General features: G+C 43.9%; 14 protein-coding genes, 3 non-coding genes and 1 pseudogene across 63 annotated transcripts; 9 read left to right on the top strand and 9 right to left on the bottom strand.

The window, feature by feature from the left end:
- Nucleotides 1–18153: 18153 nt before the first annotated feature.
- Nucleotides 18154–31857, bottom strand: DENND4B (DENN domain containing 4B). 2 transcript variants are annotated; one of them, XM_068966134.1, is made up of 29 exons: nt 31790–31857; nt 30688–31027; nt 29646–29898; nt 29324–29393; nt 28960–29129; nt 28643–28887; nt 28167–28233; nt 28010–28068; nt 27694–27838; nt 27247–27422; nt 27026–27126; nt 26423–26638; nt 25755–25900; nt 25308–25447; nt 25089–25215; nt 24478–24684; nt 24071–24199; nt 23093–23273; nt 22693–22860; nt 22074–22462; nt 21788–21910; nt 21421–21590; nt 21198–21339; nt 20759–20995; nt 20130–20247; nt 19873–20038; nt 19721–19785; nt 19435–19618; nt 18154–18344 (listed from the first exon to the last, which is right to left on the bottom strand). In XM_068966134.1, the coding sequence occupies exons 1-28, from the start codon at nt 31797–31799 to the stop codon at nt 19473–19475; spliced, it is 4506 nt and encodes a 1501-aa protein (XP_068822235.1). In that variant the 5' UTR covers nt 31800–31857; the 3' UTR covers nt 18154–18344; nt 19435–19472. The 2 variants fall into 2 exon arrangements, with proteins under 2 accessions (XP_068822235.1, XP_068822234.1); XM_068966133.1 differs by lacking the exon at nt 18154–18344 and having other exon boundaries at nt 18747–19618.
- Nucleotides 31858–34637: 2780 nt separating this feature from the next.
- CRTC2 (CREB regulated transcription coactivator 2) lies at nt 34638–44127 on the bottom strand. Of its 3 annotated transcripts, none has more exons than XM_068964161.1 (14): nt 43918–44127; nt 41072–41173; nt 40866–40982; nt 40229–40290; nt 39548–39616; nt 39274–39377; nt 39132–39161; nt 38890–38954; nt 38739–38788; nt 38379–38623; nt 37609–38015; nt 36065–36334; nt 35367–35553; nt 34638–35223 (listed from the first exon to the last, which is right to left on the bottom strand). In XM_068964161.1, exons 1-14 carry the CDS (start codon nt 44068–44070, stop codon nt 35003–35005), a joined length of 2082 nt encoding a protein of 693 aa, XP_068820262.1. In that variant the 5' UTR covers nt 44071–44127; the 3' UTR covers nt 34638–35002. The 3 variants fall into 3 exon arrangements, with proteins under 3 accessions (XP_068820262.1, XP_068820260.1, XP_068820263.1); XM_068964159.1 differs by having other exon boundaries at nt 40229–40293; nt 40869–40982; XM_068964162.1 differs by lacking the exon at nt 43918–44127 and adding an exon at nt 43624–43724 and having other exon boundaries at nt 40229–40293; nt 40869–40982.
- A 600-nt stretch (nt 44128–44727) lies between these two features.
- Nucleotides 44728–48703, bottom strand: SLC39A1 (solute carrier family 39 member 1). The gene is made up of 4 exons (XM_068964955.1): nt 48658–48703; nt 47733–47951; nt 47438–47568; nt 44728–46318 (listed from the first exon to the last, which is right to left on the bottom strand). Exons 2-4 carry the CDS (start codon nt 47917–47919, stop codon nt 45662–45664), a joined length of 975 nt encoding a protein of 324 aa, XP_068821056.1. The 5' UTR covers nt 47920–47951; nt 48658–48703; the 3' UTR covers nt 44728–45661.
- Nucleotides 48704–52643: 3940 nt separating this feature from the next.
- CREB3L4 (cAMP responsive element binding protein 3 like 4) lies at nt 52644–56950 on the top strand. 2 transcript variants are annotated; one of them, XM_068966090.1, is made up of 9 exons: nt 52644–52778; nt 53157–53403; nt 53548–53663; nt 55637–55729; nt 55862–55968; nt 56084–56152; nt 56250–56334; nt 56528–56624; nt 56757–56950. In XM_068966090.1, exons 1-9 carry the CDS (start codon nt 52647–52649, stop codon nt 56948–56950), a joined length of 1140 nt encoding a protein of 379 aa, XP_068822191.1. In that variant the 5' UTR covers nt 52644–52646. The 2 variants fall into 2 exon arrangements, with proteins under 2 accessions (XP_068822191.1, XP_068822190.1); XM_068966089.1 differs by having other exon boundaries at nt 52644–52838.
- Nucleotides 56951–57634: 684 nt separating this feature from the next.
- JTB (jumping translocation breakpoint) lies at nt 57635–59707 on the bottom strand. Its single transcript, XM_068965687.1, has 5 exons — nt 59303–59707; nt 59121–59158; nt 58830–58912; nt 58301–58380; nt 57635–57918 (listed from the first exon to the last, which is right to left on the bottom strand). Exons 1-5 carry the CDS (start codon nt 59383–59385, stop codon nt 57762–57764), a joined length of 441 nt encoding a protein of 146 aa, XP_068821788.1. The 5' UTR covers nt 59386–59707; the 3' UTR covers nt 57635–57761.
- A 4335-nt stretch (nt 59708–64042) lies between these two features.
- RAB13 (RAB13, member RAS oncogene family) lies at nt 64043–67768 on the bottom strand. The gene is made up of 8 exons (XM_068965356.1): nt 67543–67768; nt 66164–66224; nt 65252–65312; nt 64941–65018; nt 64746–64835; nt 64559–64624; nt 64408–64461; nt 64043–64250 (listed from the first exon to the last, which is right to left on the bottom strand). Exons 1-8 carry the CDS (start codon nt 67664–67666, stop codon nt 64173–64175), a joined length of 612 nt encoding a protein of 203 aa, XP_068821457.1. The 5' UTR covers nt 67667–67768; the 3' UTR covers nt 64043–64172.
- Nucleotides 67769–71001: 3233 nt separating this feature from the next.
- On the top strand, nt 71002–74137 carry RPS27 (ribosomal protein S27). Of its 3 annotated transcripts, XM_068964386.1 has the most exons (6): nt 71002–71034; nt 71349–71457; nt 72019–72129; nt 72415–72593; nt 72813–72914; nt 73619–74137. In XM_068964386.1, exons 1-4 carry the CDS (start codon nt 71029–71031, stop codon nt 72441–72443), a joined length of 255 nt encoding a protein of 84 aa, XP_068820487.1. In that variant the 5' UTR covers nt 71002–71028; the 3' UTR covers nt 72444–72593; nt 72813–72914; nt 73619–74137. The 3 variants fall into 3 exon arrangements, with proteins under 3 accessions (XP_068820487.1, XP_068820485.1, XP_068820486.1); XM_068964384.1 differs by lacking the exon at nt 72813–72914; XM_068964385.1 differs by having other exon boundaries at nt 72813–74137.
- NUP210L (nucleoporin 210 like) lies at nt 72869–165774 on the bottom strand. The gene is given in 40 exon segments (XM_068994179.1): nt 72869–73014; nt 73098–73169; nt 73687–73791; nt 76082–76286; nt 76778–77028; nt 81546–81692; nt 84632–84758; nt 86442–86578; nt 89453–89670; nt 90311–90486; nt 92000–92174; nt 93328–93419; nt 94358–94516; nt 98268–98399; nt 98488–98568; nt 98913–99092; nt 99452–99514; nt 99950–100082; nt 100786–100913; nt 101561–101689; nt 103266–103367; nt 103664–103768; nt 104107–104195; nt 108417–108609; nt 116013–116186; nt 117116–117337; nt 120790–120935; nt 123207–123405; nt 126638–126793; nt 127296–127433; nt 146934–147074; nt 147730–147836; nt 148447–148515; nt 152917–153075; nt 153975–154107; nt 156414–156564; nt 157084–157177; nt 158356–158487; nt 164035–164171; nt 165578–165774. Coding segments are annotated over 40 exon segments (5700 nt in total).
- LOC138074537 (small EDRK-rich factor 1 pseudogene) lies at nt 78598–78780 on the top strand (annotated as a pseudogene).
- Nucleotides 82610–82682, top strand: TRNAQ-CUG (transfer RNA glutamine (anticodon CUG)). The gene has a single exon. It is a non-coding gene; the product is annotated as a tRNA-Gln (tRNA).
- Nucleotides 165775–166875: 1101 nt separating the features above from the next.
- On the bottom strand, nt 166876–194921 carry TPM3 (tropomyosin 3). 13 transcript variants are annotated; one of them, XM_068964025.1, is made up of 10 exons: nt 194808–194921; nt 194070–194195; nt 181317–181450; nt 179889–180006; nt 179730–179800; nt 178974–179049; nt 177647–177709; nt 177390–177459; nt 176350–176428; nt 166876–168217 (listed from the first exon to the last, which is right to left on the bottom strand). In XM_068964025.1, exons 1-10 carry the CDS (start codon nt 194919–194921, stop codon nt 168214–168216), a joined length of 855 nt encoding a protein of 284 aa, XP_068820126.1. In that variant the 3' UTR covers nt 166876–168213. The 13 variants fall into 13 exon arrangements, with proteins under 13 accessions (XP_068820126.1, XP_068820125.1, XP_068820127.1 ...); XM_068964024.1 differs by lacking the exon at nt 176350–176428; XM_068964026.1 differs by lacking the exons at nt 176350–176428; nt 178974–179049 and adding an exon at nt 178344–178419.
- A 7050-nt stretch (nt 194922–201971) lies between these two features.
- Nucleotides 201972–204814, bottom strand: CFAP141 (cilia and flagella associated protein 141). Its single transcript, XM_068993542.1, has 4 exons — nt 204782–204814; nt 204409–204449; nt 202597–202726; nt 201972–202073 (listed from the first exon to the last, which is right to left on the bottom strand). Exons 1-4 carry the CDS (start codon nt 204812–204814, stop codon nt 201972–201974), a joined length of 306 nt encoding a protein of 101 aa, XP_068849643.1.
- Nucleotides 204815–205347: 533 nt separating this feature from the next.
- C2H1orf43 (chromosome 2 C1orf43 homolog) lies at nt 205348–214156 on the bottom strand. 4 transcript variants are annotated; one of them, XM_068964379.1, is made up of 7 exons: nt 213875–214156; nt 213385–213486; nt 209394–209511; nt 209136–209189; nt 208021–208187; nt 207870–207928; nt 205348–206287 (listed from the first exon to the last, which is right to left on the bottom strand). In XM_068964379.1, exons 1-7 carry the CDS (start codon nt 213938–213940, stop codon nt 206092–206094), a joined length of 762 nt encoding a protein of 253 aa, XP_068820480.1. In that variant the 5' UTR covers nt 213941–214156; the 3' UTR covers nt 205348–206091. The 4 variants fall into 4 exon arrangements, with proteins under 4 accessions (XP_068820480.1, XP_068820481.1, XP_068820482.1 ...); XM_068964380.1 differs by lacking the exon at nt 209136–209189; XM_068964381.1 differs by lacking the exon at nt 213385–213486 and having other exon boundaries at nt 213875–214155.
- A 307-nt stretch (nt 214157–214463) lies between these two features.
- Nucleotides 214464–258836, top strand: UBAP2L (ubiquitin associated protein 2 like). Of its 25 annotated transcripts, none has more exons than XM_068965098.1 (29): nt 214464–214501; nt 218536–218665; nt 220274–220351; nt 220921–221031; nt 227151–227352; nt 227695–227790; nt 228192–228237; nt 228693–228805; nt 230476–230535; nt 232349–232401; nt 234081–234166; nt 237523–237694; nt 240705–240903; nt 241360–241637; nt 241793–241965; nt 243030–243219; nt 243912–243966; nt 244369–244543; nt 245472–245544; nt 246749–246944; nt 247035–247123; nt 248196–248249; nt 248834–248915; nt 249537–249754; nt 250119–250224; nt 255063–255130; nt 256155–256352; nt 256763–256813; nt 257660–258206. In XM_068965098.1, the coding sequence occupies exons 2-29, from the start codon at nt 218576–218578 to the stop codon at nt 257753–257755; spliced, it is 3408 nt and encodes a 1135-aa protein (XP_068821199.1). In that variant the 5' UTR covers nt 214464–214501; nt 218536–218575; the 3' UTR covers nt 257756–258206. The 25 variants fall into 25 exon arrangements, with proteins under 25 accessions (XP_068821199.1, XP_068821207.1, XP_068821204.1 ...); XM_068965106.1 differs by lacking the exon at nt 257660–258206 and adding an exon at nt 258321–258836 and having other exon boundaries at nt 214495–214566; nt 227151–227319; XM_068965103.1 differs by lacking the exon at nt 257660–258206 and adding an exon at nt 258321–258836 and having other exon boundaries at nt 214495–214566.
- LOC138074758 (small nucleolar RNA SNORA58) lies at nt 243501–243637 on the top strand. The gene has a single exon (XR_011144570.1). It is a non-coding gene; the product is annotated as a small nucleolar RNA SNORA58 (small nucleolar RNA).
- On the top strand, nt 248619–248753 carry LOC138074757 (small nucleolar RNA SNORA58). The gene has a single exon (XR_011144569.1). It is a non-coding gene; the product is annotated as a small nucleolar RNA SNORA58 (small nucleolar RNA).
- A 579-nt stretch (nt 258837–259415) lies between the features above and the next one.
- Nucleotides 259416–262072, top strand: HAX1 (HCLS1 associated protein X-1). Of its 2 annotated transcripts, none has more exons than XM_068965520.1 (7): nt 259416–259644; nt 260308–260426; nt 260608–260795; nt 261206–261257; nt 261381–261487; nt 261617–261707; nt 261856–262072. In XM_068965520.1, the coding sequence occupies exons 1-7, from the start codon at nt 259487–259489 to the stop codon at nt 261939–261941; spliced, it is 801 nt and encodes a 266-aa protein (XP_068821621.1). In that variant the 5' UTR covers nt 259416–259486; the 3' UTR covers nt 261942–262072. The 2 variants fall into 2 exon arrangements, with proteins under 2 accessions (XP_068821621.1, XP_068821620.1); XM_068965519.1 differs by having other exon boundaries at nt 260164–260426.
- A 15848-nt stretch (nt 262073–277920) lies between these two features.
- On the top strand, nt 277921–280547 carry AQP10 (aquaporin 10). The gene is given in 7 exon segments (XM_068994172.1): nt 277921–278061; nt 278429–278555; nt 279109–279246; nt 279350–279468; nt 279715–279859; nt 279862–279928; nt 280343–280547. Coding segments are annotated over 7 exon segments (942 nt in total).
- The last annotated feature ends 1791 nt before the right edge of the window (nt 280548–282338 follow it).

Raw genomic sequence — 282338 nt, 5'->3', positions numbered from 1 at the left:
TTTTAATGTTTGGCTGTGCTGGGTCTTAGCTGCAGCATATGGGCTGTGGTGTGTGGGCTTCTCATTGCAGTGAAGCTTCTCTTGTTGCAGAGCACAGCTTCAGTAGTTACGGCATGTGACCTTCGCAGCTGTAGCTCGAGGGTGCTAGAATACAGGCTCAGCAGTTGCCCTGTGGCATATGGAATCTCAGTTTGAGGACCAGGGATCGAATTCCCTGAGGACCAGGGTCTTTTGCATTGGCAGGCAGATTCTTAACCACTGGACTCAAAGGGAAGTCCCATGTTTGACAACTGATTGGTTTGAAGGCCATTTCGAACAAGTAAAATTTTCTGTTAAACTGTGTACTCCTCTTCCCAACAACTGGCTACAGTTAGATGGCCAATAATCAAATCCAGAGATATATGCTTTTAAGAAAAGAAATGCTAACAAGATACAGAGGCACTTGAAGACAGTACTCATCACTATCCAACCACATTGCTTCCCTCAAATTTAGATTTAAACTGAGCTGTTTTAGAAACTTTCACAGTCTGCTGGTATGAATGTAAACTGGTACAAATTACAGGAGGATAATTTAATATCTGACAAAATTTTCAATGTGCATGCCCTTTGGTCCAATAATTGTATTTCTAGAAATTTTACCTATAGATACACTAAAATGTATGTAAGATGTTTCACTGGAACCCTGGTTATGACAATACACTCACACACTAGAAACATCCTAAATATTCCTCAGTGGGGATAGACTGGGTACAAACTAAAGTATATCCATACAATGAGATACTGTACAATCACCAAAACAATGATAAACATGTACGTAATACACACATACACATAGTATGGTATAATGCTAAACAATCTGAGCCAAACAGTCAAAACTTCCTGATTCTGTATTCCAGCTCTTTTATTTATTAGGTCTGTGACCTTAGGGAAATCACTTAACCTCTTTGTGCCTCAGTTTTTTTATTGTAAAAATGGAGGTACTGTGAGGATTAAACAAGTTAATGTGAAGTGCTTAAAACAGTATTTGCACATAAAAAAGCCCAGTAATGTTAGTTATTATTAAAAAACTTATCCAAGGTAATTCCCTGGTGGTCCAGTGATTAGGACTTGGCGTTTTCACTGCCATGAGCCTTAGGTCAATCCCTAACTTGGGAACTAAGATGCAGCAAGCCACAAGACGTGGCCAAAAACAAAAGAGACATATCTAAGGTAATATGGGCAAGCAATTACAATGGCTAAAACTAAAACAACTCAAGTTAGGACAGATACAGATAGATGGAATAAAGAGAGGTTTTTGAAAGTAGAATTTTCAGGATTTGGTAAGCTTAAATCACACTCTGAACCAAATTGTAAAAGACGTTGATATGTTGTTTCCTAATATGTTGGTTACTTAATTTATAAACACACTGTATCTAATGTTGTAGTTATTTTAATAAATGTCTTCTCTTCTGGACTATGTATCTTCTTGAGGACTGAAGTTTTATAGTTAATCTTTACTTGCTATACAACACTTATGTGTATGTCTTTTACATGGTAGATATACAATAAATACCTAATACCTATGAATGTTCATATGAATAGCCAGGCTTTTTCAGTTCCCCACAACCAGCAGATTTAAGTGGTTACAAAGTGAACAGAGTGCTGACACGTGGGTAAAGAGATCCAAGTTTTCTCTTTTATCAGTCATTTTTTTCTAGACCAAACTAGTCGAGGATAGAGAAAAACCACCCTGGGGTCTATATACTCTAGGAACTAGAAAAATAACCCTGTATCACTTATTGGAGACTTGGGTTTTCTGATATAATTTGAGACTTAAGACTACAGATGAAAAAACAAAACAGACTTTATAAACTAGGTAATCAGCACTAAGTTTAATAACATAGCGGTACTCAAATTATGTTTATTCAATGCTGACTAAGAGAATAATAGCAATAAAAGTTATTAAAGAGCAAGACTTGTAGACAATAGGAAAGGTACATAGCCATAATTTGAATATTCTTTCCCAACAAAGTTTTGATATCCATGAAAAGATTTTCACCCTCAAAATTATCATTTAAAGAATAAGCAAATTCTCTATATATAGATTTGAAAAGAATCTCCTATATTATTAAATGAAAAAAAGATGTAGAAAGCTATCTTTTGTGTAAAAAGAAAAACTAAAAAGAAATTCACATATGCTTACGTATACATAGAAAATTCTGAAATGACAGAAAAGGAATAACAATGATGATGTTTAAAACTAGGCAGGTGAGAAGTGATGAGAAACTTCTCATTGTGTGTCTTGATTTTTTTTTTTTAACTTGAGGACTTCTGTGGTGGTCCAATGGTTAAGAATCCACTTGCCAGTTCATGGGACACGGTTCTATCCCCAGTCTGGAAAAATCCCACATGCTGAGGGGCAACTAAGTGCATGTGCCACAACTACTGAGCCCACACCCTAGAGCCGGTGACTACAACTACTGAAGCCCAGCCCAAGTGCCCTGGAGAACATGCTCCGCAAAAAGAAAAGCCACCGCTGGACTTCGCTGGTAGCACAGTAGATAGGAAGCCGCCTGCCAATGCACGGGACACGGATTTGATCCGTGGTCCAGGAAGATTCCACAAGCCACAGGCAACTAAAGCCATATACCACGACTACTGCAGCCTGTGTGCCCTAGAGGCTGTGTTCTGCCACAAGAGAAACCACCACAATGAGAAATCTGTTCACCTCAATAAAGAATAGCCCCTGCTCACCGCAACTAGAGAAAGCCCACATGCTGCAACAAAGATCCAGTGCAGCCAAAAATAAATAAATTCGAACCAAACTTTTAACAATAAATAAAATGCTCCAACCACAGCAATTCATTTATAAGAGCAAAAGTTATCCAGAGTAACCCTGCTTCTAATACTGTAAAGAAAAATACGTGATCCAAGGAGCTGGGTGAAATTAAAATTTTCTATGACAAGGACCAGCTGCCATATTATAGTAACAGGATCCCATTCAGTTTAGTGTTATATTGTTTGGCCCAATATAAAAAAGGGATATGAAAAGAAAAACACAACCTAAAACTCATATGTCATCTCAAGGGACCCCAAATAGCCAAAACAATCTTGAAAATGAAGATGAGTCAGAGGACTTATACTTACTGACTTCAAAATTTATTACAAAGCCCCAGTTACTGAAACAGTGTGGTATGAGCATAAAGACAGACATACAAAGCAATGGAACAGAATACAGACTCCAAAAATAAACCTTTGCACATATGATCAAATGCTTATCAACAAAAATCAAGACCATTCAGTGGAGACATGACTGTCTTTTCAACAAACGGTGCTGGAAAAACTGGATATCCACATTCCAAAGAATAAAACTGGACCCTTACCTTGGAGCATATACAAAAATTAACTCAAAATGGATCAAAGATCTAAAAATAAGAACTAATATTGAAAAACTCTTAGAAGGAAACACAGGAGGAAAGAGCTTCATGACAGAGTTGATAACAATTTCTTGAATATGACACCAAAAACGGCAAATAGTAAACTGGATCTCATCAAAATTTTGTGCACCAAAGGACATTATCAACTGAGTAAAAAATAACTCACAATATGGAAGAAAGTATTTGCAAATCATATATCTGATACAGGATTAATATCCAGTAAAAAGAACTCCTATCACTCAATGACAACAAAACAAACAACCCAATTTAAAAATGAGTACATTGCTGGTAAGAATGAATAGTCACAAAAGAAAATAGCAAGACAGTTCTTGCTATTGTTCAGCTGCTAAGTCGTATGCAAGACTCTGCAATAGCGTGGACTGCAGTATGCCAGACTCTTCTGTCCTCCACTGTCTCCTGGAGTTTGTTAAAATTCATGTCCACTGAGTCAGGGATGCTCTCTAACCATCTCACCCTCTGCTGCCTCCTTTTCCTTTTGCCTTCAATCTCTCCCAGCATCAAAGTCTTAGGGAATATTATTCAGCCTTAAAAAGGAATGAAATTCTGACACATGCTACAACATAGATGAACCTTGAAGGTATTTTGCTAAAATTAAATAAGCTAGACACAAAAGGACAAATATTTTATGATTCTACTTATATGAAGACCCTAGAGTACTCAAATTTATAGATAAAGAAAGTAGAATGGAGGTTGCCAGGTGCTAAGCTGAGGAATGATGGGCAATTATTTTTTTAATAGGTACAGAGTTACTATCTGCCAGGCACAGAGAAGTGAAGTTAAGGTCTAACAACTAGTTAAGTGGCAAAGTAGAAATGTGAACCCAAAACTTTCTAACTGTAGAACTATACTTTTTAAAATGACCAAAAGTTATTCCAGTGTAACCATAGAAGGAGATTTCAACTAATTATGTAAAAACACCCCAAGATTAGCACCAATACTAGACTTTCTCATATCCAGATACCACAATTATACTTATGCACAACACTGAGAATAATTGACTTGGAAAGATTAACAAGATAGAGAGCACAAAGCTTTTCTAGACAACCAGCAAAAACTAATGTGCAGTCTAGGCAACATATAGATGTGGTTAGCAGCACCCCCATAACAAAATTAAACTGATTACTCCAGTAAAGCAACTATACTCCAATAATAATGAACTTTAAAAAACGATCACTTCCAAAGGCTTCTTCAGCTAATTCTTAAAGCTACAAAATAATAAGAATCTCACTGTTCTCCTCTAATACCTCTTTGTACCATAAAAGTGCCCCTTATACAGTCTTTTTCATACTCTTAACCCAACCGAATCTAGAAGACAGCAGAGAAGTGACATAACTACAGACACTGTCGTTTTGCTTTTTTAAAAATATTTACTTATTGGGGACTTGCCTGGTGGTTCAGTGGCTAAGACTCAAGGCTCCCAAGGCCGGGGGCCCGGGTTCGATCCCTGGTCAGGAAACTAGATTCCACATGCTGCAACTAAAGATCCAAAATGCTGTAACTAAGACTTGGTGCAGCCAAATTTATTTATTTGTTTGGCTCCACTGGGTCTTAGCTGCGGCAAACGGGATCATCAATCTTCGTGGCAACATGCAGATTCTTTAGCTGCAGCATATGAAATCTAGTTCCCTGACCAAGGACTGAACCTGGGCCCTCCTGCCTGCGAGCATGGACTCTTAGCCACTGGCCCACCAAGGAAGTCCCTCTAGTATACTGTATTTCACTCCCTTCCTGTGAATATTCTCAGGTATTCAGTCAGCCAGACTAAAGGTTTAATTTGGAAATAGAAACCACTCAGATTCCAACCTTGGTTATACTCTTCTTGGACACCTACCACTCTGTCTTTGACAAAACTGGGAACCTACGATTTAATTCCAGATATACATCAAGGCTTTGGTAGCATCAGTGAAACAATCAGGACTTCCCTAGCAGTCCATCTGCCAATCAGTGCAGGAGACATGGGTTAAAACCCCTGGTCAGGGAAGATTCCACATGTCGCAGGGCAACTAAGCCTGTTTGCCGCAACTACTAAGCCCATGCACAGCAACTACTGAACTAACTGCGTGCCCTGGAGCCTGTGCTCTGCAACAAGAGAAGCCAAAGCAATGAGAAGCCCATGCACCACAACTAGAGAGCTGCCCACGCTCGCTACAACTAGAGAAAGCCTGTGCACAGTAACAAAGACCCAGCGCAGCCAAAAATAATCATTAAATAAATACTTTTAAAAACGCAACAATCGAAACAGTTCATAACAAGTGGTACCCCTTTATGTACAGTAATTCATTAGATCTCAAATTTTTACACCACTAGTTAAGCTAGAGACATCTTATTCCTTTGAACCCTCCAGGTTTTTCAAAGTTGCACTTGCTATTTTTAGGATGGTTCTGTCTGGGACTTCACTGTGGGTCCAGTAGTTAAGAGTCCACCTGCCAATGCAGGGGACACAGGTTAGATCCCTGGTCTGGGAAGATTCCGTGTTCTGCGGAGCAACTAAGCCTGTGAACCACAACTACTGAAACCCAGATGCCTAGAGGCCATGCTCCACAACAAGAGTAGCTGCCACTCGCTGCAACTAGAGAGAGACCCAGCACAGTCATAAATAAATGAATAAATAAATAAAAAGATGTTTCTGTTCAAGTAAATACAGCTGCAAAAAGATCCTTTTCCAGTCACCCATATTCCTTGAAAGTTTTCAGTGCAATGTTAATGAATTATACAGAATTCAACTGTGAAATAGCTTTCCATGCACGAAGTGAAGAGTTAAAAATGCAGGCTAATGAAAACTTAAGACTGAATCTTAGTGCAGTAAGAGACCCATATTCTAGTTTCCATTTACATGGCAGAAAATAATCTGGATTTAAAATACTCTAAGAAAATAAAACTTTCAAATTCACAATGCACTCAGGTAACGACTTCAGTGAGCATTCTTTACTAAGTGAATTATAAAATGAGAAAAGAACAGCATTAGAGTAACACAATTTATTCATGGACAGTACTACATGGGAAGAGTGTCATGCTATTCATACCAAATTTCCACAGAAATCTAATATAGGGTCTTCCAGGCACACTGTCCCGGGCAGTTGCAATAAATATGACCAACTCCTTCACTCTCTTTGATAGCAACACATCAATCCAGCCAAATATGTTTAAGAGTGGTTAGAAGCTGTCCCTCCCTCCAAAATATGTTATTCTATTGAGGAAATATTTTCAACTTTTTTCACTGGTGGTTCAACCTATTTAGTGGTGAACACCATTCAGGTAACCTTTATGCTTTTAAACAACAGAATACAAATCCCCCAAAGTTTTAATTTCAAGACCAGTATGACTGAAAAAATCAAAGCTATTGTTCCTTCTTGCCTCTGATGCCCATGTCTGTCTGCATGCATCACAGAAGAGAAAGAACAGTGGGCTTTACAGATCTCTTAGTGTGAAACTACCATCCTTACAGAAAGGAAGAGCTTCTTGCTCCTGGCTCAAGGGATTCTGCTCACACACAAGGCTGAAACCTTACTCTCCTGTTTCCTAGCATGCAGGATGAAAGAAGGTGGAGGCAGCAGCTCAGTTAGAGTTATTCTCCTGGGAACTCATTGAAGGTAAGAGCCAAGTTGGATGAGCTGTGCCATTTGCCTTTGAAGATTTCATGGGGGAAAAAACTACAGCCTCCAAACCAGTGAAGTTTCTAAAAAAACATCTAGCATAATACCACCATACTAGTTCTCTGGAAAACTAGCACACAGAAGCATTTAATTCCCTCATTCAAGAGTGACAACTCTTTTTTTAAAAAAATCAACCCACAGAAGAACTACAAGAAAGCAAATTATCAAGGTGCAGTACTATCTTCTCAAAGAGATGCTCTTCATGGTCAAATAATTCCAGAAGCTTTGCATCCTTTAGTCATTCTTTTACCACTCCTAATATAAATGTGTATTTAGACATGCAAGGCTTTGGGATCTTATGTTGTAAAGAAATCTGCCTTAACTTAACCCAGAATTTTTCAAAACCCTAATTTGATCATGTAACTTTTTTCATATAAGATCTACTAGGAAAACTATCATTTTCTTGTTTGGTTTGTTTTTGCAAAGGCAAAACAAAACTCTACGAGAAGCGTTAAGAGAACAGTAAGATGACTTTTGGAGTCAGGCAAAATTATTCAAATACTGGATTCACCACTTTTATTAATTTTTGAGATTTCAGCAAAACGACAACCTTCCTGAAAATTGAATTTTCTCATCTGTAAAATTATAATACCTCCCTCATAGAGTTACTGTTAGAATTAAAATAGCATAAAGCCTTACACAAAGAAAGTACTCAACAAATGAATTTATATTTAATTTTAAAAATTCCCTTCAAGTTTCAAAAGTTGCAAAAATGCATTAAAAAAAAAAACTGAAGAAAAAATTACAGAATCCATGACTGAGGTACTCCTTGAGAAGAGTAATTTCCAGGACTTTACAACCTCTTTAACCCACTGGACTACTGAGAAAGCCTTTAAACTTGCCCTATTTAAGACAATATATAGGAACACGTCATGCCTACTAATGAAAAAGGACATGAACAAAACACAAGTTGTGGAAGAGTTATTTATGGTTTTGATGATAAAATGAAAGGGCCTACATCAATATAAACAAGAAAAAATGAGTTGTGAGAAAAGCTCAGCTTGTGTCAGCACATAATAACAGCTATATACAGTGCTCTACAGTTTATAAAACATTTTTACATGTGTAATCTCATGTGACTGACAAAGAGACATAGTGAAATAGATAAAACAGCTACTGATTATTTCTAATTTGAGAAAACTATGGCTTGGGAGACTTCAAGTGACTCAACCAAGGTCACACAGATAAATGGAACGAAGACACCAACTGGGTTCTTCTGTCCCCAGAATATAACAAATGGGGCATCTTCTAAATGTATGCAGCATTTTCTCAATCCATAGACTTATTCATTATTTTAAAACATTTTATAGGTGACAGACACCATGCTAGGCACTGGAGAAACAACAGTAAAAAGACATGGTATCTCTTTATTTCAGAATGTTGTCAGACCACTGGGGGGAGATATGCAATATATACAAATTAGAATGAGATCAAAGAGAAAGTATATCTAAGTCTCTTTGGGCAAGTCAAGGAAGGGTCCCCAGAGAGAGTAGCATTTGAAATGAAATTTGGAAGCTGATCTGGTAACTAAAAGAACTGTATTTGCTCATGTATAAACTGTGAAGGGAGAAAAGTAAAGCTGGAGAGAAAGACAAAGGTCAAGATTTATAAAGGGCCCTTGATATCATGCAGAGTACCTTTAAATGATTGGAAACTACTGAATACTTTTGAGAAGGGGAAACCGAATTATCAGATCTCCATTAGACTATTTTGAAGAGAGTATGACTGATGGTTTAAAAGGGAGCAAGACTAAAAACAGAGAGAACTATAAGAGATCATGGCAATATTCCAAATAAAAGTTGTTACAGTCCTGAACAGCAGCAATGGAAATACAGAAAAAAGGTATAGATTCAGAAATATTTGGAAAGTAACGGGTAAGAGAGAGAAAACTGACAATAATGCTCACATCTCTAGCTTTGATGACTCCATGAATCACAAAAGGGGAGTAGGTGACGAAAATGTTTAGTCTGAGGTAGCAATGGAATACAGAGATGGCTACATCTAGCATACAGTGGACAGCTGGAAACAAGAGAGCTGGCGTTTAGGAGATCTGATAATATATGTGAATATATATGAACATTTTTTTCCATAATCAAGTGTTATTTACCATTTCAATGGGAAGGCAATCATTCTATCATCATTATTTGTATAATGAATGCTTCAAAGTTCAAAAACATTTTAAGATCCTATATCATGCTTACCACATTTCATAGCTTTGTTATAAACAGATAAAAAAAGTTATTATTATTCCTATTTGATTAAGAAATAGTTACTGAAGGACTTCCCTGGTAGCCCAGTGGCTAAGACTTCATGCTCCCCAATCCAAGGCGCTCAGGTTCAATCCTTGGTCAGGGAACTAGATCCCACATGCCGCAACTAAGACTGAGGATCCCTTCTGCTGCAACCAAGACCCAGCACAGCCAAATAAATATTTTTTAAAGAAGAAATAGTTATTGAGTATTAACTATATTGCCAAATACTGTACTAGGCATTAAACAAAACATCAAAATAAATGCAAGTCTTCACAGACTTTACATCATACCAGGGGAATCAATAAGCAATAAATGTAACAAGTGTATCAGAAAGCTGTACACTGAAAAACAGAGAAGGATTTAGGAGTGAGGGGTGGACGTTGAAGGTCCAATTTTAAATATAGGTAGGATAAAGTCTCACTCAAAAGGTGACAAGGTGACATTTAAACAAAGATTCGACTGAAGAAAGTATGAAAATTAGTCATTTGTATTATCTCTGTGGGAAAAACAGATATTTCCCACTAGAAGGAGTAACTAGTGCAAAGATCCTGAGATAAAGAGTATGACTGATGTATTAAGGAACAAGCCAATGTGGCTGGGAAGGCATGAGCAAAGGAGAGGATGACAGGAGATCAAAAAAGAAAAGGGACTGACGTGACTGAACAGCAGCAACAGAGAAGAGCAGAGCATCTAATACCTTAGAGCCCACTGTAAAAACTGGCTTTTACTGTGCAAGAAATAGGAATTCAAAAATTAGGAGGCTTAGGAATTCCCTGGTGGTCTGGTTAGCTTCCCAGGTGACACCAGAAGTAAAGTACCTGCCTGCCAATGCAGGAGACAAGAGATGTGGGTTCAATTCCTGGGTCGGGAAGATCCCCCGGAATAGGAAATGGCAACCCACTCCAATATTCTTGCCTGGAAAATTCCACGGACAGAGGAGCCCATGAAGTCACAAAGAGTCGGATATGACTGAGTATCAACCTTCCTTCCTGGTGGTTAGCATGCCACATTTTCACTGCTGAGGGCCTGGGTTCTATCCCTGATTCAGGAACCAAAATCTCACAAGCCTTGCAGCCAGAAAAAAAAAAAAAAACACAACTAGGAGGCTTACCCAAAATCATATACCTAAAAAATGGCAAAGCTAGGATTTGACCCAGGATTTCTAGACTCTCTACTTGTGTTCTGCTATTCCAACTTGCCACTTATTAGTCCACAACTTCCCTCCTGGGAAGTCTGAATTTAAATACTCTCAAAAAGCTAACTTTATAAATACCTTCTAGGTTAGAGATGCACAACCTCTCCAATTAACACATCTAATCCCCCACAGCCACAGTGAGAATTCACTAATTCTAAAGTCTAATCTAAATCCTAATATTCCAGCCTATATTTGAGGAGATTACAAATTCCAGCTTTCTTCCAAAATGAGACTAGATCAAGAAAGCTTTATCAGGAGACTTACAACATGACTTTCAGATTCAAGTAAAGATAATCTGAATTACTTTTAAAAATGTAAACTAGCCAGATGTGAAAACAAACAAAATAATGGCTTGTGAATGTCAAAGTATTGTCATGTTCCTTAATAGCTCACTGCTAGTATTAATGACAATCAAGTTCACAGTCAAGGAAGCTTCTGCAATTATGATGACTCTTTGAGGTCTGGGATTGACCATTTCATACCTCAAAAGTAACAAAATACTTGTCCTCATTCATCTGTTGCTTTTGGTACTACAACCCCAAACTGTTGATAGTCTCTTGCCAATTGATGGCACCTTAAAGCAAAGACCAGAGGATTTTGAGGGAGACACCAAACATTACTGAGATACTATCCAGGCTGGCCAAACATTACTGAGATACTATCCAGGCTGGTTAGGCTCATAATGACCCTAGGTCACTCCTTTCCTACTGAATAACCTCAAATGCTATAGGAATACTTCATATATCCATAAAAGAGAAGGTAAAAGATGAAACACGAAGGAGGAGAATTCTACGGTCCAGAGGCTTTCATTACTACTATGCAAATACAGGAGGCTCTCTGCTTCAAGAACTCTAGAGCCACCAAACCCCCAACCAGTACCTATAGAAAAAGTATCACAGGAATTACTGAGGATAAAACAAACAAAATGGCTAATATTTTTCCCTTCCAAAGTCAGTCCTTTTCAAAAGAAACTGAAATTCCTTCTATCTTCTTTCCCAGGCTTAGCCAATACAGAAGAAGTGCAACTTTGTGTGGCACTGCCTGATAGGCTGGATCTTCCTGAGCAAAGAGGTGGACAGCTTTATGCCAGGACTAGATTTATAGTCAATCTGACTGACTGGGTTTTCTTTTTCTTCTTCTTTCCCTCTAAACTGTAGCAGACAATGTCTGGCTATTGTGCCTTAATATATAATGATGCAGGGCTTTAAGTACCGCAAAGGGTCCAGAGAAGAAAGTCCTTGAGTTCCAGTTATGGCTGAAATCATGACCTCTCTAGCAATCATTTTACTTGACCAAAGCTGGTTTGGCTTTTCTCAATGAACTAAATAAGCATTCTGACTGAGTTCAGGGACTGCTTGTCAGTTAAGATGGTTCTAAGGGGTTGCTTGTCCCAATGAGGTGGCTAACAAAGAATATGCTCCAGTACAGAAACCAGGATGCCATAGCTGCTATTCCCCTAAATATGCACCTCCAGCTTGATGGGTGGAGGAGGTAAGGAAGGAACAATCAGTAAAATTGAAACAAGAGGGCTGGTTTACATACAACATATAAAACAATGCTTAAAGCAAGAATGAATCCCCCCTCCTAAAAAAAAGAGACAAAAAGATTAAAAAAAAAAAAAAGAATGAACCCAGCAGTCAGGATACTATTATTGACACATTGACTCTTTTTCTTCCACACTGCGGTTTTCTAACAAAACCCAACCTGGAGGTTTGGCCAGGCCCAGCCAGAAAAAGAAAAAAGTTGAGTACAGTTTGGGGGGGGGGGGCAGTAAGGAGAGACGTTTATCCAAAAAAGGGGAGGGGGACAGCACACAGGCTTTGAATGTACTTTAAGACTATGAGATTAAGAACAAAATTCTCACATTTCCCTCCCCCACCACCCTGTGGTATTATGCTTAACACAGCAGTAAAAGTTACTGTCATAACTAAGATCTGAAGTGCTGATCAGGGAACCTGGTTAACGTTGTTCCTAGACAACTATTTGAATACAGCCTCTATTCAGACCCTATTGGGACTGCCTCTAAACAGGAAGTTAACAGACATCACACATAGTCAGGGAAGGCAAACCACAGTGTCATAAAGATGGATGCGGCTGTCAGCTACAAATCACTCTCACCTCCTTGAAAGTGTTCTCAAGTAAGGAACAGGCAGGACACAAGTTCCTAAGCCTCACCTCTTCTCAAACTGGGTCACTCAGGCTCAAGATCCAGCCTTCTGATTCCTGCTGATTATTACTCACCTACTTCATTCCTTACCATGGTGACTATCACTGCCACTAAACTAAAATACTATATTCTTCTTAAAAGGGAACACAGGACTACCAGATCCATACTCCCATTAACTCCTTATTTATACAGCCTATCTGCTTAAAAAGCCCAAGGAAAGACCATCCTTGACCTAGTCCATTCCAAAACAGCCAGAGAAAATATCAGTCACCAAAAAACCAGCACCATTTCCAACAGGTGTGGACCTTCCCTCAAAGCATACTCAGCTCCTGTGTAGCACCACCTTTAGCAGCTCCAATAGTACCTCTTTCCCAACCTAGGACCAGCAGAAATGCCGGACAATTCTAGGACAATTCTCTACCAGGACTGCTCCAAGCACCAAAAGTATGAATCCAAGTGGTTATCTCAAGAAAGAGTTTAAGTCAGTGTATCAAAGAAGGAGCAATAAAGTTAGCACTAAACTCCCAAACAGGATAATCTTCAACATATAGACGACAACATACAGACACCATGCTGATGCAAGAAAACAAAAGTCATTTGTATGGGGAGGGGGGCTGGAAGCTGGAGGACACAGGTGAGAGATTTTTCACTTTGGGTCACATTCAAGCACTGTCTACTCAAAAAATAAACATTTTGAGAGGGGAAAAAACATTTTAAAAACTCAAAAGCATCAGGTCTTCTCTGGACACAGATCTGTTAAACCTGCTTTTACTCCAGCTGCTGCAAGTTCAAATCTTTCTGCTGCAATCTAGCCTGAAAGTATTGCTCTTTTCCTTTGCTGAAATACACTACCTTAAGTATCTCCCAGCTCTCCTCACCTACACAAAAGCCCTCTAAATAACCATTTCTCAGAAATGAGAAAACTGTTCTCAGAGGGCTACCCGATTCTCCAGGTGACAGTGGAAGAAAAAAAGGTTGATGGCAAGCTCAGTTAGCATCTACATGCCACCCAGCCACCATCAAAGCCTCCATCTCCACTTCAGTGCCAGCCCTACGAACTAATAACATCATGTGTTTGGAGGGAAGTTGATCCTGGGGAAGAATCCAAAAAGGCTACCATACCTTTATGAAGGGGGAAAGGTGCCCTGGGGCAGGCAAATGGCACCCAAACCTCTGCACTAAGAGGAGCAGCTATCTCCTCCTTGTAATTGAAAGCGGGGAGGCCAAAAGTAGTCTAAGTCCGGATCTGCTTTAGGAAAGGGTAAGTTCTAGTTCCCTCGGCCCTCAGGCACTGACTGAACTGGGATACAGATCCAGTGGGACCCAGAAGCCCAGCCGAAGAAAGGGATGGTTTAGTCACTACAGAAGACAAGTACCCACACAGGCTTAGACAATTCCCTTCTACGGGAGGGCGAAGGAACGGTGAACGATGAAATAAAGGGGTAAGGTTCTGCGCTCCTGATCCCTTTGCCTATATAAAGATAATCATCCCATGTTTCCCTCACCCTTAAGGGTCCCCTATTTGTCCCAACCGCCGGCAAACAGAAGACTGAGAGTAGGGAGCGGCCCCCGCACCCTGAGGGCACCACTGGGGGTGGAGAGAGTTAAGGGGGGGGGCGCGCTAGAGAGGAAAGGAGGGGAGCATGGCGGGCATGAGGCAGTGAGTTAAAGCGGGGAAGGCGGGGGAAACGGGGCGCGAGGGAGGGGAGAAAGAGTAAAAGGAGAAGAAATGAAGGGACACGAGCTGGGGGCGCGCGAGGCCGAAGTGAAAGACCGGGGCGCGCGCGCGGAGCGGGGGGAGGGGGGAGGGGATGAGGTGAAGGGGGAGCGCGAGGCGGGGGCGCGCGGTGCCGGGGTGGGGGGAGGGGGACGCAAGGCGGGGGCGCGCGGGCGGGCGTCGGCTCGCGGGCGCTTCCCCTCCCCCCGCCCCTCCACCTTTCCCTTCCCCCACCTCCGCCACCACCGCCTCCTCCCAGCCTCCCTCCCTTCCTCGCTCCTCACCGCCCCCGGGCGGGCGGGCGGCCAGGCTGGCCTAGGCCAAAGCTCCTCACCTGGCGGTGGCGGTGTAACTCCCGGCTAGCTCGCCTCCTCAGGCGGCGGCGGCGGCGTCGAAAAAGGAAGAGGCGACGGCACAGTAGGTTCCGGACCCCGCTGACGGGACCGGGGGCGGGGGTGGGGGAGGGGGGCGGGCCGGACCCGGGCGGGCGGGCGGAGCAGACACTGCGGTACAGACGGGGGCAGCGGCGGCGGCGGCGGCTGCACCGGCGGCGGCGGCACCACACAAACAAGGACGCTGATTGGGCAGCTGCCAAGCACCTCGGCTCCGCCTTCCCCACACGCCACGACGCCCATTGGGCGACCCTAGCCGGCCTCCCCGCCCTTCTCTTCTCGGCCTTACCAATAGGAGACGGGCTGTCGGGGCTACACCCCACCCTTGACGAGTGAGTGGCTGAAGAAGTGATGATTGGCGTACGTAAGACCCAATCCTAAAGAGAGGAGGGGGATGGTCTAGCGGGGGCGCGTTAATGGGTACCTCGGCCAGTCCCAGACACATCCGGGTCTTCAGCAGCCCATTAAGTGTCGGGGGTCAAAAAATCGCTTCAGGCTGCAACTTTACCTTAGAGACGTTTTGGTCCCCAGGCAGCCGCCGTACCCCACTATCCCCAAACCGGGATTCCCCTTTGGCCTGCTCTCATTCTTCCAATTCTAAAGATGGAGACTGGCGAACGGCGGTGGGGTCTGCGTTGGGTGGTGTTTCATCGCGACAGAATCCAGGAATTTCACGATAGCAGTAGCTTGAGGCGCTCGGGCCTTGCAGTCTGTTTGGGGCGTGGCCTGTCGCCGTCTGCCCAAAGGCCTTGAGCTTCCTGGTCTTCATTGTACCCCAGCACGGTCCTGTCGTGACTGAACCACGACTGGGGGAAAAAAGACAGCTAGCCAAATTGCTGAGAAATTATGCGCGCAGAGCGCTCGCGGCTCCTTTTCTCCGGATCTCTAGTCTGGTCAGGTTCACAGTGAGGGAAACAGCCTCCCACTCCACCGACTACACCTAATCAACTCAAGGCCCAACTCCTGCTAGCCTCCCCACTTCCCCAAAGCAGTTAGGAGCGCCTGAACCCAGCGTTTTTCGAACATGTACTATAAGTATTGTTCTTGAGCATCTGAGGTACCAAGTAATAGCTAGTGTTTTGGGCAGAGACTGAGGCACTGTGCTGTACGTGCATTCTTATTTTTTTAAGAGCTTTCCATGGATTATTTATTCCTTGTAACTCAGTGAGGTAGATACTGTTAGCCCCATTATACAGATTAAGGAAATGAGCTACCAGTCAAATAATTTGCCCAGAGTTACATATAAGTGGCAGAGCTGAAATTTGAAGCCAGTAGATCCAGAAAGGGGTTCAGAGAGGCTAAGGAGCTTGCAAAGTTCAGGCAGCTAATTAATGACTAATGGCTCAAACTCAGAAATAACTGGCTCCAGAAGCACTAGAATGTGTTTTTCAAGTCATTTAGAAGTCACGCTGTGCAATGGAAATGAAACTAATGAAGGACATGGGCACAAAAAGACAGGTGGACCCTGAACAGACACACAAAAATGTACAAAAGCAGGTAAAGCACGTTCTTTTTCACTGTAGTAGTGTCCAGGTAAAGAATATAGTCTCTGGAATCTGACTGCCTGGGTTTGGATCTCTCACCAGTTGTGTGATTTGGGTGCAAGTTACTTAAGGTCTATTCTCTACGCCCTAGTTTCCCTATCTTTAAAATGGGAATGATTGATGAGTACCTAGTTTATAGGGTAATTGTGAGGATTATTATAAAATAGTACATTTTAAATGCTCAGGACAGTGCCAAGGACTTAGTAAACACTCCATAAACATAATAGTAACTATTGTGAGAGTTTTCCTCACTTTTCCAACAATTTCACCCTCTTAGTTCAAAATTCAGTTTTGGTCATTATTTTATCTGTAGTACCTGCCTTATACTACACTGAAAATTAGTTCACCACTCCCCCACTCACTTTGATACCTTCATTGGTTCAGTTATTTCGCACATGATAGAGGACCTGTTGTGTGATTAGACATTCTTCTTTGTGCTGGGCATAGAGCAGTACATGGGACACAGTCACTGCCCTCATGGAAAGTACCGGCCCTTTTCCCTAGCCTGTTGCTTCGTCCATTATCAGTTCAGTCCTTTCTGTGCTGTCTGAAGGGCCATTCTTCAAGGGCTGCGATGATACAAGAGAAACACAGTGGTGGAAGAAATAAGACTGAGAAAGATACTAGTGAGGCCCGAGAAAATACCTTTCAACAAAATTAAAATCAGGCCGTGGTGGGGCAACTTTCAATCTAGGGTGATCAATCTCCAAGAAAGACAAGTAAGCAAGACCGCTGAGTAGCGGGCATGTCCTTTGTCCTATGCAGGCTCTATCTGTTTGTTTTCTTTTTGGAGCTAATGTTTATTGAGTGTGCTTAGCACTTTATCTAGATTTCAAAATTAGTCTTTAATCAACCTCTCCCCAGTTCGCAGATGAGGAAAAACTGAGGCACAAGCAGTTAAGTAACTTGTCTGATGTAATAAAATTAGCAAGTGCCACAGACAAGATTTAAATAAAATTTGTCATACTGAAGCCTACACACTCTAAAGTGAGGGAAGAGAAATTGGGACCAGGTAATTTGGATATATCCTTCCCCTCATTCAGTTCCCCAAGGCCACAGGTCAGAGATGTCAGATGCTATGGTGAGTACTTGGCTGTTGGAATTCTGAGATACCCTTGTGGTTCAAGAATTCTGTAATTCCACCCATCTGACTATAGGCCTCTTGAGGAAGCCCAAAAATGAGCAGCGTAGGCTGGGAGGCACTCTAGATCAGGAAGACTGCATGCTCTAGTAAGGTAGGGACTGAGCCCTGAAATTCTCTCTGTAATTCCAGACAGTTCAGTGCATGGCTGGGCATGCTATGCTCACCAGAAACTTATGCTTTCAGGAAGGCAGTTGCTCCCTTGCAGGTTGTTAGGGGTGATACAGGGAAAGTTTGACCCTAGGTAGTGAGATCTAATCAGAACCTGGGGCAATGTGAAGGTTCCCCTTTGAAGAAGTCATCTTCTAGTAGTCCCTGACAAAAACAGATGGCATTTCCTAAGCCCCTCCTCCTTTCCTTGGCAGCTCCTTTAGGACAGTGCTCCAGACAGGATGGGAAAGCATCCTCTGGCCTGAGGGTCCCAGAATTCAGTAGTACTGCTATCTTCATCTACTGATATCCACCCCTAGGAATTTGCACTAGAGGTGCATGTAAGTTATTTCCTCCACTGACACTCCTTCCCCAAGGCATTTTTGTTTTGCTGGTTAATTCCCTTTGGTAATTGATTTTGCAGCTCTGTTAGGAGTTGTTTCCTGTGTTTATTTAATTATATAGGAAAAAAAGGGAGAACTCCAAGTGGGGCCAAAAGGGTTAGAGAAGTAGTGCCTGGCTGCCTGATGCCCACATGTAGTGAGCTCCTCAATCCTTGCTCTTGTCCTCCTAGTGCTGTCCCCAGGCTGAGGCCCTGGTTGGAAGAGTACTGCCTGCAGTTAGAGCAGCTCCCAGGATGTGTGAGCGTGGCCAACACCAGTGACTGGGGAGAGGGTTGTCATCCCTGTGGAGGTACTGGAGAAGTTGGGAGGGGGGATATGGGGGAGAGGAAAGAAGGCAGAGATGAGCTCAGGGCCCCCAGAGAATGGAGCCTTTGTGTGGGGTACAGATGAGGGACAAGGAAGTGATTGTGTGGGAGGGCCGGAAGTACCACACAGACTGGCACCACCATAGCCAGCACCGGATTCACCCCTCTCCTGCTCTGAGACTCCCTGTGCCCCAAGGGACCAGCACCAGACCTGGTCAGGGAAAGTAGTGTGTGCCCAAAGGCAGCAAGGGATGAAAAGTTGGAGAGAAGGATGTGCAGCCAGGAGGAAAACAGCGGTATCCCCCACCTTTATCCCAGAGAACAGGAGGCAGAAGGAAAAAGACAGAAGCAGCTTTTACTATATTTACATCCAACGAAACTTCACAAGGAACAATCCTTATTGCACAGTCAGGGCCTTGGGTGTGTGAGGCATTCCCCAAGATGGAGTGGACAAGAAGGATTAGGACTAGAGGGGCACCAGTTTTTCCTAAGGGGAGCTTGGGACTCCTCTAGCTTCTAACTCCTGACTTTCAAGGAGCTACAAACCACTGGACCATGGAGCCCCATTTCCCTTCTCTCTCTTACTGTCCATAAGAACCTCCTAAGCAAGGGGGCTGTGGCTCCAGAATAAATAACTTAAAATACAAACACTAAGGTAGAAAGGCATAGAGAGCCTTAGGCTCCTTCGGCAATTCTAGGGGAAAGGGACCATCTCTGGTGGGAAATGACATCCCTCCCTCCCGTTCAGGGCAAAGGCTCAGTAGCTGTGTATCTTTCCAGTTGTTTTTTAAAACAAAAACTTATAAAATGGCCAGGGCAGTGCAGATCTGTGGGTACCCTGGAGGGAAGTTCCTGGTATAGGATGGGGTGGAACAGAGATGTGCCAGCTACCCCCAGGCCTCCTCCAACATCAGCATGAGCATAGAGGGCAGGCTGGAGATGGGAAATTGTGACTTTTGGTAACAGTGGGTCCCACTGCCCCCACTCAGAGCCTATGGCTGGGCATGCTTCCTAGCCTATTCCCAACTCGGAAGGAAACAGAGAAGCAGGTTCTCTCTAGAATCCTTCTTCCCTCACCTCCTCAGCCCAGACTGGAGAAGGAAGCTTAAGGGTCCCTAGCATTCCAGAGGCGCTCCGAAACATTTCCGGCAATCAATGGCCTTTGGGGTAGGCATCTGTGCCCGCCGCTGCCTCAGCTCCTCCTTGCCCATGCTGCTGGCCAGCTTGTTAAAGGCGGATTTGTACTTCTTGTCGAAGGCCACTAGGGAAGAGGGTGGAGGTAGGTCAGTATGTTAGGTCAATCCCCAGCCTCCCACACCTGGCCCTAGATCTAAACCCCTCAGCCCGCTGCCTGTTCCCTCACCTATATCCATGTGGTCCTTGCCCAGAGCAGCCAATGTCAGGAATAAGATCTCACGGTAGATGCCCCTGGAGTGGAGTCAAAAGGGTGTAAGAGAGATAAGGCGGGAAGGAGCCCGCAACAGACCCAGGACCTCTCAGATGGGAACGTGATACCTTTGCAGGTGCAGGCCAGTGGGAGGGGGCCCTAGAGTTTCTAGCAGGAGCCCTATAGCCTTGTGCACCTCGTTGAGACCGACGTGGCGCAGCACCGATTCCAACAACGCCAGGCTAAGGGATGCAGGTACTCGACCTGGCCATACCACCCGCTGTGGGATCTGGCCTGGGTGGAAGAAAAGAAGGTAACCAAGATTATTGAGCCCTCTAAGCACAGGACCTACTCCTTCCCATTCTGGGCCAAATATGAGACTCACTGTGGACCCTCCAGAGTACATAGAGAGGTGGGCAGCTATCGGGATCAGGGGTCAGGACGTCCCACAGCAGCCGCACCTGTACGGACGCTGGGTCAGGCATTGTCCAAGGAGCTGGGGCCTGCAGGGGGCCAAGATAAAGGAGACAGGCTCATGGCACGGGAGGCAGAGGGTGGGAAACGGACAGGTGCTATTCCAAGGGACAGGGACATTACCGGGCACAGCTAAAGAGAAGAGAGAAACTCTTGTTCCCCATGGGAATGCAAGTTCTCTGAGAGCAAGGACTTTGTTTTGTCATCTGCTGCATCCCTAGTGCCTAAAACTCTGCCTGGAACCTAAAAAGTGCCCAATAAATATTGGTGCAATGAGCAGAGTGATGAATAGACGAACATTAACGAATTAGTACTGGGGTAACAGGCACTACACTAGGTGCCTAACAACAGCCCAGAGAGGGGGCAGTTATGCCATCTTACAGATGAGGAGACTGAAGCTCAGAGAAGTGAAGTGAAATGGCCAGGAGTCAACCAGGTATAATCGACTCCAAACCTGTGCTCTGCCTATAGCGCCAAGGACACAGGGGGCTGAGAAACAGCTAGGAGACGAGGGGGCAGGGACTGTGTCCGAGCACCGACCTGGGGGGGCGGGGGCCCATCACAGGAGGCCAGCACCAAGCACGGCAGAATGCTGGGCAGGCGCAGCCGCTGGAAATACCACAGAAGGTTCCAGAAGATGATGGGGTGAGCAGCAGGCAACTCAGGCAATGCCAGCACCTCACTGCCCTCGTTCTCGACCAGTGACTCCAGCTCCTTCCGCAGCACGAGGGGACTGAGATACGCCCATGCCCCACTCTCAACACGCCGGGAGGCACTCTGTCAGGCACAAAGCGGGAGGGCAGGGGAGGGGATATACCACAGCCGCATCCTCAGAGCCCTGCTTCCCACTGAGCCACCACATCCAGCAGCTTCTGGGACGCCCCTTGCCCTCTGTACCCATCTCTCCTCAGCGTCACTGGGGCTACCCACAGGGCAACACACACACACACACTCAGCTGGGTTCTGGCCCAGCCCTTACCCCCGTGTGCCCGTTGCAGAGCTGTGGCTCATCCAGGGCTAGGCAAAGCCTGCGGTCACTGAGCACAGGGCCTGGGCCCCCGGGGACAGGAGCGTCGCTGCTGCCACTGGCACCAGCAGGGGCAGGCTTGGGGCTGGGGGCACTGCAAGAAGATGGCGGGAAGGTTAGCCCTCAGGCCTCTGCCGCCCTGCCGCACCCGCAGCCCCTGCCCATCTTTGGGCACCTGGGTCGGGAATCAAGGGTCTGGACGCTGAGCAGGGGCACAAAGGGGCAGGCGCAGAACGGACAGGTGGTGTTGAGGTTGGAGTCGTCAGGCGCCCAGCCAGCCATGATCTCCTCATCATACACCAGGGAGTCACAGGCACGGCATAGTGAGCAGCTAGACAGCAGAATCTGCAGGTGAAAGGCCCCAGGAAGCAGGCCCCTTTTGGCCTCAGAGCTCAGGAGCCCCTGCTCCTTATCCAGGCTTGAACCTCCACAGCCCAGCCCAGCCTCCTCCCGCCTCCCGCCAGCCCCTGCCTCTGACAGGGTGCCTTGGGTGTGGTATATATGTGAGCTCCAGCAGTCTGTGTGGGAGGGGTTATCCTCACTTCCAGGGAAGGTGGCTGGAAGGATCCAGGGGTGTCACTGAGGCGCTCTGAGGAACGGCGAAGGCTCACGCTGCTGAGAGAAGATTCTGAGAGGTCCCACTCACTGCCCAGAGAGGCTGAGCTCTGCCATTATGAGAGAAAGCACAGTCAGCCAACCCCATGCTGCTCTTTATCCAGGAAGCTGGCTCAGCCACCCTTCAAGGCCCACTTCTGGGCACTGCAAGTTCGCAGCCCCTCCCCAGGCCTCCAAGTGCTGAAGTGTCTGGAGCCTGCCCTTAGTGGTTACCTCGGATGCAGTGGATCCGGGGCGCTCCCGGGGGCGCAGAAGGCTGTCCATGGGGCTGCGACGGGCTGAGGGAGGCAGGTCAGGGGGCAGCTCAGACGGGGGGGCACGAGAGGTGGGGGGGCGGCGAGAAGGAGTGAGCAGCTGTTGGAGGCGGGCACCCAGCCCTCTTCGGGGGGTGCTGGCCTCATCCTGACGCCCGCCGGCCTTGGGCACCCGCCCACTTGGCCCTTCCAGGGTTTCAGTGGACTGGGTGCTCAGGGCTGAGCCTGAGTCCCCTGGGCTGCCTCCAGGTCCCGACTCTTCCCCGGCCAGGCTCAGGTCTGAGAGGCTTCCATCATGCCAGGGGATGGGTGATCCCCGGGGCTCCAGGACCCCCAAGGCCTCTATCACTGCAAGGCAGAAAAGAATCAGGGAAGATGGAGTCCAGGCCCTCCTTGGGGCCTGAGTAAACACAATTCCTGGCTATGCAATCTGGCGCCACAGCCCCCACCTTGATGACAGTCTGGGCAAGATTCCCCCAGAGCCTACAGTACCTGCCACAGAGCACCACCCCTCCACCTGGAAAGTGGTTAGGGTAGCTGATGGGCCGAGGGGTGGGGTGTGGGATGAGGGCACTCACTGTGGGCCACACCAGCCTCCACGGTGGGCTGTGCCCCTCGGGCACTACCCAGGCTGCCGCTCTTCACCAGGCGTCCCATAGGTGAGGCGGGGTCCCGCAGGCTTCGCCCGGCCCAGGTAGTCTGGCGCTGAAGGGGGCGGGTTGGGGAGGGGCGCTCCAAATAGGGCTCTGCAGAAGGCAGGGAGGGGTCAAAAGACAGCCAGCTGGAAACCTGGCCCCCAGCTCCAAAACAGAGCTCCTCACGGGGACCTGGGTCTGCAAGGCTTCTCCCAGGCAGAATCTCTTGTCTTTTGTTGGCTGCCAAGGGTAGTCTACCTGTCCTCGGCGCACTGACTGTCAGCCACTGGACCAGCCCAGCTCTCCATGCCTGTCCCCGCCTGTGTCACCAGGCCCTACCCACCTGGCTGCGAGCTGCCTGCCTCTTGGGCTGCTGTCTCCACCTCCTCCTGCTTCTGCTGCTGCTGCCGCTGTTCTCGCAAGGGCTGGCGGAACTGAGCAGCCCCCAGGACCACGTTCCGGAGCTTGGCCCAGCGCAGGCGCCCACCCGGTGTGCCAGACGGCCACTTGCTTTCCAGCACAGCCTGCCAAGCACAGTGTTCACCCATGCAGACAGCCTGTCTCCATACCCTGGGCCTCAGCTAGATGCTGACTGCCTGACCTGGGGGCCCAGCGACCACCTTTCCCTCCAGACATCCTGCCTATGATTGTCCTGCCAAGGGCTCAGCCAGGAACAAGAGCCCAGAACAGAGAGCTGGCGGTGGCCACCCAGGGGGTTCTGGAGGAAGTCAGAAACGGTGGAGACAACCTGTCTGCAGACTGCTGTTTATAAACTGTGGGCTTTGAAGACATCAGTTCATTTGTTTTGGCCATTAGTTTCCTCATCTAAAAACAGGAAATAGTTTAGCGTCATGGTGAAGGGCCTGGATTCAGGAAACGATATGCCTGTGTGTGTCCTAACTCCCTAACTTACTGTGGTACCTCGGACAAGTTACTAACCCCCTGCAACCTCATAGCCTCATCTGTAAGATGGGGACGAGAATCGTTCCACTTCAAGGAGCTGTGGGAAAGGTAAGATGGTTTTACGTGGATGTTGTCTTTGGAGCAGAGCTGGCATCCTGGCTCCCATGATCAGCTATTCCTGGGAGGTGGCGGTACTTTCCTAACCTGCTTGCCAGGACTGCTGTGGGTGAGACTCAAAGCAGCCCAGGTGCCGAGGCACTAGAGGAGCTCTGTGGGACAGTGGCCGCAGGACCTTGTTGGACTGTATGGGCCCGATCTCCACGGGGAGGGGAAAGCCACAGGTGTCGGGGAACAGCGCCCGCCCCACATACCCCTGCCACCATCCCACCGCCCACCCCAAAGGCGAGTGACTGGGCACCTTGTTATAGTAGCCGTAGGTGATGGTGTTGGGCACGATGCCCGCCCGCCGCATGTCCAGCATGACCCGCACGGACAGCACGGGCTGCCCGTAGTGTGAGCACAGCTGCATCAGCACGCGGTAACACACCTGGGCCGGAGACACACGGGATGAGGTGGGCTCACTCTCGGCCCCAGTCCTCAAGCCTCAGTGAGCGCCCACCTCCAGCCTCCCCAGTCCTCACAGAGCCACCTCCCTTCCTGCGGACCCTGCCACCCCGCAGTCCCCGCTGCGACAACCTGAACACGCTCACTAATTCAGTGAACACGACGGAGCACCTGCCCAGCTCCTGGACTTGGGCCTATGTTCCCTGTCGGCTGCGGCCCCCGGGGCTGCACCAGCCCCTGGTACTGAGCCCGGGCACCCACCTCATCAGGCAGCACCACCTTGCGGCTCTCCATCTGGCGCAGCACCTGGTAGGCCGTCTGCAGTGCCCGCACCCGGGAGGGCGCCGAGCGCACGTAGGCAGGCAAACACAAGAACCACAGCCCGTAGCAGTGGCCCAGCAGGCACCGGGCCCACAGCTCAGGCACAGCTGCTGACTTCTGTGCCATCCGCTGCGCCACCTTCATCTCCTAAAGAGGGCGGGGGACACACCTGGGTGAGAATGATGCCAGGGCAGGTCTTGAAACAGTGTGGGAGAAGCAGCACCCGCCCTGAGAAAGGGTCTTTGTGCTGAGGGGGTGGCAGGGACAGTGCCCACAGCCCTGGATTCCCAAGCACAGATGCTTAGCTTGAGTGTGGGCAGGTGTCCTGGCAGAGGCAGCAAGCCCCTGGATTTCCGGAGTCCTCAGAAAATGAAGATGAGGACGACGACAACAACACTGATGGTTCGTGTTTCTTTTTTGTGCCAGACATGTTGAAACCTCCCAACAACTTTATGGGATAAGTACTGTTATACCCATTTTACAGATGAAGAAACTGAAGCAGCAGTCCTGGCCTGAGTCAGATGCCTCTAGGGGGCCCACCTGCTGGTTACCTGTTTGGTACGGCGAGGGGCAGGACTGCTGGGGGCACTGCGGGATGGGCCTGGCACAGGCAGAGCCCCGGCTTGTTCTTGAGGAGACTCGAACAGCTCAGCCTGTAGCTCGGGGAACCCATCATAACTGGAGGGGCGGAGAGAGGCCATATGGAGAGCAGTTGGTACTAAGTCAGCTGATCAGGCCTCAGAGCAAGAGAGGGGGCGGGAGGCACTCACCAGTACTGAGGAATGGATTCACTGCCCTCTGGCACTGGTGGCTCCTCGGGAGGCGTGATAAACACGGTGAGCTCACTGCCCGACAGCTCCTCCAGCTCCACCAGGGGCGTGGGCTCAGGCTTCTCCTGCTCTGGGTGGACCTGAAGCAGGATGGTAAGAAAGGGGACATCCAGACAGTGGGCACAGAGCAGGGCCAGGGATCCAGAAGACGGCATCTCCCGGGAAAGCACAGCCACGGGGAAGCAGGTAATGGGCCCAGACTCTGTCAGGGCCCTGGAGATACAGCCAGGGGATGAGAGAGGGGCAGGAAGACAGTGTGTCTATGAGGCCAGTTGTGTGCGCTGCACGGGGGCACCAGCCTCACCATGCGTGAGACAGTGTTTATGTCTGGGGTGACAGAGCCGAGAGCGGAGCAGAGGGCACAAAAAGAAGGGATGATCCCAATACCTTGTCGACACAAGAGTCAAAGAATTCGAGGGCAGCGTGCCGAGCAGAGCCAAAGGAGCACTCCTCGATGAACTGGGAGAACATCTGCGTGTGTAGCAGCTGGGAGTACAGCTTGTGGCTGGAACGCTCTCGGGACTTGAGGAAGCCTCAAGGGTGAGAAGGGGGCCAAGAGGGTGGTCACTGGGGGCTCTACCACAGCCACCCGCTCCTGAACCCTTGTCTTGGCTCCCCGCCAACTTGGCATCCAAGGCCATAAAAGCCATTCTCTCTGGCCCCTCTGGCCCTACCCGCTGACCAGCTCAGCTGCCCCAGCACCATGGTCCCATGGCATCCTTCCCTTTTATCCTTGGGCATCGAGGGCCTCAGACTGGGGAGTCACCAAGAGGAGACTTTCGCCCTTGGGCTGGCTTACCACAGGTGTCATTGTGTTCCCACCAAGCCCTGGGCTTCCCAGAGGCTGGTGCCACAGCTGATTCATCTTTGTACCCTTATCCCCTCACCAGGCCCAGAAGAGCACATAGCTCAAAGCTGGTGACCACAAAAATGCTAGCTGAGTTTAGAAACAAGTAACTGTGTGATTTCGCATGCCCTCTGACTTCCCCACGGAGCCCAGCCCCTGGTCACCTGTCCCACGATACCTTCCCCAAGCAGGGACAGGTCGCCTTTACCTTGCAGGAAGAAGAGGTTGTCGACATCACGAGACCCCTCAGAGGGGGCCTGGGTGAGTGGGCGCAGGAAGTCCCGGTAGCCCTTGAGCAGGCAGGCCATGAAGCGGAGGAAGGCTCCCTGGACCTCGCGCTCTAGCCGGGCCCGGCGGCCACACACTGCCTCATAGTCCGTCAGCAGGAATTCCAGGGAGGCCTCCTCCTCGGGGCCAGTATATGCTGGGGACCAGGGCAGCCTGAGCATCAGGGCAGCACCCATAGGGCTTGCTCAACCCTGCTCCCCACAGAAGTCAGGTTGCAACCCTACCACCTGCTGCCCCCCACCACTGCCAGCTCCTAACAGACCTAGTACCAACAGCAACTAAAAGTTACCTTTCGGTAACAGTTGCAAGCCGCCCCGGTGGCAAGCCCAACCTTCTGACACATCCAAGAATTTAATGTGGCATATGCCTTGACCTCTACCTTGAACTTGAATTCCTCTCACTCCCACCCAGTGAGAGCCCAGTGCTTCTAACCTCCCCAGGTAAGGTCCGGCTCTCCACAGGTCTCCCCAGACCAGAGGTTAAAGGTCGATAATGGTGTCCGGCCTCCCCCCAGGCTCCTTACTCTGGCCCAGCTGCTGGTAGAGGTGCGTCAGTGTGGCCAGCAGAACCTTGTAGGGCCTGCGGGGTAGGGTCCGAGGGGAGAGGGGCTTCTTTTCCTCAGTCCTGTGAGATAAACAGAAGGAAGAAAAGGTGATGGGGTTTCTTGTTTTCCCTGAGGCTCCTTTGACCAGCCCTCTTCTGCGCCCATCCTCGAAACCCCCAGAAAAGACCCAGCCCTCTTACTGGAAGAGCGTGTTGGTATCAAGATCCACACAGATGACATCCACAGGTGGGTCATGCAGATCGAAGTAGCTGGAGTGGATACCCACAATGAAGGGCACGGGGGCACTCAGCACATCTGCCAGCACCAGTGGGCACAGCGGAATGTAGGGGCACTGCCAGTGCAGCGGGAAGGTCATCTAAAGCATCGGGGGATGAGGGCCAGTGAGCAGGGCGCAGGGAGGCAGCAGAAGAGGGGCATGGCCCTTGACCGGTGGTGCTTGTGACAAGCTGCTGGAGTTGAGCTCCAAAGAAAAGCTCCTGACCGAAGCTGTACACCCTGTAGGCCGTGCCCAAGGATGAGACTGAGGAAGCCTCCTCAAGAAAGGAAAAGTAAGGAGAATCCAGGCAGGGACTAGGGCACAAGAAAGAACACTCTGGGTAAGGCAGGCCGGGCAGAGTGGCACTCACAGAGACAAGGGCCTCGCAGACGCTGGTGAGCAGATCGGGCCGCAGCGAGTGGACTAGCAGCTTGTGCTCCGTGAGCACAGCGAGCAGCAGCGTGATGGCCAGCTCCGGGCCCAGGGTCTGCAGCAGCTGCAGGAAGCTGGCACCACTGGGGGCAATGCCCAGGTGGGGGAAGAGTCAGCAGGAGGCCCTTCCCTCATCGCTGGGCACAGACACCACCTGGGCCCAGCCTGCACAGCCCTCTACACCGGTGCCCACTTGCCTGGCACCCACCCCGCCCCTGGTCATCACAGCCCTGCCCCCCAACCTGAGCATATACCTGAGGGGCAGGGGTGAGGACACAGGCTGGCAGAGGAGCAGGTTGTCATAGGGAGACATCTGAGAGGCAGAAGAGCCACAGGTCAGGATGGTGAAGACTAGCCCCTGCCCTTTCTCCCCCTGCAGGGGAGAATTCTCCCCCCAGCCCCAGCCCTCACCTGCACCAGGATGCGGGGTCTCTGTGGGGAAGGGAAGGGAACATTGTGAATGAAGTGGGAGATGTGCCTGGGGGAGAGAGGGACACGGTCAGAGGCAGGCTCCAGGCTGGCCGTTCAGCGCCTTTGCTCTTCTCCTCCGCCTGTCCCCAGGGACCTCGCTCCTCCCTGAGCTCTACCTCAAGGCTACCGCCAGCCACGGGAGCCGCCACCACGCACAGCACTGATGCACAGCAGGAGAGATCCCTCTGGGTGTGCACAGGCCCTGGCCAGGACTTGGCTAAGCAAGTGTAGCCTGGGTCTCAGGCCCCACTCGCCCCTTCAGCCGGGGGCACTCCTGCAATGGGCCAGCTCTCCAGCCACACCTACAGCCTCGTCCCCGACTCCTCTGCGCCCCCGCCCCCCCAGCTCCATCGTCCTCTTCTCCATTCCTCCTGGCCTCGTAACCCTTCCCAGCATCGGGGGAGCCCCATGCTCACGCTTCCAGGGGCAGACGGTGGGGTCCCGAGACGGAATAGCGGTAGAGGAAGGTGAGGAAGGCGCGGAAGGCCGGGAAGGCAGGCCAGCGGGACAGCACAGCGATGGCGCGGCGGCTGCGCACAGCCCGGCCCCCCAGTGCCCGGCCCCGCTCCACAGCGCTCAGCAGGCCCAGGGCCCGAGCCTGCCGCTCCGACAGCCTGGCCCTCGGGAACGCCTCGTAGAACTGCAGGGCAGCACCGTACACCTGGCAGGGGCAGAAGGGCAGTCAGGTGGGCCCCGTGGAGCCCAGACCCCTGACCACACTCCACACACCCACCTTATCACCAGCTGCACCCGTGAGCACAAAGGTGGAGAAGACGGGCACGGGGTACTTGGTCTGGGCAGGCCAGCACTCGATAGTGGCCCCCATGGGCAGGCAGAAGACGGGCACTGACTCGGGCAGCGGGAACGCCTCATTGTCCTCCTCTGGGTAGCGGCCCAGCAGCTCTGCACCCCCGGCACAGTGGGGGGTCCCCAAAAGGAGTAGGGTCCATCAGACACCAGGGGAAAGAACCAGGGGATCCCAGAGAAGGGCCATGTGGCAAAGGGGAGGTGAGTTCTGTGGACACTGAAGGAACCCGCCGAGAGACACCAGGGCAGAGGGACGCAGAGGGTCGAGGGACCAAAGACGGGCTACTCACCTGCCTCATACACCAGCGTGTTGGCCTTGGCCAGGCCCACCTTGTAGCACAGGTATACTGCTGGGCCCCACTGCCCCAAAACGGCAAGAGACAAGCAGACACACAGCTAACAAAGGTTCTGAGGGGTGATTTTCTCCACCACCCCTAAGTGGTCTTTGTCTTTACAATGCCTGTTAATCCCAGTCCCCCAAGACCAGTGTCACACCTCTGGACCCACCCCCACCGCTAGAGGCCTTGGTCCTAGGATGCCCTGTGTGCCCAGTGTCCACCCCTTACACGGAGATGACATGAGTCTTGGCTCCTGGCCCAGGGCCCCACTCACCATGCCAGGGTTGAGGTTGCGGGGCAATCGGCAGTAAGTATGAGGAGTGCCCTCGCCCTTGCTGGGCAGTACCAGGCAGAGGTCAGTGATGCCCAGGGCATGCAGCCCTGCCCCCTCTGCTGCCCGCCGGTAAGTGAGGTAGGTGCGGGGGTGCCCAGGGCCTGGAGGGGCCAGGTTGGCTGAGTGGCTGTAGGGTGTCGTATCTAGCACTTGGAAGCCAGGCTTGGGACGTTCTTTCCCCTCATACAACACCCTGGGCACAGAGAACAGAGAGAGATGTCACAAGTCCACAACAGAGGAGAAAGCCCCCAGTCTTGCTAGATCTGCCTTCCTAGTCCTACCTACTCAGCCTAGTCGAACACCGACACCAGGGCCCACTTCTTGCTGAACCCGCCCTCCAGAACCCTGTGCCCCTCTCTGCCCGTGGCTCAATTTTTTTTTTTTTTAATATTCATTTATTTGGCTGCTCCAGGTCTCAGTTGTAGCACTTGGGATCTTTAGTTATGGCATGTGGGATCTAGTGCCCTGACCAGGAATCGAACCCAGGCCCCTGGCACCGGGAGCGCTGAGTCTTAGTCCCTGGACCACCAGAGAAATCCCTAGGCTCTACTTCTTGATCAGTAACAATACCTCAGGCCTTCCATGGCTCTCAGCGCTCATTAATAAATACCAAGAAGAAAAGCTACCATTTACTGACTCTGTGCTAAGTCCCTTATATGGATGATCTCATTTCATGTCAATTTCATCTCAACTACCCTATGAGGAGGTATTATTTTCCCAAATTACAGCTGAGGAAATAGACCCAGAGGGGCTCAATAACCTGCCAAAGGTCACAGAGCTAGCAAGTAGCAGCACTAGTACACGCACCCAAATCTGTGTGAGGACTAAGTACACACAGCTTCAGGCTCTTCTCCCTGGCCTCAGGACCACTCTCTTGCCATTCCCACTGAACATCCCTCATCCCATACCCCTACCTCTCCCTGCCTCACCCCAGATCGCCCAGCCTCCCCTGGTGCCAGCAGGGGTAGGTAGGTGCACACACCCCAGCTCAACGAGGGGGGGCTTGTCACGCCCCCTCCGGTAGCAGATGACGGGTTGAGTTCCACCTAGGAGCCCAGCGCTGAGTTCCAACGGGTGGCCTCCAGCAGAAGCCTGGATGCATGTGTAGCCCTGGGGCACCTCCTCGCCCAGGGCCCTAGCGATGACTGCCACATCTGTGATGGGCTCAGCTGGCCGGGGAGGGCGCAGGGGCCCACTGGGTTCAGGAATCCACGTTTCCTCAGGGATGGGTGCTCCGTTCCCTGCAAGTCCAGCTATCACGAAGTAATCCACCAGCCGGGGGGGCCGCTCCTCCGCCATGGCCCCCCCCTCACTCACTGCATCTGGAATGGTCAAGTGGGGGAGAGATGAAGCAAGGAAGGTTTGTGTTGCCATGGCAACCAGCAACCAGGGCGTCTCCCTTTTGCTTCCCTCCTCTTCCTAGTACTTTCAAGGAAAAGCAGGATCAGTGGCCAGCCAATCCTGAACTCTCCCGCCTGTGACATCACCAGGCCCTAACAGCCCACCACAGCTCCTTAAAGAGACCAGGACCCTCCCTCTTGGAGGTTACCAGCCCTCTTTCCAAAGAACCCACTGCACACAGCTAACCTAGGCTCTGGGTTCTGACATCAGATGGTTTCTGTATCCCTTTTAAAGACCCCAGCCCTCTTCACTCCCTAACATAACAGAGATCACAATCTTTTATGTAATGGCCTACAATAACATTCTTTCTGGCCGTGACATCAGGCCAACATTACAGTCTTTTTATAGATTCCTGGCCTTCTTACTCTAGTTGACATTCTAAGAATCTCATGAGCCAGCTAATATTCTTAAAGCGCCCACCTCTAGGTTTTTGTGAGGAACCCACAAAACCCAGGCTTTAAGTGTCTTTTCACTAGACTTGAGTGTCCTTTTTCCTAATCTAGCTCCAGTAACCTGACCAAAAAAAAAAAAAAAAAATCAGTGCCCTCCAACCTCCAGGATCCTTAGGTATCCTCAGTTAAGTCCAAAGAAGCTGTGGGAGACAGTCCCCACCATCCCCAAGCCCTCCACGAAGCCCAGAGACGGAAACAGGCCCACAGCGGCTTCTCAGTAACTCTTCTCACCTGCCTCCATGGCCCAACCCCCGGGAGTAGGAGCATCAAGGGTCCCGGGGTGCCCTGAGTGCAGAAGCTGGGAAACAGCTTGGTGGGTGGCTTGCAGCAGAGGACTGGAGGCGTGGGGGCTGCTTCAGAGGGGAAGGGAGGTGACTTCCTGAAACAGTGGAGGGGAAGCTGCAGCTCGGCGGAAGTCAGCCTATGGGTGTGTGTGTGGTGCTGGTGAGGGTGTGCGGAGGAGGGGGGGTATTGTCCGAAGGTGCCAACACAGCATCATTCCAAGTTGGAAGCTTTTTAGCCTAAGGACCCGGAGCAAGGCAGAGGCAGCTCAGATTAGATCCAGGATGTACAGTCCTACTTAACCTCCCACCCTTGCCCAGAGAAGAGGGGGCAAGGGAATCTCATGGACCCAAGGTGGCTCTCCTTAACCTGGCCTCTGGTCACTCACACATACACCAACTCCAGCTAAATTTAGTCTCCACATCCGCGAGGTGAAGCCAGGAGTCAGCGTCAGCCTCCTGATTTAGCTCTGGGACCCAGCCCCGTGCCTCGTCCACTGCAGGCGAATGGGAGCCCTATGTCCTCTGCCCCAAGCAGCAGGCAGGAGCCACGAGGTGAGACCAGCTGAGGGGCGAGTGGCTCCCATCGGCAGGACCTGCGCAGCCGGGCCTCTCCTCACCAAGCTAGGGAAGAGCCCTGCAGGAAGGCAGCCCTTTCTCCCTAGGGAACGCAAGGGGCAGGGACACCACTCCGGGTCCCGGCGCCCACGAGCCGGACAGCGGGAAGTTCGCGTTGGGGCAAAGGGCGCGCCGAGCGGGAGGAGGCTGAGGAAGGAGCAGGAGGGCAGAGAGGAGCGGACGCGCAGGCGGCCGGGGACGTGACGGCAGCAGCGCCGGCCGCCGCGTGACCGGAGCGGGAGGGAGGGGTGCTCAGGCTCGGGACCCGCGGGAGCAGGAGGGGTGCAGGGTGCCGGGCACAGCTAGCTAACTCCAGACTGCGCCCTCCCCTCCACTTTCACTTCCCCAGGAGAGAGGAACCGGAACCAGATGTGCAGCGCCAGGGAACAGCTGGGGAGAGCCCCCGCCCCGCCCGCGCTCCCTCCCTCCCTTCTCCGCCCGTTGCCCCGCCCGGTCCAGCCCCTACCTGCCTGCCCCGCGACTGCCCGGCCGGCCGGCCCGCGGGCGGGTGGCTCGGAAGGCGGGCCGGCGGACGGCAAGGCTACCCGGCCCCGGACATGGCGCATCCGACTCGGGCGCCGCTCCCGCCGGGACGGCGAGTGAAGGAGGAAGAGGCGGCCGAGGGCGCCGGGGCGCAGGGCGCCTTGGAGGGAGATCCGGGCGATCCCAGCGTCCCCGCCGCGCTGCGCCACGCGGGGACTGTGCTGCCGCGCCGCTCGCTCGCGCCGCGCGGTCCCCCCGGCTCCTGCCGCACTGAGGGCCCGGTGCTTCTCCGCGCGCCCCGCTTTCTCCGCTCCCCCCAACCCCCCCTCCGGGACCACGGGCGCCGCCGCTCCCCCCACCCCCCCCTCCCCGGCCGGCGGCCGTGACCCTGGCCGCGCCTGCCCAGCGCCCGACCGCCTGCAGCGCGACCCCTGGCGGCTGGGAGGGCCCCTTGCACCCAGGGAGCTTCCCACCACCGAGCCATTGCCGGACACTGACCCTAGGCGGCCCCTGAAGTCCGAGGCGTGCTCTCGTCCCGCCCTCGAGCCTACTCAAATGTGGCTTGCCTGCTTGGGTGAAGGCCCTGAAAGTCTAGTGTGAGGAGACCCAGATGGCTGCTCCTACTTCCAGGTTTAGGGCACACTGCATTCCCTTCCAGCCTAAGCCAGAAGTTCTCAGTTCTCATTTTTGAAAATGACAAGTTTTGGAAAGAGGAAGTGGAGAAGCCAGGACTGTGGGCTGTGGGCAAGTAGCCGAGGCAGAGGTAGTGGAGGAGCGGCACTACTCTTCTGTGCTGTGTGAGGGAAAGAGGGCAGAAGCTCAGAGGGTCAGAGGACTAGCGACCCAAGCCAAAAAGAGGAAACCATCAAAACAGGTTAGCTGGCACTCAAGCCTCTGAATGCGTGAAGAGTGGGAGGGTGAAGTGAATTCATGCACGGTGAGGGGCAGAATGAGAATGAGAAGCGTTGGGTCGGAGGCTGGCCCGGCATATTGAACTTCCAGGTCCTCTAGGCTTACTATCTGGCCTCAGTAGTTTTTAAATCCTCTCTCCTTGGAAGCCTTAGCACTGAGGCCAGATACACCTGGGGAGAGGTGGGGTCATTCTACCAGAAAATATCCAGAGCTGAGAGCTCAACCAGCAGTCACCTTCTCACCTCCTGACTCACTGCCAGGGTCTCAAGTTTGAGGAAGAGCAGCAGCAGTCAAAGCCCCTGTCCCCTGATGCCACAGCAAGGCCCTGAACAAGTGAGAAGGCACCTGTGCTGCCACGGGGCCTGCACCCAGCCTGCAGCCCTATGTCCCGTGCTGAGTACAAATTCTGAGGCTTTGGGGGGCCCCTCCACAAACCACATGGTGTTGAGAAGATGAAAAATGCATAATAGGGGACTTCCCTGGTGTTCCAGTGGGTAAGACTCCATGCTCCCAATGCCCAGGTTTGATCCCTGATCAGGGAACTAGATCCCACATGCCCTGAATGCAATGAAGATACTGCATGCTGCAACTAAGGCTTGGCACAGCCAAATTAAAAAAAAAAAAAAAGCATAGCAGGCAAAAAGACTCATGTCCCCAAGAACTCCCCTGATCCCCAGCCGTATCCCAAACAGGAGCCAACCACACCAAGGGTTTAATAGGATTTTTTTATTAACATATAATATATTTAATAAAAAATAATATCCACTCTGGCTCTCTCCTCCACTGTAAGGGGAAGAGTGGTGAGGAGGGGCTGGCACTGCCCACCCCTAGGCATCCGGACAAGCCCTGCCTCCGGGGCTCCCCTCTACCCCCCACTTTCCAACAGGCTCTGACCTCCAGACAGACGGTTCAAAGTTACAAGTGCTTTAGGCCCTCCCTTGAGGTCCCCCAGGTCCCCCCCCCCAACTTGTGCAGAATTCAGGGGCCACCTGGAAAAAAACCCCTTGCCTTTTCTCATTCTTGGGATCCTTCGTTCATGTCAGAAAGAGGATCTGGGGGCAGAGAGTGGCATCTCTACTGGCCGGGGGAAGGGAGGAAAGGGACAGTGACGAGGGACAGGGCCGAGAAGAGGGATGGCGCTGAGGTGGGCTCACTGAAGCCGGTCACTGCGGAACGAGTCCTCCACAGCCGGGTCAGGCAGCAGGGCGCACGGGTCGCTCAGCATGCTGAGCCCCTCCAGGCCCAGTGGCTCCATGCGCAGCTCCTCCTCCAGCCCCAGCCCCAGCCCCAGCCCAGCTGCTGACACCTCGAAGCCCGGCACTCCAGCCAGGGCCGCTGCAATCTCCTTGGAGAAGCCTGGGGAGGCATCTCCTGTGTGGACGGAAGAGACGAGTGAGGCCCCCACGCCTCATGAACTCTTCCAAGACCGCCCCCCTACCCCACCCAGTCTCCTGCTGCGCCACCCAATGTATCCCGCCCTCCTCCCATCCTCAGTCACCGTCCACACCTCTCACCTGTGAGGATGATGTTAGGCCCTGAGCCATGGCGCGAACAGTGGGTTACGTTCTGGTGGTTGAGGGCGTGAGGGTCCTGGGGGCCACTCACTGGTCCCTCACCCCCTAAGAAGCCAGGCCCTTCGGGAAAGCCAGGGGGATCCAGCGCCAGGCTGGTCGATGGGTTCTCCATGTTGAACTGCTCCAGCTATGGACACCCAGACAAGCCTGGAGTAAGTGGGCTTCAGAGCAGGGTGTTGCTGCCTGGCTTTGCCGAGCACTGCTCACACACCTGCCTTGCCCAGTAATCTTCATACACCTCTCTCTAGCCCACCTCACCTCCCACACTGCGGGAACAAAAGCAGAGATAGAGGGAAATGGCAACAAGCAGAGCGACAGAAGAGAAGAGGGCCCAGAGGAGGTGAGGGCCCCGTACCTACTGGGACAGGGCATGCACGTGCCAGGAAGACAATGGGTCAGAGCAGCAGTCAGCAAAGAGCAAGCTGTGTGGAGGGAGCTGGGGCAGAGGGGCAGGAGTGGGGGCAAACGAAGGGAGAGAGGAGCCCCAAGCTGATGGGACTGTGTTACCTAGGGAGAAGAAGGAAGGCTCTCCCCACCTAGATGTTCCAGGTCAGAGTGGCCCCCTCAGTACCACTCAGGCTCTTTTGACCCACCTCCATCCCCTCCCCGGCTTCTGAGCTAGGGGCCCAGGTACTCACGTTCCCCAGGCTGAAGTCACTCATCGACCGGTGGTAAGACTGCTGCCCATGCTCACTGGGGCTGGGTGGGTACAGCGTCCCATACTGCAGCTGCCTGCCTGGGGGCTGGCCCCCTGAGGGCTGCACTGAGCAGGCCTGAGAGGGCAGCCCTGGCTGCTGCAGAGGCTTTGGGGTGGGTTGCTGGGTGGGCAGAACCAAACTTGGGGGGCTGTATGGGTATGGAGGCAGCCGCTGGTCGGTGGGCAGCTTACTGGTATCCAGGGGGACGCCCTGAGGAGAGGCAAGCAAAAAGGGAGAAGCTTACCCCTCAGTGTGCCCCTTAAGAGGAACTCTCTGTCAGGGCTTCTCACCCTCTTCAGTTGTAGCCCTCCTCAACACAAAACCAAAAGCGTTCCGTTGGGCATCGCTGAGGTGCAACTACTCTCAGAAAAGCATCTCAGAATGCAAGTGACTGAATGAGCTTAACACAAGGATAATTCTGAATCCACTCCAGGAGTCAACGATTCTTAAAGCGGGGTACTCTACTATCAGTAATCAACTACGTGTGAGACACCTCACAAGCTACTGATCACACAACAATGACCTTGACAACTGTTCTAAAGCCCTGAAGAGGCCAGAGGGACTGCGAGAGGAAGGAGGGTGAAAGGAGCTGGCATTAGGCTCCCTCCAAGTCCCAGGAGAGCAGAGCCCTTGCTGGCCTGGCCTTAGCCTTTCCTACAGAAAAGGGGGCCTGCGTAAAGATGGAACACAGAACACACATTCCAGGGAAGAACAACGGAGGAGGAAGGGAAACTAGAATGGAGGGGAGGGAAAGGAGAGCATCAGGGTGAAAGGAGAGCAGCAGCGAGAGCAGAGAAGGGGGAGAGGGCAGGGCAGGAGGGAAGAGCCCAGAACGCCAGCAGCGGGGGAAAAGCCCCAAACCAAGAATGTGGGGTTCTGGTCCCAACTCTTCCCTCACATGCTTTCCCTCTGGGCCCCAGCGTCGTCGTCTGTAAAATGAAGGGACTGGGATCCATCACCTGACAGTCTCTATGAAATCCTAGAAGGAAAGTGAGCAGATGGGAGAGGGAGTGGGGCAGGATGGAGGCAGGAGAAAAAAGACAGACAAGAAAAGAAGGACAGGAACCAGAAAGAGAGAGAAAAGGGCAAGGGCGAGCGGTCCTTTGGTGAGTGTGCAGCTGGGCCGGGCATGGTGCCGAGCACTTCCCGCATGTGATTGCCTCTGATTCTTACACTGCTGGCCTGGCTTTACAGATGAGGATGCTGAGGCTCACAGGAGTCAAGTAAACATCGAAGGAGACTGATGCTAAGAGGTGGGGCCAGGATTTGAAATTAGAAGGCTGCACCCCAGGGTTTGCATTCTTAAAGCCAAGAGCAAACAAGATGGATCCAAGCAGGGCTGGTAGAGGATGGAGGGGATGGGGTCGGATAACACCAGGAGTGAAGGAGAAGAGGTACTGGAAGAAAGCAGGGTGGGAGGCAGAGAACTCGGCAGAAGAAGGAAGGAGGGGAAGACAGACATTAGGGAAGGCAGCCACGCATACCTGAGTGATGGAAGACAAGGTGGGTGACATTGTTGGCGAAAACTGTTTGGGCAGCTGCTGTTGGGACCTTCTGGCGTCGGCTGGGCCCGCGGGCAAACTCAGGGGACTGAGGGGCACACGGCGGTGGCGGGGGGGGGCCCCAGGGGCAGACGCTGGGTAAGGGGCGGCCGCCAGCGCCGGAGAGGGAGCGGGAGAGGAGGAAGCGGAGGAGGAGAGGGCCGGGGCACTGAGCGAGGGGTGGCCCAGGGAAGTGCTGGGCAGTGCGTGGCGGGCCAAGGAGGAGGCAGGCAGTGAGGGGTGACTGTGGGAGCCCTGGAGCTGGGGCTGAGGACTGCTCAGGGAAGCCTGGAGGTTGGGATTGCTTAGGGAAGACTGCAAGGAGGGGTGGCTGAGAGGTGAATGAAGTCCTGTAGGCACAGACAAAAAACCAGAAATGCCAACATTACTGATGGGAACTGGGCCCCTTTCTGCTTGGAATGGGTAGCAGTGACCAGACTATGAAAGCGGCAACATGATGCCCTCCCTACACTGCCCTGGCAACCAGGCTGGCGCTGCCCACTTGGGGGCTGCTCTCCATCTTCTTTCGAGGAACAGCCACACTCACCAGCTCTCACTGGCAGACGACTGCAGTGAGGGAAACTGGGGGGGGAGACGGATGAAGGGTGGGGTGTGGGCAGCCACAGGAAAATCCTAGGTGCTTGAGCTTCCCACCCCTTTGTCCCTCCAGCTAGACAGCACCCCAGGGACACGCAGCCAGGACAGCCACTCACCTGGCGCATCGTAGCCCGGGCCCAGGGCCAGGCCCCCGCTGATGCCCAGGTGGGTCATGGTGTGGGTCAAATTGGAGGTACTGCTGCCCCCACTCAGGCTGGGATAGGCTGTCTCCTCTGGGTCCAGGGGGGTGGGCAGCGGTGGGGGAAAGTGCAGGTTGGTGAGGTCAGGTAGGGAGCCTCCCGTGTTCATGGCAGGTGGGAGGACAGGCACGGTGGCAGGCTGGTCAGGAGACGGGAAGATGCTGGGAAAGAAGACAAGATGTAAATGGGGGCAGTGGGCAGCAAAGAGCAGAGCCCAGCAGCCCACAGTTCCCTTTACAGCTCTCCCCACCTCAGCTGACCTCACAGAGTACTTACTTAATTCCAGGGACTTCACAGGACCGAGGTCGGGAGGAGGACGAGGACAGCTGAGGAGAGAAGGAAGAAGGTGGCAGATGAGGACAGAGCTCAGGGGAGAACCCTGAAGACCTGCTCCATGGAAAGAAGAGGGACAGTGGGCCATGCCTACCTTCTTAGCATCCCATGGTTTCAACAAGTGCTTATCATCTAGCAAGTTCTCCTCAATAGCAGGGACTTGAAAGAGAAAGACTGGTGATGAGAGGGTTGGAGAAGGCAGTAAGGCAGGACAGGAATCAGATGCAGGCAGGAGGGAGACCCCTCCCTGGCTCTGAACAAAGCCCCCCAACACCAGCCCAGAAACTCTCTGGCATTCAGTACCCCCACATACCGAATGCGGTGAGGAACACATACCTTTGGAGTCCATCTCGCCGTCCAGACAACCTGTAAAGGATGGAGTGGCTGCGTGTGGTGGAGCTGACTGTGTGCCCACCTGCCTACCTGCTTCACACAAAAGTTCCAGGGCTTGACCTCACCCTGGGACATGGCTGCTTACCTCCACGGCGGCTCGGCAGGACGCTGGGGGGTGCAGGGCTTGGATAAGTGTCCTGAGGGCTGGGGTTCATCACGCTTGTGTGAAGGGCAGAGTCAGAGCTTGTCCTGTGAGGGGAACAGAGATGAGCTGGCACCCATGACAGCCTTCCTGCTCCTCGTGCCCTGCTCAGTAGGGGAAAACACTAGCTGGGCTGGGACAGGGTGGGGTGGGGGAACAGGGCCCCAGAAACTACAGATAAGGAGAGATGTGGCCTAAAGAAGGCAAGGGCCATCACCTGTTAAGTGCAGATGGTAGTCGAAACAACTGCCCCTTCTCTGCAGGGAAATTGCCCCAGGGCATTGTCCTGGGATGGAAAAACAAAGTCATGAGGAGCAAGGCTCACAAGGACCAGAAGACAGGTACTGGAGGAAGAGGGGGAAATGTGGGGCAGCCAAGAGGGCTGGGTACCCGGGATCATGCCTCTTTCTTTCTGATCCTTTTGATACTTGGGATCCGTGAACCCTCTCCACAAACAAACTAAGATCTGGAAATCCTCAACTTCTATCTTCCAGGACAAGCTGAATAGGAATCTCAGAGCTTAGCAAATGTTCTGGGTATGAATATTAGGGATAAGATGGACAGGGGAGGGGTTTAGCATCTGAGTGCACCCACTCTTGATAGGAGGCAGCCACTTTCACCAGCCACCCTGCCCGTCTCCCCTCCCCCCCCCCCCCACACACACCCCAGCTACCATTGGTCCTGCTCTGGCTGGACAGGGAGGCTTGGCCATCCGTGTCAACATGGCCAAGACTGGACTCTGACCCATTACTCCACCTACTCCCACCCCTCCCAGCCCTGCCATTGTGGGAGGAAGTATGGCTGAAAGCCTGGCCGAGCAGGCCCAGACCCAACTCCAGCTCCAGCCAGAGACAAGTCAGAGAGTAGGCAGGAGATCCTGCCTGCCCTGGACACTGACCTCCGCCAGCTGGACTCCGGGGGAGGAGATAAATAGGCAGGACTATAGGGAGAGCTGTCAATGTGAAGAGCACCAGTTAAGGGAAAAAGTGAGGAGGGGATGAGTGGAAGAGAGACCAGATAGAAAAAAACAATGGAGGCAGCAGATGAGTTGTTTTAAGAAACAAACACCTTTTTTTTCCTCCTCCTCTACACGGCCAAAAATAAGGGCAAAGAATGGAAGAGAAAAAAGGGAATCGGGCCTAATGGAGTCAGAAAAAATAGATGAATGTCTAAGCAGCCTTTGGGGGAGACAGGTGGTTGTGACGGTCTCTGAGATTGAAAGCCACAAACAAATGTGAGCAGGAGGGAAGCAAAACCCTAGCAAGAGTTGTCAGGGAGCCGTGTATCTAGCAGCAAAGAGCAAGCTGAAGTCAAGAAGGTCAGCACCAGCCAGAGACGGTGGGCACAACCACAGGAGGGACAGCTCCCTGTTGCAGGAGCCAGCGCTGACACAGGGGCCAAACGTTTCAGGGGGACTGGGTCAAGAAGCTTCTGCAAAATGGGACTGGACAGCACCTCAAGTCCCTTTTCCCACCATGAGCTCCCGAGGAACCCCACCCCACCGCCCGCCAGATTGCGCAGCCCCTGAAGGATATGTGGCGGGGGTAGCGGCGAAGCGGGGACACCATTCTTCGGGGATCTCGCTGCACCCGTTCCACCAGCCCGTGATGTCGAGTGCTCCGAGATGAATCCAGAGGGGAGTGGAGGGGGCTCTGCCAAAAGAGACAGGCGAGTCAACAGAGGAAGCCCCGTGAGAGCCTGCTCTCCACCCCCGACACCCCACAAGCCAGCGTCCACTCACCTGGAACTCGGCTAGGCCACAGCCAATCTGGTTCACATTGGGCAGAGAGCCACCATAGTGGGAGCTCCTTGTGTACGCCAGCCGCAGCTTTTGGGCCTGTAACTGAGACATGGAGGACAGACGGGAACGTCAGGAGGGTCCTGAGCACTGCTCCTGTAGCCCTGTTTGCCATCCCTGTCTCCAGGACACGTTACTATTGCTGATGCTTTCAAGAGACCTGCCAGAAGAAAAGCCACCGCTGGGGGGAAGACCCACTGAGACCAGCACAAACAATCTGCCCTAGCTCTTCTGCGGGCTGCCCCCATCCATGCTATCACTCATGCCTGGCATCACCCGGCCAGGGAGAGCCTAACACTCTACTCAGGGCCTGTCCCAGTTGGCATCAGCCTAAACAGAGTTCCTGAGGGGCTGCCAGGAGCCCCCAGGTAATCACATGGGTGAATTCCTGGGGCAGAGTGACTATTAGGCAACTCTGCTTTCCCTTCCAGATGCGTACAGGACTACCTGGAAGACAAGAGAAGGGTCACAGGTGGATGCCACAGAGCCATGACTGCCAGTCTCTTTCCTTCTTGCTCTGGAGGGTAGGCACAGGCTTTTGGGCTCTGCCATTTACCTAGCCTCAGGAAGGCTACACAGAGCCTCCAAAAATAGAACAACTAAATGATGACTCTTCTACCCGGAAAAACAGAGCTGAGACCAATAAGCATTCTTCTACCTAGTCCTAAAGCCCCTAAATAGGCAGGGGAGCCTGCAGAATGGGGGTGCATGGTGGGGAGAAGCAGTAGTCTACTCCAGCCTGGCCTAGAGCTATCTCCTTGGCCTCTTCCCCACTTCGGGGAGATGTGTCTGGCATTGGAGTAAGACACCACACCCCTCAGCCTGGCATGGATTCAGTCTTCCTAAAGATCTCATGTCCCTCTGTGAGAGATGAGCATCTCCTTCTGAGGCTCAGCCTCTGCCACCAGCCAAACAAGGAGACCCAAGGCAGCTGATCGGTGGTAAAGTCTAAGAGCTTCCATGGCTCATGCTGTTGTGCATAGTCCAACATCAGAATTGACTCTCTGTCCTAAGAGGTCAGTCCAGCGAGTTCAGTGGGCACTATACTGACCTTTGGTCCACTTTAGGACCGCTACTCATATATATGATAACCCCAGCTTCTCAGTAGTATAGGTCCCACAGGCCGTATCTGCCTCAGATGAGACCTCCCAGCTGGCCAGATAACAGGCTGAACTCCAGGTCTCTAATCTCTAGCTTTAGGTCTCCGGGCACAGACCATGTATGCCCTAGGTTTTTTATGTGCAGAAGAGAAGTTACCCAACAGGGCTAAGGTGAGTTGAAGGGACAGACTGAAGCACCACAAAGAAAGAAGGTCCAGCTTTTGAGCTTTTGTTTGTACATACTAGCCCTAGATCCCATCATTCCTCCGCTGGAGTCACAGTCCAGAGGGCACGGCCTCAAGCCGTCAGCTGGAGGTCAGCCTCTTGCCCACCTTCTTGTCTCTGCCCCACCTTGATCAAAAGCTCCTAAAGGGGAGCAGTCAACAGTTAGATCATGAGTCTCATAACAGTGAGAGGGGATTATGTGCAAACACACACAATTTACTTCCCCATCTAACTTTCTCTGACTCCCCAAAACTAGGACACATGGTCTCTAGAGACTCAAAAAAAAAAGTAAAAAAGACTAACAGAGGTAACGGAGACACACAGACAAATACAACCAGAGTCCCAGTCACAGACAGATTCAATCAAAGGCAGTCAGACCAGCAGAAAGAACTTTGAAATGTGGTATTCATGTTCGGCCATCCATCAATCTTTACATTCCTTCTAACTTCCGGCCAGGAGGGATCACTGCAATATCCTCACCTGCTGTTTGAGAATAATGTGTCCCTAAATTAGGACTGCATACCAGCTGGGCAAACTCCCACCCCACCTCTCCCTGACATCCAGCCATGGGAAGCAAGACACCAAGATCAGGGTGGCAGGGGTCTAGGTAGCTTCAGAAGCAATTCTGCCAGGATGCTTTCTTTCTGGAACTGTGTAGGAATGAATATTTCCTCCCTACAGAAAACCCTCCAAGCACCCCATAACTAACCCCCCAAACGCCCATCTCCCTAGAAAGTTCAGCAAAGCATCGGTTCCACATAACTGATAGCTTACTGGTTACCTACCCCCTTTCGAGATCCAAAGCCCTCTCTCTCCCCCAAGGCGACCAGGGCAAAATACCAAGCACTAGTCTGTGAGCAATGGACCTCACCTTCATTCACGTCAGGAAACCACAAGAAGTATTTGAAAAAGGAAGCAAAGGGACGGGACGCAGGAGGGGACTTCCTGCCCCACTATACCCAGTTCAAACCACTCATGGGGCCCTTTCCCGGAGACACTAAGTGCCGAGAGTAGCGCAACAAGGCAGAGAGACCATATAAGAGGAGATCACCAATTCAGAGAAGCCAGACTAGGGCGAGCAGGCCAACCCCCCACCCCGCCCCGTAACCCAATATCGAAGATGCTGAGTCCCTCAGAGAACTCAATCAGAGATGCACAAGGACCACCCACCTCCTAACTCCTCAGGGTTTCGGGGACCATCTCCTCTCCGTGTCCATTCCTGCCTCACTTACTCCGCCTTCCCAGTCGTTCCCAAACTCTCCAGCCTCTCAGGAGTTTCTACCTCCTCCCGCAAAATCCGTCTTCCTGCCCTCGGACCCTCCACCCGCGCCTCCCAGACGGCGGCGCCCGCTGCCCCTGCCGCGTTCCGCCTCTTTCGCTACGGCTCCCGCCCCCGCCCCGCCTCTCGGCTCCCCGCTCTGGGACAGCTCTGCTCGGCTCCCGCTTCCCGAGGCGGCCCCTTACCCGGGTGGAGCCGATGTCCATCATCACCTCCTCGAAGGCCGCCGTCTCCTCGGCCTGACGCTGCTTCTGCAGCGCGATCTTCTCACTAAACTTACGCGGATTGGAAGCTGAGGCCGTGGCCGAACCGGGCCCGTTTGCTCCCGACGTCGCCATCTTCCTCCCCCGTCCCTCCCCGCCACCCTCCCAATACAAGCCACGGCCTCCGCCGCGGGCCCCGGCCCGGCTCTTCCAGCCGTAGCCGCCGCCGCCGCCTCAGCGAGCACCGCGAACCCGGCCCCAGCCTAGCCCTGACCTGCTGCGCGCGGGGACCGCCGGGAATTGTAGTTTGTTTACGTGACTCTTTAACAGCCCCAGTCACGCAATACGAGAGAGGAAACGGACACCATTTCCCAGCAGCCCTGTTGACTCCGGGACCCGGGGATTTTACTCCTCCCGTCTCGGTTCCTCCCTGCGTGGGGCAAACTGGGAAATGTAGTTCGATATTGGTCCAGAGCCTACAAATGCGAAGGGCGAGGGTTTAAAGAGAGTAAAGGAAAAAGGGAGGAAAAGGAAGGGGTGGAGACAGGGAGGGAAGCAGGAAGAGACAAGAGGAAAATTTTGGTCATTTTCTGGGAAACGGACTAGAGGGGCCTGAATGAAGACAGTAAGACCAGGCATATTAAAACAGCTCTAAACATCTGAAACTAAAGACTCTCTCAGATTCCCCACGTGCCCACCCCTTTCCCAAGACAAATGAATCAGATACCGAACAGATGTATAGAAACTTGTTTTATTTGGGTAACATTTCCCAAAACAGGTCAGTTAGTAAAATAGATTCTAGAGAATATGGCCCTATGCATAGCCCTCCCTCCCCCAAAAATAACCCTGGGGGTGAGCCTTCCCCTTCCCCCTTGGGATCCTCTAGTATAAAAAAAATTTTGGCAGCTCAGTGTTTATCATCTAGGCTTGGGGCACCGTGTGCATGTTCAGTACTACTAGGGTGCAGCACAGTAATGGGGGGGTGGTAACTCTGCCAACATGCCCCCATCCCCAGCTCAGCAAACATTTCTACCACAGCTCACCATCTGGGACCAAAACAAGGAGAACCCTTCCACTGATGTGCTGGCCAGGGCTCAGCACCTTCACTTGTGCTTTGAGAAAGAAGGAGGGGATTTATTTGGCACTTTAAAAAGAGAGTAGTGAGCAGGACTGGAGAAGCCAGAGGAGGTACCAAAACTGGCAGCAAGAGGCCATTTGGCACTAGTCCCCTGGGAGAAGGGAAGAGAAAGATAGATATGAAAGTAGGAGCTAAGAAAAGTAGGAGGAAACCACTCCAAGTGAAAGAGGGCTGAAATGGGCTAGAACCAATAGGGCTGCCAATTCAGCCTACGCCTTCTCTACGCCTCTATTCCCCCACAGCGGTTGGGTGCTCACCTCCAGCCTTACAAGTATCCACTTGTCCCTATGTGTAGTGTCTGACCCCTGATACTAGCACTCACTGTCTTCCCTAATCCTGATGTCCCTTAATCATATCTCTAGTGACTTGACCATCTTTTGTCCCTTGGGCCTGGGGGTCAGGCTCTTGTCTGCCCAATTTCCTCTCATTGGACAAACAGTCTCAAAGGCTCCAAGCCTATCTCCCAAAGAACTTTTTGGCCCTCAATACCTCCCTTCCCCACTCCTTCCTTTTCCCCACACACTGGGAGAGGGGGAGGGAGGTCAAGGGCACGTGGTACCCAACCTTCCTTGCCTGTCTTGGAGCTTTCTAGATTTGGATAAAGAGCAGGCCAGTGAGCAGGGCAAAGCCTGCTAGAAGCAGAATGACCTTGAGGATTCTCTGCTCAGAAGTGGCCAACTCCTGGGGCAGGATTTCCAGGAAGGTGATATAGAGAAAAGTGCCAGCCGCCATGCCCTCCAGCACAGACTGGGCGAGCTGGTGTAGTGGCCCAGCTGACTCTGCCAGAGCTGTACCCAGTCCAATGCCCAGGGGTGTCATGCATGAGAAGAGGATCCCACAGCCAGCCACCACCTGTGCTCGCAGGTGGCTCTGCAGCAGCCGCAGGGACAAGCTGACTGCCAGGATACCCTTATGGAGCACCAAAGCCAGGCACAACTCCATGGCCCGAGCCTGGTCTCGCTGCAGCCCCACCGCCAGCCCTTCAAACACTGAATGCAGGGCCAGCGAGAAGACCAATACAGAGGCACGCAGCGCTGAGGGAGCTGATGAGGCTCCGCCTGCCTGTGGGACCCCCAGTCCATCGTGCCAGTGCTGTGGCCCACCATTCACTGTTCCGAGCAGAGCCCTTGTCTCCTCTCGAGGTGGTGGTCCCGACTGTTCCTTGTAAGCCAGCGTGATCTGCTCCATCACCAGGACCAGGAAGAAGCCCATGGCCAGGATGAACTCTTGGAGAGGGAACTGGAGCTGCAGGCAGAAGGGACAGCATGGAGTTCAGGAGACAGGCCAAGAAGGGAGAGGAAAAGTCAGATGCAGGGTTTAGTCCCAGTTATACAGACCGGGGGTCCCACACAAACACAAAGCCACTCTCAGTTATGCAAAAATACAGTCACTTGGTGCCACAGACTGAGAATGACATACAGCCATACAGATTATGGTGTCACTCCCAGTGTTACATGGAAACCATGGTTTCTCAATTTTGGTTTTGGATCGGACAGTTCTTTGTTGTAGAGGGCTGCCCTGTGCCCTGTTGGATGTTTAGCAGCATCCCTAGCCTATACTCATTAGATGCTAGTAGCAAGGCAAGCCCTCCCTCCCTAAGTTGGGACAACCAAAAATATTTCATTACTGAATGTTTCCTGGCGGGTAGGAGGGGGGTGGATTGGAAAGGTGGCAAAATCACCCCCAGTTGAAAGTCACTGACGTAGAAAAGTGCGACATGTAGGCCACACACTGGCCCTCTTTCCCAAGTGCTCACACACTAAGCCACATACTGTCACAGGGACAATCAGGCTTACACACAGTCACACAGAGACACAGGTCACTCAGTCACAGACATAAATGGTTACAGTCAGTGTTACTTCCTCAGTTCCTCCAACTGTCTCAGTTTTTCCAATAAGACTGTTCTGTGCCTTGGACATGATCTTCCCCATATCCTTCTTTCTTGGGCTATAGAAACACCAGGTCCCTGGAAATTGCCTCCTACCCATCCCAGGCCTGTAGGGTAGGGACCTCTATCTCCAACCCTTCAGGAAAGTGCTGAGAGGGTAAAGATGACTCTTGGAGTGCTATTATCTTCCTGGAAGCTGGAACTAGAGACACCCACAAAGTAGATCATGTACCTGGTAATAAGGTTCCTCACCCTGTCTCAAAGGGTACACAGAGGTCACATAAGGACTGAAGGCGTAAGAACCCACAGAGTTGTGCTGCTCTGTGACTAAAAATCACAGCTCATGGGGTCACAGGCCAAGAGTCCTCATACAGTCATAGAGTGACACACAAACAGATCCATACAAACCACCTCTCCTGGAGTGTGTGACTGAACGTCCACATACACAGGGTCACATGCAGATGGCCAGGGCTCACCGTCACATGCAGGGCTGCCAGGGCCTCATCTATAGCACCCAGGTAGTCAGGCAGCAGGTCCAAGAGACATGTGGCCAGAAAGACACCGCCCGCAAAGCAGCTTACAAGGCTCAGGGCTTTTTGGCGGGAGGCTGGGCAGGAGTGGAACACAGAGGAATCAGTAAATGAACCCCCTTTAGGCCCCACTACCCAATCAAAGCAATGGTCACTCTTGCTGTCCCCTTAGGTCCACTTCCTTAACCCCAGGCACTTCCCTAAGCCAAGCATCACGGAACAGGGGAAAGGAGAGGCTTACCTGAGGCTTCAGGGTTAGCTCCCAGCCGCCGCAGCACACAGACGGGCACTAGACTGCAGATGAGGGTGAGCACCAGCAACAGCACCAGGGCCCCCAACTTCACCTCCAGTCCCATGGGCACTGGGGCCTCTGAGGCTGCTGCCTCGGGGCGCCACACCAGGAGCTCTGGCTCTCCCCAGGGCCCCATGGTGGCTGCGGTAGCTCCAATGACTCTCAGACCTAGGAAGATAGAGTGAGTGGGTCACAAGGGAAATATGGTATCAAAGAAAAGGGAAGGATGGCCCGAAGAATGCAGCTCCCTCATCCCAGCCACTTTCTGACCTTCCCTATCCCAGAGTGACTCATCCACTCCTGACCTGAGGCTACTCCTCTTTCCCCTATTTTATCCCTTTCAAGTGAATTATTCAGGGACCTAGCAAGGGGGAAACTGAGGTATGGGGACTGTGTGAATAGCTCATTACTCTTTCACATGAGGCGCCCAGAAAACTAGGGAGCTGGGCTCCTTTAAGCAAAGTAGATGCCAGCCGCCCCCTCCAGGAAGGAATGGATGAAGCGAAAAGGGTTCAAGAAGAGATGTCACGGATAGCTTCGTGGACCACCTGAACAGGGCGAGGTGGGGTGCTTTCCCGCTCCCATTTCCCCAGCGCCGCCATCCCTCTGAAAGCAGAGAGCGACTGTTGCAAGCCACGGGCTGGGATGTGGGGACAGAAGACCAAAGAGGGGCCCTATGAGTCCGGGGTCCAGGAACGGGCTGACCCAACAACTGAGGGCGGTGTCTGGAAGTCCGGGCTCTGGGAGGCGGGGTCTGAGGCCACCACAGTGCCGGGAAGCTGAAGAAGAATGCGAGAGCTGGGACTCCGGCTCTTAGGCTCGGGGAGGTCTTGGTGGCCGACCCCGATCCCGCTTTCTGGGACCCAGCACTCACCTCTGGAGGGTCTCACTACAAGGCATCCGCTTAGTTCCGGCCGCGAGTCGGGAATTCCCGCCCCCTCCCCTTCTTTTCCCCCTCCCCTCGCGTCCACCGCGTACCGGCCCCCCAGTGACCAATGACAGCGCCTAGAGGGCGGGGCCAGACTGGGAGTGACGTGAGCTAGGAGCAATCAGAGGTCGGCAGCCAGAGTCCGGCGGAGGCGTGGACGATCTGGGGGAGTGCGGGGCTGTGGGTGGGGGGTCGAGCAAGGGAAAGGAATTCAGAGATCTAGACCTGAGAACCTTGGTCTCGGTGATGGTCAGACCCGCGGATCTGACTGGTCTACAAAGGCTTCGATCCTTCGAAGATTCTAAAAGAGAAAGCTAGATGCTTCTCCGCGGGCAAAGATGATGCTCCATACCCTACCCCGCATTCCCAAGTCTTCCGCCTTCCACATCTCTGAGGATATCTGCCTGGTCCTGGGCCAAAGTCTGCTTATCTCTTTTAGAAGATTCCAAGATCCCCTTCTGGGCACCAGGGCGCCAAAAGGAAAGCATTCCATTCCTAAGACTGACTTCCTTGCTTGATTTCACTTGCTAGCACCCACAAGGAAGAAAAAAAGACAAGAATCGAAAGGGAGGGCTAGCAGAGTATTTCTTGAAGTACCAATGGTGGGAGCTGACGTGTGCAGCCTTCTGCCTGTTCAAGTGGGTAAAGTGGTGGGACCCCTCTAAGGGGTTGCTGAAACCCCACTTGATGAGGAGCCTCTCTCCACACACCCCGGTCTATCCTCACCATGCCTCAGGACAGCTGGCCAGGATTCTCTCCAATCTCACCTGGATCTCTCTATCTTCTCTCCCTCCAGCTGCATCAGCCTCTTTTCTGTTTTCTGTTCCCCAGCCTCTTTTCTGTTTTCTGTTCCCTGAATGAACCAAGTCACTGAAATCTTGGTTCAGCTACTTACAAAGTATAAACGAAAAGCGTTTCTTGCCATATGAGTAAACAAAGGATGTTGGAGCCATCAAGCCACGACAGCTGCGTGGTGAGCCCAGAAAGAACTCAAAATGGAGAGGAATGGGCTGCCCGGCTGCCAAGCCCTTAGTCATTGCAGCCACCTCCCTAAAGTAACCCCTGAGGGGACTCAAGATGGGAAAGAACAGGATAGTGTCCCCACATAGCTAAGGTGCAAATCAAAATAATTTCAATGAGCGCAAACTGTTAATGTCTTTCCATACACAGAGAAGTGCCAAATTCATTAACTTGAGATATCTGGTTTTCTTTAATTAATAGTAATCTTTTGATGTTCTGAATACCTGGTCTTTGTTGCAAAAACTATGTATCCTGATTCCTCCCTTATCTTTTTGGAGTTGTCGCTCAGAGCTATCTGAGAGGCTGCCTCTGGGGCCTGAAGGCCTCAGAAAGACCACCAAATAAAACATAATTCTGAGCTTTTAGATAGAGCAATTTATTTTAATCAACAAGAGTAATCTTGAGAAAATCGTTTAACTTCTCTCTGCCAGCTGTGAATTGCTATGAGAATTATATGGGTAACATAAAAATGCCTGACCATATATCAGTTACTCAATAACGATTAGATCCTATTCTTCTCTTTACCTTCAACCTATCTAAATTTTCACAGGAAGAATACCCATTTGAATTCTGAATCCACATCCCAAGTTTCTGTGCTTTATTTATTTTTAGATTATGATTTAAAATTTTTTATTGGAGTATAGTTGATTTGCAATGTTGTGTTTGTTTCAGGTGTACAGCAAAAAAGTCAATTATACATATACATATATCCACTCTTTTTAGATTTTTTTCCCCATATAGCTCACTACAGAGCATTGAGTAATTTTCCTGTGCTATACAGTAGGTCCTGATTAGTTATCTATTATTTTATTATTATTTATTATTTGGCCATACCTTGAGGCATGTGGGATCTTAGTTCCCTGACCATGGTGCGAACCTGTGCCCTCTTCATTGGAAAGCAGAGTCTTAACTACTAGACCACCAGGGAAGTTCCAGCTATCTAGTTTATACAGAGTAGTATGTATGTGTCAGTCCCAATCTCCCAATTTACTCCTCCCCCTCCCTTACACCCTAGAAATGGTGAATTTGTTTTCTACATCTGTAACTCTATTTCTGTTTTGTAGATAAGTTCATTTGTACCTTTTCTTTAGATTCCATATATAAGGGATATTATATGATATTTGTATTTGACTTACTTCACTCAGGATGATAACCTCAAAGTCCATCCACGTTCCTGCAAATGGCGTTAATTTTTTTTTATGGCTAAGTAATATTCCATTGTATATATGTACCTTATCTTCTTTATCCTTTCCTCTGTTGATGGGTATTTAGATTGCTTCCATGTCCTGCCTGTAGTAAATACTGCTGCAATGAACATTTGGGTGCATGTATCTTTTTCAAATTATGGTTTTCTCCAGATATATGCCCCAAATTTGTGTGATTTATTCACTGAACTAATCTTTATCTGAAGTACTCTTGGGAGGCAGATGAAAATCATACCTAATCAGTATAGCTCCATTAAAAAAATTTGGTGGGGGGGGCATGCCCAAATGCATGTTGGATTGTAGCTTCCCACCCAGGGACTGAGCCTGCACTGTCTGAGCTGGGAGCAGGCAGTCCCAACCACTGGACTGCCAGGGAAGCCCCATTATTTTATTCAAAGTGAGTTCCTGGGCCATCAGTCTCTAGATGAAAGCAAAATGTCCCAACTTTTGGTGTTATTACATTTGTGTCATGTTATCTGTCTCCTCTTTGGTAAAATTGTAAATTATACAAATGCAGAATACATACTGGATACTATTACTGGTAACTATATGCAAAAAATTAGTCAAACTCCCAAACCACATCCGAGTATTTGAACCTTTTGCAGTTTTCTAGACCCTTGTCCCTCCATTAGTTAACCTGTGAGTATGTATACATAATTGCTGTTCTTTATCAATAGCATAATGCATGGATTACGGATTTGAACAACCCACGATTGCGCGACTTTCCAAAGTCAAAGCGCTGTCTGGTTATTTACTCCCGGCCTAGATTCGGAGTCACGTGGCAAGTGAAACCAAACCAAGCCTCTGCCCACATTCCCGGAACTTCCCCTCACCCCACCCCCTTCCCTACTGTAAATCGTCTGGCTCTTACCCTCCTTCTCATGAACCAAATCCCTGCCAGACAAATAAATGCTCTGGCTGCATTGGCCTCTCTCCCCCTCTCTCTTGACAGCCAATTCCCACCAGTTACGGAGGAGCCTGCCTGCAGAGGGTAATCCCGCGGGCTCAAGGCACAGCCCCTCTTTAGCTTCCAATCAGACTCAACTGGGGGAGGAGCGCCATGGAGTGGGGGAGGGGTGCCTCTGTCAGTCTGCGGCAGTCCTATGGACACTTCTCTCCTGTTTTCAGCCCCGCCGCAGTCTCCCGTCTATAAAACTGACGGCTAGAGAACAGGCACCAAGCGTCCTGTGCTCCATTCACAGACATCTCTAGCCTTCCCTGAGGAGCCATCAAACCCTCAGGAAGATCTGCTGTCACTAGGAGAAACTGAGGCGAAGGGGCCAGGCTGATGTCTTAAACCCGGTTTGTGGACACTCAGCCTCTTAATCACTGTTCCAGATACTGCTCCCCTACCGTGGCTCTTGGCTGGGTACAACCCACTTCTGTAGTGTAAGGCTGGGGGCGGGGTTTGGCTAGGCAGGTCCAGGATGCGAGATCCTGGAAGAAAGAAAAGGTGTACTGTTTGGGGCCATCGACGAGCTAGGCTGGCTTGGCAGGGCTGGGCTCTTCGAAACAGGTAATAATACCCAGGGGGGGTGCCTGTTGGTCTGAACCAGAGGGATAAGGCCGAAGGCGAGATCGCTGGAGTGACATTTGAGGGGGCTGCACAGGGGAGAAAGGGGTATAATGGAAAAGGGAGAGGAGCTCAGAAACTGTGGGGTGGGGGAGGGGGAGAGCCCTCGTTCTCCTGCAACTGCCGCCCCCTCCCCCATGCCTCCCAGCAGAACCATGGATTTCAGTACCCCTGACCTGCTGGACATGTGTCTGGAACCTCCAGAAGATGTCTTCTCAACAGGATCTTTCCTGGAGCTGGGACTCCATGGTCCACCTTCAGAGGTTCCAGTGACTAGGCTACAGGAACAGGGGCTGCAAGGCTGGGAGTGCAGTGGGGGCCACGGCTGTGTGAGTGTGATGAATGGGAATGGGTATGGGTTGAGACATCTCTTGTGGTAAGAAGTGCAAGAGGCTTCAGTTTCCACTTAGAGGTCTGAAGACAGAGCCCCTAAAATAGACATGAGCTGTAACTACCCTCATGTCCAAGGACAGAAGGGACTGACACTGATCTAGTCTTGACATTAGATAGGACTTCCAGAGTTCAGACATGAGCTGTAACTACCCTCATGTCCAAGGACAGAAGGGACTGACACTGATCTAGTCTTGACATTAGATAGGACTTCCAGAGTTCTTCCCTATACACATTCACACCCTCTTCTACTGTAGGGTCTTCAAGAGAGTGAGCCTGAAGATTTCCTGAAACTTTTCATTGACCCCAATCAAGTTTACTGCTCAGAAGCATCTCCCGGAAGTGACAGTGGAATCTCTGAGGATCCCAGCCATCCAGACAGTCCCCCTGCCCCCAAGCCACCCAGTTCCCCTGCCCTCTATGAGGTTGTCTATGAGGCAGGGACCCTGCAGAGGATGCAGGGGGAAGCCGGGCCAGCTGTAGGCCTCATCTCCATCCAACTAGGTCAGTGTTCTTTGTGGGAAGGGGACATTGGCCCTCCAGGTCCAGTTCTAACCCTGCAGTTAAGGGGGTTTCCCCAACCTATGCCACTGCCCAGAGCCTGTGGCCATCCACATCCTTTCTCCCAGCCACTTACGTCTCCCTCAGATCAGTGGAGCCCACCATTTGCGGTGCCTGACGCCTGCGTGGTCAGTGAGCTGCCTCCTGATGCTCACATCCTGCCCACGGCAGCTACTGTAAACTCAGCGCCACCTGCAGCCCTGGTGAGTCTCGGGGAGTCACTGGACTCAGTACTCTCTGATACACAGAACTGGGGAAAGGGGGTTGAGAGGGGGGAAACTGATGCTGAACATTGTCTTTGCCCCAGTTTTTGTGGCATTGGGCCTGAATGCCAGAGGGATGTGAGCAGGAATGGACAAGAGAGACAGGAGCCCTTGGGGTTAAGGGGGTAATATCTCGGTTAAGGAGAGGGTAGGGTGAGAGAATCCAAGGATAGGGCTCAGGAGAAAGCCTGGTCCTGCGTGCACTGTCTACTCAGTTAGGGCCATTGTCTCAGCCTTGAGTCAGGACATGGAAATGGGATGGGCCGCCTGGGAATCCAACTGGTTACTGGGCACAGGGTGTAGAAGCAACTGCAATTACAGCTTTTATTGGAACAATAGTTCAGCAGTCACCCACTGCCCATAGTTACAGCATAGGGGTGTGACACGTCACATACCTTCCCGAGGGGAGCTGGGCTGGTTCCTTGCAGTGAGGATGAAGAAGGGGCCTTGCCCAGGTCACTGTTCCTCTCTTTATCCTGAAAAGAACTCCTTGTGTGCAAAAAGGCAGGGAGTAAGTTCTAGCCTCCCTGCAAATCTGTAATTGAAGCTGAAACCAGAAGCCAAGCCAAGCACCTTAGAATCTTGGGCTGAGGAATCTTAAAAAGCCTGAGGCATCTAAACTTGTGTGTGCATCAAAAACACTAGGGCATTTGTAGTGGATTGCCAGGGAAGTCCTAGTTGTTGTTGTTTTTTTTTAATTTTATTTTTAAATTTTATTTTTTTTGTGTTAGGTCTTCATTGCTGTGCAGGCTTTTCTCTAGTTGTGAGGAGTGAGAGCCACTCTCTAGTTGTGGTGAGCAGGTTTCTCATTGTGGTAGCTTCTCTTGTGGGACACAGGCTTGAGGGCGTATGGGCTCTTCCCAGATCAGACACTGAACCCATGTCTCCTGCATTGGCAGGCAGATTCTTTACTACCAAGCCACCAGGGAAGCCCTGGTATTGTTTTTAAAATATATCTTCTAGGGGAATTCCCTGGCAATCCAGTGGTTAGGACTCAGGGGTTCCACTGCAGGGGGGTATGGAATCGATCACTGGTTGGGAACTAAGACGCTGCAAGCTACATGGCACAGCCAAGAAAATAATAAATAAATACCCTCTAGGCTTCATTTTCAGAGATTTTGATTAGGTGGATTGGGAGGGACACCCCTTTAATATAGCACCAAACAGTATCAGAAGCAAGAAAGGAACATCAGAAAAAGTCAGAAGTAGAGTGGTTTAGCTAAAAAGTCAAAGATCATCAGAAGGCAAAAAGCAATTTCCTCTTGAGTCACAAAGTGAAGTATAAATCTTTCAAAAAGGAGTATTAGTTAGAAAAGTAAGCTACTCAGTTGATGGGCCCACATTAACCAGACACCATCTACCCTCCCCACATACTCTGTTCAGTCTGGTTGCCTTTGGGGCATTCTTTGAGAGGGAATAGAACTTCAGTCTGAGAAGTAGGGCTCAGATTTGAGGGGAGAACAAGCCACCACCCCAGGGATCTCCTTGTGGCTGACAGGCAACAGTAACACTGCCAAATTGAAGATAATGGCTGAAGATGAATCATTTGTCTGCTGTAAGATTAAGCAAACTCTACCTTAGTGAGTTACTCCACATCCTCTCCAGATACTCCTAAGGTCTGCAGAAACGTGCATCAGAATAGGTCCTCCCTAGCCTGGTCAGACTGCCAAGGGCCTAAGTCTGTGGACAAAAAATACGACAAAACCACCTCCTCTTTCCCTAGTCAGCCTCAGGAAGTCCCTGTGGCTTAACTGAGAGTCTGTCTGAATTAAGGTCCCTGGCCCTCATTTCATTTCATGGTTTGTTATTCCTCAGAGCAAACAGGAAACACTCCCTAGGAGGCATGAGAGGGGAACAGTCTTGAGAATGGGATGACCCTCTCTCCATTCTCATCTTCTCTCATGCCCCAGCAGCTGCCCTGTCAAACTTTGTTCCTGACAGAAGAGGAGAAGCGGCTGCTGGGACAGGAAGGGGTTTCCCTACCCTCTCACCTGCCCCTCACCAAGGTAACACGCTTCCCCCAAGGGTATCCCAGTACTGCAGCCCTATCAAGGCCTCTGAGGAGCCAGGAGAGCAGGACAAAGTTGAGGAGCTGGGGGAGGCCGAGGGCCCAGGACTGACACACCCTGGGCCTCCAGGCAGAGGAGAGGGTTCTCAAGAAGGTCAGAAGGAAAATCCGTAACAAGCAGTCAGCTCAGGATAGCCGGCGGCGGAAAAAGGAGTACATTGATGGCCTAGAGAGCAGGTATGTTTGGATTCACGTTTCTTTGCTTCAAGCCTGGGCCCCTGTCCTTACCAAGGCTGGTGAGGTCAGGGATGCACGATTACCAAACCTCATCCGACCTTTTCACCCTCCCTAGGGTGGCTGCCTGTGCTGCACAGAACCAGGAACTACAGAGAAAAGTCCAGGAGCTAGAGAGGCACAACATGTGAGTGAAGACAGTCTGCGTGTTGGGGGAAGTGTGCTGCACACATTCTTGGGCCCTGGTTCCCAAGAGATCTGATTCTTCGTTCCTTGTTTCCCAGCTCCCTGGTGACTCAGCTCCGCCAGCTGCAGATGCTTATCGTTCAAACCTCCAACAAAGCTGCCCAGACTAGCACTTGTGTTCTGGTACCATTGTCTATTTCCCATCTCCCCCGTCACCTCCTCCACCTTCTGCCACATTTCCACCCCTATGCACCTCACTTCCTAGACGGACCTATTATCCCATCTTTGATGACCTCAACTGCCCCCTAGTCACTCTGCCCTCTGCTCCCTTCCTTGATGGTCCCCACAACCCAAGTGTCCTCTTGCTTCTTCCCAGATCCTTCTTTTCTCCTTGGCTCTCATCATCTTGCCCAGCTTCAGCCCCTTTCAGGGGCTGCCAGAAGCCGGGCCTGAGGATTACCAGCCTCATGGAGGTGAGAGGCAAGAGCAAGGAAAAACTCTGTTTTCTGGGTAATCAAGAAATGGGAGGGAGGCCGTGTCCTGTCTAGGATCCCTGACCAAGGGAGGGAGCATTTTTCTACTGACCTTTTTCCTTCACTCCACAGTGATTTCCAGGAACATTCTGACTCACAGGGACATGACAGAGAATCCTGAAAATGCAGTGGTAGAGTCCAGACTGGAGGGGCCACCTGGGGCCAGGGGTGCAAACAGCTCAACCAGGACACTGCTCGAGAAGGTGGGAGTGAGGGCAGGCCCCAGCAGGCACATCAGAACCGTGTTACATGCAGATGAAATGTGAGCTGTAACACCTCCTGGCTCACTTCCCAATCACAATAACGAATCCAGGGCTCTGCTACTGTTATGCTTCCTCCTGGGGTTCCCACTCAGGGCTCTTTGGCCTCAGGGTTCTGAATCCCATAAAGATGCCCTTGATGTCTGTACCCCATGGCTTAGTTGGCCTATATCAGGGGGAAGCTCAAATACTTTCATTATGTATCTGTGATTTTATTTCTTCGAGGACAGGGTTAAAGGGAAACTGATGTTTTGGCTAAGAAATAAACTTTTTTTTGGTAAAACTATATCCTGACAGTTTTAAGTAAGTAGTGGAAAATCCCATGGATGGAGGAGCCTGGTAGGCTGCAGTCCATGGGGTCGCTAAGAGTCGAGCACGACTGAGCGACTTCACTTTCGCTTTTCACTTTCATGCATTGGAGAAGGAAATGGCAACCCACTCCGGTGTTCTTGCCTGGAGAATCCCAGAGACAGTGGGCCCCCGTCTATGGGGTCGCACAGAGTCGGACACGACTGAAGCGACTTAGCAGTAGCAGCAGTGGAAGAGGAAGAAGATAGGTACCTGGTAAACTGGGGCCTAAAATCACTACCCCCTTTCCCTCTCTACCACCCCATGACTTCCTGCCCCATACCAAATTACAGATAGGGAAGGAAATGATTTTACTCTTTTTATTCTGCTCATTAATTATATAGATGGGGAAGATGAGAGAAAGGGGGTGCTACCACAAGGTTCCAGAGAACCAGGGGCACAAGTCAGTTTATTCTACCTCCTGTCTGAGGCAGGGTTTCTAAGACCCAGATGAAAGGAGAGAAAGTAGCTATATGGACTCAATTTGCTTCCGGACCTTTTCCAGAGCCTTTCTGTCCAGCTGTCGCTGACGAACGATGACAAGGCAAGCAAAGACCAAGGCCAGACCTATGACAGCCCCTTCAAATTTCCAGAATAAGCGTTGTTCCATCAGAGCTGAGCGGCAGCTGAGGGCAAGAAGAAACAGTTATCCCCAGAAAAGATCAGAGAGCCTCCCCCTCTAATCTCTCTTCTGCTTCATCCTAATGAAGGTATCTCCAAAGGGAAGAGAGAAAACCAGAGTCAGCCTTCTAATGTGTTTTACAATGTATTAATGCCCCTCAAATATTTAATTTTTAGTGAGATAAACAGAGCTGATACTAACCAATTTGACTGATAAAAAATCATGGGAGGAGAGCTGGGACTTGGGTTCAAATAATTTGGCTTCAAATCCCCTCCCCTTTCCAATATGCCAGCTACCTCCAGAGGAAAAGGAAGAGGCAGGACTGTTTACCTAAAGTCACAGGAGGAAGTGATCCAGGAGGGTTCAAGAAGAGAAACAGCACTTACCTTTTGAACTCACTCCTCTTAGATGAGCTGCATGTTATTTTCTCCACGTATCCTGTGGAACCACACTCAGGGGTGGTTTTCTGCCAGAAGGAAAGCATCACAGCACATGTTAGGAATGGGCAGCAGGAGAAGCAGGGCACCATGACCAGTTGTCTAAGTGCTATGGCTCGGGGCTGGTAGGCAACAGAGAACTAAGGAGGAGTTGGGGGGGGGGGGAGGGGAAGGGGTGACAGGGTGGTGTTTACATGACCAGGAGTATGTGTCAGTAAGAACGCTTCAGGCTCAACAGCCTAGGAGAGGCACGGGCAGGTTCTGGAGCCTACTAGATTAAAATTGAACAGACCACAGTTATTAGCTGAACGTCGCCATTAACTTGGAAAGGAACAGGAGGAAGACAAGTTCAGATCTGGACTTACACTGAGACGTCAAGAAAAAAGGCCAAAAGACAATGCAAAGGCACTCCTGAGACAGTCACACCGTCCCAGTCTGATTCAGTGTGAGAAAAAAGGGAGAGAAAACAGATACTCACAGCCTGGAAATTAGAACACGGAGCACACTCTTCGGCCACCACAAACTCTTCCACCAGCCAGCACGGCAAATTTGAGGTGCTCACTAGAGAGGAAGAGAAATGCAAGCCTCAGACTTCCTTCCGAAATTTCTGCCCTCAATTCTTCTCCCCTAAAATTCTGCCCATCAACTTCCCAGCACAGTTGTTGAATGTCCTCGTCCCACGTGGTACTGCCCTTTCCCACCTCATCTCTTGGAATATGGGAAGATGTCAAAACAAAATTATAGGAGCGACGAGTTCACCATCACCCACCTGACAGTTTCTCTTCCCGCACGGGAGCCTCTGCTTGGCTGCAGCGGGTGGGGAGAGGGGCAAAAGTCAGAAGCCAGGAAACAGGGAACCCCCACTCCACCTCCGCGGTCCTGGGACGCGGGGAACGGGGACGACACGATCCTCGCATGCCCTCCTTTCCCCTGCCCTCAGGCCCTCCTTACCAGAGCCTTAAAGTGAACGCGCAGAGCAACCAGCAGAGGCGGTGGCCCTGGGGGAGGCCACGCCCCCCCGCGCCCGCCGGCATGGAGTGCTGCGTCGCACCTGTCGGGACAGAGGGACCTGCCTGCCTGTCCTCGTGCCTCGGTCGGAACGCAGAGTCCGCGCTTACACGGCAGTCCTCCGAGAGGTTCCAACTCAGGGCTGCGAAATGCTGGAGTTGCCTATCAGATTAAAGGCTCTGTCCGTACGCCCCCATGGCCACGGCGATTTGTTGGGTAGGACCGTGAGTTTCCTTCTTCGACCGGTACGGTCCTGACGAAAGGCCGAGGAGGCGTACGGCCCTAGCATTCCCTCGGCTCCGCTTCCGCTCCCGGCGCGGCCATGTTGCGCGCGGAGGATCCTGGGCGCGGGCCCGTTTCCAGAGCCAGGCCAGGGATGGGAGGCGGGGGCCCACGGCTGGCCTGATGGGCCTCGTAGTCTTCCGCCCGCTGCTCCCTGGGAGTTGGATCTCCCTGCACTCGTGCGGCGCGTTGTGACCCACTGGCTTGGCGCACCGTTGCATTCTGGTCCTGGTAGTCTTTTGCGGGAACGGAGAAAATGGCGGCGGTCAGCCTGTCGTTCGTTGCCGTATCTCCCTGGGCTGTCACCTGTTTGCCCCTCTGGGCAACGGCGAGACATGAAAAGGAACGACACTCCGCCCTCTCAGGACTTTCCTCTCTCCATAAAACCCGAGGACTCACAATTAAGCCTCCGATTTTCTGACACTCCTCCCCATTCCCACCTTGAGCGATGATCAAGGGGAGAAGCTGGGTTGGAGTTCCAGAGCTGAAGGCAAAACTGTTACTTTCTTCTCCCTCAAGGGGCAGCAATATCCGAAACTCTGTGAATGTGAAGGCTTCCCCTGTCTCTGGGCTCCCACTCAGTTCTACTTAGATGGGACCATGTTTAGTCGCTAAGTCGTGTCCGACTCTTTGCAACCCCATGGACTGTAGCCCACCAGGCTACATGTCCATGGGATTGAAAGATGCAAAGGAAATATTCATTAAAGTACTTTGTTTTCTTCTATTGCCTCACATTTGTATCATACTTTTTGAATTTAAGCTCATTTTGATTCTCTTCTGTAATCCTGAGGAGTCAGTTGGTATTGTCCCTGTTTAATGAATAAGCTCAGTCTGTTACTTGTCCAAGATCATACAGCTAGTAGGGGAGCTGAGGCCTAAGTCCAGACTTTCAACTCCCAGGCCAGACTTGTGCCTGTTTTCCATCCCTGTGGAGTCAAACCTTGGCAGAATGTGGGTCAGGAAGAATCCCTGGGTCAGGAAGATCCCCTGGAGAAGGAAATGGCAATGCCTATGCCAGTGTTCTTGCTTGGAGAATTCCATGGACAGAGAAGCCTGTTTACAGTCCATGGGGTCACAGAGTCAGACATGACTGTGCAACCAACACTTTCAAGTAAATCTAGGCCCTATTAATAATCTGTATCCTGCCTCTCAAAATCAAAGAAATTCCCATACTTTTTCCTTGTTAATTCTGCTCCACACTCTCCTCCCTCAAGAAGTCTTTCTAGCCTAAAGGCCACAGCTACTCTCCCCCACATCCGTAAGGGCTAGAGCACTTTTGGCAATTAACATTATGTGTGGTGTGGACTCTTATGATGGTCCAATGAATAAGAATACACCTGCCAATGCAGGGGACACGGGTTCAATCCCTGATCCTGGAAGATTCCATATGCCTCAGGGCAACTAATCCCATGAGCCACAACTACCAAGACCACACTCTGCAACTACTGAAGCCCAAGTGCTCTAAAGCTTGCGCACTGCAACTGCCGAGTCTGTGGGCCTGGACCCTGTGCCCCTCCACAAGAGAAACCACCTCAATGAGAAGCCTGTGCACCGCAACAAAGAGTAGCCTCCACCTGCCACAACTAGAGAAAGCCTGCACACAGTGAAGACAGCACAGCCAAAAAAACATTGTATCTGGTGCTATGTCCCATAGATTCTATCTTCCTATCAGACTGAAATCTGACTGCTCAAGGACAAGAACTAACAGACTGGAAAGATCATTGGGTGGGAGATGAGAAAACAATACCCCGGTGAGGGCTGAGTTTCAATTTTGCTTGTAACTATTAATTTGTTCCTTTAGGTTACTATTTGTATATTATTTGTCAATAGTTCTATGTGATAGAAAGTAGGGTATGGGGGTTTTTCCCCTCAGTATTTTTTAGCTATGATAAGTTTTGGTCAAAACATAGCATTCTGTTACTCCTTACTCAGTCCCACTAATTGTACCAAGCAACTAAACACGGTCTCTATGCTGAAACTGGATTTTAAAATATCCACTCTGGGGTATGACAAAGAGGCCCGTCAGTCTTCTTGCCGGGACTCACAAAATGCAAGTCTTTCCTCACCTCTTGAGTGAATTAAACTAGCTGGGCAGTTGAGTACAGAATTCAAACATAAGCCACAGACAATAAGGATTATCACCCCACTGAAGCTTAGATACTTAATTCATGTACCAAATTATTTTCTTAGTCCTTCTGGCACTGTCAGACTCTTTTTTTCTGAGTGTTGTCTTTTACCAGCAGAAACAGCAGCACACAAAAGACTCTGCCCATGACTCCACGGTTGTGCTATCCACTTCTCCACTGCAGGCTTGAGGATGTTTTAAATTCCTTGAACATTGATCATTTCCCTGAGTAAAACTTCTAGTGGTACTTTGTCTAAACCCAATCTGATATTTTCATCATCTTGATAAAAGATCGAGTCTGTGAGATAATTTTGCTGTTTAGAAAAATACTGTGAATTCATTTGCAGCACTATTTACAATAGCTAGAACATGGAAGCAACCTAGAGGTCCATGGACAGATGAATGGATAAAGAAGCTGTGGTATATACATACAATGGAATATTACTTAGTCATAAAAGGAACACTTTTGGTCAGTTCTATGAGGTGGATGAACCTAGAGCCTATTGTACAGAGTGAAGTAAGTCAGAAAGATAAAAATACCATATACTAACGCATACTTATGGAATCTAGAAAGACAGAACTGATGAAATTATTTACAGGGCAGCAACAGAGACACAGACATAGAAAACAGACATAGACACGGTGGGGTGGGGGCAGGCGGTGGTGCGAGCAGGAAGGTAGGAAAGAGAGGGTGGGATATATGGAGAGAGTACCATGGAAACTTACATGACCATGTGTAAAACAGATAGCCAATGGGAATTTGCTGTATGACTCAGGGAACTCAAATTGGGGCTCCGGAACAACCTAGAGGGGTGGAATGGGGAGGGAGATGGGAGGGAGGTTCAAGAGGGAGGGGACATATGTATACCTATGGCTGATTCATGCTGATGTTTGGCAGAAACCAACACAATTCTGTAAAGCAATTATCCTTCAATTTAAAAAGTAATTTAAAATTTAAAAAGAAATTGCAAATTTCCTAATCAAACAGATGCAAATCAAAACATGTCTTGTCTTTTTCAAAGATTTAAAATATAAAAAAATAGTGCTGGCAAGAGCATATTTATATAATGTTGGTATAAGCATAAATTTATGGAGCATATTTAGAGGACTATAGAAATACTAACTAAAATGCAAATTCTACAAAACCGTCTAATTATAAAATCTATTTGTTCAGTTTTTTTTTCTGAACAAGCATTTGTATAGTGCAAATGCTATTCAGAAGACAATATTTTTTAAAAATAGTGGAAACTAAACACTGTGAAGAACAAATAGGGTCTATGTATACTTAAGGGAACTCAAGCCTAGGTTTTTTGTTCATGGTTCTTTTGCATGTCAGTAGTTTTGCTTCTTTGTTATTCAGTCATTAGGAGCTGTTTTTGTTAAATTTTACTTGTCCCTCTTCCTTTAAGTACCACCCAGAGGTTATTTTAACTTGACCACTGTGCTTGGCACAGAGTAGATGCTCAATAAATATTTATGACTAAATGAACCTTTTTTCTGTCTCATTTTCTCCTCCTATCAGAGCAGGTAATAATACTTACTACTTACTTAAAGGGATTTTTGGCAGAATCAAAGATGCTTGCAGAAATCAATGAATAAAAAATACTGGTTCTCCTGTTTCTCTGAGGCTAGGGTTATCACTCTCTTGGGAAGGCCCAGGAAAGAGTCCTTCTCTTTTAGAATCTCCTGGACAAGACTCTGCCTGCAAGGATCCTCTAAATCCCATATTGGAAAGAGGATGTACAGACTTTCAATCTCAGAGAATCTCTGCTCCTTGTCTCCCGCATCAATTAAACAGCTGGGGAAGGTCTGAGACCTGTAGACTAGGCATCACAGGAACACAGCCAGATTCAGGCAGACCAACCACCTCAGAGAGACAAGAATTAGGTTTATGAGTAGAGAGCGATTCCGACAATGACAAAAGTTGCCCAAACCAGGAACATCTGTGCAAACGGTGGCCTTTAATACTGAGAAAGACCATGCAGAGTGACAGCATAGGACCAAACCTTCAGAGGGTGGTACTGAGCCAGCCTCTCTCAGGACCCTAAAGCCCAATCCAGTAACAATAAATCAACTTTTATTTACATTTATATTTGCCCTGGAAACCCAGAGAAGGTCTGAGGCCTAGGACCATCTATCTTCCTTTCCTCCTCCCTCTCTTCCTACTTCCTTCTCACCTTCCCAATTCTTTTTCTTGCCTCTCCCACTCTATCCTGCTTCCTTTCTTTTCCTCTTTCCTTCTCCCTCCTTCCTTTGTTTCTTCTCCATATTCTCCCCATTCTTCTACCATCTACCCATCTCTACCCCTCCAAGCCCCATTTGCTATTTCTCCCCTGCCCAGTCCCTCAGCCCCGCCTTCCTCAGATTCAGTCTCCAGGCTTAGGGTGGAGAGGCAGAAAGGAGTCGTCAGGCCAAGGAGCACTTGTTGGTATTCTTCTTGTCACAAGTTTTCAGGTCAGTGCTGGGGGGCTTACTGTTGTTTTTCTAGAAGGAGAAGATACAGGGGTCAGGGTGAGAATGGCTGGCTGGGGCCATAAACTGAAGGAGATCCACCCTCACAGGTAGTATTAGCATTGTTCCCCTCATCAGTTTTTACCCCCAACACACACACACTCTCACACACCCAGCACAACCAACTCACCAATCTCCGGCCTCCTGACTTGAGTAAGATGTCCCGTGCCAGGGAACTGAAAGCCTAATGGGGAAAGGCGAGATTGGTTAGGATAGGTTGAAGGGGAGCATAAGTCTGTCTTCCAATCCTCTTTGGGGGTGAAGGATGGGGTGTGTCTCACCTCATCTACATTCATACTGGATTTAGCACTTGTCTCGAAAAATCGGATTCCATGCTCCCGAGCCAACTGCATGGGAAAAAGTGGTAAGAAGAGAGTTGGACAGAGGGCAGTGGCCACGTCCTCTGCAATCCGGCCTTATCTTGGCCCTCCTGGCCCAGTTCTGGAACATTGCCCAACCAGCTCTTACCTTATCAGCCTGCTCCTTCTGCACCTTCCTCTTGGCCTCCATGTCACACTTGTTCCCCAGTAAGAGGCGCTCTACCCCAGCCGAGGCGTTCTGGGAGCAAAGATAAGAGTAGAAGCTGGGTCCTGCTCATTTTCACAGTCTCCTTCATCCTCTAGGTTCTACCCAATTCCCCCACCTCTCTGGAACTGTCCTCACCTCTTTGATGCTCTTCATCCAGTTCTGAATATTCTCGAAGGATTTCTCATCTGTGATGTCATATACTAGGATAATGCCCTGGGGAATGGCAGAGTTCACAATGGAGGCTTGTACCATATTCCCCTCTTCAGGCTTCCCACTGCCCTCTAAGTGACCCTGTAAATTCTATCCATAAGACTAATTACTAGGCCATATGGGGCCCTCTGCAACCCACACTATGCCCCTCCCCATTTTTCTCTGCTCCAACCTCCTATCCCTCTGTAGTCGCACATTCTATCACATCATCCCTTGTCCAGAAATATGCTTCATACCATTGCTCCACGATAATAGGCAGTAGTTATTGTCTTGAATCGCTCTTGGCCAGCTGTGTCCCTGAAGGGGTAGAATATTTCATGGGGTGAGATAGAGGGAAGAGGTCTCCAAAGAGAGAATTCCACTCCCATCCCCCAAGAATTTAGCTTTTGCAACAAGGAGTGTTAAACAGAATCAGGAAAACAATAAAGGGAAAAAGGGATAAGAGACTGTTGGGCTGATACTGAGCGAAGGTAAAGGCTGAAGAAACAGATCTGTTTTATTGTTTACTTTGTGCCAAGCACTGTGTATATTATCATTTTATTTATGTCATTTTGCCTAATCTTCACTCTATCCTTGTGAGACATGTTTTCCTGGCTCTATTTTACAAATGAGGAAACAGATTTAGAGAGGAGAAATAACTAATGAAGGTCATTCTGTAACAGAACAGGATTGAACCACATTCTCCTCTTGTCTATTGTATCATAATGCCTCCCTTAAGCCTCTTACTGCTTGACACCTTGAGTCAGGGTCTCCAGCTTCCTCAGGGTAGTCGGGTCAAACCTCTACTCTTGGCTTTAAGGGCTCTCCACTGGACAGAGAGTCAAGTCTTAATTTTGCTACTTGCTATTTGACTGTTTAGAGCTTGTTTCCACATTATAGCTCAATAGACAGTTGAGCTAACTAGACAGTTGCCAAGTTCAGAGGTGTCTCTGAGTCCAGGACAGGCAACAGAATTACAAAAAAGTTGAAGATAGTTGAGTGAGCAGGGAACGAGATGAAAGGACATCTGAATGAGGTGACAGAAAGGGATTAGAACATGTACTGGAAGGAGCGATGGGAAAGCGAGAGAAATGAAACTAAAGAGAAACTACAGATTATAGGAAATAAATGAGTAAGTCTGGTTTCGAAGTCCTGGGGGATTCACTCACCAGACTTGCAGTTTGATCTTTTTCCCCTCTATATCCACCGTGCGGATCTTGAAATCAATTCCTAGGGGTGGAGAGGGAACACTGAAGTCCAGACATGTATGTATGTGCACGTGCCAGTGTGTGGCGAGAGGGACGGGAATGGAGCAGTGCAGAGATTCTTCAGGGAAGGCACTTGGGAAGCAGTCTTGCAGGAAGTATAAAACTACGGGGATTTTCTCAAAGCAGTACTTGTACAGCAAGCGTATTGTTTTTACTTAGATCTTATAGACTCTGTGGGAAAGAAGATCTTGAAAACTCTGCAAGGAGGCTAAAGGCCTTTAAGGCACTTCTTGGGTCCACTCAGCCATGCCAGCTGACAACTCTCTCAATTCAATCTGTCTCCCCCAAAATACTACTTTCTAATTCCTTCTCCCTTCTGTTGTCTTGGAACCCTCTACTCTCCATTCTCCCACATAGCCTCCTGACCCTACAGGGTGAAGAGCAAGGAAAAAGGAAGCTGCTACCAGTCCATGTGGATTAATAGTATGCCAGGTTCGGAAACAAGAAAACTTGAGTCTAAACAAGATTCCCCTGAGGCTGAGATATGAGAGAGGATATTTTCCCCTCCACTTTCTAACCAGAATTGTCTTGAGACTCTCTTGGTCTTACTACCCAGGCCAGAGGAGGTTAAGAACGATGAGGGGGAGGAGGGGAGACAATGTTCTTAGTGGAAACTTGTGTACCTCCCCTGAGCCAATGAGGAGCCCCAGGGAGCAGGCTGAGTCACCAGGCTGACTCAGAGACCCCAAAAGTCCCCTCAGTCCCACCTTCCTTACCAGGCTGACTGCATATTCATGATCCCAGTCCTTGGGCTGCTCTCGGGCACACCCAGCCCCTCTGTGCCACCCTCCCCAACCCCCTAATAAGTTGAGGGGCAGAGAGACGGGAAAGTAGATGGTAAGGTGGGAATGCAGTGGGAGAGTGTGTGACTCGGTTGGGACAGAAAGAGGCTGGCAAGATTGGGAGACAGAGGGTCAGGGAAAGGGGAACACAGGAAACGTGGAGAATGGAGCACGAGTTCTAGGTGGATGAGGGTGGGGGAAGACGAGCTGAGAGGGAAACCGACTCGGGTTCATGTGAATTTGTGGAGACAAGGGAGACAGGTGGCACCAAGAAAATAGGGGTTGGCGCAGGCACACCTGAGGAGTGATCTGGAGGTCTCAGAGAGGTTAGAGGTTTGGGTACCATCCTGAGACATATAAGGGGGATGGGTCTGAGAGAGAGAGGCTGAGGGACTGGAGTCCAGAAGCCGGACTCTAAAGCGGGCCACTAGTAATCCAACAGCCTAGGAATGAGGGTATGGGGTAGCTGGGGATCTAGGCTATGGCCAGTGGGCTCACCGATGGTGGAGATATAAGTGTTGTTGAAGTTGTCCTCTGCAAAGCGAATGATCAGACAAGTCTTGCCCACCCCTGAGTCCCCGATCAGCAGCAACTTGAAGAGGTGGTCGTAGGCTTTGGCCATGGCGGACACTGGGGGTGCCGGGAGAGGGGTGGGGAAGCGAAGGGCACCGGTAGGCGGGACTGGAGGGTTGGCAAAGGGAGCGGGCCCGGAGCCCCAGCCAGGAAGTTTTCCTCCCTCTCCGCCCAGGCTCTGGGAAAGAGGAGAGGCGGCACTCCTCCGGGCCCCACCCCGTGCCCGCCCATCCCTTTCAGCTGGCCTCCTCGGACAGCCCAGCCTCCAGCTCTCTGGCTTTCCCTTCCCAGCCAATGCTGGCCTGTCTCCCTAGCCATTTTGAACAGATTTTGCTCAATATCATACCCCTCTTTTGACTTCGCTCTTCCAGTCAGAAGCCAGAGAGGCTGGGGTGAAGTGGAGGTTTAATCAGAATGACCAAGGGAAGAGGAATTTTAGAGGAATTCGGGGAAAACGAAAGTTTGGGGGAAATAAGGGTGAAGGCCAGGATAACACAGGAATTGGCAAAAATTGGAGACTGATTTTTGAAAGGGGAACTCAAGAAAAATAGAATCCTTCTGGGGCAGTTTCTAGAATTCTGGCGTTACTTTTCCAAGCCCTTAGTTTTAGAATCCCAACTCTTTTTGAAAAAAGCGGCATGGCTGGAGTTGGTGGCTATTTGTTGAGTCAGTCTGCCCCCTGGTGGAACAGAGTGAAAATTAAAATTAATTATACTATAGAATCAGCTCCACACATTCCCTCTCCCAGTCTCCAAGCCCATACATTGTTCACCTAGATACATTCTGGAGCTTCATCCTGAACGGTCTTCCTTCTGGGAACCTGTGTATGAATTCTCTGACAGGCCAGCTCAGGAAGATAGAGATTGAGACTACAAATGTCTGGTGTCATTCTCTTGATGAGATGTGGATCTTTTAACACACTCCGGAGGCAGTACTCCTAACACACTAATGAACAGACTGTGAATGTGTAGCCTTGGCAACCAGAAAGCTGAAATATGGAGAACATGGCTACACAAAACCAAATTTATCTTTGCTTTGGAAAAAATATTCAAAATACCTGCTTTTCTAATAGCAGGTCAGTCCGTCTTTAAACATAGTGTACCGGTTATGAAAAGGAATCTTCTGTCACTTCAGTTATCCTTGTCATACTCTGTGCCAATGTTTGTCCCTCTCAAACACAGCTATTCAATTCTCTTTTATCCTTTATCTCACCACTCATTATGTCTTCAAGTTGTATTACAAAACTCGAGTATTCTCTACTTCTCCCTGCTGGTCAAACTATCTCTCACTAGTGCTTTAAATTATTCTTCAATTTTCATGGATCTGTCTGATAAAAACCTATTAGGTCTTTTTCATTTCTGATCTTGTCTGAATCTGGACTTTTCATCCCCAGCAATAGACTATTCTTTTTCACCTCTCTAAATTGTTGTTGTTGTTTAGTTGCTAAGTTGTGTCTGATATTTTCTTTCCATGTCTGACTCTTTTGCAACCCCATGGACGGTAGCCCACCAGGCTCCTCTGTCCATGGGATTTCCCAGGCAAGAATATCAGAGTGAGTTGCCATTTCCTCTTCCAGGAGATCTTCCCGACACAGGGGTTGAAACTGCATCCAGTTGCATTGGCAGCTGGATCCTTTACCACTGAGCCACCTGGGAACATGTCACTTCCTCAGAGGTTTTTCTCACCCATCAGTAGTGTCCCGAACCATACAGAAGGCTGAGAGATGAAGAATTGATGCTTTTGAACTCTGGTGCTGGAGAAGACTCTTGAGAGTTGTCCCTTGGACAGCAAGATCAGACCAGTCAATCCTAAAGGAAATCAACCCTGAATACTCATTGGAAGGACTGATGCTGAAGCTCCAATACTTTGGCCACCTGATGCAAAGAGTGGACTCATTGGAAAAGACCCTGATGCTGGGAAAGACTGAAGGCAGGAGGAGAAGGGGCAGGGCCAACAGAGGATGAGATGGTTGGATAGCATCACTGACTCAACGGACTTGAGTTTGAGCAAACTCTGGGAGATAGTGAAGGACATGGAAGCCTGGCCCGCTGCAGTCCATGGGGTTGCAAAGAGTCAGACATGACTGAGCAACTGAACAACAACAGTAGTGTGCTGGAACCAATTATTACTGGCTCATGAAAACAGACTGTGCTTTCCAAATCCGTGTTTAATGACATTGGTAGTCTGAAACTGGCCAAGGTAAGAGTATTTCCTCCATTGAAATTACCAAAGACAACAAATCAGGGCTCCCCTCTATAAAGTCAATGGTTAAACATTTACCTGGAGAAGGCAATGGCACCCCACTTCAGTACTCTTGCCTGGAAAATCCCATGGACGAGGGAGCCTGGTAGGCTGCAGTCCATGGGGTCGCGAACAGTTGGACACGACTGAGGGACTCAACTTTCACTTTTCACTTTCATGCATTGTAGAAGGAAATGGCAACCCACTCCAGTGTTCTTGCCTGGAGAATCCCAGGGACGGGGGAGCCTGGTGGGCTGCCGTCTATGGGGTCACACAGAGTCGGACACGACTGAAGTGACTTAGCAGCAGCAGCAGCAGCAGCAAATGTTTACCAGCGTATCCTTGACAAGAACTCACATCCCTGTCCCATTCTATTCCTTTGGAATTAACCAGGTCCTCATGTACCATTTGAGTCATTTTTGCTCCTCCTTTATGACAAGTGGACATTTTAACCCTTTGATCGTTACTGTAGAAGATAATGATTTGGTCTTTTTTCTTTCTTTTCATTCCCTGTCCAGAGTTTCAGTGCTGCCAAGATTACAAATCTTGGAAATGTAGTTCTGATGAAAATGTAGTGGAAAGGATGTGGGAATGTAAAGACAGAGTTGTGAAGATTAACATTCAAAGCAGTCAGAACAATACAGAAGTGAGTAATGTAATAATTATTACAGAGAAAGATGGAAAGGAGAGAATAAAATTAACAACGGTTAGTCCTAGAAATAGGCTGCAAGTGCGGAAAAGATGAGAACTTGCCTTTTTTATATTTACATTACTGAATTGTTAAAAATGGGTAAACTAAACCAATTGAAAAATAGTAAAGAAATTTAACAAGTCACAGACACAACTCAGTCTGTTTTCCTAAGCAGTTCCTGTTGTTAAAGTGTAGCGCGAAATTTTAAAAATGTCTGTTTACCCCTTGACGAAGACCAGACACTGACCTTAAGATACCAAGCTCACTCTCTTAACATGGCGACTCATCTGAGTCCTGTCATCTAGAGACCTTCCCCAAATGGCAGCCCCACCTCGCCCCATCGCCCAAGACCATGAGAGAAGGACCTTCTCAACATGGCGGCGATAGGCCCTAACGTCATTTCCTGCGGGACGGCGAATTTAAGGATCAGAATTTCCGCTTCCGCCCTTTTCCGGCGGTGACGACCTCCTCATGAGAACATGCCTGTGAGTTCCTTCGGCTGGGTTTCCGTGGAGATCTCGTTCTTCTGTCTGCACGCTGCTCTCACGCTGATTTGGGATCACAGAGGGCCCTCATTTGCTCTCCGCACTTCCCAGGACAAGTTAACTACAGGGGCCGCAGAGGCCAGCTGGGACCCGTGCTTGGACGGGAGCGGAGAGGCAATAAGATGGCGGCCCAGCTGCGCAGACACCAGGGGCGACAAGGGACGAGCTCTCCCCGTTGTGTGGCAGTGGGGGCTGTTTTCGATCATCCATGTTCACCATTGGTTTCTAAATCTCTACATTTCTGCCTCTGTTAGCTCGCAAAGGATCTTCTTCATCCCTCTCCAGAAGAGGAGAAGAGGAAACACAAGAAGAAGCGCCTGGTGCAGAGCCCCAATTCCTATTTCATGGATGTAAAATGCCCAGGTGAGGCGATAACATGTGGTAGTGGGGAAAGCACTGAATCTCACGAGTTGAAAAAAGGTATCCGTGAAGCCCTAATTGTATTCAGATTTGAATGTTAGAGATGAGTAAAATTTTGCGCTTTAGGAGGAGTGATCCAGAGAGAGTCCCCTTCAAAACTCTGTAGACCGCAACGTTTCTGTTGGGAAACACTGGAATGATAATGTTGGGCTTCTGTGGTAATTTATGTACTTGTTCCTGGCGGCAAAGGGGTGGATATGTTGACCAGTTACTGAGCATCTCCTCACCAAGTACAGGATTTTTTTCTTTCTGACTTTTGAATAACTTTTTGGATGATGTTGATTAGATTACTCAAAAAATCCATAGGTTGGGGCACATGGTCAAGGTTGCTTTTGAGTTGACTTTGATGTATATCTAGAGCCAGATAATCAAGTTTAGATACAGAAAGTAAGTTCCAAGAATTTTCATAGCATACTTGTTTTACAGTTAATGCATGACAGCATATGTTTAAGTGAAGAAAGGTTTGGGGGGAAAAGGGTAACTCCTTGATGTTTCCCCCCGCAGGATGCTATAAAATCACCACCGTCTTCAGCCACGCACAAACAGTAGTTTTGTGTGTTGGCTGCTCTACTGTCCTCTGCCAGCCTACAGGAGGAAAAGCAAGGCTTACAGAAGGTAAATGGTTTAATGTAATTTTTATGCTTTTTTTCTTTATGTCTACCAAATGCATAATCGGGAAGCATACATCTCAAAATGCTACTGTCTAAAGCTGGGTGGGTGGGTGATAAAAGGGCTTCATATGAGCTGAATCTGATGTCTAGTGACTAGGCAGAAGCTAAAAGAGTTGAAGAAAATACAAATGTAGGTTTCATACGGGTTAGAGGCATTTTGTTTTGTGGGGTTCAGGCAGGGTAAGGAGGCTGCTATCAGTTAACCTTTGGAACTTTTTTTTTTTTGCAGGATGCTCTTTCAGACGGAAGCAGCACTAAAAGTACCCTGTATCAAGATGAACGGGAAACCATCCCAATAAACACGTTTTGGATACATCCTGTTTATTGTCTTGCTTTACTGCTAGGAAGTTCCTACCTCACGTATTCAGGGGCAACCAGAAGAGTGGATTCTAGAGTCATTTGGGGCAAGTAAGTGGCCAAGAACTTAAAAAGTCCATTTGGGACATTGCTATCCCTAGGTTCATGGAGTAAATCTGCAGAGCTTGATTAAAAACTGGAATAGTATGTAAATGGGGTATTTCATTTCACTTTTATGTTTTCTTAGAATTAAGAACTGACAGTTGATATTTAAAATGCAATCCAGCACACCACTTTAATATAAAATAGCTTAGGATCCTTTATTTACAGTTCTCAGAAGCCTTGTTTGGAGGTGTGTGAGTGTAGAGGTTGCTGCTGATCTGGGGCTAGAACTCTCCAGTCCCCTGTTGTGAAAAACTTGTCCAAGCAGAGGTTAGTGTCATACTCCACAGCCAGTGCTGTAGCCGATTCTGGGCTGGTGGGGGTTGTGGACTCATGAGCGGAAGGGGAGAACGTGTGGATGTGTAAGAACCTAGGAGGAAAGGAAATGGATGAGTAGAGGTGAATGAGGGTGGTACCTGAGTTTTTTGGAGATAACAGATGATGGTTCTTTACCTTAGTGTGTACCTAGAGTTGGCACGTAAACAACTGGAACTGTCTGCATCTTGTTTAGGAAGGCATTGTATGCTGGAAAAAGAATAAGAGATGTCAACAAGGAGATCTGTTCTCACTGGAGGAAGGCCTTAAGGGTCAAGTCCGTTCTTAAGTATTGCTATAAAAAAAGTAATGCTTCAAATTAAATAACACTGTATACTTAACAGGAAGTTTTTATTCAGTGATTTTCAGAGGTATTCCAGCTTATGGCTGAAAGATGGTAAATGCACATGTAGATAATGGTATGTGTTACGTTGCTCATCTATTGCTATGTATTTGAGCAAAACTAGCTATAATCTAAAGTTTAGCAGTGATTTCCACTTCTGAGTGGTAGCTGTTTGCTGCATGCGTTTATTGCTTCTCAGTAAGTTGGGCAGGATCTTTGGTACACCAGGTGACTAAGGGTAGGGAGGCTAAGTCAGTTTCAATTGCATGTCCCAAATTAGATGTGATATAAACAGCTAATTTTCATCCTCATTTAGTTTGTGAAATAAAATGAAGGCAGTTTCCAAGTCTAAATTCTACGGTGCTGCATATAAGGACTCCTTACCTAGAAAGAGGAAAGCTGTTGATCCCAGCACCGCAAAGAGGGTAAAGAGGAGAATCTGGTAAGAACCTGCGAACTTCTGGAGAACACCTGAACCGTCACATTGATCTACGCATTGGCAGAATAAAAGAAGATAGTTTTTTAAATATATACAGGACAGATGTTGCTCCTTTAAAAATTGTATGCTCCTGAGATATCTAGCTGAAACACTCAAAACTTAGCCTCTAGGAAATTGTTTTTGTTCCTTACCAGAGAAAAAGGGGTGAACTGTACTTGGTGCCTCTACCTTTTGGGCTTTAATAAACTACAATTCTTGAGCCTTTCCAGCTTCTTAGAGAATGTTTAAATTCTCTGCTACTGTAAAATGCGTGTTACCTCTCCTGTGTACTTTAACTCCAAGTGACATCCTTCAGCTTTTAATCCCTCTAACCTGAAACGACCCAGGAGCCACTTGTCCTTTTTTATTCAGCTATCGTTTCTAGGGAACATGATTTGTATATAACTGTCCTCAATAAAAGTTAAGACATGTCTTTTGAAGCATATTTTCTCTTGGTTATTTCGAATTCTTCAGTGTCTAGAAGTGAACTCTTCCTGCCTCATCAAATTGCCATTCCAGATAAACTCACCAGGCCCTTATACATAGTTCCTGTTCTGCAACCCTTGTATAGGCCCTCTACCTCTGGGCTCTTAACTGCTCTTAACGTCTCACTAAACTCTGTTCACAACTGTTCAACGACTTCACACTTAAACTGCTTTACTCTGAAGAATACTTTGAGGTTGCTTATACTAAAAAAAATGGCCTTCACTGGTGGCTCAGATGGTAAAGAATCTTCAATGCTTGGAGACCTGGGCTTGATCCCTGTGTTGGGAAGATCCCCTGGAGGAAGGCATGGCAACCCCCTCCAGTATTCTTGGCTGAGAGATCCCATTGGCAGAGGAGCCTAGCAGGCGACAGTCCATGGGGTGTCCAAAAGAGTTGGACACGACTTAGCAACTAAGCAAAACAACATACTAAAATCTCCAATCCCTGATCTGGTCCCAACACTGGAAGTCCAAATAAATAAATCAAGAGGTATATTAACGACACCCCTTTGTTGTGTCTACATTGAACTAATTCCTGTCTTAATTGGGCCGTTTTAAATACCTGTTTCTGTAAGTAGGTAATCATGCTTGTATGAATGATACAGTAGTATGTGTGCTCTAGTAATAAAGATACATTTTTAGGTCTGATAACTACTGTAATTTTGATATAATTTTGTTTTTTCCCATTCAGGGCATGGACACCTTGAATTCTGAGAACCTTTATAGAGATCATGAACTCAGTGTAAAAACTGCTCTCACAGCACAGATTGGGGTTGAACATTCTCTAGTGGTAGGACCCTGAACATCCCAATTTCAACTCTTCAAAGGGGAAACATCTCTTAAAAAGTTTTAGGAAACCCTTTAGAATGAGAATTAAAATGCATATAAATATGCTTAGAATATTTATTCACTCATACAAATTGGATACTCACAGAAGCCAAAACCTTTCTCCCATTAGATGTACTAAGGTTCAGCCTAATTCACTCCTAGATTCTCTAGGCAAGAATAGTGGGTTGCCATTTCCTCCAGGGGGATCTTCCCAACCCAGGGATTAAATTCTCATCTCCTTTACTACTGAGCCACCTGGGAAGAAACTTCTAACACCTCTTTCTGAAACTGTTACCATCCCACCCAAACTTGGCATTGTTTCTGAACTGGGTAAAGGTAGAATCAGGATTTGTCAGAGTTAAGTCTTGCTTCTAGGATTACTACCATTTACTGATTGATGCACAAAGATTTGCTAAATACTTTTGGATTAAGTCAAGCATTTATCAAAGGGCTTAAAACAGGGCAAGAAGTACACTTTTGAAGCTGGTAAACTCATGTTAAACTGCATTCATGCTTGGTCCCTAAATTGCGTTTGACTCTGCAACTTCATGGACTGGGGCCCCGCCAGGCTCCTCTCTGTCCATGGGGTTTTCCAGGCAAGAATAACTAGAGTGGGCTGCCACTTCTCCCTCCAGGGGAATCTTCCTGACCCAGGGATCCAACCTGAGTCTCTTGGTGGCTCAGTGGTAAAAAAAATCCACCTGCCAAGCAGAAGACCCCTAGAGGAGATGGCAACCCACTCCAGTATCCTTACCTGGAGAATCCCATGGACAGAGGAGCCTGGGACAGCGACTAAACAAGTTCTAAGAAGGCTACCAGAAGGCTATAGTTTATAGGGTAGGCTTTGAGAATAAAGATCCATGTCCCAGCTAGTTTGAATAATCTTTGTCAAGTGGCTGAATATCTTCCATTAATTAAATTCTAAACTAAATTGTAATACATTCTGTCTTTTTGCCTCTAGATTAAAAATAGGCAGCCCCATGCTCACCTGCACCAGACTTAGCTTTCATAGCTCTCACTCGTACAGCCTCACTTTGACTGGTGAGCACACAGGAAATGTTGATGAAAACAGGTGATGCCATCTGCTGGAGGGACGTGAAGTTGACTACTCTCACGGGGTAGATGGCCAGGCCAGGTGTGAGCGAAGAGTGCCTATGGCCAGAGACAACTACAACTGGGGAGCTGGGGAAGACCTTGGAGAAAAGAAAATGGAACTTGTCTGAAAGAAGAAAAGTCAGTTTTGTGTCAATACATTCCAATCATAAATATATACAGTAAGACATCTGGATTTCTAGTTAGCTAGCTGACAAGTCACTTTTTTACACGAATGTGTTCAAGGGTAGGGGAAGAAAACCATCTGTGTGAGAATAATACAGCCTTCAAAAGTTTTTAGCATTCTAAAACTCTCAGGATAGCATTGGTGTTGTGTGTGTGTGTGTGTGTGTGTGTGTGTGTGTGTGTGTGTGTGTGTATGCATTTGTATTATCTTCCAGACAATGCTCACGACCTAGAATTCGGACTCTGGGAGCCCCCATGGCATTATCAAGTGGACAGATTTTCTGTTTTAGGAATTTCCTGTGTGAATTTTATCAAGTCGTTCAGTATCTATTCCTTTACCCTGGACTGAGAATGAAAAATCTCATTTTCAAATCCCTGATCTGTTTTGCATCAGTCCTTAACATACCTCTAGCTTCTCGAGAACTCTATCCACTCCCACTACTCTTAGCTCCACGACATCTTTTTTGTGGCTAAGAACCAATTCTGACTGGTTGATGTAAAAGGCTGGGATGAAAGGAATGAGGATTCTTTGCATTCCATTCTTGCTACGCTCACTGACAAGTGTGGCCCAACCATAGACTGAGGTGTCAGCGGTGCTCAGGACCTGGAGCAGCTCCTCTGACTGGGGTCGAACCTTGATTAGGCAGACATAAACCCCTGGAGAAAAGAGGAAAAATTGAGCAGGAAGGTTCAGAGGCCCTATTTAGTCAATTGGATTAGGATAGGAAGGAAAAAATAGTTAACATGCAAATTCAAAAGGAAATTAACTCAGTTTTGAGTATTCACTATTAGCATACTGTTGGCCTTTATGGAGGAGTTTACCAAAGATGAAACAGTCCATGGGAACCCATAACAACTTAAGGTAAGGATGCCATTACTGGTTAGTCAGCATGTCAGGGGATATTAAATAACGTAGTACAAGTGGAAATTAAGGGGATATAGGATGAAGTAGTCAGAGTTGGTGAGATCAGTAAAGGGTTTGTGGAAGAAAGGCAAGCTTTGAACATGTTTAATCACTTCTGTATCCAACCACCTCTTGATGGCCTTATTTCTGTTAATAATGTTTTTCTAGTTACCCGTCAACATTGGTTGTCTTTTGACACCCTTTCTTTTATTCCTATATCTAAATCTTGCTAACTCCTCCTTTGAAATATCTCATATCTGACACCTCTGTTAGTATTTCTGTTACTCTGGCCTAGACACTTGTCAATTCATGCTTGGATCACTGCAATGTAAATTGCATTTGCTAGTCTCCTTACCTTCCATTCTTCTTATCCATTTTGTGTACTGCCAGTATATACTTTAGTTTTGAAAACTTTTCCAGGGCTCTGTATTGCCTGGAATGTCCTGTTCTCTTCACATCTACCTCAGTCATGGCCATCCTTCTAGAGGTTACTTTTCCTATAAAACCTGACCCTTAACACCCAGGTTTGATACAAATACTCCTTTCTCTCTGCCATCTAGCATCTCATGTGTACAACTAATCAGCCTGCGTAGTTCTTAGTTCTGTTCAGTTGCTCAGTCGTGTCCAACTCTGCAACCCCAAGGACTGCAGCATGCCAGGTTCCCTGTCCATCACCAACTCCCGGAGGCTACTCAAACTCATGTCCATCATGTCGGTGATGCCATCCAACCATCTCATCCTCTGTTCCCTTCTCCTGCCTTCAATCTTTCCCAGCATCAGGGTCTTTTCCAATGAGTCAGTTCTTTGCATCAGGTGACCAAAGTATTGGAGTTTCAGCTCCAGCATCAGTCCTTCCAATGTATATTCAGGACTGATTTCCTCTAGGATTGAATGGGTAAGTCTCCTTGCAGTCCAAGGGACTCTCAAGAGTCTTCTCCAACACCACAGTTCAAAAGCATCAATTCTTTGGCACTCAGCTTTCTCTATGGTCCAACTCTTACATCCATACATGACCACTGGAAAAATCATAGCCTTGACTAGATGGACCTTTGTTGGCAAAGTAATGTCTCTGCTTTTTAATATGCTGTCTAGGTTGGTCATAGCTTTTCTTCCAAGGAGCAAGCATCTTTTAATTTCATGGATGCAGTCACCATCTGCAGTCAATTTGGAGCCACCAAAAATAAAGTCTTGACAGGTGAATCCGTCAGGGGGCCCGCAGGGGCTCAGTCTTCCAGATCAACGGGTGGGGACAGTGGCTGAGAATGTGAGGAAGTCATTCTTTTTCCAAGTTGCTCTCTTCCAGGCTTGGTCCCGTTGTCATTATGGCCCATGGAAATCAACGAGAACTTGCCCGCCGGAAAACATGAAGAAATCTCAGGAAATTAGTAAGGGAAAAATAAAAGAGGATAGCCTGACTACCCCTCAGAGGAAGCAGAGGGACTCAGATCATGCAACAAAAGCAGAAGGCAGCCAATGAGAAGTCTATGCAAACAAGAGAGAAATGATGACTACTTGGAAAACCTGGGTGCTACTGCTAACTAAATATATCATAAGCTCCATGATCAAGATTTCATAGCGTGAACAGGCAGTACATATGTTATATCCTTATGAAACTATTTTAAACTTGTCCTTTCAGCCTGACTTACTGTGATGTTTCAGAGCCATTCTTCAAAGAAGAAAATACTAACCATGCAAAATAAATAAAGTCTCTCACTGTTTCCATTGTTCCCCCATCTATTTGCCATGAAGTGATGGGACCAGATGCAAGGATCTTAGTTTTCTGAATGTTGAGTTTTCAGCCAACTTTTTCACTCTCCTCTTTCACTTTCATCAAGAGGCTCTTTAGTTCTCCGCTTTCTGCCATAAGGGTGGTGTCATCTGCATGTCTGAGATTATTGATATTTCTCCCGGCAATCTTGATTCTAGTTTGTGCTTTATCCAGCCTGGCATTTTGTATGATGTACTCTGCATATAAGTTAAATAAGCAGGGTGACAATATACAGCCTTGATGTACTCCTTTCCCCATTTGGAACCAGTCTTTTGTTCTAACTGTTGCTTCTGGATCTGCATACAGATTTCTCAGGAGGCAGATCAGGTGGTTTGGTATTCCCATCTCTTGAAAAATTTTCCACAGTTTGTTGTGATCCACACAAAGGCTTTGGCATAGTTGATAAAGCAAAAGTAGATGTTTTTCTGGAACTTTCTTGCTTTTTTGATGATCTAGTAGATGTTGGCAATTTGATCTCTGGTTCCTCTGCATTTTCTAAATCCAACTTGAACATCTGGAAGTTCATGGTTCACATACTGTTGAAGCCTGGCTTGGGAAATTTTGAGCATTACTTTGCTAGCATGTGAGATGAGTGCAATTGTGTGGTAGTTTGAACATTCTTTGCCCTTGCCGTTCTTTGGGATTGGAATGAAAACTGACCTTTTCCAGCAGTGGCCACTGCTGAGTTTTCCAGATTTGCTGGTTTACTGAGTGCAGCACTTTCACAGCATCATCTTTTAGGATTTGAAATAGCTCAACTGGAATTCCATCACCTCCACTAGCTTTGTTTGTAGTGATGCTTCCTAAGGTCCACTTGAATTCATATTCCAGGATGTCTGGCTCTAGATGAGTGACCACACTGTTGTGATTTTCTGGGTCATGAAGATCTTTTTTGTATAGTTCTGTGTATTCTTGCCACCTCTTCTTAGTATCTTCTGCTTCTGTTAGGTGCATACCATTTCTGTCCTTCACTGTGCTCATCTTTGCATGAAATGTTCCCTTGGCATCTCTAATTTTCTTGAAGAGATCTCTAGTCTTTTCCATTCTATTGTTTCCTCTATTTCTTTCCATTGATCACTGAGGAAGGCTTTCTTATCTCTCCTTGCTGTTCTTTGGAACTCTGCATTCAGATGGGTGTATCTTTCCTTTTCTCCTTTGCCTTTAGCTTCTCTCCTTTTCTCAGCTATTTGTAAGGCCTCCTCAGACAACCATTTTGCCTTCTTGCATTTCTTTTCCTTGGGGATGGTCTTGATTACTGCCTCCTGTACAATGTCACGAACCTCTGACTATAGTTCTTCAGGCACTCTATCAGATCTAATCCCTTGAATCGGTTTGTCACTTCCACTGTATAATTGTAAGGGATTTGATTTAGGTCATACCTGAATGGTCTAGTGGTTTTCCCTACTTTCTTCAATTTAAGTCTGAATTTGGCAATAAGGAGTTCATGATCTGAGCCGCAGTCAGCTCCTGGTCTTGTTTTTGCTGACTATATAGAGCTTCTCCATCTTTAGCTGCAAAGAATATAATCAGTCTGATTTAGGTATTGACCATCTGGTGATTTCCATGTGTAAGAGTTTTCTCTTGTATTGTTGGAAGAGGGCGTTTGCTATGACCAGTGGGTTATCTTGGCAAAACTCTGTTAGCCTTTGACCTGCTTCGTTTTGTACTCCAAGGCCAAATTTGCCTGTGACTCCAGGTGTTTCTTGACTTCCTACTTTTGCATTCCAGCCCACTATAATGAAGAGGACATCTTTTTGGGGTGTTAGGTCTAGAAGGTCTTGTAGGTCTTCATAGAACCGTTCAACTTCAGCTTCTTCAGCATTATTGGTTGGGGCACAGACTTGGATTAGTGTGATATTGAATGGTTTGCCTTGGAAACAGATCATTCTGTCATGTTTGAGATTGAGATTGTGGTCCTAGTAAGCCTTGTCTTGGTCCTCTATCTCCATTGCCCGTCCTGGTACCAGGCATTCTATTTGGTGTTCAACAGTTTACCAGAATTAACCTTCCTTCAGTGGTTTCTCATTACCATTCAAACTGTCTGACCTTGGAGTAAAAGCTTTCCCATGATATAGCACTACCTACTTATATTTGGTGTGGACTGTCTTATTTTAGATCAGTTGATTTATTTAATGTCCTCCCAAAGTCATGCCTATTTTTTCTTTCCACTTGTCAATGCTGTTCTGCTCAGAATATCCTTCAGTTCAGCATTCAAACATTGTGCTACTAGTTGGGAATAAAAGATGTATGAGACATAATCCAAGCCCTCACAAAGATAACAGGCTAACAAAGGAAAAAGTATTAAGTTATAATAGAAAACCATAGCATATTATAGATATGTGTTAAAAGTTTGTTGAATGGATAGAACAAAAATGCTGACTGAGAATGATGCCATAGTTACATAGCAGATGAAACTAGAAAGCAGAAATGTAAACCAATATAAGTGACATTTGTACAAATATGAAAACAAGGGGGAAACCAGATTCAACTGGTGGAACCCACCTTTTTCCATGCTGAAATCTGAATGGACATGAAAGACTTTACTTGCTGGAATGTCTAGTAAAGTATTACTGAACTGTACATGACACAGCATAAGGGTCTCTGGAAGAAGTGTTGTAATGGCCAAGGCCTGACTTGGGGTGCAGGATCCTAGAGACCAGAAAAGAGGTAAATAGCTTTGTCACGAGGAGGAATTTGTAAAAGGGGAAACATATATATATTATATATAGAGGAAGTTTGGAATTTAAAAAAATAAGAAAGAAGGGTCAGCTCTGTTTGAATTGCTACAGCTGTCTATTTGCCAGCTCTGTTCAGTCTTACCACAATCAAGGTGAAAGGAGTGTAAGACTCTTGCCTCTGCCAGTCTGTGACTATAATGGGGTTTCTATTATTAATAATATAGCTGGTGTTCTCTTTTAGAAGTTTTTGGAATTCATTAATGGGAATAAGATTACAGAGAAATCGGGGAGTTATTAGAAATAAAATGCTACACTTGGGAGGTAGCTTTTATAATCTAGGAAGATTTGTTTTCCATAATTGATTGTATAATGTGTCAAGTCAAAGATCTCTAGAACTTCATTACAAGGAGCCACACAGCTGGCAAGAAATCGACTGGCACCAAGGTTGGGTCAGCTGCAATTTTAAATTAAATAGAAACCCGTGTCTTGGTAACAAGATTTTCCCTTGCACAGTTTCTTAATGGTCTTGGTTTGCTAAAGCTCTTTCTCAACTGTCAGCAGTCCAGTGATCATTCTCATCTTTTGGAGACTATCACCAATATCAAAGGAACTGTTACATGAAGTTTCATAAGTTGTGGTTTTAGAAAGATTCTGCAAGTGAAAAAATTGTAATCTCTGTAAAATTTAATAAGGTAGATAACAATGAGATAATATATTATGAAGAAACATTTACTACTTTGTAAAAGAAACTGGAGAATTTTAAAGATCAAATACTCTTATTTATACATACATGTTTAGATTGTATTTATAACATTAAATATCTACTGTGAAAAGAAAATATATTAAGTGCTTAAAAGTTGAAGGACAAAACGGGAAATTAGAGGGACTTCACTGGTGGTCCAGTGGCTAGGACTCTGTACTCTGAATGCAGGGGGCCCAGGTTCCATCCCTGGTCAGGGAACTAGATCCTACATGCTGCAACTAAGACACAACACAGCCAAGTAAATAAATAAAATATATATTTTTAAAGGTCAATAGAGTTTAAATTATCTTAAGGGTTATAGACCATTATATTCTGTTCTATTCTGGACTTCTCTGGTTGGTTTTGCATGTTTTCTCACCCCTCACTATCCCTCCATCCACCCCCATCCCCCAAATCTGGAATCTGTTCTATAGAAACAAAAAGATGAATGAAAGGATGTACATGGACTTTGGAGTGGAGCATATCTACTACTCTTGCCACTAACTCGTTTGTTACCTTGTACAAAATACTTGCTCTTTGTACAAAATACTTGCTCTTAGTATTCTCACCTTTTTTTTTTTTCCCTGACCAGGGATTGAACCCAGGCCCTCAACAGTGAGAGCACTGGGCCGCCAAGGAATTCCCAGTACTCTCATCTTTAAAAAAAATTTTTATTCGAGTACAGCTGCTTTACAATGTTGTGTTAGTTTCTGCTGTACAGCTATATGTATACATATATTCCCTCTTTTCTGGATTTCCTTCCCATTTAGATCACCACAGAGCACTGAGTAGAGTTCTCTGTATAGTCAGTTTTCATCAGTTATCTCTTTTATCCATAGTAGTATATATATGTCAATCCCAATCTCCCAGTCCATTCTCCGCCCCAGTATTCTCATCTTTAAAATGATGATAATTACTACATGATGAGATTGTTAAAAGAGATAAAAGGTATAAAAATTCCTAACATAGTATTTGGAATCTATTAGGAGCTTCTTCGGAGAAGGCAATGGCTCCCCATTCCAGCACTCTTGCCTGGAAAATCCCATGGACGGAGGAGCCCGGTGGGCTGCAGTCCACGGGGTCACGAAGAGTTGGACACGACTGAGCGACTTCACTTTCACTTTTCACTTTCAGGCATTGGAGAAGGCAATGGCAACCCACTCCAGTGTTCTTGCCTGGAGAATCCCAGGGACGGGGGAGCCTGGTGGGCTGCCGTCTATGGGGTCGAACAGAGTCGGACACGACTGAAGCAACTTAGCAGCAGCAGGAGCTTCTTCTATTTTAGTTATCTTTCCTCCTCCCCCCACATTAAAAAGTAATTTTACTTATTTATTTTTGGCTGTGTGGTCTTGTCTTCGCTGCCGCCTGTTCTTTTCTCCAGTTGCAGCGAGCGGGGCCTGCTCTCCAGTTGTGCTGCGCAGGCTTCCCATTTCAGTGGCTTCTCTCATTACAGGGCACTGGCTCTAGGGCATGCGGGCCCCAGCAGTGGCGGTGCACCGCGCAGCAGTTGCGGATCCTGGGCCCTAGAGCACAGACTCAATGGCCATGGCGCATGGGGTTAGTCGCTCCTTGGCATGTGGGGGTCTTCCTGGACCAGGGATCAAACCTGTGGCTCCTACACTGGCATGTGGATTTTCCACCACTGAGCCACCAGGGAAGCCTTCCTCCCCTATTTTTTGACAGTAAATCATGGCCCAATAAAAAATGAAAAAAGAAAAACACAAGGCAACTTTGCTGAGCAAATAACATTTCACGTAATTATCTAGTCCAACAATTCTCAAATCTGGAGGAGCTTTAAAAGAATTGTATCTTATGCTTTATCCCAAACTTACTAAATCTCTGGATGGAGCCTACAAATTTGTATTTTTAAAAGATTTCTTTGGGTAACCTTGAAAATCATCCACGTTTGGAAATTCTTGGTTTAGGCTACCTCCTGTTCTCTGGCAGGGTTACAAGCAGAAAGACAGTAGTGACTAGGTTGAGCCTATCTTAAAACCTTAATCCAGTCATAATTCTGAGATCTCACAGCTCTCAATGATTCCGTTGTAAAAGTAGAATCAATTTTGAAACGAAAGAAAACTTGGATTGCTAATCCAAAGAGGTGAATTAATTGACAGAGGGCGGGAAAGGTGGGAATAATCGCCCAGAAATATAAAGAGATTCTTGACCTTTAAGATTGATACCATTTCTGCCAGCAGTGATGAACAGCTTGAACACAGTTGAATTGGGGGTATTGGTGAGGTAAGTCTTGAGGTCATAACTGAGTGTTAATCTTGATGATGCATTGACCACCACCTGTTAGCAAACCAAAGGAAAATTAGAACCTAGGTTCTTAGAGAATCTGGTTTCCTTCCTCTCCAACCCTCATAACTTGTTTAGCTGAAAACATCTGTTTCACATAAGAGCAAATTGCCCTTCTAGTGATCAGGTATTTTGAAAACCACAAAATCTGTTTACTTTTGAGAAGAAAATAACATTTTTTTTCTAAAAGGAGATCTTTGTCCCTTATTCCTTCTGACATATCTTCTCTGTGTATGATTCCCCATTAATCAATTTTTCCTACTCCCACGTCAAATTTTCCTTCTCTACTAAATGATTCCTAAGCCATTTTTTCCCCATTTTAAAAGCGATCAGTGAAACAAACTCTTGACTCCAACTCCTTGAAGAGGACTATCTCCAAGTTCCCTTTTTCAATTCTCCAGTCAAACTTCCAGTCCCTTTATTCCACTGAAGCTACTCATCAAAGTCACCAGCCTCCATATTGCAAAACAAGCAGTCATTTCTCAGTTCTCACACTTGACCCATCAGTAGCTTTCATATGGTTGACCACTCTTCCTCCTTGAAATACCTTCTTCAGTTGGCTGCCTGGACACCAGTATTCCCACTCCCTCCCACTCCCCCAATCATTCTTATAAATCTTATAAATTTCTATAAATCTCCCTTGTTGGTTCTCATTCTTCTTTCAGGGGTCTTTTTTTTTTGAATGTGGACCAGTTTTTAAAAGTCTTTATTGCATGTGTTACAATATTGCTTCCGTTTCATGTTTTGGTCCTTTTTTCTTGTTTTTGGCTACTAGGCATGTGGGATCTTAGCTCCTCTACCAGGGATCGAACTCAAAACCCCTGCATTAGAAGGTGAAGTCTTAACCACTAGACCACCAGGGAAGTCCCCTTTCAGGGGTCTTAATACTGGTGTGTTTCCAGAACTTAGCTCTTGGACCTCTTCTCTATGTACACTCACTCTCTTGGTGATCTTATGGCGTTAAATATCTCTGTGCCAATGATTCCCAGACTTTTATATCTAGCTACCTCAACACATCCAAGTGACATCTAACAGACATCCAACTTTATGTGTCCAAAAACTGATCTTTTCTCCAAAACTGTTCCACCTACAGTCTTAGCCATTTCAATTGCTGATAATTCTGTCCTGTACTTTTAGTTATTCAATAAAAAAAACCTTAAGTCATTCTTGATGCTTTTGAACTTTACATATAATCTGTCAGGAAACTGTATCAACTAGACCTATAAAATATATTTAGAATCTGATCAACTTTTCACCACCTCCTCAGTTGTCACTCTGATCCACCATCATATCTCAGCGGGGAACTGCAATAACTGGTCTCTCAGCTTCTACTCCTGTCCCTACAGTCTAGTACCAATCAGTAGCCACAGTGATATTTTACATTATAAATCAGACTAGTCATTCCTTTGGTTAAGAACCTTAATCTATGCTTAAATTATCTATGTTTCAATAAAGTTTGTTGTTTGGTTTTGTATCTGATATATGAGTATATTTCTATTAATAGGATGTGCTTCCTATATATATATTCCCATATGTGAAATAGTTACTTTAGAATCTTGTGGAATCTTAGTTCTACAACCAGAGCTGGAACTTACTCCATGGCAGTGAAAGCCTGCAATCCTAACCACTAGGCCACCAAGGAATGCCCATGGGCTCTTCTCATATCATTAAGTTTACCTCTCGATACGTTTTCACTAGTCCTGGGATGTCATGAAAGATAGTTGCTGTTCCTGGACTCCTGGCCACTCCTACCCCAGTGACAACGTCTGTTTGTAAAATATTGTCAGCAGAAATCATCCACATCCCGGGTTCACCTAGGAAAAGACAAGAGAAAGCAGTTGACTGCAATGTTTGATATAATTTGATGGTCACTCTCACCTTACCCAGAATCCAAGTCAGTAGACCATTTAAGCATACATATATCCCTTCCTAGGAGGAGCACCCAGCTGTGAGGATAACTTTGTTTTCTTTTTCATTTTTGGCTGTGCTACATGGCATGTGGGGATATTAGTTCCTGGACCAGGGATTGAACCCATGCCCCCAGAAATGGAAGCACAGAGTCTTAACCACTGGACTATCAGGGAAGTCCCTAACTTTGTTTTTCTAATGTTGGGTTTCCCTTCATATATCATGCCAGCAAAACAAAATAGGAACTGCTGAACTTAGAATCACAAAAGAAGCTACTTGGAGAATATAACTGTTCTCCTTAGGAAAAAGAAAAACATCTTTTACACATAGGAATAGCACTTCATCTCACACGCTAGTAAAGTAATGCTCACAATTCTCCAAGCCAGGCTTCAGCAATACGTGAACCGTGAACTTGCAGATGTTCAAGCTGGTTTTAGAAAAGGCAGAGGAACCAGAAATCAAATTGCCAACATCCACTAGATCATCAAAAAAGCAAGAGAGTTCCAGAAAAACATCTATTTCTGCTTTATTGACTATGCCAAAGCCTTTGACTGTGTGGATCACAATAAACTGTGGAAAATTCTGAAAGAGATGGGAATACCAGACCACCTGACCTGCCTCTTGAGAAACCTATATGCAGGTCAGGAGGCAACAGTTAGAACTGGACATCGAACAGCAGACTGGTTCCAAATAGGAAAAGGAGTATGTCAAGGCTGTATATTGTCACCCTGCTTATTTAACTTATATGCAGAGTACATCATGAGAAACGCTGGGCCGGAAGAAGCACAAGCTGGAATCAAGATGGCCGGGAAAAATAACAATAACCTCAGATATGCAGCTGACACTACCCTTATGGCAGAAAGTGTTGAGGAACTCAAAAGCCTCTTGATGAAAGTGAAAGAGGAGAGTGAAAAAGTTGGCTTAAAGCTCAACATTCAGAAAACGAAGATCATGGCATCTGGTCCCATCCCTTCATGGCAGATAGATGGGGAAACAGTGAAAAAAGTGTCAGACTTTATTTTTTGGGGCTCCAAAATCACTGCAGATGGTGATTGCAGCCATGAAATTAAAAGATGCTTACTCCTTGGAAGGAAAGTTATGACCAACCTAGATAGCATATTCAAAAGCAGAGACATTACTTTGCCAACAAAGGTCCATCTAGTCAAGGCAATGGTTTTTCCAGTGGTCATGTATGGATGTGAGAGTTGGACTGTGAAGAAAGCTGAGCGCTGAAGAATTGATGCTGAACTGTGGTGTTGGAGCAGACTCTTGAGAGTCCCTTGGACTGCAAGGAGATCCAACTAGTCCATCCTAAAGGAGATCAGTCCTAGGTGTTCATTGGAAGGACTGATGCTGAAGCTGAAACTCCAATACTTTGGCCACCTCATGCGAAGAGTTGACTCATTGGAAAAGACCCTGATGCTGGGAGGGACTGGGGGCAGGAGGAGAAGGGGACGACAGAGGATGAGATGGCTGGATGGCATCACTGACTCGATGGACATGAGTTTGGGTAAACTCCGGGAATTGGTGATGGACAGGGAGGCCTGGCATGCTGCAACTCATGGGGTGGCAAAGAGTCGGACATGACTGAGCAACTGAACTGAACTGAGCTGAATTGAACTGTAACTTTGTATAGACCCTGCTAGGGATGAATCTGCTTTGACCTACTGATTGCTATCAGCAAGAAGACTGCAAACAAGTATCAGCTGGCAGAAGAGAGGATTAGTTTACTTTGGCTTAAGTTCCAAGGTGCCAGAGAAATGTCAAATATTAGACTGGATTACTGATCCTTGAATGTGGTTCTTCTGCTTCCTCATCCAATGCGGTACTGACTTGAGATGACCCCAAATTCCAGAATGGATGACCATCCTGACAGAACCTAGGAAAAGGAAGTAAAAAAGCCTCTGCTTCATCGACAAAATTTAATAGTCATGGTATAGTAAGCAGTTAGCTCACAGACCCTGGATTACATGTTAATAAGTAGTGGTTGCTTACAAGTCAGTTGTCAGGATTGGAGGATTTGACTCAGGCTGAATAGATTTCCCTCTATATCAAGTCCAAAATATATGGTTAATGTTAAAGTCAGGTCCAATGTTATATCACTTTACCCAAATAACATGTGTCCATAATTCCCCAAAGAGGATGCAAAACCCAAACCACATACCACCCCAGCCAGCCTTACTTGGATGGATTATTTGATTGTATACTACCAGTCAGTGTATACCATTTTGGGATATGCTACCTGTAAGCATAAAGATATAACACATTTCCAAAGCCAAGACTGATTTTCTGTAACTCAATAGTACTTCTTAGAACAGAAATACTTAGCTGATCATGAGTATACTGTAGCCCAGTGCAAGGCCAAACCTTCTTTCAGTGATGGTATACATGGAAGTTAGGCCTTTAAAGTTGCCTCACAAAACAGTGTACACACAATTGGTTCTTAGAACTAAAACCTTATTGTCTTTTCCTTCCTTTCATCTCATCCTTTATTGATGTTCAACTCTGCAATTATCTTCCTTCAGAAGCTGGGAGTGGAGGAGAAGGCATTGGTACTCTACACTGCCTATGTGTTCAATAGACATTTGATAAATATTACTGGCTGACTTCTAGTCAGCTGGCTATGGAGAGAAATGGGCACTAAACTGAGAATTATCAATTAACATGAAAAATAATAAAATACACTAAAGTATTTTCTTTCTCAGAGAGAAATCCTCTAAGGGATGAGTTGCTTTCTAATCCTGTCAGTTGTGAGGTTGAGAAAGGGAAAGTATCCAAACCATTCTGGTTGAGGAGGTAAGTACGGAAGCAGATGACATCTCCGACAAAGGTAAGCTTGGTGTCTGGCTCGATGGCGTGCTCTACAGAAACAGGGATATAATCTGCCATGCCTGGATGTCTCCGGTCCCAGAGCCCCACAATTGTCACCCCTCTGTTCACAGCCTGGGCCATGTAAGTATAGTTCCTATTCCCTGGTCCAATGAGAAGCAGGTCATCTCTGAAAGTAGACATGAAAGGTAGAAATCTCTGAAAAGAGTCAACAGTTCTGGAGTCAGACCCTATCACAACATTTTATATTCAATAGCTCAAAAGAATTCAGATGGAATTCTACAGTGGAGAGTAAACAACTAGGGCCAGGGATCAGGTCTATTACATTTATATACATGGTGCCCAGCTAGACTATTTTTCTTAAAAAAAACTTTTTTTCCAGTTTGGCTTTTTGATAATACTCCAGTTGGCTCCCTATAGGAGTTTTATATGAACTAGGACTTGTCAAATTCAAAACATATTAAAACTCTTCTTCACTGAATAATTAATTCTGGTCTTTCCTCCATTTTTAAAAAAAGCAGATAGTTTTTTGTTTTGTTGCTTTTTTGGTCATACCGCCATGTGTGAATTTCGTTCCTCAACCAGGGACTGAACCCAGGCCCATAGAAGTGAAAGCATGGAGTCCTAACCACTGAACCTCCAGGGAAGTCCCAGTATTAAAGTCAACTGTCCCTCCCTATCTTAATTAATAAAAGAAAGATCAGATTCCAAGTGCATAACATGAGAAGAATTTACTAGCGCTGCTATATACCAGGCTAATCTACAAGACTTCTGCCATAGTGTTAACACCATTCCTTTGCCTTCCATACCTGTTTAAAGCCAGATAAAGCTGGGTATTGTGTGTGTGGAATTTCTCTCCGATGCTATTGTAAAACTGAACAATGAAGGTAAGAGACATGCCCAAGGGAAAGGCTGAGAGGGTCCTTCCTTGAGCCGTGTATAGCTTGGGGTAGCTACTCATTCGCAGGTATGTCACTGGTGCTACCTGCGGGAGACAAAACCTATTGGTACAGAGCAGAATGCACTGGAGGGGAGCTATGACCATATTCTGAGACTTATAATCAATGATAAAAATCGTGTTCCTCTTTTGTAGGAAGTAGCTAGCTCTTGATTTCAGATGACTTAAATCAGAGTGAAAAAGAAATATGACAGTACAGGAAATGGCTTTTAATTATCGGTGCGTGCTCAGTTGCTCAGTCATATCTGCCTCTTAGTGACTCCATGGACTTATAGCCCACTGGGCTATAGTCTCACTATGGCATGGCTCCTCTGCTCATGAAATTTTCCAGGCAAGAATACTGGAATGGGTTGTCATTTCCTTCTCCAGGGGATCTTTCCAACTGAGGGTTCAAACCCGTGTCTCTTGCATCTCTTGCATTGGCAAGTCTATTCTTTACCACTGTGCCACCTGGGAAGCCTCTTTTAATGATTAAAGCAGCAGAAATGTGAAGCAAAGCTGGAGTTTTTTAAGGAATGGACTGTATTTCCTCTTTCGTGAAGAGTGTCAATATTTATTGTTAAGGAGAAGACTCTTGAGAGTCTCTTGGACTGCAAGGAGATCCAACCAATCCATTCTGAAGGAGATCAGCCCTGGGATTTCTTTGGAAGGAATGATGCTAAAGCTGAAACTCCTCATGCGAAGAGGTGACTCATTGGAAAAGAGTCTGATGCTGGGAGGGATTGGGGGCAGTAGGAGAAGGGGACGACAGAGGATGAGATGGCTGGATGGTATCACCGACTCAATGGACGTGAGTTTGAGTGAACTCTGGGAGTTGGTGATGGACAGGGTGGCCTGGCGTGCTGCGATTCATGGGGTCACAAAGAGTCGGACACGACTGAGCAACTGAACTAAACTGAACTGAATTGATAACTTATCAAGAATACTATAGATTGTGCTTTTGCACTATAACAGATAAAGTAAGGGAAGTAAAATACTGTGATACAGTAAGGGAAGTCCAGCTTTGAAACCTAGCTTTATCATTTCATATCTTCATTTAACCATTCTAGGTTTTATATTTCTTATCAGTTTAATAGGGCTAATGATGCTTGTATAATAAGGTTTTAGTGGTAGGTAAAAAAAATATACATAAAAGGAGCAACACAAGGCTGGAACATACTAGATTTTTAATGTCCCAAACATTTTGTTTTAGACTAACTTACTTCTAAGGTCTCTTCTAATTCTAATTTTTTTTAAAAAAGTCTAAAAACATTTAAAACATATCAAAAAGCCTAATTTTGATAGTAATAGTTCTGCATTTCTCCCATACCAATCCTTTTGCCAAAGTTGCTCAGAAAACAGTTATACCATTTTGAGATTAATCTCTTTTATAACAAGGACTCTAAAGTCTACTTTAATTTGATGGTTCATGTCAAGATTGTCCTCTTATGTTACAGTTCATTTCTGGCTTCCAGAGAAGTTTCTAGTTCTAAACAAAGTAAATCCGCCTCTTAAGGCCATGGTATTCCTTTTATTTTTTTGAGTAAGCCCCTGAACTCACCTGAACCCCAGTTATAGTTGTTTGGTTTACTCCAAAAGGTTCTGTAGAAGTGACTTCTAACACAGCAGTACCTGCAATGGAACCAGCTTTCAGGAGCCCTTCACCATCCTCCTCAATGACAGATGAATTAGGGAAACACTTGAGAACACGGGAACTCACAAAGGCGGCCCCTTCCCTAGGGAATAAATGGGGGCAAGTGGCATCTCTTGGGGGCTCTGACTGATCAGAAAAAAAGGAGTAGCAATTGCCTAGATCACTGTTAGAGGCTGTACTCAGAAAACTGCTTGATTCTCCTTGTTGTGTAGTTATTTGTTCCTCAGGTAAAAGTCAGCCTTTGGATTATGCTTATCTCCTTAAAAATCAAATGCTATTATATATTTATCATTAAAAAATTATTCAGTGAAAAGAATTAAAAACAGGTAAAGTCAGCTTTTCACATCTGTGGGTTCTGCACCACAGATACAACCAAGCACAGACTGAAAATTTCAAAAAGTTCCAGAAAGCAAAATTTGAACTTGCCTTGGACTGGTGACTATTTACATAACATTTATATTGTATTAGGTATTATAAGCAATTTAGAGATAGTTTAAAGTATACAGGAGGACGAGCATAGGGTATATGCACTATAACCTATAAATTCACTATAAATACTATACCATTTTATATAATGGATCTTTGAGTCTGCAGATTTTGGGGGCAAGGGTGGGTCCTGGAACCAATCCTTGGTGGATGCCAAGGGACAACTATATTCAAACAAATACTTGTACATGAATGTTCATAGCAGCCCTATCCACAATAGGTAAAAGGTAAAAACAAACCAAAGGTCCACCAATGGATAATTAGATAAACAAAACGTAGTATATTCATATAATGGAATATTATTCGGTCATAAAAAGGAATGAAGTACCCATACATGCTACAGCTTGGATGAACCTTGAAATTACGTTAACTGCAAGAAGTCAACACAAAAGGTCAGATTGTATGATTTCATTTACATGAAACATACAATATTTAAATCCACAGAGACAGCTGATTAGTGATGGCTAGGGACTGAGAGGAGAGAATGGTGAGTGACTGTTTAATGGGTATGGGTCTCTGGTGATAATGAAAATGTTTTGAAACTAGAGGTGATGGTTGTACAATACTGTGTATGTACTAAACACCACTGAATCAGACAATTTAATTTTATGTTATGTGAATTTCACTTCAACTAAAAAATTTATTTGTGGGTTAGAAAAATCACCTAGAAGGCAATAGTTCTTTCATGTGCAGTGTTTCACTGAGGGTAAAGTTAGATCCTAGCCTATCTTCTTCTCTATTCTCCTTACCTGTTGGTATGGAGTTTGAGCTGCGAATTCATGGGCATCAGAATTTGTTCAGGTTGGCACTCTGGATAGAAAAGTTGAAGTTTTTCAAATACCTGGAATGAGAAAATGATGCTTTCCTCATTTCTGGAAAAGACAAATGATGACCTTTACACACAAATGGACAAACTACAAATCAAGTCTGCCTGACTGCAATTTAGCCCAAGTTCCACAATATTGCTTTCCAAAATGAGCCAGGCATTTATAACATATTTAGGTAGTCTAGAACATATAACCTAACATAGCCTGTTTCTGACTACAAGGGACTAGGCTTAGTTTGCATTTACCATATCCCCTATATTACTTAGATATTAGTATAAAATGATTTTGAAATTTCTAATTTTAGTTCTAGTAATCTAAAAAGAGATTTGAGAATGAAGAACCTATAGTATTAAATTAGCAAGGGCACTATTTAGGTCTTCTACCTCCCAGTAAAGTGCTTTTTCCTCTACCCCTCACTGAATCAGGGAACCAAAACCAAAACAAAGGATAAAAAGAAAAGAAAAAAGTTAATCCCAAATTCAGAGATATAGAAACTTATTTCCTCTATACAAAATATATTTTTTCTTTGAATTCTAAAAACAGTAGGGCCATTTAACTTTCAGCTTGAATACATCTATGGAGACTTCATACTCTTACACCTTACCAGAAGTTAGGACAGGATTTCATTCTACCTGTGAATATAGTTAAGTGGAATGTATCATAATATCTATATTAGGCAGAACAAATCAGAAATTAATTCCTCTTTAGTTATTGTGGTATTTGTATACTATTCATTGTGTTGGGAGTTGAATGCATGTGTTGTTTGTAAGGTCAATACTCATAGACAAACAATTAGCAGAAATAACAAAGATCTAGAAACCCTAAGCCTATTTTAGAGATCCCTCTAGCAATTTCTCTATCTCTATCCAGACAAAGCTTTTCATGGAATATAAGAGAATATAACTTTCTTCTCCTCGATAAACAAAAACAAGATTTAGGTTTGGGACCTTACCAGGATCTGAACTTCATCAGACAGTTCTAACAAATTCCCCTCGAACTGTCCAGATGAACTGTTCATACAGTGGACAGTGACTTTGATATTGGTCCGACCAGCTGCTTTTGTGTGGACAACCATGGCAAAGTTATTCTCTACTGGAAGTTGCAGAAAAACCTAGACAGTAAAGGGATGGATTAATAAACACTGTGCCCTTCCCTCTTTGTTGAAAATAGGTAACCAGAAGAATTAAGAGTTCCAGATTTATTTTCTTTCTTCATTTAAAATTTTTAAATTATTTATTTATTTATGGCTATACTAGGTCTTCACTGCTGCACGTGGGTTTTCTCTAGTTGCAGATAGTGAGGGCTATTTTCTAGTTGTGGTGTGCAGGCTTCTCTATGTGGTGGTTTCTCTTGTTGAAGATCGTGGGCTCTAGGACACGTGGTTTTCGGTAGTTTTGGTGCAGCGGTTTAGTTGCCCCATGGCATTTAGGATTTTCCTGGACTAGGGATTAAATCTGTGTTCCATGCATTGGCAGGCAGATTCTTATCCACTGTGTCACCAAGGAAGCCCATTCTTTTTTCTTTTTTTTTTTCTTTTTGTGGCCACACTGCACAGCTTGTGGGATCTTAGTTCACAACCAGGGATTGAATCCAGGTCCCCTGCAGTGAAAGCACCAAGTCCTTATCACGGGACCACCAAGGAATGCCCCCAGGGCTTACTTTCATATTTGTTTCTTTTCATATTCCCAGCAACACAGTCACCCCTAAAGTACACTTCTGTGTTCAGTGCTCAACTAATTCTGGAAAGATTCCTATACAAGAATTCTCATCTTGAAGTCAATTACTTGATAGGAGAAGAATGCAAATGAAAAAAGGGGTTTCCTAAATGGGTTGAGACAGTAGAGCCTGAGATGAGAGAGAAGTTAGGCAATCTACTCCTGGAGTTCAGAGTGACAGCAAGGGAGGAAGAGGACAAGAAAGGGAAACCCCCATTTAGGACAATGTTAAAACTAGCTGACGATTTCTCTATTTGCTTTACTTCTATTCTAGTCTAGACTAGATGAGGATTAGACCTTGACGGACTTCTGGTGAGAGAGAAGGGAGGTTCAACACTGAGGCAAATGTTGAAGTAGGCACTTGCCTACCTTTTTGGAAATTTCATTCCTATCATTCATTTCATGTCCTGTCTCCTCTGCCTTTTTGCTGTCTGGAGCCCTCATCACCTTCCTTTGCTCACTTGACTCAGGAGTTCCAAATTCCAAAATCACCTTTCCCTCCACCCCTACATAAAAATTCTCGTTTCCTTTGTGCAGATTTTGATCAATTGTCTGGAAGAAAGTTTTATGCTGAAGAAGAAGTGTTTTATAATTGTTTGATTCAACTGAATTTCTAAATGGTGACACCACAGTGCAGAAAATCTACCTTGTAGGACATTAGAGACCTTTCTTCCTTTTTGCTGCAAAAAAGTTTTAATGTTTCCATTTGGTCCAAGGTTTGGGAGAGGGCTCCAGGATAGTTGAAAAGCTGCCTAGTGGTTATAGAGAAGGGCTTCTGGTGTCTTGCAAAAGCCCTGACACCAGAGGGGCTCCTCAAAGGCTGTGGGGCTCCAGAGGCTCCAAGTCATGCTTGAGGGTGAGCCTTTAGAAGAGATACCCACCCAGTTCAATCTGAGGACCAACCAGCCTATGGAGGTTGGTTGGGTGATCACCATTTTCTTGATGAGTTTTACCTCTTCATCTAGGACGCAGTTCCCTAAGAAGTCACAGAGATGGGGGTCTGCATGGGCAGAACCCAGGTCATGGAGATCCAAAAGGGCCTGGCTCAGGTTCTTCTCCATGAGTGCAGAGGCTTCCATAGGATTCTGGGTTTTACCCACTCACCTTCAGATGCTACTGCAAGTCTTGAAAGAGGGTGTAGCCACTGTGCTGGTTTTGCATTTTCGAGAGATGCCCGTAGCCCTCGCCCTGCTCATTAGCCAATTTGTGGAAAAAGTGGCCCATGCCCTCCAGAGCCACACTGTGGAAAAAGTGGCCCATGCCCTCCAGAACTACATCACTGCAGTTGAAATAGAAGCCCACAGAGAGGTAGGTGTAGAAGGCCCACAGATGCTTGTTGACCAGGTGGTTGATGATAGCCTCCATGTCAGTGGAATAATTATGACAAATCTAGGAGTTCATAGTTGATCGGTAATAAGGAGTTAAGCTCAAAAAATGATGTTGGCTGGTCCCTGGTGATCACGGACAGCTGAGTGACTGATTCCAATGGTTGCAACTGGAAAAAAGGTTGGCAGGTGGTAGGAGGCTGGGGCAAGGGAGTGTACTTGGGTCTGTTCCATCCAAGCACTGTTGAAGCAAGAAACAGATCCACGGAACTGCCAAATGCACTGCCCATTACAGACCTTTGTATTTGCCCATATCATCACCCAGTCTGTCTATGTGAGGTCAAAGCTGGGGAAGAAAATCTTTGTGTAGCTCTCAATCATTTCTTCTGTTAGAGAAAAGAGTGCTTCTTTAGACGAGAAAATTAAAGGAGGGAAAAAGTAGAGCAGGTGCTAATAAGGCTTATGCCATCCCTTCCTTTCACACAATTCCTATTTGCTATCCCTTTTTTTCCTATTTGGAAAAAAAGCCAAATCCTTCTGCAGAACTCTACCAAACTAAGTACAGTTATATCTGTTTTCAGTTCCAAGTATAACCAGGCTCTGCACTGTCCATGATAGAAGACCCAACCATGAGAGTTTCGTAAGATTATAGGTTTAGGATATTTTCAGAAAATTGGAAACTTTTTAATTTTTCCATACTTTTCTTTGTAACTGGCTCCAGAAATGACTTACTAATTGTAGCTTCTATAACCCCTCTGATCTCTTTTAAGGTCTAACTCTAATTCTTTGTTTTTGTAGGCACTGAATTGTGACCTTCTGGGTATCTTGGCCCCAGGTTTCTTCCAGACCTAGAATCTTCCCTCCAGACCTAGGTAGCTGCCACTGATCCTGGACCATCTTGGGTGGGTTCCATTAAACTGATGATCAGGTAATAGTGTCATGAAGTAGGTAAAATTTGTCTGTAGTATCCACTTCATTTTTTTTTCTTTTCCAGATTTCAGAGTAAGTGCTAAATAGCCTTTATATTTAGCTATTTTTTAAAATAGCTATTTAAAGGCTATTTTTTAAAAACAACATAAGGCTATTTTTTTTAAAAAAACATAAAGATTCATGTTGCATTGTGGATTTCCTCAGTGGCCATCATGAGGGGCTTTGGGCATTTCAAAAGCAGCAGGTGCTGAATTTGGAGGAGCCAGTACCACCGTGGAAGAACAGTTTAATTAACTGTCCTTAAATTTGCCATTGATATAAGGTGCTCAGTCCAGAATCAGTTGCCAGTTGGTGGCCCACACAATCCCTATGGCACCCACAGCACCCTACGTGCATGAGGGAAGATTCTAGTTCTTCCCCAGCTCTTAGTAGTATGGGCCCAGAAAATGTGCTCAGCATCCAGCTTTCTTAAGTCTTAATGTCAACTGCCCATCATGCAGCACAAACATGATTATTAATATAATTAAGTATGTCTGAGTATGTTGAAAGATTATATCACATATTTAAACTCTATGTATAAATACTTTATATTCATAACATGTTATTCATGTAACACAGTTATTTGTTCACAAATGCAACATTATATAACAGCAAATGTATCAAAGGAACCAATGCTTTCTTAAGAGTTCTTTCCAGCAAGTATGTTAAATATTGTGTAGTATTATCTGAATACTTAAATTTGGATTCTTCATATGATTTTCAGGTTTATAGCATTCACAGATCAGAAAAAGAGTAAGTAATAATGTTGTGTAGTTTAGAAGGAAGTCAGTCTAAAACCAAGGATGAAATAAAATAAATCCCTGAGGTAATATATTAACAGATATGTTCATACCTCTGAATGCCTGGGCACTAAATCCAGTACATCCCTTTTGCTCATGGACCAGTGGAATGTGAGCCCAGGGTTGGCACTGCTGAAGGAGAAAGGGGTCTGGGTACTGGTCACTCCCATGACATAAACTGGCATCTGAAAAGGAAGAGTGGTTTTGTGCTATACCTCCTGTCCAGCTGGCATTATCAACATAATGAACCTGGAACAGAACCATCATACTGACCTCAGTAGCTGTGATGAGTCGAGTTGCAGCTGCAAGGATCCTAACAGCCCTTAGCTGTACAACCTCAATCTGTACTTCATCCTGCTCAACAGGGTGGAGAGCAAGCTTAGGTTAAGAGGGAATGTCTCTGGGGCAGACAGAGATGCTTATAACAACTCATTTGATTGCTGTTGTTTGGGGCATTCAACAACAATGACAACAAAAATATGCCATATATATGGGCTTTTTGTTGTTGTTCTTGAAACAATTTCTTAAGCATAGAGACTATGTCTCATAACAATGTCAAATACTCAGTGAGTTTTTCACTAAAGATTACATATTTCCCATGGACTACTGACACCCTCCCTATCACTACTTCCTCCTCCACCTCCCAATATGATTCCTAGATGGAAGAGCAGAAGCAGAGCAGAATAAAGAACTGATACCTGGGAAAACACAATGACTTTTCCAGTATCTTCGTTTACTGTCTGAATGGTGCCATGGACCACAGCTCTGCCAACTACCTTCCCTGTAACTTGGCCCCTCCTATTAACAACAGCCACCGTCTGATTACTGATGGAGAAATGAATGATGGATTGAGGCTGAGGGCCACCTTCAGACATCACCTGAAATTTAAACACACCAGTGAATGCTGGAGTTTGAGGAGAAGTCACATCTCCTTTTCCAACATTCTGTCTGAGCAACTCAACTTCTTCGCCTTCCCCCACTTTCCAACAAGCATTTGCCATATCAGCTCAAATGCAGATGAAATAGAAGTGCTATAAATAATCCATGGGATTCCAAGAAGTAGTTTGTTCCATGATTATCATAGAACAAAGAAAATACTAATTTTCTTCTTTATCAGATCCTGTTGTACTTGGTTGAGAGGGGACAAGGGAAGGCCAACAGGAAGAGGTGTATATGTGTATTGGGGTGGGGCAGAGGTGGGATGAAGAGAAAGGCTCATTTTTGGCTTTAGGATCACCTGCATCATGTTAGTTGGAATCAGTGTCATTTTCTCTGGAACAAGTCTAAATGGAGGAAACACCTTGAAGGAGAAAACGAAAAGGACAACAGTGGTTAACTAGAGTCAGCTTCACAACAAATGATCATGCAGCTTATTCTAAGGGAAAAAAAACTCCTAATTATGTACAATGACGTTGTATACAAAGACAGGTACTTTATTTTCTTTATAACACAAATTTTCATTTTAATAGCAAAAAATTATAAATTACTTAAGTGAAAATGCTTAAATAAGTTATTATGTATCCACTCACTGGAATAAAAGTGGTCATTAAAATTATGTTTACAATTACTTTTTTTGGCCATACTTCACAACTTGTGGGATCTTAGTTCCCCAACCAGGGACTGAACTCATGATGTAAGCAGTGAAAGCACAGAGTCCTAACCACTGGACATTTATAAAACTTATAAATTTATAAACAAGATGAAATATGAATTTTGGGTGAGATAATTTCCTTACTTCAATTTGCCGAGGGGTTGATGTGAATTTTCTCCCCATCTTGTCCCTGGCAATAGCTACAAGTGTGGTTTGCCCAACAGTGATAGCTCGAAGGATATAATTTTCAGAGTATTCATCTTGTTCCTCCATTAGCCTGAAAAGACCCATGAATATCTAGGTGAAAAAGATTTGTTTTAAGATTGGCCAGTTATACATCTTTCTAAGATGCTTGTGGGATCTTAGTTCCCCAACCAGGGAATGAACTCAGGAAAGTAGCCCTTAGAATGCAGAATCCTAATCACTGGACTCCCAGGGAATTCCCAATCTTCTGCTCATTTTAACTCAGGTTAAGAGGAACTGCCAGAAAATAACTTTCAGAGTCAAGACAAAGTTCATAGCAATGGCGGGAAGCTCCTGAAGTGCAAATATTTGTTCTAAATCTCCAAAGGAATAAGGGCAATATAAACATAGCCTTGCAAAACTACAAATACTAAATTGCCTCAGAATTTCTGTATTTTTTCTTTTGCAGAGGGGAATACCAGTGCAATACTCTTCTAGATAGAGTATTTGAAGGTTCTCAAGCCTGAAGCATCCCCAAAGGATATCATCCAAGAAGTTCCATAAAATAGAAGTGTTAATGAGACACATATTAGTCCCAAAATAAGACATCTGAGGATGTGAAAGGGGTATTTTGTCGAGAGTTGAATATGGGAAGAGAATGTGGGCTGAAAGATACTGTGACAAAAAAGGAAAGAAGAAAATCTGAAATAACCTAAGGGAGAGATAACCAGGCTACCAGGAGGGATATTTTCATGATAATAAATTTACGGAGAAAGAGGTATTGAAATGGTACTCACGCCAGGGTCACAACGGCAGAAGCCAGTTGCAATTTGAGCTCCATGTTTCTGAAGTATTTCTTTCGGAATGGGCGTTTGGAAGAGCCAAGAACCCTCACAGTTACTAACACAGTTTTACCTATTTCAACCTGGTAGTTAAAAACAAAAGTTAAAAAAAAATCAAAGGTAATTTAGTAAAGCTGTCTCATTTATGAAGGGCAGTTTAACACAGAGGTAGCAAGCCCTTCGGTTCATGCTAAATGTTCTTGATCAGCCTTTGAGCAAGTAAGCGTAATCTATGTATATTCTTTTCGGACAAGGCAATGGCACCCCACTCCAGTACTCTTGCCTGGAAAAATCCCATGGACGGAGGAGCCTGGTGGGCTGCAGTCCATGGGGTCACTAAAGGTTGGACACGACTAAGCGACTTCACTTTCACTTTCCACTTTCACACATTGGAGAAGGAAACGGCAACCCACTCCAGTGTTCTTGCCTGGAGAATCCCAGGGATGGGGGAGCCCGGTGGGCTGCCGTCTATGGGGTCGCACAGAGTTGGACACGACTGAAGTGACATAGCAGCAGCAGCAGCATGTGTATTCTTTTAAGCTGTTCTTTAACACTCTATCTTCATCATGATTAATGTTGGAATGGTGTTCTTTAAGGGCAGGTATTTCCATTAACATTATCAAAGGGCCTGGCAAATACACACAGTAGCTGAGCACAGACTATATTAAGTGATGCTAGTGAGTGAGAATGACACCTGCTTCCCTTAAGAGATAAAGCAAACATTTCTTACCTTGTCAATCAGATCAAGCTCCAGCTCTTGTATGTCTGACACAGTGAGGTGAGCCATTGCTGGACCCAAGAAAGCCAAACACAGATCATAGACCTCCAAGGTGAGAATTCCTGGATGCAATGGAACTAACTAGAGGGAAGAAGATTGCAGCTGGATAAAGAAGCAAATACGCTCTAAGCATAATCAGAGCAATTATTTCCATCCAAAGTAGAAAATACAATATCTTACTTTCTTTGTGATAGAAACTCTGAGAAGTTACATTATAAGTTTTAGGCATAGCATAATATGTCCCCTTAAAGTGATGCTTCAGTTTGTGGCAAAATATGTACCCTTAACAAATATTTATTAACTGATAAACAGAAGAGTTTAAATTGACTGATTTCAAGCAGAATCCAACATACATATCCAGTTTTTAAATTATGAACAGGGAAAGGATTCAGGAAGAAAATCAGGTACATCCACACTGCAATCACAAGTAGGGAGAGAGAGCACAGGGTGGACTGATACTTTGTTTTTCCTTCTTGTACTACATACAGCTCCTGCACAGCAGTATGGTATTTTACATCCTTTGCTGGCACACAGGGCCTCAATCTCCCCTTTTAAAAAGCAACATTATGACTACAGTAAGTTAAATTCCTTTGAGCTCTTTGAAGGAAATAAATACACATGTTAATTTAAGGTACACTTTTTATTACTGCAAGTCAACTAAAAGAAAATCCCTTGGCATATTGACTATGGAGTCAGATTAATATTCTGAGTTGCCATATCTGGCTGAAAACACCACATACTCAAGTTATAAAGTCATTAGTATATTTACGCACATAGTTCTGTGCTTTGAAATTTATAAAAATTAACCTTCTTTTTAAATTTTTTATTTGTTTTTTAATTGGTGAAAAATCACTTTACAATTTTGTGTTGCTTTCTGCTGTACAACAATATGAATCACCCATAATTATACATATATATATATATATATATCCCTTCCCTCCTGAGTCTCCCTCCCCTCCAGCAACCCACCCCTCTAGCTCATCATAGAGTTCCAGGCTGGACTCTGTGTTATTTAGTGACTTCTCACGAAGTGTCTTTCTCACACATGATTGTGTATATATGACAATGTTACTTTCTCAATTTGTCCCACTGTCCCACTTTCTCAGTTTGTCCCACTGTCCCACTTTCTCAATTTGTCCCACTCAATTTGTCCTCACCTTTCCCGACTGTGTCCACAGAATGGTTCTGTTCATCAGAACCATTTTTCTAAATTCCCATATATATGCATTAATATATGATACTTGTTTTTCTCTTTCTGAACCTTGTTTTAATGGAAATCTTATAGTTCGATGTCTCCTACACTGTTTCCACTCAATCAGAACCAAACATTTCCCCATATTATATGCTATGCTCAGTCGCTCAGTCGTGTCCGACCCTTTGCGACCCCATGGACTGTAGCCCGTCAGGCTCTTCTGGCCATGGGATTCTCCAGGCAAGAATACTGGAGTGGGTTGCCATTTCCTTCTATAGGTAGTTACAAAAAAAAAAACAAAACTCTTTTTTTTGTTTAAGAATCTACATAGGTTAAAAAAAGAAAAAGACACAAATGTTATTCTTTGTAATAAGTTTGAAATGCCCAATAAAATTTTTCCAATCATTCTCCTAAGAATGAGCTTTGACCTGAGACCATCAATCTGGGGATATTTCTGGAACTCACCTGGACAGAGCTTTCTGCTTCCAGGTAAGTGATTGTGACAATATCTTGCTCACTACTGTTGACTAAAAAATAACCAGATCCTTCCACAAGGCTAAATATTTCCTACGGAAAAATCAAGACAAATAATATTCCATTCCCTTTGGATTGTAAATATTTCAAAGTAATTTCCACTTACCTAAGAAAGAGTATGACATTAAAAGATTAAAATCAACAGACCAAAGACCAAATATAATTATTAAAGTATTAGTGCTAAGGATAATTATTATATATACATTATATATGTATCAGTGATTTTTAACATATAAGTGAGCTTTTTTATATTTATACTGTTAATTCTAATAACCTAGAACTCTCCCCTCCAACACGATTCCATTTAGCTAGAACCATATAGCTCCTACCTTCACATCAGGGTGGTCATAGATGGTGGCATTCTCAGGCAGTACTGTTACGTCATCTACCAGGAGCAGCTCCACAGCCACAGACCTGGGCAGGTTGGAAAGTTCCTAGAAATGTAATAAGAACCATAATGGTAAATATAAACTTTTAATTCCTCATCTCAGTGCGTAAGGATTCCAATACTCTTTCAAGTGCCAAAGACAACACAGTCGACAAAGGTGCATAATTCTCAGATTTACATCAGTTGTATTTATATTTACATCAGCTATATTTATAGACTTCTGCTGCTGCTGCTAAGTCGCTTCAGTCGTGTCCGACTCTGTGCGACCCCACAGACGACAGGCTCCCCTGTCCCTGGGATTCTCCAGGCAAGAACACTGGAGTGGGTTGCAGAAGCCTTAAATTTCAGTTAATTAATATTTTTCACATAACAGTCTCCACATACCTTTGGACTTTTCTTCTCTGAATAGCCCACAAAATTGACTCCAATGAGTACAGTCCCTTTTATCTGATGTACTTTAAGGATCTGATGACCTGGAGACATGCAGAAAAATACCCTGTGAGAAACAATAACACATAAAATACAAAAGGGTTCCCAGAGAACCAAACTCTACCATAATTTTTTCCAAATGGTATTTTATTGGAGGGAGAAAAAAAATCACACACACACAGTGATTAGGGAAATATAAAAGAAACAGAAAACCGAGGTTTTGTGCTGATTTTGCTGACCTTGGGCAATGTTTATTTCTCAGTTCCTTTATTAAATGAGAGATTGAGAGGCAAAAATCTAAAATTCTTTCCAGTTCTAATGGCTTGTGAGTCCAAAAATAAGCTGACAGTAGTGTACAGGGAAATTTTTGTTTGACTTAAAAATAGAAGTGAGAAATAAAGAGAAAGTCCTTTGGGACTTTTTATGCTTCTAAACTGTTATGTGTATGTAAATGTTATGGCAGTCCCTTACTCAAAAATTTTAAATGGCTAACTAGTCCTTATTAGAGCAATTCAAACTCCTTACTTAAACTGGTATTTGAAGCCATCTATAATCTGACCTTGCTTTACTCATTTATTCTTTTCAATTTAACTAACATGAATCTGCCACTTTACTGAGGTCAATTCTTATTATAGTCTCAATAAATGATGATCATGCATAAATCTGCAGAACATTTTCTCATGATCTTACATTCATTCATTCAAAACAAAGATTAATTAAGGGTCTACTATATGTTAGGTACTATGGCAGTAATTAGGATACTGAGATGAAGACAACACTATTCTTACCTCCAGAGAAACCCACAGCTTAGGAGGGTGGCTGAGAGGTAAACCAACCAATGCAATACAATATAGAAGTATCTACAAAGCACATAGTACAGAATATGTAAGAGCACAAAGAAGGAACATTCTCCTTAGACTGGGAATATAGGAGAACAGAAAATTCCTAGATTACTAGAGGAAGAGTTTAGCTAAGCAAAGATGCAAAAATCAAAAAAATAAATTAAAAAAGAGAGAGAGAAAATACAACTTTTGCAAAGGGAAGAGGAATGACAAGGCTCGTCTCATCATGGTTAAGGATCTAAAGTCATTGAGTCTGAGAAAAGTGTAGAAACATGTGGGTGGTAATAAAAGGTGAAGCCAAAGAAGCAGGTATGGGTTGGTATGTTAAGTTGCATGGACGTATCCAGAAAGACACCGTGACAACACTGGTAACAGTACATCAATAATTAAGACTATACTATAGGCTATGATATCAGAGAGCTTGCGGCTTCATCTATTTCTTATTATGATTTCAGGGCCTAAAACTCAGCCTAGAATATAATAAGAACTCAATAAATCTTTAATGAAGGAGTAAACTTACTAAACAGGGATAATATGTCAGTCTCCCATAACTGCAATGAGGATAACAAGAAAGAATGTATATATCAGACTTCCCTTATGGTACAATGGTTAAGAATCCATCTTCCAATGCAAGTGGGTTCAATCCCTCGTTAGAAAACTGAGATCCCACTTGCTGTGGGGCAACTAAGCCCAGGAGCCACAATACTGAGCCTGCCACTCTAGAGCCCATGCTCCACAAGAGAAGCTCCCCTCGTGCCGGAACTAGAGAAAGCCCAGCCGCCACAGCTAAGACCCAGTGCAGCAAAAAAAAAAAAAAAAAAATTAAAAGATAAAAATTAAAAAGTATATAAAGTATTTAATGTAGTATCTGGCATGTCATAAGAGCTCAATAAATTACTAGACTTAAACTATTTTAAAAAGAATTTTAAGACAGAGTTTTGTATTTATTCTTTAGAAGGATCATTCCGGACAGTAGTATGCAGGATGGATTAGACGGTAGGAGAGACACATGGAGATCAGTTAGGAGGCTACTACGGTGATATAGGATAGAGGTTATGAGGATATTAGTGATGAAGTTAGAGAGGAAGAGATAAAACAACAAAAAAAAACATTTAGAAAATAAAATGGATGGTATTTGGTGATTCATCATTACAGGGTATAACAAGCACCTCTTTCTTCCCTACCACTTTTTACATTAACTGTATCATATTATTGGTTTTAATGTTATAGTATCATATACATATTAGTACTATGATATAGTATGTAGTTAAGCCCTTAAATTGGTCCTGAGTATATAAACTCCCTGGTGGAGGGAGCTTCTTCCCTGGTGGCTCAGAGGGTAAAGAGTCCGCCTGCAATGCGGGCGACCCAGGTTCTATCCCTGGGTCTGGAAGATCCCCTGGAGAAGGAAATGGCAACCCACTCCAGTACTCTTGCCTAGAAAGTCCCATGGACAGAGTAGCCTGGTAGGCTACAGTCCATGTAGCAAAGAGTCAGACATGACTGAACAACTTCACTTTCACTTATAAACTCCCTGAGGGTAAGGAAAAGGTTAAGTCTTATTTCTCTAATGTTTCTTTTTATTTTTTATTTTTGGCTGTGCTGGGTCTTTGTTGCTGTGAGCAGGCTTTCTCTAGTTGTGGCGAGTGGCGTCTACTCTTCGCTGTGATGCGTGTTGCGGAGCATGGGGTCTAGGTGTGGATTCAGTAGTCACGTCACACGGGCTTGGTTGTCCTGTGGCATGTCGGATTTTCCAGGATCAGGGATCAAACCTGTGTCCCCTGTATTGGCAGGTGGATTCTTAACTACCGCCAGGGAAGTTCCTCTCTGGTGTTTCTTACTCACCTGAATGGTTACCTAAATGGGAAAAGAATTTGAAAAAGAATAGATACATGTACATGTATAACTGAATCACTTTGTTGTACACCTGAAAACTAACACAACATTGCTAATCAACTATGCTCCAATATAAAATTCAAAGTTAAAAGAATGAATGGTGGGCTTCCTTGGTGGTCCAGTGGTTAAGAACACACCCTGCAATGCCAGGGATATCAGTTTGATCCCTGGTCCAGGAAGATCCCATATGCTGTGGAGCAAGTAAGCCCGTGTGCCACAACTACTGAGCCAGCATTCTAGAGCCCATGAGCTGCAGCTACTGAGTCCATGCACTGCAACCACTGAAGCCCGTGTGCCTAGAGCCTGTGCTTGGCAACAAAAAAGCCACTGCAGTTAGAAGTCTGCACACTTCAATGAAGAAGAGCCCCTGCTGGCTGCAACTAGAGAAAGCCTGTGTGCAGCAACAAAGACTCACCACAGCCAAAAAATAAAACAAATAAATCTTAAAAAAAAATAAATGGTTACCAAACGTTCACACCAAAAACCTAAAATTACCCTTTGAACCATTTTCTTCTTCACTTTTGGGATTAATTTGTGTTAGATTGTTATATTGGGCTTCCCTGGTGGCTCAGTGGTAAAGAGTCTGCCTCCAACGCAGGAGAAGTGGGTTTGATCCCTGGGTTAGGAAGATTCCCTAGAGGAAGGCATGGCAACACACTCTAGTATTCTTGCCAGGAGAATCCCATGGACAGAGGCGTCTAGTGGGCTACAGTCCATGGGGTAGCAGAGTCAGAACTGACTGAAGCAACTGAGCATGCACTCAGATTGTTATACTAACGGCTTGCAGTGGTATCCATGCTCTTGAGTAGTCCTGGCTCACCAAGACTCTGGTTTTCGCCAGATGACTTGTTTTGGGGAACAGAACCTCAGCAAATGTGATACCAGCAGAGGCTTGATGAGTGACTGCCCATGAGGGCTTTTTGCCCTCTTAGAATTTCATCTTGTGCCTCTTGCTCTCTCTCTAAGTAAGTCTCACTTGACTTATCTAGTTCATTCTTTCTATTTCTTCTTTCTGCCTTACCAGAGTAAATGTTACTTTCTCAGGGCAGCCTTCTTTGATCTAAACTAAGTTAGGTTCTTCTGTTATAAATGCACCCCACATTTTCACTTCAGAACATCTAACACAATTGTAATGTTTAAAGTCTGGTTTTCCCAACTGGACTGTAAGTCTATGAGGGCAGAGGCTGTGAGTGTCTCATTTACCATTAAACCTCCAAGCAGAGGGCCTTACATGTAGAAGTCACTCAATAAACACTGGCTAACAACTGAATAATATTTCCAAAGTTTTAGGCAAATAATAGGCAACCAGTCCATTTAAAAATTAATTTAGTTTTGTGTTCTTGTGAGGAATGTTGAACTCTGGACCCTAACTTTCCAAACAAGGGAATTTACCTTTATGTTTTCTAAAAAATATAAAGATTGAAGATGAAAGGTGAGATAGGATAAATAAACTCTCACGCACAGGGAAATACTTAGTGCATAACCAATTAGTAGGTATATAAAAAGATTTATAAATGTTTACAATACCATGTAGCCGGGTCTGCCCACTGCCATCATCCTTTGCTACCATCTCCACTGAATTATAATTTTCAAAATGAGCTAGTGTTTCATTTAAGGACTTCCATTCTAGTATTAGTGAACTGAAATTATCAAACTTTCTCCTGTGTTGATCAAACACTGCCAGTTCTAGGACTGTATCTCTCAGGCTTGATACAGGAATCTGTATGAAAACAAAAAGTAAGAAAAGAAAAAAACAATAGCTCAAGAGGTGGCAAGATATTTCTGAAGCTAGGGATCATGTTTTCTCCCAATATTTTTTGACAGTTTTCAAAGGTACAGATACATTAAAAGAATGGTATAATGACACCTATATATACTTCATCCCAATTCACCATTTGTTTTCTCTATCTCTCCCTCTAATTTTACACTCCCTGTGAGTGTATTTGTGTGGGTGTGTGTCTTTTTTTTTTTTTTTTGCCAAATGATGTAGGTATCATGGCACTTTACCCCTAACTACCTCAGCATGCATTTCTTAAGAATGAGTAGCAAAAACTATGTTATGTATTTTGTATTATAATACATAACAATATTAAACTTAATTCAGTGTTATGTATTATACAGTCAATATTTCAATTTCCCCAAATGCCCCCCAAATGTCTTTTATACCTATTTAAATTTTTTAATCTAAATTTGATTTTGATATTCATATGCTCTTGGACAGGATGACCAGGGTGACTCAACATCATAAAAATTTCAGTTGTTCTGAGTTTATATATGAATTTAACATAATTCCAACAAAAATTTATGGGAATCTATATCCACATAGACCTAGATTTAAGGGAATTTATGTCCACAAAGCTAACAAAGAGGACAAACAATAACACATTACAGAACTACAGCAGGAAAGTCACTAAACAAACAGCCACTGCAAACAACAATGAAAACCAGTATCACAAAACCTGATTAGTGGAAGAATCTGATTTCAGATTCTTCATTTTATTTTAAATGTCAAGTTTTCAATTAAAAATTATTACAAATGCAAAGAAACAAGAAAGTAGGACCCATACATAGGAAAAAAGAAAAAAGCAGTTACTAGAAACTGTCCCTGAGGATGCCCAGACATTAGACCTACTAGATAAAGGCTTTTAATCAACTGTTTTCTTCAAAGAACGAAAGAAGCCCATGTTTAAATAACTAAAGGAAAGCATAAATATGATGTGCCATCATATACAAAATATTAGTAAAGAGATAGAAATTATAAAACAGAACCAAAAAGGAATTCTAAATTGAAAATTATAATAACTGAAATGAAAATTTTACTAGATGAACTCAACAGCAGATAAGAATACGCAGAAGAAAATATCAGAAAACTTGAAGATCAGTTCAGTTCAGTTGCTCAGTCGTGTCTGACTCTGAGACCCCATGGACTGCAGCACAACAGGTATCTCTGTCCATCGCCAACTCCCGGAGTTTACTCAAAACTCATGTCCATTGAGTCGGTGATGCCATCTAGCCACCTCATCCTCTGTCATCCCCTTCTCCTCCTGCCTTCAATCTTTCCCAGCATCAGGGTCTTTTCCAATGAGTCAGTTCTTCGCATGAGTGGCCAAAAAGTATTTGAATTTCCGCTTCAGCATCAGTCCTTCCAAGAACACCCAGGACTGACTTCCTTTAGGATGGACTGGTTGAATTTCCTTGCAGTCCAAGGGACTCTCAAGAGTCTTCTCCAACACCAACAGTTCAAAAGCATCAATTCTTTGGCACTGAGCTTTCACTATAGTCCAACTCTCACATCCATATATGACTACTGGAAAACCCATAGTTTTGACTAGGTGGACCTTTGTTGGTAAAGTAATGTCTCTACTTTTTAATATGCTGTCTAGATTGGTCATAACTTTTCTTAATTTCATGGCTGCAGTCACCATCTGCAGTGATTTTGCAGCCCCCCCCCCCCAAAATAAAGTCTGACACTGTTTCCACTGTTTCTCCATCTATTTGCAATGAAGGGATGGGAGCAGATGCCATGATCTTAGTTTTCTGAATGTTGAGTTTTAAGCCAACATTTTCATTCTTCTCTTTCACTTTCATCAAGAGGCTCTTTAGTTCTTCTTTGATTTCTGCCATAAGGGTGGTATCATCTGCATATCTGAAAGTTTGAAAAATTTAGTTGCTCAGTCGTGTCCGACTCTTTGTGACCCCATGGACTGTAGCCTACTAGGCTCCTCTGTCCATGGGATTTTCCAGGCAAGAGTACTGGAGTGGGTTGCCATCTCCTTCTCCAGAGGATCTTCCCAACGCAGGGATTGAACCTGGGTCTCCCACATTGTAAGCAGATGCTTTACCATCTGAGCCACCAGGGAAATCCTCTGCATGTCTGAGGTTACTGATACTTTTCCTGGCAATCATGATTCCAGTTTGTGTTTCATCCAGCTCAGCATTTCTCATGATGTACTCTTCATATAAGTTAAATAAGCAGGATGACCATATACAGCCTTGATGGACTCCTTTCCCTATTTGGAACCAGTCTGTTGTTCCATGTCCAGTTCTAACTGTTGCTTCCTGACCTGCATACAGATTTCTCAAGAGGCAGGTCAGGTGGTCTGGTATTCCCATCTCTTTAAGAATTTTCCAGAGTTTGTTGTGGTCACACAGTCAAAGGCTTTGGCATAGTCAATAAAGCAGAAGTAGATGTTTTTCTGGAACATTCTTGCTTTTTCCATGATCCAACAGATGTTGGCAATTTATCTCTGGTTCCTCTGCCTTTTCTAAATCCAGCTTGAACATCTGGAAGTTCATGATTCACATACTGTTGAAGCCTGGCTTGGAGAATTTTTAGCATTTCTTTACTAGTGTGTGAGATGAGTGCAATTGTGTGGTAGTTAGAACATTCTTTGGCATTGCCTTTCTTTGGGATTGGAATGAAAACTGAAATTCTCCAGTCCTGAGGCCACTGCTGAGTTTTCCAAATTTGCTGGCATATTGAGTGCTGGACTTTCACAGCATCATCTTTCAGCATTTGAAATAGCTCAACTGGAATTCCATCACCTCCACTAGCTTTGTTTGTAGTGATGCTGCCTAAAGCCCACTTGACTTCACATCCTAGGATGTTTTGCCCTAGACTGATGATCACACCATGATTATCTGGGTTATGAAGATCTTTTTTGTATAGTTCTTCTGTGTACTCTTGCCACCTCTTCTTAATATCTTCCACTTTCATTAGATGTATGCCATTTCTATCCTTTATCGAGCTCATCTTTGCAGGAAATGGTCCCTTGGTATCTCTAATTTTCTTGAAGAGATCTCTAGTCTTTCCCATTCTGATGTTTTCCTCTATTTCTTTACATTCATCGCTGAGGAAGGCTTTCTTATCTGTCCTTTCTATTCTTTGGAACTCTGCATTCAAATGGGTATATCTTTCCTTTTCTCCTTTGCGTTTCACTTCTCTTCCATTCACAGCTATGTGTAAGGCCTCCTCAGACAACCATTCTGCCTTTTTTGCATTTCTTTTTCTTGGGGATGGTCTTGATCCCTGCCTCCTGTACAATGTCATGGACTCTTTCCATAGTTCTTCAGGCATTCTGTCTATCAGATCTAATCCCTTCAATCTGTTTGTCACTTCCACTGTATAATTGTAAGGGATTTGATTTAGGTCATACCTGAATAGTCTAATGGTTTTCCCTACTTTCTGCAATTTAAGTCTGAATTTGGCAATAAGGAGTTCATGATCTGAGCCACAGTCGGCTCCTGGTCTTGTTTTTGCTGACTATACAGAGCCTCTCCATCTTTGGCTGCAAAAAATATAATCAATCTGATTTAGGTATTGACCATCTGGTGATGTCCATGTGTAGAGTGTTTGCTTGTGTTGTTGGAAGAGGGTGTTTGCTATGACCAGTGGGTTCTCTTGGCAAAACTCTATTAGCCTTTGCCCTGCCTCATTCTGTACTCCAAGGCCAAATTTGCCTGTTACTCCAGGTATTTCTTGACTTCCTACTTTTGCATTCCAGTTCCCTATAATGAAAAGGACATCTTTTTTCAACTAGGCTGATGAACGGGAAGACAAAAGAATGAAGAAAATGGAAGCATCAGAGACCCATTGAAAACCACCAAGAGTGTCAACATATGCAAAATGGAAGTCCTAGAAGAAAAGAGAGGGGTAAAAAAGGAAGGAGGAATATTTGAAAAAATAGTGGCTTAGGGACTTCCCAAATTTGATATAAAACACCTACTCTAAACACCCAAGAATCTCAAAGAACCTTGAGTAGGAAAAATCAAAGAGATTTGCATTTCAGTTCAGTTCAGTCGCTCAGTCGTGTCCGACTCTTTGCGACCCCATGAATCGCAGCACGCCAGGCCTCCCTGTCCATCACCATCTCCCGGAGTTCACTCAGACTCATGTCCATCGAGTCCGTGATGCCATCCAGCCATCTCATCCTCGGTCGTCCCCTTCTCCTCCTGCCCTCAATCCCTCCCAGCATCAGAGTCTTTTCCAATGAGTCAACTCTTCGCCTGAGGTGGCCAAAGTACTGGAGCTTCAGCTTTAGCATTACTCCTTCCCAAGAAATCCCAGGGCTGATCTCCTTCAGAGTAGACTGGTTGGATCTCCTTGCAGTCCAAGGGACTCTCAAGAGTCTTCTCCAACACCACAGTTCAAAACCATCAATTCTTCAGCGCTCAGCCTTCTTCACAGTCCAACTCTCACATCCATACATGACTGCTGGAAAAACCATAGCCTTGACTAGACAGACCTTAGTCAGCAAAGCAATGTCTCTGCTTTTGAATGTACTATCTAGGTTGGTCATAACTTTTCTTCCAAGGAGTAAGCGTCTTTTAATTTCATGGCTGCAGTCACCATCTGTAGACATTGCATGATCAGACTGTCCAAAGTTGAGGAGAAAGACAGAATTATTAAACAGAGGAAGGAGCTTATCATTTATAAGGGACCCTCCATGAGATTAACAGCTAATTTCTCATCAGAAATCATAGAAACCAGTGATGAGAGAATAAGACTGCCAATCAAGAATTCTATATGAAGGACAATAATCCTTCAAAATGAAAGAGAAATTAAGACATTCTCGCATGTGTGCTCTCACTTTAGTCGTGTCCAACTCTTTGCGACCCCAGTGACTGGGGCCTGCTAGGCTCCTCTTTGAACCGGGTTCTCCAGGGAAGAATACTGGAGTGGCTTGCCATTTTCTTCTCCAGGGGATCTCTCCAACCCCTTGATCAAACCCACGTCTCCTGCATTGCAGGCGGATTCTTTTTTTAAAAAATAATTTTATTTTTAAATTTATTTTGATTGTTCTGGGTCTTTGTTGCTGTGCAGGCTTTTCTCTAGTTGTGGCGAGTGGGGGTACTCTCTAGTTGTGGTGCCAGGGCTTCTCACTGCAGGGGCTTCTCTTGTTGCCGAGCATGGGACCCACCTTCAGTTGTTGTGGCTACTAAGCTCTAGAGCACAGGATCAATAGTTGTGGAGCACGGGCTTAGCTGCTCCACGGCGTGTGGGATCTTCCCAGATCAGGGATCAAACCTGTGTTTCCTGCATTGGTAGGCTGTTTCTTTACCATTGGGCCACCAGGAAAGCCCAAGATCTAACAAAAATAGAGGGAATTTGTTGTTAGTAGACCTGCCCTACAAGAAATACTAAAATGAGTCCTTCTGGATAAAATTAAAGGTCACTAGACAGTAACTTGAAACCCCGTGAAGAAATAAGAGTTTAGTAACAATAACTACATAGGTAAATATATAGAAGAGTATAAATATACTTTTGCTTGTAATTATTTTTCTATCTTATTTAAAATACAAATGCATAAAGCAATAATTATGACTGATGAGCATACATGTATAAAGATATATGATAATAACAGCTTAAAGAAGGGAAAAGGAAATAGGGCTTTATAGAAATAATAGGTTTCAACCATTATTGAAATTAAGTTGATATTATTCCAAACTAGTTTCTTAAAAGTTAACATGTTAATTGTAATCCTTAGGCTAATAACTAACAAAATAACTTAAAATAATATAGTAAAAGAAAGGACAAGAGGATTAAAATGATACACTATAAAATATCTACTTAACACAGAAAAGGAAGAAATGGAAGAATAGAAAAAACAAAAAAAGCATAAGATAAATGGTAAAATGGTAGCTATAAATCCAACCTTATCGGTAATTATGCTAATTGTAAATAGATTACACACTAATCAGAATCCCCTGCATTGGGATCTTGGAGTCTTAGCTACTGGAGCACCAGGGAAGTCCAAGTGCTTTTTAAAAAAGTGAATAATTTATAAAGTTCAAATAATAGTATTTAATGTTGAATTTGGGTCTGAAAAAAAAAATGAGTTCCTGAACCTGCAACATCTCATATGTTCTTTTACAACGAAAAGGCAGTGTAGCAAAAAAAGTTAATAATGTGTTTTGGAGTTAGACATAAGATCCTACTTTCTAGCTTTATGACCTTGGGAAAATTACTCAACTTTTAGGATCCTTAGTTTCTTCATCTGTAAAATGGGGATAATTAATGGATTGTTCTGTTCTGCAAAATCTCAGAAATGACTTATTTTCTCCTATGCTTGAAATCATAGTTAACCTCATTTAGTGTATAGTTTGGGCTTCCCTCGTGGCTCAGACAGTAGAGAATCTGCCCACAATGCCGGAGACCTGGGTTCAATCCCTAAGTCGAAAAGATCCCCTGGAGAAGGAAATGGCAACCCACTCTAGTAATCTTGCCTGGAGAATTCCATGGACAGAGATGCCTGGTAGGCTACAGTCCATGGGGTCACAGAGCATTGGAGAAAGAAATGGCAACCCACTCCAGTGTTCTTGCCTGGAGAATCCCAGGGACGAGGGAGCCTGCTTGGCTGCCGTCTATGAGGTCGCATAGAGTCGGACATGACTGAAGTGACTTACCAGCAGCAGCAGCAACACTCACTTTCACTTTCTGATGTTCTAGTTTCTAGGTTAAATAACTCATTTATTCTTCAATTCCTGTTGCCTAACTTCTAGCTACATTATTGGTTATCACTAGTTTTCATATCAGTTTGGAGTAGAGGTGAGTTCGATATGTTACTGATAATGCTAATAAAAAGGTTTAGTAGGGAAGGATACTAACAAAACAATTTGGTAGTTATTTATTTATCATTTTGCTTTGTTTGTTTATTTGTTTGTCTGTTTGTTTGTTTTTGGTAGTTATTTAGAGTTCTCAATCGTCTGTTGTCATAAGGTGGCGCTAGTGGTAAAGAACCTGACTATCAATACAGGAGACAGAAGAGATGCGGGTTCCATCCCTGGTTGGGAAGATCCCCTGGAGGAGGGCATGGCAACCCACCCCAGTATTCTTGCCTGGAAAATCCCATGGACAGAAGTGCCTGGCGGGCTATAGTCCATAGGATCACAAAGAGTCAGACAAGACTGAGGTGACTTAGTTCGCATGCATGCACCTAAGTACAACAAGCAAAGTCACTGTCACTAAGTATAGCCAACAATAACCACTTCTCAGACACTATCAGAGACCGGATAACAAATAAAAGAGTTTCCTTAAATTCAATAAGACAAAAGCTGTGTTTCCAACCATTATCTCAAAGCATGGGAGACAAAGGGCAAGTTGGTTGAAAACACCATACTTACCAGTTGTTTGTTGTGCTGTGGCAGAGGACATGGCTGGGCACCAGCTGGCACCTTATATACTGGAGTTATAGACATGCTGGCAGGGTGGGCACATAGGAAGCGTACCTGCACAACCTCTACAGCTGGACTAGGGTTCAGGACACCTGGATGATTTCCAATCTGAAATGTCAGGATCTTTAAGAAAACACAAGCGCAAGAGGTAGACACCTGATATCACAGAAACAAAGGGAACATTAAAAAAAAATCTAACTGACCAATTACTTCAGTCTTTTCCTTCACCAAACCTTTGTTACCAGTTGGTAAAAACCAATTTGTGTTTCAACTCATTTCTGATATAAATACTAATGAATAACAGGATATAAAAACAAAAAGTTAGAGAGCTTCAAAAGGGGGTAACTAGGCTTGAAATCATTAGTAGCTAGTCATACTATACAGTAGAGTTCACTAGAGATATTAAAATGAACCTCATTTGAATATAACACAATTCTTACTAAGTTAAAATCATATATGGATTCCCTGAGGATTGGTTAGCTGGGCTATGCATCATAGTCATACATTACAGTCTCAATCTTGGTCAATCTGAAAACCTTTGTTATTGGCCTTGGTCTACCAAGGTGTAGCTGTGGTTAAAGCCATCACTACTTCTAAAAATAATCAAAATGAATTCAACCGATAAAGGGAAATATATTAATTACTCATATCAGCAAAGATCCAACTGGTTCTTCAAAATTGATAAACATAGATGACACTTAAAATTTCCCTTCCTCACATTCTTTGGAGATGAAAAACTATATATCCTCTAGTCTATACAACAAGGAGTTGAATTATAGTGATAAAATGATTGAAATAAACTCCCTGCTACAAAAAGATCTTGAACTATTTGGTTAGTGAACTGTTAGAATTCTCAAATGAGCAAACCAAAACCTTTGGGTACATTTAAAGGATAGTAAGGTTTGAAAAAACAGATCTCTTAGTCAACAATTAGAATTTTCCTATCTAGTCCATAAACTAAATCCATTAGCAGCTGAAAAGGGATGGCTAGAAAGACGAAAGACTTAGCGTACTGTTGCTGAAAGAAGTGTTAGAAAAGATCATTTTCCTACTTGTTCCCCTAAATCCAGGCACAGGACCCGATAGATGTACTGATTCTGTTTTCTTTTAGCTGGCAGTCGGACTTGTGTTATTCTAATTTTCTCTGTCTTCTCCACGCTCAGCTCCAGAAAGAATCGTGAAGGTTCCAGGATCCATGGCTGAGGGCCCCCTTCAAATATCATTTCCTTTACAGAGTGCCATGTCACCAATGCCACTTCCACAGGGTTTAGAGCCTGATGACATTTAAAGAAATTAGTCCCTAATTGGTTAGAGAATTCAACAGTTTTCTAAAGTGAAAAACTGGTTATAATGTAAAAGACAGTAGACTTAATTCCCAAATTAGGAGACATGTGTGTCATGCCTCTTATTTGGAATGGTTCTCAATCTCTGCTCTAATTTGGATCCCGCCTATCATTCAACCAAATTCATGTGTCACCCTATCCATTAATTTGTCTAATGATTCCAGACCACAACTACTTCTATATCCTCTAAGCTCCTATAGTATTTATCACTACCATTCATCTGTATACTGATTTATTCCCTTACGCTATTTAAATGTGTCAAATCTTCATAAATATACATCTGATAATTCTTCTTAACTCTCTAGTTACATAAACTTAAAAGATCATTTTATACCCCAAATTTTTAAAAGAATCTCTCTTCCTCAGTGGAATTTAGTATGATGTTGGACACATAAGAGGCATTTGAATAAATAATTGCATAAACACTTTCTCATTTTTAAAAAACTTGAAGTATAGTTGGCATATAACATTATACTTGTTTCAGGTGTGCAACATAATGATTTGATATTTGTATACACCGTAAAATAATCACAGTGTCTAGGTACCATCTGTCATACTGGATAAGGGTTTTATTTATTTCTTATTTTTGGCTGCAGTGTGCAGGCTTCTCGTTGCAATGGCTCTCTTGCTGCGGATCATGGGCTCTAGGCGCACAGGCTTCAGTTGTTGCACCACGTGGGCTCAGTAGTTGCAGCACACAGGCTTAACTGCCCAGCAGCGCGTGGGATCTTCCCAGACTAGGGATTGAACTCATGTTCCCCACATTGGCAGGCACATTCTCAACCCACTGGACCACCAGAGAAGACCCTGTATAAGAATTTTAAGTGGATATTTTACTGAAGTATCAAACAATTCTCACCATAAAAATCTGAATATAATACATCTATACAGTTCATCTGTTTCTCAAAGAACTCTCACCTAAGAGGTAGTCAAGACAGGTATTATTCACTCCAGTAATACAGAGGAGTTGTATTCTACTTATAGATGAGGAAACTGATTTTAGGGGAATGGAGTATTCTCAAAGTGTAGGTTAGTTTTGTATGGCACACAGTATCTATAACAGTGACTAAGTTGCAAAATGAAATATATAGTTGAAGCAATCATTTCAAAAATGTAAGCAAACTATGTCTTAGGATTTCTTCTCTGAACTAGTCAATCATATACATATATGATTCATATATACTGAATATTCACATATTCATATATACTGAATACTATTAACATTAAAATTCCTCTAATGGCAGTATTCTCTTGAAAATGTGTACATAATTCAATTAAGTAAGTATTCATTGATGGCCTACTGGTGATACAGTAATACCAACAAAAAGCCAAAATAAAGCCCTGCCTCACAGTGAAGTTAATAGTCTGGAAAAGGCAGATCTGAAGTAGGTAAAGAGTATAATGAGTGTTACAAAAAGGCACAGCAGAGAGTGCCAAACAAACCTCAAATAGAAGAAATTAAATTAGTCCGGGGCTTCATGGAAAGTTTCCCTGAGAAAGCAAAACTGGAATTATTCCTTGTTCCTAGATGTATATAGTCTAAAAGTAATCAGAACAACTGAACTGGACTGATACATAAGGACAAACTGAGAACTATATCATGTACTAAAACATAATATTGATAACAAAAGTAAATCATACATGTATTTTTCAGTAGCTAAAAAAAAAAAAAAGCTATATGACCAAAGCACTAGGTAGAAATAGAAAATCATCTTACTTCTTTCAAGGAGAGTTTTCATTTAGGGGAGATCTGATTTGTGAGACATTCAGTAAAAATAAAGTAGGGTAAGGATAATGATAAAACTAAGACAAAACCTTGTGAAATGACAATGAGCTGCAGCCAAGCACTCTCACTTAATTAGGCAAAAAGGATAATTCAACCACTATAGGATGAATAAAATATGCTCAGACTGTATGTTCAGTACAGACTGGGGAATTCCCTGGTGGTCCATTGGTTAAGAATCCACCTGCCGGTGCAGAGGACACGGGTTCAATCCCTGGTCCAGGAAGATCCCACGTGCTGTGGGGCAACTAAGGCCGTGTGCCACAACTACTGAGCTCATGTGCAGCAACTGCTGAAACCCGAGGGCCTAGAGCCTGTGCTCTGCAGCAAGAGAAGCCACCACAGTGAGAAGCCTGCACACCATAACAAACAGAAGCCCTGAGAAAGCTTGCATGCAACAACAATGGCTCAGTACAGCCAAAAATAAATAAATAAATAGGCTGTACAATGTACAAAGAGGCCAACGCAAAAAAGCACATTTTAATGAACAAGTTACCTTTTTCAATACAACAACTTATCTTGCTTCTTTCACCAATGTTAACATTTCCTCTATGGATGCCTCCTCATTGCAAGAGGCATTGAGTCAGGTTTGCCAGTATGTATCAGCAGGAACTTGCAGACATCAATTTTAGTTCCTGAAGAATTCAAATATGTAGAAAGCAAGCCAGGCTCTATCTACTGTTATTCTGAACTGCCACCTGTCATAATCTCCCAATTTTAATGGCCAGTCTTTGGGGTCCAAAATAATGACTTGTGCTGAGAGTTCATAAGTATAAAGGGTAAAAAGATAATTGACTTCTCTCCCTGGTATGGAACGCTTTCTTTCTGAGTTCTTCAAAAGAGAGTATACTAATCAGTTCTTCAGTTGCTAAGTCGTGTCCAACTCTTTGCAACCCCATGGACTGCATGGCTTCCCTGTTTTTCACCAGCTCCTGGAGCTTACTCAAACTCATGTCCATCGAGTCAGTGATGCCATTCAACCATCTAATCCTCTGTTGTCCCCTTCTCCTCCTGCCTTCAATCTTTCCCAGCATCAGGGTCTTTTCCAATGAGTCAGTTCTTTGCATCAGGTAGCCAAAGTATTGGAGTTTCAGCTTCAGCATCAGTCCTTTCATTGAATATTCAGAACTGATTTCCTTTAGGATTGACTGGTTCGATCTCCTTGTAGTCCAAAGGACTCTGAAGAGTCTTCTCCAACATCAAAGTTCAAAAAATAGAGCATACTAATATTCTATATCTTAGACAGGGTAATGTTACAAAGATACGTACATATGTGAAAATTCAAATAGTACCTTAAGATTACTGTACTTTACTATAATTTTTTATACTTCAGTAAAAAAAGAGGAAAGAAAGGGGAATATCTAAAATTTGCTGATACATCTTATAAATATTTCTGTGGCAGAAACATAAGAGCATAACCTTTGTGATGCTGAAATTTGATGAGGGTGCTGTAGATCTAGAAACAAGAGAGTTGTTGAGTAAAGAAGAACACAAATATCACTGATTTTTAATAGAGATCACAGATAGCTAGGAAGTCCCCAAGCAGACATAGTAGGGTCCATGAAAAGATATGCCAATTCCTTAGAATGAACTATCTCACCTTTAGGGGTTCATAAGCAGCAAATGTGGCACTGCCTTCCAAGTACTCTTCATAGTCAGTCACACTAACGGTTACCAAAGTATGGCCAAGAGATTTGGCTGCTATATGTGTACTAGAACAGTGTGTTGGTCCTGGTCTTTGAATACCTGCAAATCAAAAAACGACTTCAGTAGGGTAATAGGCAATCAATCTTCAAGGAAATCAGTCTATAGAAATATAAGAATTTTAATATATCAAAAAATTCTTAATCTTATACACTATTTTATACCAATTATTTATATTAAGTTGATATATAAAAGTATGTTCTTTCTATTAACAGATTTATATCATGTAAGACACAATTCTATGTAAGGTAAGGATACAACTATGAACAAGAATTCTGACCTCAAGGCACATCTAGTTTAAAAGCGGTATGAACATTTAAACGAACTATTAGTAGAAAATGATAAGCATTACAAAAGTTTAGAAAACAGAATAATTATTTTTAGCTGGAAAGATCAAGAAAGGTTTATATATGTGCATGCATGCTCAGTCTCTCAGTCATGTCTGACTCTTTGCAACCCCATGGCTTCTCTTCCCATAGAATTCTCCAGGCAAGAATACTGGAGTGGGTTGCTATTTCCTTCTCCAGGGAATCTTCCCAGCCCAGGGATTGAACTCATGTCTCCTGTGTCTCCTGCATCGGCAGCTGGATTCTTTACCACTGAGCTACCTGGGAAGTCCCCTTAGATATGTAGAAGAGGGTATCTTAAGCTGCCAAATAAATGAACAAAGATAGAAATATAAATAAGATGCAAATGCGTATATGGAAGAAATACATGGGAAATTTTAACTATAGTTAGTTTAGCCAGAGCTTTATATGAGGCCAAAGCTTCATATAAAGTTCCAAATGAAGTTCCAAAAAGTAGTCTGGGTTATATTGTAGAGGGCCTTGAATACTAAACTAAACGGATTTTGGCTGTTGTCCAGTAGCAATGAAAAGCTTCTCAAAATTTTTGAGCAGGAAAATTAATATTGAAATTGAGTTTCATGAAGATCTATCTTGTAGCCATGATTATCAAAGGCAAGAAGAATTAGGAGGATATTGTTACAGTCTCAGTGAAAGATAATGAAGGCCTAAAAATGGGGAGCCTACGAACTGAGGTGAGCTGAGAGATATTATACAGCATAATTAGCAAGGGTAAAAGAGAAGTCCAAGCTGATATCAACCTTATGGATGTATAGGGCTTCCCTCGTACCCTTGTAACTCAGTTGGTAAAGAATCTGCCTGCAATGCAGGAGACCTGGCTTCAATTTCTGGGTCAAGAGGATCCCCTGGAGAAGGAAATGGCAACCCACTTCAGTATTCTTGCCTAGAAAATCCCATGGACAGAGGAGCCTGGCAGGCTACAGTCTATGGGGTCACAAGAGTCAGAGACGATGTATTGTGAGAATTAAATGAGTTAATATGTGAAAAGTATTCATAATAGAGCCTGGCAAATAGTAAATGCCAAATAAATGTTAGATGCTACTACTGTAACATCTATTAGTAACTATCTAATAGTTACTATCTACTATTAACATCTAATAGTAACTATCTAATAGTAACTGTCTACTATTATTACTGAAAAAACGATGGTGATCAGGATCAAGTATGAAGTTCCATTACAGTAAATGATACTGATCTTTGTGAATAGCTTATTCATATTCTTTTCTTATTAAAAAGATATTTTCTTTTTTAGAATAAATTTAATATATGTATACATTAAAGGGCACTAAATTCCTCTTAGAAAGAGGTATAGTACATAATTAAAGAAAGAAAGAAGAAAAGAGCTTGCAGCTGGAAAGAGACGGCCTTGATATGACTAAAAACTGATATTGTCTGGCCACAATGAACTCTGGACATTTTATTCTGTTTCTGTGCCTTTGTTTCTAACATTACATTATAATACCTAAGGCAGTTGACAGAATAAATAAAAGTATTATGAAGAAAGGTAATATGTGAATTTAACTTTTAAATTGGCTGCACCTTGTGGCTTGTGGGATCTTAGTTCCCCAAAAGAAAGTGAAGTCGTTCAGTCGTGTCTGACTCTTTGTAACCCCATGGACTGGAGCCTACCAGGCTCCTCCGTCCATGGAATTTTCCAGGCAAGAGTACTGGACTGCGTTGCCATTTCCTTCTCCAGGGGATCTTCCTGACCCAGGGATTGAACCCAGGTCTCCCGCACTGCAGGCAATGCTTTACCATCTGAGCCACCAGGGAAGCCCACCAGGGACTAAAACCAGGCCCTTGGCAGTGAAAGCCCAGAGTCCCAATCACTAGACCACTATGGAATCCCCAGTATGTGAATTTAGACTATAATTCATAGTTTCTGAATTGTTGATTGGTCCTTTAATTCAAAGACAAAGAAAGGAAAAAATAAAAAGCCTACTCTTACCTTCTTTGAGAAGAGTAAAGACTCCTTGCTTATCCATGTTCAAATCCAAGGATAAATGAGAGCAGTCTGTGAATGCGATGGCCTCTTTTGTTTCCTTATTTACATGATACATTGCAATGGGGATTTCTATAATCTGGCCAATCTCTACATCAGCATGAAATGGTAACAGTTCCATCTTGTTCAGTCTCAGAACATGTATCTGAGGGGAAAAAAAATTAATCTTTCAAGAAAGTTACATTAGGAAAATCTTAGACAAAAGCATTCCTTAAATATTTAAACATACATATATATAACACATATATATACGCATATGTTTTACATATAAAAACAGAAACTATGTATCATTTATATGCATATATGGGTGTTTGTGTGTGTGTGTTAGGTGCTGAACCTGTCACTCACTTCATTCCTTAATCAATCAACTTCTCTAAGGCATGTAATACCTCTCAGTGGGAGTCTGGCAAATATGAGCACTGCACAATTTTCTTGACTTTTGTAAACTAAGAATGGTCTTTTAAAGGGTTGTAAAATAAAAAGCAACAATGACAAATGACTATGAGATAAAGACTGTATGTGTCCTATAAATACTAACACATTTACTATCTGATCTTTTTTATATAAAAAGTTTTCTGACCTCTGATATAAAACACTCTTTCTTGATATCTTAAAAAAATCTTTTTTTTTCTTTTTTGCTATAGATTGAAGGTCTCCCTCCAAATTCATATGTAGAAATTCTAACCCCCAAAGTGATGGTATTAGGAGATGGGGCCTTTGGGAGGTGGTTAGGTCCTGAGAGTGGAGTTCCCACAAATGGAATTAATGCCCTTAAACAAGGAACCCCTGGGGCTCCATAGTCCCTTCTGCCATATGCAGTTAAGGAAAAAACTATAGTCTTCTATGAAACAGAATGCTTTTCCTCACCAGACACTGAATCTATTGGTGCCTTGATTCTGGACTTTTCAGCCTCTAAAACCATTGAAAAATCAATTTCTGCTCTTTATAAACCACCCAATCTATGGTATTTGTTATAGCAGCCTGAATGGACTTTTTAAAGGGGAGTGAACATTTAAATAAAATAAACTATTAGTAGAAAATGATAAGCATTACAAGAGTTTAGAAAACAGAATATTGTTTTCTAAAATTATTTTTAGAAATAAATATTTCTAAAATATTTCTGTTTTCTCTTCTGAAAAAGAACAGAGTCGTTTTTTGGTCACTGTTATATGTGTCTTTAGTTGCAGCACATGGAATCTTTAGTTGCAACATAAAGGCTCTAGTTCCCTGAACAGGGATAGAACCTGGGCCCCTTGGTTTGAGGGCATGGAGTCTTAGCCACTGAACCACCAGGGAAGTCCTTGGCTTCCCACTGTTGACAGCAGAGGTCAGCAATGCTCTCTAAAGGGCCAGAGAGCAAATATTTTTGGCTTTGGGGATCACACGGACTTGTAAACTACCCAAATCTGTACTTATTGCCTGAAAGTGGCTATAGAGAACACATAAATGAATGACTGTGTTCTGATAAAACTTTATTTACTAGAAAGGCAGCAAGTTGAGTCTGACCCTCAGGCCTTAGGTTGGCTCCATCCTACAAAGTCTTATTCAAGTTCCCACCTCTTCATGATAGCCTCGAATAGTCATATCCACAAGGATTTTCTTTTATTAACTAATAGTACTTTTGCTCTATAATTCAAGTAGCTTTAAATCATATACTGCTTTAAAATACCTCAAATATCACTTCCTAAAAATGTTATTTAACTTTTCACATTAATATATCTTCTTAGCTAGATTCAGATACTTTAAAGTAGGGATGACATGTTATTTCTTTGAAGGTCCTATGATACCTAGTATGGTGTTAAGTACCTCCTTAGTATTCAATAAATATTCACTGAATGATAACACACATGCTAAGTAGTCTGCAGGGAAAGATAACATAAATTAATGTTTATTAAAAGTGGGAGAAAATAGAAAATGGTTATATAACATAGTAAAAAGTAGTTCAATCTTATAGAAACAAGATAGACAACAAAAAATGAGACTAGAAACAAAGTATCTATAAAGTTCATATACATGATAAATACATGATAATAATAACAAAATACAGTAACAAACTAGATAACATTAAGTAGTGAATATATTCCCAGCACAGGTGTAAACACCATCTCATTTAATTCTGCCAATAACCCTTTGAGGCAGATACTATAATCCCCATTTTAAAGATGAACAAACAAATAAAAACATCAAATAATTGGTTATTAAGTAAAGCAGGACTCAACCCAGGTCCAGGAATATTTAAGAAATATGTACTGTAAGACTCAATTTGAGCATTATTTTACTTATTTATTTTTGGCTGCACCACTGCGGCATGCAAGATCTTAGTTCCTCAGCCAGAGATCAAACCTGTGTCACCTGCAGTGGGAGTGCAAAGTCTTAACCACTGGACAACTAAGGAACTCCTGAGGGTCACTTTAAAATAATCAACTTGAAAAAGAAAAAACTTTAATGTGTTACTAGAGTACATCATGAGAAATGCTGGACTGGAAGAAACACAAGCTGGAATCAAGATTGCCGGGAGAAATATCAATAACCTCAGATATGCAGATGATACCACCCTTATGGCAGAAAGTGAAGAGGAGCTAAAAAGCCTCTTGATGAAAGTGAAAGTGGAGAGTGAAAAAGTTGGCTTAAGGCTCAACATTCAGAAAACGAAGATCATGGCATCTGGTCCCATCACTTCATGGGAAATAGATGGGGAAACAGTGGAAACAGTGTCAGACTTTATTTTTTGGGGCTCCAAAATCACTGCAGATGGTGACTGCAGCCATGAAATTAAAAGATGCTTACTCCTTGGAAGAAAAGTTATGACCAACCTAGATAGCATATTCAAAAGCAGAGACATTACTTTGCCGACTAAGGTCCATCTAGTCAAGGCTATGGTTTTTCCTGCGGTTATGTATGGATGTGAGAGTTGGACTGTGAAGAAGGCTGAGCGCCAAAGAATTGATGCTTTTGAACTGTGGTGTTGGAGAAGACTCTTGAGAGTCCCTTGGACTGCAAGGAGATCCAACCAGTCCATTCTGAAGATCAGCCCTGGGATTTCTTTGGAAGGAATGATGCTAAAGCTGAAACTCCAATACTTTGGCCACTTCATGCGAAGAGTTGACTCATTTGAAAAGACTCTGATGCTGGGAGGGATTGGGGGCAGGAGGAGAAGGGGACGACCGAGGATGAGATGGCTGGATGGCATCATTGACTCGATGGACGTGAGTCTGAGTGAACTCCAGGAGATGGTGATGGACAGGGAGGCCTGGCATGCTGCAATTCATGGGGTGACAAAGAGTCGGACACGACTGAGCGACTGAACTGAACTGATAATTAAATTTAGACAACAATGTCTCAGAGGAGATATGAAGATCGTTTGGAAAGTTGCTCACCTTAATTTCCCCATACCGAAAGGGATTTTGTACGTCTCGGGCCAAAACAGTGCTGTTTCCCCTCACCTGGCCCGCTGTCACCACTCCTTTAGTGGTTACCATGGCCACTGTTTCATTAGAAGAGTTCCAGGTAAAGTTGCCACTGCCACCTTCTACCTATGAAAAGAATACAACCTTATATTTAATTAGTATAAGGGGGAAAGTGGACTTTAAGTGAAGATGTAAAATCTCATGAAATAAAGTTTAGGAAATAATAAAACTACACAATAATTTATTTCTGGAACATTAAGAAAACTGTGATGCCATACGAAAGTAGCTAAATGGGAGAGGGAAACACTAAACAGAGATTATGTGGGCAACGGAAATACTAAAGGGAGATTGTGTAATGGCAATATCACAAAATCTAAAAAAGAAAGAGCACAAGAGAGCTTGACAAACTATAAAATTCACAAGGAAAGGATATATGGAAGAGACGGAAAGTACACCAAGTCTTGTTAGGCTGACAGTTTTCAAGAGTATTCATGATTTGGTTGTCACCCAAAACTGAATTATACACTAGGATTTGGGGGAAATAAAATTTAACATTAACTAAATTTCAATTAATTAAGCTATCAGAGAAACTGACTTATTTGTGAATTCTCATTCTAGTATATCATACCTGTACTTTATAACGATACAACATTCCCATGGGATGATGAGGAAATGCCAGAAAGTTAGGTGTAAGCTTGATAGGAAAATAAATCTTCACTTCTTGCTGATGTTTAATTGGAAATTTTATAGGCTGAATATTTTTATTCTATAAGAACAGAAAAAAAGGAGCAAAACAAGATTTTATAAGGACTGTTATTATGGTCCACATTCACATCTAAGGCATCAGCAGAATGGTATGTTAATAGACTACTCAACCAATTTCTATCAATAAAGGAAATAAATAAATGTTCTTGTTCATTAGAGAAGCACAGCTACTACAGTTCAATAATAATGAAAGAGATTGTGATAGACCTAAAATAAGTATTACAGTCATGGAAAGTAGTTAAAATTTCTTGAAAGATGAGGTATATTAACATAGAAAGGGAAGTCATAGCTTCAAAGATCCTTGGCCATTCATCATTTAAATATATAAACTGTAAAGGCAAATGAATATTATAAGCTATTCAGAAGAAAATAAAGAGAACAGTCATAGATGCTGAGGTAAGACATTCCCTCCTGCTTAAAAACAAGAGCAGGGTTTGGGGGGTATTCATACAGGTAAAATAGAGTCCTCACACTCAACTATGTTGGCATTTTTCTCTCTGAAGGCAAATTATTTTTCAAAGAGGCTCTGAAGTATTTATAAACTATATCACATTTGCAGTAATGGCTCTGATTTTCTCTCTTTCTTAATTTTAATTAATTTATTTTTGGCTGCACTGGGAATTTGTTGCTGCATGCGGGCTTTCTCTATTTGGGGTGAGCAGGGGCTACTATCTGCTTGTGGTACACGGGCTTCTTACTGTCGTGGCTTCTCTTGTGAGCAGAGGCTCTAGGTGCAGGCTTCAGTAATTTCAGCACAGGGGCCCAGTAGCCGCGGTATGTCGGCTCAAGAGCATAGGTTAAATAGTTGTGGCACACGGGCTTAGCTGGCCCATGGCACGTGGGATCTTCCCAGACCAGGGATCAAACCCTAGTCCCCTCCATTTGCAGGCAGATTTTTAACCACTGGACCACCAGGAAACACCAATGCCTCTGATTTTCTCTTCGTTTCCTTAAGGTGTCTAGCTCGATCATAAACTGAAAATAAGTCTTTCCATTTAAAGAGCATCATTCCATTTTAGCCTACTGAGACTGATTTTGGACTTTTGACATTCACAAGTATAAGATAATTATTTAATAATAATAATAGTTTAATAATAAATTGTGTTGTCTTGAGCTGAAAAGAGAGAAAGATTCAGAATATCATTCTGATGGTATTTAGGTGATCACTGAGGGAAACAAGAAATTTTCAGGAGTAGGAAGCATATGCTAGGAATGGTTAGATCTCTAATTCAAGCATAAGGTAATATTAGTACAAAAAGGATTGGTCCAAGGAAGACATTTTATAACATATAGGAAAAAGAACATAGTATTTAAAAAGGCACTATGCCCTTTTAAGAGTGACATGCTCTTCAAAAATACTGACTGCAGCAAAGAGCAGTTTTCAACAGTGTCTGCTTTAGCACATAAGAAAATACAGATAGGAAATAAGAGATAAAAGCAGAGATAAGACAACAAACTGGGATAAAGAGGGACACAGCTAAGTACAGGGTGAAATTCAAAGTGAGCTAGACAAAATAAGAAAAAAGGTAATAAAACTTTTAAATGTCATAGAATTTTAAAAAATATGTATTTGGTGGCATCAGGTCTTAGTTGCGCATGCAGGATTTTGTTGCATCACACAGCAAGCTCTGTTGTGGTGTGCAGGCTCAGTAGCAGCCAGCGGTTTGTGCATTCAGTTGCCCTGGGGCATAGACAATCTTAATTCCCTGATCAGGGATGGAACTTGTGTCCCCTACACTGAAAGTCAACTTCTTAACCACTGGACCACTGGGGAAGTCCCTTGTCTGACACAGACAGCAGTAGGTTGGCACTGGGGGGGAGGCAGTTTAGGAATAACATCCAGGAAATCCTTCCCTTGATTTCCCAACATAAAGGTTGCAGCACCAAATATGATCTCAGGTGGTCTTGGTCTGCAGCGGCTTGAAGCAAGGCTTCTGAACCTGGGTGACCAAAGTAAGGTCTCGGTGGTAAGAGCATCATAGCCTAACCACTAGACCAGTGTCAGTGGCAAGGCCCTGACTCTTTGGCTTTGCAGAAAAGAATTCCTGCAAAGATGGAAAGTAGTGAAATAAGACAATAGTTTACTAGGAGGAAAAAGAGTACAGTATGTGTGGATAGGGGGATTGGCCTACAGTGCAGGAGACACTGATTTGATCCTTGGGTCAGGAAGCTCCCCTGGAGGAGGGCATGACAACCCACTCCAGTATTCTTGCCTGGAGAATCCAATGGTCAGAGGAGCCTGGTGGGCTATGGGCTATAGGGTCACAAAGAGTCAGACACGACTGAAGCAGCTTAGCACACAAGCATTGGAACACATTCTTAAATAAATGTGGTTATATTATACATCATTTTAACATGCATTTCTTGCTTTATTTTTTTTTTTGGCTAATGACTTATTACTTGCTGTTTATTTTATATTTATTTTAGACTACAGAAATGATGTTAGCAAACTCTAGCAATTTTTAAATTCCCATTCAAAATGGATCATAGCAGCAGAAACAACTTGCAACATCAACAACATATTTGGCCTAGGAACTGCTAACGAATGTATGGTACAGTGGTGTTTCAAGGAGTTTTGCAAAGGAGATGAGAGCCTTGAATATGAGGAGCATAGTGGCTAGCCATCTGAAGTTGACAACAACAAATTAAGAGTTATCATCAAGGCTGATTCTCTCACAACTATAGAAGTTGCCCAAGAACTCAACGTTGACTATTCTATGATCATTCTGCATTTGAAGCAAATTGGGAAGGTAAAAAATTTCGATAAGTGGATGCCTCATGAGCTGCTAAAAATCAAAAAAATCGTTATTCTGAAGTGTTGTCTTCTCTTTTTTTTTCTTTTTACAGTTAAATTTACTTGTATTTAAATAAATGATTTATTTATTTTTAATTGTAGGGTGATTGCTCTATAATATTGTGTTGGTTTCTGCCACATATCAACATGAATCAGCCATAGGTATACCTATGTCTCCTTCCTCTTGAACCTCCCTCCCCATCCCACCCCTCTAAGGTTGTTACAGAGTCTCAGTTTGAGTTCCCTGAGTCACATAGCAAATTCCCATTGGCTGTCTATTTTACATTCCTCTTCTCTTGTTTTACACAACAACAATGAACCATTTCTTGATCAGATTGTGACATGTGATAAACAGTGGATTTTATAAAACTGGTAAAGGCCAGCTCAGTGGCTGGACTGAGAAGAAGCTCCAAAGCCAAACTTGCACCAAAAAAAAGGTCATGGTCATTGTTTGGTGGTCTGCTGCCCACCTGATCCACTACAGCCTTCTGAATCCCAGCAAAACCATTACATCTGAGAAGTATGCTCAGCTGATTGATGAGATGCACCAAAAACTGCAATGTCTGCAGCCGACATTGGTCAATGGAATGAACCCAATACTTCTCCATAACAACTCCTGACTGCATGTCACACAACCAACGCTTCAAAAGCCAAATGAACTGGACTACGAAGTTTTGCCTCATCCACCATATTCACCAGACTCTCGCCAACTGACTACTACTTCTTCAAGCATCTTGACAACTTTTTTTAATTAATTAATTTATTTTAATTGGAGGCTAATTACTTTACAATATTGTAGTGGGTTTTGCCATACATTGACATGAATCAGCCATGGGTGTACATGTGTTCCCCATTCGACAACTTTTTGCATGGAAAACATTCCCACAACCAGCAGGAGGCAGAAAATGCTTTCCAAGAGTTCATCAAATCCCAAAGCATGGATTTTTATGCTACTTGCTTTTTTACACTACTGTATGCTACTTATGAATAAACAAACTTATTTATTGTTGGCAAAAAATATATTGATTAAAACGGTCCCTATTTTGATTAATAAAGATGTGTTTAAGCCTAGTTATAATGATTTAAAATTCACGGTATAAAACCAAAATCACCTTTTCATCAACCTAATAGATTCCTTAGGTGGATCTTGACTTGAGAATTCAAAGTCCTGATCTAACCATTTTCTTTCCCAACATTGTCCAGCATACTTAGAAACAACAATCAATAAACCCTATTATATCCAAGACTTTCACTAACATGTTTTATGGCAGCAACTACCTGGTTACCAAAAGGCTTGTCTTCTATATGCATTTAACTGTAGTGTCTACAGGTAATACTTCTAAGTAGCTGTTTTGCTATTGCACACCATAGACTATTAGTGCTCACATTTTATCACAAGAAACAGGATCAGTAATGACATTAAAACTAATAATAGAGAAGTAAGAATCAACTTGGAGAACCCAGACTCCAAGATGGCCTCCACAGATCCCACCCTGTGGTATTCACACCCTTGTGTAGTTCCCTCTTCGTTGTATTAAGAATGGTTTCAATGACCAATAGAGTGTAGTAGACGTGCTTATATTAGAAAAGAGATGTAAAACCAGTGATCTACCATAAGATTCTTCAATAATAAGGAACTTAAAAAAGAAAAGCAAATTTGATCCAAAGTAAGGAGAAGAAATAGAATAACAAAGAAAAACGCATGAATCAATAAAAGAAAAAACAGGTAAAGAATTGAAACAATAGAAACACAAATGATCGATATCTGGGGGGCTTTCCAGGTGGCGTGAGTGGTAAAGAACCTGTCAATGCAGGAGATATGAGACACTGGTTTGATTCCTGGCTTGGGAAGATCCCATGGAGAAGGAAATGACAACCCACTCCAATATTCTTGCCTGGAGAATCCCACGGACAGAGAAACCTGGCGGGCTACAGTTCATAGAGTCATGAAGAGTTAGACACAACTGAAGCAACTTACTGCACACATACACATACACACCAATATCTGGAATGAAAGAGACAACATCACTACAGATACTACAGATACAAATTAATAAGGCAATTTTGGCAACAACTTAACGTGATAAATTCAACAATTTAGACTAAACACAAGTTTCTTCACATACAAATTACCAAGTTTCACTCAAGAAGAAATAAATAGGGGCTTCCCTGATGGTACAGTGGTTGAGAACACACCTGCCAATGCAGGGGACATGAGTTCAATCCCTGCTCTGGAAAGATCCTGCACGCTATGTGGCAACTAAGCCTGTGTGTCATAACTAGTGAGCCAGCACTCTGTACCCTCAAGTCACACCTAATCAGCCCATGCACTACAACTATAGCAGCCTGTGCAGTTGGAGCCTGTGCTCTGTAATAAGAGAAGCCACCACAGTGAGAAACCTGCATGCCACGAGCAAGAGTATCCCCCTCTCTCTGCAACTAGAGAAAGCCCACATGTAGCCAGGAAAACCCAGAACAGCCAAAAATAAATAAAAGAAGAAGTAAATAACCTGAATAGCTGTATATACATTTAAAAAATTGAATTCATAGTTTTAAAACCTCTCATATACCAATTGTTAGAGGAATGGAAACTAAAATCACAGTGAGATAGCACTTCATACCCATTAGAATGGCAGTTATCAAAAATAGAAAATAATAAGTGTTGATTAGGATGTGGAGATATCAGAATCCTTGTGCATTGCTGCTGGAATGTAAAATGACAGTCACTGTGGAAAACAGTATGACAGTTCCTCAAAAAGTTAAACATAGAATTGCCATATACTCCAGCAATTCAAATTTTGGGTATATACATAAAAGAACTGAAAGTAAAGATTTGACAAAGTATTTGTATACTCATGTTCACAGCAGCATTATTTACAATAGACAAAAGGCAGAAACAACCCAAGTGTCTGTCAGTGGATAAATACCAAACAAAATGCAGTATATCCATTCAATAGAATATTATTCAGCCTTAAAAAGAAATGAAATTATGTCAGGGTACAACATGGATTAACCCTAAAGACATGCTAAGTGAAATAAGTAAAAAAAACACAAAGGACAAATATATGATTCCACTTTTTTTTTGGCCATGCCACAAGGCTTGTGGGATCTTAGTTCCCTGACCAGAGATTGAACCCACATGCTCAGCAGTGAAGGCATGGAGTAATAACCAGTGGACTGCCAGGGAATTCCTTGTATGATGCCATTTATGTGACATAACTAGATTAATCAAATTAACAGAGACAGGAAACAGAATGTAGTTACCAGGGAATAGAAGATAGGAGGAACAGGGGTGGGTATTTTTTAAGGGAAGAGAGAATCAGTCTAGAAAGATTATAAAGTTCTAAAGATAGATGGTGGTATTGGTACACACCATTAATATACTTAATGTCACTGAACTGTATGCTTAAAAATGGTTAAAATTGTAAAATTTATGTTATGTGTATTTTAGCACCATAATAATAAAAGACTTACCATTTTAAAAAGTTCCAAGCTCAAATAGTTTCAGTGTGAATTCTACCAAATATTTGAGGAAGAAGTAACACTAGTTCTACAGAACTCTTCCAGAAAATAGAAAAGAATACTTTCCAGCTCATTTTATAAAGCCAATATTATCCTCACATCAAAACCTGACAAAGACATTACAACTAAAACCAAAGAAGGAAAAAAAAGTTATAGGCCCTCAAAAACATACATACAAAAGTCATTAACAGAATTTTAGCAAATTAAATCCTGCAATGTGTGAAGATAACAAATCATAATCAAGTGAAGTTTATCCTGAGAATGCAAGATTTGTTTAATACTAGAAAAAAAAAATATTTGTTTAATACTAGAAAATCAATCAATGTGACTAATTCATCATATTTAAAAGACTAAAAAAGAAAAACTATATTCATTTTATCAATAGATGTAGAAGAGCATTGATAAAATGCAGCACCAATTCATGATGAAAATTCTCAATAAACTAGGAAAAAAAAGGAACTTGTTCAACCTAAGGACGAGCATCTACACAAAATCTATAATCAACATCATACTGAATGGTGAAAGGGTGAATATTTTCCACTTTAAGGTCAGAAATAAGGCAAATATATCCACTTTACACTTCTATTCAATATTGTAGTAGAGGTCCTAGTCAGTGCAATGAGGCAAGAGAAAGAAAAGGCACATTTATTATAATGAAAAGAGTTAACTCTTTATTCACATATAACCTAATTATATATGTAGCACTTCCTAAGGAATCTACAAGAAGTAATAGAAAAGTCAACTCAGCAAGCTTTCAAGATTCAAGGTAACATACAAAAACCACTGTATTTATGGGCTTTCCTGGTGGCTCAGCAGTAAAGAATCTGCCCACCAATGCAGGAGACTCCAGTTCGATCCCTGATCCAGGAAGATCCCACATGCCGGGGAGCAACCTAACCCGTTGGCCACAGCTATTGAGCCTGTGGTCTAGAGCCCGGGAACTGCAACTGTTGAGCCCATGTGCCACAATTACTGAAGCTCACTGCCCTGGAGCCTGTGCTCCACAACAAAAGAAGCCACTGCAATAAGAAGCCTGCGCAATTCAATGAAAAGTAGCCCCCCACTCGCTACAACTACAGAAAAGCCCCCGCAGCAACAAAGGCTCAGCACAGCCAAAAATCAATACATTTTTAAAATGATTTTTAAAAACCCACTGTATTTATATATACTAGCATGATGAATTAGAAGGAGAAAATTTAAATATATATATATATGGCTTAAAACATAAAATAAGTACAAAGGTAATAAAATATCTTCAAGACCTGTATGATGAAAACTATAAGATATTGGTGAAAGAAAAATTCAAAGTCCTAAATAAGTGGGAAAAGTGTCATGTTCATAAATCCTAATAAAAAATATCAGCAGGGAGGAGATGTCTACAACAGCGGCAAAGCAAGAAACTCCAAGAACCTGTCCCTCCATGCTGCTGCTGCTGCTAAGTCACCTCAGTTGTGTCCGACTCTGTGCGACCCCATAGACAGAAGCCCACCAGGCTCCCCTGTCCCTGGGATTCTCAAGGCAAAAACCCTGGAGTGGGTTGCCATTTCCTTCTCCAATGCATGAAAGTGAAAAGTGACAGTGAGGTCGCTCAGTCGTGTCCGACTCTTAGTGACCCCATGGTCGAATATAAATACAAAACTCCTTAAGAGAACACTGGCAAACCAAATCCAGCAGCATATTAATAGGATTATACACCATGATCAAGTGGGAATTTTCTAGTAATTCAAAGGCAGTACAATATATATGTCAGTTACTGTAATATACATATTAGTAGAATGAAAGAAAAAAATGCTTAAAAATATTTGAGAAAAATCCAAAGCCTTTTCACAGTAAAAACAGTCAACAATTAGGGGTAAAAAAAACCGTCTTCAATATGATAAGGGCCACATATGGAAACTCCACAGCAAACATCTTACTCAGTGGTGAAAGAATGAAAGTTTTTGCTCTAAGATCAAAAACAAGATAAGGAGGCCCACTATTGCCACTTCTATTCAATATTGTACTATAAGTTCTAGCCAGAGAAATTAGGCAAGAAAATGAAATAAAAGGTACCAAAATGGGAAATGGAGGACAAAATTAGCATTATTCACAGGTTCAGTTCAGTTCAGTCGCTCAGTCATGTCTTACTCCTTGCAACCCCATGGACTGCAGCATGCCAGGCCTCCCTGTCCATCACCAACTCTTGGATATATTATATATGAAATATCCTGTAAAATCCAGAAGAACTACTAGAGCCAATAAAATAATTCAGCAAATTTGCAGCATACCAGATCCACATACAAATATCAGTTGTACTTATATACATTTTCAATAAACAAACTAGAAAGATAAAGGGAAAAAATTCATTACAATAGTATCAAAAAAGAATAAACTACTCAAAATAAACTCAACCTTGGAGGTGCAGTAGTTCTACATTGAAAACTACAAAATATTGCTTGAATAAATTAAAGACAGCCTGAATAAATGGAAAAACATCCCATGTTCATGAATTGGAAGACCTAACATTGCAAAGATGGGCTCGATAAAGGACAGAAATGGTATGGACCTAACAGAAGCAGAAGATATTAAGAAGAGGTGGCAAGAATACACAGAAGAACTGTACAAAACAGATCTTCATGACCAAGATAACCACAATGGTATGATCACTTACCTAGAGCCAGACATCCTGGAATGTAAAGTCAAGTGGGCCTAGGAAAGCATCACTATGAACAAAGCTAGTGGAGGTGATGGAATTCCAGTTGAGCTATTTCAAATCCTAAAAGATGATGCTGTGAAAGTGCTGCACTCAATATGCCAGCAAATTTGGAAAACTCAGCAGTGGCCACAGGACTGGAAAAGGTGAGTTTTCATTCCAGTCCCAAAGAAAGGCAATGCCAAAGAATGCTCAAACTACTGCACAATTGCACTCATCTCACACGCTAGTAAAGTAATTCTCAAAATTCTCCAAGCCAGGCTTCAGCAGTACATGAACCGTGAACTTCCAGATGTTCAAGATGGTTTTAGAAAAGGCAGAGGAACCAGAGATCAAATTGCCAACATCTGCTGGATCATCAAAAAGGCAAGAGAGTTCCAGAAAAACATCTATTTCTGCTTTCTTGACTATGCCAAAGCCTTTGATTGTGTAGATCACAATAAACTGTGTAAAATTCTGAAAGAGATGGGAATACCAGACCACCTGACCTGCCTCTTGAGAAACCTATATGCAGATCAGGAAGCAACAGTTAGAACTGGACATGGAACAACAGATTGGTTCCAAATAGGAAAAGGTGTACATCAAGGCTGTATATTGTCACCCTGCTTATTTAACTTACATGCAGGATACATCATGAGAAACGCTGGGCTGGAAGAAGCACAAGCTGGAATCAAGATTGCCGGGAGAAATATCAATCACCTCAGATATGCAGATGACACCACCCTTATGGCAGAAAGTGAAGAGGAACTAAAAAGCCTCTTGATGAAAGTGAAAGAGGAGAGTGAAAAAGTTGGCTTAAAGCTCAACATTCAGAAAACGAAGATCATGGCATCCGGTCCCATCACTTCATGGGAAATAGATGGGGAAACAGTGGAAACAGTGTCAGACTTTATTTTTTTGGGCTCCAAAATCACTGCAGATGGTGATTGCAGCCATGAAATTAAAAGACACTTACTCCTTGGAAGGAAAGTTATGACCAACCTAGATAGCATATTCAAAAGCAGAGACATTACTTTGCCAACAAAGGTCCATCTAGTCAAGGCTATGGTTTTTCCAGTGGTCATGTATGGATGTGAGAGTTGGACTGTGAAGAAAGCTGAGTGCCCAAAAATTGATGCTTTTGAACTGTGGTGTTGGAGAAGACTCTTGAGAGTCCCTTGGACTGCAAGGAAATCCAACCAGTCCATTCTAAAGGAGATTAGCCCTGGGATTTCTTTGGAAGGAATGATGGTAAAGCTGAAGCTCCAGTTCTTTGGCCACCTCATGCGAAGAGCTGACTCATTGGAAAAGACTCTGATGCTGGGAGGGATTGGGGGCAGGAGGAGGAGAAGGGGACGACAGAGGATGAGATGGCTGGATGGCATCACCGACTCGATGGATGTGAGTTTGAGTGAACTCCAGGAGTTGGTGATGGACAGGGAGGCCCGGTGTGCTGTGATTCATGGGGTCGCAAAGAGTTGGACAAAACTGAGCGACTGAACTGAACTGAACTGAACATTGTTAAGATGACAACAATCTCCAAAGTGATTTACTAATTCAACGTAATTGCTATCAAAATCCCAAGGGCCTTTTTGGAAAAAATGGAAAAGCCCATCCTAAAATTGATATGGAATTCTAAGAGATCTTGAATGGCCAAAACAATCTTGAAAAAGAACAGTTAGAAGACTTTACATTTCCCATTTAAAAATACAATTCAAAGCTACAGTGATCAAAGCAGTGTGGTACTGCAAAAGGACAGACACAGAGTCCAATGGAATAAAACTGAGAGTACAGAAATAAGGTGACATCTCTAGTTAACTGGATTTGACAAGGATGCCAAGAGCATACAATAAGTGGGATGAGTCTCTTTGACAAACAGCGCTGGCACAATACAAAACCCAAAGTCCCCATCAAAACACTATTAGAAAAAAAAAAACACTATTAGATCTATTAAATGCATTTAGTCAAGTTGCAGGATACAAGATTTATATACAGAAATTTGTTGCTTTTCTATACACTAATAATGAACTATCAGAGAGAGAAAACAAGAAAACAACCCCATTTACAACTGCATCAAAAAGAATAAAATAAACAACTCCAAAGAGGTGAAAAACTTATACTCTGAAAATACCATAACACTGGTGAAAACAACTGAAGGTGATACAAAGAAATGGAAAGATATCCCAGGTTCATGGATTGGAACAATTAATATTATTAAAATGTCAATACTACCAAAAGCAATGTATAGTTTTAATGCAATCCCTATCAAAACACCCACTATATTTTCCAAGAGACTAGAATAAACAATCCTAAAATTTATTTGAAACCACAAACTACCCCTAATAACCAACGTATGTTGAGAATAAAGAACAAAGCTAGAGGTATCACACTCCCTGTTGTCAGACTATACTACAAAACTACAGTAAACAAAACAATATGGTACTAAGACGTCCCTGGTGGCCCAGCAGTTAAGATTCCATGCTTCCACTGCAGGGAACATGGATTTGATACCAAGTCACAGAACTAAGATCCCACAAGCCATGTGGTGCAGCCCCCCTCCCCTGCCAAAAAATTATATAATAACTAAATAGAGAACTTGATCACCAGATGGTCAATAACAAAATTAGACTGATTATATTCTTTGCAGCCAAAAATGAAGAAGTGCTATACAGTCAGCAAAAACAAGACCGGGAGCTGACTGTGGCTCAGATCATGAACTCCTTACTGCCAAATTCAGACTTAAATTACAGAAAGTAGGGAAAACCGCTAGACCATTCAGTATAACTTGAATCAAATCCCTTACAATTATACAGTGGAAGTGAAAAACCGATTCAAGGGATTAGATCTGATAGACAGAATGCCTGATGAACTATGGACAGAGGTTTGTGATATTGTACAGGAGGCAGTAATCAAGACTACCCCCAAGAAAAAGAAATGCAAGAAGGCAAAATGGTTGTCTGAGGAGGCCTTACAAACAGCTGTGAAAAAGAAGAGAAGTGAAAGGCAAAGGAGGAAAGGAAAGATATACCCATTTGAATGCAGAGTTCCAAAGAATAGCAAGGAGAGATAAGAAAGCCTTCTTCAGTGATCAGTGCAAAGAAATAGAGGAAAACATCAGAATGGGAAAGACTAGAGATCTCTTCAAGAAAATCTGAGATACCAAGGGAACATTTCATGCAAAGATGGGCACAATAAAGGACAGAAATGGTATGGACTTAACAGAAACAGAAGATATTAAGAAGAGGTGGCAAGAATACACGAAAGAACTGTACGAAAAAGATCTTCACGATCCAGATAATCACAATGGTGTGATCACTCATCTAGAGCCAGAATTCTGGAATGCAAAGTCAAGTGGAACTTAGGAAGCATCACTACAAACAAAACTAGTGGAGGTGATGGAATTCCAGTTGAGCTATTTCAAATCCTAAAAGATGATGCTGTGAAAGTGCTGCACTCAATATATCAGCAGATTTGGAAAACTCGGCAGTGGCCACAGGACTGGAAAAGGTCAGTTTTCATTCCAGTCCCAAAGAAAGGCAATGCCAAAGAATGCTCAAACTACTGCACAATTGCACTCATCTCACACACTAGTAAAATAATGCTCAAAATTCTCCAAGTCAGGCTTCAGCAGTACGTGAACCATGAACTTGCTGATGTTCAAGCTGGATTTAGAAAAGGCAGAGGAACCAGAGATCAAATTGCCATCTATTGGATCATTGAAAGAGCAAGAGAGTTCCAGAAAAACATCTATTTCTGCTTTATTGACTATGTCAAAGCCTTTGATTGTGTGACCACAACAAACTCTGGAAAATTCTTAAAGAGGTGGGAATACCAGACCACCTGACCTGCCTCTTGAGAAATCTGTATGCAGGTCAGGAAGCAACAGTTAGAACTGGACATGGAACAAAGGAGTACGTCAAGGCTGTATATTGTCACCCTGCTTATTTAACTTATATGCAGAGTACATCATGAGAAACGCTGGGCTGGATGAAGCACAAACTGGAATCAAGATTGCCGGGAGAAATATCAATAACCTCACATATGCAGATGACACCACTCTTATGGCAGAAAGTTGAAGAGGAACTAAAAAGCTCCTTGATGAAAGTGAAAGAGGAGAGTGAAAAACTTGGCTTAAAACTCAACATTCAGAAAATGAAGATCATGGCATCTGGTCCCATCACTTCATGGGAAATAGATGGGGAAGCAGTGGAAACAGTGAGAGACTTTATATTTTTGACCTCCAAAATGACTGCAGATGGTGACTGCGGCCATGAAATTAAAAGACTCTTGCTCCTTGGAAGAAAAGTTATGACCAACCTAGATAGCATATTAAAAAGCAGAGACATTACTTTGCTAACAAAGGTCCATCAAGGCTATGGTTTTTCCAGTAGTCATGTATGGATGTGAGAGTTGGACTATAAAGAAAGCAGAGCACTGAAGAATTGATGCTTTTAACTGTGGTGTGGGAGAAGACTCTTAAGAATCCCTTGGAAAGCAAGGAGATCCAAGCAGTCCATCCTAAAGGAAATCAGTCCTGAATATTCATTGGAAGGACTGATGAAGCTGAAACTCCAATACTTTGGCCACCTGTTGCAAAGAACTAACTCAGTGGAAAAGACCCTGATGTGGGGAATGATTGCAGGCGGGAGTAGAAGGGGACAACAGTGGATGAGATGGTTGGATGGCATCACTGACTAAACAGGCATGAGTTTGAGTAAGCTCAGGGAATTGCTGATAGACAGGGAAGCCTGGTGTGCTGCAGTCCACGGGGTTGCAGAGTCGGACACGACTGAGCCACTGAATTGAACTGAACTGAAATAGAGAACTTGAAATGACTATGAGTAAAAAGAAGAAATATTAAAAATTATTAATGGTATCTCATAGATCATTGGTGGGGATATAAAATAAAATAATACAGCCATTTTAGAAAAATAGTTTGTCAATTTCTTATAAAACTTAACATGTAGCTACTATATGACCCAAGAATTACACTCAAGCATTTTTTCTTTATTAATTAATTTTATTTTTTTTTGGCTGTGCTGGATCTTCATTGCTGCATGTAGGCTTTCTCTAGTTGGGGTGAGCAGGAGCTTTCTAATTGTCGTGTGCAGACTTCTCCTTGCAGTGGCTTCTTTTGTTTTGGAGCACAGGCTTTAGGCTTGTGGGCTTCAGGATTTGCAGGTTGTGAGCTCTAGAGCATGGGCTCAGTAGTTGTGGCACACGGGCATAGTTGCTCTGCAGCATATGGAATCTTCCTAGACCAGGGGTTGAACCCGTGTTCCCTGCACTGGCAGGCAGATTCTTCTCCACTGTACCACAGGGAAGTCTCCACTCTTAAGCATTTTATCCCAGAGACATAAAAACATATTCACAGTGAAATCTATACAACAATGTTGTTGTTTTAGTTGCTAAGTTGTGTCTCTTTTGTGATCTCATGGATTATAGCCCTCCAGGCTCCTCTGTCCATGGGATTTTCCAGGCAAGAATACTGTAGTGGAATGCCATTTCCTTCTCCAGGGGACCTTCTCAACCCAGAGATTGAACCCTCATCTCTTGCACTGCAGGCAGATTCTTTACCACTGAGCCACCTGGGAAGCCCACAAGAATCTTTACAGCAGCTTTATTTATAATTGCCAAATAATAGAAACAACCCAAATCACCCTTAGTAGGTGAATAGTTAAAATCCAGTACATCTATACAATGGGATATTATTCACCAATTATTTTTATTCAGTAATTCTTAAAATGATATAGTGATACACTCAACAATTTGGATTGATCTTAAGGGCATTTTTTCTTTCTTTTAAAAAAATTATTTATTTTTGGCAGTGCTGGGTCTTCACTACTGTGCACAATCTTTCTCTAGTTGCAACTGGCAGGAGCTACTCTTCACTGCAGTGTGTGGGTTTCTCATTGCAATGGCTTCTCTTGTTGTGGAGCATGGGCTCTAGAGAATTCAGGCTTCAGTACTTACAGCTCATGGGCTCAGCAGGTGTGGAGCACAGGCTTAGTTGCTCCACAACATGTGGGATCTTCCCAGACCAGGGATCAAACCCGTGTCCCTTGCACTGGCAGGTGGATTCTTAACCACTGAACCACCAGGGAAGTAGTTTTATTTTAAACTTCCAGATTTTATTTTAAATTTCCCAATCAAAAGGAAACTTACACACCTAAATAAAAAACAAGATTACAAATCAAGATAGTCTGCAGGCCACCAGATTGTGATCTCTGTCACAGAGGCTTCTATAAAACTGTGGTAAGAAGGCTTCTGTGATGGCTCAGTTGGTAAAGAGTCTGCCTGCAATGTGCGAGACCTGGGTTAAGGAGTTAAGAAGTTAAGGGACTTCCCTGGTGGTCCACCCCTTCATGGATCATAGCCTTGTCATGGCAAAGGGGCTTGCATAACTCAGTGAAGTCATGAGCCATGCCACGTAGGGCCATCCAAGACGAGCGGGTTTTGGTGAAGACTTCTGACAAAATGTGGTCCACTGGAGGAGGGAATAGCAAACCACTCCAGTATTCTTGCCACGAGAACCCCATGAATAGTATAAAAAGGCAAAAGATATGGCACCAGACAATGAGCCCCCAGCCCCAGGTCAGAAGGTGTCCAATGTGCTACTGGAGAAAAGCTGAGGGCAATTTCTAACAGCTCTGGAAAGAATGAAGTAACTGGGCCAAAGCAGAAATGACGCTCACTTGTGGATGTATCTGGTGGTGAAAGTAAATCTGATGCTGTGAAGAACAATATTGCATAGGAACCTGGAATGTTAAGTCCATGAATCAAGGTAAATTGGACATGATCAAGTAGGAGATGGCAAGAGTGAACATCAGCATCTTAAGAATCAGTGAACTAAAATGGGAATGAGTGAATTTAAACCAGATGACCATTATAGCTACTACTGCGGGCAACAATCCCTTAGAAGAAATGGAGCAGCCCTCATAGTCAATGAAAGAGTCCAAAATGCAGTACTTGGACGCAAACGTAAAAATGATAGAGTGATCTTAGTTCATTTCCAAGGCAAATCATTCATCATCACAGTAATCTAAGTCTACACCCCAACCACTGATGCCAAAGAAGTTGAAGTTAACTGGTTCTCTGAAGATCTACAGGACTTTCTAGAACTAACACCAAAAAAATTGCCCTCTCAATCATAGGGGACTGGAATGCAAAAGTAGAAAGTCAAGAGATACCTGGCAAGTTTGACCTGAAAAACTATGAACAGATGTTCATAACATTTGTACAGGAGGCAGTGACCAAAACCATTCCAAAGGAAAAAAAAATGCAAGAAGACAATGTCTGAGGAGGCTTTACAAATAGCTGAGGAAAGAAGAGAAGCAAAAAGCAGAGGAGAAAGGGAAAGATACACCCAACTGAATGGAGTGTTCCAGAGAATAGCAAGGAGAGATAAGAAGACCTCCTTAAATGAACAATGCAAACAAGTAAAGGGAAACAATAGAATGGGAAAGACTAGAGGTCTCTTCAAGAAAATTGGAGGTATCAAGAGACTATTTCATGCAAGGATGGCACAATAAACAGCAGAGATGGTAGAAACCTAACAGAGGCAGAAGAGATTAAGAAGAGGTGGCAAGAATACACAGAAGAACTATACAAAAAAGGTCTTAATGACTGGGATAACCACAATGGTGTGATCTCTTACTTCGAGCCAGACATCCCAAAGTGTGAAGTGGGCCTTAGGAAGCATTACTACAAACAAAGATAGTGGAGGGGATGGAATTCCAGCTGAGCTATTTCAAATCCTAAAAGATGATGTGTGAAAGTGCTGCACTCAATATGCCAGCAAATTTGGAAAACTCAGCAGTGGCCACAGGACTGGAATAGGTCAGTTTTCCTTCCAATCCCAAAGAAGGGCAATGCCAAAGATTGTTCAAACTATTGAACAACTGCACTCATTTCGCATACTAGTAGGTTATCCTTAAAATCCTTCAAGCTAGGCTTTACCAGTACATGAACTGAGAACTTCCAGATGTACAAGTTGGGTTTAGAAAAGGCAGAGGAATCAAAGATTAAATTGCCAACATTTGCTGAATCACAGAGAAAGCAAGACAATTCCAGAAAAATATCTGCTTCATTGACTATGTGAAAGCCTTTGACTATGTGGAAAATTCTCCATGAGATGGGAATATCAGACCACCTCACCTGTCTCCTGAGAAACCTGTATACAGGTCAAGAAGCAACAGTTAGAACTGGACATGAACTACAGACTGGTTCAAAATAGAGAAAGGAATACAACAAGGCTGTATATTGTCATCTTGTTTATTTAACTTATATGCAGATTACATCACATGTAATGCTGGGCTGGATTAATCACAAGCTGGAATCAAGCTTGCTGGGAGAAGTATCAATAACCTCAGATACGCAGATGATACCACTCTAATGGCAGAAAATGAAGAGGAACTAAAAAGTTTCTTGATGAGGGTGAAAGAGGAGAGTGAAAAAGCTGACTTAAAACTCAACATCCAAAAAAAGATCATGGCATCTGGTCCCATCACTTCATGGCAAATAGAAGGGGAAAAAGTGGAAGCAGTGACAGATTTCCTTTTCTTGGGCTCCAAAATCACTGCAGAGGGTGACTGTAGCCACAAAATTAAAAGACACTTGCTCCTTTAAAGGAAAGCTTTACAAACCTAAACAGTGTATTAAAAAGCAGAGACATCACTTTACTGACAAAGGTTCCTATAGTCAAAGTCATGGTTTTTCTAGTAGTCATGTACAGATGTGATAGTTGGATCATAAAGAATGCTGAGTGCTGAAGAACTGATGCTTTCTAATTGTGGTGCTAGAGAAGACTCTTGAGAGTCCCTTGGACTGCAAGGAGATCAAATCAGTCAGTCCTAAAGGAAATCAACCCTGCATATTCATTGGAAGGACTGATGCTGAAGCTGAAGTTCCAATACTTTGTCCATCTGATGTGAAGAGCTGACTCATTGGAAGAGACTTTGATGCTGAGAAAGATTGAAAGTAAAAAGAGAAGAGGATGGTAGAGGATGAGATGGTTAGATAGCATCATCAACTAAATGGATATGAATCTGAGCAAATTCCAGGAGATAGTGAAGGCCAGGGAAGCCTGGCATGCTGCAGTCCATGGGGTCACAGAGTTGGACATAACTTAGCAATTCAACAACAACTGGTGGTCCAGTGATTAAGAGTCCACCTGTCAATGCAGGTGACTCAGGTTTGATCTCTGGATCAGGAAGATTCCACTTAGTTGCTGTGGAGCAACTAATCCTGTGTGCCACAACTACTGAGCCCACATGCTTCAACTACTGAAGCCCATGCACTTAGATCTGGTGCTCTGCAACAAGAGAAGCCATTGAGATGAGAATCCTATGAACCGCAAAGTTTAAACTTTACCTTAAAATCAGTGGGAAGTCACGAAAGGAATTTAAACAGTAAATACATAATAATTTTTACAGTTTTTGTAATATCATTCTAGCCACAGACAATATTGAAGGTAGGAGTATCAGTTTAGAAGCTACTGTGAAAGTCTAGGTGAAAGACAGCAGTGTCTCCTTCACCTAGTAAGAAATGGATTTGAGAGATTTTTAGAAGAATTGACATAGCATTCAATGATGTACTGAACGAAGGAGGTGAGGGAGAAGGTAGAGTCAAGGGTGACTCTTGGGATTTTGCCTCAAACAGCTGGGGAAGGATCACTGGAGAAAAAGTAGGTTTACAGAGGGAAACAAATCTGACAGACTGTTAAAAGTCGGATGGATATCTGCACGTTTTTAGAGGCATTGCTAAGTCACTTCAATCGTGTCCGACTCTGTGCAACCCCATAGACGGCAGCCCACCAGGCTCTGCTGTCCCTGGGATTCTCCAGGCAAGAACACTGGAGTGGGTTGCCATTTCCTTCTCCAATGCATGAAAGTGAAAAGTGAAAGTGAAGTCACCCAGTCGTGTCTGACTCTTTGCTACCTCATGGACTGAAGCCTACCAGGTTCCTCTGTCCATGGCATTTTCCAGGCAAGAGTACTGGAGTGGGTTGCCATTGCCTTCTCCTTAGAGGTGCTAGAAACAGATAAATTCCTTATCCTTTCACCCAGTAACTCCATTTCTGGTATTACACCATATAAAAATTAACCAAAAGGAATAAAAATTGTCTGAAGATACTCAGTTATGCCATTTACAAAGTAAAAAACTGCTAAAAGTGCAAAGTTGGTGGCATGGTTAAACAATTGGCATATTAACCCTATGTATTTTTAGTACAAAATACTCTTATGTGGATCTGATGACTCAAGGAAACATGCATATGGAATAGTCTTTAAAGGAACTTCAAATGACACGTACACAAAATGACCACAAATGCAGACACGTGCAATAACAGAGACTGAAATGGAAAATTTGCAGTATAAACTACTAAGTGTACTGCTTGTCAGTTTATCTTGTGAAAGATAATGGTGAGATATGCTATATATGTGCGAGCACATCAACAAATCAAGCAAATCTTGTCAGTATTCTCAGGATTCAAAAAATGTCCTTTTAATTCCTACCTGGTAAACAATGGAAGTCAGAGATGCATTTATCACGACCACACCATCTTTCAGAGCTTTTACAACATGGTAAGATCCATTCACAGTAGTTAGCTGCTCTTCAAAGTACTCCCTCAGGAACTGGTACATAATCTTGAGATTCTGAAAATCAGCCCAGAAGTAGCACAAATATGAAGAGATGTGTTTTTTTTTTTCCCCTAATGCTATTTTAAACTCAAAGCATTAAAAAAAAAAAAAGTGTGACTATGCATTCTGGGGCTTAAAGAAGTAAAAATAAAAATCTTTGCTCTCCCGCATCAAATTCTAAGTTGGAAAGATGTCATTTTAAAATAGTACTAGTTTTTGAAAGATCTATTAATGATAAGCAATTAGAAACAGTAAGCATCAAAGCTTATGTCAATTTTAGTGTGATTTGTGCCATTCCAGAAATTGACAGTTGGGGGTAGGGTGGGGAATGGATGCTGGAGAATGACTACAACATTTTACATCTAATGATCACACTATAAAACTCTGGTAATTTCTCTGAAATGAAGTTTTAGAATGAGGATCCCATCCAAAGTGTTACCCTTGGTGCCAACCTCATCTCTTTCCTATAAATCTAACCAAGTTGTATCTTTTACTTCTGATTTAGTATTCCTCAAGGATAGAACTACTAATAATAATAATGATAAAGTAGTAACTTGCATTTTCTGAAGGCAAAATCTGGAAGCAAAAAAAAAAGTCTTCCTAGCAAAAAGACTGCCCACTGAAGGCGTTACCCTTAAGGGGGCTAGAAAAATTCAAAAGATAGACTCACGTCTGAAATATAGACCTTTGTGCTGCTTTTATCAAATACTTCTACTGTAATAACATAGACCTGTCCCACCTCTAGACTCCATCGGTCTCCAGGTTGGACTGTGAAACCTGTACACAAATCAATAAAGAAAAATATCAGAAGAGGCCATTTTTCTATAACGAATTTTATAAATACAAACTTTAAAAAGCCATTTAAAGAGCTAAAGTCACTAATAGATGGAGATGGTTTCCAAAGTAGATTCTTTAGTTCCCTCTATAAAACTGTATAATAATTTGGGGTTCCAAAGATCCTAGTTTAACTTAGTTCATCTTAGGTATAAAAGAAGCATTCTTGTTTACATCTGTATACAAATATCATCCACCCCAAACCCACAATTTTGCTCATTTCTGATATGTCAGGCAAGACTTCAGCTGCTTTCACAGGAAAAAATTGCTTCATGTGGCTTAAGGACATAGGTTTCTTCTTTCTTTGTATGAAGTCTCTTTTCCTAGTCCAACCTTGTATTACATGGAGTTTCATACCTTTTCACAATCTATTTCAAGATGCTTTACTCTTGCAAATAGCATTTAACTAGAACAATGTGAGAAAACATGTCAAAGTAAGGTTGAATTTGAAATTAGTTAAGTCTCAAAATGAAGCACTCTAGTCTTTAATGCACTCATTTCAGTGGCATACTTTAAGTTATTTGGCTTTATGAAAATCATTATCTAAAAATACCTAAAAATCCAGGCTCTACAACATATATGGTGCAATTTGGGAGTCCAGACACAGATCGCATATGGACATCTTAATTTTGGTTTAAGGAAATTTTATGAGCTAGATTTGTGTGAAAAGAAAAATATAAGCTACCAAAATAAATAAATAAATAAGCCCACAAACAAAAGCAAGTAAAAATTCTATCTTTCATTATCTCTTGGAAAGCAAAACTTAAATGCACACATTCTGAGAAAAATATGAGGGTTCAGTAATCACAGGTATAAGGTATTCTTGAATTTCAAACATCAGGAAGATGAAACGAGAGAAAAAAAGATCATGCTCCACATTTTTAATATTCATTTAGCTGGAGAATCCTTTTCCCCTGTAAAAGTGTTTCATAGGAGCCCATTAGGGAAAGTAGGACTAAGTGGAATTGCTCTGGCTGAAGAAATGGACAGTGGTGGATGGAGTGGGAGTGGCATGACTTGTCATCCAGCCCAGTAACTTGCCTTGGGCTCCACAGACAGTTTTAAAAATCACTAATTGATTTTCTATTATCTGTGGCAATTCTTTAATATCAAAATGTTTTCTCTCCCACCAAAGATACTTCTTTGTCATACATCACACGACACATTATTTATTCTGTTAGCCTATACACAATCTGGGGCTTCTCAGGTGGTGCTAGTGGTAAAGAACCCTCCTGCCAATGCAGGAGAGGAGATCTAAGGTATGCAGGTTCCATCTCTGGATTGGGAAGATCACTTGGAGGGAGGCATGCAACCCACTCCAGTATTCTTGCCTAGAGAATCCCATGGATAGAGGAGCCTGGTGGGCTCTTGTCCACAGGGTCACAAAGAGTCAGACACTACTGAAGCAACTTAGCATGCCTACACAATCTAATTAGTAATGTAATTCCTTCTCAGAAATATACTGTGTCCAAAAGCTAAGAAGAAATTATTTCTGCTCTGAGAAACGTATTACTGAAATGATTAGACAGAAAACTCTTATTATTTCTAAGTACACTAATTTAGAAGTGCTGTTAATTCAGTCATGCACTAGGCTATAATTAGGCACTACAGTATCTATAGTGACAATGAAAACAAAATATTTAATCTATTTCAGGGATCAAACTTTTAAAGCTGCCCAAGTACTTCAAAAGAACTATTAATATACATACAACTGATATGCTAATTAAAATTACTTTTTTAGTGAATGTCAAAGTTGCTCAGTGGTGTCAACTCTTGGCAACCCCATGGACTACACAGTCCATGGAATTCTCCAGGCCAGAATACTGGAGTGGGTAGCCTTTCCCTTCTCCAGGGGATCTTCCCAACCCAGGGATCGACCCAGGTATCCCACATTGCAGGAGGATTCTTTACCAGCTGAGCCACAAGTAAAAACCATTTGGTTTTACTATTCATTAAAGCAAATCTTTTAAACACTGTGTCAGTCTAAGTTTGGTTTTAGTATGTACTACATTCATAAACTGTAAGAGCTAAAAGGAAATTCCCTCGTAGCTCAGTTGGTAAAGAATCCACTGCAGGGCAGGAGTCTACCTGCAACGCAGGAGACCTGGGCTAGATTCCTGGGTTGGGAAGATCCCCTGGAGAAGGAAATGGCAACCCACTCCAGTATTCTTGCCTGGGAGATTCCATGAACAGAGGAGCCTGGTGGGCCACAGTCCACGGGGTCACAAAAGAGTTGGACACAACTGAGTGACTGAACACGCATGCAGAAGGAAATTCAGGAGTATATCATTCCTTTCATTTTACAGATGAGGGCACAGATCTCAATAGGTCTCTAAACCAGTTCAACCCTCCATAATCAGAATAAGACATCTACCTTTTATCTAATCCTTCCCTGTTTGGAATTTCATTTTTATCTTGCTCCTCCAAAATCTTACTTCTCAGAAATCTAGCTCCATCAACTGACCTTCTTTTCATCCATATCTCTGCCATCTCTCTGTTTAACTTATAGACATATTCAAGTTTCTCTTAACTTAAAAAAATTTTGTCTTCTTCAAACTTCTGCTTTGTTTTCCTCCTTCTTTTTAAAGCCAAGCTGTTTTATTGGAAAAGTGATCCAAGACTTCCTTTATTTCTGCTGATTTCACCTGAAGAACATTCTCATTGCAAATTCCTCACTTGGTTACCATGAAATTTTTCTCTCCTGATCTTCCTACTATTTCCTACTCTCCTAATTTCCTAGTAAACATTCTTTCTGGGCATCCTTCAAGTTCCTCCTCTTCCAAATGAACCTTAGAAGCTGGCAGTCCACAGTTATGTCTTTGGTCCTCTTCTCCTCTCACTCTGTATATTCTCCCGTTCTCTACAACAGCTTCAGCTATCACCTGGCTATAAATTGATAACTCTGAAAGACTTTTCTTCATCCTGAATCTTTCTCCTCCAGATGCATAATAAAAATTTCTGCTTGGATGTCTAGCGCACAGATACTTCAAGTTGACATGTGAAGGACTAAACTAGTTTTCCTTTCTCTTAAACATGCGCCTTCTTTTATATCACCCATCTCTATGAGTACCACCAGCCACCTAAGGCAGGCGCTGAATAAATTATGAATCGTCACCTTCCATGTCAAGAGGTAAATATATTTTAATATTTAATAAGAATAATTAACAATATGGAATAAATAACAATATGAACTGAGAAAAAAATGAAAAAAACTATGAAAAAAATCATGGTAAGGATGCCTGGGGAAGGCAGTTCAGGTAAGTGCCTGACACACAGCTGGAACTAAATAAATATCAAATATCTTAGTTTACTTTGTAGTTACTATTGTATTTGTTCACAAATGTCCTAGGCACCTTGAAAGGACTAGAGAACAAACAACTCTGAACCAAAACCCCTCCTGAATGTTTTAGACAAATAATATAACAGAATATAACAGCTAATTAACAAAGTCTATTCTACAAGAAATACTATAGCCTTTAAGACTGATAGGCTCTTACTCAGGGTGAGCCTGCTGAGCCCTACATAGCTACTCCCTCTCCTACTCTGTTACCTGTTCTACTACTTTCCCCTGATTCTCCGCACTCAGCCGCAGAGTCTTCCTTGCGCGTCTGTAAACATGCCAAACATGCTTCTGCCTCAGAACCTTTGAAATCGCTATTTCCTCTTTCTGGAGAGCCTTCACCCAGATATCTGTATGGTTCATTGCTCAAATGCAGCCTTATCAGAGAAGACTTCCCTAACTACCCAGAGTAAAATAGTCTGTATCCTCAGCCCTTAGAGCAATGTTGAGCATATAGGAGAAATATAATAGGTATTTGCTGAATAAATTAAACAAATTAATTTAAATATTTGGGATTCAAAGATTCAAAAATAGGAAATATTTTGAAATCAACACTGAGAATTTTATGAATTCTCTGAAAATTTCAATTTTCTGAGAATTTTAATCTTTATACTGTTTTGTTTTCATTGACTATATTAGAGCTCCAAGTAACTCTCTTTGTTCAATCTTTACAGAGCAGGTTTACTGAAGTTTTTAAAATTACTCTTAGACACAGATGTAAGGAACAGACTTTTGGACCCTGTGGGAGAAGGTGAGGGTGGGATGATTTGAGAGAATAGCATTGAATCATGTATATTACCATATGTAAAAGAGATGATCAGTGCAAGTTCAATGCATGAAGCAGGGCACCCAAAGCCAGTGTTCTGGGACAGCCCAGAGGGATGGGGTGGGGAGGGAGGTGGGAGGGAGATGCAGGATGGGGAGACACATGTACACCCGGGGGTAATTCATGTGGATGGATGACAAACACCACCGCAAAATTGTAAAGTAATTATCCTCCAATTAAAATAAATTAATTAAAAAATTACTCTTGCCTCAATTTAACAAATATTAAGTAGCCACTGCAGACAATATCATCTTTTCTCAATTATTCATGTAAAAACAAGAACAAATTAAATAACATTTACACAAGTTCCTCCAAAGTTTTCCCTGGTCTCCTATTTATAATTTTTTAATATAACCTTATTTATTTATTTATATTTGGCTGGGCTGGGTCTTTGCTGCTGCTTGAGCTTTTCTCTAGTTGTGGTGCACAGGGTCTAGAGTGTGTGGCCTTCAGCAGTTGCAGCTCCCAGGTTCTAGAGCATAGGTTCAATAGCTGTGGTGCACAGACCTAGTTGCTCAGCTGCATGTGGGATCTTCCTAGATCAGGTATTGAACTGTGTCTTCTACATTGGCAGGCAGATTCTTTAGTACTGGGCCACTAAGGAACCCCGCCTACTTACAATTTATATTATGTTGCACATATGTTCAACAGATTACAAATAACAACTACTCTTCTGTACCTACCCTTTGTTAGAAATTATGACAATAATAATTTATAGTGCTTTTTAAAAGATAAAACCTATGGAAAATAAGTGTAGCAGTGTTATAATCATGCTTAACCAGTTATTTTACCAAGGAACATGTCTAGCTTGCTCAAGGAAATATAGATTGGCAGCAAAAACTTGAACAAAAGGATACTTTTGTGGACGAAGATAAGGTTAGTGTGGCCCAGCTGGACAGCAGTCACCATGGCTGTTTTCTCATCCAGTAAAGCCACCTTCCCAGAAAGAGAAATATTACATGAAACTCTGTGGTCTTGCAATTCTAGTGTATAATGTTCCAGGGGAAATTTCACCTCTGTAAGACATGAAAGATACATAACCATAATGAAAGCAATAGAAAATAGTATATTGTTGGATTATAAGAAGAAGCAGGTCAAAGTAAGAGCAAAATCTGCTTTTCCCTTTATTTCCTCCCAACTATAATGAATTTCTACATATATAGAAACTCAGGGGGACTACTATATGAGTTTATTGTTGCTTATATTCTTAAAACTCAGTAAACTGAGAGTAGGAGGAGGGATTTCCACTAGGCAAGTAAATAAAGGACTAATGTTAATGGAGCAAATGTACACTTTATAAACCGAGTGGGACTTTTGGCATCAGCGGGGTATTAAATTTTTCAGATGACAGAGTTTCTCAATAAACAGCTTTTTTGCAAAGATCATTCAAATCCCTTCTGGTAAAGTTTCTTCCCTTGTCCTAAGTAAACTTTTGGTTGTTTTAATAGACAATTCAGAACTTTACGGGCACTGAAGCTAAGTAGTAGCTGAACTATAGCATTAGTCTGTTTAAGATATGTGGGCTACCTCAGTCCAGTATTAGCTCAAGTACTGCAATAAAAAAAATACAGTTAATCTTTGAACAGTGCAGGGATTAGAGGCACTAACACTCCCCCATCGACCTCCCCATGCAGTTGAAAATCCACGTTAATCAACCCTCTGTAACCCCAGTTCTGCATGCACACTTTCAGCCAACCAAACATCGTATAGTACTGTAGTGTTTTTCAAAAATCTGCATATAAATGGAACTGCACAGTTCAGACCCATGTTGTTTGAGGGTCAACTGTACTTTTATCACAAAAATCTAAGACAGAAAGAACAAAAAGTATTTTGCATATATAATGTGAAGCTACTTCTCTTGTCAGCAGAAAAGATTTGGGAAATGTTAGTCTTAGGAAAAGCTAAATCAACTTACCTGTCATTCTTCCCTGAACCATTTTTGCAACTCGGTATTTAATATATGCACCTACTAAGAGATAAATATCTTGGGATGGTATAAGAAATATATTCTCCAAAACAAGCAGACGTATCAACGCTGCTGCCACTTTCTAAAAGAAGGAAAAGAAAAAAAACCAAACCAGAAAGTTTCCACAGGCAAAATCCCCAAGGTTGCCCTCCTTATTAAAGTTTACTTTTATAAATTTCTTCTAAAATATTTTGCCAAGATTAAAAAAACGCTTTCCTAAGCACAGATCATAATTTCAGTTAGCCTTAAAAAGTGATCATGAATATTAACACAGTGTCAGCTTTCTAAGTCACTTATTAACTAAGTCACTCAAACAAAGAATAGAAAACAACAAGCTTTCTTAAAGGAGAAGGGTAGGTAAATAAAAAGGCAAGTGTGATAAAACGGGAAAAAGTAAGACCTAACTGTATTCCACTGAAATTCTTTTAACCAACCTCCGGTGAACTGACTTTCCAGATTAAGTTACTCTGTATCCCTTGTTGAACATATCAATTCTTGTGAAGGGTTACCCAATACAAGGTTAATAGGCTGCTCTCTAGGATGTCCACATACATGTTACTGCCACTTGAACTGAATGCTTGCCAAAAGACATTTGCTTTTCTCAACTTTAATAATAATTTTTTAAAAAGCATTATATGAAAAGAGCTGTTTTCCATAAAAAATTGAAATGTTTTGAAAAGTTATAGTCAGGACGTTCCTGGTGGTCCAATGGTTAAGAGTCTGCCTGCCAATGCAGGGGACACAGGTTCAATCTGTGGTTGAGGAAGATCCCACGTGATGCAGAGCAACTAAGCCTGTGCATCACAACTACTGAACCCATGCCCTAGAGTTTGCGCTCTGCAACAAGAGAAGCCACCACAATGAGAAGCCTGTGCACCTCAACTATAGAGTAGCTCCCACTCGCCGCAACTAGAGAAAGCCCCAGTGCAGCCAAAACATAACGATCTGACTGTGGGTCAGATCATGAACTCCTTACTGCCAAATTCAGACCTAAACTGAAGAAAGTAGGGAAAACCACTAGGCCATTCAGGTATGATCTAAATCAAATCCCTTACAATTATAGAGTGGAAGTGACACATAGATTCAAGGGATTAGATCTGATAGACGGAGTGCCTGAGGAACTATGGACGGAGGTTCATGACATTGTACCGGAGGTGGTGATCAAAACCATCCCCAAGGAAAAGAAATTCAAAAAGGCAAAATGGTTGTCTGAGGAGGCCTTACAAATAGCTGAAAAAAGAAGAGAAGCAAAAGGCAAAGGAGAAAAGATATACCCATCTGATGCAGAGTTACAAAGAATAGCAAGGAGAGATATGAAAGCCTTCCTAAGTGAACAATGCAAAGAAATAGAGGAAAACAATAGAAAGACTAGAGATCGCTTCAAGAAAATTAGAGATATCATGGGAACATTTCATGCAAAGATGGACATAATAAAGGACAGAAATGTTAAGGACTTAACAGAAACAGAAGATATTAAGAAGAGAATACACAGAAGAACTATACAAAACAGATCTTCATGTCCCAGATAACCACGATGGTGTGATCACTCACCTAGAGCCAGAATTCTGGAATGCAAAGTCAAGTGGAACTTAGGAACCATCACTACAAACAAAGCTAGTGGAGGTGATGGAATTCCAGCTGAGCTATTTCAAATCCTAAAAGATGATGCTGTGAAAGTGCTGCACTCAATATGCTAGCAAATTTGGAAAAGTCAGCAGTGGCCACAGGACAGGAAAAGGTCAGCTTTCCTTCCAATCCCAAAGAGAGGCAATGCCAAAGAATGTACAAACTACCGCACAAATAAATAAATTAATTAATTTTTAAAAATTAATTAAAAAAATAGTTAAAGGCAAGCTAAGGATAAATTAAAAAAATTTTTTAATTAAGAAAAAATTAAATAAAAAAGAAATTATAGCTAAGATGTACTGCTATCATGTTAGGTGTAGGTGAGAAATGTAAAAGACTAGGGGAAAATCCTTGAAAAATATATTAGAATTCTGCACTCAGATTGCTTCACACATGTATAATCTTTCACTCAACCATAAAATAAAATGAAAAATGACAAAGAAACTAGAAACTAATTTGTGCAAGAATGAGTATGTATATTTCTAAACAGTGAATGGTAGACAAAGAAAAGTCTTGGACCTACATCAAAGGATTGGTGAATAAAATGCAGTTATATGTTTTAAGAGAAAATGCCAGTAACATTTGTAATTGTACGTGGGTAATAACATGTTTAAGGAAGACAGGTTTTCAAAAAATGTTTATCCGTTTCAAACAACTTTTTCAATTGGCCTAAATCAATCAGGTTAGAGGGTTTCTATTATAGATAAACATAAGAAACTATCCCATAGGCAAGACTTAATGTCTATAGCACTAAATTTTTACCTTGTAGAATGGTTCAGAAATTCGAACTTTTACGATAGCAGCACCAGTTTTAATGCCAGAGACCAAAATCATATCTCCCTGTTTCTCTTCTTTTTCCATCTCAGCTATATATGCAGGGGGAGAATATTCTGCTTCAGAGTATCTCAAAATCCTAAAGAGATAAACTTTGTTTCTAGTAGATTATTCTTCTTCCAAAAGGCTCTGAGAGACTTTAAACATAGTCTCTTCAATGTCTGTATAGTGTCAAAAGTTTAAAATTTCCACAGTGACTAGATAGAAGAAAAGTACTTAATATGGTTCTGGCTAAACCTGTTGTAAGACTAAAACCCGGATTGTCTGAGAGCTATTGCTTGGTACTGAAGAGAAAATTTCATACTAATATCCACTCACTATATTTCAGTGAGTGTTGACAGCTTGAAAAACAAAAGTGTCAGAAGATACAACAAATAATTGTACAGTTCTGATTTCATGAACTCCTCTGCAGTGACTCAAATTAAACCATCAAGGTACCTACAGCCATGCCATATTTTCCCATGATAAATTTATTTGTTCCAAATAGTTCCAGATAGAAAAATGATCAAAACCCACACAAATGATTGCTGTTCAGTGTGCTACCCAAAGGCAGATGTCTCCTTCAAAGTCAGATAGTTAGGTTTGGTTTCAAGGTTACCTAATTTTGCTAGACAGTTCTTCTATTGCTGATTCATTATCCCGGGCAATGCTCCACTCAAACACCATCCCTGCCAAACTACTAAAAGTATTTCCTGTAAAGCAAGGCAAAAACAGACAAGACAAAATCACATATTCAAAAATATTCAGGTATCTTTAATAAGCAAGGGAAATTTAACTAGAAAATTATTTTTAAGCCTCTTTCATTAACAAATAGATACACTATCATTTATGAATTAAAACACATCTACCAGGAAGACTCCCTACACAGAGTAAGTACGGTTGCTGTATAAGCTTTCTGAAAGTGAAAATGACTCAAGCTGGTTAACTGCTGGTTGACAAAATTATGGCACTATTTCTGTTCCTTTCAACATAAAAAGGCCACCTTATAATCTATCTCAGGGTTGACAGGCATCCCTAAATCCTGGTCCCTCTAATAAAAGTTTTTATAAAAGCTAGGTTTGAATATTACTAATATGTTCATTTCTCATATTTTAAAAATCGCTCTTCACTAGTTTACAAAGAAAGAAGCAATGCATTAAAATGTGTTTGGTTTTTTTTTTTTTACATATTACATTAGTGTAGTATATGAAAGGCAATGGCACCCCACTCCAGTACTCTTGCCTGGAAAATCCCATGGACAGAGGAGCCTGGTAGGCTGCAGTCCATGGGGTCGCCAAGAGTCGGACACGACTGAGCGACTTCACTTTCACTTTTCACTTTCATACATTGGAGAAGGAAATGGCAGCCCACTCCAGTGTTCTTGCCTGGAGAATCCCAGGGACAGGGGAGCCTGGTGGGCTGCCGTCTACGAGGTCGCACAGAGTCGGACATGACTGAAGCGACTTAGCAGCAGTAGCAGTATATGAAAAACAATGTAAAATCAGTCTTAAGAAAGGTAAAATTATAAAATTTTCACAGGTTTACATTTAATTCTCTTGGCCTACAGAAAGTAGACTGATCAAAACAGAACTAATAATAAATTCCAAAATGCACTTTTCTTTTTTTCTCCAAAAATGTTCTTAATTGTTGGGACCACTAGCAGAAGCTCAGTAGCAGAATTTGGATTCTGAACTAGAAAATTTTAATGAAAGTCTGTAGTTAATACATCAAACCACACTCAGAATTGTTAATTCTTCTTGCACATGAACTTCATATGAGAAAATAAACATTATTTCCAACCTACTTTTATCTCTCAAATTTCTGTTTTCAAAAACTAAACACAAAAGTGTTCATTTTAGGTAATTTTGTTGAATCCTCTGACATTCTTTACCTTCAGCATCCAATGCCCTCACCATCAGTTCCAGTGGTGAATCATCTACATAGAGTTCCCGCGTTCGAGATATAATTTCAATGTTGTTTATCACATCAACCTTAACATCACACCGCAGTTCATGGTCAGTCACTAAAACGAACCCAAAAACTAAGAATTTAATTCAACAGGTCATGAATCTATTAAATATTTCATATACTGCAGAGCTTATTCTAAATATTAAGAAAAAGAAAGGCATAACAGTTCCTTTCAACCTGCGGAAGAAAACAGCTTAGCAACAAAATATATAAGAGCATCTGTTTACAAGAAGAGACACTAGAGCAGTGATTCCCAGATACTGATCTATAATAATCTTTTTATTCACCTGTCAAAAAATGAGAATTTTAAAACAGTAATAAAATTAAATATATTCACTTTAAAGGAATATATGTTCAGTATTACTTTTGAAGTGTTAGAATGCTTTTCCTTTTATGAAATTATAAGAGTACATTTAAAAAAATGTGTTTATTTAGGAAAGTAAGAGGGTAGCAACCATATGCCATTCCTGTCTGCCAATAAATTTCTCTCTCACTTCATTTCTTTCCATTTTTTTTCCTGGACCATGAGATTAAAAAGCCTGAGAATCACGTAGACCCAACTAGAGTTCCACTCAATATGTTTGTTGCTCAGTTGTGCCCAACTCTTTGTGACACTGTGGACTGCAGCCTGCCAGGCTCCTCTGTCCATTGAATTCTCCAGGCAAGAATACTGGAGTGGGTTGCCATTCCCTTCTCCAGGGGGTCTTCCTGACCCAGGAATCAAACCCAGTTCTCCTGCATTGCAGGCAGATTCTGTACCATCTGACCCACCAGAGAAGCCCAATATAGTCATGATTAACTTCAGAAACACAAATTGAAACAGTACAGAAAGCAGACTTATTTTCATAAACATGAAACAAGGGTGAAATAAAAATTATTTTGGGGACTTCCCTGGTGGCACAGTGAATAGGAATCTGCCTGCCAACACAGGGGACATGGTTTCAATCCCTGGTCCAGGAAGATTCCACATGCCTCGAAGAAACTAAGTCTGTGTGCCACAACTACTGAAACCCACTCACCTAGAGCCTGTGGTCCACAACAAGGGAAGCCACTGCAATGAGAGGCCCATGTACTGCAACAAAGAGCAGCCCCAGCTCACAACTAGAGAAAGCCTGTGAGCAGCAATGAAGACCCAAAGCAAACAAAAAATAAATTAAATTTTTAAAAATTATTTTAAAATATTTTGGGACTTCCCTGGTGGCACAGTAGGTAAGAATCTGCTGGCCAACACAGGGGACAGGGGTTCGATCCCTGGTCCAAGAAGATTCCACATACCAAGAAGCAACTAAGACCACAGATTACAACTACTGAAGTCCATGTGCCTAAAGTCTCTGTTCTGCAACAAGAGAAGCCACCACAATGAGGAATTCTTTCACTACAGCAAAGAGTAGCCCCTGCTTGCCACAACTAGAGAAAGTCTGTGCACAGAAACAATGATTCAGTGCAGCTGAAATATAAATAAATTAATTTAAAAAAATGTTAAGTATTTGCTGAATAACCACATGCTGAGCACAGTGCAAAGTGTACTGATCATTCCATTCTATTCTCTCCACCAAAATCATTCAGCTGTCTAAATCCTTTCTTAATCCTTCACTTGAACTTTTATACCTAAAATTTATGCCTTCATCTCCAAACTCCTCTACCTGTCCTGTACCTAAGGTTGAAAATCTAGATATTCCACTACAAAAAGGCATTTTCATATATTCATAGTACATCTGGAATGATACAGAAAAGTGGTTCTCTCTTGGAGAAATGAGATTAGAGATTTACTTTTCATTATATAACCTTTTGGGGTTTCCCTGGTGGCTCAGACCATAAAGAATCTGCCAGTAATGCAGGAGATTACCCCTGGTTTGGTCCCTGAGAAGAAAGATCCCCTGGAGAAGGGAATGGCTGCCCACTCCAGTATTCTTGCCTGGAGAATTCCATGGACAGAAGAGCCTGATGGGCTACAGTCCATGGGGTCACAAAGTGTAGGACATGATTGAACAACTAACACTTTCACTACTTTCACATATAACCTTTCATATTCTTTAAATATTTTATCAAAGGGAGGTAACATCTAGTCAGAACAAAACAAAACAAAACATCAAAATAAATCTAACACTCTTACCAAATAGAATATGCCCACCTCGTCTCTCACCATTATCCATCTCTGTCACAGTTGAGTAGTAGCGAAAGTCACTCGGTCATGTCCAACTCTTTTTGACCCCATGTAGCCCACCAGGCTCCTCTGTCTATGGAATTCTCCAGGCAAGAATACTGGAGTGGGTTGCCATGCCCTTCTTCAGGGATCTTCCCGATCCAGGGATTGAATCCAGGTCTCCCACATTGCAGGCAGATTCTTTCCCGTTTGAGCTACTAGGGAATTCCCTAGTAGCTAGTGGCTAATCTCTGTCATAGCCACTCATTTTCTCTATTAGACTATCACCAAAAACATCATAAACAGAATCCCAAGCACCTAAACACTAATGGAGTGCTTAAATCTTTTAACCTTTACAGATACCTTATAGTTAGTAGGTAATTCAATATTTGTCAAACAAATGAAGAGTTTCTCTTAAGGCATGCTCTTCCCTTTCCAAACGTCCCTTCCCATTTCAGAGTGCCAGTTCCCATTAAGATAAGAATGCATCTTGTAGAACACTAAGACTGCCATTCATTACTGGGAATCTCCATCATCTATGTACACAATTGTTTTAATAGCAAAATTGTGAAAGCTGATTTGAAAGATAATTTTGGAATATTCACAAGTCAGATGAAACTAAGCTGAGAGCCAGATTTGACATTTCTCCAAGCAGCTGTATGCTCTTTCAACATCAGAATGAATTCATGTAGTTAAGAGTAATTACATGACTTCCCTGATGGTACAGATAAGAATCTGCCTGCTGCAGGGGACAGGGGTTTTATCTCTGGTTCAAGAATATTCCATATGTGGAGGAGCAATTAAACCTGTGAGCCACAACTGCTGAGCCCATGCTCTAGAGCTTGTGAGCCCCAACTGCTGAGCCCATGCACCTAGAGCCTGTGGTCTGCAACAAGAGAAGCTATAGCAATGAGAAGCCTGTGCACCACAATAAAGACTGGCCCCTCTCTCACCACAACTGGAGAAAGCCCACTCACAGCAACAAAGACTCAGTGCAACCAAAAATAAATAAAATTTGAAAAGAGTAATTACATTAAAAATAGCATATGTGACCAAAGCAACACTTCTTTTCTCATCTTTGTATCCTTCTCTATCCACTGTAGCTGCCCTGCATGACACAGTCCTCAAAGATTCTCATCTTTGAAATCTCATATTTCATTGACTCTAAGACACTCATTTTCCTGACATTTCAACATCTCTGAAATTAGGGTTTTATCTTATGACTGATGACATCTTAGAACTGTCAACCACCAGCAGTCATAGCATAGTTATCATTTACTGCATTCGTGAGAACTTTAAAAGGGCCAACACCAAACTTGCAGAATGGGTATTAGTAGATGGAAGGAAACATGAACAATGGTGGAGTACTCTTTCCCCTTGGAACCAAACAGTTAAGGACACAGAGTGGGAAAGATGGCGACTCAGATGTGCTAGAAACCTTTCAAAGCTGGAGACAAAATAGGTCAGCTTTATAAATTGTAATGCCAACTAATGAGTCCAATACTAATACCTTGTAGGTGGTTTTGGTTTAATTCTTTTAAGAAATGCAACACTAACAGTCTCAATGGTACAAAGGAAGATGTTTGGGATAAACACAGACATTGATGATTCCCAATCAAAAAGTGATTCAGATGAAGCAAAAATGTTAAATTTGTCTTAGGAATATTTTAACCAGTTAATTTTATTTCCTTTTTATTAGGCTTGAGAGTGATACACAATAAAAGTAACCATCTAAGTCAAAAAGAGCCCTTCAATAGGTATAAAGTAAAAATTCTAAGTGAAGAAAAGCAGTTTAGTTGGCAATGTTGTTCTTGTTGCTGCTGCTAAGTCACTTCAGTCGTGTCCGACTCTGTGTGACCCTATAGACAGCAGCCCACCAGGCTCCCCCATCCCTGGGATTCTCCAGGCAAGAATACCAGAATGGGTTGCCATTCCCTTCTCCAATGTATCAAAGTGAAAAGTGAAAGTGAAGTTCCTCAGTTGTGTCCGACCCTCAGCGATCCCATGGACTGCAGCCTTCCAGGCGCCTCCGTCCATGGGATTTTCCAGGCAAGAGTACCGGAGTGGGGTGCCATTGCCTTCTCCGAATATTGTTCTTAGTAGTACATTAGAAATAGTTACAATACATGGCATCTTCAATTATATGAAATATGGTATACCAAACATCTTAAATTTATCTTTAATAATACAGTATAGATATATAATTTATCAAAATATTTAAGAGCCACACAGATATTTTTGACCTATCAATACGAAAATACCAAGTGCCAGAAACTCAAGGACACAAATAGCATTTCTTAAGCTGCTCTGGTCTAAAACAGACCAGCATGTGCTTCCCAAATTTCAGTATGTATGAAAATCATCTGGAAAGCTTGTTAAAAACACAGATCCCTGGGACTTCCTTGGTGACTCAGTGGCTAAGAATCTGCCTGCCAAGGCAGGGAACACAGGTTTGATTCCTGGTCCAGGAAGATCCCATATGCCATGGAGCAGCTAAGCCTGTGTACTACAACTACTACTGAGATCGAGTACTGCAATTACTGAAGCCTGCGCACCTTAGAACCCATGGTCCCCATGGAGAAGCCACTGCAATGGCAAGCCCGGGCACCACAACAAATAGCAGCCCCCACTCACCCCAACTAGAGAATGCCCTGGCACAGCAACGAAGACCCACTGAAGCCATAAATTAAAACCACAGATCCCCTGGCTCATTCCAGAAATTCTGATACAGCAGATCTAAGGTGGGGCCTGAGAATTTACACTTCTAACAAGCTCCCAGGTGATGCTGAAGATGCAGATTCTTAGATGACACTAGTACTTGAGAAGTACTAGTTTTTTATTTTATTTATTTATTTATGGGCTTCACTTGGTCTCTGACTGCACACGGACTTTGTTTGTCTAGTTGCAGTGAGCGGGGACTACTCTCGAGTTGTGGTGCTCAGGCTTCTCCTTGTGGTGGCTTCTCTTGTTGCAAAGCATGAGGTCTAGAGTGCTCAGACTTCAATAGTTATGTCATGTGGGCTTAGTTGCCTATGGCACATGGGATCTTCCCTGACCAGGAATTGAACCCATCTCCTGCATTGGCAGGCAGATTCTTAACCACTGGACCACCAGGGAAGCCTGAGAAGTACTAGTCTTTATTCTGCCTTTTGCCTCACTCAAGACCAACCTCAGAACCTAACAATCAAGCTAGTTCTGATAAATAGGCCCTTCCCTTCTCCACTGATTCAAACAACCAGAGTTTCTGCTCTGTATCAGGCATATTGCCAAGGGCTGGATGTTCAAAAATAAAAATGTTACAGGCTAGAATGCCACAATTAAGGTTTATATTGCAGGAATCCTTTTTTCTACCTTAAGGGGCATTTGAACCCAACACTGTCTGTGTTAACCATCTATAAAAGATATCAGATTTTTCTACTCCAGGGGAACAGTTACATAGTGTGTTTTGTCTCAACATACCTATCTCTCGAGCAAGAATAACACTGCTGAGGCGTATTGGTTGGGTAGATTCAGCAATGAGTACTGCTTTTTGAGAACATAAGGTGCCATTTTCATATAAAGGTTCAACAGTTACTGCATCATGATGGGTGGAATGCCTGCCAGGATGAAATATGAATGTGGGTTAAAATTAACTTTTGGTGGAACATAGGTTCCTATAGTTTTTCCATGTTACATACTACCAGATATATTTAAAGGTTTTTCTTTAAAGTAGAAACATTGCTTAAAGAGCTAAGATTTAAGTGGAAGAGACTGATTAGAACATTTTTCAGTGATCCCTTGTGCCAAGTTATATTCCTTCCTCAATATTTAAAGTAAGATTGTTAACAATCTTCCCTCAGTATGTAAAAATAGGATTGATGCTGTGTTTCCAACAATGAGACCTGGCTTCTCAAACTCTGAGGAATGAATTTCCTCCAATCCTAGAAATTGGACTGTGCTATCTAAGGTGGAAATCTTGCTAAAATTATGAGGCATGAGTCCAACTCAAAATACAGTTTAAAAAATCATTATTTTTGGATGGATGGAAGGAATGGCTTTCAATGCTAGACTGATGCCTTCCATCATCCTCAGTCAGGAGATATGTCACACGGGATCACTGTGTAAGCCTGATTTCCTTATACAGCCTCATAAAATGGGAGATGAATTCTTACACTATGGAGAAAACTTAGTGCTTCTCTTCAGTGATGGTAAAGGGAAATCTCCAATTATGATGAGCCCTCTGATACTTTGGAGCCCACTTCAGCTAGGTTCCCTTACCCTTAGGAAACCATACAACCTATGGTTGGGTTCTCTCATGCCAGAAAATCATGTCTTTTCATCCTCAGTCAGAAAGTCTTTCCCCCCAGAGTTGATTACCCCAAACTTGAGTGTACACTTCAAGAGAGTACTCTCATATGAGGGAGGAGACATATTAATATGGGACAGGCAAATCTTATCTCCACCTAAAATACACCTTCTCATGCAAGTTTATACTTCATATTATCTATGCCTCAATTCACTCACTTGTAAAATGGAAAAAATAGCGCTTAATCAACAAGACTGTAAAAACGGAATGAGTTAACACATGCAAAGTACTTAGTTAAGTATGCAATAGTTAAGTGTTTTTACACTGAAAACTTCACTTTAGTTTGCAGAGAACTCGCACATCCTAAGCCTCTCTAGCCCCTCAATAAATTTCCTCAAAAATAAATAAATAAACAAGTAAATAAATTTCCTCAGACTTTGGGAATCCCTCATCCACGAGAAAGCCAATCTCACACATTAACTGCTCATAAAAGGACCCACACATAGGCTGAAAACATCCCACACAACGAGGGTAGGCCATCAGAAGGGCTGGCCCTCCATTCCTGCTGACACCCCACCCCTGATCCCTACAGGCAAGGCTCTTCAGGATGAATGACCACAAAGTATTCCGGTGGCGTCGTCTTCCGTTCAATGAACCCTTCCCATTCTTCCTGGGCGGCGTGGGGGTGCATACTCTCGTGATCCCGCCACCCCTCACCAAGTGTAGCAGCCCCGCTGAGCCTCTAGCAGGAAAGGAACCCGGCCTGGCTCCTGCCCAAAGGGTAGCAACACCTGTGGTACGTTAAGTTTGTTGGCCAGGGTTCCAAGCAAAAAGAGAAGCAGAAATAGGAGGCGCTGTAGAGTCACGCAGAACAGCCCGAAGCCTCGGCGATTTGGTGACCCAACAGCAGTCATGGCGCCCATCAACTCCTGTCTCCTTGCTTAACTACAGCCGTGCCCTCAGCTCCAACATCAGCCAATCCACAGGCGTGACGTCAGCAGACGGCCGTACCGCTTGGAATTAAGGAATGTTTTTAGGAAGGGCTCCAACAAGCCGTTATGGAAACTTTAAGGCAGAAACCCGGCTAACTACCCACTTAAAGGGCTAGTTTCTTAAATATTAGGTGTCAGGCCTTAAGAATAGGCAGAAAAATCTTAAAAAAAAAAACTCTCCCAGTTAATTTGTCCTCTGTTGCCTACTATGTGTTTGACTCCTAGGGCAACCCCCCACCAACTTTTTTGGGGGGCAGTAATTTCCAGTCAGCATTGGCCCGAGCATATAAATGGAAAAAAATGTTCCAGTCTCTGGTATAAACAGCTGGACTTTGTCAAGGAAGCTGTGTCATTTTTACTAGTAAGTCAGATTCATGTCCAGTCTCAATGCCAGAGTGCAGGAAATGCCAGGCACTGGCGTCTCAAAGACAGCTTTGAAAGCTATCCACTCACACAACCTGTCTGTAAGCAAATACTTTGAGAGCACCTCTTGTTAAATTAACTTGTTTTCTCCAAATATCTAACAAAGTATTAGCTCAAAGGCTGTCTCAGGACAGTTTATTAAAACCACACTTATATAGGAGTATGTAATCGGTGTCATATTATTGAAATTGTTTAGTGAGCAGAGTCCAATAAATCTGGGATTTATGAGAAAGAATAAGCATGATTATAAAGGAAATGCACAGCTGACCCTGATGATGCCAGTGTCAGATTAAGTAATATTAAATGTCTGACACATAAATGTTATTTCTAATCTTTACATTTACCTAAAAATACATATTATCTTTATTTTACAGATAATGAATGAAACTAAATGATTGACAAAAGAACATACAACTAGGGATCTGAGAGCTTTGTTTTGACCCCAGTTTGGACAACTTCCAAAGCGTGTGTGCTGCGTCAAATCCTACTGCTGCCACCCACAAAGATCTGATCTTTACCCAAACTTAGCTGCTGTGGAGAAAGCCCATTTGGATTGGGAAATAAAAGCAAGTACTTCTGAAGGTTGGAGGGACTGGTTCTTTATTTCAAAAAGACATTTATCAATTTTCAGTATCAAAACAGTTACATTATTGGGTTTTTTTTCTCCCAGTTGGTCCCCAAAGAGACCACACCGAAAGAGAGAACATTTTAAGCCAATTACGCTGCAGGATGCACACCTAACAGACCTCACTGAAACCTCATCAAAAAAGGGAGACTGGGTAGGGTAAGAAACTTGAAAAGCTCAGCACACTGCTAGCCCACAGACTGTACAGAACTCTCATAGGCAGAGGGGTGACCAGTGTGCCTCAACCCCAAAGAAGCAAAGTTCCAAAATAATAGAAAAATTTTAAAGTTTTGTACATACGCTTTTCAAGATTTCTCCAGCACTAACTGATACAAAGCACAATGAGATGGCACTTTTTAGAGACAGCAGCTTCAGACCCAGAAAAGGGTGATGAGATGAGTTTCATATGGCTAAATCAGTGGCAAAACATAATTTTCTTTCCTTTCTTTCAAGGAGGCAGAAGAGCAAATAAGTGGTCACTTCAACATAAGGGGCACATGGTCCATTCTGTGAGCAGTTGGGAACAGGGTAGAGCTGGGACAAGGATTTGGTCTCAGAGGTTTCACCATCTTAATTGTTTGGTCACTTCTGATGCAAAAAGAAAAAAAAAGGTTGTCCAAAGATACTGTAAAGCTGAAAACCTGAACAGCACTTTTTTTTTTTTTTTGGCTAACTCCTCTTGGAATCATCTTTCTGGTTTGGCAGGTACTTTTTACAGAGCAATGAGGTTTCCCCAAATGGAGCCTTTCTCTGGGCTGCTAGGCTCTCAGTAAGGCAGGCCCAAACCTTTTCCCTTTCTCTCTGGAGAAGGAAATATGTATTAAGCTGAAATGTTACCTTCCAAAAGTGAGAAAGGGATTAGACTGCTGCTTCAGAACTACAGAATTATCTGGAATGTTTTTTACAAATGGTTGTTACATCAACAACAAAAAAGGTAATTACAAAATGTGTACATCACAACATGCTTTTAAAGACGCTTTGCATTGTGCTCACATTCCCTTAATCGTTGTTCCCAAAGGTGCTCAGCCTCTAGCCCAACTGGAATCTCTGGGGAGAGGCAGAGACAGTTTGGCGAAAAGGACACAGGAGTAGGGGGGTGGGAGAGGTGGCGAAAGGAGAAAGCAGCCTTCCAGTTAAAGATCAGCCCTCAGTTTAAAGGTCAGCTTCGGGCAGGCTGGCCTCAGCGGAGTCGGGGTGAGAGGGAGGAGCAGCGGCAGGGCGGGACTGGGGTGCTCTACATCTCATTCAGGTCAAGCAGAGTCTGGTCCAGCATCCTTTGTGTACAGAGGTGCTCCTCTTTGGTGCATTTCAGTTTATCTAATGGGGGTAAAGGAGAGATGTTATAAAAGAAGTAAATTTCAAGGTCTACCCGTTCTGAGAATTGCTCCTGTTGCAGGGAAGCTGCAGACTAATAACGCAGCTGCCATCTCAGCCACAGAAGTGAGCTATTGCATCACTTGGTTTTTCAGGGCCTCAGACTTGCCCACGGAAGTTACAGGTGTTGCTGGACTTCGAGGGGAGGGAGCTGGGGACCTTATCATTTCCTTTCCTCCCCACACCCCAACCAAGGCTTTCAGTTTTCAGTCACTGAAGGAGGTGGCCTTAAGTTAAGCATCAGCCATCCACTCCCCTAAGTCTTTGCCCACAGGATAACACCTACTCCAAATATCCTGCTGGAGTCTAACACATTGAGAACAAGGACGGGCATGTTTCTACCAGTAGAAACAGCAGAATCTCAACTTGAAAATTTGAGTACAATAGGATCCCCATGCACTACAGGTTTTCCTCAACAAGTAGAGAGAGAAATGACTAGTGGGGTAAATAAAAGAACCCCCATAGCTAAGTAAGAATCTAGAAAGAAAACAAAGTCATGAACACAACAAAACAGGGACTTCCCTGGCGGTCTAGTGGCCAAGACTCTGAGCTCCCGATGCAGGGAAGAGAGCCCAGGTTTGCTTCCTGGTCAGGGCACTAAATCCTGCATGCTGCAACTAAGGTTGAAGATTCCACATGCCACAACTAAGATTTGATGCACCCAAATTAAAAAAAAAAAATACTGCAAAACATTTCCTTGTAAGCAAAACATCAATTGAGACTTTCACAGAGTTATTCTTCGGGAACTAGCCTGTGACACAGTTACTTGCAATTAAACATTATACCAGGAAAAAGAAGCACAAGGAAAAATGGGGAAAACGTCACGAAGAAAACCAGCAGCTGAACATCAAGGAGAATCAAAGCTGCCCAGCAAGCAAACCACTCTCTGTTCTATGGAGGTAAGGAAAATGCTCTTCAACTCAAGGAAGCAAACGGCAACACTGACCTTTTCATACCCCACATCCCTTTTCTTTCCCTTGTCTTTTTTTCTACCCAGTCAGAAGGGCCCATCCCCGGGCCTGCAGATGAAGCAGTTACAACATCTTGTTAAGTCAGTCCTTTTATTGTTAGAAAACATTCATGCAAGCAACATATCCTACAGTCAGTGCACAAGTGAAAGAGCAGCAAATACGGGTGGAAAACAGAAAACTCTCCCAGATTTCCTCATTATAGTCTCTCAGGTTCCTCCCTTCATCACCCACAATCTCTTGAAAAGCATAGAAAGGCAGTATTAACTGTTCCCACTTTACAGTGCAGTTAGGAAGACAACACTATTCTAACTGTTCCAATTAAAAAGCAATTTGCTTAGGGCAAAATAATAACTTTAAAAAGACAATCAGCTTTTTGCTGGGGTCCAGGTCAGTGGAGTGAGCCGTAAGCTCGGTTTAATGGGCATCAGTGAGCCCTGCCCATCAGTCACATAGATCATGCAGCGTTAGCTTCAGCTCATTAGAAAGCAGGCGGTTTCGCTCAAGTTGGCTGTAGAGACGCTCTGCAGCAGCAATGGAGAGGAGAGAAAACAAGAGAAGGAGAGGAAAAAGAGGAAGAGAAAGAGAAAAAGGGAAAGTTAGTAGAGTACCGGAAGTAAATCTTGAGACTTTCAACTACCTGGTATATATAACATGCGTCTGTAAGGCTGGATGGATGCAAGGATTCAGTCAGTTGGTGAAAAGACCAACAGAGGGATAAAATAAAAAATGCAGGCTAACAAGCTGAAAGGATGACATTTTGAGAGAGAAAAATATCTCCTTCACAGTATTTATTAAGAAACTGAGATAAGTGAAACAGCAAAAGAAGGAATACAGTTGGCTTATAAGAAATACATTGACAAAAATTAGAGTTTGTAAGAAACCGATGCGAATAATTGAATATTTTTCTATAAAAGCATTCAATACAGCATTATGAACGGGAGACTGGGATACATAGCCCATACTCACTCAACCCTACACTTTGTAATGCTTTTTGTGGTAGGTGTTGAGTGAAAGACCTATTATAGTGGCACATCCAATCAAAACCCAACTTCACCGAACCTGTTAGTGGCCACAGTCGCCAGCCCCAGGGAAGGTGGATTACTAATGCAAGCCAGTCAAGACTATCCTGTTTCTCCAGCCTCACTAGCAGCTTAGGGTGATCACGTGATCCAGTTCTGGCCAATGATGGAGGAGGTAGCGTGTCTGGGGGCTTCTGGAAAAACTAGCCTTCTTTCTTGCCTTGGACATGGATATGACGACTTGAGTAGCAAATTTCGACTAAGAAAAAAGGGCTGTAAGAATCACAGAAACCCCAACTACATCAAGCCAAAGCTACTCAAATGAAGACTTTTTATTATGAGAGAAAAATAACCCCATATTTATTTAAGCTGCTATTAAGATGTGTCTTAACTAAAAGCGTTCCTGATACAAGTAAGTGCTCAAATCCCCTGGCTTTATCTGGATTTTCCACTTGGAGCACATCTTAAAGAGGTACAGAGTGGTGATCGTCTTGTAATGTATAGAAATATCAAATCACAAATCACTATGTTGTGCATCAGTAACTAATATAAACTCAGTGTTATAAGTCAATTATACTTCAACAGTCTCACAGAAAAAGAGATCATATTTGTGGTTACCAGAGGGGGAGAGTGTGTGTATGGGGGTATTGGATGAAGGCAGTCAAAAGGTATAAACTTCCAGTCATAAAATAAATAAGCGACTTAGCAGCAGAGATGTAATATACAATATAATACAGTCAGTGCTGCTCTGTATGTTTTATATATGAAAGGTGTTTTTAAAAAGTCAACCTAGAAGTTCTCATCACAAGAAAAAAATTTTCTTTTTAATTAACGAGAAAGAGGGGCTACAGCGACTCCAAATTCATGAGACCAACACAAGGGTACTGGTCTACTAGTCTGCTCCTAGTCTATGCCTAATGTCAGCCTCGTGTTCATAAACAAGTTTCTTCCTATGTTTTACAGTCTGTTTCAAAATGGTCTCAGAAACTCAGTATGAAAGAGACTTCTCTGTCTTGCATCTGTGGGCTCACTGTGGGCACTGCCCAGTTACCTTGCCTTCTGGACTGAGGTTTTCCCAGTTCTACCCAGAAGCAGGGGACTAAGGGGCAGAATTGGAGAGAATTTTAAAAACTGCACTTCCTACTAAACCAGTGTCACAATAGGAGGAATACTCTCCCTCCCCTCCCCCTAGAGGGGATCTGAGAAATGTCTGAGGGCAGGTTTTAACTGTCACAATAACTGGAGGGTCTGACATATTTACTGGGCAGGGGACAGCAATAAATAGCATTGTTCTATACATCCCAGAATTATCCTGACCTAAAGGGCTTTAAAGTCCACCATTGAGAAACACTGTCCTAGTCTACACTAGTCCATCAGGCCTGGGATTGGACCTGTCTTATTCACTGGGGCAATCCTGACCAACAGTAGGGGTTCATATTGTGTTAAAATCTCATTCCTTGAACTTTTTGGTGTTATATTACATCCAGAGACCATTTGCAACCTGGCTGTTCCATAACATCTATAGCTAAGTTAGTCTTAGTGTGACTCCCACTATCTTAGGAAAGATAGGTGTTATTAGGATCCTAACTCTAAAAAGTCTGGTCAGGGAGAGTTTTGTTCCACTTAGGGAAGAAATAAAGAGGCAGAGAAGAAGTGGAAGCATTTTATTGCCTGATTAAATCCTAGAACTTCTAGTTCCTTTAGAATTGCATCAGGTCAGAAAGATAAATGTGATTGTTTTCTAACCTTTAACTTTGTAATAAGTAAGGTTTCTAACTCTGTTTTATCTATTAACTAAAAATTCAGGACCAGATACTAGTTCATTAAATTTCTTGGTTCCCTGTAAGAGCAAATAAAATGAACAAACAAAAAGCAAGTCAGAAAATCCCGCTTTGGTCTGATTTTCCTTTCAGGGAATAATCCCACGGATGCTACACATTCTTAGGCTTCACTAGTCTGAATCAGGTCAATTTCATTCTGTAACAGGAAAAGGATGGGAGTGCCTGGAATAAGGGAAACTCTATCAGTGTTAAAGACTCACATTCAAGGAATGATGTAGAACAGATTTTGCTTTGTTTTTTTAAACTCCTCTCTCATGTTAAGGCTAAGGAATATTCAACCAGTATCATGTGAATGGAGGAGTCTGGGTGTGGCTAAGACAAGGCTACCTAACATAACAGGTCAGTTCCACCCATCAGGTAACTTGGGATCCAGTCACATTTTTATTCCTTGTCCCAACAATGGTAATGAGGAAGGGAAGAATGGATCCCAACACATCAGCCTGTGGTTTTTTCCTTAGAAATTAAGATGAGGAAAATTAAGGGGTGAAGCACTTTGCTCTGAGATTACCAATGCTCTGATGCTTCACGCTATTCCCATAGCAAGTCTTGGCTCAAGTAACATAAGATGGTTTCTACACCTCACTCTTCTTTCTCCAGTCTTAGTTCTTTCCTTTGTTAGAAGCCTTCCTCTGTGCCAAAGTCAATTCCTTCTGCCCACATACTAAAACAGCTGGTACTATACAATGAACGGAGCAGCCACTAGCCACATGTGGTTAATTAAACTCAGAACTAAAAGTCAGCAGAATTAGAATTTAGTTCCTGGGTCACACTAACCACACTGAGTACTCAACAACCCCATGTGGCCGGTGGCTGAGATACTGGAAATCACTGTCAAAGGTTCGGACAGACATCATTGTTCTAGACTATACTCCAAGCTTCTTTTTTCCTTTCCATCAGTTTGCTTCTGCTCCTTGAAGTATGGGTCCTCTCCTTGTCCTTAATGCTCAAAATATTCCCTTAGATTAATAAAGCATCAATGACAATTGTTTTCATAATTTTCAATTATCATCCTTCTCTATCTGTTAAAGTTGAGAATCACCAGAAATCACCCAGTGACTCAAATTTTTTTAAAAGTTACTCATTTCCACTATCCTTTCAACCAGTTCCATTTGGCTTCCACCTCTACAGAGATTTTCCTCTGCTTAGTTTTTCATTTTCCATTTGCAAGTGTCTTTAGGATTCGAATTTACTTCCATGGCCTAACCTGCCTGCCAACCTGATGGGACTCCTAAATCTCTTTTGTATCAAACTCTCCCCCTCCAGTGCTAGGATTTGTTTTCATCTTGGATACCAGCTAGCTTTACAGACTTATTCCCTTGCCTTCCCAAACCAGGACCATATGACTTCCTTACACCTTTAATACCACCATTTTCCTAGGTTCAAAACCAGTCATCCTTGATGCTTCTTGCATTTAGTGACCACCCTTCCTAACGCCCACGGTCAGCACCATCCCCTAACACCACTATCTAGGTCAGATTTTTCTCCCTGGGAAACTGCAATAACATAACCCAGTATTTCCTAAACTGTGGTACAGTCACTGTTAGTGATATGTGAGAAGACTGCAGACAGCATACTTTTGTGAACTTAATTAGCTATATGACTTTAATGTTCATTAGGAAAAAAACACTAGCACATGTCAAAACTTGATTTCAAGTTAGAATTGTGTAGTGTAAGAATTTTTTTTTTAGCATGAGAAATTTTTAAATGAGTAAATTTAAAAAAATAACGTACGCTGCATATAAATATGGAAAAAGTATTCAAAAGCGTTATGCTAATGAATGAAATCTGGGAATCACTGCCTTAATGGATCACTTTGATAATCTGCTCCCTTTCCAATACATTCTTAACTTAGCTGCCAAATTAACTCTTCTTTCTACTCAGAACACATCCTTGTTCAAAATCTCTAGTGGTACCCCCATCACCTACAAAATAAAATTAAAACTCCCCAGCCTGATTACAGCACATACCTGTTCCCTAGTTTATCTAAATGGACCCTTAAACCTCTGGTGTCCTTCCCAATTCTATGCTTTTGTTCTTTTGGTTCTCTTTGATGAAAATGCTGAAGATCCACTTTCCTTCAACCAGACTGTCAAAAATCCAATCTTTTTGAAATCCAATAAAAATGAAGAGGGAAGTTTTAACCTGTTTATTAAGTAACTTGTATGTGCCTCCTATCATGACACTTTTCTTATCATCAGCACTGCAATCAACCTCTTCCTCCCTGAGGGTACTTGATTATCTGGGGTACTCATCACACATCTCTAGTTTTATACACATGTTTTCTCTCCTATTAGATTCTGAGCAACCTGAGAGTAAGGAAGATGCCTCCGCCTTAATACCCTGTGCCTAAACTAGTAATAACCTGTACCTTAATCACAAAGGCTGTATGGCAAAAAGAAAGAAAACTGAATTCAACGGGACCTAAAGTTTTAAATTAGAGAAAACCTCTATATCTGGCTGTATCTGTTTAAAACAAAGCCAAATTTTAAATATATACCATGCTGAGAAACTGAAGTACTAAGTGGATTACACTTAGGTATTTAGGTAAGTATAATCGATGATTACACTACTGAGATTAAACTATCTCTGCTATGTAAATCAGCATAGGAATTTCCGGAAGGTTGATATTTAATTCCACAACATGAACTTAGGAACAATCCTACTAGAAGCAATTTACCATATTTATGCATGTACTAAAAAAAGTGGTACCTGTGTATAACATTTGAAATATGCATTACTGTTTTCATTTTTCCAGTAACAATCGTTTATCACTTATATTCCATTAGCATATACTAGCAGGCAAACTACTTAGTGAGCCTCAAATATGTAAGAAAGGTTGATAACTGCTGGAAATTCTACCTATGATGTATTTTCTCTGACTTGGGGCAATACACTTAGTCAATTTCAGCAGTCACATATTTGGGTCCACCGGGTAATCTGAGGATGAGCCACTGGTAAAAGGGTAGAGAGGATATATTGAGAGGTACTTCAGTGGTCTCTAAAAGAAGAACCTAAGGAGAAGACAAACATTCCAGACAGGATGACTTAAGAACCTGGAAGTAAAGGACTTGGATAATTTCATTCAGCTTGAGTGTCAAACTAGAGCTCCTATTCTAAGGAACCTCTCCTAGTCCACCACTCTGATAGATCAGTTGAATTTAAATGTCAAGAAAAAATAGACACACACAAAAGTGGCTTTGATTATATAAGTCAGAGGAGGGAGAGCCTACAATAGCTGCGCCCCACATCACACCCCCAAGGCTCCTTTTTAGGGACAGCAGCAGCTTTGTCAATGACACAAATGCAGGGTAGCATGAGGCTTCCGGCAGCTTAACATTTTAATTTGGGGTGAGGGGTGGAAGAGAATACATAAGTTGTTTTGTGGCCACCTTCCCCCCGCCCATCGTAATGCCTTGGGGATCAGCCAGGCTGACCCAAATGGAATCCAGAGCGAGAGTGGGGCGTTGGGTTCCCCGAGGAAAGGGGGTAGATCCAGAACAGAGCAGAAACGGTGATAATTATCTGTGTGAAAAAGTAAGGAGACTCTAGGTGAGAAGGACAAGCATCAATCTAGACAGCAATTCAGGAGAGAGGAAGAGAAAAAGGTCGGTGGCAGAAGGAATGATAAAAAGACAGCCAGATACTGCAGCCTGAGTAATTTGGCTTCTTTTCAGTTAGTGGGGAAAAGGCAGATTAGCGTCAAGGATCAGGGATCCACAGCAAACAGATGAAGGCCCCCACAACTCTTTTTGGTGCTTTTTACTGCCTGGCTTGCTCTGGGACTTGGCTCAACCTTTTAGGTGAATTTGGTATTTCCAATCATGGGTATTCCACCTGAACTTCAGTATCAGGGTACAAACTATACACACCAGGAAGTCTGGGTGCTATGGCCCAAGTCACTGGCTCTCTGGGCCCTAGTTCTTTAATTGTATGACAACATAATTATCTTAAGCAGTAACTCTTCTGAGATGAGACTTAAGAAACAAACGGGAAAATCCCGGCATCATAATGAAGGGACTAGGAATAAAAAGTACAAAAATTACACGTAGATCAGGGTTCTACTGCTGATCCAGGATTACATGCCTCCGCAGCTTTTGCCAACAAGTAACCAGCACCAATGTTTTAAAGGTAAGAGTGGAGATTCTAGTTTCCAGAAGACAAAAGCAGAGCACACTATGCAGAGACTGTACCCCCACCCACCCACAAGCCAAGGTCCCAGCCCCACTCTGCTGTCAGATAGTTACATAGAGGTCATGTCATTGAGGGCGTGGTCCAGCTCCTCGCTAATGGCCTTGTACTTCAGTTTCTGGGCATAGAGCTCATCTGGACAGGCACAGGAACCACAGGGAGGAATGAGGACACAGAGTAATAGGTATCAGAAGCAGATGAAGAGAGGGAATCGTTAGAAATGAGGGAAAGCGTGACCATGGGTCTAATCCCACCTTGAGGAGAATATCTATCCTGGTAGCCATGACTGGCCATTTTCAGATCCACTGTCCCCAAGACCAACCAGACTTGATACCTCTGATACTTCTAATCAACTGCAGCAAAGGTTGAGAACCTGGGCACAGTCGTGACTAGAAATTCCAATTACCAAAGGCACTCAAGAGGATACCACTCCCACCCAGCGAACCTAATTCCTAGTAGTGATAACACTGAATTTAACAAAAATAGAAAAAGGAGAAAATACACTTTAATACTCAGACACTTAATATTCAGACATACCAAGCATGACTAATATTCTTGGCCCCTTTGCTCTACAGGTTGCCTGCCCCAAACTCTCCCAAAGAATATTCTGCTACCCAGAGTGTAGCAAATCAGTATATCTAAGACTTCTTAGAGAAAAGTACAAACTTTCTCTTGTTAGGGTAGATGCAGCTGCCAAATTGCAGGGCCAGGAAGCATTCAGAAAGCCCCTGGCATTGGTCAGCTCTGAGAAGTGGTCATTCCACCGCTGCGTCCCTTGGTGAGGTCCCCCTTCAACTTGAGTGGTGAACAACATTGCCCAAAGTAGCCATAGGGTGACATGAGGGTACATGCCATGACCTACCTCCTCCAAGGGGAGGATACAAATTCTAGAATATTAGGTTAAGTCTTATTAAAGGAAAAGACTAAGTATAAAAATCCAGTTCCAAGATCTGGCCCACTTCACCTGGCTGTGGCACAGGACAGGGCATAGGATGCATGCCAGGTCACCACCAAATCCTTTCGGTGTTGAGGGGAAGAGGGTCAAAGGGCAAGGTCTTCCTCTCTATTCATTTTAATCCCTCACCAGGCTCCATACCTTCCAAATCATCAATTGTCTTTTCCAGCTTGGCTACCGATCTCTCAGCAAACTCAGCACGGGTCTCTGCCTAGGGGAACATGAAATGAGTCAGAATCAGAGATAAATAAGACAGTTCGAGAAAGGCCTCTATTTTTTCCACCTTCTGCTTCTATAATTTTCAGAACCAAAGCCAGCTAGCCTAAGTCAACAAAATGCCTTATATGCCTCTCAATGCCTTGGGGGCCCCTTCCTCATACATAACCCCCCCAGCTCACCTCCTTGAGTTTATCGGTAAGAATCTTTATCTCTTCCTCATATTTGTCTTCTTTTTGAGAGTACTGTAAGAGAAGTAGAATAAACATCTCAGAATAGATATTACTCACAAAGATGACACCCCACTCCCAACATTTACATTCAACATCCTCTTAGATTGAATGTGTTGAATGATCCATGAGAGAGAACAAGGCTGTTTCAGAACAAACAGTCCTTAAAACCTACAAATCAATGTCCTTGGAGCCACGATAACCTCAGACTCCACCAGGACCGTTATTTTTAAAATGGGCCTAGGCCTTGATCAACACAGGAAGGCATTCTTCCTGCCTCCAGGCTAATGAGTCAATGTGGCGACACCTGGAGGCCATGTGGCTGAAACAGTCCCACAAGAAGCTAAAGACAAGCCATCTTTCTTCATGCCCATTAGGTTTCAGATCTGATACTACTTGTTGCCCCCAAACATCAGCATAGCAGTATCAGCCTGAGGAGAACATCAATCACCCCGGGAACGTGAGACCAAGAAGTTACTTTAACTACAGCAATCAAAGTGCGCGGGAATTGGCATTAAACCCGAATCTGGAGAGAACAGGTGGATACTTCTCACTGGATTATATAAGGAATGAGTTTCTCCCATTTTTCATCAAGGGCAGGGCTGGGCCCAGGCCCCAAAGCCTGTCACTTTTACAAACCAGCCCCTACCTTCTCCGCCTGAGCCTCAAGAGACTTGAGGTTGTTGGTGACATTCTTCAGCTCCTCCTCCAGCTCAGAACACTTACTGTGAATATTTTAAATACCGCAGGAGAGGAAAGGGGAAGAAGAGAATAAAAAAAGGGAGAGAGACACACAGACATGAATTGAACCTATATGTAGAGAGAGTTGGAAGGCATACTGGGGGAAAGAGAAGTTCCCAGGTTATCTGAGCAAGCATCAACCCTCCTCCCTCTACCAGAGAACACATCAGGAGCTGGGCCCTCCTGGGCTGGGACTCAGAGTGTTCGAACACTAGTTAAGAAAACACCTGAGAAATCACTACCAGGAACAAATCAGAACAGCTACCTGGGGTGGAAGTGGGAACGGATGCCCAACCCAAAGAGTCCCCCAAATCACCCAAGGGAAGGCGAGACCCTGTGGAGAGGCAGTGAAGTAATTAGGAAAGGAGAGATGAAAGATGCCAAGTAAGTGGAGAGGAATGGAGCATTCCATGAAGAGATGAGAAAGCACTCAACAAACCAACCAGTGGAGGGGAGGCAGCTGCAAAACAGAACAAAAACAAAACCGAACAAAATCACACCATACACAGAACCGCTCTGTGGGTTTAATGGTTAGTACCTTTTCTTCAGCAGCACTCAGACACTTCAGGTTCTGGTCCATCAGTCTGATTTGCTCATCCATCTCTCGGCAACGGCTGTTAGTGATAGTCACAGGGATCGCACAAGCCAGGTGGTGGGGAGGGAGAAAGGTCAAAAAGGAACACAGCAAGGAAACAAGCAGCAAAATGGGGGAGAAAAAATTAAAAAAAAAAATGGAAAGAAAAACATCACCATGGTCATGATATGTCATGTCTAGGAGAGGGAAATGCAAGGGAAGCACAAATAAATCTGTATCAGCATGGACTTTGTTAAACAAGGCCCAGAAGGTGCCATCAGGGGAACAGGTCATGTCTGCCTTTGCCAGAAAGTTCCCCAGCAGCTTAGAGAAGCAGTGAAAACAGAGATCTTAAGTCAGCACAGCCACTTCAACGCCTCAAGGAGAAGCAGAACCCAGCTGGGAGGACCCAGTAGGCCTGCCGGCCAACAATTCACCTTTTTTTTTTTTTTTCCTTCAGATTTCATCTTCCCCTCAATTTATAAACCTTCCCAACAAGAAATCAGGAAGGCTCATTTGTCACATGGTGTGAGTTCAGACAGTTAAGAAAAGCCCAAAGCCATTCTTGGGGCTAAAAGAAAAAAAAGCATTCTAGATGACTCCCACTCTCTAGGTCCTGTTTAACAAGGCTGAAGAAATGCTAGTTTATTCACATTAGTGCCCAAGCCAAAAGGGAAGGAGCAGAATGGTGCAGCAAGATTTGGGGGGCAAGATACTCACGACTCTGCCAGCTCGGCTCGCTCCTCTGTGCGCTCCAAGTCTCCCTCAATAATCACCAACTTGCGAGCCACCTACGGGAAACGACATGGGTTCAGTTCAGTGGAGCAAAGAGAAGGGGCCGATATCACTGGAGAGAGGGACAAGCGAAGAGTACCATACCTCTTCATACTTCCTGTCTGCCTCTTCTGCAATGTGCTTAGCTTCTTTGAGTTGGATTTCCTGGAGTTCCATTTTTTCTTCATCTTTTAAGGCTCGGTTTTCAATAACCTTCATACCTCTGCCAGAAACAACATGGACAGATGCAGCGCTGACAGCCTGCGGAGCCTGTCAGCAGCTCAACTCTAAGGGACCCAGGACTGTACCACGTAAAGCCCATGCCTCTCTGCTTGTGTCGCTCAAAAACAATTTTCATAGCACCTTCTCACCTTAGTTGAATTATTCTGCTTAAAATTTTTTCTTATAAATACATATTTAAAAATTAAACATTTAAATAAACAGTCTAAAGCAAAAAGTCTCTCTAATTCTAGTCCTGCTCGTCAAAAGTAATTGAATACCTGATAATCCTTCTAGAAATATTTTATATACCAAAAATCTCATCACCTTTCCCCACGCCACAAAGGAACCATACTACACTGCTCTGCAATTTGTTTTCCTCACTTTCTATAATTTGGCCACTATTCTATAATAGTATACACATAGCAGTCTTATTTATTTTCATGGCTGCACTGTGTTAATGTACTCCCAACAAGGAATTTTTTTAATTCTGAAAAGTCTTAGTTTGTGTAAGTCATCACACACTTTTGTTCTCATTTTAAGTCACATGTGGCAAGAAGCCAATTGGCTATTTTCAACAAAGATGATCTGGTTCAAGGACTGTGGTTCTAACCCTGGGTACACATTAGAATTATCAATGGAGGGGGGAGTTCTCTGGTTGCCTAGTGGTTAGAGCTCTGGGCTTTCATTGCTGGGTCCTGGGTTTAATTCTTGGTTGGGGAACTGAGATTCTGCAAGCGAGGCCATGCAGTACTCCCCCAAAATTTACTGGAGAGCTTTAAAAATAGCCAGGCCCCTTTCACAATGGGTTTTAACTGATTTGAGATGGGACCCAGGCATTCTGATGTATTTTTTAAACTCCCCAAAGATCCCTACCATGCACTCTCATGATTCTAACAGTGCAGCCAGGGATGAGAGAGCTTATTAAATCAGTGATTACTGGGCTCCACCTCTGATCCACTAATGAGTGGCAAAGGCTGCTGATGGGACTTTCTCCCAAATTTCTGGTGTAGCTGATCTGGAACCTCACTTTGAGAACCACTTTGAGTGGGTGCTAAATGGAGGCCACTACAGCAATACTATTACTAGGTGAATTTATAGAGAAACACCAGTTACACAAGGGTCATGGATCCAGGTAACCCTTCCTCTGTCAGTTTTCATATGTAGAGAATATGAGGGACAGAAGGAAAGAAGATCCTGTGTAAAGACAGGTCACTGTTTTTTTAAAAAAAATAGGTTTTTAAGGAATCTGTTTGATTAGAGCCATTATGAACAACTTTTGAAATCCACACTTCATCAGGCCCCGCTACATACCTCTCGCTCTCATCAGCAGCTTTCTCAGCTTCCTCCAGCTTTTGCAGGGCAGTGGCCAGGCGCTCTTGAGCTCGGTCCAGCTCCTCTTCAACCAGCTGGATCCTACGGTTCAAGGAGGCCACCTCAGCCTCAGCCTGTGTTTAAGTGAAAGAATGGGGAAAAGAAGCAGAGGCATGATGAAAAGAAACTGAACTATGACACTAAGACGGGTTGAATACCACCATGAGGAAGCCGGAGTCTTGCAGGGTAGAACTTGTCTTAACTCAGATGCACGTTAGGCCGAGCAGACATGCTTATATACTCTGTGTTATGACAGGTATTTTCCTCCCTTTCCCATCAATGAATTCCCATATGTTCCACAGGAAAAGTGTTTCAAAACTCAGTTCCTTGCCCAGCCCAGTGTCAGTTAGTACCACCCCCTTTTTGGACTCAGTTCAAATCCCTAAACGCACTAGTGTCAGAAAAGGTAAACCAGTGAAGGGGTCTGCCTGAGTTCTGGTTTAGAGACATGTCTTATTCTGCAGCAGCTTTCCCATAAGTGTCACATAAAGCGGAAAAACTTAAAAAGGTTTCTCAAAGAGGGAATCTTGGATTATTGTTAATCTGCTGCTTAGCTCAAGTTGTTAACCCTCTGATAACCTTACTCTAACACACCCAACAAGAGGATGACTAGCCAAGAGAATGTTTTCCAGAAGGACCTTCCAGACCAGAAAACAAAAGGATGGAATACTGGGATACCGACTTTCCACCCTTTCAACTGGCCCCCATCTCCCACCTTTTGAAAGTTGACTACAAGGAGTTTCTTTGGGCTAAAATGATCTGCTTTGATGGCATTACCAAAAAAACCGGGGGCAGAAGAGAATGTTCCCTCCAGGCCTTCCACCACCCATCCAAATTTCTGAATTGTGACCCTATCTATTCCTCAAGTCACTCCCTTAGCCTCACCCTCCACTACAGTGTAGGACAATCTTCTCCCTGGCTCCCACTCCACAATAAAAAGCACAAGTTGGAGTCCAAGTAATCCCATGCCTCTTCCTGGGCCATGAATAAGAAGCAAGGAAAGAAGGAGGCAGCCGCATAAGCAAGAATTCTACTGGTAGAGAAGCCTCGCTCTTATGATTGCCCTTCCCCTCCCCACACCTTTGCTGGTGGCAAATACACTGACTGTCACAACTGCACAAGAATTTAATCTGCCCTGCACACTACCCAGTTCAGATGCTTATCCAAATACTTGGTAAACACGATCTCTCCTCTACAGCCCAGATTGCGCCTGAATTCTATTACCCTGATTTCCTCCTGGCAGTCAGGGGTGGGGGTAGCTATAGAAATAATCTGGGCCACCAGCCCCTATGGGAAGGGATATAGCCCAAAAGACTCCTGTTAAGAACTGGGTTACGTAGCACACAAAAATTTCCAAATACAAACATGGGCGATTCAAGGAACTGCAGGGGCTGGGGCTATATAACCACTGCCCTACAGGAAAAGAAAATCAAGATGTCTACGTAAGCTGAAATTACTAAGAAACCGTTTGCATCTCTATTCAAAATAGCACAGAGACGAGTATTCTCTGGTCCTGTCTCAGGAAACCTAGGAAAACACAGATTTCACCTCACAAGCTCAAAAAGGCTAACAGGTCAAAGTTATTATGAATCTGGCGATCAGGCAACAACTGTGAAAGAAGAACTGAGAACTGACAATTCAATCATTTATTTGCGCCACCCCACTACCTTCAGTTGCCTAGAACTTAAAAAAAAAAAGAAGACGGAACCCAGATTTGAAGGAAGCTCATGAAATCTAAGTCCCCACCCAGCTCACCAGCAGTTACCCAAATGAAGTAAAGATAACAGGCTTTGGGGGCGGGGGTGTATAGTTTCCATGACAACAAGCTGGCTCGGGCAGTTTCTCCCACAAATCAGCATTTACAATAGAATTCTTCGCAAGGCTGAAAAGGGAGGAGGAGAAAACACATCTTGGTGCCCTAATCAGAGCATGCGCACACTGAACAAGCCCGTACCAAAAACAGAACGCAGGATGGGAGTCCCACAGCAAAAGCTTTGGAGACCCCCGTGGGGAGCAGAGGGAGAGCAAGGTAGTCACTGTTCTATTTTTTTCTCTTCCTACAGAGGATCAGTTCTCTTTACAGTGAAACAAAAGCTTGCAGAATCAAGATCTGTTTAATACTTAAAGGAATAAGGGAAGACACCTACCTGACTTTTCCTTCCAGCCAGAACCTATGCACAATGCCTGTCCCTTTCAGGTCAATTAAGTGGTACCCAGAAACTGAGTGGGACTAACTTCTGCAGGTGACAATGGGAAACATGGCCCCGGGAAACATTAACTTCATGCTGTCTATCATCCTAGGTTTAGCATGTGGTTTTGATCTTTCAGCCTGCTCACCCCTACCTAGGTTGGAGGTACACTGTGAGGTCCTTCCTTCAGGTAATAATAGGATTCTCCACTACCCAGTAGGCAAAGATTCCAAGGCCAGAGAGGAGAACAAAGCAGCGACTGACTCACTTCAGAAGATGGCTGACAACAGCTTCAGCTAGTAAATGAGTTTAAGTGCTACCATCCTTCACACTAAAGAGACTGCCAAAGAGCACCATACCCATCAAGGCAGGAAAGACAGGAGACGTGTTCAGAGGCAGATCAGGGCCAAGGACAGAGGGGATTAGCCTAAATCTGGTATTCTGCCACTCCAGGGTTTCTCTTTTTAGACAAAAGCCAGAGATGAAATTCAAAGGAAAAGAGTAATGGAAAAGTTAGGCTTGAGCCCTGTGAGTAAAGGACTGCTCTGGTTTACAGTGTTCACAAATGTATCTACCCAGGGAGATACTGTGTCCTTGGGGACTTTAAATTTCATCAAGGGGCAGGCAAGTTGGAAGGAAGGGAGCAGTTATCTGTTCCAGAGTAAACAAAGGTGGAGACCAAGCGGAGGTACTCAGAGCAAAGGGCTATTTGCCTCTCCCCTATGAGTATGTGCTCTTAGTATGAAGAAAAAAAAAAAGCAAACCTAAACCAAGGAAAGGTGATAAAGTCAGTGGCTTATCCCACCAGACCCTGCAAACAGAAGAGAGCTACACAATGGGCAGACAGTCTAACCACCACCACCACCCACCCCCTGCAGACTAGGAATTTGGGAATAAGGCCACAATCAAACTGCTATTCAAAGCCCACTCACTCCCTCAATAGTATTCCTAAATTTTTTAGACCAGGAAAAAAAAAAAAAGAGGGAGAAACACCAGAAGTTAGGAGACAAGTATTAAAAACAGATAAGGTGAATTGTACACTTAAAAATGGTTAAAACAGTCAACATTTACCACTGTCTCTTTACCACCACAACACACACACACAGATGAGGGAAAAGACTGCACTGAAATATTATGTTGCCATCTGTTTCAGTTTTGCAAAAAAGTACAAAGGAGATTCAAAATCGAAAGTGGATTTGACAAGGTGCTACATTATAATTATATATAGGCTTCCCTGGTGGCTCAGAGGTTAAAGCATCTGCCTCCAATGCGGGACATCTGGGTTCGATCCCTGGGTCGGGAAGATCCCCTGGAGATTAAGGAAATGGTAACCCACTCCAGTATTCTTGCCTGGAGAATCCCATGGACGGAGAAGCCTGGTAGGCTACAGTCTACGGGGTTGCAAAGAGTCGGACACGACTGAGCGACTTCACCTTCACCTTACATTACAAAAGATACATCTCTAGGTCAAGAGCAGTAGAGATGGTTTCCAGAACCACTCAGTCGGCTCTGGACTCGTCCAGCTTCCCAACAAGGGTTGGATGGTAACACAAAGCAACCAGAAAAGTAATTACGTGACAATCCCACTAACGGCATGCAATAACATAAGGGAGGGCAAAGCTTCCAGCTCCAGGCGGGAAGAGCCTGCAAAATCCACATTCCAGAATGCCCTAAGAGGATAACAGGTAGTTCAGGCACTCCCCCTCTCCCTTCCCACAGGTGTTTCCTCAGGAGGAATTCAAAGTTCACTAGAGCAGAAAGTCAAAAGATTTGGCACTTTTCAAGCTGGGGGGTAGAAAATACTGGTTTCATAAATATTTAACTATCACTCTACTTCCCCATCTGAGTGAGGGCTTCCTCACTAGAACTCACTCAGCTCAGTAAGCAAATCTGGCAGGCTCTGAGTAAGGGAGAAGCTTAAGAAAAACCTGAAGCTGCTCACTCTGCTCTCTCACCTATCAGCCTAGGTTGGGAAAAAAAAAAGGAGTGAAATTTCCCTGCAAAGAAAATTACCAAATCCTGAGTGGAGTGAATGTCCAGGATATCCTAGGGGGGAAACCAAGTCCTGGGGGCTACTGAGGGTGGGGGTAATTACATCATCTACCCTAGAATCATTCCTAGCATGCCCTTACTTTGAGCCCATGCTCTACGTCAACACATGGCCAGTTCCTTACAGCCACCCTGTCTCCCCCGTTAAGGGGATCTGGTCTCCAGAACAAAGGAGATGAGAAAGTGTCACTAGTCATAAAGAGTCACCCAGCCAGTTCATCTCACTAGAATGATAATTAGAAGTTACAAGCATAATGAACAGAGGAAAAATCCACTGAGAAATGAGTGACTGAGGAAACCAAGCTCCCAGCATTTCCATGCCCAGTTGTAAAAAGAAATGACTATTCTGACAATCTTTAAGTATTAACCTGGAGGGCAGCTGCTTCTCTCATTTCCCCAAAACATTAATTCTCAGCCACTCCCCAAAAAAGCAGCCAAAAGTGGGGAGGGGAGATCAAGGAATACCAATAAACCACAAGAGTTCTTTCATTAGGTCTTCAAATTTTAGCAACAGTTACTTTCCCCTCCCGCCTCAGGATCCTCCAAAATCAAAGCCTCCACTCAGGAAATCAGTTCTACCCACTAGACTGCACCTTAAATCGTGGAAAACCTATGGCTTACTAAAACTAGCCCACCATTTCTCAACAGAAAGCAGTTTCAAGAATCACCGTTCAATCTATGAGCATATTATGTCTCAACTTTTGGTTGAACAAATTTGGCACTTCATCAGATTCTCTACCACATACTCTCGCTTATCAGCTCTGTTTGGAAGAAGTGTTCTTAAACGGTTCAGCTTGCACTCTTCACACTTCAGCAATAAAGGCCTCAATCTGGCAGAAGATCCCGCCTTCCAGGTAGTCATGGAAGCTAGGCAGGTTTTGTCAGTTCCTACATTTGCACTCACAGAGGCAGTGAGGTACTACCTCCTCCCCTCCAGTTTCACGTCGACAGAGTGGGTTTAGCAGCTGCAAGTGTTCCCCCTAAGAGGAAAGGGCCCCAGACCGGAGGATGGGAGGCGGTGCTGTGGCCTCAACCTCCTCCAGGGAGGGCACCGCGCTTCCTCAGTCGACTGCTGCCTCATTTCCTGAGCAGGAGGAGGGAGCGGAAAAGCTGCCAGAAGGCCAGGCCGGGGGCTTTCCGGCTGTTCCCACCCTCTACCCCCCACCCTTCCACGGTAAATTCGGCTCTGCTCCCCTCCAGATCAGAGAGGCATCCACCTACTCTCACCCTTTGGGGCGGAAACCCCAAACGAGAGCAAAGTACCCCACCCGACCGGGGAAGTGGGGGAGGGAGAGGCCGCTGAGCCCCTCCCTTGACCGCGCCCGACTCGAAGGGATTGAATGAATGAGCCGGGAGAAAAGAGGAAGAAAGCCACGCCTCAGACCCCGGGAGGCTCAATTCCTTCAAAAGTCAAGTCCGCCTGCTCCAGCAGCCAGTGTCCCCCTCACCTACTTGAGGTCCAAGTGAAGCTAAGCCCCACCCATCCTCCGGACTTCAACTTCATCTCGGATTATGCTGGCCCCTAAGGACCGTGCTCCACCGCAAAAATCCGGCCCCACTTCGGGGTCCCATCTGCTCCAGCGCCTACCTCTCCCTCACGCGCCTCGCCTTCTCCGTACCTGTTCTCGGGCCCGTCTTTCTCCCTCCACTTCCCGCTGGAGGCGCTCGGCCCTCTCCTCTGCATCATCGGCCTGCTGCTGCAGAACCTGGATCTTGCGCTTCACCGCCTCTATGGTGGTGATCCCGGCCATGGTCCCCACCCAGCTTCGGCTTGCCTTCGGGTTCCTGCCTCCGCTCGGCGTTGCAGCCGCTTCTCACCCCTACTTCCGCCTGCTCCGCCCTGAAATACCGGAACTCACCCACCCGCCCGGATGTGACGCTACGACCGCCGCGCCCTCCCACCATCAGGCGGGCGGGAATGCAGTCAGCTAGAGGGAGGCCAGCGGCCGAAAGCGAGGGGCGGGCCCGCCCAGTACCCCTGGGCGACCGCTTCCAGACTCTCCCTCCGGCCAGCAAAGGAGGGCGGGGCTGGGAAGAGGGAGGGCTACCATGGTAACCAGAAGGCGTGTAGTGGTTAAGCCTCTCCAGCCCTGGGCAGGCTGCCCACAGTGGTTGACCCCTCACTCCTGGCACCCTGTGTCCTCTCCAGAACATAAACACCCCACAAGCCTCTACTTCACGCACCCCACAAATGCTCCAAACCCAAGTGATAAAAAAAGCCTAGACTTTCTGGGCCTCATCTTCAAGAGTGCTGCTCTCCAGCCTCCTTTCAAAGTCAGGTCAGGTAGATGCTCTCCTGTCTCCTGAAAGTCAGTGAAGGGAATTAATGGGGGTGAAAAGATGGGCAGTGGGTGAAGAGATGGGCAGTTTGGCAAAATTCTCATTCTGTTTGACACCAGTTATGAACGTGTTCTATTCAGAATACTGGTCTTTTCCCCTGTTACTTTTGAGAATCAGTATACACCAGTGATTTACCAGCCTCTCCAAACCTTGAATGATTCAGGACTTTGTAATTAATCATTGCTTACAATTCCTTTTGTAGGTGAGGAATGTGTCTTAAGCCTCCATTTTATCAGAAGGAGTCCTCTATTACAGACTAGTGTCACCAGATCCTTTGTGCAACAGCACTGATAGGAGCATCTGAAAAACATACACAGTATTGTGAATCTCAGCCTTCCCTCTGTGTTAGAACTTTCACCAATTTCACACTACTTCTGCTTCCAGGTACCCCAGGAGCTATTTATCAGTTAGAAACCACCCCTACAGGCATTGCCATGCGAGATTTTTAGAAGCACAGTAATAAAGAGCCTGGAGGATTTTACTCTTCCCTCTTATTTCTTTGTATTCCTCCCACCTTCTCAGTAAGTAATAGTAATAAGCCTCTCCTGTGGTGCAGATCTCTTTTTTTCTAGGGAATTAGGATGTCGACCAGGATTTAAAATTAAGAATCCTGACCCCCAAGAAGATTAATAAGTAAGACATTGGTGCTGCGCTCAATCCCTTGTTCTGAAGACACTCCCACCAGAGGCTGTCTTCAACTATCTGCATTTAGAAATACTGAGCATTTAGACTAATCAGAGGAAACAGAAACAACTCAGACAATAAGTAATGTGCTTGATAGAGTAACCTATACACTGATTTACCACCACCATTCCCCTGCTACCCCCAGGAAATGGAAAGAAAAAAGCAGGGTTTGAAGTTTCAGTAAACTCTGCCCTGATGGCCTAAGAACTTTCCCAGCTCTCTTTAGAGAAATCTAATGAGAGGGATTTTTGAGAAACCTATATGCAGGTCAGGAAGCAACAGTTAGAACTGGACATGGAACAACAGACTGGTTCCAAATAGGAAAAGGAGTACGTCAAGGCTGTATATTGTCACTCTGCTTATTTAACTTATATGCAGAGTACATCATGAGAAACGCTGGGCCAGAAGAAGCACGGGCCGGAAGAAGCACAAGCTGGAATCAAGATTGCCGGGAGAAATATCAATAACCTCAGATATGCAGATGACACCACCCTATGGCAGAAAGTGAAGAGGAACTAAAAAGCCTCTTGATGAAAGTGAAATAGGAGAGTGAAAAAGTTGGCTTAAAGCCAAAACATTCAGAAAACGAAGATCATGGCATCTGGTCCCATCACTTCATGGGAAATAGATGGGGAAACAGTGGAAACAGTGTCAGACTTTATTTTTTGGGCTCCAAAATCACTGCAGAGGGTGACTGCAGCCATGAAATTAAAAGACGCTTACTCTTTGGAAGAAAAGTTATGACCAACCTAGATAGCATGTTGAAAAGCAGAGATATTACTTTGCCAACAAAGGTCCATCTAGTCAAGGCTATGATTTTTCCAGTGGTCATGTATGGATGTGCGAGTTGGACTGTGAAGAAAGCTGAGCGCCAAAGAATTGATGCTTTTGAATGGTGGTGTTGGAGAGTCCCTTGGACTGCAAGGAGATCCAACCAGTCCATTCTTAAGGAGATCAGCCCTGGGATTTCTTTGGAAGAAATGATGCTGAAGCTGAAACTCCAATACTTTGGACACCTCATGTGAAGAGTTGGCTCATTGGAAAAGACTCTGATGCTGGGAGGGATTGGGGGCAGGAGGAGAAGGGGACGACAGGGGATGAGACGGCTGGATGGTATCACTGACTCGATGGATGTGAGTCTGAGTGACCTCCGGGAATTGGTGATGGACAGGGAGGCCTGGCGTGCTGCGATTCATGGAGTCACAAAGAGTCGGACACGACTGAGCAACTGAACTGAACTGAACTGAATGAGAGGGATTATGTAAATAAAAATGAGACTTTGTCATCTCAGTGCTGATCAGCAGGGGACACTATTGCACTGCTCCCTTGCCCTACTGAAGAACTAGAGGACTTCATCTTAGACAAACCAAATGAGTGTTGAGAGCACCACTGCATTCCTGAGGCTGGTAGATTTGAACAGATAATCTCTCGATCCAGGGAAACAGGTGGACTGACTCCCAATGACCTTTAAAAGCATGATGGATGGGCAGCACGGGGCCTAGTGCTATTGTTTTCCTGGTAACCAACAGTACAGTATATCAACAGGTGTATATGTCTGTCCTCTCCCTCTTCTCCCATCCCTTTCACCTCCTAGCCTTGAAAAAAGTATAACTTGTGTATCCTAACTATTGCATTCTCCTTTTGCTTTACCTTCAACAGCTTCTGAGATTTCATCTCAGATCGAAAGAACCTTCCACATGGTTGCACCACAGTGTGAATGTTCTTACCATCAGTGACTTGTACACTTAAACATGGTTAAAATGGCAAATTTTACAGTATGTATATATTTTTCACAATTAAAAAACAAAAAGGACCTTGGATGAATTTATGGAGGAAATAAATGAAGTTCAGACTGACCTTGCCACACCCTCACCCTTTCTTTGTTCAGGGAGTCCTAGCAAATCCTATGCTTTCCAATTTGGCTTCTCAGGTAATCAGCACTCCCAGGTTCTCTTCCCTTTATATTTACATCAAAGTAATGGTGATCGCAGCCATGAAATTAAAAGAGGCTTACTTCTTGGAAGGAAAGTTATGACCAACCTAGATAGCATATTAAAAAGCAGAGACATTACTTTGCCAACCAAGGTCCATCTAGTCAAGGCTATGGTTTTTCCACTGGTCATGTATGGATGTGAGAGTTGGACTGTGGAGAAAGCTGAGCGCCAAAGAACTGATGCTTTTGAACTGTGGTGTTGGAGAAGACTCTTGAGAGTCCCTTGGACTGCGAGGAGATCCAACCAGTCCATCCTAAAGGAGACCAGTCCTGGATGTTCATTGGAAGGACTGATGAGGCTGAAACTCCAATAGTTTGGCCACTTCATGCGAAGAGTTGACTCATTGGAAAAGACCCTGATGCTGGGAGGGATTGGGGGCAGGAGGAGAAGGGGACAACAGAGGATGAGATGGCTGGATGGCCTCACCTTTTCGATGCACATGAGTTTGGGTGAACTCTGGGAGTTGGTGATGGACAGGGAGGCCTGGGGTGCTGCGATTCATGGGGTCGCAAAGAGTCGGACACGACTGAGCGACTGAACTGAACTAAATGTGCTTTCTTTACTTGTTTATTCATCTCAAGGGCAGAAGCTGAGCTGTGAACTCCCTTCCTATAAGAAAGAGCACCCTCCCTTCAAAGATGCATGTATTCTGTGCTGCTGACTCTGACTCTTGCTCTCTACTTGAAACCTGTTGCCTCCTCTTTATTTAGTGCTTTCCCCAATTCCCATAGACACCTTCCTTTCCTTCTTTGACCCTTTGAGGCAGCAGCCAACAAACTTCTGTAAAGGGCCAGATAGTAAATATTTCTGATTTTGTGGGCCGTAGTGTGTGGCTGCTGCTCTTTTGTAGGGGGAAAGTCAGTAGCTGCTGCTGCTACTAAGCGGCTTCAGTCTTGTCCGATTCTGTGGGACCCCATAGACGGCAGCCCACCAGGCTCCCCCGTCCCTGGGATTCTCCAGGCAAGAACACTGGAGTGGGTTGCCATTTCCTTCTCCAATGCATGAAAGTGAAAAGTGAAGGTGAAGTCGTTCAGTTGTGTCCAACTCTTCGAGACCCCATGGACTGCAGCCTACCAGGCTCCTCCGTCCATGGGATTTTCCAGGCAAGAGGACTGGAGTGGGGTGCAGTAGGGCAATATGTAAATGAATGGGCATGGAAATGTTCCAACAAAACTTTGTAGGAAACCAGGCCGAAGCATCATTTACCCCACAGGTGATAGTTTGCTGACCCCAGCTTTGAGAAAAGAAACCTTTCTTCCAGTTGCCATCTTCAGTTCAGTTTAGTTGCTCAGTCGTGTCTGACTCTTTGTGACCCCATGGACTGCAGCACAACAGGCTTCCCAGTCCATCACCAACTCCCGGAGCTTACTCAAACTCATGTCCATTGAGTTGGTGATGCCATCCAACCATCTCATCCTCTGTTGTCCCCTTCTCCTCCTGCCTTCAATCTTTCCCAGCATCAGGGTATTTTCAAATGAGTCAGTTCTTCACATCAGGTGGCCAAAGTATTGGAGCTTCAACTTCAGCATCAGTCCTTCAATATTCAGAACTGATTTCCTTTAGGATAGACTGGTTGGATCACCTTGCAGTCCAAGGGACTTTGAAGAGTCTTCTCCAACACCACAGTTCAAAAGATGGATTTCCATCTTAACCCCAAGTTTGTTTGCCTCTTGCCTACAAGCTTCTCCTCCTATTTCTTGTTCTCTGACATATCTCTGAGGGGACTTAATGACTTTTGGGGAAAGCTAACAAGAGGGAGAGAAGTTGAATGAAGTTTTTTTTACCCATACTTTACATATTTAAATGGTTTTGGTAGCTTCCTATATGTCTATGAGAAGTTTCTTTCAAATGAATATACTGAGTAGACCCTGTCTAGGTGGGGACTGACGTGTGCTTACGTGTGTATGTGTAAGGACAAATAGAATTCATCTCCAACAAATTCCTTTATCTTTCCAGTGGTATCAGTATATTGTCTAGAGCCTCTATGTCATTCTTTCTCTCCCCAAATCTTGGGTTAATCTTGTTTGTTGTTTTCATTGTTCCTGGAAATACCTCCTCAAATCCATATGCTAGCTATACCAGCCTGAGGACTTTCCCGGAGAGTTGTTACAATTTTGTTACATCTCACAAAATTGTTATCAACCTGACATTGTGTCCATTTGTGAAAACCTACTCCTATGCCTATTTATTTGAACCAGAGAGATATAGTCATCTATCCTTGTAACCTAAGTTAGGCAAGTCCAGCAGGCCATCAAGCTCTAGCCCAGAGTCCTGGAGTAACCTGTGATGTTCACAGTTTTCCAAGGAGAATGAGTAGTTTGCAGTGGTGTAAACTTTTGGAAACTATGAACATGTATCATGTATATAATACACTCTCTGTCTGTGACCTCTGGTGTGATATATTCAACAACCCTCACCACTTCCCTAGGTCACTGAAAGTGGCAGAAAGCCAGCAGGGAGATCAGAAACCTAAGAGTAAAGAAGTGATTGAGAGGATCCGAAAACATTTCTGAACCTCCTACTCTGTTTCTAGCTGTTTTCCGAAACCAAATGTGATTTTAAAAATACTTTCTTACTAACTCAATGCTGAAAATTGACTGTATTTCCATCAATACCAGAACATTCTTTTGTTGCTGTTAAGATTCCTGTGTTACTTTTCTTCCACAAATCTTTTCTTGTAGTCTCTCATTTATCTTTGTGGTTAACTTCAAGGTTGACGATAAAGGGAAATGGGTGACTATGAGATAACGTGAAGTGGAAAAGAGAGTTTATTTCATTTTCAAGTGGAAAAACTCAGCCCTAGAGAAGCTGAATAATTTAATCAAGGTCACAGAGTGAGGTCTGGTGGTAACAACTTTACTCCCTGGTCCTTCTTATTTCTGATATATCATTCTAAGATTCTCTCAGCTGCCCTATAAGCAATGCTTTCTATGGCATCTCTGCGGCATAAGGTCAGATGCCCACATTGGCCAAGATAAATAAACCCATATAGGGCCAGGGTCAGTGTGACCTCCTTTGTCCCATTGTGAAATCTGAGCTAGCTCTGCTGGGCAGTTGAGAGATGAGAGGTTCCCTATTAATACACATATCTACGTGCCAGTCCTTGGACACAAAAGCTAAGAATGTGGCATGGGGGAGGAGGTGGGGTAAGTGATAGCACTGTGGACTTGGAGTTCCCTCCCTTTGTCCAGGTCCTGGGAAAGATAATTAAATCCTGGATTGAGGGTAAGAAAAATGAGACTTCTGCATGTTTTAAAGAATGAAAGTATATGCCAATAAGGGTATACCAGCATGTGGGGGAAATGTATGTGGGTATCTACGCCTATGTTCTGAGAATCCACAAGTGTATATATGTCCAAGTATGTTTAGAATTCAGTTGTTAACACGAAGATCTATTTGCACAGGTTGAACCCACCCCCCAGTTTCTCTGTACTCACATCGGCTGCTTTCTTCTCCGCCAGCTCCAGCTTCTCCTGAGCATCCTTCAGAGCTTCCGAATACTTGTCCAGCTCATCCTCTGTCCCTTTCAGCTTCTTCTGCATGGCTGCCAGCTCATCTTCCAGCTGTGGAAGCCCCAAGAGTCACACACAAGACACGCAGACACAACAGTGCAGGCACAGACCCTAGGCCCTTGAGCCTGACAGACCCCTGAGCTCACCGTCTATATTACCATCCTCAGAGAGACAGCACACGTTCTTCCTCATCAGTTTCAGCCAACTGCCCCAGGAATGATGCTATGGCCTTGGCCTGTGACCTTGTAATCTCTGACCCTAAAATGACCAGGCCATGCTGAGTTTTCATTAAGACACTGGGATGGTAAATATCTTAAGATGTCAATGTCTGTGACCCCATTTAAGGGAAAAGAGATGCTGCATGCCAAGCTCCCACCTTTTCCTCTAGAAGTCAGGAGTTATTCCAAAACATGATCTACTCCCACTTAAATCCAGCAGACAGACTGTGGCTCAGAAGGGGCCACTGACTTTCACAAGGTCACACAGTCAGTCTAAGGCAAATACCCTAGATGCCCTCTTCATGTGCTGTGAGGCTGGGGAAGAAGAGGAGTCCCTCCTGCCCAAAGGATGAGCTGGCACCAGTGGTCACTGCCTTTCCCACCAAAACTCTTCCATTTCAGTTTGGTTCACCAGCCGGTAAGAGAGACCAAGGCTAAGGCCTACCTGCTTACTTCTTTCTTCTGCCTGCTTCTGCTCAGCTTCCGCTTGCTCTGCCCGATCCAGAGCGTTCTCCTTGTCCAGCTTCAGCATCTGCATCTTTTTCTTGATGGCCTCCATCCTGAACAGTGGCTGCTGGGGAGCTCACCTGTGAATACTGGAGGACTGGAGACTAGGGAAAGAAAGGAGGGGCTGCTGGCTGAGTGACTAGCTCCCCAGACCTGGGCCTTTATTTCTGCCCATGGCTCCACCTCTTGTTCCTAATATGGTCTTCCCAGCTCCCTCTGCCCCATCATTGTTCTCAGGGGAACACAGGGTGAGACACTTTGATGGACTGACATCACCAGCAAAGAAAAATTAGGGAACAGCTGAGGCTGGTTTTAGACAATGGAAAATGGGGGAGGGAAAGGTCCTCCCTGACCCTGAAACTTTCCACTCACACCGGGCAGCTCCGTGCATATTTTAAAAGAGCAAGGAAGGGGGAGGGGTGGGATACTGAAACAGAGAAGGGTACTATGGCAATTCTAGAATGGTAGTTTTCACCCAAAGCATGGCTAGTTTTCCTAGTTTGCCCTTCAGCTTTCCCCTGACTCTCATCCAGACTGTGTTGGATGCTAATCAAATTCCATTGGTTGAGTTTTACATTTTGATTCCTGGTATTTAGGGATCTTGAGCAACAGTGAAGAGGGGAGATCACCCATGATCCTTGACAATTCCCCAGATCCCCAGATCAAGTTACTGTGCTATTTTGAGAGTCTCTAATGGGCAGGGAGACATTATTCCTCCCTGCTTAAGAACCAGGGGGATGGAGTAAGAGCGTAGGGTTGGGGTTTGGATGGCCATCCCAGAGTTTCAGGCCAGTGGGCAGGGAAAGAAAAGTGGGAGACACAGTAAACCAGATAGGATCACGTCCTCTGTTTCTCCATAGAGATCTTTAAATAGAACTTTCATACCCACATAGACCAAGGTCTTGTTTCTCTCTACTCTTCTCACCCTCTGCTCCCTTCTTCACAGCTGCCCCCAGTCATCATCATCATCACCATTACCAGCTCTGTTCTCCCTGGCTTAGCTCCAGGCTCTGTTCATTCCACTTGGAGCCTTGCTACTGACAGGTGGTAGTTGATCCCTGACACGGGCACCATACAATCTGAGAATATGCCAGAGAGAGGTGGGCACTGTTCAAGGTGACCCGGACTACCAGGGAAAAATATAAATGGTGCTCATTAGTCATTATGTCAAGGATAGATGGGTGGTGTTAATACTAGGCTCCAACAATGGGGTGACTGAAACACCTACCTCTAATCACTAGAGGTAAATACACAGAACCATCAGCTGAACCATCTTGAAAGGAAACAGAAAAACCAAAGACCCCTACTATTGGCCTTAGGGAACAGGAGTCCCAGGGACAGGAAACATTGGATAATAAGGTGGGGAGATTGAATAAGGAGGAGAAAAACACAAGGACAGGAAAAGATCAGAGCCATTTCCCTTCTAGCACAAGGAAAAGAAGCTTCATAGGTGGCAGTAGTAGTAAAGAACCCACTTTCCAATGCAGGGGAAGTAAGAGATGCGAGTTCGATCCCTGGGTCGGGGAGATCCCCTGGAGGAGGGCATGGCGACCCACTCCAGTATTCTTGCCTGGAGAATCCCATGACAGAGGAGCCTGGTGGACTATAGTCTGGGAGGTTGCAAAGAGTGGGACATGACTGAAATGACTTAGCATGCACACACAAGGGAAAGAGAGAGAAAGATTTGATACCCAGACTCCAGTTCTCCCCTGCTCCCACACTAGCCCTCCAGGTTAAGATTGAAACCCACATGGGTTGCAGCCTCTAGTCTTCCAAAGGGGTCCTGGAGAAAATAGGTTCAGTAAAAAAAACAGGAACCCCAGAGCCCCAGAAGTTGGGGTAAGAAAGAGTATGATGCCAAATTGCCTACTGCTGTAAGAATATGTTTGACATTTAGTTGGTTCCTAATTAAACAACCCAATATCAAACATATCACACAGAAGCAGGCAGAAGAGCTTTCATGGCCCTCTGCCTTCCTCCCCACTGCAAAGAAAGGGCAGAGCAGACACGTCAGGCACCAACCCCTGAGAGCCATCTGTCTGGGGAAAGGGCACCAACCCCTGCTCTTCACCTCCTAAGACAGCCGGCTCTTACTCATCGGCTCTTCGTGCCATCCCTGTCTTGGCTCCTTTGCTACCAGTGCCTGGCCTTTGCTTGATCACGTTAGCCTACACCAGGAAAAATATCTGGCAGCCCTCTGCATCCGGGCACCTATCCTTTCCAAAAGCTCCAACACAGTTTCTTCCCCTGGTGTCACGGCCTCAGCGCTCAGAGGATCAACGGTGTCAGCAGCCCCTTGTCAACCTTGCCACCTGCTCCCCTCAGTTCCCCTCCAGCTGCCCCCAAGGCTTTCCGGGAGAGGGGGTGGGGGCTTGCACGTCCTGCTTTACCTTTCCAACGCCCCCACAAGGCTGCTGAGGGCCTTTCAGCGGACCCTTTCCTGCAACCTGCCTGCTCTTGAGAACTAGAGATGAGTAGCCATGAGAAACTTCCAGAAGGCTTGGTTGCTTTTCCCCACCATATTGTCCCTTCTCACCTTCTCCCCATGCCCTCCAGGCATCCTCCTCCTCAAAGTCACCCTTGGCTGTCCGGAAGAGAAGCGTGACCTGTCTTACTAGCAGGCTCCAGCCCAGGCTCCAGAGAAGACTTAAGGACAGCCTCTCCTGCCTGGCAGACTTGAAACCAGGATTTTGGAAGGACAAGGTGAGGGAGGAAGAGGCCTCTGCCAGGAAACAGCCTGCAGTCCTTGGGACCCTCCTCTTCTGGGGCTTCTTACAACGCAAGCTCCTGAGTTGGCTCCTTTAAGGGTCTTTCCTCACAGGGGCCTGCTGTTCTGGGAGGTTTCTCTGCTGAAGAGAATCAGGTCTGTTGAATGTCCTGTGGCAGGCAGCTGCTTCTCTCTACTGTGGCAGAAAGGAGCGCGAGTTATAGCTGCACTGGTGGGGTGGGGGGCTTGGATGGAAGCGTGGGGTGGGAGGAGGAGGCTCTGCTTCAGCCCCCAGGCCTGTTCCATGTGTCCTTGTTCCCATTATTCCGGACACCCCCACCCTGCTCAACGTGCACACACAAACAATCTGCCAACTTGACAGTGCCCTTGATCTAGATCGATAGCTTGTCCCAAGCTCCAGTCAATTCGTATTGTGTGGCTCTTGCCTTCCAGGGAAGACTAACAAATGGGCCTACAAGCCCCAAGGTAGACACCCGTGGTGTTGTCTTATGGCTTTCAGTCTGTGTGTAATTTTTTACTTTCTTGACCTTCCTTTTTTACCCTTAACACCCACACCTGCCCCAAATTCTAGTTCCCTTTTCCGGAAACCTTGACTGCCCTGGAGAACCACAGGCTGGAGGGCAAGAGGCTGGGAAAGGGATTTTAGCAGGAATTGAAAGGACTTTAGTGGATGGCACCCCACTCCAGTACTCTTGCCTGGAAAATCCCATGGACGGAGGAGCCTGGTAAGCTGCAGTCCATTGGGTCACTAGGAGTTGGACACGAGTGAGTGACTTCACTTTCACTTTTCACTTTCATGCATTGGAGAAGGAAATGGCAACCCACTCCAGTGTTCTTGCCTGGAGAATCCCAGGGACGGGGGAGCCTGGTGGGCTGCCGTCTATGGGGTCGCACAGAGTCAGAGATGACTGAAGCGACTTAGCAGCAGCAGCAGTGTTTGGCAAACTCGGGAAACAGAGGCAGAGACAGGAAATATTGATGTAGGAGAGGAGCAGCTCTCCCAGGAAGAGATTGACAGCGTGGCATGTCCAGGCGGAAACCTCAGATGGCCTCTGATGAACGCTTTCCAGCTCTCCTGGAAGTACCTTCTGTGTAGCCATTTCAAACCAGACTGAGTCCTTTTGAGCCTGAGGAGCTGGGTAAGGCACTGGCCACAGAGGGAAAAGGGGCTGGGGAGGCATGAAGGGGTGAATTACTCAGCTGATGTGATGAGAGCAGACAGGGCAGGCAGAGAGGATCAGAGGTGATGGGCTCCGTAGGGGGCCGGACTGCCAATACTGGAGCTAGCCTGGCACTGACAAGCCCTGGGGAGAGAGGCCAAGGTCAGGGATCATGGCAGAGGGGTGGGGCGTTCTGTGGGCCCAAACGAACAGAAAAGAAATAAAAGGGGTTGATGAGAGAATGTGGTGGGAGGTAAGGGGCAACCAGGTAATGGAGTTGAAATAAAAATAGAAAAACTATCAAAGGACAGGGAAACATCATTTTGGGTTATCATCTCTGCTAAGTGCTTTATTTAATCCCTACGGTCATCTATCTAGTGAGGTAGGCATTATCTCCATTTTACATATAGAGCCCTGTAACCCAGAAAGTTAAAATTACTTGCTCAAGAACACACAGGCAGTAAATGACAGCCAGAATTCAAACCCAAATCCGTCATATGGAAGCCTGCTCTCCTAACACCAGGCTATGCTGCCTTGTATGAGGCAGCGGGTGGCTGGCAGACAGATACAAAGAGGAGAGAAGGGAGGTGAGACAGACCTATAGGGAACAGAGTGGAGGAACAGGCAGAAGGAATGGGAGACTCAGTCTCAGCTTAATGGGTCAAACCCAGGACACAGGTGTGTGGTTTTGTCTCCTATAAAACTCCCACCATACTCGTCACGGCTTGTTCACCACCTGCCTCCTCCACCAGCCTGGAGCTCCATGTACTGTTTGGTGTCACAACTCAAGAGCAGTTATTGACTAAAGATTAGAGGGCTTGGAAAGCAGGGCTGATGGAGACTGGAGGATGAATGGACATTTAGGACAGAAAGAGAAAGACAGGGCTGGGATGGAGAATAATATTTGAGCTGCCTAAGGGGGCTGGACAGGGGGCCAAGCAGGGCATCTGTGAAGGGCTTGGGTCATAGGAAACCTCCTAAGAGGGAAGTGGGAGGATACCTACTGCATGCCAAAGGCGGTGCTTGCTCTCTACACACATTTATCATATTTAATCCTCATAATGTTTCTATGAGATGGGTACTATATTCACTTTCAGAAGAGAAAACTGAGGCTCAGAGAAATAACCTATACATACACAAGAAGTGAAGCCAGACTTTGAGCCCAAACCTGACTCCAAAGTGTGTGCTTTTCTCTTTATACCTTGCTACCTCTCTGTGCTCATCAGTGTGGTGAGGAGAGGAGGAAGGAGAAGTTCTGACAGCTTAAGATGAAAACGGCGTATTGAAGGACAGAGGCAGACTTGGGGCACAGGGGAAAGAAAAGGTGTGAGTTTTGCAGTGTGGACAGAGCCACAGTGTAGAGAGCAGGAAATCGATGTGGGAAGGATGAGTCACCGATGAGAATGCAGATGGCAAGGTGAGGGATGAGGGGGAAAGAAGTACGATGGCAGTTAAGCAGTGATGGTGTGTTTCTGCTCCTGTGACTGGCTGCAAAGTGGGAGTCTCTCTGGCTTGAGATATCATTTGTATGTAAAGTGGATCTTTACGAGTAAGGTTCTCTGTGGCCTATAGATGCGTATGATTAATTAGTACTTTTCAGAATTTTGAATGGATTAAGATGTCACATGCTCTTTCTAGTCCCCCATAAATCCCACCATTTCTTTCCCCCTCATAACTGCTATATAACCTGCCTAACCCCTGAAGGCATTTGAGTTTGGAACCCTGTCATTTCGAAGAGGTGAGCATTCAGACAGAAATTCAGAGGAAAGAGACTTTTCCAAGGTCTCACAATAATTGGCAAAGTCAAAACATAAAATCCAATCCTACATGGAAGATGTCCATCAGCAGATGAATGGATAAGAAAGCTGTGGTACGTATACACAAAGGAGTATTACTCAGCCATTAAAAAGAATACACTTGAATCAGTTCTAATGAGGTGGATGAAACTGGAGCCGATTATACAGAGTGAAGTTAGCCAGAAAGAAAAACACCAATATAGTATACTAACACATATTTATGGGATTTAGAAAGATGGTAATGATAACCCTATATGCGAGACAGCAAAAAAGACACAGATGTGTATAGCGGACTTTTGGACTCAGAGGGAGAGGGAGAGGGTGGGATGATTTGGGAGAATGGCATTGTAACATGTATACTATCATGTAAGAATCGAATCGCCAGTCTATGTCCGACGCAGGATACAGCATGCTTGGGGCTGTTGCACAGTGATGACCCAGAGAGATGTTATGGGGAGGGAGGTGGGAGGGGGATTCATGTTTGGGAACGCCTGTAAAAAAAAAAAAAAGAACTCATTAAAAAAAAAATAGAAAGATGGTAACGATAACCCTGTACGCGAGACAGCAAAAGAGACACAGATGTATAGAACAGACTTTTGGACTCTGTGGGAGAGGAAGAGGGTGGGATGATTTGGGAGAATGGCATTGAAACATGTGTACTATCATGTAAGAAACGAATCACCAGTCTAGGTTCCATACAGGATACAGGATGCTTGGGGCTGGTGCACTGGGATGACCCAGAGGGATGGTATGGGGAGGGAGGTGGGAAAGGGGTTCAGGATTGGGAACTCATGTACACCCGTGGCGGATTCATGTCAATGTATGGCAAAACCAATACAGCATTGTAAAGTAAAATAAAGTAAAAAAAAAAAAAAATCCAGTCCTACTGACATCAAGCCCCATAGTGCCTGTGGATTAATAGGCAGATTCAGAGCTATTGTCCAAGTATACAGAAGAGATCTGTGGAAGTGAGATCAGAGAGATGGTGAGCAAATCCAGAAAGCTTTATTAAGATACTGGCAGCTGTGAATAAACACTTTGAAGTGGGCTGAAAGAATAAGCCAGCGGTCCAGGTCTGAACTTTTAAGAACTAGCTTTATTTATTAAACCAAACCAGGATGCTCTGCTCACATTGTTCACCTATCCACCTCCCCTCCACTCACGTCAATACTGCATACCTCATTCTGACCACAAGGCGTCACTCTTGTTTTCACCATTGTTTCATAGATCATTTTCCAGATAGCACCGGGGGTTGACAAGAACAGGAGATGTGAGAGTGGGAACACTGTCCTAAGCTCTGGGCAGATAACTATAACCAGAGGAAAGTGCGTTTAGGAAGGGACGTTGGAGGTAGTGGGGCTCAAGAAGGCTAGGTTAGCAGATGCGGTGAGAATGGAAGGACCATGTTTCGAATGCCATCAGAGTCTCTCCACGTAAAAAGCTTTGCCCTTCTCATTTAGTTCTTGCTGGTACTGCTGATGCTCCTTTTCAAACAGCTGGTGCAGGGCCGCTTGACGGACCTGGTGGGGTGGATAGAAGAGTGTGATATATGCTCTCTGTGTACTTGCCGTCCTCATTCTTTCTCCCTGGTTGCTTTCCCATCCCGTTTTCTCTTGGATATGGAATTAGCTATGGCTTAAAATTAAGCAGGAGCACAAAGACTAAACTTTAGAGGGGAAGCCAACCCATTTTTTTCTCTGTGGGTGTGCAGACCCACGTCTTTTCTGAGAACACTCCAAAACCCACAAACTTTTCTAGGCACCTGGGATACAATGGTGACATGACAGCAACAGGGGACTCCAAGGAGAGAGGTTCCCAGAGGCAGATGCTAGGCACTAAAGGCACGGTTTTGCCAAGGTGGGAGGAGCAAAGACTAGACAGCTTTGGGACTCTGCAGCTGGATACAAAGAATCGGTGAAAAGGAGCTTTGATTTCAGGGTTAAGAGTTGCTGCTCTGGTGTAATGGCAGAGACCAGGAGCTTGGGAATCCCAGTGGGAAAAGGAATAGTGCAGTGGAGGGTGAACCTTCAGCCATGAACTCACCATCAGCAACTGCTTGTTGGCCAGTGCCAACTCCTGTACCATGGTGTCCTGCATCCTTAGGACAGCATATGGGTTTCTCCTCTGGCTTAATGTTATCTGCCACAGACAGTATGTGTGTGAATTTCGCCACCTGTCCCAGGCACAAAGGTAGAGGTTGAATAGGTTAGAGTTAGGAGGAGAGACAAAACCTTGTCAGGGAGGCTCTTCTTCATCAGAACTTCTGTACCATTGTCAGAGAAGACTGCAAACTCCTTGAAAAGGTGACTAGTACTGGCTTAGCTTCTCCAGGAAAGAACACTGGAATGGGTTGCCATTCCCTTCTCCAGGGGATCTTCCCAACCCAGGGATCCAACCTGGGTCTCCTGTATTGTAGGCAGATTCTTTACCATCTGAGCCACCAGGGAAACCTTGATTTAGAACCTAGCATATATTAATAGGAAGTATATCATTCAATCACCATAATAACCATGTGTCATAGGTATCAATTTTTGCATTATATAAACAAGGAAACTTAGTTCAGGTGAGTTACCCAAGGTCACCTAATGGCAGACCTGCGTATCAAGTCCAATCTAAGGATTGATTCCTTCCATCATCCAGTGATACTCAGTCTTGGCTAGACACACTCTGGAATCATTTAAAGTTTTCTAATACACAGCAGGATTATACACGTGATACACACACATATCCTCTGTTCAGATAATCTTGTTGACATTTCTTTTAAAAAATCAAGTATTTTTTACAGATGACTGAAAAATATATACAGGGATATATAGTAAATGAAAGCTGGAAGCATCATTCTTCTGCCCCAGTTCATCTCAACAAAGTTATCAGTTTCTTGTGCATCTTTACAGAAAAATTTTCTATCATGTATTAGCAAGTAAAACTTTTATTTTTAACATGAAATCATACATTTACATAAGCAGTATTACATAACAATTTGGACTTTTCGTATCAGCACTTAGAGATTTGCTTCATTCTGTTTAAAGGCTGCCAAGTACTTTTATAACATAATTTCACCAGCTACATGTTACTTCTAGCTTTTTTATTTGTATAAACAATACTGTCATGAATACTCATGTGTGTACATTCTATTGCTTTTGTAGGTATGTGTATAAGGTATTCCTAGAAGTTGAGTGGCCAGTTCAAAGGATCTGTGAATTTAAAATTCTGATAGATTTTACAAAAAAGGCTGCATCAATCTTGACTCCCATGAAAACTATATGCATTCTTTTTATCTCACATCCTTGCTATCTCTGGGTATAACCTATGAAACCTTAAAAAACAGGCTTATCCTAGCTAATCTTAGGCCATTTTAGTCAGAATCTTCTTCTGGGTTACGGCCTTTTTTTTTTTTTTTTAAATCTTTTGCCAAATCATGCAGCACATGGGATCTTAGTTCCCCACCCACTGCATTGGCAGCAAGCAATCTTAACCACTGGACCACTGGGGAAGGCCTAAGACCTTTGTTTTTTAAAAAAAACTCCCCAGATGATAAGAGATACACAGCTTAATCTTTTGAGTTTTCTTATTCACTCATTCAATAAACACCTACCGCATACCTACCACATGGTTGGTGAGTGTGATACCAGACAACAAATATTTGAATTTTCCTTAAAAAGTAAAACAACAAAAACTTGCTCCAATTTTCTTTCAGAGAATGGGAAACAAGGAAACAAAGGCTGCTGCTTGCCTGCTTCACACCTATTTGCCTTTCTGAGGAAACTCTAACAAGATGAAGTGGATATCAGAGGAGGGCAGGAGAGTGAAAATGTCAAGCTGAAGCGTAAGGGAAAGGACAGAAGCAGAGATTACCTCTCCACCATCTTCTTAAGTCCCAGGACCCTTTGAAAATGCTGCAAGAAAAGGGAGTTCTGTTATCTGCCTTGATCTCCAGTACCTCACCCTCAGTGCCCTAACATAGTGGGAGACAAAGATCTTTCTTTTCGGAGAGAGGGGAGTAGCCAACTTCCGAGGGCAGGTGTGGAGAAAGTCCTATTCATGCAGGGGTTAGTATGCAGCAAATATTTGAATACCTACCATGTGCCAGTCTCCCACTACCCCCCGGCCCGCTGCTACCCTTCAGTTACATCAAGGGCCTCTCAAGAACTGTCAATTTCTGAGAAATTCATCTGGAAACCTTATCCAGGGGAAACTCATCCAAAGCAGCCTTTCCAACTCTGCATACCTCTTCTACTTTTCCGATCTTTTCCATGGACATGTCTACAGACTTGCTTGATGTATTCTTAGGAGACTGAGCAAGCTCTCATTTCTGTTTAGTCACCAAGGATTCAGTAGTCATAGCAACATTTACACCTCCAACAATGAGCCTAGGCCTATGAGAGTTCATTGGTCACCTGGCCTGTTGCCCCAGAGACCTGAAGGGAATCCTGGTTCTCCAGCCTTCTATTAGTGACACAGGCACTTTTATGAGCAAGGACCCCAGTTGCAATTTAGGATTTCTTCTTTTGAGATCCCACATGACCCAACTAAGAGTTTGCATACCACAAATCCAGAGTTCGATCAAAGATCCCACATTCTGCAACTAAGACCTGGTGCAGCCAAATATAAATAAACATTTTTTTAAAACTAGGCTGCACCAGGTCTTAGTTGCAGAATGTGGGATCTTTGATCGAACTTTGGATCAAACTCTATTTCCCCAACTAGGGGTGGAACCAGTACTCACTGCCTTGGGAGCATGAAGTCTTAGCCACTGGACCACCAAAGAAGTCCTCACATGCCTGTTTTATTAAAAGACAACTAGAGAGGAATGAATCATATGCTTTATTTTTTAATTGTTCATTAAATGGTTTATAAAGTCAGATCAAGATATTGGTCTATTCCTTCACAGTATCCCACAAATAAGGAGTGACGGGATTATATCAGATTATAACATTCCTTTTTCAATTTATTCATGACAGTATACAATGAAAGTGGAAGGCAGATCCTCGCATGTTAGAGAAGTTGTGTTAATGTTCCCGTTAACATCCTGGTTTAAGCGGAGCACCAGGGTAAGTTGTTCTAGGTAGCACTCATGGCCTCCACCAATTTCCCCAGCATTCTGTATACCATTTCCACCCATCAACTCTTAGATGTTTCAAACCAAAAGGCTCCCATTCAGCTGTGTACAGAAGACAAGACACCAAGCCTGGTCACCCTTGGGATAATTTATAGTCTGGAAAATGACAGATGAACCATGATCAAAAAACCAAGTGAGGATTTTTAAGGAAGCTTTGACAGAAATATTGAGAAAAACATCTAATTCAACTCCAGAGAAAAGTGATACCAAGGGAAAATAAAGTCTTAACTGATGTTCTGAAACTGGCCGTAAGAACGGGTGGGAGAATGATCCTCGCCATGAAATCTTAAGAGCTCTGAACACAACCAGGGCTTCAGCTGATCCAGAGCTGGGCTGACCCCGATGACCTGAGTGAGGCCACCCGGCAAGCACACTGCAGTCTGTGTGGCTCCTTCAACAGTGAGAGGCCTTCAGCTCCATTACAGAGTACTCTCCAGTGTGTTATAGTTGTCCTTAAAGCTCTTCAATTCGAGGAAGTGCTTGGCACGTTTACTCTTCTGACTGGAGGGGAGGTATGTCACCTGGATGGTTGTTGGGGAGACTTCAGGAGACTGGGTTAGGTCTTTGGCTGCTGACTGGTGTTGTCGCTGAGAGCTCCCACTTCGTGCTTTGACCCTGAAGAACACAAAGAGGGCTGGTCATGGACAGACAGAGGACTAATGGAAGAAAACAATTCAAGGCTTCCATATCCTATACATGCAACTGTAGCCACAAATCGTCTCTGTCCTATCTTACAAACTAGTTACTAAAATCCCATGTGGTAGCTTACCACTGAGTCCCTGCCTCTGACTCAACCTCGTGTTCATTCCACTGTGCTTAAAGAAAACTTTTAATTCTGATTCACCTAATGTGTGCATGCCACTAATATACTCCCAGTCCAAAGAGTCCTTTGAAACAACTGACCTCCAAAAAATAATATTGAAATTAACTATTGAATTATCATAAGTTAGGACACTAAATCTGGTTCTTTTACCAACATGTAATTTACTCACATCCCATTATCCCTTTATGGTGGTATCACCCCTTTTGCAGATTAGGAAACTGAGGGTCCATCAAGGAAGGTGCCTGAGGTCACAAAGCTAGTAAGTGACAGAGAGCTGGGATTAAAATCTAAGTTTGTCAGATTTTAGAGCCTATACTCTTCAATATACCTATTGTAACTTTCTAGAAACTGAGATCTAAGAGACTAAATTTTTTAAAATGTGGTAAAATACACATAAAATTTACCATCTTAACAATTTTTAAATGTTTACAGTTCAGTAGTATTAGGTACATTCACACTGTTGTGCAACCAATGTCCAGAATTCTTTTCATCTTGGAAAACAAACTCTCTGCCTATTAAACAACTCCCTATTCCTCCTTCCCTCCAGCCACTACCAACCACCATTCTGCTTTGTCTCTATGAATATGACCACTCTAGGTACCTCACATAAGTGGAGTCATACAGTATTTTACTTTCAAAGAAACTGAACTTGAACAGGCCTTCTCCACCCTTTCCAAGGGTTTTCATTAGTTTTCTAAGTAGTTTTTATAGGACCTTTGTCTTTAGAACATATAAGGATATACAGAAAACAGGACAGACATACCCCTCATCTTTTGAGAAAGAGTCATAATCAACACAGCAGAAAGCAGATGTATTATTTTCGTGGCTGGTAAGTAACTCTTTATTCCAGATTGGCTTTCCCCCTTTACTCTTATGTTTACATACATGCATAAACAACATATTGAAGCTCTGTTAGCAGGTATTTAAAATGTTCCCAGCAAAAAGTCATGAAGTCTCTTCTATAAAACACAGCTAGCTCTTTAGTGATACCTTTTGTTTCAGTCAGGGTTATTAATACTTTAAGTGGTAATAAAGTTGGCTGACAATTCATTCTTACTTTTATCAGACCAAGATACAAAGGAAAACATTTTTGTTTGCTGAAAAACTATTTTATTCCTTTTACTGGTATAACAGATTACACTAATTCTGACATTTTACTGAGTTGGACAAAAAAATCAAAATAAGAAAAGAGATACAAAAAAGTAGGAGAAACTTCTCTTACTAACTTGCATCTACTTTCCACCATAAGAAAGAAACAGCTCTAGGACCTGATTTTGTTCACAGTGCTTTTGAAAGTAATCTAACTGTGAAAACAACCCAGGACTACTGTATTCTCTAACCAGCTTCCTTTGACATGTTCCCCTCCAAACTCACGCTGTGGCCAGCTCACTCAGGGCCTCCTGATAGCGCAGGTACTCACTCAGGCCAAAGACCTGAAGAAAGAGGAAGGAAGAATGAGGATCTCTCAGTCTGGGGCATCCCTTTAGTTTCCTGAAGGAAAAAGTGGCCATTCACTGTGGCTTACCCCTGTCCCATAGCGGGCTGTCTCATAGCCATCCAGCAGGGTATCAATGAGGGCCTTGCGCACACCCTTGAAAGGAGTACTAGTGTTTCGAAGATCTAGCAGGTAGGAGCGGAAATTCTTGCCCATTAAGGAATGGGGATGCCGGCCTTCAGCATGAAATGGGATCTCTGTGGAGATAACAGAACAATGATACCCGCTTTCCCGTTTGTTTAGTCTTCCTAATTTCCCAAACTTAGAAACAGGTACAATGAGTGAGTTGGGGGAAAATTTTAAGAGAATTAAGAGGGCTAGAGATCTAGAGCTATGTCTGAGTGGCTATACAGTGGTGGCAATATAACTGTTAAATTATACCAATGGTATATAACAGTGTCATTTTCCTATTTACCCTCCTACCTACCCATTAGTTTAAGATATAAACTATGTTTTGGTAGAGATAGCGCATTTCTGACAACAGTCATAGGAAAAAAATGGAAAAAAAAATTCAAGAGCATTTTTGACAATGGTCAAATGGAAAGAAAAAATCAAGAACCATCTATGTAGGCTTGGTGAAAAAGCAGATGTTGCCTGTCTCCTATGGAAAAACAAGCAGATTACCACTAGTTCATGAAACTAAAGGTATGCTGCTGCTGCTGAGTCGCTTCAGTCGTGTACGACTCTGTGTGACCCCACAGACGGCAGCCCACCAGGCTCCGCCGTCCCTGGGATTCTCCAGGCAAGAACACTGGAGTGGGTTGCCATTTCCTTCTCCAATGCATGAAAGTGAAAAGTGAAAGTGAAGTCGCTCAGTCGTGTCCGACTTAGCGACCCCATGGACTGCAGCCTACCAGGCTCCTCCGTCCATGGGGTTTTCCAGGCAAGAGTACTGGAGTGGGGTGCCATTGCCTTCTCACAACTAAAGGTATAGAAAGAACAAAACAAATCCAGACTCTCTGGAGAAAAATAACTTACCTACATCATTTCCTTAAGGCAAAACAGTAACCCAGTACTCTCAAAATTAGCAAACTCCTACCAGTTGGGTAGGTGTAGAAAGGACAAATTCTAACATAAATTAGGTTCCTCCCTCTCTTTCCTGGGTGAGCTCTCAGAATACAGAACAGCTGCTGAGCAGCCCTTACCAGAGGCACGGATAGCATCCAGAGCTTTCATCCTGTATAGGTAGTTGTAGCAATCTGTTGAGAAAGAGACTGGTGTCAGGAATAACCCTCAAAAGAGTCTCCAAACTCCAGCAAGCTTAGTGCTTCCCAATCTAACATATGCCCAGTAACAAGGAACCACAGCTGTTGAATTTGACAGCAGCTGTTTACAACTGAGAAAAGGACTTCAGAATTTGTGAGCCCCCTCACTGAAGTACTGTCCAAGAACATGCTACATACTTTGATTTCCCTGGGTTTCCAGCTGTAGCAGTCTTGCATCATCATCTGCGAGAAGCTGAGGTTCATACTTGATATCCTGAACCTTGGACAGTCGGATATCAATCTCCTCTTTTAAGTCCTGTTCATGCGGAGAAAAGAATACACGGCCATTTAGCCTGTACTTTGCTTCCCATCAATCTGGAAATGGGGCAAAGTGGGGAACAACTAAGACAACAGAAGCAAAGAAAATGCTCATTTGGCTAATGAAAGCGCCAGGTTAAGACTCAAGAATTTAAGTAATAATTTAAGAGAGAATGGGACTGGACTTGCTAAGAACCTCTCCAAACCACGTATCTCTAAGCTAGATCTTTTAATCTGCTAGAATTCCTTCAAGTTTTATTATTTCTGACTTTCTAAAAAAATTTTTTTTTCCTGCACCAGGGAGCTGCATGAAGGCTTTTAGATTCCCCATCAGGGACTGAACCCACATCCCCTGCAGTGGAAGTGTAGTCTTAACCACTGGACTGCCATGGAGGTCCCCTCAATTGGATTTAGAAGAGTCTTGGTTAGCTGTTTTTTCCTGAGCTGGGAAAAAATGGACATCAACTGTAGGTCATAATCTATTCTAAAACCCTATAAGGAGATCTGTATGTGGTTTAGAAGTTTGGGAACTATCTCTACCTGGTGGACCACAGGATTTCTAGAGGTTTTCTTCTAAGAGCATATTTAATTTTTTAAGTAGGTAATTCAAAAAGAAACTACGGACTTCCCTGGTGGTCCAGTAGCTAAAACTCCAAGCTCCCAATCCAGGGGGCCCAGGTTTGATTTCTGGTCAGGGAACTAGATCCCACATGCTACAGCAAAATTTGCTGCAGTCAAATTACAAAAAAAAAAAAAAAAAATATATATATATATATATATATATATATACACACACACACCGTTAACAGTTTCATATTCATTTTCTAACTTAAGAGGGCTGCCAGAGTCCCAAGAAGTATTCTCTTGTAACTGTTTAGAAACTTCCATTGTGAAGTATGTCATACATAGAATACATTTCACATATATGTACACCTTAAATAATTATAAAATTCATTAATATGAACACCTGAATGCACTACTCACTTTAAGAACTGGGACATGACCAATGACTTCAAAGCCTTGTGTCCACTCCCGGTCAAATGCAACCTCCAACCTAAACTTCTCAAGTTTTATTTTTCTTTGCTGTTTTATCATGTTACCCTGAAGATGTTTAGCTTTGCCTGGCTTTGAACTTCATACAAATGGAAAAATATTTTGAATTTCTCTGCAATCTTTTAAAATTTTAAATAAACTTTATTGAGGTTTAATTCAAATGCAATACATCCATTTTACGTGTTGTTTGATGAATCTTGACAAATGAATACTTTCATCCAACTACCATTCCAATCAAGATACAGAACATTTCCATCATCCCAAAATGTTTTTCATCCTCCTCTGCAGTTCAACTCTCCTCCATGACCCAGGGAACACTGATGTTTTATCTGTTTTAAAATTCTCTACAAATGGAATGGAATCATATGGTTATGTACTCTTTTTTTTTTTAAAATTTTAAAATCTTTAATTCTTACATGTGTTCCCAAACATGAACCCCCCTCCTGTATGTACTCTTTTGTGAATGGCTTTCTGGCATTTTTTTCACTCGGGATGTTTTTGAGATTCATTCATGTTTGTAATTTATTGTTTCCATTCAAAAAGATTTTGGGGATTCATCTGTGTTCACATTCTTATCTTCAGTTTCTTTTCATTTCTCATAGTGTTCCAGAACACAAATATGTTTTCAAGTGGAAATTTAGCGTACCATATTTAAAAAAATTACAATGCTTTATTCTTGTACATGTCTTCTGGTACACATGCAAAAATTAATTTCTGTATGGTAGCAATGGAATTGCTGGGCTGTGGATTAGGTAGGTTTGCAATCTTACTAGACAATACCCCAGTATTTTCCAAAGCAGTTTTACTAATTTACACTTTCACCAGCAACGGGTAAGAATTTAGACAGAATGATTTAGAGCAAAAGGAATCTTAATCTCATCTAGTCTATGGTTGCCGGGAGGGGGTGGCAGTGATGGGGTGTTTCTAAATAGTCCAAGTTTTGACTGACTCATGATATAGTGTAAACTAACACTGTGTCCTTCTTATGGGAGGCAGTTGGCATTTGGAGAACTGAGAGAGTGTGGAAGCACTGCTGAGGTTTCAGGCCACATCTTTGAGGCTTTCCATGAAATATATCATCACAGAAAAATGAGAAGAGAGTTACAACACTATTTAATGAAAGAACACTGATCTAGGAGTTGACATAATTGTATACCAGCTCTAGCCCTCCCACTAACCTGCTTTTCACTCGATGAATTATTAACTGTCTACTATACGTAGGCCGTGGCTCTATAGCAGTGAACAAAACTAGCATGGTGCCTACGTTATTAGAGCTTAGGGAAGAGACGGGCATTAAACAAATACACATAAAAGACAATTTGTAGTAAAATGCTATCTCAAAAAAAAAAAAAGACCTAGTTTATAATGAGTCATAAGCATTCCTCTTTCTAGGAAATAGTACTTGAGGTAAGCTCTAAAGATCAAATGAACTAGCTACATGAAAACCAGAGGTTGATCATTCTGCCCCAGCGACAGCACACATAAAGATAAAAAACTCAATCAGCGCAGCTGGATCCCAGTGATCAATGGAGAGCCATACAAAAGGAGGTTGGTAGGGGCAGCAGGCACCTTTTACCCAGAAGCGGAAGAGAGGAGCAGCAGGGTGGAGGTGGCAGGAGGGTATTTAGAGTTCTGATTTTGACATGTTGGGTTTGAGATGCCTATCAGACATCTAACTGGAAATGTTAGGTAGGCATCTGGATACACAAGTATGGAACTCAGGGAGGACTGGGATATAAATAAAATTTCAGTAGATTATTTAAAGTGAGGAAAGGAAGGCAGTTATCTTCAGCAGACAGTAGAGACAGAGACTACTTGGTTATTCACTGCCTGTATGTCCTCAGTAAGTTGCTTCCTTTTCTTAGGTTTCAGTTTGTAACACGAATGATGGAACTAGATGATTCGTGCTGCCCTCATAAATCTAAATGGATTCCCTGGTGGCTCAGACGGTAAAGAGTCTGCCTGCAATGTAGGATATCTGGGTTCGATTCCTGGGTCGGGAAGATCTCCTGGAGAAGGAAATGGCAACCCACTCCAGTATTCTTGCCTGGAAAATCCTATGGAAAGAGGAGCCTGGCCAGCTACAGTCCATAGGGTCGCAAAGAGTCAGACATGATTGAGTGATTTCACTTCATAAATCTAAAGTTTTGCAAAGTTTGCCTCCTCACTGATGTGGGGCTAATTCTAATCACTCTAACTCCATCCCAAATCAAAAACAAAACAAAATCCTCAAACAGAAAACACTGGGTAGCTTAAGTTTAACAGGGAAATATCTTACCACAGAAAGTTTGGAATTTTAATTCAAGTCCTTCATTCTGCAGATGCAGAAACTGAAGTCCTTGGATAAGTTACTAGCTGTGCCACAGCAGTGAGCAGGTAAGCCAGGACTCAAGATGACCTTTATCACTCAATGTACTAAAGCAAGCACGTGGGTAACTGGACAAAGAATACAGGAATTGAGTCATTTCGAAAGGCAAACTGCTAAGTCGCTTCAGTCGTGTCCGACTCTGTGCGGCCCCACAGACAGCAGCCCACCAGGCTCCCCCGTCCCTGGGATTCTCCAGGCAAGAACACTGGAGTGGGTTGCCATTGCCTTCTCCAATGCATGAAAGTGAAAAGTGAAAGTGAAGTCGCTCAGTCGTGTCCGACTTAGCGACCCCATGGACTGCAGCCTACCAGGCTCCTCCGTCCATGGGGTTTTCCAGGCAAGAGTACTGGAGTGGGGTGCCACTGCCTTCTCCCGAAAGGCAAAGGAAATCTCATTCTGAGCCCTAATAGATCTGGAGAACCACGCCTATCTCATGTTTTAAGGACCTACCTTGGGGGCATTGTGTCCCACAGGGACATGAGGTCCCCTTCGGGATTTCATTGCAAAGCGCATGATTTGCCTCTTCACAAAAATAAATAGCAGTACAAACACCTGTCCAAAAGGCAGAGAACCTTGAATTAAAAAATTAAACTAATAAAAGGCATGCCTTCAATTCAAATATCAATTGGGGTTCTCAGGGGTGCTTTGGGATGTAAGTTGGGGCAAAGCAAGGCCACTACCGATACGGTGGGTACGGGTGAACCTGTGGCGGATACGCGTGGGGGGTCTGCGTCCCAGGGTTTAGAGGGAGGGTTCTCAGCTGGGGGCGGGGCGGTGCGAGTCGGTGACTTACGCTCCCAGGTACTCCTGGGATAGGAGTCAAAGCCAGAAAAAAGTGCAGGTGAGTGGGTGGAGAATGAGGACACGGGGGACTGCTCAAGAGGAGGGTCTCTACTGGGTCAGACGCGACCGCAGGAATGGGGTGGGGGAATCTCCTCACCAGGCTCCCGTAGGCCATCACCAGCACGACATTCACGCCAGACAGCCAGTTACTGCCGGACGCCATGGCCTCCCCACCCCGCGCGGAACTGCTCCGGTTTAACCCGCTGCCCTGCCTCGTCAGCCCGGGCTCCGCTGAGGCAACGGCGCCTGGGTTTCCTGAAACTCCCCGGCCATTTCCTTACGGGGACAGACCAAGGCTGACCGGGCCTGAAAACATGGCGGATGGGGGGGGGGCTAGGAAAGAAGAACGCTGCCTTCCCGCTTCCCCCAAGCACGTGACTCAGGCACGCAAAGACAACCGGGACCGGCGAGTGCTGAGACGCGGAACTACGCCAGTAAGAGGAAGCAGAAGCCCTCTGCTCGTCACGTGGCGGAGGCGGGGCCGCCGCGGAGGAGGCGGGGCACACGCGCGCAGCCGGAATGAGGTGTCTCGTGGCGAGGCGGCACGCGCACGCTTACGTGCGCGTCCCTTTTCGCGTCACGTGCTGGGGGACGCAGGAAGGCAAGTGGGAGGGAGAAGGCGCGAGAGCGAGCGCGAGAGGGAAAAGGGGAGGGGGGAGGAGGGAACCTTATATCACGTGACAGGGGCGGCGCGGCCCGGGGTGTCAGTGTGGAGGAGACTGAGGTAAAGTTGGGAGCGCAGCGGCGTTGGCGGCGGCGGCGGCGGCAGCGGCAGCGCGGCGGGGCCGGGTATTGTCCGCGGCCCCTTTAAATCCGCGTTCCCCTTTTTACCCTCCCTCCTTTCTCCCTTACCCCCGCCGTATACCCCTCCCTCGGTAGGCCCCCCCGCACCGTGTTCCCCACTGTACACCCCCCACCTAGTCGTACGAGCCCTGGCGCCCCCCCTCGAGTCGGCCGCTGGAGGTTTTGTTTATGGTTGGGTTCGCGGCCTAGTGGGCCGCGCCAGAGCCGGGGCCTCGATTTGGGAGCGTGGCCGGGGCGGGGCTTGAGGCAGTCGGCGGCGGGGGGGGGCCATGCGGCTAGAGCCTGAGACGGGGGAGAGCGAGAAAGAGCGCGAGTGAGCGAGGCCTGGGCCCCGCCTGAGGTAGGGCCCTCTCTTTACGCTGGCCGGTTCCTGTGGAGAAGAGGAGAAGGCCTCCTCCCTTTCCAACCCTCTGCGGGCCCCCTCTGATCCGGATCCGGCCTGGTTTAGGGGTGGCGGGGAGGGGGGGAGGGAAGACGATGGGGTGGAGCTGCCCCAAACTCCCCCATGTGGCCCTCAGTTTGGAGTGCGGAGGATTAATTTGTTCCGGGTGGGAGGTAAGGAGGCGATTGGCCCTGTGAGCTCCCGATGTGGTGCTGAGCGGGGTGAGCCTCCCATCCTCCACGCGTGGGCTTGCGTCCCCTCTCCGTTTCCAGCCTCTTTGTCAGCTCCTCTTATTACCCTTCTTTCTTTCTCACCGCCCCAGCTCTTGGAATATATTTTTTTGCTGCTGTCTTTAGCTTCCTGTTGTCCATACTGTTGTTTTGGGTACCCCAAACAATTATGTTATCTGGGAAGCTGGGCATGGGAGGCCCCCATAGGGTATATTACGCCTAAGGGACGTCACTAGAGCAGTGGGGTTTTGATCACTCTTCTCATAATGGAACAGGAATCCCAAATTTCTTCAGACCCTTCACCTTGTGGGCAGTCCTTAAATTGCTTTGCAAACTGATGTCACAAATAGGTTGCTCCTTTTCCACTGTTCTTGAAATGTAGCCATCTCTGGTGTAGGATATTGTGAAAGAAAAACACCACAGTAACAGGCCTTTTTTGTTGGTGTTATTATCCTTTTTGCCTTTGACTGTCCCTGATTATTAGATGGTGAAATCGTGTTTTGTTTTGTTTTTTGTCTCCTCCCCATTCACTTCCACCGCCCACCTTCTGCTTTGGGGATGGATATCTGATGTGACTTGCTGGGATGTGATGAGGGTCATTGACAACCCGAATTCCTGGAGAACTAAAACGTTTTGGCCGTGTATGGGTTGATAAAACTGCTTTTGAGATCCTGCAGCCATTGTCCTTAAAAAGATTAGGCTCTCCCGGTGATTATTTCCGTTGTGAACGGGAAGTCGGAAAGTGTTGCTGGCATGAAAACTGATGATGAAAGACCTTAAAATGTACTGTTTTGATTATGCTTTTTAAAGCCCCTTCTTGCCAAAATGTGTCCTAACTGGGAAGTACTCTTTTTTAAATTAGGTTCAAGTTGATGGGGAAGGAGTTGCAGGGATAATTTCCACAGAGCATCTAGGGGAATTAATTGCTCTTTTAGAAGTAGCAAGCCTTACCCATCCCTGTCCAGCTTCAGAGTTTCTGAATTGTTTCTCAAATTAGATTGTAAGCTCCCTGAGGGCAGCAACCAAGTCATATTGCTTTTGTATTTACTAAAATACTGGACACATAGTAGATACTCAATAAATACTTGTTATTTATTTTTTTCTGTAAAATTTCTCTGGCTATTTTTTTAAGTAGCTGGTTTTCAAAAAATGGTCAAGGGCACTCCTGTGTTGAAACCTGTATTTGTTCCCGCACTATTCCCTTGTCTCCAATACTTCTCACCTACTTTCATTAAATATTCTTATGCTATATGAAAGAGTACTTAACAAGATTCCTCACCTCTACTGTGATAACTTTGGGTATGTGTCTTTTTACTACTAAAAGGCTACTAATTCTGTGCCCTCTAGTGATCCACTCAGATCACTTATTTTTGACCTGTTGCTCAGTGTTGCTACTATATAGGTGGTAAAATTTTGTTAGTCACACATTTCAAAGCACTTATAAGAGAGAAATGGAAGTTAATAGAATGATCAGGAGGTTCCCCCTGCTTTTCCTAAGTAATTAATGTGGGTTTTGAAATGACTAATGTATTTACGCTGACAGGTACTGTACATGCAATTGTCTTTACAGGTAGTCATGAAATTCTACTTAACAACTCCTGCTCACAAATGGAAACACACGTGGAGTAGAACACAATCTATATTTTTTAAGTTCTAGGAGAGGCTACTCCCATGGTTAGAATCTTCATCTTTGAGCCAATTACAATAATGCCTAATAGTTTTCCTCTAGGTATTTTCTTTTTCTTTTTTTTTCTGTTTTATTTGAATCTAGGTACTTGGTTGAACAGCACTTGATTTTTTGTAAGTTAAGTTTTGAAACTTGACAATAATGGCAGTCTGGGAAAATGGACTTTTGTATATCAAATAATCCTGTACTATCTAGACAAATTTATAGGCCTTTTTGTGCACATGTGTAGGGAGAAGAGGTAATGGTTAAAAATTAGCGCCAAAGTTTCCTTAAAAATCTTTTTTGGTGATAGGGAATGTAGAACTCTTAATTCTTAATAACTGCATCAAAACAATAAAGATCTATGTGACACATTGACCCAATTGGGTGAAGGATTTATCCACGGGGAAGTTAGCTTACTTTGTGACCCAAGAAATAGGTGAAATTCACTCTCAGTAGTTCATGCTTGCATATTTCCTTAGAAACCCAACCTACCTGTCCCTCAAATCCGGCAATGTCTTCTGGGCAGCCTAGAATTACCCTATGTGAAGTTTTATTAATGAAAAATAAATAATGTAGAGCAGAAAAGTAAAAACTTGTCCTCTTTGGAATGGAATAAAACATGCAGAGTAACCTCCTTTTGAGCACTCCATAATATGAATGTTTTCTTTGTTTGCTAAATACAGCAACTGAGATTGCATTTAGAATCTTTGCTTGTTAGAAGTGTTGTAACATAAACTGATCTGGTTTTGGGAAGGCCCTGTGTGTTCCTTGTCTCTTTAAAGACTCAACAAAGTCATCTTGCTGGCAATAATGTCTCAAGTTTAAAATGATTTCCCAGAAGGACTTTCTTCCAAATAAAACTTTGTGCCAAATAATTTTGATTTGGGACAAATTTGGGATTCTCTGTATATTAAGGTGAGTGGTGGAGGGTAATTGCCATTCTGGTTTCTTGGAACTTCGGACTTAGGAAACCAACATAAGCATCCACAAAAGCAGGGTGCTGGAATTATTATCCAAGGAACTGAGATTCTGAGCAGTCACTGGGGCTAATACATGCCTTGTGGAAAGTTGTGGGAGCCCCTGCACCATACTGAGGGACAGAAACTTGAGGGAGAAAAGCTAGACTTGAGCTTGTCCTTTCCCAAATGATGGAGGACACATGCAGCTTATGTTTAAATGGTTGTAAGGCAGGTAAAGCTGTTTTCAAAGGTAGGTTGAGTACAGCATTTTAAATTGTTTTTATTTGAAGTATAGGCTAATCCCCTTCCTGGAAGGCTTTTGTTTCCAGGCTTTGCTGATTATCTTTCCTTCTGTCAGAGGGACTTTGGATATTTTCACTTGTGGGACGACTTGATTATTAACATTGTTTTGCTAACTATTAAGATAGCAAAACTTAACAAAGCCTGCTTATAAGGTACACTAACCAGATTGTGCCCATAACTTTAAAATAAGCAAACCATCACTTAACACATTTTATGCATTTATTGTTCTGCAAAAATGGATTAGTACCCTAAAGAATTCATCAGACTATTAATGTCTCAAGAACAGGTGCATGTTGGTTTCTTTGAAGAAATGATAGTCGTGAAGGTGCTGATGAAAAAGGTTGAAAACATTTTACCTGCATTTAACATCTAAACTTTTTTTTCCTTCCTTTTTTTTTAAAAATCTTTCAGTATTCTACCTTGTAAATACTGTTATTTGTATATACTGTAAATGATGACGTCGGTGGGCACTAACCGAGCCCGGGGAAACTGGGAACCACCTCAAAACCAAAACCAGACACAGCACAAGCAGCGGCCCCAGGTAAAGAACCCAAGGGATATGGATCCATGGGGTAGCCTTGCAAAGTTCTATGCTTTGGGTTATTAGTTTGGGTTCTTTATTCTTATTTTCTTATCCTTTCCTCTTTTCACTTGGGGCCTAATAACTGTTAATGACATACTGTGATGCAATGTGCTTATTTTTATCGTTAATTTACTGCATTATGAGGCTTGGAAAGAATGGGTCCTGTGCTTTGTATCTCTAAGATAGTTTCCTTTATTCATCTGGGTTGTTTCAGCAATATATTTCTTATTTCCTAGAATTTCCACTTTGATATCTCTTTAGCCAATCTTTGTCTTGCCACCTTTTCCTTTCCTTTGCTCTTGTTTTCCCTAACTTGTCTTTTATTTTCCTCTCTTGTCTCATTGAGGCCTAATCTGATTTTTCCTTTCCCATGAGGAGTTAGCGTCTTTACTGTGTTCCTTTAAGATTAACAAATGAGACACTCTATGGGTATTGCCCAGTTTATTTTTTAATTTCAAGATTTTATTTTTTTATATTATCTTTATTATTATTATTATTTTACTTTACAATATTGTATTGGTTTTGCCACACATCAACATGAATCCGCCACGGGTGTACACGTGTTCGCAATCCCAAACCCCCCTCCCACCTCCCCTGCCTGCTCAGTTTTAAAGAGTAAATTAACCTGGGCACTGAGGTTTATGAGGTTTTTTTTTTTTTTAAAGTTGAATTTAGATATATATTTTTAACAACCAGTTTGGTATTTGTTGGCACCTAATATGAATGAGTCAGTTATATTTGGTTATGGTCAGATAAATTAAATATGTCAGATTAGAACTTTTCTCTTATTCATTTTTCTTTTAATTCTCTTTACAGGTGAATTTCTAGCAGAATTCTAGTGTTTATCTCAGCTGGGGCTAAAATTTCTGACATCTTACAAGCATACATTGGATACTTAGAGGATATGCTCAGTGTATCCTCAGACTAAACCTTATGCTGTTCTCATCCCTAGGGAATAAGGGAGTGACAGTGATCATTGCAGAAACAGGAACAGGGTTTTCACATGATTTTGCAAATACATGAAATTGAATTAAGGCACAGATGTTTCAAAGTGGTGTTTGATCCCAAAATGAGTCTCTTTTAACTGTGAACATAAGAGAAAAGCTCCATGCTTCTTTGAAGAAGATAGTGTGAAATAATGACAGTTTAACTGTGTTGTTATTTTGCTCATTTAAGCATCTTACGTGGTGGAAAGAGCCTAGCAGCTATATAGTCCATGGGGTCACAAAGAGTCGGACACGACTGAGCAACTGAAGTGAAGTGGTGGAAATGTTTTATTACTTGGCCATGTGTAACAGGGAGAAGGAAATTGGGGTGGGAGATGATGAATATTGATTGTTGTTCAGTTGCTAAGTTGTGTCAGACTCGTTTGCAACCCCATGGACTGTAGCCCGCTGCCTGGGTTGCCATTTCCTTCTCCAGGGGATCTTCCCAACTCAGGAATCGAACCCACATCTCCTGCTTGGCAGGTGGATTCTTTGCCACTGAGCCACCTGGGAAGCCCAGTTGACTGTGTTGGTCCCTCTCATTTCTCTAAACTATTGTCTCTTGATCTTGCTTTTTTAGGCCACTGCAGAACAAATTCGACTTGCACAGATGATTTCGGACCATAATGATGCTGACTTTGAGGAAAAGGTGAAACAAGTGAGTGTATTTTTGATTTGTCATAAGTTGTGGGAAAAAAAACATGAAGATTAAAGCACAGTTAATAGGATTGATGCCTACCAGGATACTTTGCACTTTAGGTATTAAAAGAATTTTGACCTGAAATATGATAGGTTAAGCCAATACATGAGTGCTTTTATTGTCTGATTTACTGTGCCCCTTTTGACAGATACTTGTTCAAAGAGATTTTATCTTAATTTTAATCTCTTTATTGAATGACTTTGTTAGTACTGTTGTACAGTAACATTGAGCATTTGTGTTATCTAGGGAATATGGAGAGTCATGGTATACTGAAGCCTGTGTGTTTCTGCATTTGATTCTCTATTAGATACTTTATTGTTCGATTGTTTTATAAATATTTTGCCCCATCCTTAATCACAGATGTTAGTATTTTGCTTTTGGAGCTAGAATGTCAAAATTCTGCATGTTTTGCTTTTTTAAACCTAATTCTTTCAAACTCAGCTGTGTCTTCTCCCTTTCCTTCATCTATTTTCCTTTTTGGGAGAGTGCAAGCTTGTTCATAATGGTTGTTGATCTTTTTCTTTCAGTTGATTGATATCACAGGCAAGAACCAGGATGAATGTGTCATTGCTTTGCATGACTGCAATGGAGATGTCAACAGAGCCATCAATGTACTGCTGGAAGGAAACCCAGATACGGTAGAGTGCTAATAAAGTGTTCTAAAAGTGGGTCCCTGGTTGAGAGGCTAGTAAATTCCAAAAATAGCAAGTGGGGCCAATTTAAAGCATACGCTCTTATTCTCCAAATAAAGCAAGGAACTCTGTTTATATTTGCTGGAGGTTGCAAACACTTAAAATTTATGTGCAATAAATAGGAGAAACAGATAAAATCAGTTTCTTTTAGTTGGCCTGGAATAATTGTTGATTCTAGGCTAATGACTACTTTTAAGACTTGGTTAGTCTGAGTGAAGAGTTGCTGCTAAATAGCCTTAGTTACTAATAGAAGATTTATTGCTGTTGAACAAAGCCACAGCCCTTACTGGATTCTGATTTCCCACCAATATTGGCTTTACATTTCACAATACCTTTTTTTCCCACAATACCTTTTTATCATGTGAACTTATTTTTGTTGAAGTAGCAGAGAAAGAAACCTTTTTAAAAAATAATTTATTTTGTTCATGAATTTTTGGCTGCACTGGGTCTTTGTTACTGTTCTCAGCCTTTCTCTAGTTGCAGCGAGGGGCTGTTCTTCATTGACGCGTGCAGGCTTCTCACTGTGGTGGCTTCTCTTGTTGCAGAGCACAGGCTCTAGGCACACGGGGTTTAGTAGTTGCAGCATTCGGCCTCTGTAGTTGTGGCTCGAGGGCTTAATTGCTCCGATGCATTTGGGATCTTTCCAGACCAGGGATCCAACTCATGTCCCCTGCATTGACATATGGGTTCCTAACCACTGGATGACCAGGGAAGCCTGAGAAACAACTTTACAGCTTGTTGACTATTCCTGGAGATGGTAGGGGATATTGGAGGAACTCTCGCCCTGGAATTTAGAGTTGATTTCACTTCTTCCTTTCCTTTCCTTTCCACTTAATGAGAATGCTGTGTTTTGTTACTGTCTTATTATTGTATCAGATTGTTATGTCCCTTAAGAATAGGATGGTGCCTTACTAAATAATCTTTGGGATGTTCTGCAGTGTCGAGTAGAGATCTTTATTATTAGTTTTTTGAATGAGCAGTGTATCATTTGAAGTCATTTTCATTTACTTGATCTTACTCGAGATTTTTGGTTGCGATTGATAACCAGATTTCATCCTTAGATTAACTGATTGATACTACAGTGTTACTTTAGCTGAATGTTGGAGGTTTGTCAGTTTGAGACAGTGGGAAATAATAGTGAAAACTGTTTTTAGTCATTGAGTTTAGATTTGTAGATTTTTTTCTTCAGAAGTGTGGCCCTAGACTAGGTTTTATAACTGCTTTTGTTTGAAAATTACTACCTGAATACTCAGATAGCAGTTTTGGTTCATTTTGAGTTTACTCTGGAGTAATTGCCTCAAGATTTTTCAGGGAGTAGGATGGAGATGAAAGTGGGACTACCTATGCTTTCTAAAAGTGTGTTTTGTTTTGTTTTTTTTTGAGACGTCGCTGGAAGTTCAGTGGTTAAGACTCCAAGCTCCCAATGTGCTGGCCATGGGTTTGATCCCTAGTCAGGGGATAAGGTCCTGCATACTGCGCAATGCGGCAGAAAAAAAGTGTGAAAAAATTTTCTTTTGCACATCACATTTTGTTTCACCTTCCAGTACTAGAAGTCTGACCTTCTTCCACAGTATTAAAAAAATAAGCTAGAGAATGTAGGTTTATGCCCCAAATAAACCAGCAACTAGTGAAACCAATGGGAATCAGTCAGTTGCCAGGAATGTTACATGTATTTGGGTGGATGAGATCATATCAGAAAACTGGCAGTGCCTTTGGGCAAAGCATAGTAATTCTTTTTATCTATAGAACCCATCTGGTGCCAGCAGTTGATAAATAACCATAGAGAAGCCAAAAGGTGACAGGTTTCTGAAACCTTCCAGGTTTTGATACAGATTAGCACAAACTCTTAAGGACTAACTGTTTTGAGTCTCATTTCCAGAGTTCCTGATGGCAGGTTTAGGTATGAGGTTACTATAATTTATGAATCAAAGCTACTATGAGCATTAAGTGACCTACAACTTAATGTGGAATCAGGGTGGGTTGGAAGAATAGGCAACACGCTACTGCTAGGTCCTAGGTGGATGCTTAATATTTTTTTTGGCCAAGCTGTGTGGCCTGCAAGATCTTAGTTTCCTGACCAGGGATTGAACCTGTGTCCCCTGTATTTTAAGGCGAATTGTTAACCACTGAACCACCAGGGAAGTTCCTTTAGTATAGTTACTTACTTGGTCATGCTGGGTCTTCAGTGCTGCTTGAAGGTGTTTCTAGGTGGGGCAAGCGGGGACAGCTCTTTCGGTGCACAGGCTTCTCATTGCGGCGGCTTCTCTTGTTGCAGAGCACAGGCTCTAGGCACACAGACTTCAGTAGCTGCAGTGTGTTGGCTTAGTTGCTCTGTGGCATCTTTTAGTGTAGTTTTAAATTTACTTGTTTTGAACTTAAAAATGTTTAAATTGTGGTAAAATACACTAGAGGAAATTGACCAATTTAACCATTTTAAGTAAACAATTCTTTGTCACTAAGGACATTCATGGTGCTGGACAGCCATTCTTGTTGTATAGTCACCAAGTCGTGTCTGACTCTTTTGCAACCCCATGGACTGTAGCCCGCCAGCCTCCTCTGTCCATGGGATTTCCCAGGCAAGAGTACTGCAGTGAGCTGCCTTGACCTCCTCCAGGGGGTCTTCCTGATCTAAAGATCCAAACTGTGTCTGCTGCTGGGCAGGTGGACTCTTCGCCACTGAGCCGCCTGGGAGGCCCTGGGCAACCATTCCCACTACCCTTTCCAGAACTTTTTCATTTCCCAGTTAGAAACTGTATCCATAAAACAATTAACTCTCCATGCCCCACTCCCAGCTTGGGTAAAATCTTCTGTTTGTGGTATTTCATATAAGGTATTGCCTATTCTTGGTACCTCATAAAAGTGGAACCAAATATTTGTCCTTTTGTGTTTAATTTAGCAAAATATTTTTAAGGTTTGTCTGTATTGTGACTTGGGTCAGAATTTCAGTCCTTCGGAAGACTGAGTATATTGTGTTGTGCGTTTATAGCACATGTTGTATATCCACTCATCACTGGTGAACACTTTGGATTATTTGGAAATAAATTGTAGACATCAGAGTACTTTGATTTCCTAAATTCTTCAGCATGTTTTCCTAAAAGGATACTGTTTTATATGACAAAATTATTGTTAGCCCTGAGAAAGTTAATAGTAATTTCATATTACTATTCCATATTTTTAAAGTTATTTGACAGCTGTTAATGAGCAAACCTTCCTCAGCGATCAATGCAAAGAAGTAGAGGAAAACAACAGAATGGGAAAGACTAGAGATCTCTTCAAGAAAATTAGAGATACCAAGGGAACATTTAATTCAAAGATGGGCTCGATAAAGGACAGAAATGGTATGGACCTAACAGAAGCAGAAGATATTAAGAAGAGGTGGCAAGAATACACGGAAGAACTGTACAAAAAAGATCTTCACAACCAAGATAATCAGGATGATGTGATCACTCACCTAGAGCCAGACATCCTGGAATGTGAAGTCAAGTGGGCCTTAGAAAGCATCACTATGAACAAAGCTAGTGGAGGTGATGGAATTCCAGTTGAGCTATTTCAAATCCTGAAAGATGATGCTGTGAAAGTGCTGCACTCAACATGCCAGCACATTTGGAAAACTCAGCAGTGGCCACAGGACTGGAAAAGGTGAGTTTTCATTCCAGTCCCAAAGAAAGGCAATGCCAAAGAATGTTCAAACTACCGCACAATTGCACTCATCTCACACGCTAGTAAAGTAATGCTCAAAATTTTCCAAGCCAGGCTTCAGCAATACGTGAACCGTGAACTTCCAGATGTTCAAGCTGGTTTTAGAAAAGGCAGAGGAACCAGAGATCAAAGTGCTAACATCCACTGGATCATGGAAAAAGTAAGAGAGTTCTAGAAAAACATCTGCTTTATTGACTATGCCAAAGCCTTTGACTATGTGGATCACAATAGACTGGAAAATCCTGAGAGATGGGAATACCAGACCACCTGACCTGCCTCTTGAGAAACCTATATGCAGGTCAGGAAGCAACAGTTAGAACTGGACATGGAACAACAGACTGGTTCCAAATAGGGAAAGGAGTATGTCAAGGCTTTGTATTGTCACCCTGCTTATTTAACTTACGTGCAGAGTACATCATGAGAAGAAGCTGGTCTGGAAGAACAAGCTGGAATCAAGATTGCTGGGAGAAACATCAATAACCTCAGATATGCAGATGACACCACCCTTACGGCAGAAAGTGAAGAAGAACTGAAAAGCCTCTTGATGAAAATGAAAGAGGAGAGTGAAAAAGTTGGCTTAAAACTCAACATTCAGAAAACGAAGATCATGGCATCTGGTCCCATCACTTCATGGAAAATAGATGGGGAAACAGTGTCAGGCTTTATTTCTTGGGGCTCCAAAATCACTGTAAATGGTGATTGCAGCCATGAAATTAAAAGACACTTACTCCTTAGAAGGAAAGTTATGACCAACCTAGATAGCATATTCAAAAGCAGAGACATGACATTGCCAACCAAGGTCCGTCTAGTCAAGGCTACAGTTTTTCCAGTGGTCATGTATGGATGTGAGAGTTGGACTGTGAAGAAAGCTGAGTGCCAAAGAATTGATGCTTTTGAACTGTGGTGTTGGAGAAGACTCTTGAGAGTCTCTTGGACTGTGAGGAGATCCAACCAGTCCATCCTAAAGGAGATCAGTCCTGGGTGTTCTTTGGAAGGACTGATGCTGAAGCTGAAACTCCAATACTTTGGCCACCTCATGCGAAGAGTTGACTCATTGGAAAAGACTGTGATGCTGGGAGGGATTGGGGGCCAGGAGGAGAAGGGGACAACAGAGGATGAGATGGCTGAATGGCATCACCGACTTGATGGACATGAGTTTAGGTGAACTCTGGGAGTTGGTGATGGACAGGGAGGCCTGGTGTGCTGCGATTCATGGAGTCGCAAAGAGTCAGACACAACTAAACTGAACTGAGCACACAGAGGCATCGTGATTTGGTATTTGGAATCATGGTATCCAGGATGGTAAACATGATAGTCTTGGCATTTGAACTGAAACTTACTTGTACATGTTTGAACTTATTTGTACATATTTCCTGCAAAAATTATAAATCAGTATATGTGTATGTTTAAAACTTGAAATTTATAAGGAATTCTCTGGCAGTCCAGTGGTTAAGACTCTGCTCTTTGACTGCTGAGCACCTGGGTTCAGTCCCTGGTCAAGGAACTGAGAACCTGCAAGCCACAGGGCAAGCAAATTAAAAAAGAACTTTAAGTTTATAAAATTCATTTTCCTAAGGAATGAGTTTTTTTGCACGACTGTTTAGCTTATTTTCCTTGCTATAAATATTTGTTCCCGATCTGCTTTGAGGAAGGTTGAATTGTATTATAGCAATTTCAGATGCATAAGGAGAACACAGTGAGTAAAATGAGACATGCTTCCTATAGTCAGCACGTCTCAGGGTCAGGGCTGTGCTTTCCTGACTGCTATTTGGTTTTCTTTTAAAGAAAGGAAATTGGTGTGTGGAAGGGGTGGGTTAGAGAGCAGGTGTAGTTGTTTTTCTCCTAAATTCTAGGTTGCTTAATTTGAGACTCTACTCAGGAGTCAAATGTGCTATTCATTCACTCTGAATTCAAAGTTAACTTTTAGAAACTTTTGAGTTTTTAGCTTTATTTGACATGGATAAGGCTATAAAAAATTGGAAATTACTGAAATGCATAGGAAATTAGTGTTTTCAGCCCAGGAAGCACACTTCAAACAAAGGACCAGTGAGTAACTAGGCCCTTTGACTAAGGCGACACTGAGTGACTGAACTGGATGGAGATCTTGGTGGCCCTTTTGGGAACAATTCCTGCAGTCCATTTGCTCATAAGCACCTCCTCCACAGAAAGGGCTTCAATTTTGCAGTGATAGGTGCAGAATTTGTTTTGAGGTCCTGTCTATGCCCTCAACTTAAGCAGAAGTAAACTTACAGAAGTATCTTAGATATGGATACTGAGAGAATGGTTAACAGTTGTTCCAACTTTGATCTCTGGTTTCCTGGTAGCAGCCTATACTGATCTGCCATGAATGCTCTTCCCTTCTTTAGCATTCCTGGGAGATGGTCGGGAAGAAGAAGGGAGTCTCAGGACAGAAGGATGGTGGCCAAACGGAATCCAACGAGGAAGGCAAAGAAAATCGAGACCGGGACAGAGACTATAGTCGGCGACGTGGTGGACCACCAAGACGGGGAAGAGGTGCCAGCCGTGGACGAGAGTGTATGCATGGGGCTTTAACAAAACCAGCTGTGGGTTAGTAATGTCTAGACTTGAGGGGTGTCAGGGCCTTGTGAGGCTAGACTTAGTAACCATTATCATTTTTCTTATGATCATCTGTTCTGAGATCTTGGCATTTTTTACATGTAGTTTTTTTTTAGCAACAGCCACCAGTTAGCATGAAATGACCTTTTTAGCTGTGTGTAAGATTTTTTTGACTGGGAACCATTCCCCTAGTAACCGTCATGTTCTGTCCTTCCAGCTCATTTTCTCTTCTTTGTTTTTGTCTTCCCCCCATCATGTATGCATACCGTTTATATATATTTTTTCTGTTCACTTTACTCTGGCCATTTGTACTGTTCTGTTTTTAAATTTCAGTTCGAGGTCAGGAAAATGGATTAGATGGCACCAAGAGTGGAGGGCCTTCTGGAAGAGGCACAGAAAGAGGCAGAAGAGGTCGTGGCCGAGGCAGAGGTGATCAGTTTGTTGGGGGAATGGATGTTGGGGATGATACTCTTATTAGTTTAGTAGGGGTCTGCTTTATTTAAAAAAAAAAATTCAAATGGATGCTGGATACCTTAATTGTTGAGATGTAGTGCAAATTCTAGAGATTATTGTGAGGGCAGTGGGGATGAAGGTAGATGTCATTTCCTCTAGTATTTATTGTTATTACTATATTTGCTTAAGGATCCGGCAGTTCAGTCAGCAAAGAAACAGTCTTGTCAATAATAAGGATTGTCCTCTTGTATTAACTGATATGCTACAGAGTGAGAGACGGAACATCTAATGATGTCAACCACTTACTTTCCAAAGTTTCCTCAGTTGGCATGGTGCTTTTATATCAACTTCTAAAATGTTTCCCTCTCCCTCTTTAGGTGGCTCTGGTAGGCGCGGAGGAAGGTTTTCTGCTCAAGGAATGGGGTGAGTTTCATTGATCCAATGTCAAAGTCTTTGATTTTTTTTTTTTCATAAGTGTTACCATAGTAGCTTGATGTGGTTAATATTCTGGTATCCTGAGGATAACAGGCAGCTAAGTAACCAAATGTGATCAGATAAATTGCTACAGTATTTCATCAGATGTGTGCAGACATTGGGCTTATTTTAGTGAGATAAGCATTTACCACCTGGATTACTTTATCTCATAACTTCATATGAATACATATACCTGTTGTTTTTCCAAAATGTTTATGTGGATTTTATCGGTGGCCTATTGCTAGGGGAATGATAGATATATATAAGATTATATCATGAAATTTTAGGTAAGCTGATAAGAGGAAAAGTGAACAGACAAGATTCTAATTGCCCTCCTTTTAATTTCAACTGATGTTGCTTAGCGCTCAGAGGCTCTTAAGCTTTTTATTTATTTTTTCTCCCAGAACCTTTAACCCAGCTGATTATGCAGAGCCGGCCAATACTGATGATAACTATGGCAATAATAGCGGCAATACATGGAACAACACTGGCCACTTTGAACCAGATGATGGGACGAGTAAGTGACTGTTTTATTCATTTTTTGTCTCTAGGAACCTAAGGAAGTAATTTTTTTGAGGTTATATTAACATAAAAAAGTGGAGGTATAGTTTTTGAATGCTGAGACGGGGAGAGAAAGGGATAACGGTTATATTACTGTATACTCTGTATTTATTGTGTGCCTACAGGCACGTTATACATGCTGTTTCACCTGATCTGTCACTGTTTTATAAAACAAACATTATTTATGCTCACTTTTCAGATGACAAGATTTAGATTGCAGGAGTGATTATGAAATTTGCTAGTATTTGAACTTAGAATTTTTCGACCCTATAAGGCCATATGCTCTTTCCATTATACCGTCAGCTCCCAGTTGTATTTCCTAGTGTTTCTGTTTGGCTTTGCCTTTTGACAAGATATCCAGGATTACTCAAACCACTACTTGTAGAGGTGAACAGGGCCCAGAATCAAAGCCCACTCTTAATTTGTTTCTGCATACAGAGATAGGAATGTTTTTTTCCTTTAATTTTTGGGAAATCTCAGTATCTGGGCAAGGAGAAAATCTGGAGACTTTCAGCCTCTCATTGTTGGATAGTGTTCTGGGTATGGTAGGGTGTTATGGGATTTGCTTTTTTGTTGTTAGCTGACTTTGGTGCATATCTGGGTAGCATAGATGTTTGTGGATATGTTAGGCTTGTGGGACACACCAAGATGTATTTGGAAGTAAAAGATACTTTTATTAGTTTAAATGAGAGCAGCCTCTGGGTTCCAGAGTATTTTCTTCTGAGGAGATCAACTATCTCCTTCTGGCTGAGTCAGCACATGGAAAGAAAAGCCTGAGACTTTTTTTGTCTTACAAAGGGGGGATGGGTTAATAGAGGAGCATGAAATAGGCTCTCTTGACTCCTTATCCACTTAAATTTGCCTTACCCCCCTTTCAGAGATCTGTTATCTTAATCTTGCATCTTTAGGAAGGTCTTTGGCACAAACTTCTCACCTACTGCCCACAGTATTCTATACCTTAGGTCCTGAGTCATGCTTTTTGTTCATCAAGGTGTCTTAAAAGCTCATTTTGAATACAATTTTTTCAGGGATGGAGGCTAAAGTTATTGTCAAGCTAGATAACTTTTTGAGCTTCCTTATTGGCTATGAAATGTCCTTTTCTATTTTAACTTTGGAGGCATTAGAACTGCTCTTTATTCATCTCTTGATGGCTTTTTAGAGCATTGGTAGCAGTCTGAATAACAAAAGTTGAGGGATTTGTTTTTAGTTGTGGACAGAAAATGAGGTATGGAGTCCCAGTCCTAGGTTGGTTGGAAAAAGAGGAGAGGAAGAGGTGTGTGTTTGCTTATACCATGTAGAGAAGAGCAAATTTGGGAGGCTAGAATCAGAACTTTTGATTTGTGGCTGAATGAAAGATTTTGTGCTGCTACTGTCATCTTGTTAGTGTTGGGTTAGCTCCATGCATTCATCCTTGTTAGTTTGGTGATTTGAACTTTTCATGCATGATCTCTTCTTATGTTTTCATGATAGCAAACTTCAAATTCCCTTTTTATTTTAAAAAGAGACTGAAATCTACCCTTAAAATATCCACAGGTACAGTGGGAGTTGTGTGTTGGGGGCAATCATTCTCATTCACAAGCAAAATTTCACTGGTTGTTTTTTCTTTTCTTTTCTTTTTTGTTTCAGGACTTGATTTCATTGGGGTTGAGGGGTCAAATTATCCCCGAAAATTTGAGACTGCTCCTGGTATGATACATCCAGGCGCCTAACTGCCCCGGATATTTAATAATAGATTTTTATGAACTGAAATATCTGTGGATATGTCATCTTTATGTCTTCCTGCTTTTTATTTTTCTGCTTTTACCTTCCATTCTGTGCCTGTTTTTCTTACTTAGAAAATTGCTTAATGAACACTTAATACTTACTTTGTGCTTTTTGCTGATGGAGTGGAAGCCCTAATCTGTTAGAATATTTGAACACTTTCTGCGTCTTAATGCTTCCTCAGTGTGTAGTCTTTTCCTTAGCCGTGACCGTAAGTCCTGTACAGGAAGGTATCAAGTAGCTGTCTACTGTCTTCCTTTCCATTCCAAATACAGTCACCAGAGTGCAGGGGGGAAAATTTTCTTGCGTGAGAGATAGCTTCTAAGTAGTATGTAACTTCTTAGATCACTTCTAATTCTAGGATTGTATGTGTTAACCCACATTTTGGATTCCAGTTAACGACAGTGGGATGAATGTCAATGGGGAGGAAGAATGGTATCACCAGAGAGGGAGAGAAAAATGTGGTTTGTAGCTTGTATAAATTGAGATTGGACTTTAATTTGATTTGGAGAACATTGTCATTGTTAAGTGGCTTGAAATTTCTGTGGTACAATTTTAACACTGTCCCGGGAAAGGCATTGCACTGATATATATTTCTCTAGGAAATAGGATTTTTCATTATTAAATATATAGAAGAATTTCAGGTGGGTTTTGTAGGTATTAGAATGTTTCTTTTCAGTGATGAAATCTGAATGCCAGACCTTCATTGATGATTCTTGTAAGAAGTTTTCTCCATTTGGAGAGAATGCTGTAAGAATTATTAAATATATACTATTATTCTAGAGAAGAAAACCAGGAGTTTTCTTGTCTTTTCTACAGATAAGTGCCTATTTCTTAGTGTGGTCCTTTGCTTGAAGGGAAAAATTTTAGGTCTCAGAAACTCACCCATATTCCTTAAGAAAAGGCAGGTTCCTTTTCTGAGGAGGACATGTGTATATGTGAAGCAGAACAAGGGGAATGTGGAAGATAGCTGGATTATTTATGGACCTCTTCTACAGAAAGTGTATCTGCACTACGTTACTACCAACAGGAGGAGAGTGTATAACTCTATTGTCTGTGCCATGAGCTCAGCAGGTCAGATTTCATGTCTCCTATAGTTAGGATTAGTACGGTATTTATCACACATACTTGATTTTTCCAGTTTCACCTTGTGTCTTTTGAAAATAACAGCCAGCAGGGTTTTTAAATTCAGTTCCCATAACAGATAGGTGTCAGTGCTCTGTTTGGATTTCAGGCCTTTGCTTCTTCATTGCCCTTCGACTATCTTGTCGAGACCATTTGTGTTCCTCTGCCACGTCTCTTCAGACTGCTGGCAGTATTGTCTTATACTCGATAGATAAGAGTTTGCATGTTTTGGCTTGAATTGTCTGCTGCCTTTTCACTGAACAGACCACTGAGTCAGGCCTGAAGGTCTATAAGAGATTGCTTGGAGTGCTAGATCTGTTGGAGTCTTGCTCGCTCTTGCATTTTGTTTCTCTCTCTTGCTGTCTCGCACTCTTTCCTATAATAGCTGTGTGACAAAAACTAAAAGTTGCTGTGAAATTTAATCTAATTAGAACCCTGGTGTTCTGAGGTATTCTGAAAAGTCTTCTCCTCCCTCTGAAGCCCAAGAATCCTTTCTGATTACTAAATGCTGGTTACACTTTTGGCTGCCAAAAAATTTAATGCATTAGTGTTTTCTGCACATGCTTTGTACTGGCATTTAAAGTTATTTCACCATGTTTTCCTTTATTCCCAGGCGCATGGAGGACTGCAACAGAGGAGTGGGGAACTGAAGATTGGAATGAAGATGTGAGTATTCCCATGCTATTCCTCATTAGTGCCTTCTATCCCTAAGTGATGTTTTAGGGATAGAAAATGGATATGATTCTACCCCTCAAAATTCACCCTTAAGATTCTGACCCAAAACTTTTACATCCAAAATAGTGTTCTGAGCCAGAACATTTCACATATGTTATATGAAGGAGACTGGGCATGAACAGGACTCTCTGGAACCAGACTATGGAGAGGGCAAGTGCACTTGTGTAAGTCCAATGTCTGATTGTCGGATTTATCCCAGGAAGCGATGGTGGTTGGGTAGGGCGCCAGAGATGGAGTCAGGCAGGTAGTGCATTGAGTAGCAGCTTCTGGTAGCACATGATGCTCCTTGGAGCAGTACCGTTATTTGGTTCACATTCAGGCTTTGGTGTACGGTCTGGTAATTGGTTTAGAGGTGGGTACATGGTGAAAGTTTGGTTGACTCTGAAACCCATTTTGTTATTGTACTCAAAGCCCAACTTAGGTGATTTTAATTGAGATGAATGTGTAGGTTTGGCTGTTTTCCAGTGACTAAACTTGGAAACCTCATAGATGGGTGGCACATAAACAGCTATGTGAATTCACTAGAGTAGTACCTGGATTAAAGGATTTTGCTGATCACTGGTCACAGTCAAGACTTTGCTGTGAATTATAGTGATCATGGATGAACTTTCCTGTGTTTTTTATTTACTCAAGCAAGACGGAATATGGTAAGAGAAAACGGTGTGTCAAGCTGTTTTGGTTTTCAGGGCTGAGTTTTAAAATTCCAGATGTATCAGCATCAGAGTGTACATCAGCTACATTTCTGTTGTAGCTGAGCTAGACTGCTTTGTGAATACTTTGTAAGATTTGGCTTGTCTGCTTAACCACCTTTCAGAGAATGATATATTGGGGGGAGTGGATTTCCTGTCTTTAGAGGGGAGGTTTCAATCAGAAAGTTTTTTAAAAAAACTTATTTTTAAAGTTGGGTGGGAATTGCTTGGTGGTCCAGTGGTTAGGACACTTTGACTGCTGAGGTCCAGGGTTCAATTCCTGGTTGGGGAACTCTGAGCTCCCACAAACTGGGCAGCATGACTAAAAAAATTAAATCAACTTTGAATAGTAGGAATATTTATTCCCTGCAATTGTGTACTTGATTTTAGTGTCTTACAGGGGAGAGACTAGATGTAATAAAGTCAGTTTTAAGGCAAAACACGTTAAAGTTATTCCTACAAACTTCAGCACATCAGAACTTGGGCCCTTACTGCTCAAAAGCAAAGAATTATTTTTATTTCTGTCTTCATTTTGGCTGGGGTCTTCCTTTCTTTGAGAGGATTAGTGGAAGATAAAGTATGGTTTGGATTGAGGTAGGAGATGGGAGGCAAAGTGGGAAAATATAAAGGGGCTTTCTCTATTTTTCTGTCTAGCATATTCACTTTCTTGTAAGTTCAGGGTTCCTATTATGTGACTCCACTAGATTTTATTGGGTTCATGGATTCTACTCTTTTGATAAGATCTATAGAAGATAGATAGAAGGGGCTTGAAAGTCAGTCCATTCAGGATTCCTTAGGGTAAATAGTTCTCTCTTCTAAGAGTTTTTCCCCTTTTCTTATGTTGCATTCCCCTTACCTCTGCCAGGTTTCTGGACTGTAACTAGCCTAACACTAGGAGTGACTAATGCCTCTGTTTTCCAGCTTTCTGAGACCAAGATCTTCACTGCCTCTAATGTGTCTTCAGTGCCTCTGCCTGCGGAGAATGTGACAATCACTGCTGGTCAGAGGCAAGTGTGTGGTGTGAACTGTCAGTATCTTTTCTCAGAGGGATCTGCCAAGTGAGCTATAAGGAAGGAGTGGTACTGGGCCTTCATGAACTCCCATGGTGTTGCTAATACTAAGGATCAAATCACATTACAGTCCTATTTAGTTTATAGGTAGATTTTTGTAAGAGTTGATAGTAGTTAATCTACTGAATGGATATCTGTGTAATTTTAAAGTTAACTCTCTTCCAGATAGTCCTTTATAAATACATACATCAGAAAAAAAAAATTTATATATACATTAGCTTTGTCAGCATACCAGATATTGATTAAAACTTAGAATAATATAAACTTATAGTAAGTCAGGTAAAGAAAAGCTAAAAGTGGAAAGATTTTATTTATTTCGAAATTTGCAGAACTGTTCAATAGCTTGTTCTCTTGCTTTATAATTATGTCTTTGCTTTAGCCAACTGGGTATGATGATCATTTTTTCCCCTAGCATCTATTTTATGAATTTTTTAGGACTTGAACATAAGTATTGGGGTCAATAGAGGGAGATAACACTTGTCAGCGAATATTTTTATCCCTTGAAAAACTCTTGGATTATTTCTGGACCTGGATATGATAGCTGTAGGACTTCCCTGATAGCTCAATTGGTAAAGAATCTGTCGGTTCAATTCCTAGGTTGGGAAGATCCGCTAGAGAATGGATAGCTACCCCGCTAGTATTCTTGGGATTCCCTTGAGGCTCAGCTGGTAAAGAATCTTCCGGCAATGTGGGAGACCTGTGTTGTATCCTTGGGTTGGGAAGATCCCCTGAAGAAGGGAAAGGCTACCCACTCCAGTATTCTGGCCTGGAGAATTCCCTGGACTGTTTAGTCCATGGGGTTGCAAAGAGTTGGACATGCCTGAGTGACTTTAACTTTCACTTTCATGATAGTTATTGACTCAGAATCCAGCTTGAAGGCAGAGGAACCAGAGATCAAATTGCCAACATCGTTGGATTATAGAAAAATCAGGAGAGTTCAAGAAAAACATCATCTGCTTTACTGACTACGCCAAAGCCTTTGACTGTGTGGATCACAAAAAACTGGAAAATTCTTAAAGAGATGGGAGTACCAGACCACCTTACCTGACTCCTGAGAAATCTGTATGCAGGTTAAGAAGCAACATTTAGAACCAGACACAGAACAACAGACTGGTTCCAAATTGGGAAAGGAGTACATCAAGACTGTATACTGTCACCCTGCTTATTTAAATTATATGCAGAGTACATCATGCAAAATGCCAGACTGGATGAGCACAAGCTGGAATCAAGATTGCTGGGAGAAATATCAGTAACCTCAGATATGCAGATGACACCATTCTTATGGCAAAAAGTGAAGAAGAACTAAAGAGCCTCTTGACAAAAGTGAAAGGAGAGAGAAAAAGCTGGCTTAAAACTCAACATTCAGAAAAACTAAAATCATGGCATCTGGTCCCATCACTTCATGGCAAATAGATGAGGAAACAGTACCAGACTTTATTTTCTTGGGCTCCAACATCACTGTGGATGGTGACTACAGCCATGAAATTAAAAGACACCTGCTTCTTAAAAGGAAAGTTATGACCAACCTAGATGACATATTAAAAAGCAGAGACATTACCTTGCCAGCAAAGGTCTGTCTAGTCAAAACTATGCTTTTTCCGGTAGTCATGTATGGATGTGAGAGTTGGACCACAAAGAAAGCTGAGTGCTGAAGAATTGATGCTTTTGAACTGTGGTGTTGAAGAAGACTCTTGAGAGTCTTTTGGATTGCAAGGAGATCAAATCACTCAGTCCTAAAGGAAATCAACCCTGAATATTCATTGGAAGGACTGAAGCTGAAGCTGAATCTCCAATCAATATCTTGGCCACCTGATGCAAAGAACTGACTCATTGGAAAAGACTGATGCTGGGAAAGATTGAAGGCAGGAGGAGAAGGGGACAACAGAGAATGAGATGGTTGGATGGCATCACCGATTTGATGGACATGAGTTTGAACAAGCTCCAGAAGTTGGTGATGGACAGGGAGGCCTGGTGTGCTGCAGTCCATGGGGTCGCAAAGAGTCAGACACGACTGAGTGACTGAACTGAACTGACTCAGAATATCCTAATAAAAAGTGTGATAGGAATAGGATGTTTAAGGGTGTCACTATCAGAGGTTAATTGTTGTTGTTTTTAATGACGCCAAATATCTGTGAATTTTTTCCCACATGGGTTCTGTGTTCAGCTAAGTGTTCAGCAGTTTAATTCAGTTCTGACAGTAATTCTGCAGAGTTAGCACAGACCCAAGGTGACTGCTCAGTATCCTAAGACAGCCTTTACTTTAGAGGTACCCAGGCTACTCACACAGTTCTGCTCAGCTGGCTACAAATTTGGAGGTTTTCACAGCCCCCTCTTCAGATTCAGTAATTTGCTAGGATGATTGATAGGATGCAGGAAAATTTTCCTTGGCGTTCCTGATTTATTAGTTTAACCAGTATTCCGAAACAGCCAGATGGGAGAGATGCACAGGCCAGGGTGTGGGGGTTGCAGCATGGAGCTTTTAAGCCCTCTCTGGGTGTTCTGCCCTCCTTGTGGGTCACATGTGGTCACCAGCCCAGAAGCTCACTGAATCTCACTGTTCAAGAGGTTTTAATCAAAGTTTCATTACATATGCATGATTGATGAAGTCATTGGTAATTGAATTCAATCTCTTAATTCCCCTTTCTTTCCTAGAGGTGGGTGGAGTGTAGTAGGGTTGAAAGTTCCAACTCTCATTCACTTTCTTGGTGTTTTTGGTGACCAGCCACCTTCTCAAAACTATGTGTGTGGGGGTCCCCCTCCCCGAGTAACTATTATCTTAAACTGTGGTTGAAAGGGACCAATTATGAAAAAGAAAAGATACCTCTCCTACGAAGGAAATTTGCCAAGCCCTGGTATATACTTTTATTATACCACAGGTGACTTTTGGAATTTTTTAAAAACTGGGGAAAAAATTGCCTAAATCCTTCTTGTGCTAAAGCAACTTGAGGATGCCAGCATTCTGTTTGTGGTCTTAGATGTTGGTCATGACAGCTATTCAGTATTAAAATCATGAGTAAAAGGAAATTTGGGGCCAGTTATGGAGCTGCTGTATTAAAACTAACATTTGATATTTCATTAAGTTAAATTTTACTAAAATTAAAAATTTAAACAACATTAAGGTTGTCAGCTCCATTGGAATACATCTGGATACTATTGTTATTTTTGATGAGTTCAGCATTTGAGAGCTTTGTGTTTCTGGGGAGTGACTTCCTTTTGATCTATCTTTAATCTGAGTCGGGTATTGGAGACAAGAATGTTCCATCATTATTCATCAAACTTTCTCTCTCCACTAGAATTGACCTTGCTGTTCTGTTGGGAAAGACACCATCTTCCATGGAGAATGATTCATCTAATCTGGATCCCTCTCAGGCTCCTTCTCTTGCCCAGCCTCTGGTGTTCAGTAACTCGAAGCAGAGTGCCATATCACAGCCTGCTTCAGGAAACACGTTTTCTCATCACAGTATGGTAAGTAGGAAACAAGGTGTATCTTAGAGTTTTCTGCAACCCCAGCTCATACGTACAAATACAGTAATTCCTTTCAGTGACACCTGAAAGGTTTGGGGCAAGGTAGAAAGCATCTTTTGTCTTCCTAAGCAGACTTGAGTGTAGAAATGTTGATTTGGGTAATAGGGGATAGCTCTAGGAGAGGATTTAGTTGTGGACAGACAGAATCATCTTATAAAAATGAATAAACATTTTATTTGTGGCCAGTTGCTCAGTGTGTCTGACTCTTTGTAACCCCATGGACCCCAGCAGGCTCCTCTGACCAGGGAATTTTCTAGATAAGAATACTGGAGTGGGTTGCCATTTCCTACTCAGGGGATCTTCCTGACCCAGAGATGAAACCCATATCGCCTGCATTGGCGGGTGGATTCTTTACCACTGTGCCACCTGGGAAGCCCTGGCACCATTTACTGAGTACTTATGGTGCCGAACAATGTATTTTTGAGGGGGAGGGATAATAATTTTGGGGGGGATAAATTAATTTATTTGGCTGTGCTGGGTCTTAGTTGTGGCATGTGGGATCTTAGATCTTTGTTGTGGCATGCAGGATCTTTAATTGTGGCATCCAGGGCCAGTTTGCTGACCAGAGGTCAAACCCAGTCCTCTCTTCCGGCCCCCCACATTAGAAATGTGGGGTCTTAGCCACTGGGCCACCAGGGAAGTCCTTATTTTCTGTTATTCTTGAAGAGAGAAAATCAATGAGGATTTTAATGCTAATACTAATTAGTAATTAAATGTTGATGAGAGGTGGTAGCACTTCCCTGTTTCTTGATAGAGCACAATTACCATATGTATTTAAATCGTACATTTCTGAGCTAGGCTTCTAAAAACTTGGGGTTTTCCTGAATCTGCCCGTATAATAACTGTTTCTCCTTTTCTCCTTAAGTGGGGATAAGGGTGCTTGCTGTGTCTGTGTTACAGGGCTTCAGAAAGATAGATAAGATCATGAGTAAAAGTTATACAAATGTGGTGGCAGTAGTGGTATTCGTTGTTAACAACTTGGAGCACTTAACAACAAATGACTTGTTGATTCAGAATTATTGTTTAAAAACTTAAGGTCATCAATTATGGGAAAGGCTAAATAAACAAAGAAGATACAAGGACCAACTTTCTTATGGTCAATAAATCCTAAAAGTGCTGCTTTTTCTTTCTTTTACTTTCCTGTCTACTTTTTGGTGGTTGTCAAGAGGTAAGAGACAAGGTATATGCATATACTTTGATTTTTCTAGTAGTAAGATTATATTAATAGTAATTGCTTCAACTAGAAAATTGCTGAGTCAGCCTCTAATCCAGAAGTTTTTTAGTTTCTAACCATTATCTAAAATAATTTCCTGTGTTAATTTGGTGGTTAATATTCTGCCATATATGAATGGTGACAAGTGAGAAAAGGTGAAAGAGAAGAGAACGGGAGAGAAGTGTTGGGACCAAAAAGAAAGAAAATGGGACAAAGGTGATCAGAAAATAACTGCCAGCCCCTAAGATAGATGACCTGAAAAGGGTTAAGCGCTTTGTGCCCCTTTAAGTTACCTTTAAAGCCTAGAATTTAGGATTTATACCCAAATCCAAATTCTCATCAAAAATAAAAGTTTCAATATATTTCCACTTTACCCTTTCATTCTATTTAATGTGTGTCATGTGATATGTTAAACTAAACATAAATTCTTTCTTATTACCTGTGTTAATTAGGGTGCTATTTAATGTAGTTCTTTTCCTTTCAGGATAAATTAAAGGATTAATTTCCCTAAAAATTTAATAGATGTAAGTAATATAGGAGCCCTTATTATCATTATATGTGAATATTAAGTAATTTTTTATGTCTTTAATGTTTCATGCTTGCCGAGTATATGGTAATCATTACTGTGTGGGATCATTTCTCTGCTACAGTCCTGTACTTTCAACTAGCTTTTGGCTGTTTTTGTTTTTATTTGTATAATCTTGAAATACAGACTGAAGTGGAAAGAAAAAGTCTTACCTTGAGTTGGACAGATTGATTTTTGTATAAGTGCTGCTTAATGATGAAAATCATGATGTGGTTAAATAAGAACCTAAGAAAGACTAGACTAAATCTCCTTAGAGTTTCTTTAGAATGGTTAATTTTCTGGTCTAGGGTGGTAGTTTTACTTGGTATTGGGGATCCCCCAGAAGCAACAGGGTGAATTTTGTTTAATCATCATGATGGTCTAGTGCAGCAGCTGGGCTGGCCCCTAATCTTGCCTCTTTTGTCTCTGCTAGTTACTAGAAGCATGGAGATGAAGCTCAAGTTAGTTGTTTTTGTTCCCTTTGAGCTTTGCAGTGGAAGGGGCAAAGACATTAATGACTGAAGTGAAAGTTTATGTCATCTTCATACTATCTTAATAATCAGTTATCAGTTGATTTAAAAATTCAAAAGGAGGGGAGCCCCCTCCTCCAGTCATTAGAGAAATTCCTGGGGACTCCCATGGTGGCCCAGTGGCTGACTCCATGCTCCCAGTGCAGGGGTCCCGGGTTTAATCCCTGTTCAGAGAACAAGACCCTATATGCCACAACTAAAGATCCCTTGTTAGGCAGCTGAGACGTGGCATGGCCAAAAAAGAAAAAGAAGTCCCTGAGAAGGAGGGAGGGAAGGGTGATGGCAATGGTATAAATTTTAATGGCTCTTATAATTTTTGAGTGCTCTCTATGTATCATGCACATTTTAAATGCTTTTTATATACATTGTTTGTTTAATCCCCCTACACCTTTATGGGATACTACTTTTATTTCCAGGTGAGGAAAATGAGGTACAGATGAACTAAAAGTCATTTTTCCACAGTTACTTAACCAGGATTTAAGTCTAGACAGTCTCAGTCCAGACTTCACGCTGTAATAGACTATTCCATTTAGTGACATTCTTTATATCTATACTGACTCTTAACCTAGATGAGTGTCTTTTTGAGTAGCTGAACAAGGTTGTTTGGCTGTGGATTTCTCTAATCTCTGTGTTGATCTACAGGTGAGCATGTTAGGGAAAGGATTTGGTGATGTTGGTGAAGCTAAAGGCGGCAGCACCACAGGCTCCCAGTTCTTGGAGCAATTCAAGACTGCTCAGGCCCTGGCTCAGTTGGCAGCTCAGCATTCTCAATCTGGAACCACCACCACCTCCTCTTGGGACATGGGCTCTACCACACAATCCCCTTCGCTGGTGCAGTATGGTGAGAAAGATGGAAAGTGACTGAATTCTTTAAGCATTGGAAGATTACTGCCAAGAGCTGCAGGAGTAGTTCCCACACTGATTTCCCCTTGTCAGAGAGGCTCAGTTCAGAAAGCTGAGGAATAATAAATAAATACATAAGTTGAGGCTGTATATCTCTTTCATCAAATTTAACCCTGTACACATTTGTAGTTTTCTGTTGATGTGAGGATGTTTTGGATTTTTCCTAGATTTATCTTCAGTACTTGAAAACAGTGTGTTGCCTTTGGAAGAGTTTATGAACTTTGCCACTTTAGGACCTTATACTCTGAATATGGGCCATTTCTAGATTGCTCTCTTACAAAGGCAGTGTAATAGTGTTGATTTGATATAATCCAATGGTTGTCACTGAATAATAGTATTTTCTTGAGGTTAATGAGGACCTCTGGCCTCATACGTATTGGATCTCCTCATGCAGATTTGAAGAACCCAAATGATTCAACAGTGCACAGCCCCTTTACAAAGCGCCAGGCTTTCACCCCGTCTTCAACCATGATGGAGGTGTTCCTTCAGGAGAAGCCACCTGCTGTGGCTACCTCCACAGCTGCACCTCCACCCCCGTCTTCTCCTCTGCCAAGCAAATCCACCTCGGCTCCACAAATGTCTCCTGGGTCTTCAGACAACCAATCCTCCAGCCCTCAGCCGGCTCAGCAAAAACTGAAACAGCAGAAGAAAAAAGCCTCCTTGACTTCTAAGGTATTTGAACTTTTAGATAGATATTATTTTAGGGCAAAGGGCTGTGGGATTTGAGAATTGAGATTGTAAGGATGTAGTTTGGAAGTCTGATGTGGAAGTTTGCTATCAGTCTTACAATAAGGTTATAGTAAACCATTTCTTTATCTTCTCTGTAGATTCCTGCTCTGGCTGTGGAGATGCCTGGCTCAGCAGATATCTCAGGGCTAAATCTGCAGTTTGGGGCATTGCAGTTTGGGTCAGAGCCTGTCCTTTCTGATTATGAGTCTACCCCCACCACGAGCGCCTCTTCAAGCCAGGCTCCAAGTAGCCTCTATACCAGCACGGCCAGGTAGAGGAAACAGCTGTCATAGACTTCTTTTAGACTTTTACCACCTTTTGTAAGTCTCTTGTTGATTCCTAGAACTCTGGACACGCCAAGGCTCTGATTGAAGGAAAAGCAGCCACTTGTAGCAGTTTATTGAGCACTTTTGTTACTAGGTTTTTTCATAAGTCTAAACAGATAGAAATATATCCTTTGGGTACTTACAGAATGTCCAAGCACAGTTCCTAGAGATGTGTACCCCACCTTTAAAGTACCTTGACATCTGCCACAATGAACAGTGCTTTTGACACTTTGAGACCTTTTCTGTGGATTTAAAGCCTATGAAAGTTGTAACTTTGAACTCCTAGGAAGGAGGTAAAATTAAAATTAGTATTACAGAATTAAAAGAAACCTTTCCTGTAGAACCTTTCCTTTTCCTATAAATAGATATCAAGGAAGTCTATCTTAGGCAATAGAAAATCCTGGAATTTTGGAGTAATAGGTGGGTTTAGTTTTTTTTTTTTTTTCAATCCCTAGAATTTAGAAGTAGAGATGTCTTGCCCCAGCCTAGCTCTGTTGAATCATAATTGTTGTTAATGCATGTGAATATTTTTAAAGTTCTTCTCAAGAGAATTTTATTCTTGGGTTTTTGAGAGAGCCACGAACTCAGAATTCCTTAAAATGAGCAAAAGGTGATTTTTCCTGTGCTTAGGGTTCTTGCTACGATTGTATGAAAGGGACCAAGAGTAATGTATCCTTTCTACTGACTTTTAGCCTCTTTTTCTAATAACAGCAGAATGTAGGGACACAAGAAAATTTTCTCTTCCTTTAAGAGTTGAAAATGTTTTTAAGCTCGATTCTTAGCTTAGATACCTGGCTTTATAGGATGTGGAAATTCCTACTGTTGCCAGGAGAAAATTGTCGCACTTTCTTTTATTTGTTCTTGAAGTTTGTTTTTTTGATTACAATCAATCTGATTATAAGTTGATTGTAATCAACTCTAGTAAGTTACTAGAGTAACTCACTTTTCTAGTATCAGTGGATCTGTTTTATTCGTTTCTCTTGAGATTTTCTTTCTCCATTCCCCACAGTGAATCTTCATCCACAATTTCATCTAACCAGAGTCAGGAGTCCGGTTATCAGAGTGGCCCAATTCAGTCGACAACCTATACCTCCCAAAATAATGCTCAGGGCCCTCTATATGAACAGAGATCCACACAGACTCGGCGGTACCCCAGCTCCATCTCTTCATCACCCCAAAAGGACTTGACTCAGGCAAAGGTATTGGCTTTACCAGCCCCTGGGCATGGGTTGGGAGAATAGCAGACAGAGTCTCTTAAATATTAGTGTTTTACTTCTTGACAAATGGTGCTAAGATATCTCTAAAATGCTGATTCTGAAGCTTAACCTCATTTTTGTGGTTGGTGAAATAAAAGTTCTATGCATTAATTCTGGAGACTCAGAGCTAGATCATTCTCTTTGCACTAAAAAGATTCATTCTCTCTAGTAGAACCAGTCTCCAGTACCTGTTTTCTTGGAGGATCTGGTTGCTAGACTTCTGAGTGCATATCAGTAGACCTCACCTTGCTATGTCTTGGCTTGGTGAGGGGGACAGCATATGCCAGAGGAAATGTGGAGTGACTGTCAGATGCAGCCAGCAGAATAAGTGGTTTGGCTGAACTGTCTTACTCCCACATCTTCCCCTAGGGATCATTGGATTTCAACCTCTCCTTTATCTGTTTGGGGTTCGGGATCTCTTCAGCAGTTTGGGCATTGCCTCTTATTGCCCTGGGTCACACAGCGTCGGTATATCTTTTGTTGTTTTAAAATTTTTGTTGTTTTTCCTTTGGGTTGTGTACATTATGTTAATCCTTCTGTTAACTTGCAGAATTTCTCTGAAAGAAATTGGTTGGCAGAAATTAAACTGAGTCAGTGTACTAACTTAATCTGTTCTTTTGTTTGTTTCTTACCAGAATGGCTTCAGTTCTGTGCAGGCCACGCAGTTACAGACCACGCAATCTGTTGAAGGTGAGGGTCCTCAGGCTTTTTCCTCTAAATTACAGTGTTTTTACTCCCCTTTCAAAATATTTTTGCATGTCATAGATTGTCATGAAAAGACCCCTGCCTCAATGATCAAAACTATTGGTTTTATTCTTAGCTTGATTTTTTTCTATCTTGCTGTTTAATCTCAAACCTTCCTAAATTTCAGGTTCTCGGTCTTGGAACAGTGATAATCCTTTTGGTTTCCTTTATTGGACAAATGAGATTGGTGCTGTGAAATTAAAAAAAAATTTAAAAAGACTGCACCTACATGCCACCAGTCCATTACTAAATAACTTATACACTCACACTCTTATCTTCAGGACAGCCTAGGACTGTCGTCACCTCTTAACTTCCTCTGATGATGTGAATTCCTGTCTTTATTTCCAGGTGCTACGGGCTCTGCAGTGAAATCTGACTCACCTTCCACTTCTGGCATCCCCCCTCTCAGTGAAACGGTATCTGCAGCTTCCTTACTGACGACAACCAATCAGCACTCATCCTCCTTGGGTGGCTTGAGCCACAATGAGGAGATTCCAAATACTACCACCACACAACACAGCAGGTGATTTGGGGTGAGGATGGAGGTTTAGGTTGGTGAATAGTAATAACAGAGCTCTCTGGTTCTGTCTTACCCTCTCTGCCTAGCAGAGACCACATTATCTAAGTGGATGACCTACAAGCTATGGGAAATAAAGACAGAAGAGGCTTTTTTCCCTTTTTCAAAACCCATTCTGGTTTTGGGTTCTGCTCACTACCCCTCGCTGACTATTGTGTTGACCTTACGATCTCAGATCTGTTTGGTCCCATATTCTGCCTTCTTTGCCTAGGTTGTTTGTTTTATTTAATTGAATTATAGTTAATTTATGATGTGTTAATTTCTGATGTACAGAAAATGATTGAGTTATACATATCCATACATTCTTTCTTATATTTTTTGCATTGTTTATTACAGGATATTGAATATAGTTCTCTGTGCTGTACAGTAGAACCTTATTGTGTGTTCATTCTGTGTATATACTAGTTTGCATCTGATAAGCCAAAACTCCAATTTTATCCCTTTCTCTTTGACAACCACAAATTAGTTCTCTGTGTCTGGCCTGTTAATTTTTATGGCTGCACTGGGTCTTCATTGCAGTGCGTGAGTTCTTTGTTGCTGCACCTGGGTTTTCTCTAGTTGCAGGGAGTAGGGGTTACTGTCTAGTTGTGGTGTGCGGGCTTCTCATTGCAGTAGCTTCTTTTCTTGCAGAGCACAGGCTCTAGGGCATGCGGGCTTCAGTAGTTGCAGTGTATGAGCTTTAGTTGTCCTGAGGCATGAGGGGTCTTAGTTCCCAGTCCAGGGATTGAACCTGTGTCCCCTGCATTGGCAGGTGGGTTCTTAACCACTGGACCACTAGGGAAGTCCCCAGCCTAGTCCCCAGTTCTTGACTGAAGCTCCACGTCAGGCAATAACCATAGCACTGTGGCTGATGGCAACCACTTTATCCTTACAGCACGTTATCTACTCAGCAGAATACCCTTTCGTCATCAACATCTTCTGGGCGCACTTCAACATCCACTCTTTTGGTAAGTGTGAATGTGGTAAAAGGAAATGTGGTCTTACTACATTCAAACAATTATCCAGCCATAAGATTTTCCCAAGAAGCAACTCTTGAAAATTTGTTCATGAGGTGGCAAAATGACAACAGATCTAAGGTTGCAGAAAAAGGGATAAAAGTATTCTTGAAGCCAAGAAAGGCAGAAGAATCCAGAAATACTGCAGAGCTGTGGGCCAGGTCTTAAAGCCCTGGAAACGGCTTTCCTGAGTATATGACTTTTTAAATTTTTTTAAAGACACTAAAACTAGGTGGGGCTTTATATGCTACGATAAATTCTGTAAGAATATTTTTTCTAACTGATATAGCCATTCTCACTCGGATTTGCCAACACTGAGTCCTGAAAATAAGCAGTTTGAGTCTAGGCATCCTATGAAAGTAAAGGCCAGATGAGCACTTTTGGCTAAAGAATTCATTTCACTGTTGTGATTTTGTGACAACTATATTTGTGAAATTAAGCTGAGATGGTAAGGAAGAAAACTCACTTCAAAAGGACCTGTTTCAGGGAAAGCATATCTGTTTTGTCAAGAGCCTAGACAAGGTAATGAGGGCTAAGGCTTTCTTAGGATGAAATGGCAATCCACTCCAGTACTATTGCCTAGAAAATCCTATAGACAGAGGAGCCTGGTAGGCTACAGTCCATGGGGTTGCAAAGAGTCGGACACAACTGAGCGATGTTCCTTCCTTCCTTCCTTCCTTCCTTCCTTCCTTTCCTCCAGTACACTATTTCAGGTTTAAATGCATTAGAACTTGTACTTTTTTCTAGCCTGTGAACTTGTCTGTTGTGTTAGCCTAGTGAAGAAGAGTGGGCGAGGAGGGTATGATGTATTTTTCAGACCTAACTTATCTTTTGTCTCCTTATTGGGCAATCAGTATTGGTTTCTGGGGAGTTTGTCCCTACTCACTCTACTGCTTTTTGAACAGGGTGATAATGTGCAGTGGGTCCATTGCTAACCATCTTTACCAGATAAATCTTGGTGAATGTGTAGCTGGAGAGTATTTAATCATTTATTCTAGTTTCTAGTTACTTTGGCAGAGGATGCGCAATACCCTTCCTCAGCCTCTTTAATTGGGAAGTTGGTGTGCTAAAATCAACAGAAGGGAATGTCTTTCCTGACCTGTTACACTAATCACTGTTTGCTCCTCCTCTTTTCCACTGCACTGCCTTTTTGAAGCACACGAGCGTGGAGAGTGAGGCGAATCTCCATTCTTCCTCCAGCACTTTCTCCACCACATCCAGCACAGTCTCTGCTCCCCCCCCAGTGGTCAGTGTCTCCTCCAGTCTCAATAGTGGCAGTAGCTTGGGCCTCAGCCTAGGCAGCAACTCTACCGTCACAGCCTCCACTCGAAGCTCAGTTGCTACGACTTCAGGTAACCCTGTGTGGAAGTTGGATTGCCTTCCTTTTGGATGGAGGAGCAAAGTGATGGTGTGACAGGATAAAAATATAATTTCTCTTTTAGGAAAAGCTCCTCCCAACCTCCCTCCTGGGGTCCCGCCATTGTTGCCTAATCCATATATTATGGCTCCAGGGCTGTTACATGCCTACCCGGTAAGTGAGACTGAATGATCTTTTCCAGAAGAGGAAGGTGGTATACCTAGTCTTTATTGCTGTGACTTCAGGTGGAAGACTGTACATAATAAATGAGCGGTTATCATGTGTAGTCTTTAATCTTTGTAGTTTGGGAGGGGGATAATTTTTTTAAGAGGAAAGACTCAGACTAGGTCCTCTGTTGTATATTTTTTCTGTGTGAAACAATTACTGGGCCTCAGAAGCCAAAGGCGAATGTCTAACTGGAATCCCTCACAGTTTCCTAGAAAATTATTTTCTCTAGTTGGATTGATTCCTAATCCCTGGGGGTCTGTGCTGGCTCTGACCTGATGAGAGTAGAGTTCCCTGAGTTAGTCTGCGGTTCTCTGAAAATAGGTGAATAACAGGAGTAGCCTTTTGTCTTGCTGTGTTTTGTGCAAGGTTCATGTACTCAGTGCTTATTCAGATGAAGGATATTTATTTAAAAACATTTTTTTAAAATACCTGTTTTTCGAACTTATGATTACCAGGGGATACAGGAAGGGAGAGATAAATGGGAAGGGAGTGGATATATGAGAACCTACTCACCTGAAACTCACACAGCATTGTAAAGATTCCCCCAAAAAACCCCAAAACACCTGTTTTTGCCTTCAGAGAGTTTAGATTATCATACAAATGAAATACCCAGTAGCACTTTTTAAATAGTTAAAACACTGCTTTAGCACCCAGTAGAATAAAATGTGAATCCTTTCTGAGAGAGATAAATTTTAAGCCATATTTTGAAGGCTAAAGGAGAAAAAGACGGGTAAAATAAAGTTAACTATTCATGTGTGACTTATGTACCCCACTGCTACCCAGAGGACAGCCTAGTTGAATCAGTATGTAGCTCAAGGAAAACTTTAAGGCTGTTCATGAATCATGCAATCTCTTTGCATTTCATTTCTTAAAGAAAATGAAGGAAATAATCTATGTCCTCTTTTTTCTCACGAATGAGGATGAAAGTTCTGTTGATTTATCTTGTCTCTTAGTTCCTTGGTTTGCTACCATCATGACCAGTTCCCATTAATATTGTTAACGTGTTTGTATCTTTCAGCCACAGGTATATGGTTATGATGACTTGCAGATGCTTCAGACAAGATTTCCATTGGTGAGTATATGGTTGTAGAGCTTAGGGAAAGAAAGTGATCTTAAATTAATGTTTGAATTATTCCAGATGTTTACTTGATGAGTCACAGACTTGGCTTTTTTTCAACCCACACTTCCATATGCATACTTTAAGATATATTAGAATGTACTTAAAGAGTGATTCTAACAGGAAGTCACTTTAAAAAAAAAAAAGAGTTGTGGCATCTTTGAATTAAACATATTTTAAGCTTCCTTTATGTCTCAAACACTTTAATGAATTCTAGAAGGAAGATGTATTTTCTCAATAGCAATAGACTATTAGGGGTTACATCTAGAGGTTTAGAATTTATCTAGATTATTGGTATTGATGGACTTGAAGCGTTTTCCTGGTGGGCATACTTGTAGACCTTGCCTGACTATCCCCATGGCCAGGCAGGGGGGACAGTGTATGCAAGAATAATACGGAGTTTGTGCTAGCTCTTGCCAGTTCATTAATGGCTGGATAAACTGCAGTTCTCCAACATTCTCTTGCTTCTCACCTTGTATGATGTGTCATGCCAATAATGAGTGGCACTGAGTCTCTTCTCTTTTATTTCTGTCTTTCAGGATTACTACAGCATCCCATTTCCCACACCCACCACTCCGCTGACTGGGAGGGATGGTAGCCTGGCCAGCAACCCTTATTCTGGTAGGATTGGGATGGGGCTGAATAAGGGAAGCTGTGTTGGTATTGGTGGCAGAAACCTGATTAGTAGATCCAGTTTTCACCTTAATTAAGATCTGTGACAGAAATATTATACAAAATGGATGTCATGAATCAGGGTTGGTAGATTCAGAATAAGTATAGTGGTTGAACTGGCCTTCCTTTGCTTATCTCTGCTCCTGTTCCCTACTTACATGGCAGTCTTATTGCCTTGCCAGGCTATAGGCCTGACCTGTTGTCCTTATTGACTATGATTGTTTTTCAGGTCCAGTATGGAGTTTTCCCCATGGAGGAGAAGCAGAGAGAGGAAGTAGGGGGTGGGGTAGGGAAGAGATGAAAGAACACAGGTGGGCAGAGAAACCATATAGGAGCTTTATTCTGGAAGCTTGGCTCTGCCACAGCATTGCACAGCCATGCGTTATTAGTCCTTGACTGGCACTGTGCAGAGTGTGTCCTGAGCAATGCTAAATGGAGCCTCAAAAAAATAAAATTCACAGAATTGAACTTTAACCAAGGCTGTCCTGGATCATGTGAAACCAGAAGAGGTAATTCTGCATTGATGTGGGGAGTAAAAGAGGCAGATACATTGAGCCTCTCCTTTCACAGGTGACCTCACAAAGTTCGGCCGCGGGGATGCCTCCTCCCCGGCCCCAGCCACAACCTTGGCCCAACCCCAACAGAACCAGACGCAGACTCACCACACCACGCAGCAGACATTCCTGAACCCGGCGCTGCCTCCTGGCTACAGTTACACCAGCCTGCCATACTACACAGGGGTTCCTGGCCTCCCCAGCACCTTCCAGTATGGGCCTGCTGTGTTCCCTGTAAGTGCTTGGACTTGGTCTTTACTTGTAGTGAAGAATGCTTGACACTATCCTAGCAACTTTCAAAGCTAGATGACTTTTTAATAATGAAAAGGAGGAACAATTTCCACTTCTGGCCTGGGAGAGGGATTGGGGCTGGATAGGTGGTATTGGGATAAGGGACTACCTGTTGTTAGAAATAGCTAAAGGGGGAATGTATAGCTTTGCTTCCCTCAGACTGTCATTCATTCCCTGAGCCATTTTGCTAAACCAACGGGACAGCCTGCATCAGGATGGGTAGCCATCTTGAATGCCCAATCTCTGGAGTGGGTTAAAATGGTACTTTGCCGCCATTTCACTGTAGTGCTGGCCTTTTGTTCTTCAGGTGGCTCCTACCTCTTCCAAGCAGCATGGTGTGAATGTCAGTGTGAATGCATCAGCCACCCCTTTCCAACAGCCAAGTGGTTATGGGTCTCATGGATACAACACTGGTAAGCTCATCTTGACCCTGGCTGTCATTGGGATGTTATTAAATGAGTTTCAGGGAGGAAGATTCGAAGCTTGAGAAAGTAGGGCTGTAAGGGTGTGCTGCTGCTCCAGGTATGATTGTTCATGTTTGTCTGACTTGGGTTTCTGTCTGAGCAGCACCAACAGAGGAGCTTAATAGTAGAACATGTATTCATTACTCATGACAAGAATGCCCTAGGGCGCAAATTGGCCATTAGAGTATGTTGGCTGGCCTAAACTTTGGGTGGGAAGCAAGGGGCCCACCCAAATCTAAGCAAGATTTTACTGAGATTTTTCAGTCGGGGGCAGGTGTTAACATTTAAGGTACTGGTAAGTACAGTAGGTGATATATTCATTCACTGAATAGAAGAGTTAAATGGATTCTTAGCTAGCACACTGTGGTAGGTTTGGCTGAAATCTCTTTATAGTACAACTTTCCTCATGTGGCCCCTCATTTTATTCCCTATCTAGAGGGCTTAAGATGTGGAAAGAAAGGAGTAGGGCACAAATGCTCGGTAGAGGGAGAGTTGGACCTTTGGGTTCCTTCATTTGTGTGGCTGGTTTTTTCGCAAAGTCCACTGTACAGCTCAGGGCAGGGAGGGAAATACGGGGATCCTCTGAATGGATGCTGACCTAAAGGTATTTATCCTATCCTTTGCTCCCATACCTGACACCTACTGTCTGTTTTAGGGGGACAGGAAGTAAGAGGTTTTGAATAAAACTATTCTGTCTACTTTTCTCAGTGCCTTGTAGTTGTGTATGGAGAGTAGGTGGTTGCCATTGCTTGGGGTTGAGGTTGAGGGTTGTTCTTTAAAATTCTTAGTTCAGTTATGGTTTCACAGTGGTTTGGATGGAGCTGCATCTGTGTTATTCACCCTTGTATGGGCTCCACATGGTTAAACTTGTCCAAGGTTTTTTCAATAACTGGGAAGCTGAGCTGAGAAAGAGCATAGTAGGTCTGGAAACTATCAGTCATGTGGAGCTTTGAACTCTGTTGTATGACTTACAGTGGGTTGAGATTTAAAGAAATCCTGAGGTAAGTCACTGAGATTAAATCGTTAATACCCAGACTCCTTGTGGCTAGGGACCCCTCTATCTGAGCAGGTCAGCCCCAGTCCTTGGTAGGGAGGTTTACAAGCTCTTGTCTTGGAGTGGCCCTATTACAGGAATTTAGATTTAGGTCTTAGCTGGACCAGAGTCAAGAATTTTAAGAGGTAGATGATTGGTAATATAAGAAGGTGGCATTACCGGATTTTGGAAATCCCAGCTTTTTCCCTAAGATTTCAGAAACCTATACTCTTTGAGAACCCCCGGTTCCCAACCCCACAGAGGGCTCTTGTCATCCCATTCCTCATCAAGCTCTAAATTCATTTATTTTTATGTATTTGATTCCTTTTAGGAAGAAAATATCCACCCCCTTACAAGCATTTCTGGACGGCAGAGAGCTAATTTGGCCCAAGGCTGGGGGCTGTGTTTTGTGTGTGTATATAAATTTGCACTGAAGTCTTGTTTCAGAAACCAGACCACTGAGGAGAGCCTGCTGAGCTGTGGCCATGGCCTGCGTGGCTTGGGGGAATGAGTTGGTGGATACCTTCTGGGCTTTTGAACTTGCCCTTGCCTCATTTCCTTCTCCCCCATGTGTCTGACCCTGTCTTACCCATTTCGAATTCAAGCGGTGCAGCACCTCCTCCGAAGCATCAATGCACACACCTGCTGTTGCTTTTGATTTCTGGAAGGCATGTAGTTTCAACTTGTAACAAAATATTTGTAGTCTTCAATAAACTGTGGTATTTCTTTAGCTAACTCTGGCGTTCTTTCCGTGCATGTCTTTCTGGACACTAGGAGCCAATGTTGTGCTATGGGTGGAGGGTGGCCTTTTCAGTCAAACCCCAGCATAGTCAAAGAACCATTAACTTTTCAGTATGGTGAATCTATTAAGGTGGGGGAGGGGAAGTGGACTCAGTCCTCAGCCTGTTGATTAGTTAGTAAAGAAAGCTATTTGTAGAAAATTCCCCATTCTCCATGCTGCTTATAGCTCTTCACTTTACAGTTTAGATTGTCCCCTTGTCTCTGACATAAGCAGAGAGGAAAGGACAGAAAAGTTAGTGTCATGTCATTGTGAAAGGCTAAAGAGATGGTGTTCAGAACTGTTGTTATGAAAGTATCTTCCAGGTTTAGTACCCACATCTGCTTCCCAGAGGCCACATGGCTGGCTGAGATCTGATGAAGTCTTGCGTGACCAGCTAGTTGATGACTTGGGCTATGGAAGCTCTTCTAGCCTGGAACATTGTTCTTAAGAGTCCCTTGATGGCTTTTTAGGGATTGTGGATTATTAGTCAATTCGCACTTGTTGGGTTATGGAAATTCTCATCCCCTCTTAATGCCCTTCATTCAGAGAGTTAACTTGGACAGTGAGAACTCCGTCCTTGGTTAATTGGAAACCCAGATATTTGACCACCTTTGTATTTGTTCCCAGCTCTCTGAAGTAATTTTGTCTTTTGAGTGTGCCCAGCTTTTTCAGGGGTTGCCAGGCTGGGAGAGGTTTCTTGTTGTTTCTCCTCCCCGCCATCCACAGTGTGTTTGTATGATCATCACTGCTTGGGAGTGTGGATTAACCAGGGGATGTTGACTGTTGGAAGGAAAGCAAAACTCTGTAGTCTGAGATTTCTAATTGATGAACAGTAGGTAGGGAAATGAATGCCTATTTTCTAGGGTCTCAAATGCTTACACTGAGGCCATTTAGGGCTACTACACTCTTATTTTTTTCTGCATCTCCAGTTGTTTGAACCAGTAGCCCAATCAAGGCTTCTAGACTAGAAGCTGTTTTTGAGCCAGTCCAGCCTCTAGAAAGAATGAGACCAGTTAAGTGCACATTGGAATTAAATTCCTTCCTACCACTAGACTTGAGAACAGCCATTTCTCCCATTCTGTATGGGATGACCAAGGGGTGTTGGCAAGCTGTTTGAAGCTTCACTGTAAAGGTCATTGTCTCTTCTGGTTTCCTGTCCATTACACCTTACTCTGAACCCTTCCACACAGACCTTGTTAGCTTAGCTTTTTCCATAAATGAGCTCCTGTTCTTAAAGTTATGCCTGTTAGCAGTGATTTGCCAAATGGGCACCTGAGCGCTGAAAAAGGAAGGGGAAAAAACTACCTGATTAGTCCCTGCTTTGTCCCCTTTTACTCCAGTGCCATTAAACTGTACAGCTGATAACTTTGAAGATGGGAAAGTATTTTCTCATGCTTGGTTTCTGTTGCTGTTTAGTTGCTAAGTCGTGTCTGACTCTTGCGACCCCACGGACTGTAGCCCGTCAGGCTCCTTTGTCCATGGCATTTCCATGGACAGAATACTGGAGTAGGGTGCCATTTCCTCTTCCTGGGTATCTTCCTGACCCAGGGACTAAACCAGCATCTCCTGCATCAGCAGGCAGGTTCTTTATCACTGAGCCATTAGTGGCTCTAATTCGTTTCTTTTCCTAGTTTGTGTTTGTTCCTCCCTGAAACTGTCTGGACTTACGGGAGGGTTTTCCAGGGTAAGCGCCCCCTCTATTGGGAAGATTCTAAAGTGGCTGTCCAAGGTGGGCTTAGCTTTTGAAGGCTGCCTTGGTCTAGGGAGGACTTGGATTTCGGTGTTTGAATGGAGATTGCTATGGAATTGTGGGTAAATGGAGGATTCCTCACTTGTGACTCCCATCAGTGTGTGTGTGTGCGCGTGCGTGGGCGTAACTCCGTCAGTTTAGTTCTAAAAAACTCATCAAAGTGCTCCTAACAGCAGAGGAAAATCCAAAGACCCAGCCTGAAGCACAATGTTTTTCTGAAGTCTCGTTTTATCTCACTTTGTGAGATTTAACAGATCTTTAGAAAACAAGCTTTAAATTCCTGGTAAAATTTCAGTTACTTTTTTCTTCGATATTTGCATAACAGTTTCGCTAGTAAGATGCTGGGTTATTTTACCTGATGGCTTTTTTTCCTGTTCTTACTGCCACCATACCCTGGGAGGTACAGTACGTGTATTTCAGTTTAAGGAGTACAGATTAAAATGGGGAATTGTACTGTTGTGGTTTCCATAAAATCATAATGGTGGTAGGGAGTTTTTCAATAGGAAATACAAAAGTTGCTGGAGTATGGATTAGAGCTTTTACCCCATGGAAAAGCTGAAATTGTAAACTAGAATGACAGTTGGATTTTGTGTTCCGCCTAGGCTATAAGAGCCTAACCCTGTCTACCCTCTCTCCTCTCCATACTTAGGCTTAAATTGAGTAAATGGAAATTTGCTCTTTAAATCATAAGTATGTAGCCTGGTAGTACCAAGACAATAGGGAAGCTGGACCAAGTAAACTGAGGCTCTGAGAATGAAAGTGCTTTTGGGGGTTGAACTGAACTGCTCCTTTAGTACTTTCCTTATGCTGTGGAGGCATGAATTTTGAGCCCACTTAGCAGCAAGACTGCAGAACTGAGTGGAGTTTGGGCTGACAGATTTGAAAAGGACATGAAAAGTTTAATACAGTCCTGTTGGGCTTTGGCACAGAGAGTTTTGAAAGCCATAGGCTAGTGAAGTTTGGCTATATTCCCTGGTGCTCCCAAAAACACCACACCTCACTCTGACATAAACGATATACATTGGGAAAGGGCAAGAGAACCCCTTAGGGAACCTTTTCGTGTCATGAGCTCTTATTCCTCAGGACTGACATGAAGTTGGAAAAACAGACCAAAATTCCCTTGCAGTGCTATCGCTAGAAAAGCCACATACATCATCATTTCCCAGGGATGGGGCCAGGCAGTTAGCTGAGCTAATCCTCCTGTCTGTTTCCTCCTCCCCCAGGTGTGTCAGTCACCTCCAGTAATACAGGCGTGCCAGATATCTCGGGTTCTGTGTACTCCAAAACCCAGGTAGGTGCCTGGCTCTGGATAGAACTGGAAAGAGATGGATATCGAGGAGGTGGAGTTGCAGGGATTTCCCTGGCTGTCCGGTGGTTAGGACTTGGCACTTTCCTTGCCATGGGCCTGGGTTCAATCCCTGGTAGGGGAACTAAGATCCCACAAGCCATATGGCCAAAGGGCGGGAAAATACAGTGAACAAGAACAGTCCTCTTAAGAGAGGTATCAGGAAACCCTTTCTACTAGAAAGTGAGTGAGTTCTTGAAGTTTAAAGTTAGCCCTCTTGGAAAAAAACAAGAAAAATGTTACAGGAAGGTGAAGTGTGGTAAATTGTTGTGATGTCATGTCGTTTACTGCAAGTTTTCCTGGCCCTTTACTTACTCCCAGCCTTTTCATAAGTTTCTCAGAGACTAGATACAGAATGAAAGGAAACTAGTCTTGCCATTCTTTGTAAATCTGTAACAGAGTGGGAAAGGATACAACACAGCCCAGTAATTAAACCGAGGCATCCAGATTATGCACAGATTAGTATTGTGTTGCTCCCACACACACACACCATAAAGAATTAAAAGTTCTAGGTAAAGTGTTGGGAGTTGTGGTGGAGTGCTTCATAACCAAGACCATTAACACTCAAGATACCTCAGTGTGTATTCATTTTCTTTTTAATATCCAACAAGTTCTAATTTTTACCCAACTCCAGAGGTTGTGCTAATAGTAGTCAACATATTTCACTGTGTTCATGAATGATGTTAGATTTCACAAAGTGATTTCACATCTGTCCTCTTATTTGGTCCTTACAACTGAGGGGTTAATAGCATCCCTGATTCATGTAAGAGAAAACAGGCTGAGAGACTTTTCCAGGATCACACAGCTATTAAAGACCGAACTGAGGCTGAGACCTGACTATCTGACTTCAGGTGCAGCTTTCCTCTGTGACACCATGCTGTTCTCTCAGGGTGGGGGATCTTAGATTCAGAAATTCCAAGGAAGAGTTTGCTGATCCTTTCACTCTCTCTCCTCCTATTCTCCTGGATAGCAGTCCTTTGAGAAACAAGGTTTTCATTCCGGTACTCCTGCTGCCTCCTTCAACTTGCCTTCAGCCCTAGGAAGTGGGGGGCCCATCAATCCGGCCACAGCTGCTGCCTACCCACCTGCCCCCTTTATGCACATCTTGACTCCCCATCAGCAGCCGCACTCCCAGATCCTTCACCATCACCTGCAGCAGGATGGCCAGGTAATAGCCCTTCCCCCTCTTTCCTTTCCCTTCCTCTTCCTTCCTATCCCTAAAACTACCTCCCCTTTCCTTCTCTTACCCTTCCTCACCGCCACCTTCACCCCGCCCTCCCCAGCGCCAGCCATGGGCACACAGCACATACAGACACAGCGCACATAACACGAGTGGCCGGCAAAGGGTGCGTCAGAGGAGGGCCAGACGGCAGCCTCACCCCCGATGCCGTTGGCGCCTCTCTCCTCCACCTCTTCCCATAGCACAGTTGCCCTCATCCCATCAGGCCTGGCTCACGCCTCCCTCTTAACCTCCCCAGCCTTCCCCCTTCCCTGACAGTACAGCTTTCCCTTCTAATGGTGGAGTTCTATTGTCAAAGTTTGTCCCTTTATTTTCCATATATCCTGGTTCTGCCTCAGCTACCATATTTGCAGATGATTCTCTGTTGCCAGCGCCAGCAGGAGGAGCAGGTAATGAAACTGAATGATGATATGCTTGAACCCACTCCTTTTCAGTCCCCATTTCACCTCCACAGTCTCAGGGAACTTGAAGAGAAGAGATTGCACAGTCACAAGTCGGGATACACAAACACAAACACCTTGCTGAGCTCTCTGGCCTCCCATTCCTCTCTTGTCCTCCCCTCAATGCTCTCTTTTTCTTTCTACCCTTCCCTGACTTTTGAAACACTTGGTTACTGGAATGGAAAGGATTCTTGGAACAGCATCTGGAGCCTGGGGCCTCAGACTCTCTTATCTTCCCTGAAATAGGCTCGCAGATGTGAAGGGTGATAGGGCTGGGGAGCCCTGGGGTGGTGCAAGTGACCTCTCCCCCTTCCTCATAGGTGGTTTGAGAAGCTAGAGTAAGGACTTCCTTGCTCTCAACTACAGATACCAAAATTGAGGCATTTATAGGGATCAGTGAAAGTGAAATCACCTTGTGATTACCCATCTCCAAGAGGCCATAATTCTCTCTAGAGAGTAGCCTTCTGGAACAGGAGAGGATGGGTTTGAGGGTGGGGGGAGGTGGAATTGAAAATGAGTAGAACTGATTCACTATCTTGTCTCCAAAAGTATCCTGCACTCTTTTCATCTTTCCCTTATTTAAAGTTTATAGCTGCTTTTTTATTTGTCAGAGGTGCTCTTAACTGCCGTATAAACCAAATTTCTGACGGTTGAGAAGCAAGCTTCAGAGTAGTTTCTAAGCCAGGGGAATGGGAGAGTAAAACAATTTCTAAATCTCCACTTGAAGATGTCATAAGTTTGTCCCACTAACTCGACATCTTTTTCCTCCCCATTCACCCTCCCATTCCCCTGCAGACGGGCAGCGGGCAACGTAGCCAGACCAGCTCCATCCCGCAGAAGCCCCAGACCAACAAGTCTGCCTACAACAGCTACAGCTGGGGGGCCAACTGAGGCCCCGATCCTCTTCTCCCGGTCCCATCTTCTGAGAGGGCTTCTCAGCCTGGCAACTATGGAAACAGCATCAAAGAGAGAAAAGAATGTGGGGGGCTTCCGCTACCCCCCACCCCCAGCGGCCCACCCCATGCCTCAGCTTCATGTCTGTCCCATTCCCATACCATCCCCACTCTGTTGTATGTATTATAGGATTTGTATTTTCTCCTTTTTTTTTTCTTCCTTTCCTCTCTTCCTCCTCCCTTGCATTCAAGATTATGAAACTTTGCTGTGGGCCCTGCCCTCTCTTCTCCTCCTCCTGTTCACCCTGGTGGTGTGTGGGTGAGGTGGGGAGGGGGGACCCCCAAATATATATCAGCCCAACAGCCCTAAGTCTCCTCCTTTATTATTAGGAAACAAAACAACAAAAAATGGCGTCATGAATATGAACAGCATTGTCAGATGAATTAGTTGAAGTGGTTTTTTTTTTTTGTACTGTGTCCTCAAATTTAATGGATTAATGTGTCTTGTATATATAAAAAGAAAACCTCTACCTTCAGCCTCTGCCCATTCTTGCTCCGTCTAGGATGTCCTCAGTCTCGTCGATGACCAGCTTGGTGAATAAATATTACTGTACCAACTGGGCCTTCTCTAGCAGGCCCCGAAGGCGGTGGAATAAAAACGAAATCTTCGCCCTTTAAGAACTCCTCTGACCTTAATGTGCTGCCCTTGAGGGGATTCCCTCGCCCTCCCTCAAAAATTTCACAGTGGTGCCTGTAAAGAATCATTGCAAATGTTCATTTCCGTCATCTGTAGCAGATTGTAGGCAGTGAAGGGAGTGGGATAGCTGATACTGGGTGGAAAGGGAGAGGATTAACCAAGAACTGAAAGAAATCGCTTTGTATCGATAGAATCAAAGTTTAATTTAGATGGGTCCGTGCAAATGAACTGGAAAGAAATGAGTGCGAAATATGCACTGTTGGCTAGCAAAACTGAAGCAGTAGATCTTGATGTTTGAGTGTTTTCATTTCACATAGCTAATATCCACACCCTTGAAGAGGAGGAGGCTGGAGCAAGGCCAGGTTTGGGAAGGAGATGGGGGCACAGAGAGGGGGAGAGGCTTTGAAAGTCACTGATAGGCAAAAGGGGACACTTACACCTCCAAATTCTTCCTTCCCAAAACTTGACTAGATTTCCCTTGCGCTCTCAGAAAGTCTATTCTGATGGTTGCAGAGCCTACCTTGGCGAACTACTTAATAGCTGGAGGGAGAGATGAAGTTAAATCCATGCATTCCTGTGTCTTTTACTCTGGGGATGTCATTATTAAAGTAGAAGGAGCTTGATACATTTTGTCCATTCCTCTAATACTAGACTTAAGTCAGGCGAGAAACAAACTGGATGAAAGAAGGGAGCGGGTGGGTTTAAGGCAGAACACTGGTCCGTGGGTGTGGTGAGTCTGCAATGAGGAAGGGTCTCGGTCCGGTTAATTTCTGTGGGTGGAGTGCCCTCTGGCGGCTGTCTCCCGTGCCATCAAGCGTCAAACCCTCGAAACCCTATTGGAGTGGGTTGGTCGGCCTAAAGAATTGGCTTAGAGGGCAAGTGTTCGTTGGGAAATAAAAATTCAGTACGCCCGCTCCCTTCACAGGAAGCAGGTGGGGGCAAAAGTGAAAGCCTTTAGAATTTGATAGGATCGCCCGCCCCGCCCCTCAGCGACGTCCGGCTTACGGTTGTTTTACGACAGTGTGCGATCGCATGCTTGCTTTCCGGCAGCGTGGTCTGACTCTTCGCTCAATTTCCGACAGCGTAGCTCTGGCTGCTACCCGTGTGGGCTTCAAAGGTTCGAGTCCCACTACGGGAATGAGCCTTTTTGACCTCTTTCGGGGCTTTTTCGGCTTTTCTGGACCTCGGAGGTGAGAGCGGGTTCCGGCCAGACACGGAGGGGCGGGAGTACTCTGAGGGGAGCTTGACCCTGGACACCCTGTTTTTGGAAAAGCATCCTTTTCTTCCCTCCTAAAACTCCTGCGGGAAAAAAAGGTCAACACTGAACACTCACCCCCCGACAGTAACCAGGGCGGTCGCTAAGAGAAGAAACAGCCGCTTAAGCCTTTCTCCAATCTAGGGTGATGCAACAGGGGACCGGGTGGGGAAGACAATGGGCTCTGGAGTCGAGGACAAGTGAGCAAGACCTTGGGGGAGGGCAGGGGCTGGGAAACACTTAAGAAAAGCCACAGGGAAGCGCTGGGGACGGGGCGGGGTGGGGCGGGGCACCAGGTGAGGACTGACGTTGATGAAGCAAAACAAACCCGATGGCTAGTCCTCTACCCTCACTCCAGGCTCTCAGATCCCAACTCTTGTCCTACTCGTCGAGTCTTAGCTGATGTTATGGTTAAGTGCTGAAATTTTGGTGGCTAATCTGCCTCCACCCCTAGCCACAGAGATCCCTTTTTTGGAGGAATGACTCGCGATGAAGACGAAGATGATGAGGAAGAGGAAGAAGAAGGAGTCACGTGGGGCCGTGGGAACTCGAGGTTTGAGGGTTCCCAGCCCCCTGAGGAATTTAGCTTTGGCTTCAGCTTCAGCCCAGGAGGAGGAATGCGTTTCCACGATAACTTCGGCTTTGATGACTTAGTACGGGATTTCAACAACATCTTCAGCGAGATGGGGGCCTGGACCTTGCCTTCCCGCCCTCCTGGTGTGTGGATGCTCCTGGGGAAGAACCTGTGGTTTCTACTGGGTCGGTGGGTGAAAAAAAAAAGACTTGCAGAGAGTAGTTGGGGGTGTTGGGAAGTGTGAGAAAGCTGATGATTTCAAGGAGATTTAAAAGAGCCCAAGTCCTTTCCTACTCCCAGCATCCACCTGCCACCTTTCTGCAGAACTTCCAGGTCCTGAATCAGAGACACCTGGTGAGAGACGGCAGGAAGGACAGACACTTCGGGACTCAATGCTTAAGTATCCAGATAGTCACCAGCCCAAGATCTTTGGTGGGGGCTTGGAGAGTGATGCAAGATCTGAATCCCCCAAACCAGCACCAGACTGGGGCCCCCAGAGACCTTTTCATAGGGTGAGTACATCTGGGCCTGAAGTGGGAGCTGTGGAGAAGACTGCAAAGACTGGAAACCTTGCTGGAATCTAACAGACCTGGGTTGTATTTGTCTGTTTTCTATATTAAGCTTTGTGTAGGATTTTCTTTGGGAGGAAATGGGAGTTCTGCTTTTTGTTAAAAATTAGACGATGCTTGGAGAAAGCAGAAATGTTTGAAGGAGGACAGAAAAGTGTCAGTTCAGGAATGCTTTTTTAGTAGAGAAATACATGAATCAGGTAGGAAGGAGGAGTGAGTAAAGAAAGCCATCCTGCTGGGATCATTTCTCCTGAAAAAAAAAAGTAGTTTTGAAACTTGGAAATAGTTTGGGTTCTGGGGCCCCTCAAATTTCAGATTGAAAGGAGTCATTTGACCTACTTTGGCTTCTACAGTTCGATGATACGTGGTCTGTGACCCCCCACTCTAGAGCCAGAGAAGACAATGGTAAGTCTGGAGGGGGAGGACATTTACCAGCCCTTTGGTGTCCCTCCCTGAAATTTCTGTCTGCCACATTTGTCCCCTTCTTCGCTTTGGACTCTTTCTTGTTTCCTTTCTGTGCCCTTCTAGATCTTGATTCCCAGGTTTCTCAGGAGGGTCTTGGCCCAGTTCTGCAGCCCCAACCCAAATCCTATTTCAAGAGTGTCTCTGTGACCAAGATCACTAAACCAGATGGGGTGAGTTGGGAGAGATGGGTAAAGGCAGCTGTGACCAGAGAATGTTCTGGAAAGGGGGACTATGTAAAGAAACAAGTGAACCCACCTTTAGTGATGTTAGGGATATGGTGGGGGGACTTCTTCTTGTAGACTATAGAGGAGCGCCGGACTGTGGTGGACAGCGAGGGCCGGAAAGAGACCACAGTAACCCATCAAGAGGCAGGCGGCAGTCCTAGAGATGGTAAGTGAAGAGTATAAATCAAAGGGATCCATCTCTTAGTTCCATGGGAAAGGGAAACCGTTGCTCTCCTACCATTAAACATTGCTGCCCTCCTTTGCCTCTTTGCAATCTCCTTCATTTAGCCTGTGTGTATCACTCTTTCCCTTAGGTCCAGAATCACCAACTCCTCCATCCTTGGATGATTCCTCTTCCATCCTGGATTTGTTCCTAGGACGTTGGTTCCGGTCCCGGTAGCCTTGTTAATTAATCACAGAGGCCTTTAGATTCTTTCCACCTCCCACCCTTTGCTTGGTATTAATGGGCTTAGTTGTCTTCCTGCCACCTCAGGACCTTGGGTATGTGGAACAGTGAATTGAAGGTCTGTCAGTGTGTCAGTCACCCAAACTGACCAATAAAACCTTTATTTATGCTAATTCTTTGGTCTTGGTTTTGTCGTGGCTATTCCACTTTCTCACAGTATCCAGGGCTTCCCAAATTAACTTGGCCCACAAAAGATTATCTCTTTGCTTTACTTGCAAAACTGATTCTGATAAGTAAGGACCAGGTACCTTTAGGAAATGATTTTCCTTATTAATAGGTAACTAGTGATAGTTCCAGGGAAATTTCCACATGCAGATGCATCAGGTTTTAAAAAACAATGTATGTAAGCGTAGGGGAAAAAATGCTTCCCTGTGTGTGAAATTACTGTGATTGAATGGTTCAGAGAAAATAAACTAGCAAAGCATTATTAGTCATTTTAACAAGTGGTACTGGAAAAGCTGGACAGCTGCATACAAAACAAGTAGATTAGAACTTTCCATTACATCAGATAGAAAAATAAAAAGATGTAAATGTAAGACATGGAGCCATAAGACTTCTAGAAGAGAACACAGGCAAAACATTCTCTGACATAAATTGTAGCAATATTTTCTTGGATTAGTCTCCCAAGGCAAAAAAAGCAAGAATAAATGGAGCCTAATTAAACCCAAAAGCTTTTGCACAGCAAAAGAAACCAATAGAACAAGAAGACAACCTATGGAATGAGAGAAAGTACTTGCAGGTTATATGACTGACAAGGGGTTAGTAACTAAAATGTATGAAGAGCTCATAGAACTCATAAAAAAATCCAGTCAGGATTTCCCCGGTGGTCCAGTGGTTAAGACTTCATGCTCCTGATGCATGGGGCATTGGTTTGACCCCTAGTTGGGGAACTAAGATTCTACATGCTGTGTGCCCCATCCTCCCACAAAAAAAAAAAAAATCCCATCAAAAATGGACAGAAGACATGAACAGATATTTTTCCAAAGAGGACATGTGGATGGCTAACAGACACATGAAAAGATGCTTAACATAGCTAATTATTAGGGGCTTTCCTGGTAGCTCAGCTGGTAAAGAATCCACCTGCAATATGGGAGACCCCACTTTAATTCCTTGGTTGGGAAGATCTGATGCAGAAGGGATAGGCTACCAACTCCAGTATCTTGGCCTGGAGAATTCCATGGACTATAGCCCGTGGGGTCACAAAGAGTCGGACATTATTAGACTCTTTAGCTAATGATTATAGAAATGAAAATCAGAATCACAATGAGGTGTCACTTCACATCTGTCCAAATGACTCATTAAGAAGTCTACAAATAACAAGTGTTTGAGAGGATGGTGTTGGAGAAGACTCTTGAGAGTCCCTTGGACTGCAAGGAGATCCAACCAGTCCATCTTAAAGGAGATCAGTCCTGGGTGTTCTTTGGAAGCACTGATGTTGAAGCTGAAACTCCAATACTTTGGCCACCTCATGCGACGAGCTGACTCGTTGGAAAAGACCCTGATGCTGGGAAAGATTGAGGGCCAGAGAAGGGGACGACAGAGGATGAGATAGTTGGATGGCATCACCAACACAATGGACGTGGGTTTGGGTGAACTCCGGGAGTTGGTGATGGACAGGGAGGCCTGGTGTTCTGCGGTTCATGGGGTCGCAAAGAATCGGACATGACTGAGCGAGTGAACCAAACTGAGGATGTGGGAAAAAGGGAACTCACACTGTTGATGGGGATGTAAATTGATGAACCCACTATGGAAAACAATATGAAAATTCCTTAAACTAAAAATAGAGCTACCATATGATTCAGCAATTCCATTCCTGGGTATATATCAGGAAAGAATCAAAACAATAATTTGAAAAGGTACGTGCACCCCGATTTTATAGCGGAAGCATTTACAATAACTAAGACATGAAGGCAACCTAAATGTCCACTGACAATTGGATTAAAATGATGTGTGTGTGTGTGTATATATATGCATATGCTAGGTCACTTCAGTTGTGACCCACTCTTTGTAATGCTATGGACTGTGGCCCTCCAGGATCCTCTGTCCATGGGATTCTCATATACAATGGAATATTACTTGGGCATAAAAAAAGAACAAAATAATGTCATTTGCAGCAACATGGATGGTCGTAGTGATTATCATACTAAGTGAAGTAAGCCAGGCAGAAGAAGACAAATACCATATGATATTGCTTATGTTTGAAATCCAAAAAAAAAGATACAAATGAATTTATATACAAAACAAAAATAAACCCACAGACATAGAAATCACTTATGATTAACAAAGGGGGGATGTGGGAGAGAGATAAATTAGGAGTTTGAGATTAACATACATACACTACTGTATAAAAAGTAGATAACCAAGCACCTACTATTTAGCACAGGGAACCATACTTTATTTTGTAAAAACCTATAAGGGAAAAGAATCTGAAGAAGATTATACATACATAACTGAACCATTTTGCCGTATACCTGAACGAATACAACATCGTAAATGACTATACTTCAATAAAAAATTTTTTGTAATATGTGATTTCTGCAAGGAAGTAAAAAAATCTGTACAAATCTTTCTTTTGTTTTGATGACATTTTAAATTTAATAAGTGACATTTGATAGTTTTAAAATGGTATGTATATATGGAATGGAATATTACTCAGCCTTTAAAAAGTAAAATATTAATACTGCTATTTACAGCAATGTGGATATACCCTAGGGAATATTATGTTTAGTGAAATAAGTCAGTGAAAGACAAATACTATATATTACTTATATGTGGAATCTAAAAAATAACACAAAAGAATGTACATAAAAGAGACAGACAGACTCACAGACCTAGAAAACAAACTTATGGTTATCAAAGGGCAGAGAGATGGAAGGAGGAAAAATTAGGAGTAAGGGATTAACAGATACAAACTACTTGTATAAAACAGATAAAGTAACAGATTTTTACTGTATAGTACAGGGAATTATACCCATTATCTTATAATAACCTATAATGGAATATAATCTGCAAAAAGAATTACTTTTCTGTATACCTGAAACTAATATAAGTCAAGTATACTTCAACTTTTTAAAAATTACTGGATATTTTTCTCATTTAAAAAGTTTTTAGTGTTATGGTTTAGAATGGCAGAGCTTACAAATTTACCTCTGTTCCTTCTGGAAACCCCAATAAAATGATAATAAAGGGATTTGGGGGGGCACAACTTGTGGAATCTTAGTTCCCTGACCAGGAATTGAACCCAGGCCCCCCAGTAGTGAGATGTAGTCCTAACCACTGAACTGCCAGGGAATTCCCTAAAGAGGTTTTTTAAAGGCATGCATATCACAAGAACACATATCTCAAAACACAAGAGACAGTCCCCAAATTATGATGATTTGACTTACAAATTTTCAATTTCATGGTGGTGCAAAAGTGACATGTGTTCAGTAGAAACTGTACTTCAAATTTTGAGTTTTGGTCTTTTCCAGGCTAGTGATACGTGGTATAGTACACTCTCATGAGGCTAGGTAGCGATAGCATCACAAGGGTAAACGTGCTATTTTTCATTTTCAGTATGGTATCCAATAACATGAGATATTCAACATTTTATTATAAAATAGGCTTTGTGTTAGATGACTGTGGCCAACTGTAGTGTTCTGAGCATGTATAAGGTTGGCTAGATTAAGCTGTGATTTTCACTAGGTTAAATATATGAAAGGCATGTTCAACTTATGAGTTTATAGCAACAAAACCCCATGGTAAGTTGAGAAAGATCGGTAATTTTGCTTTAATTTTTTTTTAAATTTTTATCTTTTTAAAGAATAAAATCAGGACTTCCCTGGTGGTCCAGTGGCTAAGACCCCACGCTCCCAAGGCAGGGGGCCTGGGTTCGATTCTTGGTCAGGGAACTCTATCCCACATGCTGCAACCAAGAGTTTGCATGTTGCAACTAAGGATTCCAAGTGCCGCAACTAAGACCCAGCACAGCAAAAAAAATAAATATTTTTAAAAAAATAAAATTCAAATAAATAAATAAATAATAAAATCCACTCAGAATTTATCTCCCTATATGGTATGAATCAGGGGACCAACTTCATTTTTTTACCTTTGGAAAAATATATACAAATATATGTACAAATGTTACAATTTCCAGTCTTTTCTATGAATCTATTTGCCTATCTTTGTGCCCATATCACAGTTTTAAATACTATAGTTGTATTTGGTAGAATATGTCCTCTCGCTTTTTTCCCCCTCACTTTTCTAGTGTATAAGAATGCAATTGCTTTCTCCAATCAGCTTTTTAGAGTGCCACTGTAAACACAAACGGAGCTAGAAGTTACCAGACATCTGTGGACAGCTTTTAAGATGAAGGATGTAGAATCACAAACAGAAGAAGCAACTTGGAAGAAACAAGAGACTATGCAGAAAGATAAAAATTTAGCAAGGAGACAAAACTTTACTATGTTGGAAATATGAGATGATATACCCAGAAACCAGAACGAGAAGCTACAAAAGAGGAATATACAAAATAAGACATTTGGGGAGTTAAAAAAAAAATGACAGAAATGAAAAACTATTAACAAAAGATTTTGATGATAAAGTTGACCAAGACAGTAGACCAAATAACAGAGATAGAAAATAGGAGGAAACAAGCAAACTAGAATGGTATAACTTATCAATAACTTGAGAAAATATCCCAGAAGGGAAGGATATTACTTTCTAACATAAAAGGACTCACCACGTTTGGGAACACATGTAAGAATTAAAGATTTTAAAATTAAAAAAAAAAAAAAAAGGACTCACCACATGCTAGATACCAAGGATGAAAATAAACCCACTCCAAGGCACATCATATGAAATTTCAGAACACTAGAGTTGAAGGAGAATCCAAATAATTTGAGACAGAGAAAAAAATCAGAGGATGAGAAATCACAATATTCTCAAAAACAGCAATACTGGACTTAAAAGACAAGATAACTTAAAATACTGAAGGAAAATTGTTTCCAATCTAAAATTGTATATCCAGTTAAGCTATGAATTAAATATGGCAATATAATAGTCATGTTTAGACATGAAAGAAGTCTAAAAGAGAGGTAGCTATAAAAAGATATTTAATAGTAAAAAACTGATGCTTTCTCACTAACATTAGGAACAAAGGCCAGGCTATGTGCTCTTACTACTACTGAACATCATACTAGATGTTCCAGCTAGGATAATAGGGCCAGAAAATGAAATGAAAGACTTGGAATGGAAAGGAAGAAGTAAAACTATACTTAAAGATATCATGATTTTATATGTAGAAAAAGAATCCTAAGGAATAAACAACAAAAAAAATTACTAATAGTAATAAATGGCATCACCAATTCAATGGACATGAACTTGGGCAAACGCTGGGAGATGGTGAGGGACAGGAAAGCCTGGTGTGCTGCAGTCCATGGGGTCGCGGAGAGTCGGACATGACTTGGAGACTGAATAATAACAACAATAAGTGAGTATCACAAGGTTTCAGGATATAAGAACAATATACCAAAAAAATGTATTTCTATATTTTGGCAACAATTTGAAAATGACATTAAGTCATTCACAATAGCATAACTAATAGTAAAATATTTAAGAATAATTTTAGAAGAATAAGTGCAAAAGCTTACCATTGAAAACTACAAAAATTCCTGAGATAAAATCTAAATAAAAGGAGAGCAATACCATGCCCACAGTGTGTGCTACGTCGCTTCAGTCGTGTCTGACTCTGTGTGACCCTATGAACTGTAGCCGACTAGGCTCCTCTGTCCATGCGGATTTTCCAGGCAAGAACACTGGAATGGATTGCCATGCCGTCCTTCAAGGGATCTTCCCAACCCAGGGATTGAACTCACGCCTCTTGTATTTCCTGCACTGGCAGGCAGGTTCCTTACCGCTAGCGCCACCTGGGCAGACTCCTTGGAATACAAACAATATTAAGATAGCAATTCTGCCCAAAATTACCTATAAATTGAATACAATTTATTAAATACAATTTATTTGTATACAAATTTATTTATATACAATAAATTTAATGCAACTTTTAACATGTAAATTAACAAGCACAGCTGTTTCTCGGTTTTTGTTTGCTTCTTTTTCTTTTTCTTTTTTTGGCCTTCCCACACAGCTTAGGACATCTCAGTTCCCCAACCAGTGTTCAAACCCATGCACCCTGCAGTGGAAGTGTGGAGTCTTCACCACTGGACCACCAGGGACGTCCCACCATTTTCTGCTTAATGTGGGGTCCTGTTTTGGAAGGGAGACTAGGTGAGTTAGTTTTAAAAAGTCATAGGGAACTGACTGCTATATCCCTTTCAGATCATTTTCTATAGGCTTCTTGAAATCACCCACCGTGGGAGGAGAAATTACAAAAATAAAACTTACCTTTCTTCTTTAAAATGATAGAAGAGAGAGAGAGCGCAGGGAACTTTTGGTGAGTTTTAATATTCTTCAGCCTGAAAGGCTCAAGGAGAGTGGCGCTTAGGAGGCAGTGTGTAGCGTTGTGAGAACTATGTGTCCTAGATTGGGTCCCCCTAGAAATAGACTCTGATATGGAGAGTTTAATGCAGAAGGTTTGTTTAGGAGTACTCTTGAGAGAAATACCTGTAGGAAAGTGAAGAAATAAAGATTCCACAAAGGGAGTGGCTGACACAGTGTGGTTGCAATTGAATCCTCAACTGATCCTAGCATTTCACAGGGAATTCTGGATGGCTCAGTGGTAAAAGAATCCACCTGCCAATTCAGGAGACACAGGAGACATGGGTTTGATCCCTGCTTCCGGAAGATCCCCTGGAGAAGGAAATGGCTATCCACTCCAGTACTCTTGCCTGGGGAATCCCATGGACAAAGAGGAGCCTGTTGTCTACAGTCCATAGGATACCAAAGAGTCAGACACTACTGAGTGACTAAAAAGCAACCGGAATGGAGATAATTCTTCTGAATCGTCCCAGATTAAAAGGCAAAGGAAAGATATGCAGAGTTCCAAAGAATAGCAAGGAGAGGTAAGAAAGCCTTTCTCAGTGATCAGTGCAAAGAAATAGAGGAAAACAATAGAATGGGAAAGATGGGCTTCCCTGGGGGCTCAGACGGTAAAGCGTCTGCCTACAATGTGGGAGACCTGGGTTCTATTCCTGGGTCGGGAAGATCCCCTGGAGAAGGAAATGACAATCCACTCCACCACTCTTGCCTCGAAAATCCCATGGACAGAGGAGCCTGATAGTCCATGGGGTCGCAAAGAGTCGGACATGACTGAGAACTTCACTTTCACTTTCAACTTCACTTTCAGAGATCTCTTCAAGAAAATTAGAGATACCATGGGAACATTTCCTGCAAAGATGGGCTCGATAAAGGACAGAAATGGTATGGACCTAACAGAAGCAGATATTAAGAAGAGGTGGCAAGAACACACAGAAGAACTAAACAAAAAAGATCTTCATGACCCAGGTAACCAAGATGGTGTGATCACTCACCTAGAGCCAGACATCCTGGAATGTGAAGTCAAGTGGGCCTTAGAAAGCATCACTGAACAAAGCTAGTGGAAGTGATGGAATTCCAGTTGAGCTATTTCAAATCCTAAAAGATGATGCTGTGAAAGTGCTGCACTCAATATGCCAGCACATTTGGAAAACTCAGCAGTGGCCACTGGACTGGTCAGTTGTCATTCTAATCCCAAAGAATGCTCAAACTACTGCATAATTGCATTCATCTCACACACTAGCAAAATAATGCTTGAAATTCTCCAAGCCAGGTTTCAATAGTATGTGAACCATGAACTTCCAGATGTTCCAGCTGGATTTAGAAAAGGCAGAGGAACCAGAGATCAAATTGCCAACATCCACTAGATCATTGAAAAAGCGAGAGTTCCAGAAAAACATCTACTTCTGCTTTACTGACTATGCCAAAGCCTTTGACTGTGTGGATCACAAAAAACTGTGGAAAATTCAGAAAGAGATGGGAATACCAGACCACCTGACCTGCCTCCTGAGAAATCTGTATACAGGTCAGGAAGCAACAGTTAGAACTGGACATGGAACCACAGACTGGTTCCAAATGGGGAAAGGAGTACATCAAGGCTGTATATTGGCACCCTGCTTATTTAACTTATATACAGAGTACATCATGAGAAATGCTGGGCTGGATGAAGCACAAACTGGACACGAGATTCCTGGGAGAAATATCAATAACCTCAGATATGCAGATGACACCACCCTTATGGCAGAAAGCAAAGAAGAACTAAAGAGCCTCTTGATGAAAATGAAATAGGAGAGTGAAAAAGTTGGCTTAAAGCTCAACATTCAGAAAATGAAGATCATGGCATCTGGTGTCATCACTTCATGACAAATAGATGGGGAAACAGTGGAAAAAGTGACAGACTTTATTTTTGGGGGCTCCAGCATCACTGCAGATGGTGACTGCAGCCATGAAATTAAAAGACACTTGCTCCTTGGAAGAAAAGTTATAACCAACTTAGGCAGCATATTAAAAAGCAGAGACATTACTTTGCCAACAAAGGTCCATCTAGTCAAAGCTATGGTTTTTCCAGTGGTCACGTATGGGTGTGAGAGTTGAACTATAATGAAAGCTCAGTGCTGAAGAATTGATGCTTTTGAACTGCAGTGTTGGAGAAGACTCTTGAAAGTCCCTTGGACTGCAAGGAGATCCAGCCAGTTCATCCTAAAGGAAATCAGTCCTGAAAATTCATTGGAAGTACTGATGCTGAAGCTGAAACTCCAATACTTTGGCCACCTGATGCGAAGAACTGACTCATTTGAAAAGACCCTGATGATGGGAAAGATTGAAGGTGGGAGGAGAAGGGGACGACAGAAGATGAGATGGTCAGATGGTACCACCGACTCAATGGACATGAGTTTGAGTAAACTCTGGGAGTTGGCGATGGACAGGGAGGCCTGGCGTGCTGCAGTTCATGGGGTCGCAAATAGTTGGACACGACTGAAATACTGAACTGAACTGAACTGAACTGAAAAGGCAAAGGGGCCTGGACTTTGTGTCCCTGAATCAGCCCATTTTTTACTTCAGGAAACCTTCTGGGATAGGATGAGACAGCTCAATGTGTCTGAGCTAATTTCCAGTTGGGAGGCAGCTGCGAGCCATCAGCAACTGATCTTCCCAGCAGCTGGGACATAGGCTCACGACCTCAAAGAGAGGATCTGGGTGAAGCACCGTGGTGTCTACTACCGTTTACCACTACCACTGCTTGGACCCATACTTATGGTTAGCTTACCCAGTTGGGGGGAAGGTTTCTATAGGACTCTGATTGGTTTTATTTCTTGGAGGAAATTTAAGAGAAGGTTTAGTGGAAAACTCTATAGCCTTAACTACCGCAATTGGTTTTGCGGCTCTGATGGATTCTTATCACCCCCCCTTCTGCACCACTAACTCTAGATTTTCCTTATCTTCGGCGTGTGCCTCTGCTGGTCTAGGCAGCTGGATAGTGGGATGACCCCGGCCTTCACCCGAGAGTGCCCTTGGTTACCATGCCCCTCCCAGGCTGTGGCTGCTATATTTTTCTATTTACTGTTAAAACTGAGCATGGGAACAGCAAGAGTGGATGACCTGAACGCCAGCATTTTCTTCCTGGCTCCCTCATGTAGCTGCAGCCGTCCGTCCTTCATCACAGTCAATTACTCCAGCCAGTATGAGGACTTCTTTTCTTGCCTGCTGGTCTCTTGCTACCAAGACCCCGAAGTTCTAAAGGGATTCTTACCATGAGCCCTGGAGGAAGCATTACACCTCTGGTTTTCAGCACTTCTGGACCTCAAAATCAAATTCCCCACATGTTCACTGTGAGTGAGGATAAGTGGAGGGTACTTGATTTCTATCCTACATCCATGCAATCAATTCCCAGATCTATGTAATGTTCCTACTGGGGATACAGAATCATACAGTTGCCACTGATTTAGGGTATATATTATATTCTGGAGGATGCTACGTCATCCTCTTGGGATTTCATCTTGAAGCTGTGTCTTTAAGAGGTCAGCAAACTGGTCTATCAGACTGGTGCCCTCTGGGTGGGGCAGTGTAGGGTCAGTGGATCTTTGGGTCATGTTCCCACTGCCACATCCCCTTTACTGTAACGTGGATCCCTTTGTCTAAAATTACATAATGTGGGTTCCATATCAATAGATCAAGTACTCTGTAAGTCCTTATAGAGTGGTATTAGCCCAGACCCGATGGGCAGGAAAGGCAAGTCTATACTCAGAATATGTGTCAATTCCAGTCAAAAGTGATGGGAAATCTAGTGTCCCCACCTTATCCCTAATTATCTACTTCTTCTCCTCAAGAGACTGCACCATATTAAGGGCTCAGTGCTAGTATTTTATATATACATATATTTATTTGGCTGCACCAAGTTTTAGTTGTGGTATGCAAATTCTTAGTTGGGGCATGGGGGACCTAGCTCCCTGCCCAGGGATGGAACCCAGGCCCCCTGCACTGGCAGCTTGGAGTCTTAACCATTGGACTACCATGAAGTCCCGCTAGTGTTGGTATTTTTAATGGTCGTTGCATGTTGGCAGCAGCAGTAGCTAACTGAGCCTTGGTGAGTCGGAGCTCATGCTGCCGGGCCTGTGGATAACCTCGGCTCTACCACCATCTACTCTACTCAGTGTATCCATCGTACAGAACTGGGTGGTTGATGACGGTCAGTGGCTAAGTCTTCCTGCCGTCTTTGTTGTTTAATGTCTCGTCTGTGATGAATGCTTTCTTTCTTTCTTTCTCTTTTTTCCTTTTTTGGTTGAGCAGTGAGGCATGTGGGATCTTAGTTCCCCGACCAGACATCAAACAGGTGCCCCCTCCTCCAGAGGAAGCAAGAGTCTTAGCCACTAGACTGCCAGGGATGTCCCGATGGACGCTTTCTTGGTGGGTGTTAATGTGTGATAGAAAAGCCTTTACACTTCAAGACTACGCCTGTATGTCCATCCACATCTCATCCTCACACCTTCTTGTCCCTAATCTTTCATTCTCTGTCTTTTCAAGCCCCTGACCAGACTACCAGGCTAGTTGTGACTATGTATATCCTCACCTTCTCATTCCCAAAAAGTGGATGATCAGATGTACTGTCTAAATCTCTGTCCCTTGGAAGGATCTCTCCTCACCACTCTCTTTTAGGGCCACTCCTGATAGGTTGCAATGCAGCAGAAGTCAATTTTTGGCTTTTACCCACATACCATGCCAACTCATGTCTGAACAAGCTTCAGTTCAGTTCAGTTGCTCAGTCGTGTCCAGCTGTTTGTGACCCCATAAACTGCAGCACACCAGGCCTCCCTGTCCATCACCAACTCCCAGATTTCACCCAAACCCACGTCCATCGAGTCGGTGATACCATCCAGCCATCTCATCCTCTGTCGTCCCCTTCTCTTCCTGCCCCCAATCCCTCCCAGCATCAGAGTCTTTTCCAATGAGTCAACTCTTTGAATGAGGTAGCCAAAGTATTGGAGTTTCAGTTTCAGCATCAGTCCTTCCAGTGAACACCCAGGACTGATTTCCTTTAGGATGGACTGGTTGGATCTCCTTGCAGACCAAGGGACTCTCAAGAGTCTTCTCCAACACCACAGTTCAAAAGCATCAATTCTTAGGCACTCTGCTTTCTTCACAGTCCAACTCTCACATCCATACATGACTACTTGAAAAACCATAGCCTTGACTAGATGGACCTTTCTTGGCAAAGTAATGTCTCTGCTTTTGAATATGCTATCTAGGTTGGTCATAACTTTCCTTCCAAGGAGTAAGCATATTTTAATTTCATGGCTGCAATCACCATCTGAAGTGATTTTGGAGCCCCCAAAAATAAAGTCTGACACTGTTTCCACTGTTTCCCCATCTATTTCCCATGAAGTGATGGGACTGGATGCCATGATCTTAGTGTTCTGAATGTTGAGCTTTAAGCCAACTTTTTCACTCTCCTCTTTCACTTTCATCAAGAGTCTGTTTAGTTCTTCTTTGCTTTCTGCCATAAGGGTGGTGTCATCTGCATATCTGAGGTTATTGATATTTCTCCCAGCAATCTTGATTCCAGCTTGTGCTTCTTCTAGCCCAGGGTTTCTCTTGATGTACTCTACATATAAGTTAAGGGTGACAATATACAGCCTTGACGTACTCCTTTTCCTATTTGGAACCAGTCTGTTGTTCCATGTCCTGTTCTAACTGTTGCTTCCTGACCTGCATACAGATTTCTCAAGAGGCAGGTCAGGTGGTCTGGTATTCCCATCTCTTTCCAAATTTTCTACAGTTGATTGTAATCCACACAGTCAAAGGCTTTGGCATAGTTAATAAAGCAGAAAGATGTTTTCCTGGAACTCTCTTGCTTTTTTGATGATCCAGCAGATGTTGGCAATTTGATCTCTGGTTCCTCTGCCTTTTCTAAATCCAGCTTGAACATCTGGAAGTTCATGGTTCACGTACTGTTGAAGCCTGGCTTGGAGAATTCTGAGCGTTACAAAAGTTCAAATGGATGAAGATGATTCTCAACAGGGTCATGTGAGCTGAGGTAGAGAGAGGCTTGTTGAATGACTTGAGAGTCTGGGTCACTTATTTTCTGCTAGCTTATGCTCTCTGATGCTACTTATGCCTGAACCCAAAGATGTCACTTCCATTTTACAATGTGTTCTTGCTGGGCCCACCCTAATGACACGGAGGATCAGGTAGAGGCCAGCTTGTGATGGGCGGTTCTGGCTACTGGGTCACTTGGTGAACTGTAAGAGCTTCTCTTCCAATGGTATGCATTTCTCTGCTGCAGATGGCATGGCTTTGCTCCATGCCCTATGGGTCTACATTATGACTCTCCTATTAGAGCTTGCCAAACCACACACACTACAGATATTCTAGTCTCATTAGGTCTGCTGGGTCATATGACTGCAGAAGCCTTTTTTGCTTTGGCCCCACTCAAAGTTGACAGCCTTCACGGTCAGCTACGGGGGAGCCTGGTGGGCTGCAGTCCATGGGGTCGCAAAGAGTCAGACACGGCTGAAGCGACTTAGCAGCAGCAGCAGTAAATTTTTCAGAGTTGTATTCTCAAGTGTGAAATATATTTCTCCTAAATCCTGAGTAAATAGGTAATGTGTTTTTTCTTAGTGATGGAAGATATGAGGTACAACAATCAGTCCTTTGCCTCAGAGAGGATATCTAACATGTCCCAGACCTCTAGACCTCTGAAAACGTCACCAGTATGGCAGTTTCCTGGACCTTTACGGGAATGTTTCCCACCCTCTGATCATGTATCTTTCCAGGACCTCCAATATACTTTCATTTTGTCCTCTTCTGATCTGGTTAGCATGACATTATATATACAGTTGACTCTTGAAGAATGCAGAGGTTAGGGGTTCTGACCATCTGCACAGTCAAAAGTCCAAGTATAATTTCACAGTTAGCCCTCTGTGTATATGGTTCTGTGTCCACGGATTCAACCAACTGCAGATAATGTAGTACTATAATATATATTTAATGAAAAAAAATCCATATATAAGTGGACCCAGAGAGTTCAAACCTGTGTTGTTCAAAGGTCCATTGTATAGTGGACCAATATGACATTTTTCAAAATGTCCAAATAGTCAAGCTCCCTTCAGCTTCTATTACAACCGAGGACCAGAGAGTTAACACAGGCCTGGGGTAAGACTGTGCGTGTGTATTGCTAGACTTCCCATGTGGACGGAACTGCTTGTGGACCTCCTTTCTGATCTGTCTGGGATGGAAAATAACATATTCCCCAGATTAATGACTACATACTCCCAACTGGAGGCAGTATTAAACTGCCCTGTAAAGTTACCATTTGGGACACAGCAATTGCAATTGCAATCACTGTTTAAGTAAGTTTATGGTAGACCATTGTCATCTGTCATGATCTATCCAGTTTTTAAGAGCCAAACTGGTGGCATGAAAGGGGCCACCTCTCTTTTATTCTTTGGCACTAACCTCTTCCATTTTCCCTAGGATATGGTATTGTTTTTATTTATTCTCTTGATGTCGGGCAGTCTCAGGCATCTAGTCGGCCTTCATCACTTACTCTGCAGGTCAAAAACCACTATGAGTGTTCTGCAACGCCAAAGGATGTCCACTGCTATGATATGTTAGGGTATTGGGGAAGTGACCACCTGGCGGATCCCTGGTCTCAGTGAATATCCTTTGAATCAGACCTCAGCCCAGGACTCCATTTATTATCTGGGCCCCACGTGCTACTTCTCTAACAAGGGGCCTTGGTACAAATTTGGGTTGTCAACTGTCAATGTTAATTCAGATCCTTTGTCCAAAAATCCTCAGAAGGTCTGAGTATTCTCCCTTTTTTCAATAATGGTCATCAATGTAAATGAGTCGTTTAGACATTTTTACTTTTCTTAGCATGAGCTATCATTTTCCCCAAGCCTTCGAGAAGAGTATTCATCCCACATTCCAGGGGGATCTTGCCAGGATTTAAATCCTAAGTCCCGGGAGAGTGCTCCCTTATCAATAAATTCTTCCACATCTAACTTTATGTTCCACTTCGTTTGATCCAGCACTCTTGGCATCCAGGTCTATGTGCAACACTACCAAATTCTGCTTGGTCTTTGAATCCCTGCATCAGCCGTTCATTCATTGCGCCCTATAGGAGGGCACATGACCTTGGCTGAAGCAGTTTCCTGCCACAGAAGTCACTGCCATGAGGGCAGAAGCTGTGTGCTCTGTGTCTGTTGTTCCCAGAAGCTGGGGAATGCGTGCATTGGCTCCTAACAGGGGACCTGGGTGGAGTACTATAATATCCACTAAACCTAGGAAGGAAGTGTTAGTTCTCAGAGATGTGCCCAGGACTGTGCTAGAGCCCCTCACCCCCACCCCTGCCCCTGGGGTTATATAGTCCAGCTCTTCAAGAACCTCGTAAATGATATATATTTTAAAAAATCTGTATATTGGACTTTCCTGGAGGCCCAGTGGTTAAGGAGACACGGGTTCAATCTCTGATCAGGGAACTAAGATCCCACATGCAGCATGGTGCAAAGGAAAAAAAAAAAAGTCTATGTACTGTCTACTTCCACCTACTAGAGCATCAGCTCTAGGGAGGGCAGAAACTATGTTTCCCTAGGGGCTAGAGCTTGATTCATCATTGAATGAATCTTAATTAGAGGCTTGAAATATGAAGAAGTACGAAGTGGCTATACGTAAAGCAGAGTAAGAGTGGCAAGCATCCAGAGAAAGGGAAGTGGAGCTCAGTGGGGGTATGAAGCCCTCATCTGGAGCCAAGGCAAGAGACACAAGATAGAGCATTCTCTAGTTAAGGTGAGACTGCAAGCGCTCCCGATGTGGGTTTTACTCCTGCAGCCTATGGTCTTCAGTCCAGTCTCCCTGGATGCACGTTAAATTTTCCAAGCATCCAAATGGCTGGGGGAAAGAAAGACTTCACATTCCACAGGAGAGGCACTGTGGAGTATCAGACGGAGAGTCAGAAGGCCTGGCCTAGCTATAAACTAGCCGTGTGGCCTGGGGAAGTCTAAGGCCCTCTCAGGACAATGCGTGCCCATCCTCAGTACAGTAGCAGAGTGGGAGCACCCTACTACCGCTTTCCACAGCTGGTTTGAGGACCAAGAGGACTAACGCCTACGAAGCAGGCTACTCCCCGAAGCCTGTCAGCACAAGGCGGGGCTCCTGACTCCTGGGAGGCCTGGGGCTGAGACAGGAGACAGAGACTGGGCACTCGCCAGACTCTGGCTGTGCGCAGTCTGCCCACACTCTCCTGTTATCTCTGTCCTCCCGAGCTTCCACTCGCCAGACTCTGGCTGTGCGCAGTCTGCCCACATCCTCCTCCCGAGCTTCCACTCACGCACAGACAGACATCAGCTGCTGGTCAGTAACTGAGCTAATTGGTTTTAGTCTTTTCCCTATCTTTGCCCCTGACAGGCAGCAGCTGTGTAGCAACAGTGTGTCTACGCAGATGGAGAGTGGTGACCAGGGACAGGGCGTCCCCACTTCGGTCTCCATTCAGTCTCCAGGTGAAGTCAAGGACCGGCTCCGGATCCGCAGCCTCCCGGCCTGGCAGTGCCTGGCGGAGTTTCTGGCTGTGTCTGTGCTCATGGTAGGCGGTCTAATTGAGGCGGAGGAAAGAGGGAGCTGGGCTCCTCCTAGGGTCCTTACCTCTTCCTCTGGGTGCACTAGGAAGACAACGCCTCCAGCAGCCTCTTTTTCCTGCTCTTGCTCCTCTTGCCTCTCCTACCTTCCCATTTTTATTCCTGTCACTTTCCATCTCTTACCCTCCTTCACTTCCCTTACTCTCCCTCTGTTTCTCCCCTCTTTTCTCTTTCCCCTTTCTGTTTTCTCTTGCTGATTCCTCAAGTCCATTCATCAATCTTGGCCATCCCCTTTCTTCCCAGTCTCTCTCTCCCAGGGTCTCCCAGGCTCCCTATCCTTGGTTCCCTCTTCCTCATCTTTCTTTTCTCCACCAGCTCCTCATACAGGGGTCTTCGGCCCAGGCTGTCACCAGTGGAGGAACCAAAGGAAACTTCTTCACCGTGTTTCTGGCTGGCTCTCCGGGCGTTATGCTAGCCACCTATGTGAGTGGTAATGTCTCAGGTGAGGAGGGTGAGGTCTGGTTGTCAGACAGGGCAGGATGTGCACTGGAGTTTGGTAATGGTGAAAAGGATCCCTTGGTGATTCACAGACATTATCTCCTTGAGCTTGACTGGTGCCCGGGACTGAGATATGCCTCTGGCCCAGTCCGGCCCCTTCTCTTTCTATATCTCGCCCTCCCACTTCACATTAATCCTCCGCTCAGGTAGACAGAGCTCTATGGCAAGGCATCATGAGTAAATGAGTAAACTCATCTTGTGTCTCCTACCTAAGCCCTCTGGGGTTCATCCTTGCTTAAGACCTCACCAGCTTGTTCCTCAGACTCACATTGCATCAAGTACTGGAATAGCAAGAGCAGACAGACCCAGGTTTGAGCTTGGCTTCACTGCATGACCTTAACAAGTCGCTTAACCTCCTTCAGCCTCAACTTCCTAACGCATGTGATGAGAATAGCAACATTTGACTAAAGAGTTGAGGGGAGGAATAGCAGTGTTACTGGTGACAGTGCCTGACAGACACTTAATGGATATTGGTTTTCTTTTCTTGATCCTTGAAGGGGCCCACCTGAATCCAGCCTTCTCCCTGCCCATGTGCCTCCGGGGACACCGCCCCTGGGCCAGGTTTCTCATTTACTCCTTGGTGCAGTTGCTGTCTGTGTTCTGTGCCTCTGGAGTCCCCTACGCTCTCTATGACGGTAACAGAGAACAAGGTTGGGGGCACCTGTGTGTGGTTAACGATGCCTTAGAGCAGTTTTGAATGAGCAAAGATGGAAATCCTGGGTGTGCCCTACCCTACAGATGCCCTACAGAACTACACAGGTGGGAGCCGGACAGTGACTGGTCCCAAGGAGACGGCTTCCATCTTTGCCACCTACCCTGTCCCCTATCTGTCTCTGAGCAATGGCTTCCTGGATCAGGTAGGTATAAGAGGGTGACCCAGGAAAGCCACAACCTTTGTCCTTTTCCCCCTGGAAGCTCGGCCTGCTGTTTAGGCTCTGGGTGGGTTGTGCGGCTGGCTTTATCTTTGCATCTCGCCTTCCCCAGCTGCCTGAGTTGGACAAAGTCAGATCCCATGGGGTGGCAGCCTGGAGTGTTTGGGTGAGATAGGGCAGGTGGTGCACCTGGCAGCTGATGGGAGGCCCCCTGCCTCTGTTGACTCCAAGGTTCTGGGCACCTGGATGCTGATGATGGGGAAGGCCATCCTGGACACACGGAACAAGGGAGCGCCTGCAGGTCTGGAGCCTGTGGTAGTGGGGTTACTGATCCTGGCCATCACGCTATCTATGGGTGCCAACTGTGGGCTCCCAATCAACCTGCCCAGGACCTCGGCCCACAGCTTTTTGCCTACATAGCTGGCTGGGGCCCTGAAGTCTTCAGGTAGCCTCCCCTGGTGCTGTCCTTCCACTCCCACCCCTTGCTAAGGGCTCTGACCCTGGCTCTCCAGCTCTCTCCTTTTAAATAGTTCTCTTGGCATCTCAGGACAGTTTGAGCCTCCTCTAAGCCCCAGGTCTCCCTTTATGTCTTGTCCCCTTTCTCCCCTTCTACGCTTTTTATTGAAACAGTAAGATTGAGAGGTTGTGTTAGACAAAATGCATGTATGAGATAATCCCTAAAGATCAAGCTCTCCTGGGGTCTCCTCCTCTCTGGGTGCTATTCTTTGGTGCCACAACACTCTTTCTGGTGTCTCTCACCCCAGGAACTGCTTTAGGGAGTTTTCTGAATACCCTCCGTTCTTCAGAGGGAAGGCTAAGGGACTCACCCTGATATCTCCCTTCTGTTCTTATCTGGCAGTGCTGGCAATGGTTGGTGGTGGGTTCCTGTGGTGGGCCCTCTAGTGGGGGGCATGCTTGGCACAGCCACATCCCAGCTGCTGGTGGCACAGCACCATCCTGAGGACTCAGAGCCATCTTAGGATCTAGAGTGTGCCCAACAGGAAGCCTCAGGCTCGGGAAGTCCGGCCGCAACTCAGCTGCAGGAGAATAAGCTGCGACTCTGACAGGACAGTCCTCACCTTCCTCGTGGACACTGAAGAGGGACAAGATGTTCTTTCTCTTTATTAATACGCCAGGCCCTGGCCAGCTTCTCCGTGTACTCATCTAGGCACCTCCTCTTCCTAAACTGGGGAGGATGCCTGGACAGGAAGGACGAGGAGGCTCAGGTACCAGACTCAGGCTGCTCATCCCCCTCCTCGCCCACGCAGGTTTTCGGACCCTGGACTTCCAAGAACGTAGTTCCTCCAAGTAGCCGCCAGAGGGTGCGCACCATGGAAACCGGATTGGGAAGGCTTCGGGAATCTGCAGGATGGTGGGAGCCGACCATCCTGTGCAGGGCTTAATCCAGGGTACTTCTTCCTAAGCTTGGCCCCCACTGCCTGACTCCCAGCTCTCGTAGCCTCAGCGCCGTCCGCCTATACGCTGACTGGGGCGCCTCGCCCAGATTCAGCCACCCCGCAGACAGTAATTAGGGGTGGTGGTAGGGAAACCGCCTCCACCGAGGAGGCGTGGGGGGAGGGAGACGGGAAAGGGAGGGCCGCCAGAAGAACACAGCCAGTCAAGTGGCTGGAGACTGCGAGAGCAAGATGGAGAAACTGAGGCACGACCCATACCTAGACATTCCGGGCTGTGTCATTCAAGAAGAGGGCGCACTACAGTGAGAAGAGATGAGCCAGGGCGAGGAGAGAAGGCGAAGGGGCAGAGGGCCCCGAGCGGAAAGAGTAGGAGTAAAGGCCAGCTGGCGCGGAGGAAAATTCTCGTCGTTCAGCGCTTCCTCGACTCTCACACACCTCCCCGACGAAGAGAGGTCTCTTTTAGCAGAGAAGCAGCCTTCTTCTGTTTCCCTTTTTTCAAATTAAAAATAAAAAATCTCAGAGCGATCTTGCCTCCAGACTTTTTTTTTTTTTTTTTTGGACCGGGGATGGATGCGTCTGGGAGTGGGTGGGGCGGGGATCGCGGCCTCGCAGAGCTCAGCATCCCCGGGGTTAAGACCCTCCCCCTGCCCCGCACAAAAATGGCGGCTCCCGCCTTCGCCCTTCCTCACCCCTCCCCAAACCCCCTCCCGCCCCCCGCCCTCTCCCGCCACCTCCGTCACTTCCGCCCCGCCGTGGCCGAAACTGACACAAAGTAGCGGGCCGAGGCCCCGGGGGGAGAGGGGCTGCAGCTGGGGGGGGCGGGAGCCCGCGGGGAGGTGAGCCGAGCGCCCCCCGCCCCAGCCCCCGGCATGGGCAGGACGGGGCCGCCGGGGCGGGCGCCGAGCGCTGAGCGCTGAGGTGAGGCGGGGGCAGCAGCCCGGGAGCGCGGGGCCGGGAGGGCAGGCGGAGATGCGGCTGCGGACTCGGGGTTGGAGTGGCCGGGGAGGATCGGGAGGGAATGGGGAGTCGGAGCTGCCGTGAGACGGAGGTGAGGGACTGGACGACTGGAGGGAAGGTGGTGTTGGGTGCCTGAGAGTGGGGGAGAGTCGGGAGGCCGTCCGCAGGACGGGAGGGTGGGGTGCTGGCGGGGCGCGGGAGACCATCGAAGGGGCGCGGGGGTGCCGAGGAGGATCTCAGCACCGCCCAGAGAGTTTTGGGGGTGAGGAGCGTATTCGGGGTCCGAAGGTTTGGGCGCCTGTAGAAGGGAGTTAGGGAATAGCAGGCTTTGTCTCTGTAAGGTGGAGGTCTCTGTGCGTGAGGAAACCGAGGTTCAAGGAGAGGTGGTAGCGCTGGGAGTTCGGAGCTGGGAGTGAGTCCCGGGTTCTGTCCTTGACGATGGAAAGCGGCCAGGTGTCGGTGGCAAGTGAGCTGGGGGTCCTG

This window comes from Capricornis sumatraensis, chromosome 2, assembly GCF_032405125.1.
Source record: "Capricornis sumatraensis isolate serow.1 chromosome 2, serow.2, whole genome shotgun sequence".
Classification (NCBI taxonomy): Eukaryota; Metazoa; Chordata; class Mammalia; order Artiodactyla; family Bovidae; genus Capricornis; species Capricornis sumatraensis.
Note: the sequence above shows the minus strand (reverse complement) of the source record. Positions and strands in the feature narration are given on the sequence as shown.

Bases quoted from the DNA above. Each gene is read 5' to 3' on its own strand.
- HAX1 (XM_068965519.1), top strand. From the start codon at position 259,487: ATGCTTGCTTTCCGGCAGCGTGGTCTGACTCTTCGCTCAATTTCCGAC. The intron at 261,488-261,616 runs GTGAGTTGGGAG...TTCTTCTTGTAG, and splicing joins AGATCACTAAACCAGATGGG to ACTATAGAGGAGCGCCGGAC. The intron at 261,708-261,855 runs GTAAGTGAAGAG...TCTTTCCCTTAG, and splicing joins AGGCGGCAGTCCTAGAGATG to GTCCAGAATCACCAACTCCT.
- C2H1orf43 (XM_068964379.1), bottom strand. From the start codon at position 213,940: ATGGCGTCCGGCAGTAACTGGCTGTCTGGCGTGAATGTCGTGCTGGTG. The intron at 209,190-209,393 runs GTATGTAGCATG...CTTTCTCAACAG, and splicing joins GGAAACCCAGGGAAATCAAA to ATTGCTACAACTACCTATAC. The intron at 207,929-208,020 runs GTAAGCCACAGT...CTCTTTCTTCAG, and splicing joins CAGCCCGCTATGGGACAGGG to GTCTTTGGCCTGAGTGAGTA.
- JTB (XM_068965687.1), bottom strand. From the start codon at position 59,385: ATGCCGGCGGGCGCGGGGGGGCGTGGCCTCCCCCAGGGCCACCGCCTC. The intron at 58,913-59,120 runs GTGGGTGATGGT...CTTCCTCTCTAG, and splicing joins GCGGGAAGAGAAACTGTCAG to TGAGCACCTCAAATTTGCCG. The intron at 57,919-58,300 runs GTAAGTGCTGTT...TCTTGCCCTCAG, and splicing joins AAGAGGAGTGAGTTCAAAAG to CTGCCGCTCAGCTCTGATGG.
- CFAP141 (XM_068993542.1), bottom strand. From the start codon at position 204,814: ATGTCCATGGAAAAGATCGGAAAAGTAGAAGAG. The intron at 202,727-204,408 runs GTAATCTCTGCT...TGCCTGGGACAG, and splicing joins CTTAAGAAGATGGTGGAGAG to GTGGCGAAATTCACACACAT. The intron at 202,074-202,596 runs GTGAGTTCATGG...CCACCCCACCAG, and splicing joins CCAACAAGCAGTTGCTGATG to GTCCGTCAAGCGGCCCTGCA.
- RPS27 (XM_068964384.1), top strand. The intron at 71,458-72,018 runs GTGAGGCGATAA...TTCCCCCCGCAG, and splicing joins CATGGATGTAAAATGCCCAG to GATGCTATAAAATCACCACC. The intron at 72,130-72,414 runs GTAAATGGTTTA...TTTTTTTTGCAG, and splicing joins AAAAGCAAGGCTTACAGAAG to GATGCTCTTTCAGACGGAAG.
- UBAP2L (XM_068965098.1), top strand. From the start codon at position 218,576: ATGATGACGTCGGTGGGCACTAACCGAGCCCGGGGAAACTGGGAACCA. The intron at 227,353-227,694 runs GTTAGTAATGTC...TTTAAATTTCAG, and splicing joins TTTAACAAAACCAGCTGTGG to TTCGAGGTCAGGAAAATGGA. The intron at 245,545-246,748 runs GTAAGTGTGAAT...GCCTTTTTGAAG, and splicing joins CTTCAACATCCACTCTTTTG to CACACGAGCGTGGAGAGTGA.
- RAB13 (XM_068965356.1), bottom strand. From the start codon at position 67,666: ATGGCCAAAGCCTACGACCACCTCTTCAAGTTGCTGCTGATCGGGGAC. The intron at 65,313-66,163 runs GTGAGTGAATCC...CTACCCCTTCAG, and splicing joins AAGATCAAACTGCAAGTCTG to GGACACAGCTGGCCAAGAGC. The intron at 64,836-64,940 runs GTGAGGACAGTT...CTTTGCTCCCAG, and splicing joins GGATGAAGAGCATCAAAGAG to AACGCCTCGGCTGGGGTAGA.
- SLC39A1 (XM_068964955.1), bottom strand. From the start codon at position 47,919: ATGGGGCCCTGGGGAGAGCCAGAGCTCCTGGTGTGGCGCCCCGAGGCA. The intron at 47,569-47,732 runs GTAAGCCTCTCC...ACTCCTGCCCAG, and splicing joins AGCTAACCCTGAAGCCTCAG to CCTCCCGCCAAAAAGCCCTG. The intron at 46,319-47,437 runs GTGAGCCCTGGC...TTCTGCCTGCAG, and splicing joins TGGCAGCCCTGCATGTGACG to CTCCAGTTCCCTCTCCAAGA.
- DENND4B (XM_068966134.1), bottom strand. The intron at 27,423-27,693 runs GTGAGTGCCACT...CCGATGCTTTAG, and splicing joins TCTGCGAGGCCCTTGTCTCT to ATGACCTTCCCGCTGCACTG. The intron at 21,340-21,420 runs GTGCCCAAAGAT...ATCTTCTTGCAG, and splicing joins ACCCTTGATTCCCGACCCAG to TGCCCCCAGCCCCAAGCCTG.
- CRTC2 (XM_068964161.1), bottom strand. From the start codon at position 44,070: ATGGCGACGTCGGGAGCAAACGGGCCCGGTTCGGCCACGGCCTCAGCT. The intron at 38,789-38,889 runs GTAGGCATGGCC...TTCTCTCCTCAG, and splicing joins AACCATGGGATGCTAAGAAG to CTGTCCTCGTCCTCCTCCCG. The intron at 38,016-38,378 runs GTGAGTGGCTGT...CTGTGCCTACAG, and splicing joins CCCGGGCTACGATGCGCCAG to GACTTCATTCACCTCTCAGC.
- TPM3 (XM_068964025.1), bottom strand. From the start codon at position 194,921: ATGGAGGCCATCAAGAAAAAGATGCAGATGCTGAAGCTGGACAAGGAG. The intron at 194,196-194,807 runs GTAGGCCTTAGC...GGGCTTCCACAG, and splicing joins CAGAAGAAAGAAGTAAGCAG to CTGGAAGATGAGCTGGCAGC. The intron at 181,451-194,069 runs GTGAGTACAGAG...ACTTAAACACAG, and splicing joins CGGAGAAGAAAGCAGCCGAT to GCTGAGGCTGAGGTGGCCTC.
- CREB3L4 (XM_068966089.1), top strand. From the start codon at position 52,647: ATGCCTCCCAGCAGAACCATGGATTTCAGTACCCCTGACCTGCTGGAC. The intron at 52,839-53,156 runs GTGAGTGTGATG...CTTCTACTGTAG, and splicing joins GCAGTGGGGGCCACGGCTGT to GGTCTTCAAGAGAGTGAGCC. The intron at 56,153-56,249 runs GTGAGTGAAGAC...CTTGTTTCCCAG, and splicing joins GAGCTAGAGAGGCACAACAT to CTCCCTGGTGACTCAGCTCC.